Consider the following 246849-nt stretch of genomic DNA (forward strand, 5'->3'; position numbering starts at 1 on the left):
CCACAATTCAGCTATTTCTCAAGATATATGTATATATTTTTTCACCTTTATTTAACCAGGTAGGCTGGTTGAGAACAAGTTCTCATTTGCAACTGTGACCTGGCCAAGATAAAGTAAAGCAGTTCGACACATACCACAACACAGAGTTACACATGGAATAAACAAAAATAGAATCAATAATACAGTAGAAAATCTATAAACAGCATGTGCAAATGAGGTAGGATGAGAGAGGTAAGGCAATAAATAGTCCATGGTGGAAGTAATTACAATATACCAATTAAACACGGGAATGGTAGGGTGTGCAGAAGATGAATGTGCAAGTAGAGATACTGGGGTGCAAAGGAGCAAGATAAATAAATACAGTATGGGGATGAGGTAGATTAGATGGGCTATTTACAGATGAGCTATGTACAAGTGCCAGCTTCAGATTTTTTTGTTGTTCGTTCCAGTCATTGGCAGCAGAGAACTGGAAGGAGAGTCGGCCAAAGTAGGAATTGGCTTTGGGGGTGACCAGTGAGATAAACCTGCTGGAACGTGTGCTACGGGTGGTTGCTGCTATGGTGACCAGCGAGCAGAGATAAGGCGGGGCTTTACCTAGCAGGGTCTTGTAGATGACCTGGAGCCAGTGGGTTTGGCGATGCGTGGCAGTATCCTTTTTTCCCGTCAGTTCATAATACCTTCTCACGTATAGACTACTTTTTCCTAGACAATAGATTTCTGCCACTTATCACGTAGTGTGATTACCAAGCTATAGTCATTTCGGATCATTCTCCTCTTACTATGAAACTACTTATAATAAATACACAGCCTAATTATCACACTTGGTGGCTTAACTCACTACTATCAGAATAATCCTTTGGAGCTATTTGGAGCTATTTGTTGCTATTTGGAGCTATTTGTCAAGCTTAAACCCCTGGAATGTCTCCTACAACAGTATGGGAATCAATGAAGGCTTATCTAAGGGGCCAAATTATTTTGTACAGCGCAAGATTAAGGAAGTGCAATATTTAACACCTAGGGGAACTTACAAATAAAATATTGGTTTTGGATATGGCATATTTACACTCTTCATCCGCAGATTTACTAAAACAACGTTTGACACTTCAGACAGAGTCTGAAGAGTCTTTCAACTCGACAAGCTGAAAATCGAATTAGTAAATCTCGATACAAAAATGATGAACATGGAGAGAAATCAGGGAAAGTGCTAGCACACCAGCTGCATCAGAGAACCACAAATCAAACCATACCTGAGATAACTGACGAGCTGGGTATCAATTCATGCTTTCACAACTTTTACTCATAATTATACACTTTGGAATCCTCTGGTAATGGTACCTTACTCGACACCTTCTTTGAGAACTTAGATATTCCTACATTTAAACCTGAGATAGCTGCTGATTTAGAAGAAAAGTTCTCCGTACAAGAGATTGTGTTGGCAATTAAATCTTTGCAGTGTGGTAAATCCCCTGGACCCGATAGATTTCCCAGTACATTCTTTAAAAAATTCAACGCTCTCCTCTCTTGCGTTCCGTATTTGAGGAATCATTCTCCTCAAACTCTTTACCCTCAACAATGAGACAAGCATGGATTTCACTTATTCTGAAAAAAAAGAAGTGCGTGTGGTAAATTTAGGCCAATTTCTTTACTGAATTGCGATGTAAAGATACTTTCTAAAAATGATTGACTGCCATTTTGAGTCAGTCCTTCCCTCCATTATCTCTACAGATCAAACTGATTTCATTAAAAATCGTCATTCTTTTTTCAACATCAGACTTTATAACATACTTTATAATCCCTTTTCATCTGACACTCCAGAGATCTTGTTATCACTTGATGCTGAGAAGACGCGTTTGATCGGGTGGAGTGGGATTATCTATTTTATACTTTCAAACAATTTGGATTCGGTTCCAATTTTATGTCCTGGATCAAAGTTCTTTACTCCTCCCCTATGGCTGCAGTGCTCACAAATAATAACCTTTCATCCTATTTCCAACTTCAACGTGGGCAAGACAGGGTTGTCCTCTATCCCCTCAGCTGTTTGCCATGGCAATTGGGCCTTTAGCCACAGCAATACATAATAACACCACTATCAAAGGTATTTGAAGAGGGAGCTTAGAGCATAATGTTTCACTCTATATGGATGACATGCTATGAAAATGTGTCAGGAGAATTCTGTATTCCTGTTCATTTATCAATTCAATTAAGTTTCCCTCAGTCTGTTATATCAGGATTTGTAAGATACTGATAGAAAAGGAAACAGACAGAGGCCCAGTCTACCAAAGTCAAATGTTTATTCACGGGAACGTTCTGAAGTCAAGAATACAAATCAATTCATTTTATACTGACTTCTCACGCCCACACATACACACAATCATACGCACACACATACACACTGTCATGTTTTGTCATATATTGTCTTGTCATTATGCTTTCCCTTCTGTTCGTTTCCCCCTGCTGGTCTTATTAGGTTCGTTCCCTTTTTCTATCCCTCTCTCTCTCCCTCCCTCTCTCTCCTCTCTCTATCGTTCCGTTCCTGCTCCCAGCTGTTCCTCATTCTCCTACTCACTCATTTAGTCTTTCCACACCTGTTCCCTATCTTGTCCTCTGATTAGAGTCCCTATTTCTCCCCTTGTTTTCCGTTTCTGTCCTGTCGGATCCTTGTATATTGTTCGCCGTGCTGTGTCTTGTTTCCCTCAGATGCTGCGTGTGAGCAGGTGTCTGAGTCTGCTACGGTCGGTGCCTTCCCGAGGCAACCTACAGTTTATGGTCGAGTCTCCAGTCTGTCCTCGTCACTACGAGTGGAATTAGTTTTTTATGTTTTGTTTTCTGCTCCGATTTGTCTGGGAGTATTGCCTATTTCCTTTACTGGAATAAAGACTCTGTTTTCGCCAAGTCGCTTTTGGGTCCTCATTCACCTGCATAACAGAAGGATCCGACCAAGAATGGACCCAGCGACTATGGATTCTCTCTACTCTACTCTCGAGTTCCAGGGAGCGATGCTCGGCAGACACGAGCAGGAATTGTCTGCTGCTCGGCATGCCGTTGAGACCCTGGCCGCTCAGGTCTCCGACCTCTCAGGACAGTATCAGAGTCTTCGTCTCGTGCCACCAGCTACTTCCGGGTCTTCCGAGCCTCCGGAACCTAGGGTTAATAACCCACCATGTTATTCTGGGCAGCCCACTGAGTGCCGCTCCTTTCTCACCCAGTGTGATATAGTGTTCTCTCTCCAACCCAACACATACTCAAGAGAGAGCTCGGATTGCCTACGTCATATCACTCCTTACTGGTCGGGCTCGGCAGTGGGGCACAGCTATCTGGGAGGCAAGCGCTGAGTGTACTAACAATTATCTGAGCTTTAAAGAGGAGATGATAAGGGTTTTTGATCGTTCAGTTTTTGGGAAAGAAGCTTCCTGGTCCCTGTCTTCCCTATGTCAAGGTAATCGATCCATAACGGATTACTCAATAGAGTTTCGCACTCTTGCTGCCTCCAGTAACTGGAACGAGCCGGCGTTGCTCGCTCGTTTTCTGGAGGGACTCACGCTAAGGTTAAGGATGAGATTCTCTCTCGGGAGGTTCCATCCAGCGTGGATTCTTTGATTGAACTCGCTATTCGCATTGAACGACGGGTAGATCTTCGTCACCGAGCTCATAGAAGAGAGCTCGCGTTAACTGTGTCTCCCCTCTCTCCAACACTACCATCTTTCCCCACTGACTCTGGCGTTGAGCCCATGCAGCTGGGGGGTATTCGCATTTCGACTAAGGAGAGGGAACGGAGAATCACCAACCGCCTCTGTCTCTATTGCGGTTCCGCTGGTCATTTTGTCATTTCATGTCCAGTTAAAGGCCAGAGCTCATCAGTAGGCGGAGGGCGACTGATAAGCGCTACTAGACGGTCCTCTCCGTCAAGTACCTGTACTACCTTACCGGTCCATCTACGCTGGACCGGATCGGCAGCTTCCTGCAGTGCATTAATAGACTCTGGGGCGGAGGGCTGTTTTATGGACGAAGCCTGGGCTCGGGTACATGACATTCCTCTCAGACAGTTAGGGGAGCCCACGGTCATGTTCACCTTGGATGGTAGTCCTCTCCCCAGTATATTATGTGAAACACTACCTTTAACCCTCACTGTATCTGGTAACCATAGTGAGACCATTTCTTTTTTGATTTTTCGTTCACCTTTTACACCTGTTGTTTTGGGTCATCCCTGGCTAGTGTGTCATAATCCTTCTTTTGATTGGTCTAGTAATTCTATCCTTTCCTGGAACGTTTCTTGTCATGTGAAGTGTTTAATGTCTGCTATTCCTCCTGTTTGTTCTGCTCCCTTTTCACAGGAGGAACCTGGTGATTTGACAGGAGTGCCGGAGGAATATCATGGTCTGCGCACGGTCTTCAGTCGGTCCAGAACCAACTCCCTTCCTCCTCACCGGTCGTATGATTGTTGTTCTGATCTCCTCAAGAAGCGTTTTGCATCCGCTCCTATCCTTGTTGCACCTGACGTCACTAAACAGTTTATTGTCGAGGTTGACGCGTCGGGGGTGGGCGTGGGAGCCATTCTGTCCCAGCGCTCCGATACTGACGATGGGGTCCACCCTTGCGCGTATTTTTCTCATCGCCTGTCACCGTCGGAACGTAACTATGATGTGGCTAACCGTGAACTGCTCGCCATCCGTTTAGCCCTAGGCAAATGGCGACAGTGGTTGGAGGGCGACCGTTCCTTTTGTCGTTTGGACTGACCAAAGGAACCTTGAGTACATCCGTTCTGCCAAACGACTGAATGCGCGTCATGCTCGTTGGGCGTTGTTTTTCGCTCGTTTCGAGTTCGTTATTTCTTATTGCCCGGGTACTAAGAACACCAAGCCTCATGCTTTATCCCGTCTCTTTAGTTCTTCTGTGGCTTCTACTGTTCCCGAGGGGATCCTTCCTGTTGGGCGTGTTGTCGGGTTGACTGTCTGGGGAATTGAGAGACAGGTTAAGCAAGCACTCACTCACACTCCGTTGCCGCGCGCTTGTCCTAGTAACCTTCTTTTCGTTCCTGTCTCTACTCGTCTGGCTGTTCTTCAGTGGGCGCACTCTGCCAAGTTAGCTGGCCACCCCGGCGTTCGGGGTACGCTTGCTTCTATTCGCCAGCGGTTTTGGTGGCCTACTCAGGAGCGTGACACGCGCGGTTTCGTGGCTGCGTGTTCGGACTGCGCGCAGAATAAGTCTGGTAATTTTTTTTTCTGCTTCTGCTCCTGGTCTTGCTGGGTCTCAGTCTGTTCCCTGCCATCGCATCTCTCCTGTTCTTGTTCCTGCCCTTGCTGTGTCTGTCTGTCCCTAGTTGTTACTCTCCTGGCCTGTTTGGTCCTGTTTGCTCTAAAGCTTTCAGTTCTCTACCCGTGTCTCATTTTTTTTTTTAGAGTAGTACCCTAGTTTCCCTTTTTATCGTTTTCCGTTACGGTCCTGAGGAGAGGAGTTGGGTACTTTCTCGGGACGTGCTGGACCGTTTGTGATTTATGATTTCCTCCGTTGCCGCCAGTGTTCCTCCTCGAGTGCGCCAGGAGGCGCTCGGTGAGTGGGGGGGTACTGTCATGTTTTGTCATATATTGTCTTGTCATTATGCTTTCCCTTCTGTTCGTTTCCCCCTGCTGGTCTTATTAGGTTCGTTCCCTTTTTCTATCCCTTCTCTCTCTCCCTCCCTCTCTCTCCTCTCTCTATCGTTCCGTTCCTGCTCCCAGCTGTTCCTCATTCTCCTACTCACTCATTTAGTCTTTCCACACCTGTTCCCTATCTTGTCCTCTGATTAGAGTCCCTATTTCTCCCCTTGTTTTCCGTTTCTGTCCTGTCGGATCCTTGTATATTGTTCGCCGTGCTGTGTCTTGTTTCCCTCAGATGCTGCGTGTGAGCAGGTGTCTGAGTCTGCTACGGTCGGTGCCTTCCCGAGGCAACCTACAGTTTATGGTCGAGTCTCCAGTCTGTCCTCGTCACTACGAGTGGAATTAGTTTTTTATGTTTTGTTTTCTGCTCCGATTTGTCTGGGAGTATTGCCTATTTCCTTTACTGGAATAAAGACTCTGTTTTCGCCAAGTCGCTTTTGGGTCCTCATTCACCTGCATAACACACACAATCATACGCACAAACATACACACATACACACAAACATACGCACACACATGTCCTGCTACACACACACTGTCTGTCTCACTTCCCAGCCGACAGAGATAGTGACTTTGTCCTTGATACGTACTCCCCATTCTCACCCAAATCTCTAGTCAGGTCGGCACCAAGCTCAGACAATCTGTGTTTAGAATACCATAAAGGCATATTGTTTCACCCTAATTCTGACTAGGACTACACATTTATTGATTAGGATTTCATACATTATAATCAATTCCATACAATTATATGTTTCAGGGCGGAACATTCTAATAATTCAATTAACAGACAATTCTCACCTATCAATATGTCTGACCCTTTAACTGATCTTCCAGAGATGCACGTTCTACTAATGACATTTGGTAAAATATCCAGGTATAAGGTTAATCTACAAATAAGTTAATTGATGCCTACTAATCCTTCTGCCATGCAAACTTATTTTAGTCATGTGCCCTTCAGAGTAACTACAAAGAAATTTAAATATTTGGGAATTAGGATCACACACAATTTCAAAGATCTCTATAAAGCCAATTTCCCAGTGTCACGAACATCGTCTTGAAAATGACCGGACCAAGGTGCAGCGTGGTGAGCTTACATTCTTCTTTATTTTTAAATGTCGCCAACAAAACAATAAACAACAAAAACGAACGTGAAGCTCCGTAAGGCTATACATGCATGAAATGAAGACAACAGGTCTCACCGGACTGAGGAGACGTACTGGAAGCCTGGTGCGTGGAGCTGCCCCAGGGCTTACCAGGCTGGTGAGACATACTGGAGGCCTGGTACGTGGAATCGGAACAGGTCTCACCGGACTGGGGAGATGCACTGGAAGCCTGGTGCGTGGAGCAGGCACCGGATACACTGGGCCGTGGAGGCACACTGGAGGTCTCAAGTGTAGAGCTGGCACAACCTGTCCTGGCTGGATGGTTACTTTCGCCTGGCATCTGCGGGGCGCTAGCACAGGACGCACGCAGAGCCGGCGCAGTACCAGGCTCCCTACCGTGAGCACAGGGAGTTAGCTCTGTCAACCTCCCCCGTGTGCCCCCCTAAATTTTCTGGGAGGAGTGGCCTCCCGGTCTTCCTTGCCAGCCGTGATCCTGTGTAACGCTGGGTCCCTTTACTAACTGCCTCCGCCTTCCTCGCTGCTTCCACCTGCTTCCACTGCAGGCGATCCTTTCCAGCCAGGATCTCCTCCCACGTCCACTCTGTCTGCTCCTCCCGGCCACGCCGCTTGGTCAGTTTGTGGTGGGTTGTTGTTTTCTGTTTAGTTGATTTGCCTTACAGAACTGTTAGTTTTTTCTCTTTGTTATTTTGTTCGAGTGTTTTGAGTAATAAATCATCTTGAACACTTACCACGCAGTGCTTTGGTCTATGCCTTCTGACGATAGACGTAACAGAACTACCCACCACCAAAGGACCAAGCAGCATGGCCAGGAGGAGCAGGGATCCTGGGCCCGGGAGAAGAATGAGTGGAGGACCTCATGGACATGGGAGGAGGTTATGGCAGGGGACAAGACCCTGCCATGGAAACAGGCGGAAACAGCAAGGAGTCACGGCAACAAGGCAAGCACGAGAGGCAGCCCCATTTTTGGGGGGGAGGGGGCACACAGGGAGAGTGGCAGAGTCAGTGTTCAGACCTGAGCCAACTCCTCGTGCTTACCGTGGGGAGCGAGTGACCAGTCAAGCACCATGCTACCCGGTTCTGCACACCATGCCTTCAGTACGCATCAACAGCCCGGTGCGCTCTGTGCAAGCTCCCCGCAGTGGCCGTGCTAGAATGTGCATTCAGCCAGGACGGATTTTGCCTGCTCAGCGTTCCTGGCCTCCGGTGTGTCTCTTCGGCCCAGGTTATCCTGCGCTAGCTCTACGCACGGTGTCCCCGGTTCGCCAGCAAATCCCTGTGCAGCCTGTTCCAGCTCCCCGCACTTGCCGGGCTAAGGGGGATTTCCAGCCAGGATGAGTTATGCCAGCTCTGCGCTCCAGACCTCCGGTGCACCTCCACGGTCCAGTGCGTCCTGTGCCAGCTCTCCACACTCACCGAGTTAGAGTGGGTATCCAGCCAGAACGTGTTGTGGCAGCTCCACTCACTAGGCTGCCAGTACGTCTCCTCAGCCCGGTGAGACCTGTTCCAGCTCCACGTTCGAAGCCTCCAGTGATGATCCAAGGCCCGAAGCCTCTAGTGATGATCCATGGCATGAAGCCTCCAGTGATGATCCACGGCACGAAGCCTCCAGTCATGATCCATGGCACAAAGCCTCCAGTGATGATCCATGGCCCGGAGCCTGCAGTGAGGATCCATGGCATGAAGCCTCCAGCGTTGGTCCCCGGTCCGGAACCTCCGGCAAAGGTCCCCAATCCGGAGACTCCGGCGACGTTCCGGAGCCTCCGGCAAAGGTCCCCGGTCCGGAGCCCCCAGCGATGATTGGTGGTCTGGTTCCGCAGGCGAAGATCTGCAGCCCGGTTCCTCCAGTGAAGGTCCATGCACCAGGGCCGCCACCAAAGCAAAGGGATCTGTGGGCGGAGTGGGCGGAGGGGGGATCTGTGGGCGAAGAGATACCCACCCGGACCCTCCCCTTTAGAGTCAGGTTTTGCGGCCGGAATCCGCACCTTTGGGGGGTACTGTCACGCCCTGGCCATAGAGAGGCTTTTATTCTCTATTTTGGTTAGGCCAGTGTGTGACTAAGTTTGGTATTCTAGTTTCTTTATTTCTATGTTTTCTATTTATTTGTTTTTGGCTGAGTGTGGTTCCCAATCAGAGGCAGCTGTCTATCGTTGGCTAAGTAGCCTTTTCCACACCTGTGTTTTTGTGGGTAGTTGTTTTCTGTATAGTTGATTTGCCTTACAGAACTGTTCGTTTTTTCTCTTTGTTATTTTGTTCGAGTGTTTTGAGTAATAAATAATCATGAACCCTTACCACGCTGTGCTTTTGTCCATGCCTTCTGACGAGAGACGTAAAACCCCCCCAAATTGTATTTGTCACATGTGTCGAATACAACAGGTGTACAGTGTACAAACTTACAGTGAAATTCTTACTTACAAGCTCTTAACCAGCAATGCAGTTTTAACAAAATACCTAAAAAAGAGTAAGACATAAGAACAACAAATAATTAAAGCAGCAGTAAATAAATAAATAATAGCCATTTGATTAGCTGTGCAGGAGTCTTATGGCTTGGGAGTAGAAGCTGTTTAGAAGCCTCTTGGACTTGGACTTGGCACTCCGGTACCACTTGCCGTGTGGTAGCAGAGAGAACAGTCAATGACTAGAGTGGCTGGAGTCTTTGACAATTTTATGGCCTTCCTCTCACACTGCCTGGTATTGAGGTCCTGGATGGCAGGAAGCTTGGCCCCGGTGACTTACCCAGCTGTATGCACTACCCTCTGTAGTGCTTTGTGATGGGAGGCTGAGCAGTTGCCATACAAGGCTGTGATGCAACCCGTCAGGATGCCAAGGAACTTGAAGCTCTCAATCTGCTCCACGACAGCCGCGGTGATGAGAATGGGGACATGCTCAGTCCTCATTTTTCTGTAGTCCAGAATCATCTCCTTTGTCTTGACCACGTTTAGGAAGAGGTTGTTGTCCTGGCACCACATGGTCAGGTCTCTGACCTCCTCCCGATAGGCTGTCTCATCGTTGTTGGTGATCAGGACTACCACTGTTGTGTCATCTGCAAACTTAATGATGGTGTTGGAGTCATGCCTGGCCGTGCAGTCATGAGTGAACAGGGAGTACAGGAGGACTCTGAACAGCCTGATGGATGTGTTGTTACCAACCCTTATCACCTGGGGGTTGGCCATTCAGGAAGTCCAGAATCCAGTTGCAGACGGAGGTGTCATTTAGGCAGGTTACCTTGGGCACAGGCACTATGGTGGTCTGCTAGAAACACGTTGGTATCATAGACTCAGACAGGGAGAGGTTGAAAATGTCAGTGAAGACGCTTGCCAGTTGGTCAGCGCATGCTCGGTGTACACGTCCTGATAATCCGTCTGGCCCTGTGGCCTTATGAATGTTGACCTGTTTAAAGGTCTTACTCACATCGGCTGTGGAGAGCATGATCACACAGACGTCCAGAAAAGCTGATGCTCTCTATGACTCGGGGGAGTGAGACTGTACTTGCCTCGAAGCGAGCATAGAACTTATTTACTCGTCTGGTAGGTTCATGTCACTGGGCAGCTCTCGGCTGCGCTTCCCTTTGTAATCTGTAATAGTTTGCAAGCCCTGCCACATCCGCCGAGCATCGGAGCCAGTGTAGTACGATTCACCATGCAGAAACTGACTTGTTGGGAAGGTGGCATCCTGTGATGCTGCCATGTTCAAAGTCACTGAGCTCTTCAGAATAGCCATTCTACTGCCTATGTTTGTCTATGGAGATTGTATGGCTGCATGCTCGATTTTATACACCTGTCAGCAACGGGTGTGGCTGAAATAGCCGAATCCACTAATTTGAATACTTTTGTGTATATAGTGTGTATAACTTTTAATGGAGGAGGAATATGCATGTGTTTTATGTCCCCCCCCAGTTTAACTATGACACTGTAGAATACTACTGTAAAATACTACTGACACTGTAGTATTTTACTTAAATGGTGGTGCGTAACAGTCATCTACGTAATTATTTACTTTACTTTACTCTTTACTTATTCATCCGTGGAAGATTGAGTTTTGTATTCATGGATGTGTACATTTCAGTGTAATGTTGACTTTGAGGGCAGGGTAAGGAATTCACCTTGTAGATGTAATTACTAATTGACTGGGTCTGTTGAGTGGATGATAGCTCCCAGAGGCTCCCATAGAAATATGTGTAATACAACATCAAGTTATGGATCAGTTGTTTTCTGTCAGCCAAGTGTAGCTGAGGGATGCAGTGCCCTACTACCTAATAATCTCACACCATCATCACTTATCTGTAATGACTTTTATGGTGGGACTATAACACTGAGTGGCTGCTCACTGGGGTGGAAATGCACATTTATCATCAAACCCAAACAAAAAAAGGCAAGGAAAGGAATGAAAGTGTTTTAGCTCTACCAATATGCTGCCTAATGCCTGAAAACACTCATAAAGTATCCTTTCAGACAGGAACTCAAGCATACCTTTTCTACTCTGTCATTATGTTTGCTGTGCACCTCTCAAGTTATCTCCATACCCAGAAAGTATGAGTGATTTACCTTCCTAGTTCCCTTTCTCCTCCACACAAACACAGGTAAAGATAATTATATACTCAAACAACTACCCCTAGAGGTTATTCTTCTCAAAGGATAACTGCAATATGTGTGTGTGTTATTTTTCAGTTTACTGGGCATGTTGTGTCATGAATAGGTTTGCCAACTTGCGGCTCCTCATGTACAACATGCAGAAGACCAGAGCAAAGAAATTAGAGACATAAGAGGTGGCTAATATGAATATATGACAAGGCATCAGTCTGTGTTGTACTTCCTCATTCAATCAGATGATTCATATTCATTGGCCCCAAACAAATCTATTAATGTCCCCAATTGGGTGATGGCAGTATGTGGGAGTTACTCACAGAGCCACGAGTCTGGCTTTTTATCATCTCAACAGTGTCCCTCTTACAGATATAGGATATTCATTTGATCACTCTTTTGTTGCAGATCATTTTCCTGCACTGCAGGAAATACAAACTTGTCATGTATTTGAGTTTCAAAAAGTTTGTCATTTCCACTTAGACATTTCAGACTTGATTTGCGGTAACAAAATTGTATCAACCCCTACAAAAATATCCATTGATTATAGTCCACATTATAATTCACATTTCCTGTTGCTGGAGGATTATTTCCCTGCCCTAGCAAACTGGCTCAAATTAAGATTCTACATCTGCATGTGTCATAAAGATAATTGATCAAATTTTCTACTACAACAAAATATGCTTTCTGTTGTCATTGTCTTCAGGTTACAGTGCTAGATATGCATAGGTTGGTATCTGCAGAGTAGACATTTTTGGGGAAGTTAAATCAACAATATACAGTTGATGTACACTACAGAGAAGCAGGAAGACTCTGCCCCCGGACATGAAAGTAAGAAACATCAGATCAGCATCAGTTAACATAGCACACCATGTTCAATTCTGTTCTTGACCTTGCTACAAATGATCCTGGTCCTGTCCATAACTATATCTCCATAGAAACCACCATGTGTTTAGAAAAATGTTTCTAAGAATATTGGTTCTGAAACGCAGTCAAACGTAATAACTTGCCTCAGAACCTGTAGCTATGGTTACCTGGGACAGGTAGAAAGGTGAGGGGTCTGTTATAGTGAACACAGCAAGTCCACTATTCTAATGTCTTCCTCAAATCGGTCGACTAAGAGATTGAGAAACAACAGATTTGTGAGACTGCTACCATGTGACCATGAGATTGTGATTGGGAATGGCACATGGAGGTTGCACTCAAACACAGGGTTCTGGTTGATTGTGGTGATGGTATGAAGGGGATTAGAGTTACCCCCAGGGCTCTCACAGTGCCAGGCATGAGCGTAGTGTGCAGTAGGTGTGCTGCAAGGTGTGCACAGGATTTGGGTTGACCAGATCCCGACACAGGGAAACTGAAACCCCCAGCTTGTTTTCTGTCATGGTTTCTCAGTATATCTCTGCCCATTGACCATGCTTATAGAAATGGCTGCACTTTGTATCTGTGAATGAAACTCTCTGTTTAGGTTATCCTCAGATCAATTTGTTTTGAGGCGGTCGTATAAGCTTGATTACACCAGTCAACAGCAGACCCAGAGGTCATCTGTAAACCTGTGAACAATATGTAAGACTCAACATATTAATCCAACTTCTACACAGACTACTCCATTGCTTTCAATGATTCCCCTGGCCCCTCTAGATCAAGAGAAGTCATAGATACGCTTTAAAACGTCTTTCATCAGCGTGTGGAGCTCTAAGGTGAAGAGTGGGCCAATAGTGCAATAGATTTGGCCTTTATACGACTGCTACTGATACACAGCTGAAATAACTTATTTCTCAATTGTTGTCATCAGCCTATAGATATATTAGGCTGCCTCAGAAAAGCAGCAAAGTGTAAATGTCAGTGGTTTGTCACAGCTGCATTATTTATGTTGACATATTGAGAAGGCCTATCTGATGTATCTGGCATCCAGCATAAGGGGAAAACAGAAGTGCAGGAACGCATTGCCACTGGCTGTATCACAGTAATGTTTTCATTTATATAGTTTAACGTCTTCATTTATGACATACGGACTGTTTGAGCAGGACGGAGAAGACTGTCTGAGTGATGGACTACACTCATTGTCTGCATTCATCTCTGTGGCTGTGGTGGTGGTGCAGTGGTGTTGTGTTCAGGCAAGCTGCAGAGTGTCGAAGAATTGATTATCTGAGCCCAAATCATGAAACACAGTAGAACAGGTCATAAACAGTCTATGCCGCATGCTTTAAAAACATGACATGACTGTTGATATGAACAGTATACATGTCTACTACAGTGTATATATACAGTTGTAGTTGGAAGTTTACATACACCCTAGCCAAATGCATTCAAACTCAGTTTTTCACAGTTCCTGACATTTCATCCTAGTAAAGATTCCCTGTCTTAGGTCAGTGAGGATCACCACTTTATTTTAAGAATGTGAAACGTCAGAATAATAGTAGAGATAATTACTTATTTCAGATTTTATTTCTTTCATCACATTCCCCCGTGGGTCAGAAGTTTACATACACTCAATTAGTATTTGGTATCATTGCCTTTAAATTGTTTAACTTGGGCCAAATGTTTCAGGTAGCTTTCCACAAGCTTTCCACAATAAATTGGGTGAATTTTGGCCCATTCCTCCTGACAGTGCTGGTGTAACTGAGCAGGTTTGTAGGCCTCCTTGCTCGCACACGCTTTTTCAGTTCTGTCCACAAATTTTCTATAGGATTGAGATCAGGGCTTTGTGATGGCCACTTCAATACCTTGACTTTGTGGACCTTAAACTATTTTCCCACAACTTTGGAAGTATGCTTGGGGTCACTCCTAAATGCAGGGGTTTCAGCCTAGCTTAGTGCTTTCTGCCAGGGGAAAATATGGAGTGTGGGGGTTGGTAATGTTCTATGTCACCTCGAAATCTACGGGGACAGCTCAAAAATGTAAGCTTCTTGGGTGCTGCCATAGAGTTACATTAGAAGTGCCCATCCAAGAAATCACGCAATATCTCCCGTAGCTTTGACTGGACTGATCATGTCAACTTTCAAAAGCCTAGCTAGCTAGCTAGACAAGCAGTCATCATCATGAATCACGTCGACAATCTACTGGCAAATCCTTTTCAATCCTTGTCATATGAACAGAAATGATAGATGAAACATATCAGTGCTCATCGGCCATTGGACAAACATTGTGAATCGCAAATTCAACAATGTGGTTTGGAAGGAATCAGTGGCTAACTGCAAGTGTTGCAAAGCAATCTCTAGCCTGCTATTCAGTGGAGTGGGTGTGATCCAAGTCTGGGTTTAAGGGTCTCCTTTCCAAGCTTAAAGGGATAAACATTCAACACCATGAGCCAGAGAAGGTTGAATACATTGGCCGTTCTGTCAATCCAACATGACTTCTGTCACGTTCAAAACTATTGGAAACCCGGAACGGGGATATCTCAGACTTCAGTGAGTTCTCTAGATTTATGGTGCTTTCAAGACAACTGGGAACTAAGAAAGAAAAAAACAACAACTTGGAATTCCAAGTCGGGAACTCTGGCGTCTTTCTAGAGCGCCGACCTGAGGATCACTGACGTCATAAATCGACCTTGTTTTTTAAAAGTTCCCAGTTGTTCCCAAGTGACTATGCATAGATGATAACAACAGAGAGTAGCAGTGGTGTAAAGGAAGGGGGGGGGGCAGTGCAAATAGTCTGGGTAGCCATTTGATTAGGTGTTCAGAAGTCTTATGGCTTGGGGGTAGAAGCTGTTTAGAAGCCTCTTTGACCTAGACTTGGCTTTTGTACTGCTTGCCATGCGGTAGCACAGAGAACAGTCAATGACTAGGGTGGCTGGAGTCTTTGACAAATTTTTGGGCTTTCCTCTGATACCGCATGGAATAGAGGTCCTGGATGGCAGGAAGCTTTGCCCCGGTGATGTACTGGGCCGTTCGCACTACCCTCTGTAGTGTCTTGCTGAACAGTTGCCATACCAGGCAGTGATGCAACCAGTCAGGATGCTCTCGATGCTGCAACTGTAGAACCTTTTGATGATCCGAGGACCCATGCCAAATCTTTGCAGCCTCCTGAGGGGGAATAGGTTTTTTTGTGCCCTCTTCACGACTGTCTTGGTGTGCTTGGACCATGTTAGTTTGTTGGTGAAGTAGACATCAAGGAACTTGAAGCTCTCAAACTGCTCCACTGCAGCCCCATCAATGAGAATGGGGGAGTGCTCAGTCCTCTTTTTCCTGTAGTCCACAATCATCTCCTTTGTCTTGATCACATTGAGGAAGAGGTTGTTGTCCTGGCACCACACGGACAGGTCTCTGACCTCCTCCCTATAGGCTGTCTTGTCATTTTCGGTGATCAGGCCTACCACTGTTGTGTCATCTGCAAACGTATTGATGGTGTTGGAGTCGTGCCTGGCCATGCAGTCATTAGTGAACAGGGGAGTACAGGAGAGGACAGAGCACGCACCCCTGAGGGGCCCCTGTGTTGAGGATCAGTGTGGCGGAAGTGTTGTTACCTACCCTTACCACCTGGAGGCGGCCAGTCAGGAAGTCCAGGATCCAGTTGCAGACGGAGGTGTTTAGTCCCAGGGTCCTTGATGAGGCTTATTGATGAGCTTTGAAAGCACTATGGTGTTGAATGCTGAGCTGTAGTCAATGAATAGGCATTCTCACATAAGTGTTCCTTTTGTCCAGGTGGGAAAGGGCAATGTGGATTGCAATAGAGATTGCGTCATCTGTGGATCTGTTGGGGCAGTATGCAAATTGGAGTGGGTCTAGGGTTTCTGGGATAATGGTGTTGATGTGAGCCATTACCAGCCTTTCGAAGCCCTCCATGGCTACATACGTGAGTGCTACAGGTCGGTAGTCGTTTAGGTAGGTTACCTTAGTGTTCTTGGGCACAGACACTATGGCGGTCTGCTTAAAACATGTTAATATTACAGAATCGGACAGGGAGAGTTTGAAAATGTCAGTGAAGACACTTGATATTTAGTACAGTACATTTCGCAGTACACGTCCTGGTAATCCGTCTGGCCCTGCGGCCTTGTGAATGTTGACCTGTTTAAAGGTCTTACTCACATCGGCTGCGGAGAGCGTGATCACACAGTCTTCCAGCTGGTGTTCCCATGCATGTTTCAGTGTTATTTGCCTCAAAGTGAGCATAGAAGTAGTTTAGTTTGTCTGGTAGGCTTGTGTCACTGGGCAGCTCTCGACTGTACTTCCTTTTGTAGTCTGTAATGTTTTGCCAGCCCTGCCACATTCGACGAGCATCAGAGCCGGTGTAGTACGATTTGATCTTAGTCCTGTGTTGATGCTTTGCCTGTTTGGTTCGTCGGAGGGCATAGCAGGATTTCTTATAAGCTTCCGGGTTAGAGTCCCGCTCCTTGAAAGCGGCAGCACTAGCCTTTAGCTCAGTGCGGATGTTGCCTGTAATCCATAGCTTCTGGTTAGGGTATGTATGTACGGTCACTGTGGGGACGACGTCATCAAATGCACTTATTGATGAAGCCAATGACTGATGTGGTGTACTCCTCAATGTCAACGGAGGAATCCCAGAACATATTCCAGTTTGTGCTAGCAAAACAGTCCTGTAGTTTAGCATTGGCTTCATCTGACCTTTTTTTATTGATCTAGTCACCCGTGCTTCCTGCTTAAATTTTTGCTTGTACGCAGGAATCAGGAGAATAGAATTTGCCAAATGGAGGGCGAGTGAGAGCTTTGAATGCTTCTCTGTGTGTGGAGTAAAGGTGGTCCAGAGCTTTTTTCCTCTGTTCGCACATTTAACATGCTGATAGAAATTAGGTAAAACAGATTTAAGTTTCCCTGCATTGAAGTCTCTGGCTACTAGGAGCGCCACCTCGTTTTCTTGTTTGCTTATGGCGGAATACAGCTTATTCAATGCTGTCTTAGTGCCAGCCTCTGACTGTGGTGGTATGTAAACAGCTACGAAAAATATAGATAAAACTCTCTAGGTAGGTAGTGTGGTCCACAGTTTATCATGAGATACTCTACCTCAGGCGAGAAATAGCGCAAGACTTCCATAGATATCGTGCACCAGCTGTTATTTACAAAAATACATAGTCCACCGCCCCTTGTCTTACTACACACCGCTGTTCTATCCTGCCGCTGCAGCGTATAACCAGCCAGCTGTATGTGGATAATGTCGTCGTTCAGCCGCGAATCCGTGAAGCATAAGATATTACAGTTTTGAAACGGTAGCGGTAACGTGTAGAAAATAAGTAAAACAATAAGTTACAAACAACGCAAATAAATTAACAAAAAAACATAATCGATTGGGAGCACGTAAAATGCCGTCTTCTCCGGCGCCATATTACTGTGCCTGTATTTCGTTTTCATGCATGTGAGGGTCGGGACTCCACTCTCACATAGGTACGTGGTTGCAACGGTTCATGTGATTGGATGTTAATTGTTTGACTAGGCTATCTGTATTTGACATTGTCTTGTTATTTCGCTGAACACTAGATGGTTTAATTTAATTTTTTGCAGTGAAACGAGGCTACACAGGCGAGAGAAAAAAAGCTCACCCAAATGTATAGCCCCTTTGAAAAATATAAATGAACTGTTGAAAATGTGAAGAATTTATTATTATGTTTTTAATTTTTTGAAATGTGAATCACATTTTGAATTGGGCGTACCCCCGACGGCATTGCACATACCCAGTTTGGCAATACCTGCTTTAGATGATTATAGCAGCTGAATCTGAAATCAGTTCACATTTAGCCTTGAATACAGGAAGTGTTAGATTTCTTGAATATGCTTTGCATCATGACTGACCTTTCTCTATTCAGAAGTGATCAAATTGGAGAAACAAAAGGGGCCCAGAAAAATAACGTGTTTTGATCGGCACATTCATTAGCTACCACTGCATGGCATTTGCAAGGCCTTTAACAATAGTAGTGAGTGAAGACGTAACACACTCCAGGTCCTATAGCTTGTCAATGTCAGGCATAATGGCAATGTGAAGAGGGCTTAATTATAGGCCCATTTGTTGGAAGAGTCTGACTAATTTGTCATTTTTAGCTGTATTAATAAAGAGAGGTTAGGAAATTGAAAACGGATTTAGACTGGGCTGTAATTATTCGTTCCATGGATCAAATCTTACAGACTAATTTGTGCAGAGGTCGAACATTTGAATCCAATCTAAAGGAAATTAAGACAAACCTATATGACCTAATAGCAGGTCCATTTTCACTTAGTGTTTTTACTCTTCTATAGCAAAACCTAATCACCATACATCTCAGGCCTCTGCCCCACCAACACAGCGTCTAGAGACGCTCTCTAGAGAGAAACCTGTGAAGTATGTCCATGGCCCTCACATTCAATGTGACAACACGGTCATGTGCACTATACTGCGCCCACATCGCTGTCTGTGTTTCATTATTAAAGGGTACCAATTTATTGATATCTCACTGGCTGCAGGCAATATCTTGAAATAACCTGTCAGCCACTGTTTGATGGGGATATTTCAGTTGTAATTTCATCAGTTTCTTAATATCTATGTGTTGAGCAGCTGACTACTCTCAGACACATTTTGTCTTTAAGAATCTTCTCAGATGAGTTAATTCATTGCTTACTATAACCACTTAATCTGATTTCATTTCAGTAGCTTTATTAGTCACGGTCTTTAAAACAATACACTCACAAACATCACAACTGCTACAGACCCCTTTGCACAGAGAATAGACATTAATATGTTTTTAGTGTGATTGAAATACACCCTAGATATGAGCAGGCAGCGACAAGTTATTTTTTTCCCCATGTAATGACCTCACATCTTGCTGGGTGATATTAAACCATCCAACACAGTCAAAGGCCACATTAGACACACAACTTACTCCACAACTGACAATATTGTTTCAATTACAGATATGCAGCTTGCTTCACCTGTGGGTATACTAACTGTAATGATGTGTAATATGATAGCCTAGTGGTTAAGAGCATTGGGCTGATAATCACAAGGTTGCTGGTTCAAATCTCTAAGCCAATTAGGTGAAAACATGTCAATGTTCCCTTGAGCAAGGCACTTAACCCTAGTTGCGCTGGATAAGAGTGCCTTTTAAATAATGTAAATTGCATAATAGTTAGGTGAGGGCTTAGTGGATAAGTATTGGTGTGTTCTCCAGAAGCAGTACTAGCTCCTGATGCCATTTGCTAGAGGCTCTGTCAAATGAGATTTTATTGGTCACATTCACATATTTAGCAGATTTTATAGTGGGTGTGGCTCAATGCCTGTGTTTCTAGCTCCAACAGTGCAGTAATTCCTAGCCTACCTTGGCTTGCTTTCCTAGTCTCATGGTCTCAACATCTGGGCTCTCATGTAAGGTACAGTAGGCTACGTAGTGAACAAGACAACTGTAGCTTCGTCCTAATGCCCCATTTGAGAACTCTCTCCCTCTCTTTATCTCTCTCCTCCCTCTCCCCCTATCACTCTCTCTTTCTCTCTCTCTCCTTCTACATCTCTCGCTCTCTCTCTCCCTCCCCTACTCCCTCTCTCTCTCCCTCTCTGCATGTGGGTGATCTATCATTTAGACTCCCCAAATCACTAACAACCAAATCTAAATGCTCTAGTGTGGTGACTAATGTTGCTCTTGGGAACTGTTTGACAAATAGCTGACGCACATAAAGCATCAATCCCACCATGTCTTTATCAATCCACCGACATCTCTATAAATATATATATCCCTGCTCCCTCTTGTGGAGCTATGGGGAACTGCTTACAAGAGCACAGGTTGATTTGTTTTCCATTGGAGTTTATTTTTTCAATGAATCTTGTTGCACGCAGCACTAGCAGTCGAGGTGATTTTATATACCCCCAATCAACTGATAAAATGCTGTATTTGACACACACACACACACACACACACACACACACACACACACACACACACACACACACACACACACACACACACACACACACACACACACACACACACACACACACACACACACACACACACACACACACACACACACACACACACACACACACACACACAGTGAGTAGGTCTATAATCAAAGAGCAAACATGTTTATCCCTCCCCTGTCCTTACTAAACAGGATGAGAGGGAGAGCACTGCTGTAATAGATTCTGACAGCAGTCATAATACGCCATTGTCATGATGATTCACAACACAACAGGTTGGGCACATTCATCAGAAAGGAAAGGCAGCACTTATCCATTAGTGGTATTTGCCACTTCTCCTGGACTGATGACACATACAATCCCCGTACAATGTGGGAGAAACTTTCAGAGTTTATGCTGTTTTATCAACTCCAAAACTCTGATGACTTTGTGATTTGATGTCCTTAAGGTGGGGGTGCAGTCCACCTCTCTATTGAAGATAGTAGTTGCATGGACAGAACAAGCTTAATCTCACATCAGTCTTTCATTAACGCAGGGCTCATGCACATAATGCCTCTCTCCCCTGCTCAAGGATGTCAATCACGCTGGGAGATGAAAAGAGTTATGTTAGTTTATTTATGGGTGCTAGTAGATTTGTGAGGTGGGTGGAGTGGGGGAGAGGGAGAGACCCTTCAATCTGGCAAAGACACACAGTAGTCTCTCTCTCTCTTTCTCTCTCTCTCTGCCAGGCCAATCTTCCTGTCTTCAGTTACATTTACATTACATTTAAGTCATTTAGCAGATGCTCTTATCCAGAGCGACTTACAAATGGGTGCATTCACCTTATGACATCCAGTGGAACAGCCACTTTACAATAGTGCATCTAAATCTTTTAAGGGGGGGGGTGAGAAGGATTACTTTATCCTAACCTAGGTATTCCTTAAAGAGGTGGGGTTTCAGGTGTCTCCGGAAGGTGGTGATTGACTCCGCTGTCCTGGCGTCGTGAGGGAGTTTGTTCCACCATTGGGGGGCCAGAGCAGCGAACAGTTTTGACTGGGCTGAGAGGGAACTGTACTTCCTCAGTGGTAGGGAGGCGAGCAGGCCAGAGGTGGATCAACGCAGTGCCCTTGTTTGGGTGTAGGGCCTGATCAGAGCCTGGAGGTACTGAGGTGCCGTTCCCCTCACAGCTCCGTAGGCAAGCACCATGGTCTTGTAGCGGATGCGAGCTTCAACTGGAAGCCAGTGGAGAGAGCGGAGGAGCGGGGTGACGTGAGAGAACTTGGGAAGGTTGAACACCAGACGGGCTGCGGCGTTCTGGATGAGTTGTAGCGGTTTAATGGCACAGGCAGGGAGCCCAGCCAACAGCGAGTTGCAGTAATCCAGACGGGAGATGACAAGTGCCTGGATTAGGACCTGCGCCGCTTCCTGTGTGAGGCAGGGTCGTACTCTGCGGATGTTGTAGAGCATGAACCTACAGGAACGGGCCACCGCCTTGATGTTAGTTGAGAACGACAGGGTGTTGTCCAGGATCACGCCAAGGTTCTTAGCGCTCTGGGAGGAGGACACAATGGAGTTGTCAACCGTGATGGCGAGATCATGGAACGGGCAGTCCTTCCCCGGGAGGAAGAGCAGCTCCGTCTTGCCGAGGTTCAGCTTGAGGTGGTGATCCGTCATCCACACTGATATGTCTGCCAGACATGCAGATATGCGATTCGCCACCTGGTCATCAGAAGGGGGAAAGGAGAAGATTAATTGTGTGTCGTCTGCATAGCAATGATAGGAGAGACCATGTGAGGTTATGACAGAGCCAAGTGACTTGGTGTATAGCGAGAATAGGAGAGGGTCTAGAACAGAGCCCTGGGGGACACCACCATCTATCAAGCGATCTGCTGCCTAGCCCCCATCTCAACTGTGGAGCTGCCCTTCGCTGGTGGAGGGAGGGAGCCAGGCAGGTTCAATGTGGGGGCCACCAGTAGGTTGCCTCCTGCCCTCGGTCTGGTGCAGTGGCCTGGCAGGGAGGGCTCAGGGGAACCGTTTCTGATTAGCAGAGTACTGCGCCGGGAGGGAAATGTACAGTCCACTCTGGACAATATTGATCTGATGTGCTGCCAGCATGACAATTAATATAACATTCCTTTCATTCTTTTAACATTTAGTCAGATAGAGATATGATTGTTTCGTTAAAAAGGTTAACTGCAGTGAGAACTTACTCACTCTTCAGATTAAACATTGCATATTCTTGGCAGTTTTGAGTACTCCCCAAATCATACATCATTTCTCTCAGCAGTTTTTTAAAACTATTTCTTCACAGTCGTAAACTTACCCTCCTACTTTTGAGTGTAAAGAAGCCTCCTTCATGTTGCCACAACCATTTCCCACGGATTCATTCCTTCTCCAAATAGAGAGATTGCATAGCTTTGGATACTGCCTTTGTTTATAGGCCACAGCAATGTGTATAACTAGTGCAATGTGTCTATCCATATGGCAAAAAAATGCTGACTACTAATTACATTTCATCTCTGGTATGAATAATTGTTTGTGTTGACCATTTTAGAGACAGTACTTACAGTACTCCACCAGAGGGAGGTAAAAGCTCAGAGAACACCTTATCCCAAGAATTACAGCCACAAAGACAGCCACAACACAAATGCTAATATTGCCACATTTAACTGCCTATAATATCATGTAAGAAGGCTGATCTGATGCCGTGTGTCAATGATCCACATCTAGGCAACTCAGCCATTGAATTAATTCAGTAAATCAACTATTTCAGAAAAGGGTTAGAGATTTTAGTCAGCCTTGGTTATGGAAGATGGTTGAGAAGGAAAATCACTTGCTTATGTTCAGTTTGAATATTTCAAGCCTGAATTACAATATCCATTGTGTTTAGGGTGAGGTACTCGCCATGCACACTGATGATGTTGTGATTTTCATAATATTGATGCATGAGCTCAAGAAATTAAACATGTTTTGCATGACCTTTGCCTATATGTTGCATGGTGAGGTTGTCTTTAATGAACTCAAGGATCAGCTGTGGAGAAATATCCTAAGGTCTTATTCAAATGATAAAAGAGTTAAGATGCTTCTAGGCTGTTCTATAGATAAGTGCTTGATTTTGTGCTTCATTTGGTCAACAATGGTTTTTGAATGTGAGAATTTAGGCCATACTTTGTGTCTTACAGGCAGGAAGTATGCTATCAGATCAGATGGTTTGAGTTGAGAATGCCTGACAAGGTTGTTGTCCCAACCAACCTTGCAATACCTGTGAGACTGAGAGGGATGTTTATGAAATATTAAACCTGTTTGTTCAAAGAAAAGCAGTACAGTGATGATTTAAAATGTATGTTGAATTTTATAAATTAAAGCAATGCATGTCAAAAATGTTTTGTATTCAAATGTATTAGTTTTCTGCATTGTCAACAGTCAATTTATTTTCACCACTGCTGGAAATCCATTTTATCGATCGATGTGTCACAATGTGATTCAGATTTGAACAGAAAACACATTTGCGGTTTCATGGACAGCACAAATAATGTTGAAGAGGAATTAAGATTGATGTGTTTTTTGAATATATATATATATAAGATGCCTTGCTAGTAACGGGCTGAGAATGGGACAAGTTGCTAGGTAACAGTGTAAAGAAAACACCAAACCGCTCAAATCCAGGCTGGGATTGAAATCCTGCAGCAATTCCAAACATATTGCTCTATAACGTTCTGTTGAAAACACTCAAATCTGAATGAAGGTCAACTCTTTTGATGGTCCAATCATTAACATCTCAATGGTGCTAAAAATAATCTTGCAATCAATTACTTTGTTGCCAGATTTTACATTATGCCATTTACTGTCCTCCACTGTCCTTGTGGTGCTTACAGTACCACTATAATGACAGTACCACTATAATGACAGTACCACTATAATGAGAGTACCACTATAATGACAGTACCACTATAATGACAGTACCACTATAATGACAGTACCACTATAATGAGAGTACCACTATAATGACAGTACCACTATAATGACAGTACCACTATAATGACAGTATCACTATAATTTGCTTGAAAATGTAAGAGTAGTTTGACACACAACAGGTGTCATGTATGTGTCTTGAATGAAAATGTGTAGCCTACAGTTACACACTGATTGGCTGATTCAAGGTTTCATGAAGTGATTTTAATGCAAAAGGTGACATAATGTATGCAATTGAACAATTGGCATAGAACCCTCTGGAGTCCCTGGTTCTACCAATATGCTGTCAGTCAGGTGCCAAGGGCTGCGGACATATGATACATCATCATGTTTTTTAACCTAATATAAAGGATTAATGTGCCTGAAACTGTTATTTCCAAACTGAAATTATTAGTTTACCTTTATTTAACTAGGCAAGTCAGTTAAGAATAAATTCTTATTTACAATGATAACCAAGGAACAGTAACTGCCTTGTACAGGGGCAGAATAGATTTTGATAGATTTGATAGATTTTTACCTTGTCAACTCGGGGATTCGATCTAGCAACCTTCCAGTTATTGGCCCAACGCTCTAACCACTAGGCTACTTGCCGCCCCATGAATGGTAAACATAAGACTGAAAATGATCAATCCATCCTTTGTTTATTGTGCTACGTTTACAGAGTCTACTAGTCTAAATACATGTCATATACATGTCATACAAATATTTGATAATCACATCCTTTGGAGTATGAAAAATTGTGACTGTGCTGCAAACAATATGGCTCTGTGTGAGAAGCAGGCCTTTGTGGTGGAGGTTTGGGAGAGAGAAGAATCCCAGTGTTGGCAAGTAGGATGACAAATCAGACATTCATGGGTGTACTGTCGCTATGGAAACTACTGTTAAGATGACAAGGAGGCAGCATTATGCAGTAGCGGGAAATCTTTCAAGCTGATACTCCTTGGCTAGCTGCTTAATTAAAAAAGCTCGCGTAGGGAAGCAGAGACAGTTGCATTTAATCATAACTTTGATCCACCTGGAGATGATTAACATCAGGTATCCTGACACTGGCCTGACTCGTCTGTGGTAATACTCTCTCTTTCTGTCTAACAGAGCTGCTTGGCTCACAAAGTCAAATGTAACATTTCCTTATAAACTCCAAATGCAACAGTTTGTAAGTTGTTTTGAGAGTGTATAGATCAGTTGGAAAAGTGTGTTTGCTACTTTAATGCTACCATGTCATGACAATATTTTCAAGCCAGTGTCTGAGCATTTTTTTCTCTCGGTTTTGTGTTATTGACTGTGTCTCCCATGCTTTTCATCACATGCATTCAGTACATTATGAAAAACTGTTGACATGTTGTACACTAACACACATGCTCATAGACACGCTCACGCACACGCACACACACACACACACACACACACACACACACACACACACACACACACACACACACACACACACACACACACACACACACACACACACACACACACACACACACGCACGCACTTTTGTTTTACAGAGATGTACTTTACCGTTTTATTTAATAATTGGCCTTTCAGAAAAGGCTTTGACAGCGTAGGGAGGCTGGGGTCTTTGTGTTAGGAGAGCTCTGTGGTTATACTGAGAATACCTTATTTACAGAGCAGGTCTATTCTATCCACAGAGCCTGTCAGCGTCAGCATCTGCAAGGTTCTGTCCCCAACAGAGACTTATTTAGTTCAAGACTTATTTTCACAAACATCAGTCTCATAATCAGGTTTGAGAGAAGAACCAGTTTTGACCTCTATGGGATCGGTGTCTTAAGCTTAAATTCTAACTGCACTGTCCAATTTACAGTAGCTATTACAGTGAAATCAAATCAAATGTATTTATATAGCCCTTCTTAAATCAGCTGATGCCACAAAGTGCTGAACAGATACCCAGCCTAAAACCCCAAACAGCAAGCAATGCAGGTTTAGAAGGACACAAATTACCATGGCATTGTTTGAGGAGAGAGCACAGTTATGAACTTGAAAATGTATTAATAAACCAATTAGGCACATTTGGGCAGTCTTTATACAACATTTTGAACAGATATGCAATGGTTCATTGGATCAGTCTAAAATGTTGCACATACACTGCTGTCATTTAGTGGACAAAATCTAAATTGTGCCTGGGCTGGAATAACACATTATGGCCTTTCTCTTGCATTTCAAAGATGATGGTACAAACAAACAAATACTGTTTTTTTCTTTGTATTATCTTTTACCAGATAGAATGTGTTATATTCTCCTACATTAATTTCTCATTTCCACAAACTTCAAAGTGTTTCCTTTCAAATGATATCAAGAATATGCATATCCTTGCTTCAGGTCCTGAGCTACAGGCAGTTAGAATTAGGTATGTCATGTTAGGCAAAACATTTAAAAAGGGGTCTGATCCTTCAATGACAGGTGCTTTCATTCTCTGAATGGTCTCATGTATATGAATTTGTTCTGTAGCTGTAGGTTTGTGATCCTTTGATCTTAACTAATGGATATGGCAGGACCAATATTGAAAACTAATCACATAGGACAGATAACACAAATCCAATGTGTCTTTAATCTTTAACATTTAACACACCCTCTCTCTTTTAATTAAAAAAGGCTTTAAAATCCCTCTTAAACCTGTCTCCTAACCTTCATCTACATTGATGGAAGTGGATTTAACAAGTGACATCAATAAGGGAGCATAGCTTTCACCTGGATTCACCTGGTCAGTCTGTCATGGAAAGAGCAGGTGTTCCTAATGTTTAGTACACTCAATGTATTTGCACTACATATTTGATGGACAACAGATAGATTTTCCATTCTCCTTGTGGATTTTGGCTTTAAAAAAACATAAATGTAGCTTCACAATGACACTCTTTACCTTGGACAAAATCAAGCATGATTTCCCATGTGTTCTATTTCTGCCCTCCATGCTCTGCAGCTGTCTTTTTAATGACCTTGATATGAGACAATACTGGGTCTGTTACTGGATCACTGCCCTCGCCATAATAATTCATTAAACGGGAGCCTATTGGCCAAACTGTGCTAGTTTAACTCTGCAAAATATGCTTATTAGCCTCTTACCTTTCGCCCCACATCATCATCATTTTAATCTCGCCGTTGACGATATTATAAGGCCATGCATAATGATTTCCAAGTCCTTGCACGCGGGTTTCTGTGGGTTAGTCTAGAAAGTTTTAGCTTAATTTCCCTTCTCAGTGTGAAATATTTTAAGGTTTTTTTCTTAGCTCTCAATGAGTTTCAATGCTTGTTTGAAATAAGACTGCCTGTTTGCTCCACACATCAAAATATAAATGAAATAGTTGATGGATTATTTCGTTTTGGATCTGCCATGGTTTCTGTTAGATATGCTAGCAGCCTCCCCTCACGTGTGCACACTCCACACATCCGTTTCCCGTTCAGAAAATACAGCAGCAATACTCCCACTCACTAGGAGATCATGTCCTGAAACAGTGACTTTTACCCAGCAATTACCTTTCATCTTCGCGCAGACTGTCTCATAGTGGAGAACCTACTCGAAAAATATATCACGCCTCCCCTGTAATGAATTTCTAGCAGGTGTTTGCTCTACATTTTGGTGCGTTGACTTCCACATTATGAAAGTTTTACCTGAATAATATTTACATTAAATATATAGGCTATGCATGAATGTAACTTGCATTAAATACCCTTTCTAGGCTTTGAAGGCCTTATATAAGGGCAGCTAATATATAAAAAAATATTAATAAACTTTTGAATTAATATCATGGCTATTATAAATATTGTTTTATTCTCATGGTATTGAATTTGAGACACATAGCCTATTTGAAATGTATGGGCTGGAGATAAAAGGCAAAAATAAGTCAAAAGCATATAGTAGAGAGACGCATTTTCTGTGAGTAGTGTAGCCTAGCCCTAGAGCCTCGTGCTTTGCATAACCAGTTGACACCTCATTGCGGAGAAACCCTCTAAAAAAACTGCGCGGACATGGTGCCTGTACCTTGTACCTGTGTGACTTCCAGTTTAGCTTGTTGCGCATCATCGCACGCCATCTACTATTTGAGAAGTGGTGGGGTCCTTGTGGCAACGAAAAGCGAAGCAAGATTTTAGAAAATGCAAAAAGTTTGCTCGGTGCTTATTTTTTTGCAGTGGGAATATGTTTATGACAGATGGGCAAGAGAAAATGAGAGAGTGAGGACAGGGATGTCGGTGTATCCATGGACCCATACAAAATGCTCTTGTTCTTCTCTCTCATGAGGACAAACCTTCGGGAGACGTGACTTACGGCGGTTTTGTGCTGAGAACACTTCCAGTGGGATCTGGATTGATTTTATTAAACATTTGTTTTAGTGAACAGATTTAAGTTAGAATTTGACATTTTGAGTCTCGAATTATATATATTTTTTATTTTTGCTTATTGGGTTTGAATTTTATGCGGACAATTGTTGTGTTGCTTTATAACCTACCCACTCGATGTAGACGTGCGTCGACTTTTATTCACAAGAAGTGCTATAGCCCACGGTCAAAGAAGTCAAGGCTTGAATTCTAACTTCAAAACGGAGGAATATTTATTTGTGAACAACTCGACATGGGGATATTAATATTGATCATCACTTGTTGCCTTGGCTAAGAACATTATGATGGACTAAAACAAGTATTTCTTCTGTCAGATCTGTTGCTGTAACCTACCCCGCCCTGCTTCCCAGGGGCTAACCCTTTCCCCTCTATTCTGTTTTCCTTACTCCTCGCAGAATGGCCCGGTTCGGAGACGACGTCCCCGGCTTGTTGGGCTCTGGGGATGGGGGCTCTGAGCGCAACAGGACCCGGGAGGGACCGGCTCTGTCTACAGGTGGTGGAGTGTCCCCAGCCTTCAAACAGACCAAGGCGCAGAGAGCCCGCACCATGGCCCTGTACAACCCCATCCCTGTCAGACAGAACTGTTTCACCGTAAATAGATCACTCTTCATTTTCGGAGAGGACAACATTGTTCGGAAGTACGCAAAGAAGGTCATAGAGTGGCCATATCCTTTGTGTTTAAGTGTAAACACACACACACACACACACACACACACACACACACACACACACACACACACACACACACACACACACACACACACACACACACACACACACACACACACACACACACACACACACACACACACACACACACACACACATTCGAACAAAAGTTCTTAACTATATTGAACTGTCTATCTATTATGTTAACGTTACTTTTATAATAATGAATACCGTGGACAGTAGAATTCAGCACCATGGACAGCACCAGCAGTGGTTGTTAAACTTATTATAATTCCACTCAGAATTAGGTGAATACAAATATTTTACCTATAGTACAATCTTTTTACAAATGAAGTTCCAAAATGTAACACCTAACAGGTCCACTTCACTGACCACTCACAATCCACTCAAGGTTAAGGCAGACATATTTTAAACCATGATAACTTCCCACTGAGTAAAGTTGCTGTTCATGATGCTGAATGATTTCCACAGGAGTAGACTTCAGGGTTCTGCTGTGTGTCATTGATCAAAAGTCCTACAGGTATTGATATCCCCAACGGAATAAAAGGACACAACCAAATGGAAATGCATGTGATGAGTCAGAGTCAAGAGATGTGTCTGGGCAGAGCACAGACAACAGTATAACACTGTCAGTGGCCCCTTCTTTGTGGTGCTACTAACACAGCCCTTGTTAACCTGTTGGGATTCAAGCCTCAGTCTCCTGGTGGTGAATTAGCATGATGGAGCACGACAGGACAGGCTGTCGTAGAGGCAGGCAGGAGGATGCAGGATAGGTCTGGCACTGTAATTGACTGCCAGGAATGAGCATAAACCATGATGAAGTGTTTGAGACTGAAGTCTTGTTAGTTGACAGTGTTTTACTCAGTCGTAATTCTTATAGCAATACAGCTCTGGGTATAGATCTTTATTATCAGTGGATTTCAGATTCCTTGCAATTCTACCTTTACCTTTGCATTATAGCTGATGGGCTTCATTACCACCCCTCTACCTCTGGTCTGTCCATCATTTTATGGTTAATTCACTGTGTTGAGATAAATTGATTTACCTAAATTGGATCAATATCCGAAGGCACTCTTGAATATCATTTAATGTCACCATTTTCCACTATTCTAAGGTTATTTACAATGGTTGATTTGACTATGAAAATAATGTAATATAGTCTAAGCATTTTTCAAAATATCATAGAGGATTTGCATCAGATTTTAAGGGGTGTATGATGTTCAAAATGCATGAACAAAATAAGATGTGTTATCATTGGAAGACTGCTGTAGAGTATGTAAGGCTTAACATGCATGGTTGTCTTTGCCTTTGTCTCTCAGTGGGAGAGCGTGACTCACATGTCACTCAGTGGAAAGTGAATTACACACGTAGACCTCCATTCTGCTCCATGCAGCACTTTCTGTCAACAAGATGCAGGTGTTGTTGAACGTGATGATCACTGGCTGTATATTTGAGGAATATCACCACATTACCACATGTCACTGAGGAGAGGCGATGGAGGGATGGAGAGATGGAGAGATGGGAAGATGGAGGGATGGAAAAATTGAGAGATGGAGGGAACGAGAGATGGAGAGATGGGAAGATGGAGGGATGGAAAAATTGAGAGATGGAGGGAACGAGAGATGGAGAGATGGGAAGATGGAGGGATGGAGGGATGGAAAAATGGAGAGATGGAAGGAACGAGAGATGGAGAGATGGAAAGATGGAGGGATGGGAAGATGGAGGGAACGAGAGATGGAGGGATGGAAAGCAGAGACGGTCACTAATAGCCTGGAAATGACTTTGCAAAACACCGAACCAAACCAATTTCTTAGTGAAAAGGAGGCAAAACAATGCCCTTCTGTTGGTCAGATACTGTTAATCTACACTACAACAGGTGTCCCAGTTGTGTTGTTATTGTGCTGCCTTGCTGAATGGCTTTTTGATAGACTATTATAGCAAAATAGTCCTTACGCTATCATTTTCATGGGAGTTCATATTTGTGGTCTGATTTCCCATTATTAATTCAACATCGAACCCACTGTTTACCTATTGAACATATCAAATGAGATTGTAGTATGTGGTGAGGGTAGCCAACATGCGGAGGAGTTCCATCCATATATTATTGTGACTGCAAGCATATCGTTGTTTATGCAGTTCCTGACTGGTTCTCTGCAGTTTGTGGCTATCTTGCTGTTTTCTTGGGTGGAAATTGCAGAAACTAACCCAAGGTTAATGTGGCATTGTGTGGGGAGTGTCTCATATTATCTAATTGACTTTGCCAATTTAATTAACAACCATTACATCTAATGACATCTGATCAGTCTGCTGTATCATGTGGTATAAAGTGATTAGAACTGTAACTGAGGATCTCATTCAGAGTAGTTTCCTATCATGATGTGGCACAGCACAGGCTGATGTTGGTGAGCTTTAGATTCAGCATTTAGAGAGCCCTGGCAAATATCCAACATGAACCTTGTAAGACATCCTCACTTGTTCACACACACACACACACACACACACACACACACACACACACACACACACACACACACACACACACACACACACACACACACACACACACACACACACACACACACACACACACACACACACACACACACACACACACACACACACACACACACACACACACACACACACACACACACACTCTCTCTCTGCATGACTTATCAGAAGGTCATGGCTGTGTGCAGAACAACATGCTCCATGGCATAAGCAGTTCTTTATTTTTGAGTGCTCAATTAAAACCAGTGATTGATGAGGGGTTTATTTCCAGGCTTCCGTAACTGGCTTGATGCAGGAGCAGCAGGGTTGTGTCAGGGTCGATGTGGAGGCTGGCAGGGACTGGGTGGAGGAGCCAGGCAGGCCTAATGAAATGTGGCCCACTCTGGTGCAGGTGGCCTGGGGAGGACGAGCAGCTGCTCACCCTGCCTGATGCCCACTGGGAGGCTGCTACGGGAAGTGCCCCGGGGTGTAGATACTCCTTTAATAATTGATCCTGCCCATTGCAGAGGAGGTCTGAGGGGCGTGGAGCTGATACCACCCTCTGTAGACACACCCCACCTTTAGCGTCACATTCACTGACAGCAGCAAGACTGGCAAATCACAATTGATCTGGCATTGGCACGTCATTATATTTGCCTTTTCTCTTGGTTCCTGTGTTCTTGGTTGATCTATGCATCATTTTATTGCGATCATTCAAAATTATATTTACAAATTTCTTAAGACAGCCTTGCTATTCTAGATCTAATTCCCTCAACAAGTTGCCTTCCATCAATCCAGTAACCTTTACATTCATAAGATAATGGTAATATACTTTAAATCAGAAAGGTACTTAAAAGGCCACCTGTTGTGTTTCAATGTCTTTGTTTACTATTATAATCCATCTACAAGCACTATTTGGCATTTTCTCATGTTTGTTTAAAATCATGTTCCCCTCTTCAGTAACCCAGAGGTGATTGGTTATTTTCCTCCATATGTGTAATAAGGTTTGAATCCAGTCTAAAAACACAGATGCACCCTGTATCACATTCCATCTCCACTGCTATTTTTAACCTGTTTGAGAAGCGGGAGCCAGTGCAAACTTGTCAATATGACTCACACGTCCCCACGAGCCCTCATTACAAAGTCCCTTCGTGGATAAATGACACAGTTTCCTCAGAAGACAGTTCGTGAATGATAAAACTGAATTATACATATTGAGATGAAACCTTGAGGTTTCTCCGCAGCCCCATGCCTCCTCAATATAGGCTGATTATAAGATGATACTGTAGATACACCTGTCCCTGGAGAAATCACACTTCTCTCATTGGATGATATAAAAACACATGGCTTTGTGTATGTATTTAATATATTGTGTGTGACTCTGAGTGGAGAAGAGATTTTAAACGCAAATGAAATGAATAAGGCAGGGTTGGATTGTCAGGAGGGTGGTTGCAACATGTGGGCCGTCGCTCTGACTGACGCCCATTAAATGTGAGCGCTGACTTTTGGCCGAGAGGAGCCTGTTGCCGTGGATACCTCTCTCTCTATCTCTCTCTTCTCTCCTCCCCTCTCTCTGAGTGCAGTGTCAGTGCTCTTGTGTTTGAGGGGATGGAGGTAGGGTGTGGTTGTGGAGGAGTGCCCATAACAGAGAGAGCCATGGGAGTTTGGGTCCCATTTTGTGAGACAGTAATAGCTACAGTAGCACAGTTTTCTATAAGTCCTGGTTGAATATAGTTTGTTCAGTGCTCCCATTAGAGCAGGCCAGGAAGTATTTAAACCCAGCAGAATGGTAAAGGTGTGACGGTATGGGAGCTTCTGTTTATTTAGTTCTTCAATGCTCAGACGATGAGGGGCGTCCCTGTGTGACCCTCCAGGCAGCAGCTCCAGCTGCCAGCTCTGTTTGCATTGATCTCTTTCTCTTCCTCCCTCTCTTCCCCTCTCTCTCCACTGAGGAGATTTAGGCTCCCTCGTTCTCTACCTCTTTTCTCCAAACAGCCAAAATAAATCCAGTGCCCACGCACAACATTTGAGAAATACACATCCTTGGCGTCATCTATGTGCTCCATTTAAACCTCCAACCACTAGGGGTCCCTTGGTACAAGTTGTACGCTTGTAGTAAAGTGCCCTTATTTGTAGGATCAGACTCCTGATCTTCCCACACATCCCCAGTGTGCCTATACTCGCCTCTCCTCCAGCTCTCCTACAGCTTTCAGGGTTATGGCCTGTCCCCAGCTATTGTGCACAGCAGTCTCATGCCCCTCTCCATGGCTGGCTGGCTGGCTGGCTGGCTGGCTGGCTGGCTGGCTGGCTGGCTGGCTGGCTGGCTGGCTGGCTGGTTGGACAGCCTCCGGGCATTGTGAGGAGCTGACAGCCAGGGCCTCTGTGTGCCAGCCAGCTGTATGGAGGAGAGGAGGAGGCAGCAGCACTCTGCCAGGTGCTCAGCAGCAGGCTAGATTCACACTGGTGTGCCTGACAATGGAGAAGTCAGAAGAATAGATACATCCTGACATTCAATCAATGAGAGGGATTGTCATCAGATGTCTTAGGAGGGTGGTGTTTTAGATAGGGCTGATGATTCTGTCATCCTTGTCATTCTGTATGGGGATTATTAGGCCTCAGCACTCTATGATATATCTCTCTCATGGTGGGACTGAAATAATGCATTATGTTTTTGAATATCACAGGTTACTGTATTTGGAAAACTGTGATTTTGAAATTAGATAGAAGAACAGTATTTATGTGAGGTATATTGTGACAAAGGATTCTTCCTTAACTTGTTGCTTCACTCCGTTTGAGTACATGATCTTAGCCACCATCATCGCCAACTGTATCGTACTGGCTTTGGAGCAGCACCTGCCTGGAGAGGACAAGACTCCCATGTCCAAGAGACTGGTGAGTCAACCATCTACTAATGCACTGTGTCTTTATTCAGTTATTATCAGTGGGATTCTCTAACCTTAAGGAGTCTTGTTTAAAAAACACGAATTACTTCAAAATGTCTTCTTCATGAAGCTTGATATTTATTTAAAACCTGAAATGTTCTCCAAAGATTAAGTGGATAGTTGCAGCAAAACGAGAACACAAAATCTTGTTTTATTTCTTTATAGTACATTGTTAGCTTAGAAATTAGTATTTTGTGGAAGGCATGTCCCATATGATAAGAGCGTCTGCTAAATGACTTAAATGTAAATGTAATATTTCTGAGTTACTGTGCGGTGTTGCTGCATTGTTTATTCATGAATTCTGATTTCAGTATACCCATTAAACCACCAAACTACTGTCTGTGAATGCCCAACACAGAAGAGTACAAATAACTGTGTACTACTATAACATTTATTATAAACCGGGTAGTTTGGGTCCTGGATGGTGATTTGCTGAAATAGCTTTCAGGCGTGTGTATATTTGACAATATGTCATTGGTATGATGTAAAAATACTTGTTTACTGTTTTATTTATGTTGGTAACCAGTTGATAATAGCTATAAGGCACCTCTGGGGTTTGTGGTATATGGCCAATATAACACACACCCCTTGGGCCTTATTGCTTAAATATAGCCTGTTTTTATATGGGTGTTTTGGCAAGTCACAGTTATCACCTCTAGCTTGTTTGTAGCTCGTTAGTTTTACAGTTGTGTTTTACAGCTTCCTCCAGTAGAGTAAGAAACTAACTGGATTAATTGGTTCTCATTCTATAGCTATTAGAGCCACAGCCCTCTTCTATATTATCATGCTAAGTGCATCTGAGCGCATGAGAGTGCTTACCTACCCGCTGAGAGAAAGTGTCATTAATCCTTTCCTGAGCATGTGTACGGGTTAGAGAGAGGCTCTTGGCAAGGGCAAACAGCAATGATTAGAATATTATTGTTTGTTATGTAGTACCTATATTCAATAGGGTTATAGTATATGCATCTCCTTTTACACAGATTTCAGTGTTTTTTCTAAAGTGTGATAAATATGTTCACACACACAATGCTGTTATTGTATAAGCCTCTGTTCTGTGACCTTTCATCTTAACATTGTCATTTTGTGCTCTATTTGTCTGATGTGTCCGTTTTTAATTCACAGGAAAAGACAGAGCCTTACTTCATTGGGATGTTCTGCTTTGAAGCTGGGATTAAGGTTGTGGCGTTGGGATTTGTATTCCATAAAGGATCCTACTTGCGGAACGGCTGGAACGTCATGGACTTCATTGTGGTTCTGAGTGGGTGAGTACCTTGGCCACTGAGACACTATAGGACTACTACTGCTGTATTACATTCTGTATTACATTCTGCATTGCATTCTGTATTGCATTCTGTATTGCATTCTGTATTGCATTCTGTATTACATGTTGTATTACATTCTGTATTACATTCTGCATTGCATTCTGTATTGCATTCTGTATTGCATTCTGTATTACATGCTGTATTGCATTCTGTATTACATGCTGCATTACATTCTGTATTACATTCTGTATTACATGCTGTATTACATTCTGTATTACATTCTCCTGTTTTGACACCCTGTTTATGGCTGCTGCCTCAAAAAGACAGTTGTGTTGCACTTGCACTAGCCTAGTTCATAAAATAGATTTAAAAAAATATATATATTGAATGTTTGTCGATGTTACTGGCGTGTTTAATCGACTATTTTATATGTATTAGACTTTATCGGATGGATGGTTATCTGTTGTTAATTTCCTGGAGGGAGTTGAATACATTTCTGAGGCAAATATCGTGGCACATCTTCTCAGTTCTGATGCCAAGCACAAAAAACACTGTCCATGGAATAATCCGATTTTGCGGAGGCATAGCTTTAGGGCTCTTGGTGTCGTCCACTAAAATAACACACAAGATTGCAGTTTACCTTTTACAAACAAGGAAAGGAATGAACTGTCTCGACTCCTGGAGCAAATTATTGCAGTGGTCAATGGAAAGGTTACTGCAGGTTATTTGCAGAGTGGCCTTTGATTTACAATACAATACCTAAAAGGGGTAAGGGATTCTCTTGAAAGGCTGAGGTATGGAGGACAGAGACAGTTTATGTTCGTAACAGCACTGCCTGTTAAAAACAGGGGGGGGAAACGCTGGTTACCTTCTGCTCCAAATCAAATAGAAATACACACATACGATCACAGATGAAATATTCATCCATTCCAAAGTGCAAAAGTACAAAGTGTGGCAAGGCTCTTACAGAATTGTACATGTTTCTCTGCGTTTCCTTATTAATGGGTGCAGGCTCACAGTGCTGAATGAGGCCCAGCCGTCTGCTGAAAGGAGGAGAGGAAAAGAAGGAGAGGAGAGAGGGATGAGGTGGTGAGAGAGGGGTGTCAGACTGGGGCTGTGGAGCTCATTTTGGCATATTTAACAAAAGGCTTGTAACTCAGAATTAATTTGTAGCACACTATAGGTCCAATGAATAAGTCCTATGAGTTATTTTCAGAATAACCAGAGCATATAACCAGCACTCTATTATGGTCAGTAAAAATGTATATTGGCTCTAATGTATGTACAGTACTAGAATCAAAAGAATCAAAGTATGTATTGTAACAGTGTCACGTCTCCTAGGAGTAGTGGGTTTGGTCTCCTATGAGTAGTGGGTTTTGTCTTCTAGGAGTAGTAGGTTTGGAGTCAGGAGCAGAGAGCAGAGGGTTCGGACAACCGTATTTTGTTCTGGTACAAAAGGTCACGCCAAAACACTAGGCGCATAACACTGACCGGCCCAAACACAGGACCCAAACAGTCTGGAAAAAATAGAATACAAATGCACATCCACAAACGAACAGAGGAACAATCCCGCACAAACATAGGCGGGCCTAACAGGCTTAAATAGACATAAATCAAGAAACAAAATAAGAGACAGGTGCAACCAATAAGACCAAACGAGCAGAAAAGGAAAAAGGGATCGGTGGCGGCTAGTAGACCGACGACGACGACTGCCGAGCGCCGCCCGAACAGGCAGGGGAGCCCCCTTCGGTGGGAGTTGTGGCAAACAGTGAGCAGAGCCCATCTGCTACTGCCTAATATGACAGGCTTGTGCTATAACACACTCCACATATGGCTAAAACCACACTCTTAACATGAAATGTTCCTTGCCTCCTTCCCTCTGTGCCCCATTGGAAGATCCAGCAGACCAACGTTAGTAGAACACCAGAAATGTAGTCTGGAGCCTCCCGCGGCCATTTTTGAAAATAGGCCTCCTCGCCACTGGAAAGTCATCCCCTGAGCCAAACTGGTGCTCTGTGGTCATTTGAACCGGTCATGGCCTTTAAGGTATTAAACATAACAGTGTTGTGTTTGGCCTACAGCAGGATTCAGAGTAATCACTCAGCGGGAAACTCTGGATCTTTCTGATGAGGCTTGAAATATGCTCTCTGGCATCGAAGATCAGTGAAATACGCTTTTATGATTTTCTCATATCCACAGGGCAGAGAGTAACAGTGTTATAGTGATCAGATGTTAGGTGGCTCATTTCTGTGATGCCGTGTCCTCTGATAATGTCTCCTCATCCACACTGCCCTTGACCCCCTCCTCACCCCTCCACTCACCCCTCCTCTCTGGCTGTGTGTCGTGATGTGTGTGTAGATGGTTGTGAGTGGAGATGTTAGACTTGTCAGATAATCCCAGCCAGGTGAGTGGAGGGTGGTCTGGCTATAGCTATTCTCTCCTCTGCATTAATTACCGCACCACAGCCCAAATTAAAGATTGGATTAAAACACAGCAAGGAGCAGATAATTCAAATTGATTGGTTTACTCCGGTTCACTTTCTCTGTAGACTCCATCTCATCTGGTCTCATTCCCCCTTAAATGACCTGTCGTGTCTAACCTTTGAGATACATGATTAACACTCTACTCAGACATTTGTCTTCTCACACTGCGTATATTGATAGTCGTACATCTTCCTTTTCAGGCTTTACTGAACATTACATTATTTTCAGGGATACAGTTGAAGTCGGAAGTTTACATCCACCTTAGCCAACTACATTTAAACTCAGTTTTTCACAATTCCTGACATTTAATCCGAGTAAAAATTCCCTATCTTAGGTCAATGAGGAACACCACTTTATTTTAAGAATGTGAAATGTCAGAATAATAGCAGAGAGAATTATTTATTTCAGCTTTTATTTCTTTCATCACATGCCCAGTGGGTCAGAAGTTTACATACACTCAATTAGGATTTGGTAGCATTGCCTTTAAATTGTTGAATTTAGGTCAAACGTTTTGGGTAGCCTTCCACAAGCTTCCCACAATAAATTGGGTGAATTTTGGCCCATTCCTCCTGACAGAGCTGGTGTAACTCAGTCAGGTATGTAGGCCTCCTTGCTCACACATGTTTTTTCAGTTCTGCCCACAAATTTTCTATGGGATTGAGGTCAGGGCTTTGTGATGGCCACTCCAATACCTTGACTTTGTTGTCCTTAAGCCATTTTGCAACAACTTTGGAAGTATGCTTGGGGTCATTGTCAATTTAGATGACCCATTTGTGAACAAGCTTTTCCTTCCTCATGATTCCTTCCCATCTATTTTGTGAAGTGCACCAGTCCCTCCTGCAGCAAAGCACCCTCACAACATGATCCTGCTACCTCCGTGTTTCACAGTTGGGATGGTGTTCTTCGGCTTGCAAGCCTCCCCCTTTTTCCTCCAAACATAATGATGGTCATTATTGCCAAACAGTTCTATTTTTGTTTCATCAGACCAGAGGACATTTCTCCAAAAAGTACGATCTTTATCCCCTGACCCACTGGAATTGCGAATCAGTGAAATAATCTGTCTGTAAACAATTGTTGGAAAAATTACTTGTGTCATGCACAAAGTAGATGTCCTAACCGACTTGCCAAAACTATAGTTTGCTAACAAGAGGCTTGCGGAGTGGTTGAAAATGAGTTTTAATGACTCCAACCTAAGTGTATATAATCTTCCGATTTCAACTGTATGTGCCGGATGAGTAAATTCCAGACTCTTGATACTTGATAGACCAATATCTTGTACTTTTAATGTCAGACAATAGTGATGTAAATTGAATATAAAATTCATATAGTGTGGGGGGAGCAGTCTGCTTCTCAGATCATTTCGCCAAATTCCTCAAGTTGCTTGGCTTACCAGGCGTACAGTATTTGTTGTTAGATGACTGTATTTGGCAGTAGTTTCTTACCTCACCTGTCAGTGACTGGCTCTTGCCAACTGATCTCAGCTTCCAGATGTGACATTCTTGCGTTTCTTTAGATTTTATTACTCTTGGTGAACCCTTTCCACTTTCCAGCACTGGCCACTAGACAGGTTGACATCTGTGTCATATTTACTCCACTTTGAATGCACAGAGAGAGTTGAATGATTCATGGACCTGGATGGTAGAAGACATCTGCTTTCTGACTGATAGTAAATCTGGGCACATATCAGCTTCCAGTCAAACATGACATCAGTCAAGGAAGTCATCAGGTCTGGCATACAGCATGATCAGTATATTTCACATGAAATGGTCCACAGCATGAATACAGTATGCCCCGATCTCATCTTGAAAACATCCCCCTCTGTGGGGGATTTGATGTAGTCTGGAGGTCATTTGCTTGTAGGTTTCATTGGATTCATTTTGAGTATAATGAAGTGACGTTGAGATGTTTTGTTTCTTTATTATTGTTCTGTCCACGGCAACCGTAATGTAATGCAATGAATTTCCCTCCCGTTGTTGTTCCCTCTCACAGACAATCACACTCACAATTCCGGCAGGGGTTTGCAACCTTGTTAAGAAATGAGTGAAGATTATGAGATTTGGTGGTAATAGGGGATGAGTCATCAGTATCCATTCGTTATTAATTAACAGATGTGCAGACAGCGGTCAGAGGGAAAAGGAACGGTCTAAGGACTCAACATTATATTTCTCTGCAACCTAAAGGATTTTGCAGTATTGCTATTCTCTGCTGTAGCCGAAATGTATTTCACTCCAAGTGAAGTGAAAGAGAAAGGGATTTTGTGCGTTCACTTGTGTTTATGTGAGAGATTTCTCACTGTATTCAAATGTCTTCCCACTGGGCACACCACCTCATTTCAACGTGGAAATGTGGGGAATTTTTGGTTGAGATGTTGATAAATGGGATTTCAACCTTTATTCACCCACTCAACAAGACAGACAGAAGTTTATTGAATTCCCAAAGTGTTATCACTGCACTTTCAACCATTTAAAAGCACCCCAAAGTTAAAGTGAGAATACAATGTGAGATATTTTGTATTTATGTTATCACTGTCCTTCATCTAATTGCACAACTAAATGACCTGGATTGTAGTTGGGATTACATTAAAAGTACATAGTGCACGTGATCAAGGCTGTTTGAGATACTGCACAGATATCTATATTGTGAAGATCTCCACAGACCTGCAACCTTTGCATGCTATCTTGAACATGTATGCTTTAACCTCTATGTGGCCATGGATGAGATACACATTTTAAGGTTGACTTAAAACTGTTACATTAGTTTGTAAGATAGCCTTAACTTTAGGCTATTTACTGTATTACAAAAGTCATATTGAATAGTGTTCATGTTGACAATGCAACCAAACATCAACATTTAGAGATGTATCTAATGCTTGGATAGTATCGAGCCAATGGCTTAATCCTATTATTTAACTTTATTTTTGGTTTAGTTAAGACTAAAGTTAATAGGCTATTTAATGTATCGCAAAAGTGATATTGAATTGTGTTTGGTTGTCAATGCAACCAAATATCGACATGTGAAGGAGATATACACTACTGGTCAAAAGTTTTAGAACACCTACTCATTCAAGGGTTTCTCTTCATTTTTTATATTTTCTACATTATAGAATAATAGTGAAGACATTAAAACTATGAAATAACACATATGGAATCATGTAGTAACCAACAAGTGCTAAACAAATCTAAATATATGTTGTATATGAGATTCTTCAAATAGCCACCATTTGCCTTGATGACAGCTTTGCACACTCTTGGCATTCTCTCAAACAGTTTCACCTGGAATGCTTTCCCAAGGAGTTCCCACATACGCTGAGCACTTATTGCCTGCTTTTCCTTCACGCTGCGGTCCAACTCATCCAAAACCATATCAATTTGGTTGAGGTCGGGGGATTGTGGAGGCCAGGTCATCTGATGCAGCACTCCATCCCTCTCCTTCTTGGGAAAATAGCCCTTACACAGCCTGGAGGTGTGTTGGGTCATTGTCCTGTTGAAAAACAAATGAGCGGGCCAAACAAGATGGCATGGCATATCGCTGCAGAATGCTGTGGTAGCCTTGCTGGACTTGAATTCTTATTAACAAGTGACAGACAGTGGCACCAGCAATGCACCCCCACACCATCACACCTCCTCCTCCATGCTTCATGGTGGGAACCACACTGAGACCATCCGTTCACCTACTCTGCGTCTCACAAAGACACGGCGGTTGGAACCAAAACTCTAAAATTTGAACTCATCAGACCATAGGACAGACTTCCACCGGTCTAATGTCCGTTGCTCATGTTTCTTGGCACAAGCAAGTCTCTTCTTCTTATTGATGTCATGTAGTAGTGACTTCTTTGCCGCAATTCGACCATGAAGACCTGATTCACACAGTCTCCTCTGAACAGTTGATGTTGAGATGTTTCTGTTACTTGAACTCTGTCAAGCATTTATGTGGGCTGCAATTTCTGAGGCTGGTAACTCTAATGAACTTATCCTCTGCATCAGAGGTAACTCTGGGTTTTCCATTCCTGTGGTGGTCCACATGAGAGCCAGTTTCATCATAGCGCTTGGTGGTTTTTGCAACTGCACTTGAAGAAACTTTCAAAGTTCTTGACTTTAACCGTGTCGACTGACCTTCATGTCTTAAAGTAATGATGGACTGTTATATCTATTTGATTATTTGAGCTGTTCTTGCCATAATATGGACTTGGTCTTGTACCAAATGGGGCTATTGTTTTGTATACCACCCCTACCTTGTCACAACACAACTGATTGGCTCAAATGCATTAAGAAGGCACACCTGTTAATTTAAATGCATTCCAGGTGACTACTTCATGAAGCTGGTTGAGAGAATGCCAAGAGTGTGCAAAGCTGTCATCAAGGCAAAGGGTGGCTATTTGAAGAATCTCAAATATAAAATATTTGGATTTGATTAACACTTTTTTAGTTACTACAAAAAGTTAAAGAATTTAACGAAGTTAAAGAAAGGGACTAAAATCTAACTTTAAATGCACTTTAAATAAAGTTTGATTTGAATTAGTCTTATTCTTTAACTTGTGGATGTGAATCCAACATATTCAGTATTATCTTTGAGATTACATTTGACATCAACCAAAGATTGAAACTTTAGGCTTAAATGTATTGTCTATTTTTAGTTGAAATTAAACAACAGCTGTTGGTTGATAACTTCGCAAATGCTACATAGGCCTAAATAGTATTATGAGTGTTATATGACTTATAGAGAGAGTATGGTTACATTTAATTTGCAATGTTAAACCTATCCTTTGGAATGAATTCAAGAGCAACAGTGAATCTATTAAGAGATCTCTCAATAATAGTTCCGACAATAGCACATTGGTTATAGTCATTGACACATATCAAAGCTAAGCAACGCTGGTTTTGGTTTAAATCCTGCTGATAGTGGATATAATGTTGAAGATCTGACATTGTTTTAAAGGTACAAATTCAACATATTTTATACACGGTTTGTCTATGATGAATATTGGTTACCATGATGATACAATTATGTGGTTGAAATTTCCCCCTGAAAACAACAATTGAGGACTTTTTGCAAATTCAATGTGCACAACATTACCAAAAGTATGTGGACACATGTGGTCGTCGAACATCTCATTCCAAAATCATGGGCACTAATATGGAGTTGGTCCCCCTTTGCTGCTATAACAGTCTCCACTCCTCTGGGAAGGCTTTCCATTAGATGTTGGAAAATCGCTGCGTGGACTTCCATTCAGCCACACGAGCACTAGTGAGGTTGGCCGCTGATGTTGGGCAATTAGGCCTGGCTCGCAGTCGGCGTTCCAATTCATCCCAAAGGTGTTCGATGGGGTTGAGGTCAGGGCTCTGTGCAAGCTAGTCAAGTTCTTCCACACAACCATTTCTGTATGAACCTCGCTTTTCGCACAGGGGCATTGTCATGCTGAAACAAGAAAGGGCCTTTCCCCCGAACCATGAAAAACAGTCCCTCTCCATTCTTCCTCCTCCACCTAACTGTCAGATGGTGAAGCGTCATTCATCACTCCCGAGAACGGGTTTCCACTGCACCAGAATCCAATGACGGCGAGCTTTACACCACTCCAGCCGATGCTTGTCATTGCGCATGGTGAATCTTAGGCTTGTGTGCGGCTGCTCAGCCAGGGAAACCCATTTTAAGATGCTCCTGACGAATGGAGCGCTACGCGCTTCAGCACTCCCGTTCTGTAAGCGTGTGTGGCCTATCACTTTGCGGCTGAGTCGTTGTTGCTCCGAGACGTTTCCACTTCACAATAATAGAACTTCCATTTGACCGCGACAGCTCTAGCTGGGTAAAAATTTGATGAAATGACTTGTTGGAAAGGTAGCATCTTAAGGACAGTGCCACGTTAAAAGTCACTGACCTCTTCAGTAAGGCCATTTTACTGTCATTGTTTGTCTATGGAGATTGCATGGCTGTGTGCTCAATTTTATACACCTGTCAGCAATGGATGTGGCTGAAATAGCCAAATCCACTAATTTGGTAGGTTCACATACCTTTGCATATATAGTGTATTTTCCACATACTGTAGATTCCACGTCACAATATGTTGCAAATTACATTGAAACAACGTTTATTCAACCAGTTTGTACCCAGTGGGTTGTGTGTTTGTGTAAGCTTAATACAAGGTAAACACAGGAAGTGCAGATTTGCCTACCACACTATAGCAGTAGATTAAAAAAGACCTGATTAGTGCAGTGAATGTGAGTGGGAGGGTAAATGGATTGCCAATCAAGCCTAACGCCTGTTATCGGCCAGCTGTGGACTGTAGTGATTTAAATGCAAATACAATGTTGCTAATCTTAGGCCTGGTTACAAGTGGAAACGTCCCCAGCACCATGTAGAAGAGAAGACAAGAATCCCCCCATGTGTAATGGTATTAATTGGCACCTTGGTCCTGGTGGCACGCAGCCCCTCTATTAGACTGAGAACACAAGACACTGAGCTCCTCCCTCACAGGCCTCACTGTGACAATGGCACTGCTCTGAGTGTGTCACTGCTCTGTGTCACAGTGCCGTGCCACACTCACACTGGAAAGAGTGAGTTCATCCATATAATTCACAGTATTTAATTGTGTCTGATTACATCCATTTCTGTAACCTTGACTTTAGCTTCAGATTACTAGAATAATTGCTAGATTTAAGATCTACAGATGCCAGAATACACTGACAATATTTTGCGAAAGCAGCAGTTACTTTTCCTAGGGTCCACACAAAACATAAAACATGACACAATACATTAATAGACAAGAACAACTCAAGGACAGAACTACATCCATTTAAAAAGGCACAAGTAGCCTACATATCAGAACATACACACAAACTATCTAGGTTAAATAGGGGAGAGTCATTGTGCTTTGAGGTGTTGCTTTATCCTTTTTTAAAGCAGGTTTGCTGTTCATTTGAGCAATATGAGATGGAAGGGAGTTCCATGCAATAATGGCTCTACAGGATATAATACTGTACGCTTTCTTGATTTTTTTCTGCATTTGGGGACTGTGAAAAGACCCATGGTGGCATTTCTGGTGGGGTAAGTGTGTGTGTCAGAGCTGTGTGTAAGTCAGTGGCGGTCGGTGCCGTTTAAGATGAGGGAGGATGCTACATTTTTTTATGAACATGGCATTATTTCTATTACAGCATATTGGATGACTGTCATTCATATTCCATTCACCTAGCTCAATGCAACTTCGGTTAGGCTAATACATGATACTCAAATTTTCCCTGTACCCTTCATGAGGTTGCTACAACCTAGCCTACGAAGGAACATTTACAAAAGTAGGTGCACAGGTCGAGAGAATTTTGAGTAATCAATATGACAGACAGTGATACATTCAATACCACATTGCACACTCTTGCCTGAATCTAGCTGACCTAGGGTATAATCATTAGTCCAACAACATCAGCCCAAGAGTTTCTATTGGACAAATTTACGTATGTTTATCCCCGTTGTGTTTTTCAGCCGAATCGGTGCTATGAATACACACCTGATCACATGCAAACACAGTTCACTTTCATACGAGACACATACAAACAGCTTGTTGTATTTAGAATTCCTTCCTGCATCTATGTGGAAGGCAGGGTAGCCTAGTGGTTAGAGCATTGAACTAGTAACTGGAAAGTTGCAAGTTCAAATCCCCAAGGTACAAATCTGTCTCCCCCTGAACAGGCAGTTAACCCACTGTTCCTAGGCCATCATTGAAAAAAATAATTTGTTCTTAACTGACTTGCCTAGTTAAATAAAGGTAAAATTAAAAAATCTATGCACTCTCCTTCTCTGACCTTTTCCCTTCGCTTGTGGACTTCAGTGCAGAACACATTGCTCTCTATGCCTTAGCTAGCCATTTTCTTCTACCTCCCACACATGCAGTGACCTCACCTGGTTTAAATGTTGTCTCTAGAGACAAAACCTCTCTCATCGTCACTCAATCCCTAGGTTTACCTCCACTGTATTCACATTTTACCATACCCTTGTCGGACAATTATGCCTTGAATCTATTTTTCCACGCAAAGAAACCTGCTCCTTTTACTCTCTGTTCCGAACGCACTAGACGGCCAGTTCTTCTAGCCTTTAGCCGTACCCTTATCCAAATCCTCCTCTGTTCCTCTGGTGATGTGGAGGTTAATCCAGGCCCTGCAGCATCTATCTCCACTCCCATTCCCTAGGCGCTCTCATTTGTTGACTTCTGTAACCGTAAAAGCCTTGGTTTCATGCATGTTAACATTAGAAGCCTCCTCCCTAAGTTTGTTTTATTCACTGCTTTAGCACACTCTGCCAACCCGGATGTCCTAGCCATGTCTGAATCCTGGCTCAGGAAGGCCACCAAAAATGCTGAAATTTCCATCCGTAACTATAACATTTTCCGACAAGATAGAACTTCCGAAGGGGGCGAAGTTGCAATCTACTGCAGAGATAGCCTGCAGAGTTCTGTCATACTATCCAGGTCTGTGCACAAACAATTCAAGCTTCTACTTAAAAAAATCCACCTTTCCAGAAACAAGTCTCTCACCGTTGCCGCTTGTTAAAGACCACCTTCTGCCCCCAGCTGTGCCCTGGACACCATATGTGAATTGATTTCCCCCCCATCTATCTTCAGGCCTCATACTGTTAGGTGACCTAAACTGGGACATGCTTAACACCCCGGCCGTCCTTGTGGAGTTTGGAGTGTGACTGTTTGAAGGTTGTGGACAGGTGTCTTTTATACTGATAACAAGTTCAAACAGGTGCCATTCATACAGGTAACGAGTGGAGGACAGAGGAGCCTCTTAAAGAAGAAGTTACAGGTCTGTGAGAGCCAGAAATCTTGCTTGTTTGTAGGTGACCAAATACTTATTTTCCACCATAATTTGCAAATACATTCATTAAAAATCCTACAATGTGATTTTCTGGATTTTCTTGTCTCATTTTGTCTGTCATAGTTGAAGTGTAACTATGATGAAAATTATAGGCCTCTCTCATATTTTTAAGTGGGAGAACTTGCACAATTGGTAGCTGACTAAATACTTTTTTGCCCCACTGTATAAGTATAGTTTTATCTAAAACTTTTTAATGTTTCACTATTTTTATTTTTATGAAATTCACTGAGAAGCATGATCCTCCTCTTCCTCTACTCGACCACACGACTGGACAATAATCAAGATAATACAAAAGTGTCTTGCTTTTTGGAGCATGTCTTTGTTACGGACAACCCACTCCCCATCTTTACAACCATTGAATCTATACTGAACAAAATTATGAAAGCAACACGCAACAATTTCAAACATTTAGCTTAGTTACAGTTCGTATAAGGAAATCAGTCAATTTAAATAAATAAACCCACAGGATCCAATCAGAATGATTTTTTTCCCCACAAAAGGGCTTTAATTGGACTCACATGTCAGAGGACTGTCTCTTGCCTCTGGAGTTTGACGGGATGAGCCTGTCCGCTGGAGGTGCCCCTCACTCAGATATGAAAATGCGTAATGCATTCGCAAACAAGGGTGCCTATTTCGTCACATATACACTTTGGTTAATTACAAGTGAAAACTATATAGGTCATGCGTGCATATCATGAATCCTACCCTTGATATGCCCTTCTGTCACCTCGTTGTCAATGTGTTATTAATCATTAGCTAAAATAAATGTTATTAACGTGACCATACATAATGTGTCCATAAAGAACACATACTTTTGGCTACTCACCCTTGCTCAGCATTGGCGGAAAATATGGAAGACATTTTACCTATTGCAATGTCAACCATAACAACCCAATCAATATGTCCTAACAGCTCGCAGTAACTATTAAGTCTGTTAAATCCGATTAGTGTCTTCCACCTTCTTTTTGGAAATGCCTGAGTCTCTCTCGGATGTGAACGTCCTCTCAATGAGGTGATTTCCTTATTTTTCTGTGACTCTGCTCGCCGACAACGATCTATGGGATGGCCTGCTCGAGTCTTTCCGCCGGTGAAGGCACCTTTCTTCTTGTGGTATACTCCACTGGGATGCCCTTGACTTCAGGTCCTCAGCCGCCTCGTCTGCATGCTCGTATGTAACCTGGCCATTATCCAGAAATACCCGCATTTTTGCCGGGAATTGTTTTTGGAAGCGAATACCTTTCTCTTTAAGTATCTCACCCGCGTAGTCATGATCAAAGAACACCCATTGGCCTTGGAAGTTAACAGGCTTTTTCCAGGTTGCACGTAAGACTTTCTCTTTGATGGAGAATTTTAGGAACCGTAGTACTATGGATTTTGGTGGGACGTCGCTGGAAGGTTTGAGGCCAGAGCTCGGTGTGGTCTCTTGATTCCCAGGTCAATGTCGTCTTCAAGTATTTCTTTGAATAGACCCTTCACAAATTTGTGCATAGAGTCTTTTTCTGCACCTTCTGCTACAGAATAAAGTCTAAGGTTGTTTTGACATGAACATTTAAAATCATACAATGTGATTTTCTGGATTTTTGTTATTAGATTCCGTCTCTCACAGTTGAAGTGTACATATGATAAAAATGACAGACCTCTACATGCTTTGTAAGTAGGAAAACTTGCAAAATCAGAAGTGTATCAAATACTTGTTCTCCCCACTGTATATGGTTGAATGATCAGTGTACATGGACACACATACTTTGTTTAATGCCAGTAGCAGTTCATTGGTCAAAATAGAAAATGGTAGAGGGTCTAGAGAGCTGCCCTGCGGTACACCACACTTTACATGTGTGACATTAGAGAAGCTTACATTAAAGAAAAGTTATATTAGAAAGATAGCTCTGAATCCACGATATGGCAGAAGTTGAAAAACCATAACGTATAGTTGAAGTCGGAAGTTTGCATACACTTAGATTGGAGCCATTAAAACTAGTTTTTCAACCACTCCACAAATGTCTTGTTAACAAACTATAGTTTTGGCAAGTCGGTTAGGATATCTACTTTGTGCATGACACAAGTAATTTTTACAACAATTGTTTACAGACAGATTATTTCACTTATAATTCACTGTATCACAATTCCAGTGGGTCAGAAGTTTACATACACTAAGTTGACTGTGTCTCTAACAGTTTTAGAAACTTCAGAGTGTTTTCTATCCAATGCTACTAATTATATGCATATCCTAGCTTCTGGGCCTGAGTAACAGGCAGTTTACTTTAGGCACGTCAGTCATCCGAACTTTCGAATACTGCCCCCTAGCCTTAAGAAGGTCTTACAGTCCGTTTCTTAACAGGTGCATGTTTATAAATAATTGGAAGAAGCAATTTCATAAATTTATCAAGTGCAATGTCTGGATGCTCATTATTAATCACATCAATCACATTTTTGACATCATCCACATAAGAGTCACTGCCAAATCTTTTGTATGATCTCTTATACATGATTTTAGCTTTATGCACTCTTAGGCACAGGTTTTGGAACTTTGTCTTTCTTGGATATAGCCACTATACTTTGGCCACTGCATCCAATGGGTATGGATACAGCTTTAGATCAAAGTTCTATAGTATTAGTAAAAATGTGATCAATACATGTGGAGGATCTTGTTTTTGTAGTGTTTGTAGACACCCTGGTAGGTTCATTAATAACCTGAAACAGATTACAGGCTGTGGTTACAATGATAAGCTTCCTCTTAAGTGGACAGCTTGATGAAACCAGTCAATATTCAGATCCCCAAGAAAGTAGACCTCTCACATACACTATCTGTTTGTCTGTTGCCAGTTCGTATGGTTTGTCAAGTCAACCAACGTTTTGTTTCTCAGCTCCTGCTTTTCCCCAGTCTCTCTTTTCTCACCCTCCTAGTTTTGACCATTGCCTGTCCTGACTCTGAGCCTGCCTGCTGTCTGGTGCCTTTGTCCCTACTCTGGATTACCAACCCCTGCCTACATTGACCTGTCGTTTGCCTGCCCCTGTTGTTGTAATGAACATTGTTACTTCAACACGGTCTTACCTGAGTCTTACCTGAAACGTGATACTATCAAGCATTTCAAATCAAATCAAATCAAGTCCAAATCAAATACCTCTCTGGTATTTCACACATATTATTTAGATACTGACTGTTAGCACTTTGTGGCCTATACCAACACCCCAAAAGAGAAGGTTTTTGATGTTCCAAGTGAACCTGCAACCACAACACTTCAATAAAACTTGACATGAGATATTTTTGAAGTATTACAGGGATTTGGCTCTGAATATATACAGCAACACTTCCCCCATAAGCATTCCTTTCTCTTCGATAGGCGTTATTTCCCTGTACTGCTACTGATGTATCATCAAATGAATTATCTAAGTGAGTCTCAGAAATGGCTAATTATGAATGTTATCTGATGTTAGCAAGTTATTGATTTCATTAACCTAATTTCTAAGGCTACATATATTAAAATGGGCTATTTTCAGCCCTTTCCTGGGTAACTTATCATAATATGGAAAAGAGCAAACAAAGCAAGAGAAAAAAATATACATTCAGCAGTCCATTAATCAGTTGGTGTGTGTAAATAAGTATGTGTGTGTGCTGCAGGGTTGAAACTACAAATCCATTGGCTTGGCTCTCTCATCCTTTCCAGGCTTTTGGGAGGGAGGGTAGACAATGAGCCTGTCATAGCGGATGTAAGCAATGTCCCCACGCGCTCTGGCAGCTTTCATGGCTGGGATAAGTTCTTTCCTCTTCTGGCGCAGAGCTTCGTGAATGTCCTCATTGAGGAAGATATACTGTGCATTCAGAAAAGTATTCAGACCCCTTGTCTTTTCCATTTTTTTCCAATTACTGCCAAATTCTAAAATTCATGAAATATTTTTTTCCTCTCATCAATGTACACACAATACCCATTTTTTCGCGATTTATAAAAAATGTAAAACTGAAATATCACATTTACATAAGTATTCAGACCCTTTACTCAGTACTTTGTTGAAGCACCTTTGGCAACGATTACAGCCTTGAGTATCTTTGGGTATGACGCTACGTGTGAGCAGGTGTCTCTGTCGTACGGCCTTACCCGGGCGACCTTTTGCCCTTCTCCTGTTATTCCCCTCTCAGCTTTGAACACCTGTATTTGGAAGGTTTCTCCTATTATTTTCAGCAGATCCTTTCAAGCTCTGCCAGGTTAGATGGGGAGTGTTGCTGCACAGCTATTATTAGGTCTCTCCAGAGATGTTCGATCAGGTTCATGTCCGGCATCTGGCTGGGCCGCTCAAGGACATTCAGACTTGTCCTGAAGCCACTCCTGCGTTGTCTAGGCTGTGTGCTTAGGGTCGTTGTCCTATTGGAAGGTGAACCTTCGCACCAGTCTGAGGTCCTGAGCTCTCTGGAGCAGGTTTTCATCATGGATCTCACTGTACTTTGCTCTGTTCATCGTTACCTCGATCCTGTCTCCCAGTCTCTGCCTCTGAAAAACATCCACACAGCACAGCATGATGTTGCCACCACCATGCTTCACTGTAGGGATGGTGCCAGGTTTCCTCCAGACGTGACACTTGGCATTCATGCCAGAAAATCTTGTTTCTCATGGTCTGAGATTCTTTAGGTTCTTCTTGGCAAACTCCAAGCAGGCTGTCATGTACCTTTTACTGAGGAGTGACTTCCTTCTGGCCACTCTACCATAAAGGCCTGATTGGTGGTGCACTGCAGAGATGGTTGTCCTTCTGGAGAGTTCTCTCATCTCCACAGAGGAACTCCAGAGCTCTGTCAGAGTGACCATCAGGTTCTTGGTCATCCCCTTGACCAACGCCCTTCTCCCCCGATTGCTCAGTTTGGCCAGGCAGGCAGCTCTAGGAAGAGTCATGGTGGTTCCAAACTTCTTCCATTTAGGAATGATGGAGGCCACTGTGTTTTTGGGGGCCAATGCTGCACAAATGTCTTGGTACCCTTCCGGGGGATCTGTGCCCCGACACAATCCTCTCTCGGAGCTGTATGGACAATTCTTCCAACCTCATGGCTTGGTTTTTGCTCTGACATGCACTGTCAACTGTGGGCCCTTATATAGACAGGTGCGTGCCTTTACATCATGTCCAAGCAATTGAATTTACCACAGGTAATTTGTGGAAACATCTCAAGGATGATCAATGGAAACAGAATGTACCTGATCTCAATTTTGAGTCTCATAGCAAAGGGTCTGAATACTTATGTAAATAAGGTATTTCTGTTTTTTTATTTTTAATATATTTGCATACATTTAAAAAAATCTGTTTTCGCTTTCTCATTATTGGGTGTTGTGTGTAGATTGCAGAGGGAAATGTTTTATTTTATTTTATTTATTTAATCAACAAAATTTTGAAAAGTAAAGTGGTCTGAATACTTTCCAAAGGCACTGTACGCTCCTCTCAAGTTCTTGGCTCTTTCCAGAACAGCTACCTTGTCCTTGAACCTCAGGAACGTGAGGTAACTGCAAACTGTTCTTCAGGTCCTGGACCTCTCTGGTCAGGTCGTCCATTCTTTTATTAGTTGACTCCACCAGTATTTGGACAGAATACTTGAAGCTATATTGTTGTTGTAACAACTGCTTGTATAATTATTTTTGTTAGTTTAAATGATCCTTCACCTGTAATAGAGAAACACCACTGTCCTCAACGGTGCTCCTGCCGGCTTTGGTCTTTGTCATGGTAGCAAAGGAGGTTACGCTCTTACTCCCCGCAGTTCCAGACAGGGCAGGTTGCAGGGAAGATTGAAAACAACAACAAACAGCAGGGCTCTAGACAGGCACAAGCCCGGGACAATCCACGGTCCCAGCCACAATGGCTAACCGTATCATGGGCTGCTTTCTAGCCCTCAAGAAAACCCTGCTAACTTGTTTGTTTTAAACTCTAATCTGCGCTTTGTTTCTCTGTCTTCAGGGACATTGTGACATGAATGATTTGGACCTGCTTCACCTCCATCCAGATCTGGCTGTGTATCAGCGCTGACTTATGACCCGTACTGCAGACTGAGACATGTATATGGCAGAGCTTTGAAAAGTGGGGCAATTCAATCCCTGACTCTAGGCAGGATTTACAGCTGTGTCTGAGAGTAGAGGAGAGGAGAGACGGATGTGACGGGGCGGGACGGTGCAGGGGTGTCCACACAGACAGGACAGACAGACAGGACAGACAGCTATCACAGCTAGCAGGCCCATTGTTCTTCCTGGGCTTTATAGCCAGGCAGCTATTTTAAAAAGGCTCCTAATGGGAGAGTTTCTCAGTTTCCGTCCTGTCACAGCATAAGCAAAGAAACTAGCACTGGCAGAGCCGACAGAGCCATAATGAGGGGAAGAGGAGTAAGTATTGGGAGCCCATGGTTAGTGTCACATTTAGGAGTGAGCAGGAGGAGTGAGCAGATGAGGGCTGACTACTGTGAGTGTGCCGTGGGTCTGGTCACAGCTCCATGAAGGAGTGACTGTGTTAATCAGACATTCAGTCTGTTGGTTCTCTTCACCATGTGATTCGGGTGCTGTGCTGATCTGTTCACACACTATTATTATCTCAGGCTGACGTAAGAGAGGGTGTTCCGTGACAATGTGGCTCTGGAATGGGCTGGCCAGAGGCAATGCTTTACTGAACCTAAGGGAGGATCCCTGACAGTGTAGGCTTCTATCATTCAGTCGTCACGCACACACGCCCATGCCCACATATGCTCACACATACGCACATAAGCACATACGCACACACACACACACACCCACATACAACCTCAAACACACACACACACACACACACACACACACACACACACACACACACACACACACACACACACACACACACACACACACACACACACACACACACACACACACACACACACACACACACACACACACACACACACACACACACACACACACACACACACACACACACACACACACACACACACACACACAGTCTCAAGAGTCCATCTGCTGTGTGATCCATTGATGAGTATGGACAAGGCAGGGGAGTTTGTGTCTCCTGGAGCAGTGACCATGGTGACCCTCCACTATGTCCCTCTGTTCTGGTCTGACCACCAGGGACAGCATGTCAATAGACTCTGTTTGGAGGTTTCACATAATGCTTTGGGACATCCAACTGGTTCAAGAAGTAAATCATTATTTCTGGACAGAAAGAGTATTATTGACCCCTTTATGTTTTTGTGTGGACTGTTTTCACTTCATTCAACAACATTATGAATTGTGTTAGAGTCGGCATTGGAGTGAACGTGTTTTATCTCTTATTTAGGATTTGTCTAGTGAATGATAATCGGATTGGTCAAGTACCCACGGTGAGCACTTGTTGCTGTGCTTCAAAGAGAGGATGAGTGGGAGAGACACAGGGAGAGATTTTAGAGAGCTATCTGCTCCTCTCTACACAAGCCCACTGGAGAGCTTTTGAAATCAGACAAAACAGTTATGATTTTTACGGTAGTGTACATGATTACTTGTTAAAGGTTGGGTAAATTGCTGTTTGTTATATTTGTGAGAGAGATAGGCCTCCTCCACAAACTTGAGGCATTGTTCAAGTTTTGTAAGATGGAGAGAACATTTACTTCTCTAGGAAGAAAGGGGCTGGTTCTCTGTACTGCTTCTCTATATCACAGCATGATACAAACAAGCCCCCTTACAGATATTTGAAAATGATCAAAATGATGTTAAAGGTCCCCGTTTCTGTCCTCTGCTCTTTGTCACCGTGTATTGATAATGAACTAAATCAGTTTATACTGTATCCTCAGAGGTAAAGTGAAGGCAGATTAAACACATACAGAACTGAATTATACTCCTCTTGTCTTTGCTCAGTGTCTCTATGGTCCCCTCTAAAGGATGTAGTACCCTGAACTATAATAGATATGACCAGTATATTGAATTTGATCAACCTTTCTGTTTCCCATCTGGTCTCAGTGGTCAACATATAGTACAAAAAAATATCCAGCCATGTTGTAACTCTCAGAGGACTTATAGGCTATTATAAAACGGGTGGTTCGAGCCCTGAATGCTGATTGGCTGAAAGCCGTGGTATATCAGAACGTATACCACGGCTATGACACATTTGTTATTTTTACTGTTCTAATTATGTTGGTAACCAGTTTGTAGGAGCAATAAGGCACCTCAGGAGTTTGGGGTTTATGGCCAATATACCAGTGTCACGTCTACTCCCGCTCCTCCTCTCTGACGCTCGTAGTCGCTAGTTTTCTTATCATTACACACACCTGTCACCATCGTTACGCGCACCTGCGCCTCATGAGACTCACCTGGACTCCATCACCTTCCTGATTACCTCCCCTATAACTGTCACTCCCTTTGGTTCTTTCCTCAGATGTTATTGTTTCTGTTTATATGTTTCATGTCTGTACGCTACTCGTGTTTCTTGTTTTGTTCCATGTTCGTTTATTTATTAAATTCACTCCCTGTACTTGCTTGCTGATTATTAGTGTATACGTTACAACCAGGGCTAAGGGCTGTTCTTAGGCATAATGCAACTTGACCATATACCACAACCCCTTGGGCCTTATTGCTTAAATATAGCCTGTGCTTTCAAGTGACAACACTGGGATCATGCAGTGTTAACTTCTGCAATGTTAACACCCTTTGGGCTTTGGTTGGTATATGAATTTGAGGATGCAATTTCCAACCAAATCCTACAAGACATGGAATATATTTTTTCTATGTGGGTTATTACATTTGTATGCTGCTGTAAAGAAACCACATGGCTCTACTGTATCGTTCTTCTACTGTTTGTCTTTCAATTTACCTCTTGATCAGACAAACAAAGACACCTGGCATCTGCTAAGGATAATTAATATCTATAGCAGCACAAATGATCAACCTGTGGTTTTATTCCCCGTGGTGTGGGTTTGTGGGGCAAGCAATGTTAAGGTAACTCACCATTCTCTCTTTTCAAGTAGTTGTTTTGTAATTGTTTTGGAGTCACATTGTTTCACTGGGACACAATGTATTTACTGAAATTGTCCTCAGGGAGCTTCAAATGGCCCATTTAGGTGAAATTGCATTTTCACTTCTGTAGGATGCCTTTTCTAACTCCTCTCTATGAAGAGTACATGTTTTCATTATTGGTTGTATTGATATCCATGTTCTACAGGATACCTTAGATATAGTTAGGGTGTTTGACTGTGTTTGACCAAAGTGTTTGGTTTGGGGACACTGAAATCAAATGGGCCTTCTAGCACAGGGAGGTACAGGCTTCCTCCTGATACACACACATCATGGCCTTTGATAGCTGCCCACTACTGGACTGTCTGAAAGGGCTGGTATCCCTGGGTGTGGATCCAGTTCCCACACATATAAAAAGTGCCCACAGACTGGGTCAATGCAAAACAAATGACTGAACTCAGCTTCAACTTTTGTTTTTAGTGTAGTGGCTTTAGGGTCTGTAGTTGTAGTATACAGTTAGCTCAGGCCCTCTGGTCCAGTGGGAGATTCAGGGGTGAGGCTGGGCAAGGGCATTCCTGGGATGCATGGAGATACAGACAGAGATTATGAATGAAATAAAAGGCTCTTTGACATCTGCATGTGGTAGTTATGTAATGGAGGAAGAGACTAGGCATAAACTCACCCTGCTGGGTCAATATGGAGTGTAATATAGTAGAGACTTTCAGTTTAGTATTGTAGGCTACTAGGTGATACAGTAACCATTGATGCCAGATGCCTGAGAGTACAATTTTTGAGAAAACATGATTTCATCCTGGCATCCTGGTGTAACATAAGCTATTTTTCACAGCAGATGGCTGCCAGTGAGAGAATGCTCTTCCAAATACAGTATTTTGCTTAGAAACTGTCATGTGTCAAGGTTCTCTGGTACACTATAAACATATAGAGCAACAGAATTCATTTAGCATATTATGTTTCAGTTTCAATTTTTATTGTCATGTGCACAAGTAGGGTGAAATGCCTTTCTTGCAAGCTCTTTCCCAACAATGCAGTAATAAATAACCTATATCTACAAAAGTATGTGGACACCCCATTCAAATGAGTGGATTCGGCTATTTCAGCCACACCCATTTCTGACAGGTGTATACAATCCAGAACACAGCCATGCAATCACCATAGACAAACATTGACAGTTGAATGGCCTTACTGAGGAGCTCAGTGACTTTGAACGTGGCACCGTCATAGGATGCCTCCTTTCCAACAAGTCAGTTCGTCAACTGTCTGCCCGGTCAAAACGTCTAGGAGCAACAACGGCTCAGCCACGAAGTGATAGGCCACACAAGCTCACAGAACAGGACCGCCGAGTGCAGAACCGAGTTCCAAACTGCCTTTGGGAGCTACGTCAGCACAATAACTGATCGTCGGGAGCTTCATGAAATGGGTTTCCATGGCCGAGCAGCCCCACACAAGCCAAATATCACCATGCGCAATGTCAAGCGTCCGCTGGTGTAAAGCTCGCCGCCATTGGACTCTAGAGGAATAGAAACGCGTTCCCTGGAGTGATGAATCCCGCCTCACAATCTGGCAGTCCAACAGGACAATAAAAAAAAATTAAAAACATTTTTACCCCTTTTTCTCCTCAATTTCGTGGTATCCAATTGTTTTAGTTGCTACTATCTTGTCTCATCGCTACAACTCCCGTACGGGCTCGGGAGGGACGAAGGTTGAAGGTCATGCATCCTCCGATACACAACCCAACCAAGCCGCACTGATTCTTAAGACAGCGCGCATCCAACCCGAAAGCCAGCCGCACCAATGTGTCAGAGGAAACACTGTGCACCTGGCAACCTTGGTTAGCGTGGCAACCTTGGTTAGCATTGTCATGTTTCAGCATGACAATGCCCCGGTGCACAAAGAGTGGTCCATACAGAAGTTTGTCGAGATTGGTGTGGAAGACCCCTCAGGAAACTAAAAAGATTTGGTATGGGTACTCAGATCCTCAAAAGTTTCTACAGCTGCAACATCGAGAGTATCCTGCCTGACTGGTTGCATCACTGCCTTGTACGGCAACTGCTCGGCCTCCAACCGCAAGGCACTTCAGAGGGTAGTGCGTACGGCCGGGTACATCACTGGGGCTAAGCTGCCTGCCATCCAGGACCTCTACACCAGGCGGTGTCAGATGAAGGCCCTAAAAATTGTCAAAGACCCCAGCCACCCCCAGTCATAAACTGTTCTCTCTACTACCGCATGGCAAGCATTACCGGAGTGCCAAGTCTAGGACAACAGGCTTCTCAACCATTTTTACCCCCAAGCCATAAGACTCATGAACAGGTAATCAAATGGCTACCCGGACTCTTTGCATTGTGTGTCCACCCAAACCCCTCTTCTACACTGCTGCTGCTCTTTGTTTATCATAAATGCACTTTAACTATAAATTCATGTACATACTACATCAATTAGCCCGACTAACTGGTGCCCCCGCACATTGGCTACACTGACAATCTGCATTGTGTCCCACCACCCGCCAACACCTTTTTTACGCTACTGTTACTCTCTGTTTATCATATATGCATAGTCACTTTAACCATACCTATATGTACATACTACCTCAATTTGCCTAATTAACCGGTGGTGCCTGTATTTAGCCTCGCTACTGTATATAGCCTCGCTACTGTTATTTTTCACTGTCTTTTTACTGTAGTTTTTATTTCTTTGCTTATCTATTGTTCACCTAATATCTATTTTTTACTTAAAAATTGCACTGTTGGTTAGGACCTGTAAGTAAGTAGTTCACGGTAAGGCTGTTGTTGTATTCCTGTTGTATTCGGCACACGTGACAAATAAACTTTGATTTGATTTAATAGGAGCCAAATCTTTTCCGCAAAACTAAGTGATGAACATGTGAACAAGCAGATAATGCACTTTTGTCTTCATAAAGTACATGGTAATGAGGTCTTCTGAAATCCCCAGTGAATCAATGCTCAAAGCTTAGAGCAATGTTTGGAAATAATCTGTAAGCTCCAGTTATTCATATGAAATCGAGGTGTCGTCATTGACACTTCTCTGTCTCTCTCTGTTGTCTCTCTATCCTTGAGTGTCTATCACTGTATTCTCTATATTACACCTTGTGACAATTAGCTAAGTGTAGATCTGGTGGTGAGTGAATGATTCGTAAGACACAGAGGAACAGAGCAGGGTTGGTGTGAGACGAGCCCTCATCAAAACACAAGGCTCTCTCTCTGAGTACTGTAGAGTAGACAGGTTATGGAGCAGTTATATATAGGTGCAAATACACAGAGTGCTGGCTAACATTTGGCCATGTGTCTTACTGGTCCATATGTATTACTGGTGATGGCTTATGTCATTGAAGGTCCCCACCACCTTATTTAATCACCATGGTCACCATAGTCTTGCCACGTGAGTCATTGTATTTGTCATTGCATTTGAATATTGTAATATATACTGAGGAGTGATGCAGACCTGTTGTGACTGGTGTGGGTCATGTGTTACCATGACAACAGCCCAGGGTCAGGGTGACTGATTGAGACAGACGGTGTTTGTTGTCTGTCTCTCAGGCTATAAAAAGGCCCCATCACACTTACCACAGACACACCATCATGGGCAAACACATAAAAGGTGTCTTGTAGAAACGGTGAAGGCACAAAGGTAGGCCTTGGTTACAGCAATCTGTCAAAAGCAAAGACTTCAATGACGCAGCTGAACTCTCCATGTCCTCCCTATCAAAGTAGTCAGTTAGATAACTTCCTAACCTAGATTTGCCCTCAGGAAATGACAGCTGTCTGTCATTTGACATAATGTTAATGACAGGTGTCAATCATGTCACGATATTGATAGTATTATGACTTACAGTTTGTCACTGTCAAGTGACTTATTATTGTTATTTCTTGTGTGTGGATTGACAGTTGAAAATGACACCAGCGGATCCTTATCAGAAACGGAGATAAATAGGATCAGTAATGAGTGTGAATTCTGCAGCTGAGGGTCCAAGTGGTGTTAAAAGTGAACAGCTTTTGTTTCCTGGCATGATGCAGTAAAATCAGTGACAATACATTGTTCCCTTGCATGCAGTGGTACCAGTGACAGTGGATCGTCCTTACCCAGGCTTTGTGCTGCTGAGGTACTCCCACACTGCTCTGCTTTCTGGCACAAAGAGATAGCATCCATTCCTTCTGGAGTCTCCCACAGTGTCTTCACTCCTCACAGGGTTTTTACATGCTGGATTGTGCTCCTAGGTTGAAAACTTAAAAAGCAAACACTGTTGCCTCTGAATTTTGTTGCGTAAATTGTATTTGCTGAATGAAATATTAAAGTGTAGGAATGTGCACCAACCACATAGATAAGGTTTGTCCAGTATCCAGATATTCATACTGTCATACCGTTTCTGTATCATACCGGGTTATACGGTATTATAATATACATTATTATAGAGCCACTTGCACACATAATCTTTTTATCAATATTATTTTTGACACACAAAACAATTTAGGCAACAGGGATCTTAATCCAGGAGGGGATCGAATGTCTCTAGTCTGGGTACCAGTCTCTTTAGCTAACATTAACCTCATTGCCACTCCATGTCATTACCAAAGAGACCTTCGTTTCGCAGTGGTTTAAAATACTTAAGTAAAAATACTTTAAAGTACTACTTAAGTTGTTTTTTTTTGTTGGTATTTGTGTCATGTTTTGTCTTAGATTGTCTTGTCATTTTGCTTTTCCTCTGTTCATTTTCCCCCTGCTGGTCTTTTTAGGTTCGTTCCCCTTTTTCTCTCTCCCTTCCTCTCTCTCTTCTCTCTATCGTTCCGTTCCTGCTCCCAGCTGTTCCTATTCCCCTAATCAATCATTTAGTCTTCCCACACCTGTTCCTTATCTTTTCCCCTGATTAGAGTCCCTATTTCTTCCCTTGTTTTCCGTTCCTGTCCTGTCGGATCCTTGTCTATTGTTCACCGTGCTGTGTCTGTGTATCGCCCTGTCGTGTCGTGTTTCCCTCAGATGCTGCGTGGAGAGCAGGTGTCTGAGTCTGCTAGGTTCAAGTGCCTTCCCGAGGCAACCTGCAGTTCTTGATCGAGTCTCCAGTCTGTTCTCGTCTTTACGAGTGGAATTATGTCTTATGTTTGTAGAATTACTTTTCTGGATTAAAGACTCTGTTTTCGCCAAGTCGCTTTTGGGTCCTCATTCACCTGCATGACAGAAGGATCCGACCAAAGAATGGACCCAGCGACTACAGACGTTCGTAACACTGCCGTCGAGATCCAAGGAGCCATGCTCGGCAGACACGAGCAGGAATTGTCTGCTGCTCGCCATGCCGTGGAGAACCTGTCCGCTCAGGTTTCCGACCTCTCTGGACAGTTCCAGAGTCTTCGTCTCGTGCCACCTGTTACTTCCTGGCCTGCCGAGCCTCCGGAACCTAGGGTTAATAACCCACCTTGCTACTCCGGGCAGCCCACGGAGTGCCGCTCCTTTCTCACCCAGTGTGATATTGTGTTCTCTCTCCAACCCAACACATACTCATACTGGCCGGGCTCGAGAGTGGGGCACAGCTATCTGGGAGGCAAGGGCTGATTGTTCAAACAATTACCAGAACTTTAAGGAGGAGATGATTCGGGTTTTTGACCGTTCAGTTTTTGGTAGGGAGGCTTCTAGGGCCCTGGCTTCCCTATGCCAAGGTGATCGATCCATAACGGATTACTCTATAGAGTTTCGCACTCTTGCTGCCTCTAGTGACTGGAACGAGCCGGCGCTGCTCGCTCGTTTTCTGGAGGGACTCCACGCAGTGGTCAAAGATGAGATTCTCTCTCGGGAGGTTCCCGCCAGTGTGGACTCTTTGATTGCTCTCGCCATCCGCATAGAACGACGGGTAGATCTTCGTCACCAAGCTCGTGGAAGAGAGCTCGCGTCAACGGTGTTTCCCTGCTCCGCATCGCAACCATCTCCCTCCTCTGGCTCAGAGACTGAGCCCATGCAGCTGGGAGGTATTCGCATCTCGACTAAGGAGAGGGAACGGAGGATCACCAACCGCCTGTGCCTCTATTGCGGATTTGATGGACATTTTGTCAATTCATGTCCAGTAAGAGGCCAGAGCTCATCAGTAAGCGGAGGGCTACTGGTGAGCGCTTCTACTCAGGTCTCTTCATCTAGATCCTGTACTACTATGTCGGTCCATCTACGCTGGACCGGTTCGGGTGCTACATGCAGTGCCTTGATTGACTCGGGGGCTGAGGGTTGTTTCATGGACGAAGCATGGGCTCGGAAACATGACATTCCTTTCAGACAGTTAGACAAGCCTACGCCCATGTTTGCCTTAGATGGTAGTCATCTTCCCAGTATCAGATTTGAGACACTACCTTTAACTCTCACAGTATCTGGTAACCACAGTGAGACTATTTCTTTTTTGATTTTTCGTTCACCTTTTACACCTGTTGTTTTGGGTCATCCCTGGCTAGTATGTCATAATCCTTCTATTAATTGGTCTAGTAATTCTATCCTATCCTGGAACGTTTCTTGTCATGTGAAGTGTTTAATGTCTGCCATCCCTCCCATTTCTTCTGTCCCCACTTCTCAGGAGGAACCTGGCGATTTGACAGGAGTGCCGGAGGAATATCATGATCTGCGCACGGTCTTCAGTCGGTCCCGAGCCAACTCCCTTCCTCCTCACCGGTCGTATGATTGTAGTATTGATCTCCTTCCGGGGACCACTCCCCCTCGGGGTAGACTATACTCTCTGTCGGCTCCCGAACGTAAGGCTCTCGAGGATTATTTATCTGTGTCTCTTGACGCCGGTACCATAGTGCCTTCTTCCTCTCCGGCCGGGGCGGGGTTCTTTTTGTTAAGAAAAAGGACGGTACTCTGCGCCCCTGCGTGGATATCGAGGGCTGAATGACATAACGGTTAAGAATCGTTATCCGCTTCCCCTTATGTCATCAGCCTTCGAGATTCTGCAGGGAGCCAGGTGCTTTACTAAGTTGGACCTTCGTAACGCTTACCATCTCGTGCGCATCAGAGAGGGGGACGAGTGGAAAACGGCGTTTAACACTCCGTTAGGGCATTTTGAGTACCGGGTTCTGCCGTTTGGTCTCGCCAATGCGCCAGCTGTTTTTCAGGCATTAGTTAATGATGTTCTGAGAGACATGCTGAACATCTTTGTTTTTGTCTATCTTGACGATATCCTGATTTTTTCACCGTCACTCCAGATTCATGTTCAGCACGTTCGACGTGTTCTACAGCGCCTTTTAGAGAATTGTCTCTACGTGAAGGCTGAGAAGTGCTCTTTTCATGTCTCCTCCGTTACTTTTCTCGGTTCCGTTATTTCCGCTGAAGGCATTCAGATGGATTCCGCTAAGGTCCAAGCTGTCAGTGATTGGCCCGTTCCAAGGTCACGTGTCGAGTTGCAGCGCTTTTTAGGTTTCACTAATTTCTATCGGCGTTTCATTCGTAATTTCGGTCAAGTTGCTGCCCCTCTCACAGCTCTTACTTCTGTCAAGACGTGTTTTAAGTGGTCCGGTTCCGCCCAGGGAGCTTTTGATCTTCTAAAAGAACGTTTTACGTCCGCTCCTATCCTCGTTACTCCTGACGTCACTAGACAATTCATTGTCGAGGTTGACGCTTCAGAGGTAGGCGTGGGAGCCATTCTATCCCAGCGCTTCCAGTCTGACGATAAGGTTCATCCTTGCGCTTATTTTTCTCATCGCCTGTCGCCATCTGAACGCAACTATGATGTGGGTAACCGCGAACTGCTCGCCATCCGCTTAGCCCTAGGCGAATGGCGACAGTGGTTGGAGGGGGCGACCGTTCCTTTGTCGTTTGGACAGACCATAAGAACCTTGAGTACATCCGTTCTGCCAAACGACTTAATGCCCGTCAAGCTCGTTGGGCGTTGTTTTTCGCTCGTTTCGAGTTTGTGATTTCTTACCGTCCGGGTAGCAAAAACACCAAGCCTGATGCCTTATCCCGTCTGTTTAGTTCTTCTGTGGCTTCTACTGATCCCGAGGGGATTCTTCCTTATGGGCGTGTTGTCGGGTTGACAGTCTGGGGAATTGAAAGACAGGTTAAGCAAGCACTCACGCACACTGCGTCGCCGCGCGCTTGTCCTAGTAACCTCCTTTTCGTTCCTGTTTCCACTCGTCTGGCTGTTCTTCAGTGGGCTCACTCTGCCAAGTTAGCTGGTCATCCCGGTGTTCGAGGCACTCTTGCGTCTATTCGCCAGCGCTTTTGGTGGCCGACTCAGGAGCGTGACACGCGCCGTTTCGTGGCTGCTTGTTCGGACTGCGCGCAGACTAAGTCGGGTAACTCTCCTCCTGCCGGTCGTCTCAGTCCGCTCCCCATTCCTTCTCGACCATGGTCTCACATCGCCCTAGACTTCATTACCGGTCTGCCTTTGTCTGCGGGGAAGACTGTGATTCTTACGGTTGTCGATAGGTTCTCTAAGGCGGCACATTTCATTCCCCTCGCTAAACTTCCTTCCGCTAAGGAGACGGCACAAATCATCATCGAGAATGTGTTCAGAATTCATGGCCTCCCGTTAGACGCCGTTTCAGACAGAGGCCCGCAATTCACGTCACAGTTTTGGAGGGAGTTCTGTCGTTTGATTGGTGCGTCCGTCAGTCTCTCTTCCGGGTTTCATCCCCAGTCTAACGGTCAAGCAGAGAGGGCCAATCAGACGATTGGTCGCATACTACGCAGCCTTTCTTTCAGAAACCCTGCGTCTTGGGCAGAACAGCTCCCCTGGGCAGAATACGCTCACAACTCGCTTCCTTCGTCTGCTACCGGGTTATCTCCGTTTCAGAGTAGTCTGGGTTACCAGCCTCCTCTGTTCTCATCCCAGCTTGCCGAGTCCAGCGTTCCCTCCGCTCAAGCGTTTGTCCAACGTTGTGAGCGCACCTGGAGGAGGGTGAGGTCTGCACTTTGCCGTTACAGGGCACAGACTGTGAGAGCCGCCAATAAATGCAGGATTAAGAGTCCAAGGTATTGTTGCGGCCAGAGAGTGTGGCTTTCCACTCGCAACCATCCTCTTACGACAGCTTCTCGTAAGTTGACTCCGCGGTTCATTGGTCCGTTCCGTGTCTCCCAGGTCGTCAATCCTGTCGCTGTGCGACTGCTTCTTCCGCGACATCTTCGTCGCGTCCATCCTGTCTTCCATGTCTCCTGTGTCAAGCCCTTTCTTCGCACCCCGTTCGTCTTCCCTCCCCCTCCCGTCCTTGTCGAGAGCGCACCTATTTACAAGGTACGTAGGATCATGGACATGCGTTCTCGGGGACGGGGTCACCAATACTTAGTGGATTGGGAGGGTTACGGTCCTGAGGAGAGGAGTTGGGTTCCGTCTCGGGACGTGCTGGACCGTTCACTCATTGATGATTTCCTCCGTTGCCGCCAGGATTCCTCCTCGAGTGCGCCAGGAGGCGCTCGGTGAGTGGGGGTACTGTCATGTTTTGTCTTAGATTGTCTTGTCATTTTGCTTTTCCTCTGTTCATTTTCCCCCTGCTGGTCTTTTAGGTTCGTTCCCCTTTTTCTCTCTCCCTTCCTCTCTCTCTTCTCTCTATCGTTCCGTTCCTGCTCCCAGCTGTTCCTATTCCCCTAATCAATCATTTAGTCTTCCCACACCTGTTCCTTATCTTTTCCCCTGATTAGAGTCCCTATTTCTTCCCTTGTTTTCCATTCCTGTCCTGTCGGATCCTTGTCTATTGTTCACCGTGCTGTGTCTGTGTATCGCCCTGTCGTGTCGTGTTTCCCTCAGATGCTGCGTGGAGAGCAGGTGTCTGAGTCTGCTAGGTTCAAGTGCCTTCCCGAGGCAACCTGCAGTTCTTGATCGAGTCTCCAGTCTGTTCTCGTCTTTACGAGTGGAATTATGTCTTATGTTTGTAGAATTACTTTTCTGGATTAAAGACTCTGTTTTCGCCAAGTCGCTTTTGGGTCCTCATTCACCTGCATGACAATTTGTACTTTACTTTACTATTTATATTTTTGACTACTTTTACTTTTATTTCACTACATCCCTAAAGAAAATAATGTACTTATTACTCTATACATTTTCCCTGACACCCAAAGGTACTCAAGTTACATTTTCAATGCTTAGCAGGACAGGAAAGTAGTCCAATTCACTCACTTATCAAGAGAACATCCCTGGTCATCCCTACTGCCTCTGATCTGGAGGACTCACTAAACACAAATGCTTCGTTTGTAAATTATATCTGTGTGTTGTAGTGTGCCCCTAGCTATCTGTAAATAAAAAAACAATTTGGTTTTCTTATTATTAGCTATTTTAAATTATTTATACTTTTACTTTTGATACTTAAGTATATTTTTGTAATTATATTTACTTTTGATACTTAAGTATATTTAAAACCAAACTACTTTTAGACTTTTACTAAAGTAGTAGTTTTCTGGGTGACTTTTACTTTTACTTGAGTCATTTTCTACGAAGGTATCTTTACTTTTACTCAAGTATGACAATTGGGTACTTTTTCTGCCACGGGCATTTCAGCAATCTCCATATGCAGCTGGATTTATGGTGGAGTTGCTCATTGGTTGTTGGAAACATCATTCATATTTTCCATGACAAAATGTGTAGCCTCAAAAATAGCATTACAATTAGAATAAAGTGAAAAACAAACATTTAGCTGCTAGCTAGGCTGAAAATCAAAGCAGAGGTTTTGTAGTTGGAATTGCAGTAAGTATTTAGTTTTAGACGTGAGTTAGCAACTTTTGACAGAATGGTTTCGTCTGTACAAATAAAAAATGGTTGCTTAGCAAACGGTATTGAAATCATACCGTCAGTTTTTCAAAATACCCTGGTATACAGTGTAAACAGTATATTACCTAAGTCTAATGTAATGTTCTCTTTCTACTTTATTTATGCCTTCTGTTGAATGGGACTTAACGGCTACACATGTACTGTAACCATGTATCATCAAGCTCATGTACCTAGCCTACACGTGTGTCTGCCCAGTGGCCACTCTCTCTGTCCACTAATGTAGACCAGACCAGAGTACAGCTCACCTGGCTGGCTCCTCACAAATCACAAGGGTGTCTGCCTGAGCAGGAAGTCCATCAGCAGAATAAATGGGGATTACATTTTTAGCTCCTAGATCCCCCAGTCTCCATAACAACTAAAGAGCAGGCCAGACTTGGTAATGATTTGGAGAAGGGGAGGAGGCTCTGTCTGTTCTCGGCTCATCCTAGATGGAATAATATAATTTCTGTCTCTGTATGGACGTGCTATTTTAAGATCTCTCTCCAGTCTTAATTAAAATGGCTGACACCCCAGTGTCCTGACACCCCAGATGTGACTAATCTTCAGGCTATAATTGGATCTATGCCATATTCAATGTACTCTGTATTATTTATGTGTAACACTGTGTTAACAGAAAATGACAAAACAGGGATATAGCAATTTACCAATGTTGAAAAAAGTACCCCCTTCTTTGTTGTTTGAAGACATCATCTGCAGCCGCACGTCATTTAATCTCTGTTTCTCTGAATTCAGACCTCGGGTTTTTACTTTGAAATTTGTTCCTGGAACTAAGCCTTAGCATCTCTCTCCAGTAAGTCCTGCTTGCTGTGTTCAGAGGGGTCCCAGACTACACAACACTGGCGTCCTGTCGGATCTGGACAGAGAGAGGTGAAAGACAAAAATGAATGAGGACGAAAACAGTGAGAGGGGTGACCACGGGTTGTCTATCACTCCCATTATGGTGTAAAGTGAGCCGCGCTGGAAGTGTATTTAGAGAGAGAGGGATGAGGAGAAAACGGGGGAGGGTGATCTGAATCCCCCCGAGTGTGCACAGCAGCCTAGTGCCACTAACACGTGAAGGAGAGGAGGGAAGGAGTAATGGAGGAGATTGGGAGTACACAGTAAACACATAGGCCTCCCTTACATATCTCTCTTCTACCTGTTGCGCTGTATCTACAATGTGTACCCTCCTATTAAGAGGCACATCAGAGAAAGGACAACATTTGCATTTTATAATGAGCTGCTTCACATGTGCTGCAGGTAGCTGCTGTCTGTGGACTGCACCATTTTATCCAGGGTGCTGAAACTCTATGCCCAATGCTTAAAGTATTGAAACTCTGTGATCTTGTTTTCATTCAGTGTTTTAGTATGTAAGCCACAGCAAGAATACGATTCAATAATATATGTATCTATTTAACAGTTTACAGCATATTGGCCAGAATGTGCATTGCCTTGATAGAGCTGCAGCCTTCATTTCCTTAATATAATTTGTCAGTGCCTTCCTCCTACGCAGTGCAGCCAAAAAGAAGACTTGTTTTCTCCTGCATTCACTGCCTGTTGTAGACCCTCACACTCCCTATTATTTGTGTCTGCGTGCAGGCACACCTGTGTGCCTTTCACAAACAAGAACCAGTGAAACCAGATTGCTTGAACAACAGTACCCCCTTCCCCTCCCTGCTCCTCCTGAACCTTCTGAGTTGGCTGGTGTCATTTTACTCCAGTCTGATGGGAAAACATAACTAATGTGGTTAGCTGCACACATGTGACAGATGACTCCGATGATAAGACCCAGAGATGAAGTGCTAGGATAGCTGCTGAATGTTAGCTAAACAGAGTAGGAGCAGAATTACACTAATGGACCATTTCACTGCAATATTGATCTGTCAATCATATGTGTTGAGTCTTGACCAATGCTATTTTATTGTTTAAAATCAGGAATTTTCTAAGATTCTAGTATTATCCATGAGTAATAGCCACGAATAGTCTTAAGTGTAGACCAATTTGTAAAAGATAACAGCCTTGATAGACTGTGTCGTGTTGTTTTGAGCCAATTTTGTTCGAATAGCATGAAGGGGACACACAGTTCTAATTGCGTAGGTACATAGTTTAATTAGAGCTAATCAGACTGTGTCATGAAGAAGTGTCATGTTTTCCTGGGGAGCTGATGTGATGAATACACCGCCAACAAGTACTTTATTTGGGGGCACCAGTGCCAATACATTACCCTCTCCCCCAACTGTGGTACAGGTTCAGTCATGACCGGTCCTGGACCTGCACAAAGAAATGTATCACACAATGCCTGATTCAGATCATGTTTGACATTACATTCAGACCCCTCTTTGAAATATGAATGGAATATTAACGGTGTATAAATGATTTAATAATTCCCTGTGTTGTGTGTGGGTGTATGCAGGATTCTGGCCACAGCGGGAGCTCACATGAACATCCCAGTGGACCTGCGGACCCTGCGGGCCGTACGCGTGCTCAGACCCCTCAAACTGGTCTCTGGAATCCCCAGTGAGTAGCTTACACCACCAGATGTACTGGGTGTCCATGGATCTGCTCTGCCTATCTAAATCTATACTAGTGGAGGCTGGTGGGAGGAGCTATAGGAGGACAGGCTCATTATAATGGCTGGAATGGAATAAATGGATTGAGTCAAACATGTGGTTTCCATATTTGTTTGATGTGTTTGATACCGTTCCATTTATTCCATTCCAGCCATAGCAACGAACCCATCCTCCTATAGCTCTCCCCACCAACCTCCACTGATGTATACAGTACACATATAGGTATCTGCACTGGTTCTACTGGTGTTTTCTGGACCCCTGTCTAACCTCAATTTGGAGTCCGTAAAGTTAGTCCTAATGAGTCCTTCTGTTGGCAGAACACATCTGAGTCCGACTGACAACTAGCAGATGCAGTAGTGACCCACTCCCAAAAGGCAACGATGTCTTAGGGTGATTGTTGTGTTAGCCAAAGTGAGAGTGCTGACAGTATCTGCTTGAAGTGGTTCCCACACTTACCATTTACAAATGTTTTGTGCTGTTACTCATTGTTGGCACTTATAACACATGACAGTTGTCTCTTTCTCTATCTTTCTGTGTGTGACCAGGCCTGCAGATAGTCCTGAAATCCATCATGAAAGCCATGGTGCCGCTGCTCCAGATCGGCCTGCTGCTCTTCTTTGCCATTCTCATGTTTGCCATCATCGGCCTGGAGTTCTACAGCGGAAAGCTCCACAACACCTGTCTGCCCATGCCAAATATCCTGGGTAAGACAGAATATGCATCCCAAATAACCACTGTATTCCTTTTGTAGTGCACTACTTTTGACCAGGGAATATATAGGCTATATAGTACCATTTGGGACTCACCAGGACAGAGAAAGGGCACTTTGAGCTCCAAGCATTAGAGAGATGCCATCAAGTCTGCAGTCATCTAGGACGCACACTGCTCTGCATATCAATTCGGGTTGGTTCTGTAGCTGTTGGTGTCCCTTTATGAGGTTGAATCTGTTGTATGCAGTGTATTTATACCTGTACTTGCTTATAGCCTATGCTTGCATTGAACACCTAGCTACATAGAATTGTTTTAAACAATGCGTTAGTCTCATGCTGTGATCCTTCGCTCTGTTACATGTATACATTTAGGGTAAGTTATCGTAAACATCCTTCAAGCCGATCATTTATCAGCAAGGTTTTACTGCGCCTACACAACAAGTGGATCATTATTTTCTACGAGGCTTCCTCAGCTGTAATGATAAGCCATACAAATGTCCTGTGAGTGCTCTCTGCTGTTCCCTCCCACCCGCCCAGTGTAATGTATTGTCAGTGGTCAGGATGACACTAGCTGTGTTACCCAACAGACCTGAAACACACAGTACCAATCCTGACTGCACCTGTAAATGTAACCACAGCCAACATGACTGCCTATGTAATTAAACCCCACAATATAGCAGCTCAATACACTACCTCGACTAATTGTAAAGTCATAGATGCATGAATCATGTTATAATAAAGTGGGTTACACAGTTCTGTTCACACGCATGTTTATCTTCTGAACATAATTTGTTATTCAGGTAGTGTGGTCTTTTAATTAACAAGCTTACTGGGGATTTGTTCCTTCGGTTTTTTTTTACATTATAGGAACTTAGTTGTCACAGATAGAGAAGATGATGAAGTAATCTTTCCTTCTCAAAAACGTTGTCCTTACCTTCAGCTTATCTTTTGTCGAGGGTTCAATATCACACACAGCTTGACTTAGGGTGTTCACTCACTGCTGTACAATGTGGAATCAAATCTGGCAATTCAAGAGGGTGCTACGAAATGAATGTCAAAACATAGTTGTCTTTGCCCTGTGTCATTATAAATGACATAGAATACATCATTAGATCATTTTCTACAATATTATAACCTTAATAGACTAGTACTTGACAGTATTGATGAAATAAAGTGTTCATTTACTGTGACCATTGCTCGTTTAGACTGAGCCGCTTCTATATTTAATGTTGTGATGTTGTACCATTTGGAGGTGTTTTCGCTGGTTGGACCAATCAAAATCAACTTGATACCTTTGTCATTTTCATCTCCAGATCCTTGGCTTTTATTGCCTTTTTTATTGCCTATATTGGCGATATATATATATATATATATATATATATATATATATATATATATATATATATAGTCGCTATTTAGTTTTATATTGAGCGGATTTCATTTAGAAAAAGCCCATATTTTCACTCACAAACCTGCAGCCACAAGTTAGCTTGTTAGCTGATGTTCGAAGTTAGCGCTGTTCTTCCGCGGAGCAGCACCACAGGGTTTTATTGAGCAGTGACGACTTATTTGATCATGCCTGTGATGACCTTCCGTTCACATGCTACATAAACATGCTACATATTTCTATAAATATTTGTATAAACCTTGAAGGAATTAATAATTGTATGGGTGAACACTCTACACTCTGTCTCGGTGGTTTAATACAGTAAAGAGTTATATATCATATATTCTAGTATTCCTTTACTACATTTCAAATATATCCGATTTAATACAGTACCCAATTGTATCAAACAACATACTGTCATTTTTAAGATGACATCATCATAAAGGTTATGTGGGCACCACACTGTACGAGTTAACCTTATTTACTCCCTATTGGCTTCAGAGATATGATTTATCATAATCACACATTGCACAAATCAAATAGCATATTATTAGTGTCATCTTTCACAAAGGTTCAGGAAAGGACTTTCACACAGAGAGCTGCTGCTGGTCACTTCATTGATCGAGTCATGCATTACATTACAATCATCATATTGTGCTACTTATTCATGCATCTCCAGTAGATGCAAGTCATTTCTCAGAATTGAGACATTTCTCTGAAGTCATCATATCTCTCATGGGAAAAACACATTCAGTTAGATTGGTTTCAGTATTGCATCGTTTTTAAAATCTTTAGCCTAAACTACACATCCTATAGTGGACTCTGACACGGGACAATAAGAACAAGTTGAGGAACTTTATTCTCTCTTGTCCCTGTCAGAGAATGAGACGGTGGACAAGTCGGAGTCAGAGTTCCCGTGTGGGGTGAGGAAGTGCCCTGACAAGTACGCCTGCAGTGAAACCTGGATCGGCCCCAACGATGGCATCACCCAGTTTGACAACATCCTGTTTGCTGTGCTCACCGTCTTCCAGTGCATCACCATGGAGGGCTGGACCACCGTGCTCTACAATGTGAGTCACACCTGCTTCTGCCATAGATGAGGGAAAAATAAGCCTATTATTTGACCTGGTAATATATTTCTTTGATATACCTCTCCGAATCCTAGCTAGCTGTTTTTACCTGTCATTACTAAAGCTATTGGATAATTGTTGCAAGATGCACTCAAACATCCCTTACAGTAGCTTCATTGTTCTGTGATTGTGAACACAATTGATTACACACCATACCTGAGAAATGATTGAAGCTTTGCACAACGATAAACAAACACACCATTTAGGCTGCGTTTACACAGATAGCCCAATTCGGATCTTTTGCCCAATTATTGGCAAAGCAGCTGATCTGATTTGTTTTTTTGTTTCTGTTTTTTAGAGGGTAGTTCAGCTTTAATATTGAAGATAGAATGTGGTTTCTATCAATGTCGGAATCATTTCCAAACACCTGGAGCTGTGTTGGGTCATTGTCCTGTTGAAAAACAAATGATAGTCCCACTAAGTGCAAACCAGATGGGATGGTGTATCACTGTGGTAGCCATGCTGGTTAAGTGTGCCTTGAATTCTAAATAAATCACTGACAGTGTCACCAGTAAAGTACCCCCACACCATCACACCTGATCCTCCATGCTTCACGGTGGGAACCACACATGTTAACCTACTCTTACCTAAACGAAAATCTCAAATTTAGCCTCATCAGATCAAAGGACAGATTTACACTGGTCTAATGTCCATTGCTCATATTTCTTGGCCCAAGCAAGTCTCTTCTTATTATTAGTGTCCTTTAGTAGTGATTTATTTGCAGCAATTTGACCATGAATGACTGATTCATCATGCATTGATTCATCCTCTGAACATTTGATGTCGAGATGTGTCTGTTACTTCAACTCTGTGAAGCATTTATTTGGGCTGCAATTTCTGAGGATGATAACTCTACTGAACATATCCTCTGCAGCAGAGGTCTTTCTTTCCTGTGGCAGTCATCGTGAGAGTCAATTTCATCATAGCGCTTGATGGTTTTTGCGGCAGCACTTGAAGGAACTTTCAACGTTTGTTAAAATTTCCGGATTGGCTGACCTTCATGTCTTAAAGTAATGATGGATTGTTGTTTCATTTTGCTTAATTGAGCTGTTCTTGCCATGATATGGACTTGGTCTTTTCGGGCTATCTTCTGTTTACCACCCCTACCTTGTCACAACACAACTGATTGGCTGAAACGCATTAAGAAGGAAAGAAATTCCACAATATAACTTTAACCTGTTAACTGAAATGCATTCCAGGTGACTTCCTCATAAACTGGTTGAGGGAATGCCAAGAGTGTGCAAAGCTGTCATCAAGGCAAAGGGTGGCTACTTTGAAGAATCTCAAATATATTTGGATTTATTTAACACTCTTTTGGTTACTACATGATTCCATATGTGTTATTTCATAGTTTTGATGTCTACACTATTATTCTACAATGTATAAAATAGTAAAAATTAAGAAAAACCCTTGAATGAGTAGGTGTGTCCGAGCTTTTGACTGGTACTGTATATTTGTAAAAATATTTTCCTTCTCTAATATTTTCCCTTGACCCTTTCATCCCTTCCCTAATTGGAGTATAATAATGTTTCAAGTTCTAATGTCTCATGCACAAGTGCAGTGAATTGCCTTTCTTGCAAACTCAAAACCCAACAATGCAATATTCAATAACAAGTATTACTAGAAAAGAAGAAAAAGAAAAAAATACACAGGAAATATTTAAAAAGTCAGTTCCAATAACATGTGCAGAATACTGGTGTGATGGAGGTGCATATGTACAGTATAGGGGTAAGAGGACTAGGCAACAGGATATAAGATTAACAGAGTAGCAGCAGGTTGCATGTGAGTGGGTGTGCGGGATTATAGAGTCAATATAAATGTATCTGCATAATATAAATGTATCTGCATAATATGTGTGAGTGAGCAAATGATAGAGTGTGTGTGTGTGTTGGAGTGGCTGTGTGTGTGTGTGTGTGTGTGTGTGTGTGTGTGTGTGTGTGTGTGTGTGTGTGTGTGTGTGTGTGTGTGTGTGTGTGTGTGTGTGTGTGTGTGTGTGTGTGTGTGTGTGTGTGTGTGTGTGTGTGTGTGTGTCGGGCCCTTTGAGTGTGCAAAGAGACAAGGTAAACTTAGATAGTCCATGTAGCTATTTTGTTAGCTATTTATCAGTCGTATTGCTTGGGGATAGAAGCTGTTGAACATCCTGTTGGTGTCAGACTTGATGCACCGGTACCTCTTGCCGTGCGGCAGCAGAGTAGATAGTCTATGGCTTGGGTGGTTGGAGTCTGACGCTTTTACGGGCCTTTTTTTCACACCGCCTGATATAGAGGTCCTTGATGGCAGGAAGGTTGGTCCCAGTGATGTACTGGGCTGTCCGCACAACCATCTGTAGGTCCATGCGATTGAGGGTGGTGGTATTGCCATACCAAGCAGTGATGCAGCCAGTCAAGGGCCCATGCCAAACTTTTTCAACCTCCTGAGGGGGAAGAGGCACCATCATGCCTTCTTCACAACTGTGTGTGTGTGTGTTTGGACAATTTGAAGTCTGTAGTGATTTGTACACAGAGAAACTTGAAGCTGTTTACCTGCTCCACTGCCACCCACGTCAATGTGCTCTGAAAATGTGCCCTGGAATACCGTTGGGGCATGCGGCCTTGCAGGTGTTGACCTGATTAAAGACCCTTCTCACGTTGACCTCAGAGAGCGAGATCACCTAATCCTCTGGGTCGGTGACGGCCTCACACCTGGCTCGATGTTGTTATTGTCAAAGAATGCATAAAATGCATTGAGTTTGTCTGGTATTTGGCATTTAGTATTTGATTAGGATCCTGATTAGCTGTTGCAAAAGCAGCAACTACTCTTCCTGGGGTCTACACAAAACATGAAACATAATGCAGAATGACATAATACAGAACATCAATAGACAAGAACAGCTCAAGGACAGAACTACATACAAAAATGTAAAGGCACATGTAGCCTACATATCAATGCATACACACAAACTAGCTAGGTCAAATAGGGGAGAGGTGTTGTGCCGTGATGTGTTGCTTAATCCATTTTTAAACAGGTTTGCTCTTTATTTGAGCAATATGAGAAAGAACGAAGTTCCATGCAAAAGGGCTCTATATAATACTGTACTCTTTCTTGAATTTGTTCTGCATTTGGGGACTGTGAAAAGACCCCTGGTGGCATGTCTGGTGGGATAAGTGTGTGTGTCAGAGGTGTGTTGTTTTTGCAAATGATTTGGGATTTCCAACACATTAATGTTTCTAATAAAAATAAAACGTGATACAGTCAGTCTCTCCTCAACTCTGAGCCAAGAGAGACTGGCAGCACTGTATTTATATCAGTCCTCTGATTACAATGAAGAGCAAAACATGCTGCTCCGTTCTGGGCCAGCTGCAACTTAACCGGGTCTTTCCTTGCAGCACTGGACCACACGACTGGACGATAATCAAGATTAGACAAACTAGAGCCTGCAGAACTGTGGAGAACTGTGGAGAACTGTGGAGTGTGGTGTCAAAAAATCAGAGCATCTCTTTATTACGGACAGACCTCTCCCTGTCTTTACAACCATTGAATCTATATGTTTTGAACATGACAGTTTACAATCTAAGGTAACGCCAAGTAATTTATTCTACTCAACTTGTTCAACAGCCACACCATTCATTACCAGATTCAGCTGAGGTCAAGCACTTAAGGAATGATTTGTGTCAAATACAATGCTCTTAGATTTAGAGATGTCCAGGACCAGTTTATTACTGGCCACCCATTCCAAAACAGACTGCAACTCTTTGTTAAGGTTTTCAGTGACTTTATTAGCTGTGGTTGCTGATGAGTATATGGTTGAATCATCAGCGTACATGGATACACATGCTTTGTTTAATGCCAGTGGCAAGTCATTGGTAAAAATAGAAAGAGTAGAGGGCCTAGAGAGCTGCCCTGCGGTAAACCACACTTTACATGTCTGACATTAGAAAATAATACATTAAAGAAAAGTTGTATTATATAGATAACTCTGAATCCACGATATGGTAGAGGTTTAAAAGCCATAACACATAGTCAAACACCATTTTTTCCAACAGTTTGCTAAGAGCTGTCAGCAAGCTCATAAGTCTGCTGTTAGAACCAGTAAAGGCCTCTTTACCACTCTTGGGTAGCGGAATTACTTTGGCTTCACTCCAGGCCTGAGGACAAACACCTTCCTCTAGACTCAGATTAAATATATGACAGATAGGAGTGGCCATAGAGTCAGCTACCATCATCAGTAGCTTTCCATCTAAGTTGTCTATGCAAGAGGTTTGTCATTATTGATCGATAACAATCATTTTTCCACCTCTCCCACACTAACTTTACAAAATTCAAGCTTGCAATGCTTTTCTTTCATTATTTGTTTTTTTATGCACGAATACAATTGCTCACATTTTGTTGTTGGAATTTCCTGCCGAAGTTTGCCCACTTTGCCAATTAAATAATCATTAAAGTAATTGGCAACATCAAATGGTTTTGTGACGAATAAGCCATCTGTTTTATTTATTTTTTAATTTTTTTTACCTTTATTTAACCAGGTAGGCTAGTTGAGAACAAGTTCTCATTTGCAACTGCGACCTGGCCAAGATAAAGCATAGCAGTGTGAACAGACAACACAGAGTTACACATGAAGTAAACAATTAACAAGTCAATAACACAGCAGGAAAAAAGGGGGGAGTCTATATACAATGTGTGCAAAAGGCATGAGGAGGTAGGCGAATAATTACAATATTGCAGATTAACACTGGAGTGATAAATGATCAGATGGTCATGTACAGGTAGAGATATTGGTGTGCAAAAGAGCAGAAAAGTAAATAAATAAAAACAGTATGGGGATGAGGTAGGTAAAAATGGGTGGGATATTTACCGATAGACTATGTACAACTGCAGCGATCGGTTAGCTGCTCAGATAGCAGATGTTTGAAGTTGGTGAGGGAGATAAAAGTCAAAGATGGAGTTGAATTTGACTGTCTGCCAATAATTTAATTTAAAGTACTCCAAAGTTTTTTTCCATCTTTCTTTATATCATTGATCTTGGCTTCATAGTACAGTTTGTTCTTCTTTTGTTGAGTTTAGTTACATCATTTCTCAATTTGCAGTAAGTCAGCCAGTCAGATGTGCAGCCAGACTTATTTGCCACTCCTTTTGTCCCATCTTTTTCAACCATAATGTTTTTCAATTCCTCATCAATCAATGGAGCCTTAACAGTTCTAACAGTCAGTTTATTAACTGGTGCATGTTTATCAATAATTGGAAGAAGCAATTTCATAAATTCATAAAGTGCAGCGTGTGGATGCTCCTCATTAATCACATCAGACCAACAAATATGTTTAACATCATCCACATAAGAGCAAAATCTTTTGTATGGTCTCTTACACATTATTTTAGGCCCAGCTGTTGGAACTTTGGCTTTCCTGGATATAGTCACTATACTGTGATCACTGCATCCAATGGGTATGGATACAGCATTAGAACAAAGTTATACAGTGTTAGTAAAAATGTGATCAAAACATGTGGATGATCTTGTCCCTGTAGTGTTTGTAAACACCCTGGTGGGTTGATTTAACCTCTTACGACTCCCCATCCCGGATCCGGGATCGTGACTACAGCTCAAGCTCATTACCATAACGCACAATGCGCAAAAATATTCCTAAAAATATTTAACCTCCACACATTAACAAGTCCAATAGCTCAAATGAAAGATAAACATCTTGTTAATCTACCCAGCAAGTCAGATTTCTAAAATGTTTTATGGCGAAAACATAGCACATATTTATATTAGATAACCACCGAAACAAAAGGCAAGCGGCGGCCATTTTGTCCCAGAAAAAAATAAAATTTTAAAGTAGGATTAAAAAATAAATAATTCACTAACCTTTTGAAAATCTTCATCAGATGACAGTAATATTACATGTTACACAGTACATTTAATTTTTGTTCCAATATTATGCCATTTATATCCATAAATGTCGGTTTACAATGACGACATTTCAAAAAATGCTTCTCAAATGTCCGGAGAAATGATGATAGCTCCGACAGAAAACGTCAGATAACAAGCAATAAACATGACTAAATATACATGTTCTACACATATTTACAAAGATACACTTCTTCTTAATGCAACCGCTGTATTACATTTATTTTTAACGTTACAGTCATCGTTCACTGGGCTATACTATGAGTCAGCGCTCAGATATTAGCACTATGTCTCCTCTACGTTTGGAGTCCACAGAAACCCCAAATAACCACATAAATATTCCCTTACCTTTGATGTTCTTCCATCTGAAGACGTAGAAGGAGTCATACTTACCCAATGCATAGTTTGGTTTCACGTTGTGTGTCCCTGTATTAGCATATGCTAACAGCTTCAGTTGAAATGCGTCAAAAATGACTTCTGGTCCAGCACTCTTGCGCATCAAAACTTCCAATTTGCATATTATATGCCGATTAAACTGGTCAAACGATGTGCAAAATCGAGCTTTATGATGTTTTTAGAATGTAGAACAAAGAGCAACGCTAACAGACAATCCGGCTTGAAATGCTGCATCATGGAAAAAGACGTTCTCCAAATCGTCCGCGCGCAAAAGAGTGCATGATTTTCAGAGGGACACGAGCAATTTCGCCCGCCAAACGTGCAGGGCTCGTGGGATTCTCACAATGAACGCGCCACTTGAAAGCTGACATCGCGCTGAAGAAATGGAGACTGTTCCTGGATCTGTAGCTCCCTGGGAAGGGTGGGGGCCATGATGTCAAAATTGACCCAACTTTTCTCTTCAGAAGAGAGAGTTTGGGAGAAAGGCTGCCCTGGCAGTTCTGCTTTACATAGAGACATAATTTAAACGGTTTTAGAAACTTTAGAGTGTTTTCTATTTAATAATAATTTTTATATGCATATATTAGCAATTTTGGGAAAAAATATTTTCAGTTTACTATGGGTACGCACTTTCTCCAACAGGGGCAGTATAGAGGGGGAGTCATAAGTTAATAACCTGAACTAGAATACAGGCACTGGTTACAGTGAGAAGCTTTCTCTTGAGCGGACAGCTTAATGAAAACCAGTCAATATTCAGGTCCCCAAGAAAGTAGACCTCTGTTTACATTACATACACTATCAAGCATTTCACACATATTATTTAGATACTGACTGTTAGCACTTGGTGGCCTATAACAACACCTCCAAAAGAAAAGGCTTTAGATGTGCCACGTGAACCTGCAACCACAACACTTCAATAACACTTGACATAAGATCTTCTCTAAGCATTACAGGGATTTGGCTGTGAATATATACAGCAACACCTCCCCCATAAGCATTTCTGTCTCTTCTATAGATGTTATATGCTTGTATTGCTACTGATGTGTCATCAAATGAATTATCTAAGTGAGTCTCAGAAATGGCTAATTACAAATGTTGTCTGATGTTAGCAAGTTATTGATTTCATTAACCTTATTGCTAAGGCTACATATATTAATATGGGCTATTTTCAGCCCTTTCACCCTGGGTACAATGTCACCAATGTTTTTTCTAATGTAGCCGGTGACAGAGGTGATTAACTTGTCCATGTTTTCGGTGGAGTCTCGTTACATAATCCAATTAGCGCAGTCCTGTAGCATAACCTTGGATTCTGATGACCATTTATAAACGGAGCGAATCGTTGGTTCTTCCTGTTTCAGCTTCTGCTAGTAAAGAGGAAGCAAGAGTATGGAGTCATGATCTGATTTGCCGAATGGCAGTTGAGAGAGGGCCTTGTATGCTTGCTTGTGTTTAGAGTAGCAGTGGTCCAGGACTTTATCGTCCTTGGTGGTGTTGGAGATCTCTTCATGTTGGAGTCTCTTCGACAACCAGAAAGGCAGCCACTTGGTGTAGGTTATCCTGCTTGTTTATAGCCTTGTACAGTTCATTAAGTGCCAGCTTGTTATTTTTATTGTCCTGAGGTGGAATGTATACAGCAGTCACGATAACAGCTGAAAACTCCCTCAGGAGGCAGAAGGGTCGGAATTTGACCATCAGGTATTCCAAGATGGGTAAACAGTGGGTCGACAATTCCGCCACGCTGGAATTAGAACACCAGTTGTTGTTGATGAAGAAGCAAACCCCTCTCCCCCTGTCAATTTCCGTGGCCACACGGTGAATGAAGTATCCATCGAGTTGGATAGCTGTGGGGGGTATCTTGTCCGAGAGCCATGATCGTAAGTCATTCATCTTATTATTAAGTGTCTGTACATTACCCAATAGAAGGGAGGTTTTCACTTCACCTTAATCCTACAAGGACCCCCCTCTTACCTCTGTAACGCCGGTGTTCCCTATTGGGTAGCCCGACAATTGGATTGGAATTACTTAGAGAACCCAGGGCAGATGAGTCAAAGTAGAAGCTGGAATTGGGGTCAGTAACTGCCATTCTGATGTTCAATATTTCTTGTCGGTTGTAAGAAATAACAGCGGAAACATTTTGTGAAAATAGAGTAAAAATAAACAACAAAACAATTACAAAATAGCAAAGTTGTGTTGGAGCTTGCAAAACGGAGGCCATCCAATACGACGCCAACAATACTTAAGTTTCTACTTCCAGCTTATACATACTATATACAGTTGAAGTCTGAAGTTACACCTAGGTTGGAGTCATTAAAACTTGTTTTTCAACCACTCCACAAATTTCTTGTGAACAAACTATAGTTTTGGCAAGTCGGTTAGGACATCTACCTTGTGCATTATTTTTCCAACAATTGTTTAAAGACAGATTATTTCACTTATAATTCACTGTATCACAATTCCAGTGGGTCAGAAGTTTACATAAACTAAGTTGACTGTGCCTTTAAACAGATTGGGAAATTACAGAAAATGATGTCATTGCTTTAGAAGCTTCTGATAGACTAATTGACATAATTTGAGTCAATTGGAGGTGTACCTGTGTTTGTATTTCAAGGCCTACCTTCAAACTCAGTGCCTCTTTGCTTGACATCATGGGAAAATCAAAAGAAATCAGCCAAGACATCAGAAAGAATATTGTAGACCTCCACAAGTGTGGTTCATCCTTGGGAGCAATTTCCAAATACCTGAAGGTACCATGTTCATCTGTACAAACAATAGTACAGAAGTATAAACACCATGGGACCATGCAGCCATCACACCGCTCAGGAAGGAGATTCGTTCTGTCTCCTAGAGATGAACGTACTTTGGTTCAAACAAAAGTGCAAAATCAATCCCAAAACTGCAAAGGACCTTGTGAAGATGCTGGAGGAAACTGGTACAAAAGTATATATATCCACAGTAAAACGAGTCCTATATCGACATAACCTGAAAGGCCACGCAACAAGGAAGAAGCCTGCTCCAAAACCGCCATAAAAAAAGCCAGTCTATGGTTTGCAACTGCACATGGGGACAAAGATCGTACTTTTTGGAGAAATGTCCTCTGGTCTGATGAAACAAAAATAGAACTGTTTGGCCATAATGACCATCGTTATGTTTGGAGGAAAACGGGGGAGGCTTGCAAGCTGAAGAACACCATCCCAACCATGAAGCACAGGGGTAGCAGCATCATGGTGTGGGGGTGCTTTGCTGCAGGAGGGACTCGTGCTCTTCAAAAAATAGATTATGTGGATATATTGAAGCAACATCTGAAGACATCAGTGTTAAGGGAATTTTAATCAATGATGACTAATTATGTATACATTTCAATCAGGACTGACTAATCAGAATACTATGATGTTACTGTATATGTACTAATCAGAATACTATTATGTTACTATATATGTATGAATTTTATTTTTAATCCTAGTACTGAATATAATGTGTGTAAATATAATCAAGAATTAGAACAATGACTGTCTGTTCCCTGGTAGAAATGAATGAACTATATCACCAGAAGGCTTACCTTCAGAAGCATGTCCTTGGCTCGGGCGTATATTATCTTAATAGGGAGAGACATGTGAGAACCATGCAGCCCTTGTATTAGAACGGAGATAACACGGGTTGGTACTGGAACTAATGACGTCATTTTGAGTTGTAACCTGTGGTAAAATGTGTAAGGAGTAGTACTCTCGTGAATCAAATCTGCTGTTTGACCTTAAGACTGGGCTCTGTCCATTACTATAAAATAAGGGTCTTACAAATCCTTATGAATTGACAGAGTGTTTCATTTTAATTGGGTGTTAAAACAGAGCAATTTAATTCAGTCAGGAAGTTAAAGCTTGGTCACAAATGGGTCTTCCAAATGGACAATGACCCCAAGCATATTTCCAAAGTTGTGGCAAAATGGCTTAAGGACAACAAAGTCAAGGTGTTCGAGTGGCCATCACAAAGCCCTGATCTCAATCCTATAGAATATTTGTGGGCAGAACTGAAAAAGCGTGTGCGAGCAAGGAGGCCTACAAACCTGACTCAGTTACACCAGCTCTGTCAGGAGGAATGGGCCAAAATTCACCCAACTTATTGTGGGAAGGTTTTGGAAGGCTACCTGAAATGTTTGACCAAAGTGAAACAATTTAAAGGCATTGCTACCAAATACTAATTGAGTGTATGTAAACTTCTGACCCACTGGGAATGTGATGAAAGAAATAAAAGCTGAAATAAATTATTCTCTCTATTATTATTCTGACATTTCACATTCTTATAATGAAGTGGTGATCTTAACTGACCTAAAACAGGAATTGTGAAAAACGGAGTTTAAATGTATTTGGCTAAGGTGTATGTACACTTCTGTCTTCAACTGTACATTTTATGGACACAGTATATTTTACATTAGTTATCTTGCTTTTTTGTTATTTTTAGTCCCACCTTTCAGCTCCCCTCACACCTCCCATCTTTGTCTGAACACCATCTAGTTTAGATTTCTGTTAGACATATTTCTTTCAACTGTGCTGTGAAAAAGTCCTGAACCTTTCTATTCTCGTAATTTCTACAGATTGTAAATTAAAGATCAAATATTTTGCTAAGAGTATAATTATATTATTGATGAATTGACTATAACTTTTCATATCACCCAGCAGTGCTATTTGCAGAGTTAGCTCCAAATAAATGATGTAAATCTTTAGCCATTCCTGTACCTGCGACCAAAACAAGCTACATATGGGCAGTACCAAAACAAGTGTTCAAGAGCTGATCTGATTGTTTGAAAGACATACAGTACCAGTCAAAAGTTTTGACACACTCATTTTTCATTTTAATTTTATTTATTTATTTAACCTTTATTTAACCAAGTAGGCCAGTTGAGAACAAGTTATCATTTACAATTGCGACGTGGCCAAGATAAAGCGAAGCAGTGCGACACAAACAACAGAGTTACACATGGGATAAACAAACGTACAGTCAATAACACAATATAAAAATCTATATACAGTGTGGGCAACTGTAGTAAGATCAGGGAGGTAAAGGCAATAAATAGGCCATAGTGGCGAAATAATTACAATTTACCAATTAAACACTGGAGTGATAGATGTGCAGAAGATGAATGTGCAAGAAGAGATACTGGGGAGCAAAGGAGAAAAAATATTAATAACAATTTGGGAATGAGGTAGTTGGGTGGGCTATTTACAGATGGGCTATGCACAGGTTCAATGATCGGTAAGCTGCTCTGACAGCTGATGCTTAAAGATAGTGAGGGAGATATAAGACTCAAGCTTCAGTGATTTTTGCAATTCGTTCCAGTCATTGGCAGCAGAGAACTGGAAGGAAAGGCGGCCAAAGGAAGAGTTGGCTTTGGGGATGACCACTGAAATATATCTGCTGGAGCGCGTGCTATGCGTGGGGGCTGTTATGGTGACCAGTGAGCTGAGATAAGGCAGGGCTTTACCTAACAAAGACTTATAGATGACCTGGAGCCAGTGGGTTTGGCGACGAATGTGAAGCGAGGGCCAGCCATCGAGAGCATACAGGTCGCAGTAGTGGGTAGTATATGGGGCTTTGGTGACAAAACGGATGGCACTGTGATAGACTGCATCCAATTTGTTGAGTAGAGTGTTGGAGGCTATTTTGTAAATGACATCACCGAAGTCAAGGATCAGTAGGATAGTCAGTTTCACGAGGGGATGTTTGGCAGCATGTTTGAAGGATGCTTTTTTGCGAAATAGGATGCCGATTCTAGATTTAATTTTGGATCGGAGATGCTTAATGTGAGTCTGGAAGGAGAGTTTACAGTCTAACCAGACACCTAGGTATTTGTAGTTGTCCACTTGAATATGTGGACACTCCTCCAACACTCTGCTCAACAAATCAGAACCGTCCAGAGTCGTGATGCTAGACGGGCAGGCGCGAGCGGGCAGCGATCGGTTGAAGAGGGCTTTTCTTTATTTTTACTATTTTCTACATCAAAACTATGAAATAACACATATCGAATCATATAGTAACCAAAAAAGTGTGAAAAAAATCAAAATATATTTTAGATTTTAGATTCTTTATAGTAGCCACCCTTTACCTTGATGACAGCTTTGCATAGTTTTGTCTTCAATATTATTTTAAAATGTAGAAAATAGTGAAATTAAGAAAAACCCTTGAATGAGTAGGTGTGTCCAACCTTTTGACTGGTACTGTATTTGTTTAAAAAATATCATAATTGGGCTGCCTGGCTAAACGCAGCCATAGAGAAGTCTATCTGTGTCAAGTGAGTAGGGGAATTAAATTCAGTGAATGGGCTAGAGCATTAGGGTGGTCATTCATTCTCCTAATCTCCCAGCCAACCTCCCTCCACTGACTCACTACTAACATCTGCCTGCCCACGGACCCACCTCATCTAATCCCACTAAATTACATCCTAAGCACATGGGCATGATTGGGCCGGGCTGGAATGTTGCTAGTAGACATTTAATGCTGACACCATTTTTTGAATTATCAGTTACACTCATTATCTGTATGTTAGATGAGTTGCTTACAGATTGACCATTGTGTCATGATAATAATCGTGTTAGGACATTATAAGCATGTTAGGATATTACTGAGTTCAAACTGGTTCTCTTTCAATTATTAATTTCAATATCTCACATGTGGGATACACTTGAATCTCAGAAGCTTGATGCACCTGAGTCTCAGAAGCTTGATGAACCAATTAAACATGTCTGTCGGAGACAGACTGGACGCGTGGCAAATTAGATGAGCCCCTCCCCTCATGATAAGGAGCCACTCGCCCTCCGTATGGTCATTCTCACCTTTGTTCCTGACAAAGAGTACCTACAGTATATAAGCTCTCCTCAGCATGACTTGATCCCTGTTTTCCTGCTTAACTGTTCACCAGGGTGCTGCGGGGTTACACTTCCAAGTGCAGATTTTTCATCTTGTCTTTTGTGTTGGGTGACTTTACCAAAAGGAAAGTTTTCACTTCGAATAAGAATGAGCTTTTCAGCTTTTTCCTCCCTTTGTCTCAGTAACATCACACGGAGGCTACTGAGACTTGGCTATGCAAGGCTTAGCTAACCTGGCTAGCCCGCCGCAAAGCTAGCTACCCTAGCAACTAGCTTTTCTACCTGGACTGGTAGAATTACAAGCTTGCTCTCTCGTTTATCACAAGCCACTACTGTGCCATGTTGACTAGACCGTAGTGCTGAGCAATTAACAAAATGTAGGTTATTTTTCTTTTTTTTAAGAACTAATTGACTGCAGTCTGTTCAATTATTTGATTTCCATTTATTTGTTTATTATTTGCTCAATGCGCACATTGCTCAGTTTCTCTAGAGATCAGAGTCAGATCAAGCCTGAACTGTGCGATGCAGTAGGGAGTTGTAGTTTTCAACAGGCCAATATTCTGCATAGTTTAGTGCAGACAACATGGTAATTAACCACAATCCATTGTGCACCTACTTGTTCGGTCGGTCTGTGTGTTTCTTTTACACCTGCTACGTTTGGATACAGTGGAGCAGACATGAAGACAAAGAGAAGAGACAGAACAATGTGCGATCGAGAGGGATAGAGAGCAGTTGCTTCTACCTGAAAATACATGATCTAAGTGACTGACAGTTGGTATTCAGCAGTCATAAAAGTATGCCTTATTTACTACTAAAATAGTGATTTTGTCAAATAGCATAGGCTGCAGCTCGATAGAAATTAGATGATGACTTAGAATCAAATCAAATTGTATTGGTTAGCAGATGTTAATGTGAGTGTAGCAAAATGCTTTTGCTTCTAGTTCCGACAGTGCAGTAATATCTATCAAGTAATCTAACAATTCCACAACAACTACCTAATACACACAAATCTAAAGGGAGGAATAATAATATGTACATATAAATATATGGATGAGTGGCATAGATGGTATAAGGTACAGTATATATACATATGAGATGAGTAATGTAAGACATGTAAACATTATTAAAGTGACATTGTTTAAAGTGACGAGTGATCCATTTATTAAAGTGGCCAATGATATGAGTCTCTATATAGGCAGTAGCCTCTCTGAGTTAGTGATGGCTGTTTAGCAGTCTGATGGCCTTGAGATAGAAGCTGTTTTTCAGTCTTTCGGTCGCAGCTTTGATGCACATGTACTGACCTTGCCTTCTGGATGGTAGCGGGGTGAACAGGCAGTGGCTCGGATGGTAGTTGTCCTTGATGATTTTTTGAGCCTTCATGTGACATCAGGTGCTGTAAGTGTCTTTGAGGGCAGGTAGATTGCCACCGGTGATGCATTGTGCAGACTACGGCACCGTCTGGAGAACCTTGCAGTTGAGTGCGGTGCAGTTGCCATACCAGGCGGTGATACAGCCCAACAGGATGCTCTCGATTGTCCATCTGTAAAAGTTTGTCAGGGTTTTAGGTGACAAGCCAAATTTCTTCAGCCGTCTGGACCAGCAGCCTTGCGTGGGTTAACACATTTAAATGTCTTACTCACGTCAGCCACGGAGAAGGAAAGGGGAGGGGGCGCAGTCCTTGTTAGCGGGCCGCGACGGTGGCATTGTATTTTCCTCAAAGTGGGCAAAGAAGGTGTTTCATTTGTCTGGAAGCGAGAAGTTGGTGTCCGTAACGTGGTTGGTTTTCTTTTTGTAGTCCGTGATTTCCTGTAGACCCTGCCACATACGTCTCGTGTCTGAGCCGTTGAATTGCGACTCCACTTTGTCCCTATACCAACATTTCACTAGTTTGATTGTCTTGCGGAGGGAATAACTTCACTGTTTATATTCGGCCATATTCCCAGTCCTCTTTCCATGGTTAAATGAGGTGGTTTGCGCTTTTAGTTTTGTGTGAATGCCACCATCTATCCACAGTTTCTGGTTAGGGTAGGTTTTAATAGTCACAGTGGGTACAACATCTCCAATGCACTTCCTTATAAACTCACTCACCGAGTCAGCGTATAGATCAATGTTTTTACCTGAGGCTACCCGGAACATTTCCCAGTTCACGTGATCAAAACAATCTTGAAGCGTGGATTCTGATTGGTCAGACCAGCATTGAATGGTTCTAGTCACGGGTACATCCTGTTTGAGTTTCTGCCTATAAGACGGTTGGAGCAAGATGGAGTCGTGGTCGGATTTGTCAAAGGGAGGGCCGTGTATGCATCGCGGAAGTACCAGCGATCAAGTGTATTTCCTGCGCGAGTGCTGCAATTAATATGCTGATAGAATTTAGGTAGCCTTGTTTTCAAATTTGCTTTGTTAAAATCCCCAGCTACAATAAATGCAGCCACAGGACATATGGTTTCCAGTTTACATAGAGTCCAGTGAAGTTCCTTGAGGGTCGTCGGGGTGTCTGCTTGAGGGGGTATATACACAGCTGTGACTATAACGGACAAGAGTTCTCTTGGGAGATAATATGGCAGGCATTTGAATGTAAGGAATTCTAGGTCGGGTGAGCAGAAGGACTTCCTGTATGTTGTAATAATAATCAAGTCATCAATTTAAAAAAAAATGCAATATACACAACAAATGAAATATTGTGTTAAAGTAAAGTAATGTGAATGAATGATGGTTAATAAGTGATAAGCAGTAATGGGCAGTCTTTCATTCATTGTTTTATTCTGTGTTGTTACAGCATTCAACACACATAATAAAAAATGGATCTAAACCGAAATCGTCATTTTTTAAATAATTCAACTGAAACCAAACTGACCTCAAAAGCACAAATTTCTCCCCAATACTAGACTGACCGTCCTAGCCTCACTGCTTATCAGTCGAGAGACACGCTTTTGTTCGTTACACTGACTAGTAGGACAGGAGGAAACTCCCCTCACACCGTCCCAGGCAAGCAACTCCTCCCAGCCATCCCAGCTTGCGTGGCAGAAGCCAAACGTAACTGGGACAGACTTTTTGCCAACATGTCAATTACATGGAAGAGCTGGGCCTCGGCAGGCCACCAGTGGTAGAGTAGCCAACCAACTCAACCCTGCTAGCCTACCAATCTGTTTTGATGCTACCGGATAAATGTCTCTTCACATTGTATGAAAACGTGGACTGCCCGCTGTTCGCTGGCACACTCTTGGCTGAGGGTGCTGCTTTACTCTTTTCCTCCTCTAACCCTCATACACCCCAATCTATTCAAAGTGAGATTGCCAGGCAGATCGTTCTCTTGCTGTACGACAAGCCCTGGCAACTCCAGTTACGCAGGGATCTTTTGACCCAAGCAAACTGATATTTTCCACCCTCACCTGGACACCATAACCCTCTGGGCCTGGTCTGTGAGAGGTTAAATCTGGATATGACAGGGTTGCCTCTTGGAGTCTTTGAGACTATCCAGAGTGCCAGCCAATGTTACCTCAAAAAAATGGGGCACTGAGCAAATTTCAGGTTTTCTGAGCGCAAACTTGAACGTTGTGAAAATTCTATGCAACTTCCTGGGTGCGTTTACTGTGAGCACTGAGGCTGTACCCACTTTAAGGTACAGTTTTAACAGTGGCCAAGTACGCTACTGTGGCTATTTGATCATCACGGAGGCTTAACATTGTGGCCTACCATCAAAAACAATGGAGAAAATAAAATGTTAATATGGAAATAGATGTTCTGTCATTTAGCCTACAGTAGCAGCCAATGTGTGGTGTTCACAATAGGCCTACATTCCATGAGACTTTTGAAAAAGAAAATACACAGGGCTTGTCTCGGGGCTACTGCATGCCCAGAAACAAATGGGTCCTTCTGGTCCTTCTGTAGCTCAGTTGGTAGAGCATGGCGCTTGTAACGCCAGGGTAGTGGGTTTGATCCCCGGGACCACCCATACGTAGAATGTATGCACACATGACTGTAAGTCGCTTTGGATAAAAGCGTCTGCTAAATGGCATATATTATTATTATTATTATTATAAACAGATCATTCATTACCAATGCTCTGTATCTGAGGTTTTATCCTTTTGTAGGACCGCAAAGTGAGTGAGTGAGCTGCATGAAATGTCAGTTCACCATTCGTGCCTCAGGTTTGCCCCAGGTTTTTCCAAAGTTTCCTTGTTGCCCAACCCTGCTTTTATGCCTATGGTCAGCGACTATTACAATTGAGCTTGTGACTTCCCACCCACCGCCCTTCACTTCATAATATTAGAGAACCGGGGTAACGAAAGTAACCTTGAGTTTTACTCTGTCAGGATGGTGTATTGGAGACAGAGGTTAAGTGTAGGAGAGCAGATACAATGAACAGGGGAACTTTTATTATAGTTCCAAAAACGAGAGCACCACATGAAACAAACACGCTCAAAAAACAGACCATAAAAGTAGTGCGCGTAAACTAACACCACCTAACATGAAAACAATTACACACATTATGGGAAACAGAGGGTTAAATACAAGTAGATTGATTGGGGAAATGTAAACCAGGTGTGTATGGAAACAAGACAAGACAAATGGATATACGAAAAATGGAGCAGCGTTGGCTAGATAGCCGGTGATGTCGATCGCCGAACGTCGCCCGAACAAGGAGAGGGGCTGACTTCAGCAGAAGTCGTGACATACTCAATGATCTGGGTTTTCTGTTCAGTGCAGCTGATTGATTTCTGATTAGAGTCCTGGAAGCTAATATGAAATTCTGATTCCATGATTTTTCTCCTTCAGATTCAACTAGCAATATGAAATGACTGAGATGATGTTGTTGACACTGCAGAGAGTTGTGATGATTCTTACATGTCTGACTGCTGCTTCACAGCTTTTGATTTCCATTTCATTACTGATTATCTTGGGACTCTGAGGGATAAGAATACTCTCCTATATATAGCACACTGTTACTCTCCCCTTCTGTTGCTGCCAAATGACAGCCAACAGTTTTCCATATTACAGTATACGTAACATAACACTTCACAGCCGCTGGACTAGGAGGAGCAGTTGTATTAGTGTGTTTAGTTTAATGGTTAACTCCCCCTGTCCTCCATCCATAGATTTGTCAGCAGCATACCACCCTGCATCCCACTGTTGGCTTGCTTCTGAACCTAAGCAGGGTTGGTCCTGGTTGGTCCCTAGATGGCACACCAGATGCTGCGGAAAGTGTTGTCCGAGGGCCAATAGGAGGCACTCTTTCCTCTGGTGTATTTTTTGTATATCCCAATACCCCAGGGCAAGGATTGTGGACATTTCCCAGTGTAGGGGGCTATCTTTCGGATGCGACGTTAAACGAGTGTCCTGACTCTCTGTTGTCACTAAAGATCCCTTGACACTAATCGTAAGAGTGGGGGTGTTAACCCTGATGTCTTGGCCCTCATACCATCATGGCCACCTAATCATCATGGCCACCTAATCATCCCCAGCATCCAATTAGCTCATTCATCCCCCACTCTTCTTCCCTGTAACGAATCCACAGGTCGTTGCTGTAAGTAAGAATGTGTTCACAGACAATCTTACCGGGTAAAATAAGGGTTAAATAATAATAATAATAACATTCTGTCTGACGAAGATCATGTCACTGAGCGTTTTCTTAGAACGTCCCCCATGTCCAAACCACCAGTGCCTGACTGGCTGGCTGGTGTTATGTTGCGGCAGGCAACGTCTATTTATGGAGGAGTGCAGAAAGACAGTGTAGGAATTCCCTAATCTGATCATCTGCCTGCCCAGTTCAAGCAAACTCAATCATGTTCGCTCTTCTCCCTCGGCAAGCTGAATCAGTTCTCATCATTAAAGATGGGATCCGCAGTAGGGGGAAACAGCACCGCTGTCAGCCCCACAAGCGTTGTTATTGTCTTTGTTGCCGAGCTGAGGAGCATTGTGTGGAGTGGTGATTTTAGCCTGTAAATCTTGGTGGGGCAAACTCCCACCCAAAATGTTTGATGCATGCCAGCAAAGCCACTACACTACACAACACAACAATAAACAGTACATGAATTACACTATAATGGTGACGAACGGTGTCCACAAACTGTTAGGGCCTACATAAAGCTGTCCCAACAGCAGAGTCCCAACAGCAGTCCCAACACCTTCCTATTGCTACACCTGGCTATCAACAGAGCCTTGTCTGGCAGCGAAAAAGTTCATTTATTGCCTTTTAAAAAACATAGCTGATATGGCTGACCTGCTTAAACAAATGTGGTTTCTACTGTCAACTGAGATGGACAAACTATGACATAAGGGGACAACGAGTAGATAAGAGGCAATCCGTAATTTCGATAATGACATTAATGAGCTAACTAGGATGGACATACAGTTGTCAATATAACTATTTGTTCAGCAGAGCAACAGAATTCAGAACATGGGCGATCCTTACAGTATTCTCCATGTACACCAAGTCAGAACCGTAGGATAAATAAAGGGTGCATATAGGCAGACAACGAAAGCCCTTACAATATTTTATAATTACATTTCTCTAAAACAGGCTATAGGCTACATGTGCACCATCAAGTCAGAACAGTAGGCAACATTATGAGTGGAAAAGGGAACAAATTATTAGGGTGAGGCACATTGGCTCCTAACAGCTTACCACACAACATACACTTAGTATTACTTTCTTAGCTACAGTATACAGTGCCTTCAAAAAGTATTCAGACCCCTTGACTCTTTCCACATTTTGTTACATTGCAGCCTTATTCTAAAATGGATTTTAAAAATATTTTAGCAATCGACACACAATAACCCATAATGACAAAGTAAAAACAGGTTTTCAGAATTTCTTTCAAATGTATTACAAATTTAAAAAACAGCTATCAAATCAAAACCCTTATTTACTTAAGCATTTGCTATGAGACTCAAAATTGAGCTCAGTTGCATTCTGTTTCCATCCTTGAGATGTTTCTACAACTTGATTGGAGTCCACATGTGGGAAATTCAATTGATTGGACGTGATTTGGAACAGCACACACGTTGATATGGATCAGCACACACCTGACAGAGATTGAGAGGTTCTGCAGAGAAGAATGGGAGAAACTCCCCAAATATAGGTGTGCCAAGCTTGTAATGTCATACCCAAGAAGACTTGGTGCTGTAATCGCTGCCAAAGGAGCTTCAACAAAGTACTGAGTAAAGGGTCTGAATACTTATGTAATGTGATATTTCCGGGGGGGGGGGGGGGGGGTTAATTCGCAAAAATGTCTAAAAACCTGTTTTTGCTTTCTCATTATGAGGTATTGTGTGTAGATTGAAGAGGGAAAAACAATTAAATACATTTTAGAATAAGGCCGTAACATAACAAAATGTGGAAAAAGTCAAGGGGTCTGGATATTTCCGAAGGCACTGAACATATCTCCCTGGCATATTACATAATTTGTTCAGCAGCATACAATACATTTTTGGATTCAAGGCGGCAGGTAGCCTAGTGGTTGGAGCGTCGGGCCAGTAACCAAAAGGTTGCTGGATTGAATCCCCCGAGCTGACAAGGTAAAAATCTGTTGTCCTACCACTGAGCAAGGCAGGGTGCGCCGAAGAACCCCCTGTTTTCTGGGCGATGAAGATGTGGATGTCAATTAATGTAGCCCCCGCACCTCTCTGATTCAGAGGACACATTTCAGTTGAATACATTCAGTTGGACAATTGACTAGGTGTTCCCCTTTGCCTTGTGCTATGCTCACCTGAACTGGAAGGTGGTGCTGCAGTCCTTCGTAGGCTAATTTTGTCATCAAAGTCTGCCATTCTCTATAAACTCTGAAAAAAACAAGGTCGAATCATGATGACGTCAGTGATATTCAGGTCAGAGCTCTAGAAAGAGGCCTGAGTTCCCTACTTGCAATTCCGAGTTGGATGACTGTCAGAGCTCTTTTTTTCGGAGTTCCCAGTTGTCTTTAACTCAGAATTCAGATTTCGCAGTTCCGAGTTTCTAGTTGTTTTGAGCGCAGCAGAGGTCATGCTGGATTGACAGCATGGCCCATGTTGAATGTTTATCCTTTTAAGCTTGGACCCTTAAACCTAGACTTGGGACCACACACCCACTCCACTGAATAGCAGGCTAGTGATTGCTTTGCAATGCAATCTGATGTCTTCCAAACCATTCATTGTTGAATTTGCGATTTCAAACTTGTTGTGTAATGTTTATATCCAATGGCCGATGAGCACCTATATGTTTTATCTCTAATTTCTCTTCATTACTTCTCTTCATATGACAAGGATTGAAATGATTTTCCAGTAGATTGTCGACTTGATTCATTATAATGACTGCTAGCTTGATAGCTAAGATTTTGAAAGTCCAATCAAAGCTAATGTAGATATAACGTGATTTAACGTAATTTTATCTGTGGCCAGTGACCTTGAGCCGCCTTAGATGGGCACTTCTAAGATGCACTTCATAGATGTTGTGGTGACGTAGTGTCCCCATGAGCAACAGAACACTGAACCAATCACGGTGCAACAAGAGAACATCACAAACCTCTACGCTCCATATTCTCCGCTGGCTGCCCCACCACCACAGAAACCACTGAGCCAATCACGGTGGAACAAGAGAACATCACAAACCTCTACGCTCCATATTCTCCGCTGGCTGCCCCACCACCACAGAAAGCACTGAGCCAATCACGGTGCAACAAGAGAACATCACAAACCTCTACGCTCCATATTCTCCGATGGCTGCCCCACCACCACAGAAAGCACTGAGGCAATCACGGTGCAACAAGAGAACATCACAAACCTCTACGCATCATATTCTCCGATGGCTGCCCCACCACCACAGAAAGCACTGAGCCAATCACGGTGCAACAAGAGAACATCACAAACCTCTACGCTCCATATTCTCCGATGGCTGCCCCACCACCACAGAAAGCACTGAGCCAATCACGGTGCAACAAGAGAACATCACAAACCTCTACGCTCCATATTCTCCGATGGCTGCCCCACCACCACAGAAAGCACTGAGCCAATCACGGTGCAACAAGAGAACATCACAAACCTCTGAGCCAATCACGGTGCAACAAGAGCTCCATATTCTCCGATGGCTGCCCCACCACCACAGAAAGCACTGAGCCAATCACGGTGCAACAAGAGAACATCACAAACCTCTACGCTCCATATTCTCCGATGGCTGCCCCACCACCACAGAAAGCACTGAGCCAATCACGGTGCAACAAGAGAACATCACAAACCTCTACGCTCCATATTCTCCGATGGCTGCCCCACCACCACAGAAAGCACTGAGCCAATCACGGTGCAACAAGAGAACATCACAAACCTCTACGCTCCATATTCTCCGATGGCTGCCCCACCACCACAGAAAGCACTGAGCCAATCACGGTGCAACAAGAGAACATCACAAACCTCTACGCTCCATATTCTCCGATGGCTGCCCCACCACCACAGAAAGCACTGAGCCAATCACGGTGCAACAAGAGAACATCACAAACCTCTACGCTCCATATTCTCCGATGGCTGCCCCACCACCACAGAAAGCACTGAGCACAATCACGGTGCAACAAGAGAACATCACAAACCTCTACGCTCCATATTCTCCGATGGCTGCCCCACCACCACAGAAAGCACTGAGCCAATCACGGTGCAACAAGAGAACATCACAAACCTCTACGCTCCATATTCTCCGCTGGCTGCCCCACCACCACAGAAAGCACTGAGCTAGGCTGAACCACCTGCATTTTGGAGCTGTCTTATTCAAGAAAGCAAAAAAGAGACCATGTTTGCATTCAGCCTTATTAACTTAATGATTTTTATATATTTTTCATTGTTTGCAAACTGATATGTGACACATATTGATGCCAAAATAACATTCAAAACAGGCCAAAACAGGGGGGAAATTATATGATTATGTTTTTAGCCAAACAGGTGGGGCTCAAAACCCCCTTGAATGACTGGTCATCACTGGTGGTGCGACATGGTAAAAAAAAAAAAATTCAGTACATATTGTGCTCTTCTGTCACACGTTGCAGGGTTATCTCCGAAGGGAAAAAACTGTGTTCGTTGTTTGCAGTAACTTCATTGTTGATATAATATCACAAACGAACGGGGCTGTTTCACCATTAAGGATTCCAACTTTAATGCCTCTTCCTCTTTCCCCATTCATTTCGCTCTCATGCTAATATCACAGTGGAGTAGCAGCCTATTGAACCCTCTGTTGTTTGTTAATGATGGTGATGCAATACAATGCAATACAACTTCATTCATGGCATGCCTAGGGATATTAGTAACATCAGCATGTGCCAATGTATGCTGATGAATAGCTTTATTTAGAAATGACAAACTTCTACTGTGTTGGATAGCATCTACCACAAGTGTAACATGTTGAACGTGATAGCAATAGCATTTTGTCAGCTTGTATTTAATTCTTTTCTTTTCTAGACATGGTGATGGCACTGGTTTCAGAGCAAGAATCAATGAGTTGCCAATTGAAGAATGTTGAAGCCCTCTTGCCTTTTTGTGTTGACAAAATGAGTCAATATAGTGAAAAGGGCCTGGACACAAGAACATAATATTTGATCTCATTTCAGCAATTTATCAAAATGCTAATTTGAAAATGAAAATGCCTGTGGCTTTACTCTGGATAACATGCTTGCCATATGCTCCACAACCTCTGAAAACCACTGTCCTCACCAGGGTAATCATACAGTGTAGATCAAAGATACCCTGGGATTGAGATTCACGGAAAGATTATCCTAACACATCTTCCATAAGGTAGTGGAAAATACATTGAATTGATTTTGATAAAAGATGTCATTTCCACTGCTTGACTACCAGTGTAGCACAGTGTATAATAGGCCTACCCACAGAGCATAGATGCCAGGCCATACTTTCTGCTCACTGCTTTCACGGCTCCTTATTTAAATTGATGGAAGCAGATGATTTTCTGCTGTGATTCTATTATGTTGACTGACATTATGGTGAATGTAATTTATTAAGGAATGAAGAGAGACAGTGGAGGGTAGAGAATGAGAGTCTGCTCTGGTGGTTAAAAGGGCTAGCAGACAAGATAATCTCTAATACAGTTTGCTGTTTTATATTCCTTTCTACAGGAATGCAAACACTGCATGCACGTACACACACACACTCAGTCAAACACTGCATGCACGTACACACACACACTCAGTCAAACACTGCATGCCCGTACACACACACACTCAGTCAAACACTGCATGCACGTACACACACACACTCAGTCAAACACTGCATGCACGTACACACACACACACTCAGTCAAACACTGCATGCACGTACACACACACACTCAGTCAAACACTGCATGCACGTACACACACACACTCAGTCAAACACTGCATGCACGTACACACACACACTCAGTCAAACACTGCATGCACGTACACACACACACACTCAGTCAAACACACGTGCACATGTAGAGTGTATTTCCAAAAAGCTACATCCACCAATTTTTCAGATTTCGTTTTTTTCATCAGTAATGATTGCTTATGGTTTCCTTCATGTGTGTGTAAAATATTACTGCTTTCCTCGATTTGTAATTGGAGATTTATGTATGAAAATGTGTTTTTCTGCAAAACGCTATATATCCATTGTTTAACTGGAATGAAATGTTCTTATACAAAATATTTGACTCTGATATGTGGTTGTCTCACCTAGCTATCTTAAGATGAATGTACTTACATTAAGTCGCCCTGGATGAGCATCTGCTGAATGACAAAAATGTCAAATGTAAATGTTTTCAAGTACAGTGAAATGCCTTTCTTGCGAACTCAAAACCCAACAATGCAATAATCAATAACAATGTATTACTAGAAAAAACACATGCAAAGTAAGAATAGGAAATATGAAATACACATGTAATTACGTAAGTAAGCATACTATATACAGTACATAAAATATTTACAAAGTCAGTTCCAATAACATATTTACATGTGCAGGACTACTGGAGTAATGGAGGTGGATATGTACAGTATAGGTGTAAGAGGACTAGGCAACAGGATATAAGATTAACAGAGTAGCAGCAGGTTGTATGTGAGTGGGTGTGCGGGTGTGTAGAGTCAATATAAATGTATCTGCATATGTGTGAGTGAGCAAATGAATGTGTGTGTGTGTGTGTGTGTGTGTGTGTGTGTGTGTGTGTGTGTGTGTGTGTGTGTGTGTGTGTGTGTGTGTGTGTGTGTGTGTGTGTGTGTGTGTGTGTGTGTGTGTGTGTGTGTGTGTGTGTGTGTGTGTGTGTGTGTGTGTGTGTGTGTGTGTGTGTGTGTGTGTGTGTGTGTGTGTGTAGGGTCATGTTAGTGTGCAAAGAGACAGTGCAAATATTGAAATAAAAGGTCAATAAATATACTAGGTACACTCAGATAGTCCATGTAGCTATAGTGTTAGCTATTTCTCAGTCGTATTTCTCAGGGATGAAAGCTGTTCAAGAGCCTGTTGGTGTTGGACTTGATGCACCAGTACCTCTTGCTGTGCGGCAGTTGAGAAAATAGTCTATGTCTTGGGTGGTTGGGGTCTTTGACAATTTTCCTGGGCCTACTTTTCATAGTGCCTGATATAGAGGTCCTGGATGGCAGGGAGCTCGGCTCCAGTGATATACTGGGCTGTCCGCATAACCCTCTGCAGCGCCATGCAATCGAGGGCGGTGCTATTGTCATACCAAGCAGTGATGCAGCCAGTCAATATGCTCTCAGTGGTACAGCTGTAGAACCTTTTTAGGATTTGAGGGCCCATGCCAAATTTTTCTTTCTTTTTTTACATACGGTACAGAGCTCATATTACTGTATTGAATTATTTAAAATAATAATAATAATAATAATATTGTACATTTCTTTATAAAATGTTTAGCTATTTGTTACATTTGACTGTGTAAAACCTACTGTGTAAAAGCTAGCAGTACTACTTATTTGTCTAAGAGTGAAGTGCAAAAAAACGTGATTATTTGCCTCTCCGAAATGAAACCATCATGTGATAGATTTTAAATTAAACAAATGTGTGTCTGTCATTGAACAAAGCCATGCCTTGATAAGATAGTGAAAAAACACACCAATCTCTTTCATCATTTCTTTAAACAATAAAAACTAATTTACCAACATTTCTGAAAGTGGAAACAGTATACAGTGTTTTGGAGTGAAACTCTTCATATGTACACTTACACAGACTCTTAGTCAGTCAGTAAGTCACTCACAAACAAACCGATCCATCCACTTCATTGCAGTCTGCTAAAACAAGGTTGAGTACAGATGCTGCTCTTTATTGTTTTCATTGCATTCTCTGATACAGAATCCACTTACTGCCATACAGGATCCAACCTCCCCTCTCATGTTGCCCCAGAGCTAATCAATACTTTTGTTCTCTCTAGGATTGAGACACCAGCAGGCAGTTGCTGCCTCATCCTCCCTGCTGCACACTATATCCTTCTGTTTTAACGCAGATCAAATTGCTTTTCAGTTTCATATATATCCATTATGTTCCCCAAAGTCCACATTCAGTGAAAACCATTTATACAGTAAAAACCATTTATACAGTGAAAACCGTTTATACAGTGAAAACCATTTATACAGTGAAAACCGTTTATACAGTGAATACCGTTTATACAGTGCAAACCGTTTGTAAATCGTGGACAAAGGGAATTGTCACATGGAGGTAGAGAACAGAAAAGGCCCCCTCATAAAGTTAGTGAGAGTTCTGTATAACTGTGAAACTGAAGATTTGGGGCACAGCCTAATAGCTTGTTAAAGACTACCACTCTCTGACTCTGAATGCTGCTGTCTGATAAAGCACAGATACCCAAGGTGCAACAGCATGCAGACAGTGCACAGCAGGTCAATGGAACGCAAGCCAGTACGCTTTACACTGGCTTTAGTCAGGAGCTCGTCATAGCCATGTTTACTTGTTAACAATTGCTTGGGATCGTGGTAACACCACCTTTTAGATAATTAAGGGATAGCTCATCCAAATGACCAAATGACACATTGGTTTCCTTAACCTGTCAGCAGTCTATGGACAAGCTAATCCATGCCATGCTTTGGTCTTATTTCCCTGGGACTGTTTCCAAATGCTGTTTAAGCATTTGTGGCACCAATCCCAACCAGGTCCTAGCACCAATGTTAGCATTTTTCACACATCATGTCCAAATCATCCAAAAATATCTAAACTTGATTGTGAAGATCAACAAAGTCATAGATGATTTGAACATGGTTCACACAAAAATATAATATTGGTACCATGACTTTGTGGTATTTGTGCCGATATTATACATTTTTGTGTGTGTGGACGGTATCTGGAGCCCAGACTATTTACGGCTCCGTCTGCAGCTCTGCACTGCCTCAACGCTTCAGGAGCATTCCTTCTGGTTCCTCTCTCATGGCGTCCCACTCTCACTAATGGATGAATAAACTCTGACTGTAGGATGGAACAGAGCCAGAGACATGCATGTCCATATTGGGCTCAATCCTGTAACTTGACAGGACTGTAACTTGCACTTTGCACAAATCATGCATTGATGATGATCTCAAAACATGATTTATAATCATGGGTCTCAGGTGCAGAACAACAATGTGGGGCTCCATTTTTTGTGTTGGTATGTAGTATAACAACACAGTGCTTTCTCCTGGATTCAATAGCTCCTGGTTATTGTCTTTTATCTCTACAGACCAACGATGCCTTAGGCCCCACGTGGAACTGCATGTACTTCATCCCTCTGATAATCATTGGCTCCTTCTTCGTGCTGAACCTGGTTTTGGGAGTTCTCTCAGGGTGAGTCCAACTTAACATTTACAGCAGCACTGTGGCACCGCCACATTGTGCCGGGGTGGCTGACATGTATGTTTTCAAAAGGTGAATGCACAATATGCTCTAATTAACTGCATGGGAAGCAGACAAGGTTAGAGTCTCCCTCCACCACACTACTTCTCTCCCATGGTGTCTGAATGATGCAGAGAAGAATAAGCGCTGAACAGCAGGTCCCAGAACAGTCATTATCTGCTGTTGTGTTTGGCTTGCAGGGAGTTTGCCAAGGAGAGGGAGCGGGTGGAAAACCGCAGGGCATTCATGAAGCTCCGGAGGCAACAGCAAATTGAGCGGGAACTCAATGGCTACCGAGCCTGGATCGACAGAGCAGGTACTAAAACCACTGTCTGTATTACACTATAGACCCAATACATGTCATGCTTTTAAAAGGTTACCTCAGAAATGTCCTTGATATTTACTTTCATACTGTATGAATCAGACTTCATTGTTGTGGCTGCTTTGCAGAAGAGGTGATGCTTGCGGAGGAGAATAAGAATTTAGGACCTTCTGCTCTTGATGGTAAGAATGGAAAGACGGCCCCATTGGTTATATTGTCTTTAGACCCCTGCATTAGTTTACAGTTTATCTGTCTGTACTGGATTATTGGCATTCTGTTTTGTACACATGACTGTCTACTATGAGAATATTTCTCATCTGCCTGTCCTCTAAGACAACCACACATAACCACACATAACTAAAATTATTGGCCGAGACTGAAACATATAATTTGTAGAAAATTGTCATTGTTATTTGTAATTTAATAATATCATATTAACCTATGCGCTGTGCATGATACATACAGTGGGGCAAAAAAAGTATTTAGCCAGCCACCAATTGTGCATGTTCTCCCACTTAAAAAGATGAGAGAGGCCTGTAATTTTCAATGACAGACAAAACGAGAAAGAAAATCCAGAAAATCACATTGTAGGATTTTTTATGAATGTATTTGCAAATTATGGTGGAAAATAAGTATTTGGTCAATAAATAAAATGTATCTCAATACTTTGTTATATACCCTTTGTTGTCAATGACAGAGGTCAAATGTTTTCTGTAAGTCTTCACAAGGTTTTCACACACTGTTGCTGGTATTTTGGCCCATTCCTCCATGCAGATCTCCTCTAGAGCAGTGATGTTTTGGGGCTGTTGCTGGGCAACACGGACTTTCAACTCCCTCCAAAGATTTTCTATGGGGTTGAGATCTGGAGACTGGTTAGGCCACTCCAGGACCTTGAAATGCTTCTTACAAAGCCACTCCTTCGTTGCCCAGGCGGTGTGTTTGGGATCATTGTCATGCTGAAAGACCCAGCCACGTTTCATCTTCAATGCCCTTGCTGATGGAAGGAGGTTTTCACTCAAAATCTCACGATACATGGCCCCATTCATTTTTTCTTTTACACGGATCAGTCGTCCTGGTCCCTTTGCAGAAAAACAGCCCCAAGGCATGATGTTTCCACCCCCATGCTTCACAGTAGGTATGGTGTTCTTTGGATGCAACTCAGCATTCTTTGTCCTCCAAACACGACGAGTTGAGTTTTTACCAAAAAGTTCTATTTTGGTTTCATCTGACCATATGGCATTCTACCAATCTTCTTCTGGATCATCCAAATGCTCTCTAGCAAACTTCAGACGGGCCTGGACATGTACTGGCTTAAGCAGGGGACACGTCTGGCACTGCAGGATTTGAGTCACTGGCGGCGTAGTGTGTTACTTATGGTAGGCTTTGTTCTGGGATTTTTGCTCACCGTTCTTGTGATGATTTTGACCCCACGGGGTGAGATCTTGCATGGAGCCCCAGATCGAGGGAAATTATCAGTGGTCTTGTATGTCTTCCATTTCCTAATAATTGCTCCCACAGTTGATTTCTTCAAACCAAGCTGCTTACCTATTGCAGATTCAGTCTTCCCAGCCTGGTGCAGGTCTACAATTTTGTTTCTGGTGTCCTTTGACAGCGCTTTGGTCTTGGCCATAGTGGAGTTTGGAGTGTGACTGTTTGAGGTTGTGGACATGTGTCTTTTATACTGATAACACGTTCAAACATGTGCCATTAATACAGGTAACGAGTGGAGGACAGAGGAGCCTCTTAAAGAAGAAGTTACAGGTCTGTGAGAGCCAGAAATCTTGCTTGTTTGTAGATGTGATTTTCTGGATTTCTTTTCCTCATTTTGTCTGTCATAGTTGAAGTGTACCTATGATGAAAATTACAGGCCTCTCTCATCTTTTTAAGTGGGAAAACTTGCACAATTGGTGGCTGACTAAATACTTTTTTGCCCCACTGTGGATAACCACACATTATTTTACATAGGTAAGTGCTAGCGAGGAAAAGTAGGTGTTTTGATTCTCACTGTTAATTTCAGTCTCTCCTGAGGCCTGATATGTATACATTATGTCTCATTGAGTGTTGGAACTTACAGTACAATCTGTTTGGTTGACTCTGAAAGTCATTTACTAACACTTTCTCATGACAGTGTAACTACTTTGAGCAGTTTTGTCTCGCAATACTCTTAAACGTGTGTGCTATCCTGTTTTTGTAATATATCTGGGCTTGTGTGTACTCACAATATACAGTACCAGTCAAAAGTTTGGACTAACCAACTCATTCAACTCATTATTTTTACTATTTTCTACATTGTAGAATAATAGTGAAGACATCAAAACTATGAAATAACACATATGGAATCATGTAGTAACCAAAAAAGTATTGGTAGCCACCATTTGCCTTGCTGATTCCATATGTGCAATTCTCTCAACCAGCTTCATGAGATAGTCACCTGGAATGCATTTCAATTAACAGGTGTGCCTTCTTAAAAGTTTATCTGTGGAATTTATTTCCTTCTTAATGCGTTTGAGCCAATCAGTTGTGTTGTGACAAGGTAGGGGTGGTATACAGAAGATAGTCCTATTTGGTAAAAGACCAAGTCCATATTATGGTAAGAACAGCTTAATTAAGCAAAGAGAAACAACAGTCCATCATTACGTTAAGACATGAAGGTCAGTCAATCTGGAAAATGTCAAGAATTTTGAAAGTTTTTTCAAGTGCAGTCACAAAAACCATCAAGTGCTATGATGAAACTGGCTCTCATGAGGACCGCCACGGGAAAGGAAGACCCAGAGTTACATCTGCTGCAGAGGATACGTTCATTAGAGTTACCAGCCTCAGAAATTGCAGCCCAAATAAATGCTTCACAGAGTTCAAGGAACAGACACATCTCAACATCAACTGTTCAGAGGAGACTGCGTGAATCAGGCCTTCATCGTCAAATTGCTGCAAGGAAACCACTACTAAAGGAAACCGATAAGAGGAAGATAATTGCTTGGGCCAAGAAACATGAGCAATGGACATTAGACCGATGGAAATCTGTCCTTTAGTCTGATGAGTCAAATGTTGCGATTTTTGGTTCTTTGTGAAGCGCAGAGTTCAAATCAAATCAAATCAAATTTATTTATATAGCCCTTCGTACATCAGCTGATATCTCAAAGTGCTGTACAGAAACCCAGCCTAAAACCCCAAACAGCAAACAATGCAGGTGTAAAAGCACGGTGGCTAGGAAAAACTCCCTAGAAAGGCCAAAACCTAGGAAGAAACCTAGAGAGGAACCGGGCTATGTGGGGTGGCCAGTCCTCTTCTGGCTGTGCCGGGTAGAGATTATAACAGAACATGACCAAGATGTTCAAATGTTCATAAATGACCAGCATGGTCAAATAATAATAAGGCAGAACAGTTGAAACTGGAGCAGCAGCACAGTCAGATGGACTGGGGACAGCAAGGAGCCATCATGTCAGGTAGTCCTGGGGCACGGTCCTAGGGCTCAGGTCCTCCGAGAGAGAGAAAGAAAGAGAGAATTAGAGAGAGCATATGTGGGGTGGCCAGTCCTCTTCTGGCTGTGCCAGGTGGAGATTATAACAGAACGTGGCCAAGATGTTCAAATGTTCATAAATGACCAGCATGGTTGAATAATAGTAAGGCAGAACAGTTGAAACTGGAGCAGGAGCATGGCCAGGTGGACTGGGGACAGCAAGGAGTCCTCATGTCAGGTAGTCCTGGGACATGGTCCTAGGGCCCAGGCCAGTTGAAACTGGAGCAGCAGCATGGCCAGGTGGACTGGGGACAGCAAGGAGTCATCATGTCAGGTAGTCCTGGGGCATGGTTCTAGGGCTCAGGTCCTCCGAGAGAGAGAAAGAAAGAGAGAAGGAGAGAATTAGAGAACGCACACTTAGATTTACACAGGACACCGAATAGGACAGGAGAAGTACTCCAGATAAACAAACTGACCCTAGCCCCCGACACATAAACTACTGCAGCATAAATACTGGAGGCTGAGACAGGAGGGGTCAGGAGACACTGTGGCCCCATCCGAGGACACCCCGGACAGGGCCAAACAGGAAGGATATAACCCCACCCACTTTGCCAAAGCACAGCCCCCACACCACTAGAGGGAAATCTTCAACCACCAACTTACCATCCTGAGACAAGGCCGAGTATAGCCCACAAAGATCTCCGACACGGTACAACCCAAGGGGTGGGGGGGAACCCAGACAGGCCGACCACAACAGTGAATCAACCCACCCAGGTGACGCATCCCCCCCAGGGACGGCACGAGAGAGCCCCAGCAAGCCAGTGACTCAGCCCCCGTAACAGGGTTAGAGGCAGAGAATCCCAGTGGAAAAAGGGGAACCGGCCAGGCAGAGACAGCAAGGGCGGTTCGTTGCTCCAGAGCCTTTCCGTTCACCTTCCCACTCCTGGGCCAGACTACACTCAATCATATGACCCACTGAAGAGATGAGTCTTCAGTAAAGACTTAAAGGTTGAGACCGAGTTTGCGTCTCTGACATGGGTAGGCAGACCGTTCCATAAAAATGGAGCTCTATAGGAGAAAGCCCTGCCTCCAGCTGTTTGCTTAGAAATTCTAGGGACAATTAGGAGGCCTGCGTCTTGTGACCGTAGCGTACGTATAGGTATGTACGGCAGGACCAAATCAGAGAGGTAGGTAGGAGCAAGCCCATGTAATGCTTTGTAGGTTAGCAGTAAAACCTTGAAATCAGCCCTTGCTTTGACAGGAAGCCAGTGTAGAGAGGCTAGCACTGGAGTAATATGATCAAATTTTTTGGTTCTAGTCAGGATTCTAGCAGCCGTATTTAGCACTAACTGAAGTTTATTTAGTGCTTTATCCGGGTAGCCGGAAAATAGAGCATTGCAGTAGTCTAACCTAGAAGTGACAAAAGCATGGATTAATTTTTCTGCATCATTTTTGGACAGAAAGTTTCTGATTTTTGCAATGTTACGTAGATGGAAAAAGCTGTCCTCGAAATGGTCTTGATATGTTCTTCAAAAGAGAGATCAGGGTCCAGAGTAACGCCGAGGTCCTTCACAGTTTTATTTGAGACGACTGTACAACCATTAAGATTAATTGTCAGATTCAACAGAAGATCTCTTTGTTTCTTGGGACCTAGAACAAGCATCTCTGTTTTGTCCGAGTTTAATAGTAGAAAGTTTGCAGCCATCCACTTCCTTATGTCTGAAACACATGCTTCTAGCGAGGGCAATTTTGGTGCTTCACCATGTTTCATTGAAATGTACAGCTGTGTGTCATCCGCATAGCAGTGAAAGTTTACATTATGTTTTCGAATAACATCCCCAAGAGGTAAAATATATAGTGAAAACAATAGTGGTCCTAAAACAGAACCTTGAGGAACACCGAAATGTACATTTGATTTGTCAGAGGACAAACCATTCACAGAGACAAACTGATATCTTTCCGACAGATAAGACCTAAACCAGGCCAGAACATGTCCGTGTAGACCAATTTGGGTTTCCAATCTCTCCAAAAGAATGTGGTGATCGATGGTATCAAAAGCAGCACTAAGGTCTAGGAGCACGAGGACAGAGTTGATGAACGGATGATCTCCCCATGTGTGGTTCCCAACGTGAAGCATGGAGGAGGAGGTGTGATGGTGTGGGGGTGATTTGCTGGTGACACTGTCTGTGATTTGTCTATAATTCAAGGCACACTTAACCAGCATGGCTACCACAGCATTCTTCAGTGATATCACATCTGGTTTGCACTTAGTGGGACAATAATTTGTTTTTCAACAGGACAATGACCTAACACATCTTCAGGCTGTGTAAGGGCTATTTTACCGAGAAGGAGAGTGATGGAGTGCTGCATCAGATGACCTGGTTCCACAATCACCCAACCTCAACTCAGTTGAGATGGTTTGGGATTAGTTGGACCGCAGAGTGAAGGAAAAGCAACCAACAAGTGCTCAGCTTATGTGGGAACTCCTTCACGACTGTTGGAAAAGCACGACTTTTGGAAAAGCATTCCAGGTGAAGCTGGTTGAGAGAATGCCAAGAGTTTGCACAATTCTTGAAGATTATAAATACATTGTATAATAATATTGAAGACATCAAAACTATGCAAAGCTGCATCAAGACAAAGGGTAGCTACTTTGAAGAATCTCAAATATAAAATATCTTTTGATTTGTTTGACACTTTTTTGGTTACTACATGATTCCATATGCGTTATTTCATCGTTTTGATGTCTTCACTATTATTCTGCAATGTAGGAAATAGTAAAAATAAATAAAAACCATTGAATGAGTAGGTGTGTCCAAACTTTTGACTGGTACTGTATATCTATTCCAAAGACATATTTAGAAGCAAATCTTCACAAGAATAGCTATGCCTAAAATACCATTGTTGTTGCTTCTGATGTGGTGCACTTCAAAAACAACTTTGGTTAGGATTATTGAGGACCATGCATGCTGTACCCCCAAAACAATAATCTCTGCTACCTCAATATCAATATGGACATTTAAACCTACAAGACAAGCCCTTGCACAAAGCTATGCCTCTATCAAGTGAAGCATGATTCCCCCCCCCAACAAACAAACAAACAAATCGTTTTTATTAAATGTTGATTGACAGCTCCCAAGAGGCTGTCTGAATGGAATACAGGCGGTAACCATGGTGAGGAACAACTTCTATTCTACACTTACTTGCCACCTTTTGTTCCTTTTCAACAACTCAGTCTGACATGAACATTTAAATAAAGCCAGCTATTGTTCCACAAAACACACTTACAAATAAACCACGAGCCATTCTGAACTTCAAACATTTAATTTGGCACAAGCGAACCAAAAGTAGCCGTAAAAAGTTCCAGCTGTTCCAGTGGAAACAAATTCAGAAGATGTAATAGCTTTGAGAGAGTGCGCCAGTGTTGCCATAGCAACTCAAATTAAATGTCTGGGTGTCAGCCAGTGTGTGCCTCGTGCAAACACTATTGGTTCACTGGCTTATTAAAAGGGAGAAAGTCTAGGTAAATATGAATAAATACATGAGATTCTAACCAAAAGGCGGTGGGGGTGTACGAGGGTTGGCTGGAGGAAGAGTTCAACTTACCCTGATAATTCATGGTTATTTCCGCATTAGGCACATATACAATGATATGTGTGCATCAATACAGCTCTTTAGAATGCTTATGGTATGATATTGTCTCAAACTTAATGTGAGTGTGGGTTATAGCCCAGATAATAGAACCAACAAAAACAACGATTAGTTGAAGTTAAGTTGGGTTCATCATACAGTAATAACAATAGATGCATATTTTAATAACACCATGTTGCTGTAATCTGTTGCACATGTCTACTAAATGCATATGTTTGTACTCTTGTTTTACAATACCCAAAGCACTAAACACAGTGGCATGTAAATGCATTTATTATTTTCACCATTCTCTTCTTGTTAGTAATGCCCTCATGATCTTGTGTGTCTCATGACATGTTTGGAGTGTCAGAAACGTTGTGTTTTGTGTGGGCTTTCTGCGGGGTGACAATGTGAAACCTTTGGCTGCAGTGCTGAAGAGGACCACCATCAAGAGGAGAGGGGTGGATGCCGTCCATCGGGGCCCAGAGGAGGAGCAGTACGGTGACATCTCTTCTGTGGGTGAGTGTGTGTGTGAAGCCACTGAAAAAAGCAGTATGTTGTAGCTAACATCCCAAATGGTTGAATGATCTGCCATCAGGCAACAGGCACCCCCTCCGTATTAGACTGTAATTACAGAGGAGATTGTCATTGTCGTATTGGGAATAAGACTGGAAATGGCAGCTCATCAGTTCCAGCCATCATTACATGTTACAGTCAGTGGCGAGGCTAAATGGACGAGAAGGCCTTTGGCTCTTTGTTTTCCTGTTGGAGAAATTGTATCTATTGTGCAAGTGAAACATTTGACAGAGGAGAGATCTAAAATATACTGTCTATTTGTGATTGCACTACTAGGGGGAGTTTAGTAATGATCTTAAATGGGCTGTCCCCTCCAGGCATCCCGATGACCAGAGCCAGCATCAGGAGTGCTAAGAGAGGACCCACGGCTTATTTCAAGCGGAAGGAGCGTCTGCTGCGTATCTCTATCCGCCGCATGGTGAAGACACACACCTTCTACTGGACCGTACTGGGCCTGGTGGCCCTCAACACACTCTGTGTGGCCATCGTCCATCACAACCAGCCCCACTGGCTGTCTGTGTTCCTCTGTAAGTCACACACACACACACACACACACACACACACACACACACACACACACACACACACACACACACACACACACACACACACACACACACACACACACACACACACACACACACACACACACACACACACACACACACACACACACACACACACACACACACACACACACACACACACACACAGGTACATACCATCATCTCCATCCAAAATAAATCAAGTCGAGTGACAATCTTTGAGATTATTGTTTTCTGCTGTGTTTATGAGTGTTGTTGTTGCTGTTGTTGTCTGCATTTCAGACTATGCAGAGTTTCTCTTCCTGGGTCTGTTTCTCACTGAGATGTGTTTAAAGATGTACAGCCTGGGACCCAGACTCTACTTCCACTCCGCCTTCAACCGCTTCGACTGCGGCGTGAGTCCCTTTATTTTTCTGCCTCATCTCTAACCAACATGGAGACACCATGCCAGATGGAAAGACAGGGACATACTATAGATTATAACATTTACCCCAGTACGAGGGAGTGAGAGGAAATGCTTTACTTAAAACATTGGACAGTGACTTAAAGGGGCAATCCGCAGTTGTTGCTTCCATTTTAAGACTTATAAATTCATTATATATACTCATTGATTCTTGAAGAATATAAATGCAACATGAGCTTAGTTCGACCGTTGTACCCCATCAGAACCGAATATATAAACTTTTTTACTCCGTTTGTAAACATTGTACATATAAACAAACACTGTATATCCTCAAAATGTGCTTAAAACAAGAATTGTGACATCTTGGATGGTCAGTCCTTGCATCAGTTGCTCTGTCTTTGAATGGGTGGCTACATTTCTCCAGACCCATCCCTCAGAATTTTTGCCAAAACCGATGTGGGGTGTCTGCTTTGTTAATTTTTGTTAACAAAATTTTTGTTTACAACAAATTGCACCTGTAAAGACTTTTTAATGAAAGTGACACTGATGGGTGTAACTTAGTTAATGAAGTGCAGTAAATGTCCCTGTTCTGTTTCTGTCACCTCTGCACTCAGCTGTGAATGGACATCCTTCATCTTTGTCTCTCTGTATACTTACTGTATGTAAAAGGCTGCTGTTGGTGTGCTGGTACATCTGGTGACTATGTTGTTTATGGCTCTGTTGACAGGTGATAGTGGGCAGCATCTTTGAGGTGATGTGGGGGTTCTTCAGGCCTGACATGTCCTTCGGCATCAGTGTGCTGCGCGCTCTCCGTCTGCTGAGGATATTCAAGATCACCAAGTTAGTCCAAGGCCTCCTCATTGGTTTCTAACATTCTTCCTGCAGTATGCAATGAGGCAATGCATAGGCACCTAGCTATCAATGTCCTAGATTATGAAGATCCTGGGTGTCACGTCTGTGTGATATTTGTAGCCTCCTGCTAGGGATAGGATATACAGATAAGCATGTTCATATCCAGGCTGGCTACAAATAATTGAAAACACTCACAATAGCAACATTTAGACACTGTTAATTAAGCAATTTGTCTCTTATTTCGACGGAATTCAAATGCACCCAATCCCGCCCCCGGTTGGTTGTGATTGACAGGTACTGGGCGTCGCTGAGGAACCTGGTGGTATCTCTGATGAATTCTATGAAGTCCATCATCAGCCTCATCTTCCTCCTCTTCCTCTTCATCCTGGTCTTTGCTCTGCTGGGCATGCAGCTATTTGGTGGCAGGTACTGTACCATAGACACAAGGACGAACTACTACTGCCCGTCTGTCAGATCTCATCACAAACTATGATGGATATTGGCAGTCAATGTAATCAAAGTGGATGTAGTACAACTGATTGTTTGATTTGTGTCACCATGACCTTCTCCTTGTGACATTTGATATTACAGAGGACATTTTCATCCCCTGTGGCAATGTAAAAACACCCTGACAGGGCTCAGTCTTTCCCAAGAAGATTCTGTCACACAACAAGTCTTAGCTGTTGTGCCGCTATGTTCCCACGGATAAAGGACCATTTCTGTGAAACTGTCACTTCAATGAATGCAGTGCATGCTGGAGACGTATGTTGCCTGGTCACTGGAGTACAGAAAAGAAAACAGACTTTGGGGAAAAAGTACCCCCTCTATTACCGAGAAAAGGAAAATGTTTTCTCTCTCTGGGAAAAAAAATATTTTAAAATCCTGGCTCAACTCGATGTCCTCTCTGTCCTCATCCTTCTATGCAGGTTCATCTTTGAAGACTACACTCCTACAAACTTTGACACATTTCCTGCTGCCATCATGACTGTCTTTCAGGTCTGGCTCAATTCAATTGTTTTGATTGAGTAAAGTTTTGTGTTTTTGATTAAGGTAACAAAGCTTTGCATGTGGAAATCTTAGAGTTCATATAAATATTTGGATTGTCATGAATTTACAGATGATCTACTCTGTAGCTTGTGAGAGAATCCTGTGATACAGTATGTGGTATTTCCAGTCGCTAGTGAAATTCTACACACCCCTTGCACAATCTTAACATTTTGCTGTCCTAAAATGTAAAAAATGTACATGTATTGATTGTGTGTCTTCACATCCCAGAGTTAAAACTTGGCGGAAGCACCTTTGGCAGCCATTACAGCTATGAATCATTTTTAATAAGATTCTACCAACCTTGCACAACTCTACCAACCTTGCACAAGATGGCGCCGAAGAACATAGCTGACGTTTTACATTCTCCCAAACAATTGTGCAATTTTGTTCTTTTTTTTGCATTTTGTGTAACTTCTTTTTTCACTTATTGTGTACATAATGTTGCTGCTACCGTCTCTTATGGCCGAAAATAACTTCTGGACATCAGAAAAGCGATTGCTCACCGGACTGGAAGAACCTTTTCCTTTAACGAGTACTTCGAGAAGGATATCCTGCTTTCACTGGAATAGGCCCAGATCGACGCCTTTTGAAAAGACGCTGGAAAAGGGGACGCAGATCGGGGATCCTTCTGAGAAGCCGGAGACGAGCGAGTAAACTCCCAATGCTTTCCATTCTCCTTGCTAACGTGCAATCGTTAGAAAGTAAAATTGATGACCTACTATTAAGATTATCCTACCAACGGGACATTAAAAACTGTAACATCTTATGTTTCACCGAGACGTAGCTGAAAGAAGAAACAATATAGAGCTGGTGAGATTTTCCATGCACCGGCAGAACAGAGACCCTACCTCGAGGAAGACGAGGGGTGGGGGTGTGTGTCTTTTTGTCAGTAACGGCTGGTGCGTGATGTCTAATATTAAAGAAGTCTCGAGGTATTGCTCGCCTGAGGTAGAGTACCTTATGATAACCACCTTTACTCCACACACAGAGATGCATTTGGCAAATCTGACCACAATTCTATCCTCCTGATTCCTGCTTACAAGCAAAAACTAAAGCAGGATGTACCAGTGACTCGCTCAATACGGAAGTGGTCAGATGTTGCGGATGCTACACTACAGGACTGTTTTGCTAGCACCGACTAGCATATGTTCCGGGATTCATCCAATGGCATTGAGGAATACACCACCTCAGTCATCGGCTTCATCAATAAGTGCATCGATGACGTCGTCCCCACAGTGACTGTACGTACACTCCCAACCAGAAGCCATGGACTACAGGTAACATCCGCATCGAGCTAAAGGCTAGAGCTGCCGCTTTCAAGGAGCGGGAGATTAATCTGGACGCTAATATGAAATGCCGCTATTCCCTCAGACAAACCATCAAACAAGCAAAGCGTCAATATAGGATTAATATTGAATCGAACTACACCGGCTCTGATGCTCGTCGGATGTGGCAGGGCTTGAAAACTATTATGGACTACAAAGGGAAACCCAGACGCAAGCTGCCCAATGACGCGGGCCTACCAGACGAGCTAAATGCTTTTTATTAATCTCCCAATCCAACACTGAAGCGTGCACGAGAGCACCAGGTGTTCTGGATGACTGTGTGATAACGCTCTCGGTAGCCAATATAAACAAAACCTTTAAACAGGTCAACATTCACAAAGCCGCTGGGCCAGACGGATTACCACGACTTGTACTCATATCATGCGCAGATCAACTGTCAAGTGTCTTCACTGACATTTTCAACCTCTCCCTGACCGAGTCTGTCATACCTACATGTTTCAAGCAGACCACCATAGTCCCTGTGCCCAATGAAGCGAAGGTAACCTGCCTAAATGATTACTTCCCCGTGGCACTCACGTCGATAACCATGAAGTGCTTTGAAAGGCTGGCTCACATCAACAGCATCCTCCAGGACACCCTAGACCCACTCCAATATGCATACCGCCACAGATGACGCAATCTCAATTGCACTCCACACCGCCCTTTCTCACCTGGACAAAAGGAACACCTATGTAAGAATACTGTTCATCAACTACAGCTCAGCGTTCAACACCATAGTGACCATGAAGCGCATCACTAAGCTAAGGACTCTCGGACTTAACACCTCCCTCTGCACCTGGATCCTGTACTTCCTGATGGGCTGCCCCCAGGTGGTAAGAGTAGGCAACAACAAATCTGCCATGCTGATCCTTAACACTGGGGCCCCTCAGGGGTGTTTATTTAGTCCCCTCCTGTATTCCCTGTTCACCCACGACTGCGTGGCCAAACATGACTCCAAGTATGCTAACGACACAACAGTGGTAGGCCTGATCACCGACAATGATGAGACGACCTATAGGGAGGAGGTCAGAGAACTGGCAGTGTGGTGCCAGGACAATAACCTCTGCCTCAATGTGAGCAAGACAAAGGAGATGATTGTGGACTACAGGAAAAAGGCAGTCCGGGCAGGCCCCCATAAACATCAACGGGGCTGTAGTGGAGCGGGTCGAGAGTTTCAAGTTCCTTGGTGTCCAGATCACCAACGAACTATCATGGTCCGAACATACCAAGACAGTTGTGAAGAAGGCACGACAAACGGGGCAACAGGGGCAACAGAAGTTGAACAGCAGAGTGGCTAATGACTTTGCAGATGGGAAATGGGCCGATAAACCGTGTGGACAGCCATACCTTCTGCCCTAGCCGATACCGGGGAGCCAGGGTCCTGTGGCAATCTACTTGTCGTCGATACCTGGAGGTGGTCTTGAGGAGGACCAACCGGGCTCTCCTCCAGGTATGATGACAGCGGTGGACAAACATCTGGGCAGAATTTATGCCGACCTCTACTTCCTGCTCAGTGAAGAGCGGGGGCTGATACCCCAGGGAACATTCAAAAGGTGATAGGCCAGTGGCAGAGCAGGGAAGGATGTTGCGGGCGTATTCAACCCACACAAGCTGCTGGCTCCAGGTGATGGGGTTGGTGGAGACCAGGCAGCACAGAATAGTCTCTAGTTCCTGGTTGGCTCGCTCTGACTGGCTGTTGGACGGGAGTGGAACCCAGAGGCCAGGCTGGCCGATGACCCAATGAGGGTGCAGAATGCCTTCCAGAACTGGGACAAGAACTGAGGACCCCGGTCAGAGACCATGTCTACTGGTAGACAATAGGTCCGGAAGACATGCAGCACCATGAGCTGGGTAATCTCTTTGGCAGAGGGTAGTTGGTGGAGAGGAAGGAAGTGGGTGGATTTGGAAACCGATGCACCATGGTCAGGACGGTGGTATTGCCATCAGATGGGTGAAGACCATGACAAAGTCCAGGGAGATGTGAGACCAGGGACGGTGAGGAACAGGCAGAGGTTGGAGGAGACCAGCTGGAGCTTGCAGAGGAGTCGTGTTCTACGCAGACACATCAGGGACCATAGTAGGCCACCAAAAGCGTTGTCGCACAAAAGCCAGGGTCCAACGGGAGCCCAGGTGGCAGGCAAGCCTGGAGGAGTGGGCCCACTCCAGGACGGCGTCAGGAACGAACATCAGTTATCAGCGCATCCGGCTTGACATTCTTGGATCCCGGCCGGTAAGAGAGGGAGAAGTTGAACCATGTGAACAGCAGGGCCCATCTAGCCTGGCTGGAATTGAGGCGCTTGGCGGTGCGGAGATACTCCAGGTTCTTGTGCTCGGTCCACGCGATGAACGGCCGTCCCTCACCCTCCAACCGGTGCCTCCATTCCTCCAACGCCATCTTCACCGCGAGAAGCTCACGATTCCCCACAGCACAGTTCTTCTCCATGGCATTGAGGCAATGGGAAAAGAAGGTGCAGGGATGTAGCTTGAGGTCCAGGGCAGAACGCTGGGACATGATATCCCCCACACCGACATCCGAAGCATTAGCCTCTACCAAGAACTGACGGAATGGGTCAGGGTGAACCAAGATGGGAGCTGTGGTGAAGTGATGTTTGAGGTTCGGGAACACCCGGTCAGCAGCTGGAGACCACATGAACAGAACCTTGGGCGAGGTGAGTGCTGACAGGGGAGTAGTAGGCTGGGGCCAATCCTCCACCGCTCTCACCTTCCCGGGATCCATTTGTACATTCCCTGCAGCAATGATGTAACCCAGAAAAAGGAGGATGGAACTCACACTTCTCTGCTTTTACAAACAGCTGGTTCTCCAGGAGGCGTTGGAAAACCTGCCGGACATGGACCACAGGTTCTTGGGTGGAGCGGGAGAACATCGTTAACTAGAGTCTAGAACACAGCAGGGGCGTTGGTAAGGCCAAATGGCATGACCAGAAACTCGTAGTGACCGCTGGCCATGTTGAAGGCGGTCTTCCACTAGTCCCCTACCCGTATCTGCACCAGATCTGTCCCCCTGGAGCGGCTCGAAGGCCAAGGAGATGAGGGGTAGCGGGTATTCACCGTTATGTCGTTGTGACCCTGGTAGTCGATGCACGGGCACAGGGTCTTGTACTTCTTCTCCACAAAGAAGAACCCTTCGCCAGCGGGAGAGGAAGAAGGATGGATGAATCCTGCAGCGAGGGAGTCCCCAATGTAGGTCTCCATCGCCTTGGTCTCTGGTCCCGACAGAGAGTACAGTCATCCCCGGGGCAGAGTAGTGCTAGAGTCCTGCGGGAGTCCTGCCGAAGCTGGAGTAGCTTCCGGGCTGCCTCTCTCCCGGAGAATGGGGCATCAAACACCTTCTTGACCTCTCCCACAAATTCATCCAGACTGATGCATATGGCCAGCTGTTGCACCATACAGCTCTAGCCCAGGTGAGTGCCGTCCCGGACATCAGCATGATAAGGTACGCTATCTTAGAGCGGTCCGAGGGTAAAGAGGAGGGCTGAAGCTCGAAGATGAGGGCACACAGCTAGAAACGCCCGACAGGTGCCTGAATAGGCTCCCGGGAAGGGGGAGTGACCGGTGAGGCGACGCTGCTAACAGCTGAGTTACTGAGGGGCTGTGAGGTTACAGTCATAGTAGGCTGCCTCTCAGCCAACCCGCGGAATTGCTCCAGCAAGATGTCCAACGCCAAGTCATGACGTTCGGCCAAGGTGTGGACCCCCTCCATAAGGCCACGAAGCAATTCCTTGTGCCTATCAATGGTGGCTCCTTGGGAGAAGATGGCGTGGCGCAGCTGGTCCGAGTCTGCTGGTTCAGTCATGGCCAGTTCGTACTATCATGTTTCAGGTAAGACCTAGATGCAGACAACGTCGAAGTAACAACAGTTTATTAATCCAACAGGGGTAGGCAAAAGGCAGGGAAAAGGTACAAGACGGCAGGCAGGCTCAGGGTCAGGACAGGCATGCTCAGGGTCATGGCAGGCAGAATGGTCAACAGCGGGGAAACTACGAAACAGGAACAATAATTACACAAGGGATAATGGGGAAGATGGGCGACACCTGGAGTAGGGTGGAGACAATCACAAAGACAGGTGAATCAGATCAGGGTGTGACAGTATTGTGTGTAGATTGATGAGGAAAATATGAATTTAATCAATTTTAGAAGAAGTCTGTAACATAACAAAATGTGGAAAAAGTCAAGAGGTCTGACTACTTTCCGAATGCACTGTATGTTCCCCTAAGAGGTTAGTAGAATCTTAGGGGAATCTCAAAATGATTAACAACTGCAATGGCTGCCAAAGGTGCTTCTACCAAGTATTAACTCTGGGGTGCCAAGACATCCGCAATCAAGACATCTTAGCTTTTTTGTTTATTTATTAATTTGGCAAATGTTTGTAACCTTCTTTCACTTTGAAAATGTGGAGTAGGTTGTGTAGATCTGTATGAAAAAACCCAACTGTAATCTGTTTTTAAGGCAGAAAACTCTGAAGACTGTGCAAGGGGTGTGTAGACTTTCACTAGGCACTGTATATCTAGATCCTGACAGGAGAAGACTGGAATGAGGTGATGTACAATGGGATCCGCTCCCAGGGAGGAGTGAAGTCAGGAATGTGGTCCTCCATATACTTCATTGTGCTCACACTCTTTGGTAACTGTATCCTTTCTCAGCTAGCAAATCACTTTTCACACTGTCAGTATGATTAGATTACAGGTCTGATGTGTGGATTTTGTAGATCAGACATGTAGGTCCTTGACATGAGTGTGACCAGACACACTGCTGAATGTCTTCTTGGCCATTGCTGTGGACAATCTGGCTAATGCCCAGGAACTAACCAAGGTATAAAAAAATCTCCTTTCAACAATTCACTAGTCTTCCCATAATTGAAGATGATACCCGCTCTCAACAGCATCTGTGATTATTTATTCTGTTCTATGCAATCTTATATCTAGGACGAAGAGGATGAAGAGGCTGCTTTCAATCAGAAACATGCTCTCCAAAAAGCCAAGGAAGTTGGGGCCATGTCTTCCCTGATGTCATCACAGTAAGTGGTGTGTGTACCCCTGCTGCCTGTTCCCCTTCCCTCTGTCTCCCTCAGGACTCTAATAGACTGCTAACTAACCGTACTAACACTGTGTAATCCCACCAGAGGCTATTGCTGCAGCACAGACAACACTAAAGGAAGGGAGTGGTTGAGGCTGACAGAACGACAGATTTGTACATTGCCAGCTCAGGGATTTGAACTTTCAACCTTTTAGTTATTAGCCCAACACTCTAACCACTAGGCTACCCTGCCACCCCTAACCAGTGCACCTGGCACCTACTACCATACCCTGTTTAAAGGTCCTTAAATATTTAGTCTTGCCCATTCATCCTCTGAATGGCACACATACACAATCCGTCTCAATTGTCTCGAGGCTTAAAAATCCTTCTTTAACCTGTCTCCTCCCCTTCATCTACACGGATTGAAATGGATATAACAGGTGACATCAATAAGGGATCATAGCTTTTACCTGGATTCACCTGGTCAGTCTATGTAATGGATGAGCAGGTGCTCCTAGTGTAGTTTGTGTTACTGGTAAATTATAGTTAATTTAGTCAGTTTGATCGAGGCACAGGCTACTGTAATTGGAGCCTTATAATGGAGCCCCAGACAGTCGTAGTGCCCTTCATAATGATGTTTATATTGCTGAAAATATGTACTGGAAACAACTGAACTGAACAACTAAAGAGGTATTGATATGCCCTTCATGATAAGGTCTATAGGTCTGCTTTAGCTTGTACCTATATCATTTGCTCTAAATTCAACAGTGTGTCACCATGGCTACCGGCAGTCTTCCCAGGATCTGCAGGGATGAGCCTATACCGTTGTCATAGAGACAGCATTACTGGCATCCAAATTAATATATCATTCCCATTAGAGAAATATACTGCAGTACTTAGTCACCCTTACTTTCACAATACTGATTTTTTTGTAATCATTATGTTTTTGGAATAAGTAGAAGAATTACCAAGTGTCAGGAAGTGATCGAGACATGCCATGTTGGGTTATAACAGACAAGAGTCATAAAGTAATGTTATTTCATCAAAGCCCACAGTATTGATTTCCTATATGAATGGTCTGACACCCAGTCTGTCTGGTGGAAGTGCATGTACTTGGGCATGGTGCAACATAGAGAGATGGTACGCATGTTGAAAATGAACAGCATATTGCATGGTCATTCAAACCACATGCACGGAAAAATAATAAAAAAATGTTTCATAATGAAACATTTTGGTCTCATGCTGTGCAGCATTAGTTCTCCTTGGCAATACGTTAGTACAGCAGGAGTAAAGATTAGCAGAGCTGTGGTGATACAAATATAAACAGTTCTAGGAATTGCTTATGCGGAAAGATCAAACTGCAGGATTTTTGCCTCAGTATCTTGAAGTTGTTGGTTTTTCATCTAGGTTCACCCAGGTTGAGGCATAGATATACGTGCAGGGTTTTGCAGTGTACCTTATGACATATTCAGGGTCAGGCACTTGTCGAATCACATTGATGAGATTTGAATACCAGAGGGTTTTCCAGCATCTGTGTTTGGAGAAAACTTTGAACTTTGGTAGCATTGCATCATGTCAGTGATGTTTGGGTGAAATGCTGTAACTGTCTTCCTTCCGGGGGCTCTTGCACAACTGACCTTCAGAGCATGATGATGATGATGATGATGATGTTGACTAAGTGAAAAAGGTTGAAGCATGTCTGAGACTCCTGATAATGTAGAGAGCGGTGGGTGCATGTCTCTCTCTGACCAGCATGACCAATGAGAATGTTACCCTGGCACAACTTTGGAGAGGAGCGCTGCACACATAATGCAAACTGATATGGTTGCTTTGCCTAAACGATCTCCGTCTCTGTTCTGTTTGTGCCAATGAAGGCCATTTCTGTGTTTTATTCCTGTGCCATACTGTATCTCTGAATGTCTTAAACATTTCAAACTTCCTGAATATTTTATATGTTGCACCTGTTGATGTTAATATTGTTCTGATCTAATAGTGCTGCCATCCTGTTTGTCATGTGGCGCTTTGCCTGGCTAGAGGCACAATACAAAACATTTAGGCAATATTCATTTGGTTGAATCATTTAAGACGATTTTCCTACTTGGTAATACAGAAAATAATGATTTCGGCTTTACAGAAATACAATGCAGTAGACTATATATAGTCTAATAGTGATCCATTGAAATTGGTCATGTGTTTTGAACTGTGTCTCAGGGCCTGTTTTGTCTCTGCTCACAAAAGCACTAATGTCTTGTTTTCAACCAATCGCTTATTGATAACACGGACCACACAAGAGTACAAGTACGAGTAAGTATTAACACTGTCTGTTCATTTCAATTTCAAAACAAACTGCCTGATTTTCTTAACTGGGTAAATCTTCTGTTCTCATTTTATTACATTCCTCGTTTTACTTCCAGAATCTTACAGTACTTGGCTCTGCATTTAATATCAGTTCCACTGGTTTCTACATCTCCCACTTTCATTATAGTTCTTACATTTTGCTTAATTTATTACATAACATCTTCATTGATCCAGTGAATTGTTTTTCATCAATGCTTAATTACAATTCTGGATCTTGTTTTACCAAGCTTTGAAAATCAGACTAGATTGCCTTTTCTTGAATGTGTTCCAACTGCTCACTTGTTTTGTACAAATGTTGTATTTATAAATGTATATATCACAAACATTTGTACACAAGCAAGTAAAATACATTAAAAAACAATTCTAACACATTTTGGAATGGGTTTAACATTTTAAAAAGTAGAGCTTACAACATTCAGTGTATATCACTGTTTTAGACAAGTACTGTGTTGCTATCTCCCTTATTGCTCATCCTGACAGTGTTGTTGTCCTCTCTCCCAGCAGGAGGAGGAGACCTTACCTGTACAGGAAAAGAGCGATACACAGGAGCCGGCCTGCCTACTCTCTGGAGGAGGCTGAGAGCCTCGCCGAGGGGCCCCCCTGCCCGCCACTGAATTCCTCTAACTCTTTCATGTCCAGGGGAGAGAGGAGAAGACGGATGACCATGTCTGTGTGGGAGCAGAGAACCAGCCAACTGCGCAGGCACCGGCAGATGTCCAGCCGAGAGATCCTCTTCAGCAGCCCCAGTGAGGAGCAGGAAGCGCCCCCTGGATGCCCCCACAACCTCAAAGCCACAGGCACACCCACAGGCAGCCTGAAGCTGGCTGACCCCACGGCTGACCCTACGGCTGACCCTACGGCCTCCACAGCTCAACCCCCCAAGCCCATGGACCAAACTCTAGAGGAGCCACCCCTGTCCATGGGGGTCCTTGAGGCCCCCTTGTCCATCCCTTTAGCAGAGCCACCCATACCCATCGACAGTCCCCTGCCTGACCCCCCCACGTCCACAGTTGTGTCCATTCCGGAGCCCACTGAATCTGAGCCATGCCCAGAGGGCCAGCTTGATGACACCGACCACTGCCACCCAGGTCTCAGCAGGAGCCCCAGGTTAAATGGGGAGAGAAGGCAGAGAGCAGTGCGTAAGTTCCGCCCTCCTGCTGGTGACACCCTGACCCCTGACATGGCAGCGATGAGGCTCAGGAGGCCAAGGGGCACAGGGCACCAGGAAGCCCAGGTTGGGGATAGAGGCCTGGACTCACCCCAGGGGGAAGGGAGCAGTCGCTCTGTCAGCAAGGAGAGAAAGACCCCAGAGGAACGACAGGACAAGGAGAGGAGAGCCTGTAACACGGGAGAGACCAGCCAGCCTTCTGAGACCAGAGAAGCTGAACACAGGTGAGGAGGAACTGACACTGACGTACAGCTAGTTCTATTAGTTCAATAAATAGTAGACTGTTTGTATAGTATTCTGTAGACAGTTTTCTGCTATGTTCACTGTATCAGACTTCAGGGTGCCCAAAATGCAACAAATCCCCAGTGAATACAGACTCCAAGCCAAGATCATGTCCCTCTGCTCCTCCACAGACAGGGTGACCCTAACCAGGCTGGGGGTCCTGAGCTGCAGAAGAGGGAGGAGGGTCCACAGTCAGAACCACCCCCCATTCAGCCATTTCAGGCTGCAGTACCGGAGCTCCCAGAGGGCCAGACAAGAGACAGTGATACTGGTAACAACGCCACCACTCTGATCCAGGATAAGTCCCCCATGAGCTCCAGTATCTACATAGAGGTGACCAATGTTCAGTCTTCACTAGAGCTCACCCCCATCACAGGTAACACCTTCAAGTGTGTCCTTATTCTATCACATATGTGCATTCAGTGTGCTCTACTCACATTAACAATAGTTCAGCTGTGAGGTGTATGAAATGCCTTGGTGTATGAAAGCCTCCATCTCTTGGGGGTTGGAGATATCTCTGATATCACAGCATGGTACCACAATCAGAGCACAGCAGCACACCCACATTCTCTACCTCTTCCAGGTAACAGTAAAGACATGGAGGCGTCCAAGCCTGAGGAGCAGTTGACCAGCCCAGCCAATATTGTCACGCCTGACAGCATGTTCATCTTCAAACCTGGCAACCCGTAAGTCTCCCTCTGTTCCTCTCTGCTACTCCTATTACATTGTCCTAACACCATCAACCTAACACCATCATCCGAGTACCATCATCCTAACACCATCTACCTAACAACATCATCCTAACACCATCATCATAGTACCATCATCTCAACACCATCAACCTAACACCATCAACTTAAAACCATCAACCTAACACCATCAACCTAACACCATCATCCTAACACCATCAACCTAACATCAAATGTATTTTTAAGGCCTTCTTACATCCGCTGATATCTCAAAGTGCTGTACAGTAACCCAGCCTAAAACCCCAAACAGCAAGCAATGCAGGTGTAGACGAACGGTGGCTAGGAAAAACTCCCTAGAAAGGCCAGAACCTAGGAAGAAACCTAGAGAGGAACCAGGCTATGAGGGGTGGCCAGTTCTCTTCTGGCTGTGCCGGATGGAGATTATAACAGAGCATGGCTAAGATGTTCAAGTGTTCATAGACGACCACCAGGGTCCAATAATAATAAGCAAAGTGGTTGTCGAGGGTGCAACAGGTCAACACCTCAGGAGTAAATGTTAGTTGGCTTTTCATAGCCGATCACATTCAGAGTATCTCTACCGCTTCTGCTGTCTCTAGAGAGTTCTACTGCTGTCTCTAGAGGGGCCAGGTGGACTGGGGACAGCAAGGAGTTATCAGGCCAGGTAGTCCTGAGGCATGGTCCTAGGGCTCAGGTCCTCTGAGAGAGAAAGAAAGAAATAGAATTAGAGAGAGCATACTTAAATTCACCAGATAAGACAGGAGAAATACTCCATATATAACAGACTGACCCAAGCCCCCCGACACATAAACTACTGCAGCAGAAATACTGGAGGCTGAGACAGGAGGGGTCAGGAGACACTGTGGCCCCATCCAACGATACCCCGGACAGGGCCAAACAGGCAGGATATAACCCCACCCACTTTGCCAAAGCACAGCCCCATACCACTTGAGGGATATCTTCAACCACCAACTTACCATCCTGAGACAAGGCCGAGTATAGCGCACAAAGATCTCCGCCACGGCACAACCCAAGGGGGGGCGCCAACCCAGACAGGAAGATCACGTCAGTGACTCAACCCATGCAAGTGACGCACCCTTCCTAGGGACGGCATGGAAGAACACCAGTAAGCCAGTGACTCAGCCCCTGTAATAGGGTTAGAGGCAGAGAATCCCAGTGGAGACTGGGGAACCGGCCAGGCAGAGACAGCAAGGGCGGTTCGTTGCTCCAGTGCCTTTCCGTTCACCTTCACACTCCCTGGGGCATACTACACTCAATCATAGGACCTACTGAAGAGACAAGGCCGAGTATAGCGCACAAAGATCTCCGCCACGACACAACCCAAGGGGGGGCGCCAACCCAGACAGGAAGATCACGTCAGTGACTCAACCCACTCAAGTGACGCACCCTTCCTAGGGACGGCATGGAAGAACACCAGTAAGCCAGTGACTCAACCCCTGTAATAGGGTTAGAGGCAGAGAATTCCAGTGGAGAGAGGGGAACCGGCAAAGCAGAGACAGCAAAGGCGGTTCGTTGCTCCAGTGCCTTTCCGTTCACCTTCACACTCCTGGGCCAGACTACACTCAATCATAGGACCTACTGAAGAGATGAGTCTTCAGTAAAGACTTAAAGGTTGAGACCGAGTCTGCGTCTCTCACATGGGTAGGCAGACCATTCCATAAAAATGGAGCTCTATAGGAGAAAGCCCTGCCTCCAGCTGTTTGCTTAGAAATTCTAGGCCTGTGTCTTGTGACCGTAGCGTACCTGTAGGTATGTCCGGCAGGACCAAATCAGAAAGATGTAGAAGTAAAACCTTGAAATCAGCCCTTTCCTTAACAGGAGGCCAGTGTAGAGAGGCTAGCACTGGAGTAATATGGTCAAATTTTGGGGTTCTAGTCAAGAATCTAGCAGCCGTGTTTAGCACTAACTGAAGTTTATTTAGTGCTATATCCAGATAGCCGGAAAGTAGAGCATTGCAGTAGTCTAACCTAGAAGTGACAAAAGCATGGACTAGCTTTTCAGCATCATTGTTGGACAGAAAGTTTTTAATTTCTGCAATGTTACGTAGATGGAAAAAAAGCTGTCCTTGATATGTTCATCAAAAGAGAGATCAGGATCCAGAGTAACACCGAGGTCCTTCACAGTTTTATTTGAGACGACTGTACAACCATCAAGGTTAATTGTCAGTTTTATCAGAAGATCTATTTGTTTTGTCCGAGGGTAAGAGTAGAAAATTTGCAGCCATCCACTTCCTTATGTTTGAAACACAGGCTTCCAGCGAGGGCAATTTTGGTGCTTCACCATGTTTCATCGAAATGTACAGCTGTGTGTCATCTGCATAGCAGTGAAAGTTAACATTATGTTTCCGAATGACATCACCAAGAGGTAAAATATATAGTGAAAATGATAGTGGTCCCAAAAAGGAACCTTGAGGGACACCAAAATTTACAGTTGATTTGTCAGAGGACAAACCATCCACAGAGACAAACTGATATCTTTCCGAACAGATAAGAACTAGAAGCATAAGCATTTCGTTACACTCACATTAACATCTGCTAACCATGTGTATGTTACAAATACATTTTGATTGGATTTGGAAGTGAGGAATCTAACATTAAGTAGCCCTATTTTGAGATATGAAGTATCACAATCTCTTTCAATAATGGCAGGTATGGAGGAGGTATTTATTCCAGTGAGATTGCTAAGGCAAACACCGCCATGTTTAGTTTTGCCCAACCTAGGTCGAGGCACAGCCACAGTCTCAATGGGGATAGCTGAGCTGACTACACTGACTGTGCTAATGGCAGACTCCACTAAGCTGGCAGGCTGGCTAACAGCCTGCTGCCTGGCCTGCACCCTATCTCATTGTGGAGCTAGGGGAGTTAGAGCCATGTCTATGTTCGTAGATAAGATGAGAGCACCCCTCCACCTAGGATGGAGTCCGTCACTCCTCAACAGGCCAGGCTTGGTCCTGTTTGTGGGTGAGTCCCAGAAAGAGGGCCAATTATCTATAAATTCTATCTTTTGGGATGGGCAGAAAACAGTTTTCAACCAGCGATTGAGTTGTGAGACTCTACTGTAGAGCTCATCACTCCCCCTAACTGGGAGGGGGCCAGAGACAATTACTCGATGCCGACCAATCTTTCTAGCTGATTTACACGCTGAAGCTATGTTGCGCTTGGTGACCTCTGACTGTTTCATCCTAACATCGTTGGTGCCGACGTGGATAACAATATCCCTATACTCTCTACACTCGCCAGTTTTAGCCAGCACCATCTTCAGATTAGCCTTAACATCGGTAGCCCTGCCCCCTGGTAAACAGTGTATGAATGCTGGATGATTTGTTTTAAGTCTAATACTGTGGGTAATGGAGTCGCCAAATGACTAGGGTTTTCAAATTGTCAGAGCTAATGGTGGGAGGCTTCAACGTCTCAGACCCCGTAACAGGAGGAGTAGAGACCAGAAAGGTCTTGGCCTCTGACTCGCAGCTTAATGAGGAGAACTGGTTGAAAGTTTCTGTCGGCTGAATGAGCGACACCGGCTGAGCATTCCTACATCATTTCCCTCCAGACGCCGTGAGAAAGTTGTCCGGCTGCGGGGACCGTGCGAGGGGATTTATACTACCATCTGTACTTACTGGTGGCACAGACACTGTTTCATCCTTTCCTACACTGAAATTACCCTTGCCTAACGATTGCGTCTGAAGCTGGGCTTGCAGCACGGCTATCCTCAACATAAGGCAATCGTTCTCCTGTATATTATGAGTACAGCGACTGCAATTAGAAGGCCTCATGTTAATGTTACTACATAGCTTCGGCTGGTGGAGGTCCTGACGAACCACGTCCAGATAAAGCTTCCGGAGTGAAAAAGTTGAATGAAAAAAAAGTAGAGCGAAAAAGGGAAAAACTAATGTTAATTAAAAAGTAAAAACCGTAAAGTTGTCAGGTAGCAAAGTAAGGTTAGCAGCAAAACGCACAGCAGCACGTAAACAAGTATGTAAATTGTGACTGGAAATGACAAAAAAAGAGTGTCCATGACAGACAGCCATCATCCTCACACCATCAACCTAACAACATCATCCTAACACCATCATCCAAGTACCATAATCTCAACACCAACAACCTAACACCATCATCCTAGTACCATCATCCTAGTACCATCATCCTAATAACATCATCCTAACACCATCATCCTAGTACCATAATGCTAATACCATCACCCTAACACCATCTACCTAACAACATCATCCTAACACCATCATCCAAGTACCATCATCTCAACACCATCATTCTAGTACCATTATCCAAGTACCACCATCCTAAAATCATCCTTCTAGTACCATTATCCTAGTACCATCATCTAACACCATCATCCTAACACCATCATCATAGTACCATCATTCTAGTACCATCATCTAACACCATTAACATTACACCATCATCATAGTACCATCATCCTAACACCATCATCATAGTACCATCAACCTGTGTCCTCTGTTCCTTCTCTAGGATCCGCCGGGCCTGTCACTATGTGGTGAACCTGCGTTACTTTGAGACATGCATCCTGCTGGTGATCGCTGCCAGCAGTATCGCCCTGGCTGCAGAGGACCCCGTGTCAGCCACCTCTAACTGGAACAAAGTGAGAGCCAGTCTGGTCACTGGGCTATACATGGACTCAACAGATGGCTGTTTTCCTCGCTGACCTTGAGCCTCACTATTCTAACTGTCCTTCTCCACAATGGTGGCTAGGCTATTGTCTTTGGTGTGTGGTTGCTTTTGTTTTGCTTTTATTTTCCTCTGCTGTATTATCTTTCTCTCAGCATAACGATGGGTGCGAACGTGCGCCCACTGACAGGGATTGTGTCTGCGTCTGACACTCTATCTGATCTATATTAGAGTTGTCACTCTCTGCTCACACTGAGGAGCCAGATTGAGGAGAGGAGGGTGTTGTGGGGTGTAGAATCATCACATCACATTCCCTACAGCTGCCTCTGCTTTAGCCTCTTCATACGACAACAAACCAAACAGATAGCAGATCTTTTTTTTTGATGCCATTGTTTTGTATGTGGTTACAGAAGTTCCTTCAAGTAAAAACTAATCCTTGGGAATGTGTGCCTGGGGTCTCATATCTGGCCCTGTACTAGCTGAAAGACTAAATGAAAGCATTAATTAAACTGCTTTGTGAGGGTCTCCCACGGTGACTTAATGGGGGGACTTCTCTGGATGTTGGTGATTGAGGCAGATTGAGTTGGAAATGAAATGGGCCTGTGTGATATGCAAGGAAGATAATCAAAGCACATATTCATCAGAAGGGCGCCACTTAAAAGCATCGTCTTAGAAATAAAAGGCCTTCGGGGTAAACGTAATCAATGTGACCATTAAAGAGAGAAGTTGTTTTCCTAAAAGCAAAATGTGTCCCTAGTTCAGTGGTGAAGAACAGATGCAACACATTAAACATAGTGTCTCAGAGTCTCTCTCTGGTCATAAGTGCTTTTTGTTCTCCTGTAATGTATGAGCTAATGGCAAATCATTAAATGTTCTTCATCAACCCCTGGAGTCCAATATTGTGATTAATGTATTAATATATTTGTCTACTTTGTACCCCACAGGTTTTGCGTTACTTTGACTACGTGTTCACAGGTGTCTTTACATTTGAAATGATAATAAAGGTGAGTTATTCAATCAGCAGGAATCCTGTTTTAAAACAGTGGACATACCATACTGTAGTGGTGTCAGTTGGATTTGACAGATGTTACATGAACATGTTTGCCATAAGCTGTTACCCACTGGGCACACACCGGTTGAATCAATGTTGTTTCCATGTCATTTCAATGAATGATGTCTGTGCCCAGTGGGTAGTCCAGGAAAAATGTCATGTCAGATAGACAGAATGTACAGTATTTTGCTAATTAACAGTGAGGCCCCCCTATGCCAATATTTAGTGCTGTTTTCAAATGACTTAATAAGATGTGTATTTGACAGATGATAGACCAGGGCTTGATTCTCCATGACGGCTCCTATTTCCGGGACCTGTGGAACATTCTAGACTTTATCGTGGTGGTCGGAGCTCTGGTGGCCTTCGCCCTCACGTGAGTCATGTGACCTTGCATATGTTATAACTTCCTGCGTAGTGGTTTGTGTAGTGTACAGTGCTAGACTGTAAACTGCCAGTGGAGCTTGACTGGATTGGACATCGCATCGTTTTTCACTCTGTTTTGTGATACACATCTTTTTCCCACCCTGAGATGTACATGTTCAGTATCATGTCTTTCTCTCTGTCGCCCTCTGCTCCTGTGGATTGTGTTGCTGTGGGACTTCCAGGAATGTGTTGGGGTAAAAACACTTTCTTCACTCCCTTTCTTTCTGCTCATTTCTTAACAGTTGCCAACAGCATCCTGTCTTTCCTCTTTGTTGCCTTTTAGCCCTTTTCATATAGACTTGGTCGTTCGTTTTGGATCATTGTCTTGACCCAGCTGCGCTTCAGCATCAGCTCACAGATGGATGGCCTGACAGTCACCTGTAGAATTATCTGATCCAGAGCACAATTCTACTCTACCACCACCATACTTGACCGTTGGTATAAGGTTCTTACTGTGGAATGCGGTGTTTGGTTTTTGGCAGGCATAATGGGACCCGTGTCCTCCAATAAGTTATACTTTTGACCCATCTGTCGATAGCACCTTCTTCCAAGGGTCTTGCTGATCATCCAGGTGCTTTTTGGCAAACTTGAGTCAATGTTTTGGACGAGGTGGGTCCCATTATGTCTGGCGACGACTTGCCTTAATAGAAGGAATGATCAATTCTGCTCTGTATCAGTGAATTCTACAGGAGAATGTCAGGCCTTCTGCAGCTGGGTCACGCAGCAAGTCAATGATCCCAAACACACAATCAAGTCTACATGAAAATGGTTCAAATGCAACAAATATTGAGATTTTGTAATGGCCTAGTCATTCCAGACCTAATCCCAATTGAGATATTGTGGCAGGACTTGAAACTAGCAGTTCCTGATTGAAAACCCACAAATGTCACCGAGTTAAAGCAGTTCTGCATACAAGAGTGGGCCACAATTTCTCCACAGCGATGTGAGAGACTGATCAACAACTACAGGAAGCATTTGGCTTCATTCATTGCGGCTAAAGGAGGCACAACCAGTTATTGAGTGTAAGGGGGCAACTACTTTTTCACACAGTGGAATTTGGTGTTGCATAACTTTACTAATTAAATAAATAAAGTAAGTGTACTTTTTTTGTGTTATTTGTGAACTCAGGTTCCCTTTATCTAATATTAGGTTTTGTTTGAAGATCTGATAACATTCAGTATCAAAAATATGAAAAACTGAGACAATCAGAAAAGGGGAAAATACTTTGGCACTGTATCTCTTTCTAATCCGAGATGTAAAGTACAGCAATACATCTCCTGTAATATGGTTAGCTCAGTGTTGGAGTGAGTTTATCAGGTCTTCATTCTATGTGTTTTTACTTGTAGAAATAATAAAGGACGGGACATCAAAACCATCAAGTCTCTTCGGGTCCTGCGTGTCCTGAGGCCCCTGAAGACCATCAAGAGACTACCGAAACTTAAGGTAACATTTTTCTCAGCAATTGCTTCCCATGTTAACAGTGCCTGCCCCAGTCAACAGTTGGAGGGATAGACTACAGGGCTGCTCTATCAGGCTGTTCAGGGTTTATCAAGGCTGCAGTACTGTCTATGTGTGTGGTATAACGGTATCAGGTCAGTAGCCACTGCCACACATCCATTTAGTCACACCTATTTCCACGTGAGGGTTTCCAGGCAGCAGAGAATCATCTAGAGAAAAGATTGATAGATGAGGTGATAAACCTGAGCGTTCGAGCATGAAAACATTTTGTCAAGACTGAATTTCCCAAACCTCACACATTCCATTTCTGCTGGTGGGGGGGGGGGGGGGAGTGTGTATCTGTCAAGGGGAATGAGGAAATGAGTCCGACTGATATCTGTGTAAGTGGACCAGGGAGTCAGTCAGTCAGCTGATACCAGACACACTGCAATCAATAGACCTGATTGGCCTGGGAATGGAAAGTGAAATAAAGATCTACTGGGTAATACAGTCCTCTTCCAATCACTCATGTAGCAACAACAGTTTGGGATCATATTGGACAAGTGTATGCTATTTATACCACTTGAGTTAGAAGTCAGCGTTAAGGGCCTCCCGAGTGGTGAAAAGGTCTAATAAAATCAAATCACATTTAATTGGTCACATAGACATAGTTAGCAGATGTTAATGTGAGTGTAGTGAAATGCTTGTGCTTCTAGTTCCGACAGTGCAGTAATATCTAACAAGTAACATAACACCACAACTACCTAATACACACAAATCTAAAGGAATGGAACAAGAATACATATATGGATGAGCGATTGCGAGCGGCATAGACAGGTGCAATAGATGCTATCAGATACAGTATATACATACAGAATGAGATGAGTAATGTAAGATATGTAAACATTATTAAAGTGGCCTTAGTTAAAGTGACTAGTGATCCATTTATTAAACTGGCCAATGATTTGAGTCTGTATGTAGGCAGCAGCCTCTCTGTGTTAGTGATGGCTGTTTAACAGTCTGATGGCCTTGAGATAGAAGCTGCTTTTCAGTCTCTCAGTCCCAGCTTTGATGAACATCTAAGGCACTGCATCGCATGTGCAGCCTGGGATCGAACCAGGATCTGTAGTGACGCAGCTGGCAGCAACTGGGAGACCCATGAGGCGGCACACAATTGGCCCAGCATCATCTGGGTTAGGGGAGGGTTTGACCGGCTGGGTCGTCCTTGTCCCATTGCGCTCTAGCGACTCCTGTGGAGGGCTGGCTGCAATGCACACTGACACGGTCACCAGGTGTACAATGTTTCCTCTGACACATTGGTGCAGCTGGCTTCCGGGTTAAGTGGGTTTTGTGTCAAGAGGCAGTGCAGCTTGGCGGGGTCCTGTTTCGGAGGACACACGGCTCTCGACCTTCGCCTCTCCTGAGTCCGTATGGGAGTTGCAGCGATGGAACAAGAATGTAACTAACAATTGGGGAGAAAAATGAGAAGAAAAAAATATATAAAAATAAAAGTCAGCCTCAACAAATCACTGGCTAACTGGACGAAAGCTGAACCCTCACAGTCTTAGTGTATCACTTTCTTTGACTCTCTTTTTCAATTGCATTCCCTCATGCTTCGTCCTCTGCCTGTGTGTGTAGGCAGTGTTTGACTGTGTGGTGACCTCTCTGAAGAACGTCTTCAACATCCTCATCGTCTACAAGCTCTTCATGTTCATCTTCGCCGTCATCGCTGTGCAGCTGTTCAAAGGGAAGTTTTTCTACTGCACAGACGGATCCAAAGACACAGAGAAGGACTGCCAGTAGGTGTCTGCTGAGCTGCCTGTATACGCTCATACACTGGGCCTTACAGAACACTAACATACTGTAGTTGTGGTGGATGGAGACCTATTGGAGACCTACAGTATGGTCATGTTTTTTACTGCTTCTTTGTCCACTGAATGTCTATTGTACACTGTGTGTCTGTCTCTTCCTTTCAGAGGCTTCTACATTGACTATGAAAAGGATAAAAAGGAAGTGAAGAGAAGGGATTGGAGGAGACATGACTTCCACTATGACAACATAGTCTGGGCCCTACTCACTCTGTTTACTGTCTCCACTGGGGAAGGCTGGCCACAGTAAGTCTCACTCTCTCCATACACACTTTCCACTACGTTACAACAGCACCTTGTGGACTAGTGGTTAGAGTGTCCTGCCTGAGATAGAAAGGTTGGGAGTTCGATCCCTAGCCGAGTCATACTAAAGACTGCAATAGATTAGCGTTCTGTCCACGGGGTGTATTTGTGCCTCACACTGCAGAAACAGGAGATAGGCTCCTATGAGCAGTTCCGACTCGCACAAGACGACTTTCTTTTACTATGTCACTACTGTACATAAGTTAGACTGAAGTATCTTTCAGAAAGTCCATTGCTGAGTACACTGTGGCCTGTCTGTGTGTCTGTCCAGGGTCCTGCAGCACTCTGTGGACGTGACAGAAGAGGACAGAGGTCCCAGCAGGGGCAACAGGATGGAGATGTCCATATTCTATGTCATCTACTTTGTGGTCTTTCCCTTCTTCTTCGTCAACATCTTTGTGGCTCTCATCATCATCACCTTCCAGGAGCAGGGAGACAAGATGATGGAGGAATGCAGCTTGGAGAAGAATGAGGTGATGGAGTCACACACACACACAAACACAGTGAATCATAAAACAAGCAAAATGGAACCTAGACATTCCTTTTTAACTGTAGACTTTCCAGTGATAATCTAGAACACACCAGCTCAGTGTATGTGTTATTGATATGGTTTGCTGGTGGAATGTAGCACACACATCAAAATGACCCCGTCTGCGCTTTTAGATTTAACTCGCTCAGTCTTGACAGGTTATTACACAGAGGAGCACACTGGCTCATGGAAAATGCCTGGTAAATATACAGGAATAGTGAGATTTCCCCTCCAGACTCACATAGTCTCTCCCACCAGGAATCCCTCAGTCAATATTGACCAGAATGTTCCCAGCAGTCCATACAGCAGTGTCTCTACTTCAAGGAGAAAATATAAGGACTTTCCCAGAGCTAACCGCTTCATGCTTATTCCCAACAAAGTGTTCTTCAACTTTCCTTTGTGTGTGTTTTCCCTTACAGAGGGCTTGCATTGACTTTGCCATAAGTGCCAAACCCCTGACCCGCTACATGCCTCAGAACAGGCAGACGTTCCAGTACCGCCTCTGGCACTTTGTGGTCTCCCCCTCCTTCGAATACACTGTGCTGGCCATGATTGCACTCAACACCATTGTCCTGATGATGAAGGTGTGGATAATGATCACATTCAAACAATACACTGAACTAATCCCATTTGTAAAGCAGAAGACTAGTCCCTGTGGTGCAGAAGGTATTATGGCGCCTGTAGCTGTAGCTGATTGGGGTTGTAAGATGCATGTCCCTCTACTCTGTGCTGTTCTCTAGCTAACGGTCTGGGTTTCTTCCATCCCCGTCCTTGTGAGCATTTCATTTATTCCAAGAAAAGGCCTTCAGTCAGACGGAAGGAGAGGATGACTCAGCCTCTATTAAATATTGATCTATATCCACCGGCTAGTATTTAACATGGCCTCGTTAACTCTGTCTGTACAACTCAGAGGAATGACTCCTTTTATAGCCTCAGCTTAATGTTACGCTATTTATGTATCAGAGGAAATCTGCTATGAACCTGTGGCTATAGATCTACAGTTGTATGGTGATTGAGCAAGATGGTCTGTGTTTAGGTTCATTGTGTTATTTTGGGTTGTCTGTGCATCCCAGTAATTTGGGGTCATTCCAATGGTGTTTAATAGTGTCTCTCTTTATCTCCTATATGGTGGTAGTATTACTCTGCCCCACCAGCATATGAGGCTGTGCTGAAACACCTGAACACAGCTTTCACTGTGCTCTTCTCTGTGGAGTGTGTCCTCAAGATCATGGCCTTTGGCTTTCTGGTGAGGAGCAAGTTAATGCCTTACTGTCCATGACATCATGATCTGATCCTGTTTGCAATGCTACTAACATCTACTGACTGAAGAATGGATGTGTTCCCCTCTTCTTCAGAACTACTTTCGAGACACTTGGAATATATTCGACTTCATCACAGTTTTGGGAAGCATCACAGAAATAGTGGTAGACTTGCAGGTAACAAAGCATTACGGAATATCAATCACTGGCTGATTGTGTTACCATTTCTATACAGTGCACTACTAATGAGCTGTAAACATACTCTCTCATCTCCCTGAAGTCAATTGAGACCTTCAACATGGGTTTCCTGAAGCTGTTCCGTGCAGCCAGACTGATCAAGCTGTTGAGGCAGGGTTACACCATCCGCATCCTGCTCTGGACCTTTGTCCAGTCCTTTAAGGTCAGCTCCACGCACAGTACAGTACAGCACTGGATAGGGACACTTAACATTGAAGGCAGGTGTGTGTGTGTGTGTGTGTGTGTGTGTGTGTGTGTGTGTGTGTGTGTGTGTGTGTGTGTGTGTGTGTGTGTGTGTGTGTGTGTGTGTGTGTGTGTGTGTGTGTGTGTGTGTGTGTGTGTGTGTGTGTGTGTGTGTGTGTGTGTGTGTGTGTGTGTGTGTGTGTGTGTGTGTGTGTGTGTGTGTGTGTGTGTGTGTAACGTCTGTTACTGTGTCATGACACAGGGTTTCTCTTTCAGGCTCTCCCCTACGTTTGTCTGCTCATTGCCATGCTCTTTTTCATATATGCAATCATCGGAATGCAGGTGAGGTGTTGCTCACACTCTTTATCTATTCTGCCACTTTCTAAGTCATTGCATGGTGTGAATCTGTCGTTTCTGTATGCAAGACTGAGTCAGGACATATCTCATGATATATGCCTGAATATTCCTCAAGGTTTTTGGAAACATCAGACTGGATGAGGAGACTCACATCAACCAACACAACAACTTCAAGACCTTTTTTGGTGCTCTGATGTTGCTATTCAGGTACAGTTGGATATCCTTCATGTGTCACACAGTGGCAAACCGGGGCTCATTTTCAGTCACTGAACGACACACCGCTGTCTGCCTGCAGGAGTGCCACGGGGGAGTCGTGGCAGGAGATCATGCTGTCATGTTTAGGGGGGCAGAAGTGTGAGCCAGACCCCTTAGCTCTAACATCAGACCACGAGGAGCGCTGTGGAACTGAGTTTGCCTACTTCTACTTTGTCTCCTTCATCTTCTTCAGTTCATTTCTGGTAAGAGTCCTACTCTGACTCCTACTGTCCTACTCTGACTCCTACTGTCCTACTCTGACTCCTACTGTCCTGCTCTAAAAGTCCTACTGTCCTACTCTAAGAGTCCATAAGAGGTCAGTCCTATTCAGGTGAAAAAGTCCTACTATCCTAACAGAAATCCTCTAGTCTGTAGAGGGGAATAACTGGAGAAGCGGCCACAAGAGTCTACTGTCCTACTCTGAAGGCAAAAAACACGACAGGAAGAGGTCTACTGTTCTAGGGACTTAATAGGGAAAGTCATACTGTCCTACTCTGAGTCCTACTGTCCTACTCTAAGAGACCTACTCTAAGAGTAATGCTGTCCTATTCTAAGAGTCCTACTGTACTACTCTAAGAGCCCTACTCTAAGAGTCCTACTGTCCTACTCTGAGTCCTACTGTCCTACTCTGAGTCCTACTCTCCTATTCTGAGTCCTACTCTCCTACTCTAAGAGGTATACTGTCCTACTCTAAGAGTTCTACTCTTACCAGAAATTAGCGGAAGAAGTTGAAGGAGACACCTACATGCATATATATTTCACTTTCATACACACATACTGTAGTTCCTTGTCTATGACCTCCTCTAATCACTGTTCAGATGCTGAATCTGTTTGTGGCTGTAATCATGGACAACTTTGAGTACCTCACCCGGGATTCCTCGATATTGGGGCCTCACCACCTGGATGAGTTTGTTCGTATCTGGGGTGAATATGACCGAGCTGCTTGGTAAGTCAGAGGCCCAACAGCAACACAACACATACAAAGTAGCATCACATATGTGAATTATTTACTATTTTACAGTTATTCTAATGTTACTCCCATCTACTTACAAAGACCACCATATAGCCCTAATGTCCAAAACATCTCATGATATGAAAAGTATTGCATATTTGGCTAATTGCTGTCCATTGTGTCCTGATGCTTTGCTTTCCAGGTTATTTATCTTAGGGCAATGCTGGCACTTTGGCTCTGGTAAACTTCAGCAAAGCTGAATCTCTATGTTCATTGTTAACTACATACATGTATGTTCTTTCCAGTGGAAGGATTCACTATAAGGAGATGTACAAAGTAGTACGCACTATTTCACCTCCCCTGGGCTTTGGAAAGTACTGCCCCTACAGGGTGGCCTACAAGGTTTGGCTCCCCCACCACTATCCCTCGCTCCCTCAACCCCTTCTTACGTTGGGATCCTTGCTCTGCCCCCCGCCCCCTCCATTCCTCTCTACCAGTTACTAATACTGCTCTATGGCCTGCTTGCACTGCTTCAGGAGGCCAGCTCTGGCTCTGCACCAGGCCAAAGAATGACTGGGCTATGGCTTCAGGATACAAAGAGATGGGTGTTCCTCCTACATACAGAACAGTATGCACTTCATTCTGTAGATGCAGAGCAATGAGCTATTGGAAAATGTAGTGTAAAGTTAACAACTACACAAAATCAGTTTTCTGTGATACCCTGGCTCTCTGTGCCTGGTTGGATCTGGTACCTCTGGGTTAGCTGACTGGTCCTAGAAGGATGAAAAGTGTTATGGTGGTGACTTCATTTCCTACTGTAAGTCCCCCCCCCCCTGACAAGTGTCAGCAGTACAGGTTTAGGATGTGATGTAAGTATCTGCCAGATCCACAGAGGACCCTACTGTCATTCCTTTGGTCATGTTAGATTTCTTCTGCTCCCTCTTTTCTGTGCCAGGTCTGCATAGAAAGACCACAACCTGATCTTATCATTTTCCTCTTTCTGTGTAATGCCATTGAATAACCCTCTTTCTGATATCTCTTCCCTCTTACATATTCCTTTCTTCCTCCATTCCTTGGGAATGCCTCCCTTGCCCTTCCTCCTCGTCATCTGCCTTGCTCCCTGCCTCCTCCCCAGCGGGCGTATTCATTACACTGACATGTATGAAATGCTGACCCTCATGTCGCCACCTCTAGGCCTCGGCAAGAAATGTCCATCCAAAGTGGCTTATAAGGTAGACCAAATGCAGACAGGCAAAGTTTCTATGTTAGGTCAATGGAGACGGCAAACTAAAACCTTGCTCTCTGTCATACCGGATCATCCCAATTCCAAATGAAGTGTGGGAAATGGCTGTTGTCTGTCGTATCGTAATGTGTCGCTTGTTCAACTGTAAGATAATCTACAATGGTGTTTTTTGATTGGTGGATGACAATACGTACAGTAAAAAGGAATAAGCATTGTGCTTTGGTGTTTTCTTTTTTTCTATTGGTTTGCATCTTGGCAGAGAACTGACTGAGTAATTAATTGATGTTTTGTGTGTTAAGAGATGTCTGTGGAGTAAATGGCTTTTACAGTCAGTAAGAATGCAGCTGTTTTGAAACGGGTGCATAAACCTGACATATACTTCATAGAGCCACACTGTACAGTGTCAGAATGTCATACAATCTTCCTCAATCAGTGTTTCTTGATTACTTCCTATAAGTATATGCATGTGCCTTCTGCCCTTGCACTCTGTTGCTTTTTTTCACATATCATTTCCCTGTCATTTATTTTGTGATATGTGTGCATGTGCAATGACAGAGATGCTCTCCTCTTTGTACATGCTGTGTTGTGAGAGTCTCTTGACTGTTCTTACTATGTCATTCTTATTAGAGTATTGTCTTATCACATGTGTTTTTATCCTTATATTGTAAGTTTAGCTTAAACAGTGAAAACATATTATCAAGTAGAGACTTGAGTACTACATTAAGACTGCAAATGGCTAGCTCCTCCCATTTGCATCATGTTGTCTCCTGTTTGATGAGATATATTTCCTGCTTCCCCCTCTGTCCCTTCCATGGACACCCTCAGAGGCTGGTGCTAATGAACATGCCTGTGGATGAAGAGATGTCGGTTCACTTCACCTCCACCCTCATGGCCCTGATCCGAACCGCCCTCGAGGTGAAGATAGCCAGAGGTCAGGCGCTAGCTAACATGCTATATACTTAGTATAGCCTTGTTGTTTTTCTCTACATTCTCCACACACTGTTGATCAATTTCCTCCATAAGTTGCATGCTTGATCTGCTGTTGTTGTGGTGGTTCCAGGAGGGGAGGACCGAGGTCAGATGGATTCAGATCTACAGAAGGAGATAAGTGTCATTTGGTCACACCTTTCACAGAAGACCCTGGACCTGCTCGTCCCCATCCACAAAGGTGACAGTCAGAATGTATGATCCCACTGGCATTAGTCAATGTAATTGAACTATTTACTCTAGGAGTTATGAATTTGAAAGAATTTCAAATTAGTGACATTATGCCAATGGTCTTCCAGCCAGTCATATGACCATTGGGAAGATCTATGCAGCCATGATGATCATGGACTACTACAAGCAGAGCAAAGCCAAGAAGCTCAGGCAACAACTGGAGGAGCAGGTATATACCTCTATGTACAGTATAGTTAGGAAACCACCTCCTCTTAACAGTAGTTTGCATACTCTCATACTGTACCTGTTTCATCTTCACCCACTATAGAAACACGCTCCCATGTTCCAGCGTATGGACGCGTCCTCTCTGCCTCAAGAGATCCTCTGCAGTGCCAAAGCCCTCCCTTTCCTGCCCCACAGCCCTGGATCTGCCCTGTAAATATGTTATTTTACTCATGAATAGGGCTGTTGCGGTGACCGTATTACTCCCACACCGGCAGTCATTAGTCATGACCGCAGTAAAATTCCACGTGACCGCTACCCGTCCCTGTCGCGGGATCATTTTCGTCAGCAACCGCTGAATAGCATAGCGCAACAGTCAAATAATATTACTAAAGAATATGAATATTCATGAAATCACAAGTGCAATATTGCAAAACACAGTTTAGCCTTTTGGTAATCCACCTGTCGTCTCAGATTTTGAAATTATGCTTTACAGCGAAAGCAATCCAAGCGTTTTGTGTAAATGTATCGATAGCCTAGCATAGCATTATGTACACTTAGCATCAGGAAGCTTGGTCACGAAAATCAGAAAAGCAATCAAATTAACCGTTTACATTTGATGATCTTCGGATGTTTTCACTCAGGAGACTCCCAGTTACACAACAAATTTTCCTTTTGTTCCATAAAGATGATTTTATACCCAAAATACAGACATTTGTTTGTCGCTTTATGTTCAGAAATCCACAGGAAAGAGAGGTCACGTCAACTCAGACGGAAATTCCAAATAGTCTTCATAATGTCCACAGAAACATGTCAAACGTTTTTTATAATCATTCCTCAGGTAGTTTTTAAAATATATATTCGATAATATATCAACCGAGTGTGTAGGTCTTTCAATAACAGTGGGAGGAACAATGGAACATCTCTGTAGCGCAAAAACTCACTCTGAGAGCCCCCACCTATCCACTTACGCAATGTGATCTTTCACGCTCATTTTTCAAAATAAAAGCCTGAAACTATGTCTAAAGACTGTTGACACCTTAGGGACGCCAGAGAAAAAGGAATCTGGTTGATATCCCTTTAAATGGAGGATAGGTATGCAAAGGAACAGAAGGGTTTCAAAATAAGAGGCACTTCCTGATTGGATTTTCCTCAGGGTTTCGCCTGCAATATCAGTTCTGTTATACTCACAGACAATATTTTGACAGTTTTGGAAACTTAGAGTGTTTTATATTCTAATCTGTCAATTATATGCATATTCTAGCATCTGGTCCTGAGAAATAGGCCATTTACTTTGGGAACGTTATTTTTCCAAACATAAAAATAGTGCCCCCTAGCTTCAAAAGATTAAGTTATGGTAATCACCTCTTCTGCACTCTGGACATGCTTTGATAGTACCCAACTTGCTAACTACCATCAGGTCCTACTGGCCTGGTACTCAGGGCCCTCTAACATCATTGCAAATGCAATTTAAAATCACAACAAACACTTATCATCAAAACAGTATAGTGCTTTTAAAACTGACTTCACTGTGATGATCAGTTTGAAGACAGAAGTTCAACAGCAGTTTGCATTAATTGTAAAACATGGTAGTTGTGGATGTTATTTCAAAGCCTAATACAATGACATGGACAGTGCTTTCTTAGGTGATGATTCATTCAAAACACCTATACACATATTAGAGCATATACATGTGCATAGACTTATGTGCTCAAGCCTGGGGAAAAAACGGAATAAAATTATGATTGTGCGGTTATACAATACATAGCCTACCACATATTGCCCATGGCAGAAAAACATAAAACAAAACTGATTTAAAATGTCTGATGCATAATTGGTCTGGCCTATTCTTTAAAATTAAACAAATGAGAGTAATTGCCTTTGAGAGTGGTGGACTGTATTATTATGCACACTGGATGGACTGGTTACCTTATGCTCTGCTCCAAAATGTCTATCCATGATTCTGGTAGAGAGCCCTAGGCGATGCTGTTGTTTCATTGTGCAGGGCAGGTAGCTTACAGGTAGCCTACAATTAAAGTGAATTTGTATTTGATTTTGAATAGCCTAGTAATAGGGATTTAACAAAAATATTTGTATAATGAATTGGGTGGCACATTAACTTTTAGCTACAGAATCTCTCACCACCGTGCGTTTCCATCTCCTCCTCTCTCCTTTATTCCTTTCTCAAGCATGCAGAGGGGCTGTCAACAGTTCAGTGAAATATGTTTTGTTTGCGAAAACATGTTACTATTGATGTTCCCGAACAGATTTCATTCACTTGGTATCCCAAATCAAGCACTGGGTAGCTGCAGGAATAGGGTTGGATAGCCCATTGCATGCAGAGTTTGGGCGGAATATCACCTGTCACACAGCAAGCGCATGCTCCTCAAACAGTGATGCATGGAGTGAAATAAGTTTACTTATATGTATTTCTCAGCTGCTCATATTAAGCATAGCTCCGCTATAAAACCAAAGTAGCCTACCGGACCAGCGGGAAAGCACAGAGCCTCCATTCGCTATTCCAGTGCATATAGATGACATGTATTTTTATCATGTCCTTGTTCCTGCCCATTTGATAATGGGCCATTCTAAATCCGAACTCATTTTACATATTAGTAAAGACAAGATTATATTGCTTATAGCCGCATCATGCAGCCTATATATGTTTTCATTTCTAAGACATTTTAAGGTTTGTATCATTCACAACTAAAGTAGCCAAATAACTCTAAATCTTGTGTATTGGAGGACCTGTTTCAAATGATTTTTATGCTCCGGAATGTTAAAAATATCCTATTTTATTCAGCTAGTTCAATTATATTCTTCTTACTATAAAATCAGATAAAATAATGGAACAGGACTTATAAGCATATCTTGTAAGCTAAATGAACAAGCCTACAGCTTATGGCGCACAGCCAGATAACATACAGTCATGGCCGTTGCTGGAAGAAGACCAAGGCGCAGCGTGGTGAGTGTACATTTTCCTTTTTATTTCAAAATGTCGCCAACAAAACAACAAACGAAAAAACTACCGTGAAGCTTACAGGGCATTAGTGTCACAAACCAAGTTAACTACCCACAACGAAAGGAGGGAAAAAGGGCTACCTAAGTATGGTTCCCAATCAGAGACAACGATAGACAGCTGTCCCTGATTGAGAACCATACCCGGCCAAAACAAAGAAACACAAAATCATAGAAAACAAAACATAGAATGTCCACCCCAAATCACACCCTGACCAAACCAAATAGAGACATAAAAAGGCTCTCTAAGGTCAGGACGTGACAGAGTCGGCCTACTCCTATTCTGTTTTCTTCGTATCATAATGTTTCTTTAGACTTGACTAAAATATATAATGGAATTATTGTGAAGGTGTATATTAAATTGATTTATTATACTTTTTAAATGTAGATGTTCATCGGCAGCTTGTATGCCACTCATATGCGTGGAGGGCTGGAGATGCTAAACATGTTTACATTAATTAACGGTCAATTACAGTGAGACCGACAGTCTTTTTACATCGACATTTTAGTTATTTAGCAGACTTACAGTAGTGAGTGCATACCTTTTCATAATTTGATTCTCCTTTTTTCCCCCCGTACTGGTCCCTCATGGGAAATGAACCCACAACCTTGGCGTTTCAAGAGCCACGCTTTACCAACTGAGCCACAATAACCAGCTGCATGATAATAACCGTCTGACAAAATGTCATGACCGTCACAGCCCTACTCCTGAAGTCCCCAATCCTGTGTGTGCGTGCCTGTAGATGGAGTTAATAGATATGTGTTCATCCTAGATAGGCATGCCTCTCTGAGCGTCTGTCTGGCTTCCTATCTGTTCCATCAGGACCAGAGGAGGATTTGTGGCCTTGAGTCCCATATCTCCTCAGGAGATGTTCATGCAGCCAATGTCCCAGGACCTAGAGGACAGAGAGGAGGACTACCACAACTATCACCACCACCACCTGCTCCACCACCAGCTCCACACACTGGTAAGGACTTGGTCTCAAGTACTGTAACACCCCCATGAACACACTCACCCAACGCACTATAATCAAATCAAAATCAAATCAAAGATGATTCATCACGTGCACAGTTTACAGCAGGTATAAATGGTGCAGTGAAATGCTTACTTGCAAGCTCCCTCAACCAAGCAGTACAATACATGTCACATTGTATTTTATATGTATGTATTACTGTGTTACACACTTAATGGGGAAATAATTGTGTTATAATTACAAACATAATGCATGAGTAGACTTTTGATGGGTAAACCTCCAGTGAGATAGGATGGAGTGAGAAGGGTTGCATTATGGTCTGGTAGGCTGTGGTTGTGATCCAGAGAGATGGGGAGGAGAGGAGTGGGGGTTGAGGCTGTCTCTCCCAGGAGAGGCAGCGTCTGACTGGACTCACTCTGACTCATCCACTCCCCTATCCATCTCTTTGTCACTGTCCAGCCAATTAGCAGTCTCTGTCCACCAATTGTTACCCAAGAGGCCCGGCCCAATCAATATTCGGTATTTTGACGCTAGTTGATTAGTGGGGTGGAGTTGGTTGGGGGGTGGTTGTGGGAGGGTGTTGATTTGTGATTTGTGTTGAAATATTTGATGTATGGTGCCAGTATATTCTGATTCATCATCAAACTCTTGTCTGAAACAACATTGTAAAAAGCATTGCTGTTGATCAGACTGTCATCATAGCAATTAGACCCAGAACAGATTGGTCACTCATTTGTGAGTCATGCACACTCTTACCTTACACGCAAAGCCATTCAAACACACACCTACTTTAGTTAACTCTACACAGTCCAAGCCAGTTCTATCTAGCAGAGCTGGATTGCAGTCGATGATACAGCTGTCTGGCCCCTTCTGTGTCATTCTCAACTTCACCATGGCAATGTCTCACCATGCTCTTCACTCCACACAGTGTCCCTTGTTTAAGGCATTTATCACTACTCACCCATTTCTTTGAATGGTATCATAATTTCTCCGCCATAGGCTTTGATGAACCATGCGTATTATGCTTATTTTGCAAGATTGTTGTGATTCTGCTGAGTTTTGGCACTGTGGGGAGTGTGACTTTGACGACATGAAAGCGTGTGACTTTCTGTAAGTGTGTGAATGGAACAGGGACTGAGACGGCGGCTTGTCTCTGGTAGTTTGATGTCAGCCCTCTTCTCATGGTTTTGTGGTTTAATTATGCTGTGTTGGTATTTGGCACCTTTGTCATCAACAGAGCTATATGCCATATGGCACTCCCATCCATCTCTCTGTTCTTTGAGCAGCTGTACCAAGTTCTGTTGGAGGATACTGCTCATATTTCGTGGTTATGGTTTCTCAGCTCTTCTCAGCTCTTTAGTGAAGAGTGGGGCATTTTGGTTTCCTATGCCTGCATGCCTGTGACTGGTTCTTGCCTCCGCTTCATGGCTTTCAGTTATTCAAGCTCCATTTTAAGCTTTAAGCCGTTGTTGCGCATGTAGACACCGCCCCCTTCCTTCCTTCCTTCCTTCAGCCCCTCCTATCTGCCCTGCCCCGCCTGGTTGTCAGCCCCTCGTTGACAGTGGTACTCCTACCCACAGTACTTCTGAGCACTCCAGACAGTCACCACTCACACAGGTTCACAATGGATAATGAAAAATTAATACATTACACTGCCAACACACAGTGCTTTGGCTGCCGTTGTGCTCAGCCAGTGCTTTTAATCTGAGTAAATAGGGTGTACGGCTATTCGATAGCAATACTGTACAAAATCTCAGTCAGCATACTACATCTGCTTGTTACGTGTTGGTACAGTAGCCCTCTGCTGGTCCCCTGACGTCATTGCTGCCAACTCTGTTTTCACACATTAGAACTCTGCTGTGTTTCTCTCTCCTCCTTCTTTCTCTGACTATATAGGTTCCGGAGCGCAAAGAGTTTAACCGCAACCTTTGCCCCACTAACAGGCAGGATGCCCCACTCAGGGCGCCCGGGCGGGCAGTCTCTATCCGAGCCTCCTCTATGCCTCGGCTGGCTGTAGACACACAGGTACCTGTTACTGTATAGCCCCTCACCTCCCCTCCTCTACCCATGAGGCCTCAGAGAGAACAGGACCCAGGCAGACAGCCTCTGTGGGGGCTTCAGAGGGACTGAACACTGGAGCAGTGCAGCCACATATATACAGCAATCAGCCATGAAGTGGAGGAGGATTGGGTGTTAACTAGGTTGCTACAGTATATACATCTGATTTCAGCTGCTACCTTCAATGGTTGTTGACAGTGTGGATGGCGTACTTTGATGGTTTCTAGTTCATCCTTGCGTGGCAAACATGTCAGTGTGCCATGTGTCCCAAACGTTGTATTTTTAGTCCATGGTAATATGGATAGGAAGTGGCTTTGGGTCCTCGAAAAGCACAATATAAATACCACGTGTTAAACATGGAATGTGTGTTGTGGATGAGAGAAAGTCTTCTGCTCAGAACTCAGATTAGAACTCCACACACTTTCTACCCTCTCACATTCTCTCAACCAAATGTATATGTGTGTATATGTCTGTATATCTATATATGTGTGTGTGTCTACTGTATGTGTGTATGTGTTTATCTGTTTGTGTGTAGGTGGGGACAGACAGCAGCAAATCAATGAAGCGCTCCTTCTCCACTATTGGGGATCAATGTGTGAATGGCCTGTGGCAGGAGGAGTACTCTCTGAAGAGGGTCAGTCCTGACCGTCTGAACAGACCACGACAGAGGAGCATCAGAGGTATACTACACACAGTAACAGTCAGCCACTGAGTTTACATGGCATCTTTTCCTTCACTCTGGTTAAAGCTGGAATGTTTTCAATATGCCTCTGCTTAGGGTCCATTCACTGATCCTGACCCCTTTCATACTTTAAAACCATTGAAGAACAGTGGAAGCTATCAGTTTCAGATGCCCCCTGATGGCTGTGTATTTACTATACTGTGTTCCTCTTCATAGCTCCCCTCTCTCCCGCTGCCTCTCAGGAATCAGGTGCAACCTCAGGGAACCAGTGGATCATGAGCGGGGGCGCTCCAAAGAGAGGCGTCACCTGCTGTCTCCCGACGTGTCCCGCTGCAACTCTGAGGAGCGGAGCCAGGACCCGTCACAAGAACGCAAGCAGTCCCGTTCCCCCAGTGAGGGACGCACACATGCCCTCCACAGACAGGTGAGTGTTCTCTCAACGGCCCTGAGCCTATTATTATTCAATTCCTGGCTTTATCTATCAAACACTGTCCCTACTACCATTGAAGCTTGGTTTATGTGTGAGGTCTCTACTCTCTGCAGGGCAACACTTCAGGCAGCCCAGACCTGTCCAGCATACCCCGCGGCCGGCGCCAGCTCCCCCAGACGCCCTTGCGGCCACGCCCTCACATCTCCTACTCCCCCCTGGTGTGCCGAGCCCACCTCTCCCCCCCTGCTGCCAGTGAGGGCAGAGCCCGGCCCCAGGAGGCCCCCGGAGAGATGGAGGATCCCTCGTTGCGGGAGGAGGGGGAAAGGCTAGCCCCAGAGTCAGGAGCGGGGCTGGGAATAGGGGTGGGTGGCCCAGGGTTAGGGGTCAGTCACCCGCACCCCTCACCTCACCGGTACATCTCGGAGCCGTACCTGACCCTGCACGAAGAGTTACACAGCCCAGACTCCTCAGGCCTGGATGAGACTCTGACCTTCGAGGCGGCCATTGCAACCAGTCTGGGCCGGGCCAACACCATCAGCTCTGCCCCCCAGCTCAGACACAACTGGCAGGTCCCCAACGGACACTTCCATAAACGCCTGGGTCAGGCCAGCTCTGTGGTTGCCTGCGAGCTCTTGAGTGACACGGACGAGGATGACCGCTGTTAGGGCCGGGACTTGTAGAAGAAGAGCAGGAAGATGGACAGCAAAACTGGGTATCAGAAAGACAGGGGTCCTCAGTTTGAAGCACACTGTCAGGTCGTGTACTGAGTGTGCATCTGTACGTGTGTGTATCTGCACTCTTAGAAAAAAGGGTTCCAAATGAGTTCTTCAGCTGGCTCCCGAGTAACGCAGCAGCCTAAGGCATTGCATCTCAGTGCTAGAGGCGTCACTACAGACCTTTGTTTGATCCTGGTTTGATCCCGGGCTGTATCACAGCCGGCCGTGATCGGGAGTCCCATAGGGCGGCGCACAATTGGCCCAGCGCCGTCCCGGAGGATTTGGCCGGGGTAAGCTGTCATTGTAAATAAGAATTTGTTCTTAACTGACATGCCTAGTTAAATAAAGGTTCAATAGGATAACCCTTTTTAGTTCCAGGGGGGAACCCTTTTGGGTTCCAGGTAGAACCCTTTTGGGTTCCATGTAAAACCCTCTGTGGAAAGGGTTCTACATGGAACCCAAAAGCATTCTACCTGGAACCAAAAAGGGTTCTTTAAAGGTTCTAGAAAGCACCTTCTTTTCTAAGAGTGTGTGTTTGTAGGAGTGCAATATGTTTGTCAAATCAACAAGACAATGAAGATATGAGGACTGCTGGCGTACAGTGCAAACGTTCACCAGTTGCATTTTGATTAATAACAAAGTTGAATAACTCAAGATGTAAAGAATGTTTCCTCACTTCTTAGACCTATGAAACAGAGTACGTATGTGTTCAGTACAGTGTGTAGCAGAAAAATAGTATGTGGCACTGAAGTATCAGGAATGTATTGAAATTGTGCTCTTTTCCTCCTGTAAGATCAGAAGTTCTCAGTTATTCGATCTTTATTGATCATGACACAGTGGTAGGTGTGTAGGGATCTGAAGCAGACATTGGTTGTCACAGACACTGTTTTAAAACAACTCTCCTCTCTCATTTCACACTACATCAATGGGGTATTTCTCAGGCAGTGAAGTGAATGGTTCCGTGTCAGTCAGCCAATGGGGAAGAAGGTGTCACAACAGAAATGACCGTATGCACCAGTTAACTCACCGATCGTGAGCTCTCACCTGAGAACAAAAAAGGTTGTTGAACAAAGTGAGAGGAAAGGCCTTTCCATTTGTTGTAATGTTCTCTCCAGTAGATATGACGATCTAGACGAGACAAGGACCTGACCTTTCCCTGATAGATGCTGTACATTTCCAGAGCTCTGGTGCTTTGATCCCTCTAAAGTCAGGTGTTCCAGCGTCATTTCATGTCAATGCTCTAGTTGTCATTTTCAGCCTAAATATGTTGGGTACTTGTGTGCTCTTCAGTGTGTCTCTGGACAGAGGACCCTCTTCCCTGCTTTTGTCTGTCACTGTCACCTCACTGGATTACGCATGATGTCCACTGTGAGGCCCTGGATGAGGTCCAGCCCTGAACTATAGACCCTCACTGGACAGCAGCAAAACTGGCCTCTTGTACAGAACAATATAGAAACAACAGACATAGCATGTCCATGTGCTGGATACTACTGAAAAATATAGTCTACAAAGCCAATTGTCCTGTAAATAGAATCAAGTGTCTTGAGGATGTGTTGCCTTTTATGTCATTATGAATACTATCTGTCCTTTGATGCAAATTATTTCAATATGGATGTGTTTATGGATGATTCCTAACTATGATTTATTTGTAAGTTAACTCCCATGGTACTCTGAAAGCTGACTGAGTCAATTTTTGCCAACAGGTTTTACAGTGCTGTATAAAAAGAGAGTTTTCCCTGATACAGCTCTTTGTTGTAGCAACATGATCGTGATGGTGATGGCGATGATGACGGTTATGGGGATAGTGATGATGATGGTTATGGTGATAGTGATGATGATGGTGATGATGGTTATGGTGATAGTGATAAAATGTGCCTGCCTGTGAGTAGGGCGACTCAGAGCAGTTGATGGATCCATGTGCACTCAGTGGTGTTCTCTCTCTCATCAGACCCCAACAGAATGATGTTTACATTTTGAACAGTGATTGTCACCAAAAAGAGAGCTTATATTATATCATGTGCTGTGTTGTAATTTGTTTTGTTGACATGTTTCTGAAATGTGAACAGGACGTATTTGGTCCGATGTTCTGCTGGCCTATATGGGCCCACTGCTGTGTGAAACATGATGAGTTTTATGTTGCTTCTGAATTTCTGGTATAGAAAAGCGTTCTGGTATATATGTAGTATATATAAATAAATACATGTCTAATTTAATGGATTGTTTATACTATATTTCAATCTAGATGCCTGTATGACTTTGACAAAAACAATTTGCATATCAGTGTTGTGGCAGAACAGAGGGTTTGGTCAAGACGTTTACACAGATCAGACACGGACAGAGAAGGATTAGCTCAGTTTCAAGGGAGTTTATTTAAATAATAAGTCAAAAAGAAAAGGGTATGTCTCCCCGATGAGAATAACGTCTTCTGGGCTCCGGGTCTTGCGGGATCAAAACTGCACTCCCTCCTGTTACCTCTGTAACCGTCCCCAACTATACAGGAGTCCTTTCTTCCCCCACTCTCCCTGTGTGCTGCCCTTCTGGCAGCTTCATGGGCTTTGCACAGCTGGTGAGCAATCAGCCCATGAGATTACTCACCAACTCCCAATCAGCCCCAATTAGTACTGGCCGGAGAACCCGTCGAGACCTGGCACGTCCAGCAGATGGAGCCATCGCCTCGTGATGTATACACCGTCTGTCACCAGGCCTCTACGAGTCTCCCCCTGGTGGCTGACGTGCTGTATGTCACCACCCCAGCTCTATCAGGGAGGGGACTGTCATCGGTGCGACATATGTCTCCCTTCTCGATAGGGCATCCGCGTTTCCATGATTCGACCCTGACTTGTGCACAACAGAAAAAGAGAAGGGTTGAAGGGACAAGAACCACCTGGTGACCCCACCGTTTGTGTCCTTTCCCCTTGCCATCCAGATCAGGGGAGCATGGTCCGTGACCAGGGTGAAGTGGGTACCTAACAGGTCATTCTTGAGTGTCTAGCACCCCATCGTGTATCTGGGACAGAACAGCCCCTAGTCCCGTATCACATGCATCCGTCTGGACCACCATCGGCACCTGGAAATCAGGTGTTACGAGAATCGGATGGGAGCACAGCGCTTCCTTCAGATGGCTGACCACCGCTTCTGTCTCGTCCGTCCATGTCACTGTTTTTGGGAGGCGGGCTCTGGTTAGATCGGCGAGTGGGGAAGCTATAGCCGCAAAGTTGGGGATAAACCGGCTATAGTATCCTGCCAGTCCCAGGAAGGACTTGACCTGTGTCTTGGTGCGTAGAACGGGCCAGTCACGTACCGCGTGAACCTTCCTCTCCTGGGGCTTAACTTCCCCGTCTGATCAAATACCCCAGGTACTTCAAATCAAATAAAATGTATTTATATAGCCCTTCGTACATCAGCTGATATCTCAAAGTGCTGTACAGAAACCCAGCCTAAAACCCCAAACAGCAAGCAATGCAGGTGTAGAAGCACGGTGGCTAGGAAAAACTCCCTAGAAAGGCCAAAACCTAGGAAGAAACCTAGAGAGGAACCAGGCTATGTGGGGTGGCCAGTCCTCTTCTGGCTGTGCCGGGTGGAGATAACAGAACATGGCCAAGATGTTCAAATGTTCATAAATGACCAGCACGGTCAAATAATAACTAGGCAGAACAGTTGAAACTGGAGCAGCAGCACAGTCAGATGGACTGGGGACAGCAAGGAGTCATAATGTCAGGTAGTCCTGGGGCATGGTCCTAGGGCTCAGGTCCTCCGAGAGAGAGAAAGAAAGAAGGAGAGAATTAGAGAACGCACACTTAGATTCACACAGGACACCGAATAGGACAGGAGAAGTACTCCAGATATAACAAACTGACCCTAGCCCCCCGACACAAACTACTGCAGCATAAATACTGGAGGCTGAGACAGGAGGGGTCAGGAGACACTATGGTCCCATCCGAGGATACTTCACCTCCTCAAAACCTAGTTTGCACTTCTTGGGGTTTGCGGTCAACCCGGCTTGTCTGCGTTGTGCCTTCTCCATATGTTCCCTCACGACTGGCCATGTGGCTGTCATCCGCTCCCTCATCGTCTCCATGTGCTCTACCACGCTGCGTAATGGAGTCGGTTGGGCTTCCCACACCTCCTTGGTGAGGTCCAATAGGCAGCGTGGCCTCCTCCCGTTGAGGAGTTCAAAAGGGGAAAACCCTGTGGAGGACTGGTGTACTTCTCGGATTGAGAACATTAAGTGGGGTAGTAGCTGGTCCCAGTTCTTCCTGTCCTGCTCGATGACCTTCCGCAGCATTTGCTAAAGGGTTTTACTGAAGCACTCGACGAGCCCATCCATCTGCGGGTGAAAATCGGCAGTCTAGATCTGCTTGATCTGCCGTACATACCTACACGTACGCTACGGTCACAAGACGCAGACCTCCTAATTGTCCCTAGAATTTCTAAGCAAACAGCTGGAGGCAGGGCTTTCTCCTATAGAACTCAATTTTTATGGAACGGTCTGCCTACCCATGTCAGAGACGCAAACTCGGTCTCAACCTTTAAGTCTTTACTGAAGACTCATCTCTTCAGTGGGTCATATGATTGAGTGTAGTCTGGCCCAGGAGTGGGAAGGTGAACGGAAAGGCTCTGGAGCAACGAACCGCCCTTGCTGTCTCTGCCTGGCCGGTTCCCCTCTTTCCACTGGGATTCTCTGCCTCTAACCCTGTTACGGGGACTGAGTCACTGGCTTGCTGGGGCTCTCTCATGCCGTCCCTGGGGGGGGGGGGGGGGGGCGTCACCTGGGTGGGTTGATTCACTGTTGTGGTCAGCCTGTCTGGGTTGGCCCCCCCCCCTTGGGTTGTGCCGTGGCGGAGATCTTTGTGGGCTATACTCGGCCTTGCCTCAGGATGGTAAGTTGGTGGTTGAAGATATCCCTCTAGTGGTGTGGGGGCTGTGCTTTGGCAAAGTGGGTGGGGTTATATCCTTCCTGTTTGGCCCTGTCCGGGGGTGTCCTCGGATGGGGCCACAGTGTCTCCTGACCCCTCCTGTCTCAGCCTCCAGTATTTATGCTGCAGTAGTTTATGTGTCGGGGGGCTAGGGTCAGTTTGTTATATCTGGAGTACTTCTCCTGTCCTATTCGGTGTCCTGTGTGAATCTAAGTGTGCGTTCTCTAATTCTCTCCTTCTCTCTTTCTTTCTCTCTCTCGGAGGACCTGAGCCCTAGGACCATGCCCCAGGACTACCTGACATGATGACTCCTTGCTGTCCCCAGTCCACCTGGCCATGCTGCTGCTCCAGTTTCAACTGACTTGGGCCCTAGGACCATGTCCCAGGACTACCTGACATGATGACTCCTTGCTGTCCCCAGTCCACCTGGCCATGCTGCTGCTCCAGTTTCAACTGTTCTGCCTTACTATTATTCAACCATGCTGGTCATTTTTGAACATCTTGGCCACGTTCTGTTATAATCTCCACCCGGCACAGCCAGAAGAGGACTGGCCACCCCACATATGCTCTTTCTAATTCTCTCTTTCTTTCTCTCTCTCGGAGGACCTGAGCCCTAGGACCGTGCCCCAGGACTACCTGACATGATGGCTCCTTGCTATCCCCAGTCCACCTGACTGTGCTGCTGCTCCAGTTTCAACTGTTCTGCCTTATTATTATTCGACCATGCTGGTCATTTTTGAACATCTTGGCCACGTTCTGTTATAATCTCTACCCGGCACAGCCAGAAGAGGACTGGCCACCCCACATAGCCTGGTTCCTCTCTAGCTTTCGAGTTAGTATCCTCCCACTGGGTCGTCCCGAATTGTCCCAGTCTCAGTTGGCCCCCCGCGGGTGTCTTGACTGGCCCCTCGAAATCGAGGAGGGAGAGGCTAGGCTCTTCCTCCCATGGTTCCCCAGGGGGGTCGGGTTCCGGCACCCCCTCTGACTCCGGACCCGTAGAAACAGGTTGGTCAACCGTTTCCTTCCGGGCTGCACAGGCGATGGGTCGTCCTCGCTCTCGTCTTCGGCCAGCTTTATGGGCCTTGCACAGCTGATGACAATCAGCCCATGAGATTACTCACCAACTCCCAATCAGCCCCAATTAGTACTGGCCGGAGAACCCGTTGAGACCTGGCACATCCAGCAGATGGAGCCATCGCCTCGTGGTGTATACACCGTCTGTCACCAGGACTCGACGAGTCTCCCCCTGGTGGCTGACCTGCTGTACGCCCCAGTGTAAACAGTAGAACCATTAAAAATATGAATCCTCTATAAATAATGTCAACTAAGCTGTGGTAACAAATCGTCTTTTGAAAATCGATTTATGGCTTAATTTTTATGCACAGCGAAAACGCTGAAGGATTATCACAGAATTTTGACTCCAGCGAAATAAGGAGAAGACATATTTATTTTGGAGCAGATGTTTTAGTCTCATCTTTGATGATTAAATGTTTTATTAAACTTATATAATGTATAAATCACACAGCTCACTGCTTAAGATGTAGCAGATATATTTATGATGATGTGGAGAGCTGTCTCTCTTCTCGCTTGGCTGCTTGGCTTGTCTCGGTATGCTAAAGATAAACCACATGTGGTTTGATATGTAGTTTGATATGGGCGTGTGTGTACCCACAGAGCTCAGGTGAGAGTGGTTCAGTGGTGCGGTAGACAGGCAGTGGTGGAGATCTCTACAGTGTTTGTGAGAGGAGAAGACAGTCATGACAACGCTGATACAGTGAGTCATCATGATCGTGTCCTCAGATCCTCCTGACTAGTCCCCCTGGGATATGATGGGCACTGGAAGGGAACCTGGAGGGGTTGGCATGGCTGAGACCTTGCTGTTTCTCTGGGCAGGACTAGGTCTGTTTGGGGCTCCGGGAGAGGGAGCTTCTCAGGATGGTTCCTCACACGGGCTGTGCCCTGTCCAGCCGGGACCAGAGGAGTATGGGGGATGCAGGGGAGACCAAACACCAGCCCTGGCTAAAGGTGAGTAAGGCATCCCAGGATAAATGGGATCTGGTCATGGCAGCAATATATTGTATGTATGTTTGCATGTTTTGTGTACTTACTGCAATTGATACTGAAGGTTCTGAGATTATTTTTGATACAGAATTGTGATAATTAACTACAAAAGAACTGTAACAAACATACCTGTGTTTAGCAGGAAGGTGTTGTTTTGTGTAATGTGTTCCTTCTTCGTTACTATAAACATGCCAACTTCACCAGAGCCATATATCTATATATCCTTATTGTTCTGGCTTTCGCCACACCGTGCCGTCATAGAGCCCCTTAAAATAGGCAGAGAGTTGGTCCATATCAAACATGGGGTTTGCTCTCATGCTTGGGGAGATTCCACCCAGACATTCCATACTGGCAGCAGGTGAGGCTCCAGGCTTTGATCTCACAGAGGGCAGCCAAGTTCTCTCTTCTCTAGGTAGACACAGCAACCTGTTCCAATTATCAGCGGCTAGTATCTCACCTTGCCCTCACAGTGGCTGGCCAAACAGATGTGGGAGAACATGATCACATACAGCTTATTTTTAAACTAACTCATGAACTCTTATGTACATCAAAGTCCTGCCCTGATCAGTTTGTTTCAAATCCATTGATTGAGGTGATGATGAATACAGTACTGGCTGATGAATTCCTAACATTCATTTCAATCAAAGTTGGGTATTGCCACGGCTATCAATTCATACCCTGTCTCTGAGATGCGTGTTTTGTTCCCTTTTCTAGAAGTGGATCTGTTGGACCTCTTGGACATGGTTTCCCCAGACCACTACAATGTCTCTACAGCAGAGGATGACAGGGGCTGCTTGGCCTACGAAATCGGACAATACGCCACCTTGTTCCTCCCCACACACACAGCGTTTGGCTCTCAGTAAGTCATATAGATAAACAGCTTGTGGAAATGGTAACCAGCGAGCTGATGTAATGAGAAAAAAAAATCAAATAAAATAATGTTGAGTTTGAAAGCATTGATGAAATACCTTTCTTAGGGCTGCAATCCCGTTAAGGTGATTGATATGACAACAGCCGGTGAAAGTGCAGAGCGCCAAATTCAAACAACAGAAATCTCATAATTAAAATTCCTCAAACATACATGTATCGTATGCCATTTTAAAGGTAATCTTGTTGTTAATCCCACCAAAGTGTCCGATTTCAACTAGGCTTTACAGCGAAAGCACCACAAACGATTATGTTAGGTCACCACCAAGTCACAGATTTTTTTTTGCCATTTTTCCAGCCAAAGAGAGGAGTCACAAAAAGCACAACTAAAGATAAAATTAATCACTAACCTTTGATGATCTTCATCAGATGACACTCATAGGACTTCATGTTACACAATACATATATGTTTTGTTCGATAAAGTGCATATTTATATAAAAACATTCTCAGTATACATTGGCGCGTTACGTTCACTAGTTCCAAAAACATTTGGTGATATTGCAGAGAGCCACATCATTTTACAGAAATACTAATTATAAATGTTGATAAATACAATTGTTAAACATGGCAATATAGATATACCTCTCGTTAATGCAACCGCTGTGTCAGATTTTTTTTCAATTTTACGGAAAAAGCAAACCATGCAATAATCTGAGTACAGCTTTCAGATAACAAAGCAGCCAAAAAGATATCCGCCATATTGGGTAGTAAACAGAAGTCGGAAATAGCATTATAAACATTCCCTTACCTTTGATGATCTTCATCAGAATGCACTCACAGGAATCCCAGTTCCACATTAAATGTTTGATTTAGTTCGATAATGTCCATCATTTATGTCCAAAGAGCTACTTTTGTTAGCACGTTTGGTTAACAAATCCAAAGTCATGAAGTGCGTTCCCTAGTTGCAGACGAAATGTCAAAAGGTTCCGTTCCTGTCCGTAGAAACATGTCAAATGATCTATGCAATCAAGCTTTAGGATGTTTTTAACATAAAACGTCAATAATGTTCCAACCTTCAGAAGTGCGATGGAACAGAGCTCCCTCTCATGTGAACGCGCATGGTCAGAGCATGGTCAGCTCATGGCAGACCTTACTCATTCCCTTCTCATTCGGTCCCACTTCACAGTAGAATCCTCAAACAAGTTTCTAAAGACGGTTGACATCTAGTGGAAGACTTAGGAAGTGCAACATAACCAATATCCCACTGTGTATTCAATAGGGGCTGGGTTGAAAATTGACCAAACTCAGATTTCCCACTTCCTGTTTGGATTTCTTCTCAGGTTTTTGCCTGCCATATGAGTTCTGTTATACTCATAGACATAATTCAAACAGTTTTAGAAACTTCAGCGTGTTTTCTATCCAATACTAGTAATAGTATGCATATTTTGGCAACTGGGACTGAGGAGCAGGCAAAATACTCTGGGCACCTTTCATCAAAGCTACTCAATACTGCCTCTGCAGCCATAAGAAGTTCATTTATTGGGTAGATGAGGAAATTCCCTTTCGATGAATTGTCTTGCTCTCAAGGTTGAGATTATGCTTTGGTGCTGAACCTGAAGTTGAATGTTGACATGTCAGGCACTAAAGCTGAATTAATTTGCCAGCGTTGTGGTAAACTTTGCATTGGCTTGTGAAACTGGTCTGGATGGACCCATTCGTCACATTGCTTCTATGTGTTTAAAGGAAGAGTATACCCCTTACCCTGTCTGAAACATAACCTAAATTCAATTTCACTCCACTTGGAATGCAAAATAGCCTTATTTGGCTTGCTAATTTGCATCAGTAACAATTGTATAGACAAGACTGTCAAGTGTGTTTCTGCTTGATGATGCAGTGAGCCTGATGTGTGTATGTGTCAGGTTTTCAGATGAGTTGAGCATTGTGATGAGGCTGAGGCTAGGGGGGCTGTGGGTGGAGGAGAGGAGCCTGCTAGCGGTACTGTCAGAGGAAGGGGAGGAGTTGCTACAGCTGAGATTGGGACCTGGACTCCTCACCTTCATCAGTACCTGGAGTCGCCATTACGAGTGAGACAGCACCAACATATACATTACATGTGCCGTGCTCATGGACACACACAGTCACCAAGTTATTGTTACGCATTGTGTATTTATTCCTCGTGTTATTATTTTTTTATTTTCTCTCTGCATTGTTGGGAAAGGCCCGTAAGTTAGCGTTTCACTGTTAGTCTACACCTGTTGTTTATGAAACTTGTGACAAATACATTTTTATTTGATTTCAAATTTGATTGTATTATATGTTATCCTCACACCACGGGCTATGGCTGATGATGTTGTAATACATGGCATTAGAATGGTTGGTATACCAAATACTGTGTGTCCTATTACAATGTTATGAAAGTCCGTTGAGCGTATCATTTATTTTGCACTTAAGAAAAAGTTCAATGACTAATTCTACCTGACATAGACACTGTAACTCAGGGGTTGGCAACAGGCACCCAAGTAATTTTTTGGGGCCCCCAAAGTTTTTAGTAAAATTGCAGTGTACAAATGATTTGAATTATTTTCCGGAAACCCCAACCATTTTCTTCGACAAAAATCAGCCAGCGGGTGAATCTAGTTGCTTAATCCTGCTGTAGCTCATAGGAACAACGTCCTCTGCAGTGGAGTGGCTCTGTACCAATTGTCTATACTGATCCACCACACCTCTCTTTCTGGTCCCCCTCCTCTGGGCAGGTTCCCAGCAGGCCTCCTGTGGGATGGCGAGTGGCACTGGCTGGCCCTGTCTGTCTCGCTGTCCAGACTGGAGGTGTATGCTGACTGCAGCCTGCTGGAGAGTATACCCTGGAGGAACTACCCCGGCCTGGAGGTCTCCACCCAGGGTCTCATTCTGCTGGGAGGGGCCACCCAGCCCCACCACACACCCTTTACCGTAAGCCCACTGCCTTTCTGACCCCCGTGCTACATTCCTCACATTGGCCCCAGTCCTCCTCCCACCCCAGGGGAATAGAGAGGGTTGCACCAGGGAGGAAGGTTGGCTCAATATGAAGTTCAATGGCACAGAAAAAGGTTTGGCTTGATTGGACTAATCAGTACCCACTGAGCACACACTGGTTTGTGCCATTGAATCAATGTTGTTTCCACATTATTTCAATTAAATTAGTTGAACCAACATGGAATAGGCATTGAATTGACCCAGTGATTTATGCTGATTAATCATATCTTCTGGTGGAGTTAGTAATATTACGTTATTATTATGTTATTTTACTAATTAACTTGTCTTATTTGAACTGATATTGCTCTTGATGATGAAACTGTTTTACAAAGCATTTAATGCATAATTTGAATTTTGTCCATTTGAAGCAAATGAATAAAATTAACATTTGAAGATGTTCAGAGCTTCTTTTTTGAATTTCATATTGGCCCTTTGGGTAGTTCTACACAGTTAAAGCTCTGCCTGATAACATATTAAAATCAATGGAGAACCATCATCATATTATATTTGGTGGTCCTGTATGGCTTCTCTAAGTGTGGATACAGGCAGGTGTGTGGTGTCGGTGGTCTCTGAGTCCAGCCATCTCAGGAGACATCCTTCATCCTGGCCCACGTCAGTGACAAGGCCTCTATGGGTGACGCTGCTGCTGTCTCACTGATGCCCTGCCTGTATAAAACCTCACGTCTCCCCTCACTCTGTCCTTCCCTGCACAAAGCAGGACTAACACACACCACACACACCAACAACTAGCACTGCCGTCTGAAAATAATTGACCAATGCATATGGAATATACTGATGTTTACGCGTAAGAAGATCCCTGGTGGATACTGACATGACTGTCTGGAGCTACACACTGTACATAGGAAGTGGACCTGTCACCTTGTGAATTTGTTGCGTGGCGATTGTCTGCTGTGGTTGAGGGCTATTTTCCGGTCATTCCGTCACTGCTATGGTCTGTGTCTGTGGGAGCCAGCCTAGAACTGGCCCTTGTCCAGGGAGGGGTCTGTTCTAGCACTGCACTGGGTGCTGAGTTAAGTGTGTGTGTGAGTGAGAGGGGGAGACCTGTTCTTACTGCAGTCAGAGGGATCAACCGTCTGTCAGCTCTGCAGCGATGCAGGGCCCTGCCGTGATTCTGCTGCTACTCAGCTATGTAAGTCCACCTCTGCTATTAGCTCTATGGGGTACATTATGGGCTAAGGGAAGAGCAGGGGATTCTGTTGATTTGAAATGTAGTTGTTATGGATTCTGCTTGAATTCTGGTTCTTCTGTGCTCGACAGTAGTACCTCACATGTAAAGTAAGAGACAAGTGCTGTAAGAATTATAATGCAATACTTTTTAAAAATATAATACAAGATTGGACAAGATTGTTGTGTTTTGCTTTCTTTTGTTGTGTTAGGAGGATTGTTCCTGGTCACATGCAACATAGGATGAAGGCCCAGTACTAACAACTTACTAAACCCTTTGGATCGAGTTATTTCATTTTTAATCAGCCTTCTCCCAGTACAGCATTGCTTGGTTATTTTTTCTGGTTTTCTGTAAATGCAACTGTTAGTAATTACTTGCCCCTGCATCGTCATGTGGTGCGTACACAGTGTACAGCCTGTGGCTGGAATATGCCCTGGATCTGTGGATCAAGCCTGAGGCCTTTTTACATGTGCATGAGAGCAGATGACGGACAGAGAAGATTTTCACATTTGCAAGACAACTCTCATAAATCGTTGGGTAAAAATTGGCCTCTTTGCGGTGGCAAACCCAAGACCACAGTCATATCTCGGTACTTTATGTAATAGTTGCCTATGCAACAAGTAATATTATACAGAATGAGTGTAATATTATGATGTAATACAGTCTTATTCTGTCTTTGGCCTTGACATTCAAGTGAAAACAGGGATAAACTGAGAGGCCTGAATATGATTGAGTTCTTTGTTCAGTGAAAAGTGACATCTCAAAGGCAACCTAATGCATTCGAGAGTAGATACTTCAGTTGTTTTGGAGGTTTTTTGCATGTATTTCCACACTACTTATACACTCTATGATTTAAAGTTCCAATCACTGCTATAGCTGTTTGACATGTGAAGACTCAGATAGTGGTGTCCCTGACAAGGCCTCTCCTCCACATCAATGGGACTTGTTTTGTTTTCAGCCGTTCCCATTGGAGACTAAGTTGACCTAAATCACTGCCCTGGTCTAATTGTAGACCATTTATGGTTTGGGGGGATGATATCATTCCGTTAACTCACCTTTAAAAAAAATGTTTTCCCCTAGTTTGACTGCATTTAAATCAGAGACAGACATATATGAGAACGGACTGCACTCTCAGAAAAAAACAGTATGATTAGGCTACAGTATTAATCCCTGGGGCACAAAAATATCAATATATGGGTGTGCCTTCAGAGGTACAAGGTGATATGAGTATCTTCAGAGATATGCATATGATCTCACATGGTACTGTTATGTACCTTTTAGGGTACATGTGCGGATAGTCTAGTATAATGTTACATTTTTGGACTATATTTGGATTATAAAAGTACAACCATCACACATTCTAAAAAAAGTGAAGGTAGATTTCTGGTTCCCAGGGTGGAGGCGTGGTTAATGGGGGCGTGACTTTCAGGTAGTTATTTTTGGCCACCCGTGAATGGACGTATTGTAGCAGTTAAAGTGGTCTATGGTTATGTTAATTAAAGTTTGAGCATGTCTGCTGCCAGTTCTGAAGTCTTTATAAAGAGCATGTGACAATAAAGGGCTGTAATTCATATTGTAGTGACATTAACACAACACTGAGAGGCATTGTCTTGAGGTACAGACCTCTTTGTGTAATGGTTAAGGTGTTGAAAATCGCTGGACTCAGGTTTGAGTCCCGTTTGGGGCTACCCCCCAATTCGCTCCATTGGTGTCGGAAGTGGGATGGCGGAAATGTGTGTGTTTGTGAGGGACTTGATATAGAGAAGAGGAACATTTTTGCCACTTAAAGGAACAAAAAGCTTTGTTACTGTGGTGGTGCCCTAAAAAGGCACATTTGTACCTATTCTGAAGATACGGTTTTGTACCTGTGGACTATATGGTATACTATTGGCATATTTAAGGTACAATCTGCAAGGGTACAACTATATACCTATAAGTAAATGGTACAATGGACGTACCTTACAGGGTACCACTACAGTGACAAGCATTTGTACCCCTTTTAAGTACAATAAGTGTGGGATGGGATGGAGCTTGTCTGAGCCTTGTCTAGACAAACATGTGACTAGTGAAAGCTGCCACAGATTCATGGCGAGGCTCTACTTCCCAGCTGCATGGCAGTCGGCTTCTTACACAGGGTCACAGGGCCCAGGAATCAGGATCAATGCTACTTGACCCTAAGTGGACCCATGGAATAACACTGTCATTGTATGACATCATCAAACAAAGGCCGCCAGTCTGACCGCAGTGTCAACACTGTCTGAGACCTGTCCTGTCCTCCCTGGCTAGGTCATTGACCCAAAAGTTCTCACTCAACTTTGTTTGAATACATGCCACATTGTGGAGTACCACGTGATTGATGAGATTGTCTGGTATCTGCTCAGATTAAAAAGACAGTTAACAGCATTTCCCCCCCAAAAGAACACATCATTTAATGAAGTAAACTTAATTTATTGATCATATCAAATGTTTTAGGCTGTCATTAATTATGTTTAATGAGCCAAATATTATCTTTCCCAAGTTCTCTTGGTTCAGGAATTGAGCTGCTGGGATTGCTGTTTTTGCCTGTTATTTTAGTATTTCAGGTAATATTATTCATACCAATTGATTTCCCCTATTGAGAAGATGACATTTTTTAATTTACTTTTTATTGTGTAGCGATTGCCTCATGGGCCATAGATTTTGCCCAAAGCTCTCATGCACGCCGTCTGTTGTATATATGATATTCCATCTGATTTGTTTTATAGCTAAACATTTCCCATCCTCATCATTGTTTGTGTCACAAGGGAAACCAATAGATCTCTACACTGGGATCAATAGCCAATGTGAATACATACCGTATGAAAAATGAGCATTCAATTACAGTTTTGCAAAGACATGAATGACAGCTTCCAAATGATTTGAAAAAAATATTACACAGACAAATCTGAGATACAAGGTATTGGTCCAATGCTGATGATTTGAAAAAGGCATTGATAGCATGTTCTATTGTTTGGTTGATCCATGTCCAGGGCACCATACAACAGATGACCTTCATAATGGGTGATCCTACAGCAGCCAGACAGCACTGTCAAGACTACAACTCCACCTGCATCCCTCACACAGACAAACAGGTATGGTCCACAGGGTCTATAGCAGGTGTAGGGCTTAAACTGACCATCAATAATGCTATATGTAACTGATAAGAATAATGTTTTGTTCGTGTGACACTAATGCTTGGAATTTTAACTTCACCACAATTCCATGTCTGTCTGTTCGGTGGCTCCATAGGGTCATGAAAACAGTCTGCGTGACAGTGCAAGGTTTATGAAAGAATAATAACCTGTATTTGAGGGTGGTCTTCTTTTAAGCACACTCTTTTCTTTACAGGCATATAACAATCCTGCTTAGATTCTTATTTTTAAGATGGACATGAGAATTAACATCTTACATTCGTTTTTATTTCAACTTATTTTCCAGGAGAAAGTGATTTTAGCTGCTGAGAAGGTGCTTGGTCGAGTTGCGACCAGGGCAACATTCAGAGAAGAGTCTCATGGACCCAGGCTGAGAGATCAGACTGCAGTGCAGGACACAGCCAAGAACACTAACCTATCAGCACAGTCATTGCCATCTGTAAGAGCTCAGTCAGTGCCAGAGACACAGAGAAAGACAAGGATAACACCTGAAACAGACAAATTAAAGCTCACTCAGAAGATAGGATGGCTGAATGAAACTTCCACACTGCAGGATGATAAAGCAGCAAAGATCACTAGAAACAGAACAGTATATTCACAAACCGCTGGATCTCTTCATCAGCCAAACCAAACCAATACAGCCAGAGATGTCTCTGGCATGAAAGGTGTAGTAGTACCATCTCAGACAGTGGAGACAGCCATTCTCAGTCCCACTGCATGGTCAGAAAACCCCACTGAACCAGCCCTGCTGATCCAGGAGTCAGACAGTGATGGAGAATCAATAGGCTCAGGGAGAAATACATCAGTGAGGTTAGATGATTTACAGATCCCACCTGAACCCAAACAGGGCTTTGGGCCTACAAGACAAACATGGTCTTTAGAACACACCATAAAACCCAACCTTTTGGAATTCAAGAAAATAGATGCGGAGGAGCTACTGAGGCAGGCTGTGATTCCTCTGCCTCCAGTGCTACCTCCAAATAATAGCACTGTCACAGGGAGAAAGACAGCACTAGAGGCAGAGGAGCCTCTGGGACAATCTCCAACACATCAAAACACCACTGATATCACTTCCACATCAACAGGTGACAAAGCTTCAAAGAGACAAAGGGGCCAAAAGACTGTGACAAAGACTTTGACAGATTCTGGACAAGTCATGGAGAAGGGGGATAAAGTTTTATCCCAGGAGCCACCCACAGAGGATCTAGAGACAGACACAGAAACAAAGACAGAGTTCGAGTCAGCAGAAGAGATGGACACAGAAACAGAAATGGAAGAAGTTGATGAGGACAATGATAAGGAATTAGAGACAGAGGAAACAGATGTAGGCAACAGAAAGTTGGGACACGACATCACTCAAGTCAACACAAGGCAGTTTAAAAATAATGGGGGAGCCGTCAAAACTGATGTTCTAACTGAGCTCATGTCCCCGGAGCCGAGAGGATTAGAGCGGGAACTGCCGCCTACCCCTCTGCCTCCTGCCAGTGTGCCAGGTAAAGTACACAGCATATGTCCTTTGACACAGTACCCTCACAGCATGCACCCCTCAGACTCTCTGTGGCCCGAGTTTTACTTCTGTTTCCTCAGAGACACTGAGCAGAGAGGTCAAAGGGTCATCGCCATGACAGTAGGGGCAAGGACTCAACCTCTGACACAGGGTCTGTCTCTGAAAGCTCAGAGGATGCTGTACGAGTCCAGGATGAACACCCTGTCCGTTCCTGTCGTTTCAGCCAATCACCAACCAAGACACGCACTCAAAGAGCGAGGGACAGCCTATAGACCGGAGCTTCGAGTGCAACAGGTAAAAAGTTCCACTCATACTCACCGAGATGCACATCACACTAAAGCAGAGGCATGAACACTTTAGCTGGCTAAAGAAAATATTTGTGATGGTTTTTATAGCATGTTTTGGGGAGTATCGGCACGCATTTGAGGATTACTTTGGAGCACGTTTCAGCATATTTTCCTGTATTTCTCTTCTAAGTTTGTTTGAATGAGCAGAGAAACATTTAACATGCACACATGTATCCTTGAATGTACAAACACCATTATTTGCATATTGTTCAAGAACATCCTTCAAGCAATGAAACTATGGCGTTATGAAGGGGCATAGCTGTCTGAAGACCTTCATATGAAATTGAGTTTGCATTGAGCTTATTGAATTAAGCCTAGGGTGGTGGAGGAATGGGGTCATTTAAGTGTACTAGCAAAGCCCTACAGATGGGATTTGGTCCATTATGCTGCATATATATAGAAATTACCCATATTGAAAGCGGGTGGGGATGCTGTTGATCAATCAGTGTGGCCGGTGGGAGTCTTTTGCCCAAAAATGTAAGCAAGACACATGCCTCCTCCAGTGGTAGGTTTTGGAATTGCAGAATTTAAGCACTCATCAATACCAGTACATTAGCAGTGGGCATGCAGTCATTGCAAACAACTTCAATGGTAATGGAATTAAATGATAATTCATCGTAATTGATTTACAAAAGTTTTACTTCATGTATCAAGACATTATACATGAAAACAGACACTAATGTAAATGGTCTGTTTTCCCAGGGACTTCAGGGCCCACCTGGTTTGACAGGGCCACCTGGACCAAAAGGGGATAAAGTATGTGTTAACTTTTTCACACAATATCTACTGAATCTAAACTACTCATAGTGACACATATGATAATTCTGTTGCCCACTATTATTGGGTGCTCAGTATTATTTCTAAAGTGTGCTGTGTGGATTCCTATTGACATACAGGTCTGCATGCAGATGTTTCCATATTGTGGAATTTCTTAAAACACTTAAGTGTGTATTGTCTCCTGACAGGGCTACGCTGGCGGGATGGGCCGGACTGGACGCACAGGTTACCGAGGCCCCATTGGTCCACCAGGGATGCCCGCCATCGTAGTGTTCAAGAGCTCTGAGGAAGAGTGGGAGGCCTTCAAGGTGCTGTTATACTGTGTTTCATAGTACACGACAAAGGCTATGTCAATGCATTCTTGTTTGGTTGAGTGATTATAAAATGTGATTATATTTCAGCATAAAGCCATTTATTATTGAACCATTGCCCAGACCTTTGATTTCTTATTACTTCTTTAAAAGATGTGTGTACTGTTGTTCTCTTGCAGAAAAAGACATTCTACAAAAAGCTTGTTGCAACTTGGCCGGTAGGTGATCTCAGCTCTATATCAGTAGTTTCTAGGCAGAAACAACTAGAAGAATATGCCCTTTAGGTGGCAGTATAGTAGCCAAATCATAGGCGTTTAAATCACAGCTTATTGTCAATGCAGAATATCAAGTAATTTATTGCATCATATCAGAAGGAATATAATTTAGTATTTTGAAATGATTACCCAGTCTATGTACTGTATGTGCGGTTGTTTATCCTCAGAGATTGAAGGGCCCTCCAGGGCCCCTTGGCCCCCCTGGGGATGCTGGACCTCCTGTGAGTAAATGTATAACTGTATACTGTATGTCAGTATCCCAACATTGCTCATTATTAGACTCTACTGATTGACACATCACTCTCATAATGCTTGTTCACTGACAGAAGAGATTGTTTGTATTCCAGGGACCCCCGGGAATTACTGGAAAACAAGGACGAAAAGGAGATGGAGGAAAAATCGTAGGTATCTCCATTTTATCTGAATATGATCAGAGTCTACACCGAGGCATAACTTGTTTTGCCTGTGAGTTGAAACTCAGTCAATGATATGTGGACACGAGTGGAAATGTAATTATAGGCATGTGATCACCCAAATAAATTATAGATTCATTCCAATTGGCAGTTCCAACCATGAGAACACAGGATAAGTATCTGTTAAGCGTGTCTATACGGTATGCTGAATGTAGCTGTTAACTACAATTACTTCAACTCTGAGATCTTAAAACAGAGCAGTGAGGTGAAGCTAACCCATCTGCTGTTTCTATTCTCCCTCCTCTGCTATCACAGAATGTTAACAACACTGAAATAGGATCACAGGATGCTGTTAGATGAGTCAGATGACTGCTTCCACACTCCACAGTATCATAGCAACACCCACTTCAGGCAACAGGTCAACGCAGTGCTCTCATTAGCATTCATTGGAGATCTGAGCCCAAAAACCACATACTGCTTTTGCTTTCAGCACTTCTGTTTGTGAAGCAGCAGCACTTGAGCATTTCCAGTGAGTGCCCAGGGCGTCATTAGTATAAGTGTTAACAGCACCTTAGCGCTTGAGCTCTTTTTCAATGATCATGCGTCTGAAATGCATCACCGCTAAGTGTTGCTCTTTTTGCCTTGGCACACTGCTACTGCTGTGAAGCCCAGTAATGCAAAGCTGTCCCAGACAGACGGTGTCAATAGTGGCACTACACAATGGCAGCAGACTGGGCAAGCTGTCCACATCTGATTGCCAGTGAACCCAGCTGACACACTGAAGCAACCGCTTTCACCACAGTGTTACCTCAGCTGTGACACAGAAAGTGCAGAAAGCTGTTGTTCCGATTGTATACAACACCACTATCGGGGTTGATCATTATCTGCTAGTCTTGTGTAGCCAGACGAGACGCTGTACCCTCGCATTTGTTCTGCATCCTGGCTAGAAGAACTTGGAAGCCTGTCACACGAGGCTACTTGTCTGCTAACCAATGAGGGGAAGCCACCCAGTGAAATCTATACTGGCCATTGACGGAATGAACTACTATACAATTTAATTTTTAAATTGTGAGGGTCGCTTTCAGTCTTGAACTGGACTTATCATGGCCCTTGGGCTGCATGTTGTCTGCCATTATCATTGGCTATAGGATTGAGCACACTGAGTCCGAGACTGAATTCCTCATCTTATGCCCTCCGTGTCTGTATTCAAGGGTGGTCCTGGACCACCAGGGATGCCCGGGCCTCCAGGAAGAACTGGGAGTGATGGGTTTGATGGTATAAATTCTGATGATGGCCCTGCAGGACCACCTGGGGAACAGGTAGGACACATTTAACAAAGACTGAAGAGTTTTCATGTGTTATACATCAATAGAGACTGTTCCAGTGTCAGTGTTGTTGACAGAGCTCTCTACTTGTACTAACAGGGTCTCCAGGGTTACAGAGGAGAGAAGGGCAGCAAAGGGGAGCTGGGTGAGTGGGTAAGAATGGCTAGGACTTCTAACGTTATGTAGATTATATCTTAGTTTGACCAATAGAAACACATTAGATATCAGTGGACAGATGACAGACACTCAAAGTAAATGTTTTAAGCAGGGCAAACTTATTTACTGTACTCTGACCATGAAAGTTTCATTAGTGACTGGAAATTTCAGCACTGCCAGCTGCAGTATATGCCGTCAAGCTTTCCATCGATTGGTTGTGCAATAAATCCCTGCAGGGCCCAATTAAGAAATGTTTTGTAGGCTAGACATTCATACCAGTATGTCTTGCCACCAATTCTTTGTAACAGTAATTCTGTGTATTGTTAAGGGTTATGAAGGAGAACTAGGACCCCAGGGAAACAGAGGCCGGAAAGGAGACAAGGTTAGACTGAGTGTCTTGTTTTCATGGAACTAAATGTTCTCACACTTGAGTCTTTTTCCTCACTGGTTCCGGAGCTCTGCTGTGAACGCTAATTTTCATTCCAACTAATCCCAGATTGATATCGGTTCAGTTCAATGAGCAACCCAATCACACATTGAGGGATTCATTTGAAGTTCATAATGGGTTTCAACATGAATTCTAACTTGTGTCTTTGTTGTTGTCAGGGGAATAAAGGAAACCGAGGGCTCATAGGGATCACTGGATACATAGTGAGTAATACCTACCTTTGAATATTGCTATTTCATCAGATACGATACATCAGCTGTTTTATACTGAACCCTCATGTTAAGTATGAACATGTGGAAGTATGTTGAGTGTTTAAGTTGTTCTTTTCATGCTGTGTAGGGAATACCTGGAGCCAGAGGACAACTGGGCTACCCGGGAACATCTGGACCTCCTGTGAGTATATTAAAACAGTTACAACACAGTTATTTACCCATCTTCTGAATAATGTCTGCACTGTCTTGAGAGAGTATTTTCTGTTATTAAGGGAGACATCGGTGGCATTGGTTTTGTTGGATCACCAGGCCCTCCTGTAAGTTATTCTGCTTCACTCTCAATTGGATAATATGCTCTAAAATGAATGTCAACCAAGTCACCCAAGCTGCTTATATGAACCTATACATCTCCTTTTCAGGGCAAAATGGGGCCAAGAGGGCCAAAGGGGGTACCAGGAGTCAATGGACCACCAGTAAGGACACATTTGAGCATGATATTGTAGCTATTGAGCCACATGTGTCAACAGCCCTGTCTAATCTCTCTGTCTGTCATTAGGGCCAACCAGGTGAGCGAGGCCTAAGGGGACCACTCAGGCCTCAGGTGAGAATGAATCTTCCTGAATTGAAAGCTGAATTGACATCCAGGTAAATGTACTTGTCCACAATTCATATTATTGTCTCTCATTCCAGGGAGAGCCAGGTCCTGATGGGATTGTTGGATTCTCTGGCGTTCGTGGACCTCAGGTAGAATCAGATGTTTTTTTCCTCACTCTCATTGATTTGATCATGCTACATTTACTCACAAGAGAATATGCACAATACATACATCTGTGCCAGTGATCATAGACCATCATCAATTCACATTTATTATCTTATTATTATTATTATCTTTATGAAGTTTTGAATGTGTCCACAGGGTAAAACAGGTGCAGATGGGCCTACAGGTCCAAAAGGGGATCCCGTGAGTATCAATCAAGGCTGAATCATTTATTTTTTAAAGCATTTATGATGAATGTTTCCATAAATTTGACTTGTAATCTACAATCTTACGCAATCCTTCATGTTTTTAAACAGGGTGACGCAGGTGATGAGGGAAATATAGGAGAATCAGGACTCTCTGGGCTTCACGTAAGCACACATTAATGTACACGTAAGAATTGAAAACTCAAAGCAATGTATTTTATTAAACCAATTATACTGAAAAAGTAATTCACAAACTTGGCCTGTTTTTTCCTTCTTATCAGGGAGCCAATGGCAAACCAGGAAAAACTGGACCCTCAGGTGACCCAGTAAGATTACTTAAAGCAATTTCTTTATTTTGTATTGAGTTGATATCTAAGTCTTAAGTATTTAACAGTAATCATGTTAACACTATAAGGACATGTAGTTTTGTCCCACAAAGTAAAAATTTCATGATACAGTAGTCGTTTCTTCCTGTCCCTGAAACTTTACTTACTCTGAAAATGTTCTGTGCGGGTTTTCTTACTAATTCATATTCCCCTTCATATCCAACCGCCTAGTACTAACTGTGTAACTGTCTTTGTCTGTCTGTCTGTCCATGTTCACCTTCCTCCTGTAGGGGATCAAAGCATCTAAGAGAAGTGACAAGGGTGACCCAGGATTTAAAGGGGACCAGGTGAGTGGACATTATGCACATGGCTAACATTACTACATACAGTATAGAAGTTGCTTTATGTGACCCTACTCTTCTGTCAGACATGACAGTTGTGTATTTGCTTGCATCTGTTAGCAATTGACCTCCTTCCATCCCTTCACTGTGCATTCATTTACTTGTCCTCCCCGATGGGCAGGGTCGACCCGGGCCTCCAGGTAAAAGAGGCTTTAAAGGCAGAGGAGGAGCATCAGGGCTGCTAGGTAATGTTGGACCAGTGGGGCCCCCTGGATTTCCTGGAACCACAGTAAGTAGAACCTCTTTAATCTGGTCACTGCAAAGTACTGTAATATCATTACACCTGTTCAGATCACCATATCCTGATGTAATGGTACTTTACCTTTCTGTTTCTTCAGGGTTATGATGGAGTCATTGGGGAGAATGGTAAGCAGGGAAAAGATGGGCCAAAGGTAAGAGCAGTCTGGAGGTGGAGCTAACATACCTTGTACAGTACTTATCCAGATTGACTATTGTATTTTAAAAATCCGTCCTTCTGTCTTTGCAGGGTGGCAGAGGTCCTAGCGGTGGGCCAGGCGTTGTTGGACCTAGAGGTGATAAGGTACTAGAAGAGCTTGCCATTTCTGTTGCTATCTGCCACTTATTAATCTTGTAACATCGTTTTGATCTCAGTGATGCGTACCAATCCAGTAGGAGATGTACTGATGCTGTTGTTTGTTGGTTTCTCAGGGGCGAGAAGGTCGAGTAGGATTTGCCGGTTTGCCAGGGCCTTTTGTAAGTGGGAATAGCATAGTCTTCATTTACGAGACAATTCAGAATGATCAAGGTCAAGGAATTATTGACTTTCATCCATCATACAGTGGTGAAATACTATTTTTTACCTTGTTTCAAGTAAACGTGATCACAGATTTCTGATTTTAGATGTGACTACCAGTTTTACTATGGCTTGATGTGTCTGTCCTGTCCACAGGGAGAGATGGGGAAGTCAGGAGAGAGAGGAGCTGAAGGAGAACCCGGTATTAAGGTTCCTAAGTACCTACACTTCTTATTCTGTCTATATCGTTTCCTGCCATCATCAGTTGAGAAAAATGCACTCACACCAATGATCTATACACCAGACCATTGAAGAACAGATCTGATGTTATAACATGGTATATATTGAGACCGTTCAGTATGTTTGAGGTCTTGTTTTCATCTAACACTTGGATTTGAATCACACAGGGGAGGACTGGAATTCCAGGAGTCACTGGACTGAAAGGGCTGAAGGTAAAACTTTTATTTAAGGATGCAGTTATTTTCACTCCTTGCCACAACTGCACATGTACATATTACTAAGGAGGGCCAGAGTTCAGAAAAGTGCAATGGAAGAGAACATGAAAACAGAACAATTGTCTTTCTCCACTCAGGGACTTCAAGGCTATCTAGGAGGTAGGGGACTGGATGGAACACATGGACCCCCGGTAAGATCCCATCATACTGTATGTGTCCTGTGCCAGAGATGGTCCTGTGTTTATTTCAATCACAGGTGTGGTTTGACCATGATCCCTGTCCTCTAGGGACCCATCGGAGGAACTGCATCTGATGGGGATACTGGATCTACTGGCCTAAGGGTAGGTATTCTACAACTTCAATTATTATTTTCTATTTTGGGATTTTTGGTCATTTTTTGGGACTACTTGACCTTACAGTTTTGATACACTATATATACAAAAGTATGCGGACACCCCTTCAAATGAGTGGATTAGACTTTTTCAGCCCCACCCGTTGCTGACAGGTGTATACAATCAAACACACAGCCATGCAATCTCCATAGACAAACATTGTCAGTAGAATGGCCTTACTGAAGAGTTCAGTTCCAACAAGTCAGTTCGTCAAATTTCTGCCCTACTAGAGCTGCCCCGGTCAACTCTAAGTGCTGTTATTATGAAGTGGAAACATCTAAGAGCAACAACAGCTCAGCCGCAAAATGGTAAGCCACACAAGTGCACAGAACGGGACCACTGAGTGCTGAAGTTTGTAGCGTGTAAAAATTGTCTGTCCTCGGTTGCAACGCTCACTACCGAGTTCCAAACTGCCTCTGAAAGGAATGTCAGCACAATAACTGTTCGCTGGAGCTTCATGAAATGGGTTTCCATGGTCGAGTAGCCACACACAAGCCTAAGATCACCATGTGCAATGCCAAGCATCGGCTGGATTGGTGTAAAGCTCGCCGCCATTGAAGTCTGGAGCAGTAGAAACGCGTTCTCTGGAGTGACTCCACCTGCCCAAATCCATAGTACCAACTATAAAAGCTGGTGGAGGAGGAATAATGGTCTAGGGCTGTTTTTCATTGTTCAGGCTAGGCCCCTTAGTTCCAGTGAAGGGAAATCTTAATGCTACAGCATACAATGATATTCTAGACGATTCTGTGCTTTCAACTTTTTTGGGAAGGCACCTTTCCTGTTAAAGCATGACAATGCCCCCGTGCACAAAGCGAGGTCCATACAGAAATGTTCTGTTGAGATTGGTGAGGAAGAACTTGACTGGCCTGTACAGAGCCCTGACCTCAACCCCATCGAACACCTTTGGGATGAATTGGCACGCCGGCTGCGAGCCAGGCCTAATCGCCCATAATCAGTGTCCAACCTCACTAATGCGCTTGTGGCTGAATGGAAGCAAGTCCCCGCAACAATGTTCCAACATCTAGTGGAAAGCCTTCACAGAAAAGTGGAGGCTGAGATAGCAGCAAAGGGGGGACCAACTACATAATAATGACCATGATTTTGGAATGAGATATTTGACGAGCAGGGGCCACATACTTTTGGTCATGTAGTGTATATTTATATATGATTTCATAGGGAATGGTGGGGAAGACTGGGGCACCAGGGATTCAAGGTCCAGTTGGGAAGAGTGTGAGTATTGTACTGTTCTTGGCTATACACACTAATTTACAACAGGCGATGATAAAATGATCATACTGACCAAGCATGGGGATATTATTTGTCAACAGGGGGATTCTGGTGGTAGAGGGATCACTGGTAAGCCAGGAAAGCCAGGAGTCAGGGTAAGTCCACGTTACCCCATAAACATTCCCTAACTCTTTTACTTAGCCATGTCTGACAAAGCAGTTGTGTTTGTCAGTGTATCAGCACAATCTTTTTTGTCAGTTTGTTTTACCATCCTTTACATAGGGTGCCAAAGGTAAAGAGGGTCAGAACGGCCTTCTGGGAAATCCTGGCCTGAAGGTACTGAAATGGACCTCCTAAAATACAAAACATTGAAAATTGTTTCCCATAAAGCAATAAAGGAGTTATAAACTGTTTAGTAATACTATAGTGTGGACATAGCTTACTGACATGTTGATTTCGGAAGGGAAACAGAGGTCAAGAAGGTTCGAAGGGGAAACGTGGAAGTCCAGTAAGTGTCAAATTAGTTCTATTCTCAGAGCTTTATAAAGTGTGTCTGACTGAATCTACATGGAGACTCATGACATCTTCACACATTGTGTTTCAGGGCGTGCAGGGATTGACAGGGATACAGGGATACAGAGGAGCTCCTGTAAGACTAAGCCACATTTTAGTCATTGCAACAGGGGCCATTTTTCTTATATACATGGCAATTCAAAAGTTTTGGTCACTTAGAAATGTCCTTGTTTTTGAAAGAAAAGCCCATTTTTGGTCCATTAAAATGACATCAAATTGATCAGAAATACAGTGTCGACATTGTTAATGTTCTAAATGACTATTGTAACTGGAAACGACAAATTTCATTATGGAATATCTACTGTACATAGGTGTACAGAGGCCCATTATCAGCAACCATCACTCCTGTGTTCCAATGGCACAGTGTTAGCTAATCCACATTTTTCATTTTAAAAGGCTAATTGATCATTAGAAAACCGTTTTGCAATTATGTTAGCACAGCTGAAAACTGTTGTTCAGATTAAAGAAGAAATAAAATGGGCCTTCTTTAGACTAGTTGAGTATCTGGCACATCAGCATTTGTGGTTTCGATTACAGGCTCAAAATGGCCAGAAACAAATAACTTTCTTCTGAAACTTGTCAGTCTATTCTTGTTCTGTGAAGTTAAGGCTATTCCATGCGAGAAATTGCCAAGAAACTGAAGATCTTGTTCAACGCTGTGTACTACTCCCTTCACAGAACAGAGCAAACTGGCTCTAACCAGAATAGAAAGAGGAGTGGGAGGCCCCGGTGCACAACTGAGAAAGAGGACAAGTACATTAGAGTGTCTAATTTGAGAAACAGACGCCTCACAAGTCCTCAACTGGCAGCTTCATTAAATATTCCCTCAAAACACCAGTCTCAATGTCATCAGTGAAGAGGCGACTCCGGGATGCTGGCCTTCTAGACAGAGTTGCAAAGAAAAAGCCATATCTCAAACTGGCCAATAAAAAGAAAAGATTAAGATGGCAAAATAACACAGACACTGGACAGAGGAAGATTGGAAAAAAGTGTTATGGACAGACAATTCTAAGTTTGATGTGCTTCGATCACAAAGACGAACATTCGTAAGACACAGAAAAAATGAAAAGATGCTTGATGAGTGGTTGATGCCATCTGTCAAGCATGGTGGAGGCAATGTGATGGTCTGGGGGTGCTTTTGTGGTGGTAAAGTGGGAGATTTGTACGTGGTAGAAGGAATCTTGAAGATGGAAGGCTATCACTCCCTTTTGCAAAGCCATGCCATACCCTGTGGACGGCACTTAATTTCCTCCAACAACAGGACAATGACCCAAAACACAGCTCCAAACTATGCAAGAACTATTTAGGGAAGAAGCAGTCAGCTGGTGTTCTGTCTATAATGGAGTGGCCAGCACAGTCACCAGATCTCAACCCTATTGAGCTGTTGTGGGAGCAGCTTGACCATATGGTACGTAAACTGTGTCCGTCAAGCCAAATCCAACTTGTGGGAGGTGCTTCAGGAAGCATGGGGTGAAATCTCTTCAGATTACCTTAAAAAATTGACAACTAGAATGCCAAAGGTCTGCAAGGCTGTAATTGCTGCATATTGAGGATTCCTTGACGAAAGCTAAGTTTGAAGGACACAATTGTTATTTCAATTAAAAATCATTATTTATAACCTTGTCAACATCTTGAATATATTTCCTATTAATTTTGCAACTACTTTCATGTATGTTATTATAAAAAACAAAGACATTTCAAAGTGAAACCAAACTTTTGAAGGGTAGTGTATATACAGTTGAAGTTGGAAGTTTTACAGTGCCTTGCGAAAGTATTCGGCCCCCTTGAACTTTGCGACCTTTTGCCACATTTCAGGCTTCAAACATAAAGATATAAAACTGTATTTTTTGTGAAGAATCAACAACAAGTGGGACACAATCATGAAGTGGAACGACATTTATTGGATATTTCAAACTTTTTTAACAAATCAAAAACTGAAAAATTGGGCGTGCAAAATTATTCAGCCCTTTACTTTCAGTGCAGCAAACTCTCTCCAGAAGTTCAGTGAGGATCTCTGAATGATCCAATGTTGACCTAAATGACTAATGATGATAAATACAATCCATCTGTGTGTAATCAAGTCTCCGTATAAATGCACCTGTACTGTGATAGTCTCAGAGGTCCGTTAAAAGCGCAGAGAGCATCATGAAGAACAAGGAACACACCAGGCAGGTCCGAGATACTGTTGTGAAGAAATTTAAAGCCGGATTTTGATACAAAAAGAATTCCCAAGCTTTAAACATCCCAAGGAGCACTGTGCAAGCGATAATATTGAAATGGAAGGAGTATCCGACCACTGCAAATCTACCAAGACCTGGCCGTCCCTCTAAACTTTCAGCTCATACAAGGAGAAGACTGATCAGAGATGCAGCCAAGAGGCCCATGATCACTCTGGATGAACTGCAGAGATCTACAGCTGAGGTGGGACACTCTGTCCATAGGACAACAATCAGTTGTATATTGCACAAATCTGGCCATTATGGAAGAGTGGCAAGAAGAAAGCCATTTCTTAAAGATATCCATAAAAAGTGTTGTTTAAAGTTTGCCACAGACCACCTGGGAGACACACCAAACATGTGGAAGAAGGTGCTCTGGTCAGATGAAACCAAAATTGAACTTTGTGGCAACAATTCAAAACGTTATCTTTGGCATAAAAGCATCACCCTGAACACACCATCCCCACTGTCAAACATGGTGGTGGCAGCATCATGGTTTGGGCCTGCTTTTCTTCAGCAGGGACAGGGAAGATGGTTAAAATTGATAGGAAGATGGATGGAGCCAAATACAGGACCATTCTGGAAGAAAACCTGATGGAGTCTGCAAAAGACCTGAGACTGGGACAGAGATTTGTCTTCCAACAAGACAATGATCCAAAACATAAAGCAAAATCTACAATGGAATGGTTCAAAAATAAACATATCCAGGTGTTAGAATGGCCAAGTCAAAGTCCAGACCTGAATCCAATCGAGAATATGTGGAAAGAGCTGAAAACTGCTGTTCACAAATGCTCTCCATCCAACCTCACTGAGCTCGAGCTGTTTTGCAAGGAGGAATGGGAAAAAAATTCAGTCTCTCGATGTGCAAAACTGATAGAGACATACCCCAAGTGACTTACAGCTGTAATCGCAGCAAAAGATGGCGCTACAAAGTATTATCTTAAGGGGGCTGAATAATTTTGCACGCCCAATTTTTCAGTTTTTGATTTTTTAAAAATGTTTGAAATATCCAATAAATGTCGTTCCACTTCATGATTGTGTCCCGCTTGTTGTTGATTCTTCATTAAAAAATACAGTTTTATATCTTTATGATTGAAGCCTGAAATGTGGCAAAAGGTCGCAAAGTTCAAGGGGGCCGAATACTTTCGCAAGGCACTGTACATACAATTGCTGTATGTTGTATGTCATTAAAACACATTTTTGGTTAACAAACTATAATTTTGTCAAGTCGGTTAGGACATCTACTTTGTGCATGACAAGTCATTTTTACAACAATTGTTTACAGACAGATTATTTCACTTATAATTACTGTATCACAATTCCAGTGGGTCAGACGTTTACATACACTACGTTTACTGTGCCTTTAAACAGCTTGGAAAATTCCACTAAATTATGTCATGGCTTTAGAAGCTTCTGATAGGTTAATTGACATCATTTGAGTCAATTGGAGGTGTACCTGTGGATGTATTTGAAGGCCTACCTTCAAACTCAGTGCCTCTTTGCTTGATATCATGGGAAAATCAAAAGAAATACCTGAAGGTACCACTTTATCTGTACAAACAGTAGTACGCAAGTATAAACAACATGGGACCATGCAGCCATCATATCGCTCAGGAAGGAGACACGTTCTGTCTCTTAGAGATGAATGTACTTTGGTGCGAAAAGTGCAAATCAATCCCAAAACAACAGCAAAGGACCTTGTGAAGATGCTGGAGGAAACAGGTACAAAAGTATCTATATCCACAGTAAAACGAATCCAATATCGACATAACTTGAAAGGCCGCTCAGCAAGGAAGAAGCTACTGCTCCAAAACCGCCATAAAAAAGCCAGACTACGGTTTGCAACTGCACATGGGGACAAAGATCGTACTTTTTGGATTAATGTCCTCTGGTCTGATGAAACAAAAATAGAACTGTTTGGCCATAATGACCATTGTTATGTTTGGAGGAATAATGGGGAGGCCTGCAAGCCGAAGAACACCATCCCAGCCGTGAAGCATGGGGGTGGCAACATCATGTTGTGGGGGTGCTTTGCTGCAGGAGGGACTGGTGCACTTCTCAAAATAGATGGCATCATGAGGCAGGAAAATTACGTGGATATGTTGAAGCAACATCTCAAGACATCAGTCAGGAAGTTAAAGCTTGGTCACAAATGGGTGTTCCAAATGGACAATGATCCCAAGCATAGGTCCAAAGTTGTGGCAAAATGGCTTAAGTAAAACAAGGTCAAGGTATTAGAGGGGCAATCACAAAGCTCTGACCTCAATGCCATAGACAATTTGTGGGCATAACTGAAAAAGCGTGTGCGAGCAAAGAGGCCTTACCAACCTGACTCAGTTACACCAGATCTGTCAGGGGGAATGGACCAAAATTCACCCAAGTTATGGTGGGAAGCTCCTGGAAGGCTACCCGAAACATTTAACCCAAGTTCAACAATTTAAAAGCAATGCTACCAAATACTAATTGAGTGTATGTAAACTTCTGACCAACTGGGAATGTGATAAAAGAAATAAAAGCTGAAATAAATCATTCTCTCTACTATTATTCTGACATTTCACATTCTTAAAATAAAGTGGTGATCCTAACTGATCTAAGACAGGGAATTTTTACTAGGATTGAATGTCAGGAATTGTGAAAAACTGAGTTTAAATGTATTTGGCTAAGGTATATCTAAACTTATGACTTAAACTGTACCAATAATCCTGAATATTTACACTTCTGGTCAAAACATTTGGAACACCTACTCATTCAAGGGTTTTTCTTTATTTTTACTATTTTCTACATTGTATAATAGTAAAGACCTCAAAACTATGAAATAACATATATGGAATCATGTAGTAATCAAAATAGTGTTAAACTTCAAAATCAAAATATGTTATAGTTGATATTCTTCAAAGTAGCCACCCTTTACCTTAATAACAGCTTTGCACACTCTTGGCATTCTCTCAACCAGCTTCATGAGGTAGTCACCTGGAATGCATTTCAATGAACATGTGTGCCTACATAAAAGTTTATTTGTGGAATTTCTTTCCTTCTTAATGCGTTTAAGCCAATCAGTTGCGTTGTGACAAGGTAGGGGGGGTATATAGAAAATAGCCCTATTTGGTAAAAGACCAAGTACATATATAGCAAGAAATCTCAAATAAGCAAAGACAAACGACAGTCCATCATTACTTTCAGACATGAAGGTCAATCAATCCGGAGCATTTCAAGAACTTTGAATGTTTCTCCGCGCAGTCATAAAAACCATCAAGTGCTATGATGAAACTGGCTCTCATGAGGACCGCCACAGGAATGGAAGACCCAGAGTTGTCTCTGCTGCAGAGGATACATTTATTAGAGTTACCAGCCTCAGAAATTGCAGCCCAAATGAATGCTTCAGAGTTCAAGTAACAGACACATCTTGACATCAACTATTCAGAGGCTGTGTGAATCAGGCCTTCATGGTCGAATTGCCTCAAAGAAATCACTACTTAAGGACACCAATAAGAAGAAGAGCCTTTATTGGACCAAGAAACACAAGCAATCGAAATTAGGCCAGTGGAAATTTGTCCTTTGGTCTGGAGTCAAATTTGGGAATTTTTGGTTCCAACCGTCGTGTCTTTGTGTGACGCGGTGTGGGTGAACGGATGATCTCTGCATGTGTATTTCCCACCGTAAAGCATGGAGGAGGAGGTGTGATGGTGTGGGGAGCTTTGCTGAATACACTGACTGTGATTTATTTAGAATTCAAGGCGCATTTAACCCGCATGGCTACCACAGCATTGTACAGCAATACGCCATCCCACCTGTTTTGGGCTTAGTGGGACTATCATTTGTTTTTCAACAGGATAATGACCCAACACACCTCCAGGCTGTGTAGGGGCTATTTTACCTAGAAGGAGAGTAATGGAGTGCCGCATCAGATGACCTGGCCTCCACAATCGCCTAACATCAACCAAATTGAGATGGCATATGTGGGAACTCCTTCAAGACTGTTGGAAAAGCATTCCAGGTGAAGCTGGTTGAGAGAATGCCAAGAGTGTGCAATGTTGTCATCAAGGCAAAGGGTGGCTATTTGAAGAATCTCAAATATAAAATATATTTTGATTTGTTTTACCCTTTTTTGCTTACTATATGATTCCATGCGGTATTTCATAGTTTTGATGTCTTCACTATTATTTTACAATGTAGTAAATAGTAAAACATTAAGAAAAACCCTTGAATTAGTAGGTGTTCTAAACTTTTGACCGGTAGTTTACTACACTGTCCAAACACCCTAGTTTTAGCACTAGACTAGAGCATGTCGTGTTAAGTACTTGATTTCGGAGTTTATGTTCTTAATGGTGTGTATTGATCTTATTTATACAGGGCATAGCAGGCAATATAGGACCATGGGGTGAGGTGGGCCTCCAAGGGCCACCAGGGGACAAGGGGCCCCCAGGATTAGTTGGGCCCCGTGGAGTTGTAGGTTACCCAGTAAGTTACCTTGACGATTTGATTGATTGCTGTATTCTCAACGATTGTGGGGCGATTGACATTTTCTTTCATTTTGATATCTTCACATTGTGAATGTCCTTAAATTCTAGGGTAAAGATGGACCACAGGGAGGTATTGGGCCATTGGCAGACAATGGGGATAAGGTACAACTATACTCTATACTACTGTATATTCTGTCATTATCCATGTCATTGGGGCATCAGCTGTATCCAGTGTCTTTTTATAATCCTCTGAAATATCCTGTGTTTGTGCAGGGGTCCAGAGGAGCTATCGGACAGAAGGGAGTTGCTGGTGTCGATGGTGAGGAGGTAGATTGATTATACTGTATTGATTATTTAGTCATTCTATTTATTCTAAATCTAGATTTGGTCATCCAAAATACAGGCATAACATTTTTGACTAAAGAGTCTGATGTAAATCCATTGATCCTCAATGGGTAAAGACAATGATTGCATAAGAAGGGACAAGTGTTGCTGTGCTTTAGGGCCCGACTGGATTGTGGGGTCCAATGGGGCCACCAGGACTGAAGGGGCTACCGGTGAGTATCACAGGATTTATTAATCATGGTTGACAATAACTGTGATATTCAACCGACAAAATGATCAATATGACATTTGAATATATTAGGGTGAAAAGGGGAAGATGGGCGTTCAGGGGGAAAGAGGTGGAAAGGGGATCCAGGGAAACAGAGGCAACCACGGGCAACAAGGACCAAAGGGCCCACTGGGGAAAGAAGTAAGTGTTGTGTTTTTTCAAAAGATTTGATTGTGATGGCTCAGAATCAGTCTTCCTGTGAGTTTACAGTATATCTTTAAAAAGGAGCTAATGCTGGTGTCCTCTGATTCACAGGGATACTTAGGGCCATCAGGGGACAGAGGGAAAGAAGGAGCTTCAGGACTTAAGGTGAGTCACAAACCATCAAACAAGATCATTTTTTTCAACCCCACATAAATCCATAAATTTGATTGAAATTACTGCCTGATTTCTGTGTCTCCTGATGATGTGGATGTGTCTTGACAGGGCCAGCCGGGCATCAGAGGCCCTACAGGTCTCGCTGGGCGTTACGGACCAGGGGGCAACACCGGAAGAGGCCGTGCCAAGGGAGAGAAGGGGCTCCCCGGAACCACAGTAAGTGTTGTTATGGTACCACTATTTGTAAATATACAGTACAGTATGAAGCTGAAATGTTGTTGAGAAAGATGTTCTGGGTTGGGAATGAGTGTCTGACTGGTATGTTCTCTCTAATGTTATAGGGGCCTCCTGGAAGGTTTGGGCCTACAGGCTTAGTTGGACCAAAAGGACCAACAGTAAGGACAGATTTCAAGGCACATTATTTAGAGTTAATTTAACCTGAGAATACATAATAGGTCACTTAATGTCCTGTCATTGCAGGGTTTACCAGGAAAAAGTGGAGTCGATGGAAAAAGTGGACTTGGTGGACTTAAGGTGTAATGCACCATTCAATCTGTTACATTTACATGACCATGTTAGTCATTTAGCATATGCACTTATCCATAAACCTTAAGGATGTTGAGTAATTCATATTGTTTAACCAGTTTATATGGATTTGAGTTACCGTGATGCAATTTTAATACAATTTGTGTTTGATCCCAGGGAGATTATGGGGAGAGGGGAAAGACTGGGGCTGGTGGTATCAAAGGAGACGTGGTATGTATTGCTCTGCAACTTTTAAATAAATAACAATTCAACTTTTTTTCATCATTTTAGCCTCCACATCTACTCTCCTTCTCCTTCCTTTATGTTTTTCTCAGGGATTGCAAGGTCCAAGGGGGAAGAAAGGAGAGTCTGGAACAGGAGGCAAAATGGTGGGATATTTCATTTTGATTTAATACAGAGTTTACTAGCTGTTTTTGATTAAAGTTTTAATATGTTTTGTGGATGTTTGTACACAGGGGACATTGGGAAAGAGGGGGTTCACTGGGTCTCCAGGAGGTAAAGGCAGATCTGGGCCTGTTGGTGCCCCTGGAGAGAAAGGTGGTAAAGGAATAGAAGGGCCAAAGGTGAGAGGTTGTGTCATGCAGTACACAATCCCTCTTGAAATATCACACTCTTCATATGAAGTGGCTTTGTCTGACCTGATTTTCTCATTTATCTTTGATGAAGGGATCGCATGGCAGCCCAGGAAAGAGGGGAGGCAGGGGAGTTAGAGGCAAACCAGTGAGTTTAATCAGTTCTTTCTTTCAATGCTTGCTCTACACTCTACCAAACCCTCTCGCCACAATCAGGGTTGGGTAGGTTACTTTCTCAATGTAATCCATTAAAGTTACTAGCTACCTGTCAAATTGTAATCAGTAATGGAGTTTGGATGACCCAAACTCAGTAATGCACTCTGATTACTTTCAGTTCCTTTTTGGATTACTTTCCCCTTTAAGGAATTAGAAGAAGACAAAAGGGATCCATCAAACGCATTTGGTGTGTCGTCATAGCAGTCTCTGACTTATTTTCAGACTTGCTCAGGTGGAACAAACTTAAACTTGCCTCTTTTTCAGCGCTGAGTTGAATGTCCTTGAGGAAACAGAAAGGTGTCATAATGTATTTTTTTTACAAACATCCTTTGTGAATTTAACATGTAATCCAAGAAGTTCTCGTTTTTTTAAAGTATCTTTAATTTGATTACATTATTTTAGCTGGTAACGTACATGATTACAGCTACAGTTTTTTGTAATCAGATTACATGTAATCTGTTACTCCCCAACCGTGCCCACAATGATTTCCCCCACAATGTATTGAAGCGAAGAGTCAATAGTACAATTTTAACTTTTCTTCTGTGCCACATTTTCCTCCTCTTGCTTATAGGGAGAAGAAGGCCCATTGGGACCAGATGGACCAGTTGGAAGATCTGGAAAGCCAGCAAGTATCCCTATAGGGCATGATCCTATCACAGAAAATACAATATAATGTGTTATGATGATGTTGATCCTATTGAGCTGTTTGTTACATTGTCTTTTCTATCTCAGGGACTTGCTGGTTTGGATGGATTGCTGGGGGTTGAAGGAAATGAAGGAGATAATGTAAGCATTGTCTGGTTCCCAAGCATAATCTTAATGTATATATTTGTCAATCAGTAGCCCCAGGACATTGTCTAATAGATCTTCCTTTGATTCTATTTGTCTCCAGGGTGATATTGGTTACAGAGGAACCCCTGGGAGGCCTGGTCTACCAGGGAAGATGGTGAGTGAAATACAGACTTGACTTAAGCATAGTGTTTTTAAGGCTGTATAAGTACACTGTATGTTGGAACTTGATGCATCCCAACTCTAATGATTAATGTTACAGGGTCAAAGTGGACAACCTGGATTGAGTGGTGGTCACGGAGCACCAGGGTCAAAGGTACGACCTGTGTTTGACTAATTGAGATATCCAACAGTGCATGTACATAGAAATACAACAAGAGCTATTTGGACAAACATCTTTATTTTGCCATGGTTTACATTCAGAACCTTCCACCAATGTTTTGTCAAGGGTAATCTTGGATCAAAAGGAAAACGAGGACCTGCAGGGCCAATGGGGCCAAGGGTAAATACATGTGAAACCTTTATGTTAATGTTTATAAATCCCTATCTATATTCTCAAAATGTTTTCTTATGCTTGATAACTAAGCACTCTGATATTGCTATTTTGCATAGGGTATGCCAGGGTTTGGAGGAGCAAAGGGGAAGTTTGGCCAGCATGGATCAAAGGTGCTGTATATGTCTCAACACTCAATAACACCTACAGTATGTTATAGAGTAAAACAACAGCATTAGTTTTCTATGTGGTCACATCATCGCTCCTTTATATCTGTTATCTCTCAGGGTCAGGCAGGCGGCAGAGGCCTGCAGGGACATATTGGACCACGAGGAATCAAAGTAGGTCATTTGGAATGTATTTGGAAATCAATGAACCACACCTCATATTTAGAGAGCAGATGACTCTTCAGTCTTTTTTCTTTTAGGGGAATCCAGGACTGCCGGGGAATAACGGGCGGCTAGGCCCAAAAGGCATACAGGTTAGCTGGTGGCATCTCTTTTCCATATGAATTGTTTTAAAGGAATTATATCCTGATACATGTTGCACAACAGTATCAGCACAAATGTATTATCAGTTTATGTCAATGTATTGGTAATTTATAGGGAGACATTGGTCCTCGTGGTCCACCTGGGAAAAAGGGCTTCCCTGGTCTACCTGTATGTATTTTGTCCTTATTTCACAAACCTTCTTAGTCCCTTCCAGTATAAGTTTGCTAACATTATGACATTTTGAAGTCTTGTTTGGTAAATTGTGTTTGTTTTATTTTACAGGGTCTCTTTGGAAATAGGGTAAGTAACCATTTCACATTCTAATGTCTATTGTTGGGTATATTTCCATGGTTTCCATCTAAATCCACCATGCTCTTCACAGGGAATGAAGGGGATACAAGGAATGCCTGGAGTTAAGGGACTGAAAGGAGTGCGTGGACAACCAGTACGTAGAATTATATTATTCATTATAGTCTTATGATCCAAATTAGTAACAGTAACTTAATCATCCAGTATGCAGAGTACAGTACATAATGGATCCCATGTAAATGCAAGCCCCCATTTATGTCACAGGGAAAACCAGGTCCTCCTGGTCGTCCAGGAAACAGGCGACCTGGAGCCCTTGGTAAAAGAAGAGGATCCAAAAAAGTTGGTACCCCATTTATTGAAATCTATACCTCTTTATTATACTGTCAAATGGAGGAATCATACGCCATAGTCCACACTAAATGTTTCCTCAAAACAATTGCATAACCTGCACATAACTTGTTCTGGGATTCATCTGATGGCATTGAGTAGTTTATCACATCAGTCACCGACTTCATTAATAAGTGCATCGATGACGTCCTCCCCACAGTGACCGTATGTACATATCCCAACCATGGGATTACGTGCAACATCCGTTCTGAGCAAAAGGCTAGAACTGCCGCTTTCAAGGAGCAGGACACTAATCTGGACGCTTGTAAAAAATCCTGCTACGCCCTCCAACAAAATATCAAACAGACAAAGCGTCAATACAGGACTAACTTTGTTTCATCACATACGCTGCTGCTACTGTTTATTATCTGTCACTTTATTCCTAGTTATATGTACATATCTACCTCAATTACCTCGTACCCCTGCACATCGACTCTGTACTGGTACCCTGTTTATGTAGCCAAGTTATCTTTACTCATTGTGTATTTATTATTAAATAAATTAATATGTATTTTACTTTTCTATTATTTCTCTTTTTTTCTCTACATTGTTGGGAAGGGTCCATAAGTAATAATTCCACTGTTAGTATACACCTGTTGTTTACGAAGCATGTGACAAATAAAATGTGATTTGATGATGTATCAGTCTTTATTTATTAGTTAAACCTATTGTGAGTTGGTTTTTGGATGTTTTCCCAGCAAACACGGGCCATGACCAGGAGAACGCTTACCTCACTGCCTGACCAGAACCCAAGCAGCTCCATCAGCTGGCCTCAAGGCAGCAAAGACAGCCCTGCAACCACCTGCCACGAGCTGGGGCTGATTCGTCCACACCTGCAGGATGGTGAGTAGAGCTCAGCAGGTAGCAGTTAGAACACTGAGCTGATGTAGGTAACATATCTAGTGAAACCCAACCTCCTCCTTTTTACAGCTAGAGTCCTTTGTCCAGTAATATGTTTTGTAAAACTAACAGAGTCTGATCTTTCCAGGATACTTCTACATGGACCCTAACCAGGGCTGCCCATTTGATGCCGTGCAAGTCTTCTGTAACTTCACTGCAGGAGGGATGACCTGTATACCTCCTGTCCAGTCACAGGTAAGTAGCTGGTCCTGGCATCAGTCAGGACACTGGGGAAAGTGGTTGCACAGAATATCCGAGTATGAATGATGTATCTATAACTTTGCCTCTCCCTTGAGCAGAATATTAAGGAAGGCTTTCTAGTGAGCATCAATTATGGGTCACACCATTTCTCACTTACACGTATTGTTTTCATTTTGAAAAGGCATGTTGTGGTTTATCTTTCTATAGATAATAGGAAAATGGGAACCAGAAAAAAACATGTCAAAAAAGTATATCCAGTGGTTTAGCCAGCTTGATGGTGGCTATAAGGTAAGACATACTGCATGTTACATTTAGAATTCATCTATAACTACATTACTGTAACTGATCCAAATCATTTCCCCCTCCTACTGTAGTCGGAGTATGCTGGTCTTGATGTGGTCCAGCTCCGATTTCTACGGTTACACAGCCACTCTGCCTCTCAGCACCTGACCATCGCCTGCCCGTTTAACCACAATAGTAGAGAAATCAGGAAAAATGCAACAAGCAGGGTTCTTCACTTTCTGGGTGACTCTGGTGGGGAGATTGGTTCAAGCTATATGACAGTATCGAAGAATGGTTGTGAAGTAAGACCCAAAGAACAATGTAACCCTTTATACACACCAAGTACATTTGTTGTTTTATGTCAGCTACAGAACAACTCATTCTCCACAACCATTGTAATTCATGGCCTGGCCACTTGATGTCAGTCAAGACCAATACAAAGACGACAGGGCTACTGCAATGTGAGAACAATGTTGTGTACTGTAATGACAGCCAGGTATTTTCAGCTTGTTTTCCCATGTTTGTCACTCAGGTGGAGGTGGAGGTACGAGTGAGGGGAAGCACAGAGATCCACAGAGGGGACATGGAGCTGCTGCCCCTCAGGGATGTCCGTATGGAGGGAAGGGGAGACCACTGGGACACAGACCTCAGAGCTGTCCTGGGACCTTTGTGCTTTTTGTAGCCTCAGCTTATCCATAGAGAAGCAGCACGCTCTGACCAGTGTATGGGTCAAGAACATTTGGGTGCAATTCCTCTTCAGGACAAAAGAAAGAGATATCATCATGTTGTGTGATCGCTGTAGCATTTGTGTAATTGTGATAAAAACTAGTGCTATATAATAAAATGTAGTTTTAGAGTTATTTGTTAATCTTATCATGTGTCTTTTATAAAGAAAAATATAAAGCTGTTGTGTTTATCTCCCGCATTTCTATTTTTTTGAATGATTGATTTTTCTTAGTGATGTACTGTGTATATATATGCTTCAGATTAGATTCATGTGGATGTTGTATTTAATTGTTAAGCTTTTGTAAGTATGTCTTTGCTATTATTTGATGTCTTGTTTTTTATTCCTGTCGACTAATACCTGAAGTCTTGATGAACACCGATATCTGGATGGTCTAAACTTCAAATTGTTATAAATTGAAATGTTACTTCAGTTTACATTACAATAACTTGAGCACACATTTTATGGTTTATACCTCAAATGCAGTAAACAGTAGTACACCCTGTTGTCACAAATGGAATTAACCGAAATATGTGCAATGAATTATATAAATGGTTTTCGTAAGATGATGGAAAACTGTTGTAGTAGGCTGCTGTATTTATTACAGAACATAATTTGCAGGACAATAAACCCATGCTGGGTAAAACTGTTGTTCATACAGACAGTGTGCAGTAGGTTACACATTCATACATTGAGGACTTATGTGTAGGAATGTGTTCTCTCTTGTGGTGTCACTTCCCCATTACTCATCCTCTCCTACCATGCTTTTTGACCAGGGGTACTCAACTTCTATTTGAGAAGGTCCGGTCACACACATCGGTCACACACATTTCCTAGGCTGCAGTTTTTAAACTAATTTCCTGCAATTCTACACATTATGCCTCCTGTGTTCATATGATACCTGAGTGAGTCAACAAAATCAATGTGGTCCCCCTGGGGGTCAAGGACCCCATGGGCACAATCTGGCCATGATAACTACAAGGTTTAAATAGCTGATTAGCCTAATTTACCTAACATGGGCTAGTAGTTGATCAACTGGACATTTCTGACAGGTTATATACTGTAGTTTACAAAGACTGTTGTTTAACATTCTGTTATCAATGTTCTCTCTCACCATTCTCCATGGTCAACATAACTTCGGTGACATTTTGCCTAAAGCTATGGAGGACAGTATCAGTGTGTCTTCTGACTGAGGTTTCTTACATGGACAGCTTGGCACAGAAAATAAAATGTAATTTCCCAAATTGCTCGAAAGCCATGTAGACAGATTTAATTCACCATGCTATAGCACATGTTCACCATTATACCAGCGTGGTCTCATAGATTAAACGTAATATAGTAAACGTAAATCCAGGAAACTGACAACAGTATTATATGTTACATTTGGTATGGTTACATGAGACAGAAGCTTACATAAGGCAAAAATGATAGATACAAAGCAAACGTCTAAATCAAATCAAATGTATTTATATAGCCCTTCGTACATCAGCTGATATCTCAAAGTGTTGTACAGAAACCCAGCCTAAAACCCCAAACAGCAAACAATGCAGGTGTAAAAGCACCCCAAAGGTTGCATGTTCGAATCTCGTCATGGACAAATTTAGCATTTTAGTATGCTGGGGATGAGAGTGCCCTGCGCAGTGCTTTACCTAAAATGCCCACCATTTCAAACCTGGATGGTATGGGTGGAGAGGGCAGCAATGGAGAGAACCCTTGCAATGGAGAGATCCACAGTAATGGTGCGAGAATGGAGCTTGATTAACAGGTGTCAGAGCTAAATGCAACACAGGTGGTTGAACAGTTGGAAAGTGTTTATGCTTATGAGTAAGAATGATCTATGTGGGGTGACATTATCAGGATATAGATGGTGCAATTCTTAGGTCATGGGTTGAGCTCTCAAATGTCATTGTTTTATTGCCACATAGTCCATGGTCAAACCTGTTTAAATTCTGAATGCATTTTTCAATTAATGTATACCTAACTATCAATGGGCATAAAAACAGTGGAAGACAAGCTATTATCTCTTTGCTTACTTGCTTGATTGCTAACTGACCTCATTGGAACTGAAAGACCTGGTCTGTCAAAAAGTTAGTTGAGGGTCAGCAGACGGTTGTGATTTTCTGTGCATGCCTTGCTAGCTGGCAGCAGTCAGAGATTTGTCCAGAGCCAATAATATAATAATGTTTGAACCATCATGGTACAGTCATTCAGTACAGTCATGGGTGTGTTTGAATGGTTGTACAGTGGCACTTGCTTAAACCCCAGCAGGTGTTTCTCACTAGTCATATCTTTATAGTGGTTACATTTGTTTCTCAAGACCAGTCGTCAATGACTCTCAAATGACTAAGCACCTCATGGAACTTCCCTGACCTGTCCTGTTGCCCAGTTCATTACAAAGTTTTTACATTTCTTATAAAATTATTTTTCAACAGCATTCAAAGGTCGGTTGTTATCTGTAGAACTATATCTGGTCTAAAGGCTAAATGGTAGCGTAATGCAAACGTCTAGCATCCCAAATGTTGCATATTCGAATCTCGACATGGAAAACGTTAGCATTTTAGCTAATTAGCAATTACTTAGCATGTTAGCTAACCCTTCCCCTAACCTTAACCTAGCAACCTAGCTAACATTAGCCACAACAAATTGGAATTTTTAACATATACGTTTTTCAAATTCGTAGCATATTGTACTAATTGCAATTCATAACATATCATAAAAATGTGTAATTCATATATCATATGAAATGGATGACGGACATCCACAAATTAATACACACCATACGAAACATAACATATCATACTAAATGGAGTGGCTCGGATTTACTTACAGCATAATGTGAAATGCTCTGAGACTAGGTTGCAACCAGCATACTGGTCTGGGGGGGGAGCTAATAGGCCGAGTGACTATAGATGATTGATTTGGGACCGACCCTCTCGTCATTTAGAGGCGGGGTGGTGGCGTAGAAAAAGAAGAGACATCATCGCATCATGTTTTTTCAACATTGAAGTGGTGAGAATGTGATGAACATTGAAAGTAACAGATTAACACGGGGGTTTCATTTCAAGACACAGCTCAGTGAAGGGTGAGTAGCATCAATATAGCTTGCTAGCCAATTCCTTATCTCCCTAACCAAAAAGAACACCAAACGCCGAACTTGACAGACAAGCTCTGCTATTTAGCTCGCGCTTGACTGGCGTTTTCTCGAGCGATGGAACCACAGAATTTGAACTCTCATAAGAACAAATATTTTTGTGACTTAATTAGCTCGATTGTAGCAAGTTTGTGACGTATGTCCAGGGCACTAGCTACATAGCATAGCATAGCTTGTTGTTGAATACCTGGCACACTGTGATCACTGGCGCAAGCCAGTAATTTATCCATGATGGTTCGAACATTATTCTATTATTGGCTATGTACAAATCTCTGACTGCTGCCAGCTAGCAAGGCATGCTCAGAAAATCACAACCGTCCGCTGACCCTCAACTAACTTTTTGACAGACCAGGTCTTTCAGTTCCAATGAGGTCAGTTAGCAAGCAAGTAAGCAAATAGATCATCGCTTGTCTTCCACTGTTTTTAAGACCATTTATAGTTAGGTATACATTAATTGAAAAATGCATTCAATGGCCACTGATGTTTTCACATTTTGGCGTTATCATGTTTTTTAAGACTAGGAAGTTGAATTGTTTTAACTATTGTGGGGAACTCCATCTAGCTTGTCAGGTGAATATGATTTTGTGTGTGTGTATACATATCCAATATTTTGTTCTCTTACAGGATGGAGAGTGGGGATGACAGTGTCCTGCGTTGCCGCAGCGCTTTACCTAAAATGCCCACCATTTCAAACCTGGATGGTATAGGTGGAGAGGGCAGCAATGGAGAGAACCCTTGCAATGGAGAGATCCACAGCAATGGTGCGAGAATGGAGTTTAATTAACAGGTGTCAGAGCTAAATGCAACACAGGTGGTTGAACAGTTGGAAAGTGTTTATGCTTATGAGTAAGAATGATCTATGTGGGGTGACATTATCAGGATATAGATGGTGCAATTCTTAGGTCATGGGTTGAGCTCTCAAATGTCATTGTTTTATTTCCACATAGTCAATGGTCAGACCTGTTTAAATTCTGAGTGAAGATAACCTGGATTAACCCCAAGTACAGTCATTCAGTCAAGGGAGTGTTTGAATGGTTGTACAGTGGCACTTCCTTAAACCTCAACAGGTGTTTCTCACTAGTCATGTCTTTATAGTGGTTACATTTGTTTCTCAAGACCAGTCTTCAATGACTCTCAAATGACTAAGCGCCTCATGGAACTTCCCTGACCTGTCCTGTTGCCCAGTTCATTAAAGTTTTTACATTTCTTCTAAAATTATTTTTCAACAGCATTCAAAGGTCGGTTGTTATCTGTAGAACTATATCCGGTCTAAAGGCTACATGGTAGCGTACTACTCATTTGATCCTGTTTGAAGACAAAAATGGATTCAACCACACCCCAGCTAGCTCTGTTCCTTGTCCTTAAGGTTCCCTGAGACTGTGCTTATTATTTCCCATGGGGAATAATGACAAATTGTCCACCTGCTATATTGATTTAGGCATTTATGTAAATATTTAACATGGTATTGTTTACTCATAGTAGGCCTACATTAATCTTCCTCTTGGGTAACCTGGCAACTGTATTGGTCCTGAAGACATTTACGATTCATATTCTTCACTGACACTGCTAGACTTTGGAACTGAATGAATACGAAAGCCTGATCCACGCTTTATTGCTTTGCGTAAATGACATTTTCTCCATCTATTTCAGGAAAAATGGAAGTGGAGCGACTCATCAGCAAGAAACTACAACTGAAGAGGAAAGCAGAGGTGAGACTTAAAACAGAATGTGTTGTCAGCAGGTCAAATTTGTTCTGAGCCTGTGATTTAGATTCTGAGTTCTGATGTCAAATCCTCCAAACAATGTTGTCTGTTCTCACAAGTCACCTGTCCATTGTTTGAGTCCCAATGATTCAACAAACTCCTCTTAGTTCTGTCACTGTTTGTGGATGTGCCTAATCCTATATATTTTTTAAAGTGTTTTGTGCCTTGGAAAGATACAGCAAGATTCAGTTCTGCTTTTATGACGTCCAAACCCTTGTCTGATTTGAGTCCATGGGTATTGCATACCAGTGAGGAAATTACTGAAATGCATTGTAGGGGTCAACCTCGGTGACTGAGTGTCCAAACGAAAGTTTCACAATTAATTGGGAAGTGCAAACTGAAGAGGGCCACTTGAAACATGTATTGATGTATGGTGTAATTGGCTGAACTATGAAGTATTATTCACATCTTATCTCATTATAATAGATGGGTGAAATTAACACGTCCTGTCTTTACTGTACAGGACACCCAAACCCAGAGAGCGCCCTTATTTTCACACAATGTAAGAGGAAGAGGATTGTTTTCTTAAAGCGATCTTTTAAGGGCAGTTTGTTTAGTATAAAGGTCAACTAACCTCTACTGTGCAAACAGATCAAATAGACAGAACAGTCACCAGTCTTTCTGGACATGAGGTCATCATTAAAATGCATATATTTTTAAAGGGTCATCAGTATCTCCAGCAAAAAATGGTTACTTTCTGTTCTGACATAATGTTTGTCAATTTAATATTTGTCTTTATGATATGGATTTAAATCAAAATTCACAAGCATCCTTTTCATTTAACTGAACCCTATGACTTGCTGATTGTGGATGTGTATCTGGTTTACAGCACTTGAAGTTTGACCTGATGAGGCAGTTTGACTCCCAGGTGTTGGAGTTCATGGACAGTCTGATAGAGGAATCGGCCAGCCTGGAGCCTGCTCCTGTCCCTGCTGTCTTCTCCCCTCCTCTGTCCGATAAAGAGAGGAGTAAGCTCAGGTATTGAGCCCCTCACTGCTCCCTTTTGCCTTCCACCCTTCTCCTTTCTGACCTACTCTCTTACTATGTCAGAGGTCAACATCTATTGAACTAATATTTTGTCAATGATTTTTATTCTATTAGGCATCTCCAAGGGTCATCCCAAGGCAAACAGTTTGTGTTCCGGAGGTCCTTGTTAGAGTAAGTGACGAGTTAATAATAGACTGTATGACTGCTTTTGACAAAAAGCTCCCTCATCGAACGCTATATACATTGTGCTTCAACTGAAATGTTGCTGGTTCCGTATTGTTTATGTTTATCATGGTCTATGTCTCTTGTTTCACAGTGAGCTGTTTGAAGTGAACCACATCCGGACCATCTACCACATGTTCATTGCCCTGCTGATCCTCTTCATCCTCAGCACCCTGGTGGTTGACTTCATCGATGAAGGCAGGTGAGGTGTAACACTAACTCTTTACTGATCTCTCTCTCTCTTTAAATATAAACTACCACTTGTGTATTGACTCTTCATTCCCCCCTCTTCCCCAGATTGGTGCTGGACTTTGACCTGCTGGTCTATGTATTTGGACAGTTCCCCCTGGTGGTGATTACCTGGATCTGCATGTTCCTTTCAGTGCTGGTGGTGCCCTACAGCCTGTTCCACACCTGGGCCTCTCACTACCATGAGTCCCACCATGGGACCCTGTGGTCTCTTCTACTGGGTGCTCTCTTCCTGCTCTACCAGGGCCTGGGCCTAGGCTTCCTGCCTACCTTTGTGGTGGTGAAGAACAGCTTTCCCCCTGCTTCCTGCTTCATCATCATCCTGGAACAGGTACTCCAAATGCAGGCCCGCCCGGGGCATGACATGTTCTTTGTTTTATTGATGTTCAGTCTACTGATGGACATGCTTTGTGTTTGATTGACATGTGCTGTCTCCCTGCAGGTGCGCTTGATGATGAAGGCACACTCTTATATCAGGGAGAATGTCCCCAAAGTTCTGGCTTTGGAAAAAGACAAATCCAGTAAGCAACTTTTTTTATGAATCATTTACAGTGCCTTACAAAAGTATTCGGCCCCCTTGAACTTTGCGACCTTTTGCCACATTTCAGGCTTCAAACAAACTGTATTTTCTTGTGAAGAATCAACAACAAGTGGGACACAATCATGAAGTGGAACGACATTTATTGGATATTTCAAACTTTTTTAACAAATCAAAAACTGAAAAATTGGGCGTGCAAAATTATTCAGCCCCCTTAAGTTAATACTTTGTAGCGCCACCTTTTGCTGCGATTACAGCTGTAAGTCGCTTGGGGTATGTCTCTATCAATTTTGCACATCGAGAGACTGACATTTTTTCCCATTCCTCCTTGCAAAACAGCTCCAGCTCAGTGAGGTTGGATGGAGAGCATTTGTGAACAGCAGTTTTCAGTTTTTTCCACAGATTCTCGATTGGATTCATTTACATTACATTTACATTTAAGTCATTTAGCAGACGCTCTTATCCAGAGCGACTTACAAATTGGTGCATTCACCTTATGACATCCAGTGGAACAACCACTTTACAATAGTGCATCTAAATATTTTAAGGGGGAGGGGGGTGAGAAGGATTACTTTATCCTATCCTAGGTATTCCTTAAAGAGGTGGGGTTTCAGGTGTCTCCGGAAGGTGGTGATTGACTAAGCTGTCCTGGCGTCGTGAGGGAGTTTGTTCCACCATTGGGGAGCCAGAGCAGCGAACAGTTTTGACTGAGCTGAGCGGGAACTGTACTTCCTCAGTGGTAGGGAGGCGAGCAGGCCAGAGGTGGATGAAAGTGCCCTTATTTGGGTGTAGGGCCTGATCAGAGCCTGGAATGAGGTGCCGTTCCCCTCACAGCTCCGTAGGCAAGCACCATGGTCTTTAGCGGATGCGAGCTTCAACTGGAAGCCAGTGGAGAGAGCGGAGGAGCGGGGTGACGTGAGAGAATTTGGGAAGGTTGAACACTAAACGGGCTGCGGCGTTCTGGATGAGTTGTAGGGGTTTAATGGCACAGGCAGGGAGCCCAGCCAACAGCGAGTTGCAGTAATCCAGACGGGAGATGACAAGTGCCTGGATTAGGACAGCTTCCTGTGTGAGGCAGGGTCGTACTCTGCGGATGTTGTAGAGCATCTTGATGTTAGTTGAGAACGACAGTTTGTTGTCCAGGATCACGCCAAGGTTCTTAGCGCTCTGGGAGGAGGACACAATGGAGTTGTCAACCGTGATGGCGAGATCATGGAACGGGCAGTCCTTCCCCGGGAGGAAGAGCAGCTCCGTCTTTCGAAGTTCAGCTTGAGGTGGTGATCCGTCATCCACACTGATATGTCTGCCAGACATGCAGAGATGCGATTCGCCACCTGGTCATCAGAAGGGGGAAAGGAGAAGATTAATTGTGTGTCGTCTGCATAGCAATGATAGGAGAGACCATGTGAGGTTATGACAGAGCCAAGTGACTTGGTGTATAGTGAGAATAGGAAGGGCCAGAACAGAGCCCTGGGGGACACCAGTGGTGAGAGCGCGTGGTGAGGAGACAGATTCTCGCCACGCCACCTTTTAGGACGCAATCCAGCGTGGGCCGCAGATTCGGAGAGGGTGGAGAGGAGAATCTGATGGTTCACAGGATTCAGGTCTGGACTTTGACTTGGCCATTCTAACACCTGGATATGTTTATTTTTGAACCATTCCATTGTAGATTTTGCTTTATGTTTTGGATCATTGTCTTGTTGGAAGACAAATCTCCGTCCCAGTCTCAGGTCTTTTGCAGACTCCATCAGGTTTTCTTCCAGAATGGTCCTGTATTTGGCTCCATCCATCTTCCCATCAATTTTAACCATCTTCCCTGTCCCTGCTGAAGAAAAGCAGGCCCAAACCATGATGCTGCCACCACCATGTTTGACAGTGGGGATGGTGTGTTCAGGGTGATGCTTTTACGCCAAACATAACGTTTTGCATTGTTGCCAAAAAGTTCAATTTTGGTTTCATCTGACCAGAGCACCTTCTTCCACATGTTTGTGTCTCCCAGGTGGCTTGTGGCAAACTTTAAACACTTTTTATGGATATCTTTAAGAAATGGCTTTCTTGCCACTCTTCCATAAAGGCCAGATTTGTGCAATATACAACTGATTGTTGTCCTATGGACAGAGTGTCCCACCTCAGCTGTAGATCTCTGCAGTTCATCCAGAGTGATCATGGGCCTCTTGGCTGCATCTCTGATCAGTCTTCTCCTTGTATGAGCTGAAAGTTTAGAGGGATGGCCAGGTCTTGGTAGATTTGCAGTGGCCGGATACTCCTTCCATTTCAATATTATCGCTTGCACAGTACTCCTTGAGATGTTTAAAGCTTGGGAAATATTTTTGTATCCAAATCCAGCTTTAAACTTCTTCACAACAGTATCTCGGCCCTGCCTGGTGTGTTCCTTGTTCTTCATGATGCTCTCTGCGCTTTTAACAGACCTATGGGGCTATCACAGTGCAGGTGCATTTATACGGAGACTTGATTACACACAGATGGATTGTATTTATCATCATTAGTCATTTAGGTCAACAATGGATCATTCTGAGATCCTCACTGAACTTCTGGAGAGAGTTTGCTGCACTGAAAGTAAAAGGGGCTGAATCATTTTGCACGCCCAATTTTTCAGTTTTTGATTTGTTAAAAAAGTTTGAAATATCCAATAAATGCCGTTCCACTTCATGATTGTGTCCCACTTGTTGTTGATTCTTCACAAAAAAATACAGTTTTACATCTTTGTTTGAAGCCTGAAATGTGGCAAAAGGTTGCAAAGTTCAAGGGGGCCGAATACTTTCGCAAGGCACTGTATATACACTAGCTTACATTCTGTTTTTGTCTGTAGATGTATTCAGTTCCCTTTTTTATTTATTTTTTATTCTCCAGGCTCCTCCCCAGTCTCTCCACTCATCCCACAGCTGAGCCACTATATCTACTTCCTCTTTGCTCCCACCCTTATTTACAGAGATAAATATCCCAGGTAAGCAGAGTGGAATGACCTAAGACCTAGTTTAAATTAACATACCTCTTGCATGTTATACTCAGCTGCAAGAGTGCTATTTGCCTTTCTGTAAACATTCAAACTCTTGTTTCCCTCTGCAGGAATCCCATCATCAGGTGGAGTTATGTGGCCTCTAAGTTATTACAGGTATGATTTGAGAATCTAAATGAATACCTGTTCAAGACCTTGTCCAGGAGATCAGTTAATTTATGTAGTTTCTCTCTCTCATCTTTCAGGTTCTAGGATGTCTCTTCTATGCCTACTATGTGTTTGTGCGCCTTTGCATCCCACAGTTCCGCAGCATCAGCCAGCAACTGTTTGACCTGCGGGCCATGGTCCTGTGTGTGTTCAACTCTATCCTGCCAGGTAACTCCAGTCAACACATCCTCACTTGCAGCTTGTGTCATCGGCACCACAGTATTCCTCCTGCACATTCACTATATTGTCTTCTGGATCACTCTTGTGTAGAAGATTCTGTTAACTAACTACAAAAATATTTGAATGAATGGAGGGAAATCACATGTCATCTGTGTGTCTCTCTCTAGGAGTTCTGGTTCTTTTCTTGGCCTTTTTTGCCTTCCTGCACTGCTGGCTCAATGCCTTTGCTGAGATGCTGCGGTTTGCTGACAGGATGTTTTACAAGGTACACAGGCAGATGCCTTTCCTCGGCCATATTACTCATTTAGTCAATTGACTAGATCTACAGCGCAGTAGTGCCACAGTGTTAACTACACTGCCTCAATCAGCTCTTTGCTGTGTTCTTTAAAAAAATTATATATTGATTTGCTTCACAGGATTGGTGGAACTCCACATCCTTTGCCAATTACTACCGCACCTGGAATGTGGTGGTACACGACTGGCTGTATTACTATGTGTATTGTGACTTCCTATGGGTGAGTGTTTATTGTTGCACTTGGCATTAATGTTAATCTCTGTTTTTACAATACTTATGAAGTATCCCTCCCATTGCTGTGTAACTCTAATCTTAAACAAGCAAGCCAGTTGAGCAGCTTTGATTTAATTTAGTCTATGCCCGTCTTAACCCTCTGGTCTGTTGTCTGTTTTTTTTTTCCCCTACTCCACTGCCTGACAGATGTCGAAGAAGAGATTTCGGGCGGCAGGCATGTTATTGGTCTTCACTATGTCTGCAGTAGTGCATGAGTACATCTTGGCGATCTGCTTCGGCTTCTTCTACCCAGTCCTCTTCTGCCTCTTCATGTGTTTCGGAAGTATGACCTTACCTTCATTACAATACAACAGACACAATATAAAAACAGAAGGTTTTTTTCTGACTCCCAATCCTAACTGCTCATCTTATTTACTGTGCTGTTCATCTGACAGTGATGTTTAACTTCATTCTTCATGACCGGAGAAAAGGCCCAATTTGGAACGTGATCATGTGGACTGCTCTGTTCCTCGGTCAGGGGGTCATCATCTGCCTCTACTCCCAGGAGTGGTATGCACAGCGCTACTGCCCCCTTCAGGAGGTATACACCACTGCATATCTAGGAAAAACATTAATGTTCGGATCATGGAGAGTAAATATTTTAAACAATTGAGATGCAACCTTAGATTCAACCAAGTCTTTACATGCCATGTTTTTTTGTTGTCTTGTTTTTAGCCCTCTTTCCTAGAGCTGCTGAAGCCGCGTTCCTGGAGCTGTCACCTCCAGACCAACCCAGCAGTTGACTCTTGAGGGGCTGTAACTGACATCACTTTGAACTACTGAACCGACAACACTCACCAATCTATTGAATGTGTTTAGGAAGAGCACAACCTCCTGTTTCTTTCCAGCCTTTTTACTTCATTTATTTTGTGTTACACTGTCATTCTGACTGATATTGAGAGACTGCGTTATTCATTTGAAAGGGCATGGAGTGAGTGAGACATATATAATGGACTCTGTTATTCACAAAGATGCCTTATTTATCCTTTTAGTTTCATGACAAACCCATTGGAAATCAGGGTAACAGAGCACAGAAATGTGAACCGAATAAATATATATATAATATTATTTTTTATTTATAATTTTATTTCCAGCCTGGATACAATTTACTTTCATTTGAAATGCACTTTCAATGCCAATATGGTAAATTGTAAAATTGCTGCTTTTCCCAAAAGTTAACCTCTTAGCAAACATGCAGTTATATATTTGGCAAATAATTTACTTAACATTTTTATTTTTTTTTTTATGAAACCAGATATTTCAAATGTTCAGCCACTGTATTTTGTGTCGTCTATTCTCCAAGGTGTTGTAAGTCATGTTGATGGAGATCAGCGTTGGGCTCATTTCAGAAGTTTGAAATTAACTCCCATTCAACTCATGAGTTGAAATTAGAGTTGAATTTGCTGCACTCCACGGGATGTAGAGTTTTTGTGACAAAGTAACTCAAGAAAATGTCACACGTCATACAACATGAGTTTAATGGAATCTCACAGTTCCAGACACCAAATAATAACTTTTCTCTGGAAATAATGCTTATAACTTTGGTGCTTAGAATCGCCAATTATATTTCTGCCAACCCTTTAATTTGTTTGGCTTCTTTTTGAAGTCCTCAGGGTCAACTGCAGGGTTACACTAATGCATTCTGGGAAATGTATTTTCCTCATTGAACAAAATGTTACCAATTTAATGAAATACAATAACTTTGAATATTCACATGCAGATTTTGTTTCCCTTGATCATTCAGTTTGTCCTGAAAATCAATTGTTTTAACAATTCTATATGCGTATATATAATGACATGTTTCATGTCCAATATGTATATTTGTATAGACCACCTAATATAGAATAGAGGCATTTGAATTTCTCTGAACTCAATTACATTTCCTTTCAGTCAAGTTTGAATTGCAATTGTGTTTGCTGTTTACTATTTAAATTCAACATTTAAATTGGAATTTGAGGCATTCTCCATTTCAATTCTGAAGTGAGCCTGACCTTTATGGAGATGTTAGCTTATTAAACAAAATGGAGATAAGTTTGCTCTGTGTTTACTGCTATGAATGTTTTGTCAGATGTGAAGCCTTACACAAAGATTAATGTTAATTGAGAATATGTATTTATTCAAAAGCAATATTGAAAGTGTTCCTCTACCAATCAGAAATTCCACACCTGACCTTGAGTTGGTGGAAACTGCACTGCTGTTGCAGCTGGCTGCTCCGATGTTGCCATTATCAGTATGACTGATGCATGTATTGTTTATTTACTTGATTAGTGCCAATGCCTAAATATACACACGTGCATTATTTGCTTTTGGCAGAAATAACATCATTACACTAACTGTTGCCATTAATGCTGTAAATTAGGGATTCAATTTCAGCTTCCATCCATGAGTCTGACTTGTCATTTTGTGATTGTCTCTCTATGGAACAGTTTTTGTTTTTGACTCAAACCATGTATGGTGATAATTTAAACCACCAGATGGCGGTGTAATGTAACATTTTTGAATTCCCACTTGTTTCTCATGACAATCTATTTTACTCATAAGTAATTATTTAAGAACGGCGGTTAACAAAACATTGTTATATAGAGAAACGTGTGTGTGTTTATATATATCCTATCGAGATTGTGTTGCCAGACTACTTCAGCCTGTATTGTAATTGGGAGAATGTTTACTATTTGTGGTCGTATTTCAGTGGTTATTTCGAGCCCACTTTTGAGATTATTATGATGCTCTTTTGATCATTTAGAAAATGAGTGATACTTTTGTTCAGATATTTCTATTTTTGAACAGAGATTGACATTCCTCTATTTTCCTTGATACATTTATGGAGTTCTAGTGTTTGAAACATTTATTTGGTATTATACGAGATATGTTGTATACTATCTACCATTACAGTGCATTATGTATATGTCAGATTGAAAATAAAGCTATAAATCTATATTTTTGGTCTTTAAACCAAACCCTGGGTTAGAATCGAGACTGCAGCATTTTTTTACTTTAAAAAGAACAGTTCGGGTTTTTGATGTACTTTCCATATAGAATATTATACATTTCACAATGTCAATACAAATTTGAATGGATTTTGCAAAAATGTTTTTTTTGTCAAAGTTTATTGTTCATATTTATTAATCAAATGGCCACCCTTTTGTTTTAACACTGCTGCTACTCGCTGTTAATTATCTATGCATAGTCACTTTACCCCTACCTACACATACAAATGACATCAACCAACCTGTACCGGTACCCCCTGTATATAGCCTCGTTATTGTTATTTTATTGTGTTACTTTTATTTTTAAAATTGTATTTAGTCAATATTTTAAAAAATGTATATATATACCAGTTGTATTCGGCGCATGTGACAAATACCATTTGATTTTATTTAATATAAAATGTAGTCAGTTCAAATCACAGATGTGGGATCCTATCCATGAAATCACACCAGTGTGTATGTACACTAGGAATAGGAGGACATACAGAGGCATGAAACATAAGCTGTCAGGTCATTGGTATGGAGCCGAACTGTCACTGCCAAAAGAAAACAGCCATAGGTTGTCTTTTTTTAAGTGTTCTTTGGTAGAAATGGCTTTCACACAAATAACATTTGGTCAATGTTATGGCAGTATTTCAAGAGTGGATATTCTAACGTTGAACATTTCGTTTTTCCAGAGGTCTTACTTCATACATAAAAGTTGTGAACAATGCAATCATGATAGTAGTTGGTCTAGCGAATCTCGACAGGGGGTCTATGGTTGGTCCTCGAGCTGTCCGCCTAGTGGCTCGGAGGTCCTAGTAATATTGGGGACAGGGATGGGAATGGAGTTTGGTGAAGGGTGAACCCCCCCTTCTTTGCGAAATAGCAAGCTCTATTCTGCGGTAAAGATGGCGGCGGCAGAGGGGGCGCGCAGTGGCCGGAGCACGGCGAAACGACCCTGAAAGGCTCCATATTTCATAGAAACTCGGACGTGGGGGACCGAATATTACTGTCTCGAGATCCCACGGGCCGTTGGCAGAGAGTTGTTTTCAGTGATTTATCAGACTTTTGCTTTATTGTTTGAGGCAAGGTGGGTGGGTTTCACAACGATATAGCTAACAGCTAACGTCAAGCTAGCTAGCTAGGAGACGGGTTGAGGAAGACTTCTGAACAGGCCGCTCCATAATTGGGGGATGTGAACTGGGAGTGTGCAGGGTTGGATAGCTTCGTCCCGAACATCTTTACACTGAACTGCGGGGATGGGACAACAGGTAGGCCGCGTTGGTGAGGGGACTTCGACAGGGCTGCCACCGCCACAACAACAGCAGCAACACCCGGGGAAGGGGAACAGGGGAAATGCCGGGAGGAGACCCCGGGAAGTCAGTAACGTTAGCACTGGAACACCGCCAGGCAGGGTTGCTGCCGTTAACTTGCCGGACCCAGCAATTAATATATTCACCCAGCATTCAGGTAGGAATAGCCACATGGTATTATACCAATAGTTTATTTAATCGATTGGTTTGTGCAATAGTAGTCAAACTGTGATTTTTAATTGGCTAGATAACCAGCCAATTTACTTCTACTAATCAACACTGTGCTCGTCAACGACGCGTTAGCGGAAATACAACCAATTGCCACCAGTGCCAGCTCTAGTTGTACGGTTAGCCAGCATATGTTTGCTAGTTTTCTTGGTTTCTAATGTGTTCTCGTACATTATCAGACAATGAAGTTGAAGAGCACAAGCGTGAAGTGACAATGACAGCTTGACATGTCCCACAAGTAGCCTAATGGTTGTGTGTTTTTTTCTTCATGCAGCTGTCTGGCATGGGCAGGTAACAGTGCAGTCAGTGCTACTAACGAGGATTGGGGTTGTTATTCTGATCCCAAACAGAGTGATGAAGAAAGAGCCGTTTCAGGACAACACAGCTGCAAGCAGCAAAGGGACTGTTCACTTCTCCTGCCACTGAGAGATTCTTGTTAAACAATGATCTCTGCCACAAGGGGATGCAGTGGCAATTCCACTCCATTAACTCACTATGGCAGCCACAACAGTCCCACATTTCAGCCTGAAGAGGTTTACACATGCTCGGTTACAACATACTCAGCAGACAATTGCAGCTCAAAGTAATTTTTTGAATTATGTTTGTGTAACTGACTGTAATCCAACATATTCTTTGAGGATACTCTCATTTTCATAGACATTGTAAGGTACTGAAAGACTCACTGTGGTCAAATGACCTAGTGCCCCAGTGACACACTCAGTGGTCTCTGAGGGTCAAACTGGATAGATGCACTCTCATTGTGCTGCTGTCTAGGCCTGTTATGTGTCATTGGCACTCACGATTTGGTCAAAGAAGGCAATCATTAAGGATCTCCCTGCAGGGAAACCATTATTGCATTTGGTCAGCTCTGAGCTAGAATGAATTGCTGTTGTGTATGTATGCTATTAGGTTCTGTATGACCATTAGGGAAGTGTTATGTTGAGGGGGGTGTTATTATTCTTTGCATGACAAAGCTATAATATCCATCCATGATTGTAAAACTATCCAGTCTACTGCTTCCATTGAGCTTCTGCTTGCCTAAGGGAAGGTCAGTCAAAGTCTCGTATGAAATCAGATGTGATGTCCAATAGTTGTTTTTTCAGAGCTCTGCACTGTGGCAAAGAGATACCTGTCACATCTCCACAATTAAACTCTTCAGCTGGAAACGCAAACCTGAAAAGTGCACACTATCTATTTTTTTAAATGTCAAGTGTCCTTTTTAAGCTGGATGCATAGCCAAGTTTTTGGAAGGCTGTTAACCTTGTAAACCTTCCATTATATTTTGAAGTATGAAAGCATTTGTTTGTGCAACTCTCCTTGACCTAGCAGAATCAATTCTAATGTTAGTCTAGGCTATATGATGCAGTTATTACCTGGCAGTGCCACTGTTCGGTAATATCAATGTGTTGTGAAGTCATTGGACCATGTGAGTAAATTAGCAGTGTGTCAACGTCGAACATGGTTTTGTCTGTTCATAGAATTTGAGCCCTGCAAATCTGGCTGAGTTATGTGACCACACACCAAGGCTGCTTTAACAAAGTTATTTTTGCAACAAAGCACATTTCCTCCTTTCTTTGCTGAGCAAGATGATTTGAAATCCTTCCTCCAATTTGCCATTTGTGATTGCCACTGTTGAATAGTTTATCTTTTGTGTGGTTTGTCAATGGTGAAAGGCCTAGGTGTACAGTGCAGTTTTTACCAAATGAAAATGCAATGACTTCGTAATCATGTTTTGATACTGTGGCTATTTTAGATGTATGTCTCAGTCTGTGACCTTTTTCAGGTGTGTGTGTGTGTGTGTGGGTGGTAAGTGTGTGTGTGGGTGGTAAGTGTGTACTGGTGTCCATGTTTGTATGGGTTATGCTTGTGTACGTGTCATTTTTCCTGAAGGGATTCACGGTGGGGACAGACAAGTTTTCAAAATCAGTGGCATCTGCATGTCACTGTCCCCCTTGGTGACTCGGCACATCCCTGTTGGGTCACGATGCCATTTTGGTATTTCTTTATTTATTCATTGTCTCCGGATCTTAGAATACGTTTCTTTGCAGCGTTACGAAAACTAAACCGTACGTAACTCAGTGGCATTTTAAAGCCGAAGGGAATGGTATCTTTGATATGTAATATGTAGCCTCAGTGAAAGAAGGTTCACATTCCCCCTAACCACATCATGAGTTTAGAGTGCTCATCCAGTGTAATGCTCTTCTGATCAAGTGAACTTAGAATTCTTCAATCGTTTAATGGCTTGTGTGGAACTATGGTCTTTCATTTTGCTCTGCCTTGGGCTCTCTCTTGTTTGCAGAATTCACAGAAGTGCTGATTTGGCTATCAAGCCCATAAGCAATTCAGCAGGTTGAACGGTCAAGAGCAGATTTAATATACTTGATTAGGAAATGGACCACTTGTATTTGACATCTCTGCTCTACATGTTCTCCCTCTGCCTAAAATGGAATGAATTCCAGGGCAGGCAGGACAGTGGATAGATGATCTGCCCATTATCCCTGATACATAAACTGATTTGCATTAGGAATGAAATTGGATTAGACAAATCCTCTTTTCTATATGTGCAAAGGCCCCTACAACCAAAATAAGCCTTACAGTACTGCCAATTGACTTTGAGGCAACTGTAAGATTTGAACAAATGTAAACTTGATGTGTTGAAGTAATCATGTCCTTTGGTGGCTTATCTGGGTGACTGGATCCTCTCCCACACCCAGCAGGTCACCCCAAATTGCATCGTTCAGCCACTAGAAGGAGCTCTGTCTCGTAATTTTCAGCCCTATAAATGCTGGGTAGTTGTGTTTTTTTGCATGTTTACCAGGGTATGTACTATGCTTATGCATGCCATGAAGTGCATTGATTATTGTGGTGGACAATGTTCTGGTAATATAGTACACTCTGTACTATTGCTTCATTAATTATTCATTCTTCCTCTTGCTCCTCTCTGTGCCTGACTGGTGAAAGCATGAGGCTAGAGACTAAAGACAGCACTTAATCCTGGCTCATTTTCTCCTTCCCAGTGGAACTCATTCTACTCTCATTAAAATAACCAAAGGAAATGGTCTGTGTTGATGTTGCTGCTGGTGCAAATGATAACTGTCCCACCTGAGCTTACATACTCCCCACATATATATCATATTGGGACTTTGTTTACCCTACATAAGGTCAAGTTGTTTACTGTCGATCTTGTAAAACCAAGATCAGTAGTTTTCAACTGGTTTTGCTTGGGGAACAAAATCGAACCAGGTTGTCTCGGTCGCGAGGCAATATTCACATTGTGGAAAAAGAATCACCAAATTACAATCTGCAAGCTATTTTTATGCTATATTGATAGTAAATGTATCAGTTATAACAAGTTAACAACATTCCCACCTCTTTCATTGACAATAATACAATGGTGCCCATATTCTTGATGAAGAATGTTAATAAATTCACTGACTTTGGACACAAAATCAACCAAAATAGCGCTGCTCTATAATGAAAATACTGTGATTGAAGACTTTTTTTTTCAGATATTAAATTATTAACAAATGTAAGTCTTATGTTCAGACTGGAGTGTGTGTGAGTGTGTGTGTATATACGTTTGTATAGAAGAAAAAACTTCTTTTTTTTTAAAACTGACATCCAGGACCCACTTAAACTACCTTGAACCAAATTTGGGTCTTGACTCACCAGTTGAGAATTGCTAACCTAAATCATATCCCGATACAGTATGTCATGCTGCTGTTGGTTTTCCAAGTGGGAGATTGGGCTGCTTAGTGAAGATGCCTGATTTGAAACGCAAAACCAGGTCAGTGTTGACTGGGTGCCAGCACTTGGCCTGGGTTGTGTCTGACTGCTCTATCAGTGCTTATCCAGAGATCCAAGCTCCTGGCTTGGACCCTATTCCCTCAGCGGGACTGAGTCTCTATCCACTATCACTCTCATCCCAGACTACTTGGTTCTCTCTGTGCCCAAAGCTCAGCTCAGATCCTTAATCTTCATTCCCTGTCTTCTCATCTGCCTCTCTGTGTCATCTTAGTGGAGTTGAAATTGAGCACTGCTTATACCCGGGATAATCCTCTCCGTCCTCCCTCTTCTTCCTCTCCTGTTTAATCACACACCAGAGTCGGCCTTAATCTGGCCTTTAATGTGGTGCTGCCTAGGCCGCCTCCATCCTCTCTTGTATTGAGCAGTGGGGGTGAGACCAAGAAGCTCAGCCACAGAGAGGGCCAATTTCTCTTTCAATAGACTGGGATAATTTGCCCCATTTCAAAGAGAATGAAGCGAGTGGCTAACCTGGGTGCTATCGGAAGCCTTTGATACGGTGCCTTGTGCAGGGCTATTTGGGTGGCCAAACCCTCCATATGGAAGCAATGGGAAAGTAATCTCATCAAGCTCAGTGTATTATCACAGGAACATGAATAGACCCACTGAAGTCAGTGTAATCCTCTTCAGCCAGGGCTGAATGTTCATAGTAATTTCAGCAGTTCGAATACCCGAGTCAACAAGGTAAAAAAAAAGAGGGGAAAAAATCTGTGCCCTTGAGCAAGGCATTTAACCCTATTTTGCGTCCAGGGATGCTGTACTACTATGGCTGACCCTGTAAAACAACAAATTTCACTGCACCTATCCAGTGTGTGACAATAAAACATATATACACTGCCGTTCAAAAGTTTGGGGTCACTTAGAAATATCCTTGTTTTTGAACGAAAAGCAAAAAATGGTCAATTTAAAATAACATCAAATTGATCAGAAATACCGTGTAGATATTGTTAATGTTGTAAATTACTAATGTAGCTGGAAACGGCAGATTTGTATTTTATGGAATATCTACATAAGCGTGCAGAGGCCCATTATCAGCAACCATCACTCCTGTGTTCCAATGGTACGTTGTGTTAGCTAATCCAAGTTTCTCATTTTAAAAGACTTAACTGATCATTAGAAAACCTTTTGCATTGCAATTATGTTAGCACAGCTGTAAACTGTTGTTCTGATTAAAGAAGCAATAAAACTGGCCTTCTTTAGACTAGTTGAGTATCTGAAGCATCAGAATGTGTGGGTTCAATTACAGGCTCAAATGGCCAGAAACAAATAACTTTCTTCTGAAACTTCTGAAATTGCCAAGAAACTGAAGATCTCGTACAACGCTTTGTACTACTCCCTTCACAGAACAGTGCAAACTGGTTCTAATCAGAATAGAAAGAGTAGGAGGCACCGGTGCACAACTGAGCAGGAGGACAAGTTTTTATTTTATTTTACCTTTATTTAACTAGGCAAGTCAGTTAAGAACAAATTCTTATTTACAATGACTGCCTAGGAACAGTGGGTTAACTGCCTTGTTCAGGGGCAGAACAACAGATTTTTACTTTGTATGCTCGGGGATTCGATATGGCAACCTGGCCTTCTAGGCAGAGTTCCTCTGTCCAGTGTCTGTGTTCTGCTCATCTTAATCTTTTCTTTTTATTGGCCAGTCTGAGATATGGCTTTTTCCTTGCTACTCTGCCTAAAAGGCCAGCATCCTGGAGTCGCCTCTTCACTGTTGACGTTGAGACTGTTGTTTTGCGGGTGCTATTTAATGAAGCTGCCAGTTGAGGACTTGAGGCGTCTGTTTCTCAAACTAGACACTCAAATGTACTTGTCATCTTGCTCAGTTGTGCACCGGGGCCTCTCACTCCTCTTTCTATTCTGGTTAGAGCCAGTTTGAGCTGTTCTGTGAAGGGAGTAGTACAAGGCGTTGTACGTGATCTTCCATTTCTTAGCAATTTCACACATGGAATTGCCTTCATTTCTCAGAACAAGAATAGACTGACGAGTTTCAGAAGAAATATCTTTGTTTCTGGCCATTTTGAGCCTGTAATCGAAACCACAAATGGTGATGCGCCACATACTCAACTAGTCTAAAGAAGTCCAGTTTTATCGCTACTTTAAAGAGCTCAACAGTTTACAGCTATGCTAACATAATTGCAAAAGGTTTTTCTAATGCTCAATTAGTCTTTAAAAATAATAAACTTGGATTAGCTAACATTGGAACACAGGAGTGACTGTTGCTAATAATGGGCCTCTGTACGCTTATGTAGATATTCCATTAAAAAAATCAGCCATTTCCAGCTACAGTAGTCATTTACGACATTGACAATGTCTACACTGTATTTTTGATCAATTTGATGTTATTTTAATGGATAAAAAAATACCTTTTCTTTAAAAAATAAGTACCTTTCTAAGTGACCCCAAAGTTTTGAATGGTAGTGTGTGTATACATGTTTTTTAAAATCTAGCGTAGCCGAACTATGGACAAATGTAACAAATGGCTAATGAAAGGCCAGCTGCTGCTGTATACTGCCTTACAATTTCCATAATATCATGGGGTCAATTGAAATGAGATGTTATATTTTCTGCTTTAGGACTTTTGCTCCGAGTCCCACTTGATCCTGTCAGGCTGATCCTATCATCTCACCTTGGCTGGACTGTGATGCAACGTATGTATACCATTTTGCTTCGTAACTGATGTAATCATCTCTAGGCTTATGTCTCTACACCACACAGAAGGCACTCGTGTCTCTCCACACAGTGGTCCAGTTGGTTTCACATTGCCAATTGTCAAACGAACTAAAACTCCTCAACAAAACCAGTTGTCCATACAAGTAATTTGTTTATTGGACAAAAATGCTCATGCTAAATCATCTACCATTATCATGAAACGCTACTTGTGTGTCCTAATCGTCATATTTCTTTTTCAACAACATGTGCGAGGAAACCGTGCAATAGCCACTCTAACTGTGAAGTGAATAGCCAATATTCAGTGGCCTATAGCCCCCGTACCCCTAGTCTGCATCGGATGCTCTCATAAATGCGCTGCTATACGGTTAAATCCATATGAATTCAATCACTTTTTGACAGCATCCCTTTTGATTTGAACAAAACCTTCCATAAATATTTGCCCATTGTTGAAGTGAACAGAATGCCAAGACATCGAAGAGAGAAAGTTGACCTATTTTGCGTACCCCACCATACCATGAAACATCTTCATTACTGGAAAATATGAATGGTTGAGATTTGATATAATTTAAAAGCTTACGAACAAGGGTGTCACTATTTTATAATGTTTATAACAATTAGAATATTTGAACCTTATGTCAATTCTCTAAAAACACATGAACCTCAAATGTTTTTCATATTTGCATATGTTGTTGCTTAGACCTTTCTTTACATCCTGGGGTTTTTGTGTTGTGCCCGCCATCGGTTGAGAAACAACATGCTCTTCAATACAGGGTGGGTGTCATGTTTTGGCTGATAAATGTACTAAAGTTGAAATTTCAACTTTCAAATGGTACCACAAAAAGAGGTCCACAAATCAGAGAATGTTGAGTTGAATGGGAATACCTGTTCTGAAATAACCATCAACCCTCAAAAGGAAACTTATTGAAATCATATAAATATTTGTATTGCTTGTAACTGTTTCGGGTAATGCAAGTTCTTGTGCTGTTCGGAGAATATCCTGTGTGTAAATGTAATCTGTTGCTTTATTCTTTTGTGTTATCTGTGATCGTTTTTTTTTGTCTTGTAGTGTAGTTTCTTAATCATTGTACCTAAACTCTGTGTAAACATGTATATGCAGGGCCCAGCTGTAAAAGAGACCTTGATCTCAGTCTGTGTTCCTTGAAATGAAGGTATAATAATAGAATAGACATGACCATTAAGATGATATTCGATGGTGGGTGGACCGGCGTCCATCTTTATGGTACTAATTATAATGAACAAAAATATAAATGCAACATGGAACTATTTCAGCAATTTTTACTGAGTTATAGTTCCTATAAGGAAATCAGTCAATTGATATCAATTCGTTAGGCCCAAATCTACAGATTTCACATGACTGGCAGGGGAGCCATGCCCAGCCAATCCGAATGCGTCTTTCCCCAGGAAAGGTTTTTATTACAGACATAAATACTCCTCAGTTTCATCAGCTGTCCGGGTGGCTGGTCTCAGACAATCCCACAGGTGAAGAAGCTGGATGTGGAGGTAGTGGCGCTGGCATGTTTACACATCGTTTGCTGTTGTGAGGCCGGTTGAACATAGAGAATTTGGCACTGAAATGACGTTTATGGCATTTTCTGGCAACCGCTCTAGTGGACATTCCTGTAATCAGCATGCCAATTGCATGCTCCCTCAACTTGAGACATGTGGTGTTGTGTGGCACAACTGCATATTTTCGAGTGGCCTTTTATTGTCCCCAGCACAAGGTGCACCTGTGTAATGACCATGCTGTTTAATCAGCTTCTTGATATGCCACACCTGGCAGGTGGATGGATTATCTTGGTGAAGGAGGAATATTCACTAACAGGGATGTAAGCAAATTTTTGCGCACAATTTTAGAGACTCTTTTTGTGCATATGGAAAAATTCAGTCATCTTTTATTTCAGCTCATGAAACGGAACCAACACTACATGTTGCGTTTTTATAATTTTGTTCAGTATAGAATTAAAAATGTACTTTCAATGTACATTTTCATGGCGTACCAGCTAAGTTACTCTGGTCTGAAGTAATAGAAATAGAATTCATAGAATGGACCTATGATTGATATGAAGCCCACTCTGTATTCAAGAGCATGTGTCTCAACCAATGGTCTGCTACAACAATGTAAAACAAATCAGAGTTTACACGTCTTTTTATAATTGATGTTAAGGTTTTGTCGTCATTTTTATAGAATCTTTTTTAAAGATACTTTTGGTCATGTGTATGTGGACCACGTGCTTGTCGAACATCTCTTTCTAAAATCATGGGCATTCATATGGAGTTGGTCCCGCCTTTTGTTTCTATAACAGCCACTACTCTTCTGGGAAGGATTTCCACTAGATGTTGGAACATTGCTGCGGGTACCTGCTTCCATTCAGCCGCTAGCATTGGTGAGGTCGGGCACTGATGTTGAGCGATTAGGCCTGGATCGCAGTCGGCGTGCCAATTCATCTTAAGGGTGTTAGATGGGGTTGAGGTTAGGGCTCTGTGCAATCCAGTCAAGTTCTTCCACACCGATCTCGACAAACCATTTCTGTATGGACCTCGCCTTGTGTACGGGGGCATTGTCATGCTGAAACGGGAAAGGGCCTTCCCTAAACAGTTGTCAAAAAGTTGGAACCACAGAATAGTCTAGAATGTCATTGTATGCTGTAGTGTTAAGATTTCCCTTCACTGTAACTAAGTGGCCTAGGCCAAACCATGAACAACAACCCCAGACCATCAGTTTTTCCTCCTCCACCAGACTTTACTGTTGGCACTATGCATTGGGGCAAGTAGCATTCTCCTGGCAGCCACCAAACCCAGATTCATCTCTCGAACTGCCAGATGGAGAAGCGTGATTAATCACTCCAGAGAATGCGTTTCCACTGTTCCAGAGTCCAATGGCGTCGATCTTTACACTACTCCAGCCGATGCTTGGCATTGCGCATGGTGATCTTAGACTTGTGTGTGGCTGTTCGGCCAGGGAAACTCATTTTATGAAGTTCCCGACGAACAGTTATTGTGCTGACATTGCTTCCAGTGGCAGTTTGGAACTCAGTAGTGAGTGTTGCAACCAAGGATAGACGACTTTTACAAGCTTCAGCACTCAGTGGTCCCGTTCTGTGAGCTTGTGTGGCCTACCACTTCGGGGCTGAGCCTTTGTTGCTCCTAGACGTTTCCACTTCACAATAACAGCACGGCGCAGAAATTTGACGAACTGACTTGTTGGAAAGGTGGCATCCTATGACGGTGCCATGTTGAAAGTCACTGAGCTCTTCAATAAAGCCATTTTTCATTTTTGTCTATGGAAGTTGTATGGATGTTTGCTTGATTTTATACACCTGTCAGAAACGGCTGTGACAGAAATACCCGAATCCATTCATTTGAAGGTGTGTCCACATACTGTGTCTATGTAAACTCAGCAAAAAAAGAAACAGCCCTTTTTCAGGATCCTGTCTTTCAAAGGTAATTTGTAAAAATCCAAATATAACTTCACAGATCTTCTTTAAGGGTTTAAACACTGTTTTCGATGTTTGTTCAATGAACCATAACCATTAATGAACACGCACCTGTGGAACAGTCATTAACCTCTCTGGGATATGTGGGGCCAAAAGCCAGAGAAAATGCAGAGCGCCAAATTCAAATAAATTACTATAAAAATCAAACTTTCATGAAATTACACACGTAAGATGCCAAATTAAAGCTACACGTGTTCTGAATCCAGCCAACATGTCAGATTTCAGAAAGGCTTTTCGGCGAAAGCAAACTATGCGATTTATCTGAGCATAGCACCATAGTAAACAAAGCGAGAAAACATACAGTGGGGCAAAAATGTATTTAGTCAGCCACCAATTGTGCAAGTTCTCCTACTTAAAAAAAGATGAGAGACCTGTAATTTCCATCATAGGTACACTTCAACTATGAGAGACAAAATGGAGAAAAAAAATCCTGAAAATCACATTGTAGGATTTTTAATTAATTTATTTGCAAATTATGGTGGAAAATAAGTATTTGGTCACCTACAAACAAGCAAGATTTCTGGCTCTCACAGACCTGTAACTTCTTCTTTAAGAGGCTCCTCTGTCCTCCACTCGTTACCTGTATGAATGGCACCTGTTTGAACTTGTTATCAGTATAAAAGACACCTGTCCACAACCTTCAAACAGTCACACTCCAAACCCCACTATGGCCAACACCAAAGAGCTGTCAAAGGACACCAGAAACAAAATTGTAGACCTGCACCAGGCTGGGAAGACTGAATCTGCAATAGGAAAGCAGCTTGGTTTGAAGAAATCAACTGTGGGAGCAATTATTAGGAAATGGAAGACATACAAGACCACTGATAATCTCCCTAGATCTGGGGCTCCACGCAAGATCTCACCCCGTGGGGTCAAAATGATCACAAGAACGGTGAGCAAAAATCCCAGAACCACACGGGGGGACCTAGTGAATGACCTGCAGAGAGCTGGGACCAAAGTAATAAAGCCTACCATATCAGTAACACGCTACGCTGCCAGGGACTCAAATCCTGCTGTGCCAGATGTGTCCCCCTGCTTAAGCCAGTACATGTCCAGGCCAGTCTGAAGTTTGCTAGATAGCATTTGGATGATCCAGAAGAAGATTGGGAGAATGTCATATGGTCAGATGAAACCATAATAGAACTTTTTGGTAAAAACTCAACTCGTCGTGTTTGGAGGACAAAGAATGCTGAGTTGCATCCAAAAAAACACCATACCTACTGTGAAGCATGGGGTGGAAACATCATGCTTTGGGGCTGTTTTTCTGCAAAGGGACCAGGACGACTGATCCGTGTAAAGGAAAGAATGAATGGGGCCATGTATCGTGAGATTTTGAGTGAAAACCTCCCATCAGCAAAGGCATTGAAGATGAAACGTGGCTGGGCCTTTCAGCATGACAATGATCCCAAACACACCGCCCGGACAACGAAGGAGTGGCTTCGTAAGAAGCATTTCAAGGTCCTGGAGTGGCCTAGCCAGTCTCCAGATCTCAACCCCATAGAAAATCTTTGGAGGGAGTTGAAAGTCTGTGTTGCCCAGCAACAGCCCCAAAACATCACTGCTCTAGAGGAGATCTGCATGGAGGAATGGGCCAAAATACCAGCAACAGTGTGTGAAAACCTTGTGAAGACTTACAGAAAACGTTTGACCTCTGTCATTGCCAACCAAGGGTATATAACAAAGTATTGAGAAACTTTTATTGACCAAATACTTATTTTCCACCATAATTTGCAAATACATTCATTAAAAATCCTACAATGTGATTTTCTGGATTTTTTTTCTCATTTTGTCTGTCATAGTTGAAGTGTACCTATGATGAAAATGACAGGCCTCTCATCTTTTTAAGTGGGAGAACTTGCACAATTGGTGGCTGACTAAATTTTATTTTTTGCCCCACTGTACACTCAATTGGAATTTGGTAGCATTGCCTTTAAATTGTTGAACTTGGGTCAAATGTTTCAGGTAGCCTTCCACAAGCTTCCCACAATAAGTTGGGTGAATTTTGGCCCATTCCTCCTGACAGAGCTGGTGTAACTGAGTCAGGTTTGTAGGCCTCCTTGCTCACACATGCTTTTTCAGTTATGCCCACAAATTTTCTATAGGATTTAGGTCAGGGCTTTGTGATGGCCCCTCCAATACCTTGACTTTGTTGTCCTGAAGCCATTTTGCCACAACTTTGGAAGTTTTCTTGAGGTCGTTGTCCCAGAAGACCCATTTGCATCCAAGCTTTAACATCCTGACTGATTTCTTGAGATGTTGCTTCAATATATCCACATAATTTTCCTCCCTCATGAAGCCATCTATTTTGTGAAGTGCACAAGTCCCTCCCCCACAACATGATGCTGCCACCCGTACTTCACAATTGGGACGATGTTCCCCCCCCCCCCCTTTTCCTCCAAACATAACGATGGTCATTATGGCCAAACAATTTTGTCTTTGTTTCATCAGTCCAGAGGACATTTCTCCAAAAAGTGCAATCTTTATCCCCATCTGCATTTGCAAACTGTAGTCAGGCTTTTTTTTATGGAGGTTTTGGAGCAGTGGCTTCTTACTTGCTGAGCGGCCTTTCAGGTTATGTCAATATAGGACTAATTTTACTGTGGATATAGATACTTTTGTACCTGTTTCCTCCAGCATCTTCACAAGGTCCTTTGCTATTGTTCAGGGATTGATTTGTACTTTTCGCACCAAAGTACGTTCATCTCTATGAGACAGAATGCATCTCCTTCCTGATCGGTATGACTGCTGCGTGTTCCCATGGTGTTTATACTTGCATACTATTGTTTGTACAGATGAACATGGTACTTTCAGGAATTTGGAAATTGGTCTCAAGGATGAACCAGACTTGTGGAATTCTACAATTTTCTTTCTGAGGTCTTGGCTGATTTCTTTTGTTTTTCCCATGATGTCAAGCAAAGAGGCACTGAGTTTGAAGGTAGGCCTTGAAATCCATCCACAGGTACACCTCCAATTGACTCAAATTATGTCAATTAGCCTACCAGGAGCTTCTAAAGCCATGACATCATTTTCTGTAATTTTCCAAGCTGCTTAAAGGCACAGTAAACGTAGTGTATGTAAACCACTGGAATTGTGATACAGTGAATAATAAGTTAAATTATCTGTCTGGTAACAATTGTTGTAAAAATTACTTGTGTCATGCACAATGTAGATGTCTTAACCGACTTGCCAAAACTATAGTTAACAAGAAATTTGTGGAGTGGTTGAAAAACAAGTTTTAATGAATCAAATCAAAGTTTTTGTCAAGTGTGACGAATACAACAGGTGTAGTAGACGTTACAGTGAAATGCTTACTTACAGGCTCTAACCAACAGTGCAAAAAAGGTGTTAGGTGAACAATAGGTAAGGAAAGAAATAAAACAACAGTAAAAAGACAGGCTATATACAGTAGCGAGGGTATAAAAGTAGCGAGGCTACATACAGACACCGGTTAGTCAGGCTTATTGAGGTAGTATGTACATGTAGATATGGTTAAAGTGACTATGCATATATGATGAACAGAGAGTAGCAGTAGCGTAAAATAGGGGTTGGTGGTGGGTGGCGGGACTCAATCCAGATAGCCCGGTTAGCCAATGTGCGTGAGCACTGGTTGGTCGGGCACAATTGAGGTAGTATGTACATGAATGTATAGTTAAAGTGACGATGCAGGAATGATAAACAGAGAGTAGCAGCAGCGCAAAAATAGGGGGGGTGCCCACAATGACAATAGTCCGGGTAGCCATTTAATTACCTGTTCAGGAGTCTTATGGCTTGGGGGTAAAAACTGTTGAGACACCTTTTTGTCCTAGACTTGGCACTCCGGTACCGCTTGGCATGCGGTGGTAGTAGAGAACAGTCTATGACTGGGGTGGCTGTGGTCTTTGGCAGTTTTTAGGGCCTTCCTCTGACACCGCCTGGTGTCAAGGTCCTGGATGGCAGGCAGCTTAGCCCCAGTGACGTACTGGGCCGTTCGCACTACAGTAGAGGTTGACCGATTTAATTAGTGCCGATTTCAAGTTTTCATACCAATCGGAAATCGGTATTTTTGGGCGCAGTTTTTATTTATTTATTATTATTATTATTTATTTTTTACACCTTTTTATTTAATCTTTATTTAACTAGTTAAGAACACATTCTTATTTTCAATGACGGCCTAGAAACAGTGGGTTAACTGCCTCGTTCAGGGGCAGAATGACAGATTTTCACCTTGTCAGCTCGGGGGAACCAATCTTGCAACCTTACAGTTAACTAGTCCAACGCAATAACGACCTGTCTCTCTCTCGTTGCACTCCACAAGGAGACTGCCTGTTACGCAAATGCAGTAAGCCAAGGTAAGTTGCTAGCTAGCATTAAACTAATCTTATAAAAAACAATCAATCATAATCACTATTTAACTACACATGGTTGATGATATTACTAGATATTATCTAGCGTGTCCTGCGCTGCATATAATCTGACTGAGCATACAAGTATCTTAAGTATCTGACTGAGCGGTGGTAGGCAGAAGCAGGCGAGTAAACATTCATTCAAACAGCACTCTCGTGCGTTTTGCCAGCAGCTCTTCGTTGTGCGTCAAGCATTGCGCTGTTTATGACTTCAAGCCTATCAACTCCCGAGATGAGACTGATAAGTCAAACAGAAAATGCAACCAAACACATTTCTGAATGTGTTATTATGAATTAACTTTCTCCCTGACACTGAAAACTTCATGTAAAATATGACTCTGATCATTGTACAAGAAGCCCATTTTCTGGCTATTTATACCAGAAAGAGCATGGTGGGACTCCCATAATAGAGGAATAAAACATCAAAGTGGAATATGGCTGGCTAGTTAGCGCGTGCTACTCGCTCTGAGCCTTGGGGTGGTTGTTTCCCTTGCTCTGCATGGGTAATGCTGCTTCGATGTGGTGGCTGTTGTCGTTGTGTTGCTGGTTCAAGCCCAGGGAGGAGCTAGGAGAGGGATGGAAGCTATACTGTTACACTGGCAATACTAAAGTGCCTATAAGAACATCCAATAGTCAAAGGTTAATGAAATACAAATGGTATAGAGAGAAATAGTCCTATAATTCCTATAATAACTACAACCTAAAACTTCTTACCTGGGAATATTGAAGACTCATGTTAAAAGGAACCACCAGCTTTCATATGTTCTCATGTTCTGAGCAAGGAACGTTAACGTTAGCTTTCTTACATAGCACATATTGCACTTTTACTTTCTTCTCCAACACTTTGTTTTTGCATTATTTAAACCAAATTGAACATGTTTCATTATTTATTTGAGGCTAAATGGATTTTATTGATGTATTATATTAAGGTAAAATAAGTGTTCATTCAGTATTGTTGTATATTAAGGTAAAATAAGTGTTCATTCAGTATTGTTGTAATTGTCATTATTATTTTAATTTATTTTAATCGGTATCTGCGTTGAAAATCATAATCCGCCGACTTCTACTCGGTCAGAGGCAGAGCAATTGCTGTACCAGGCAGTGATGCAACCGGTCAGGATGCTCTCGATGTTGCAGCTGTAGAACCTTTTGAGGATCTCAGGACCCATGCCAAATCTTTTTAGTTTCCTTAAGGGGAATAGGCATTGTCGTGCCCTCTTCACAACTGTCTTGGTATGTTTGGACCATTCTAGTTTGTTGTTGATGTGGACACCAAGGAACTTGAAGCTCTCAACCTGCTCCACTACAGCCCCGTCGATGAGAATGGGGTCATGCTCGGTCCTCCTTTTCCTGTAGTCCACAATCATCTCCTTTGTCTTGGTTACGTTGAGGGATATGTTGTTATTCTGGCACCACCTGGCCAGGTCTCTGACCTCCTCCCTATAGGCTGTCTCATGGTTGTCGGTGATCAGGCCTACCACTGTTGTGTCGTCTACAAACTTAATGATGGTGTTGGAGTCGTGCCTGGCCATGCAGTTGTGGGTTAACAGAGGACTGAGCACACACCCCAGGGGAGCTCCAGTGTTGAGGATCAGCATGTGAGATGTGTTGCTACCTACCCTCTAGGATCCAGTTGCAGAGGGAGGTGTTTAGTCCCAGGATCCTTAGCTTAGCTTTGGGGGTACTATGGTGTTGAACGCTGAGCTGTAGTCAATGAATAGCATTCTCACATAAATGTTCCTTTTGTCCAGTTGGGATAGGGCAATGTGGATTGCAATAAAGATTGCATCATCTGTGGATCTGTTTGGGCGATATGCAAATTGGAGTGGGTCTAGGGTTTCTGGGATAATGGTGTTGATGTGAGCCATTACCAAACTTTCAAGGCACTTCATGGCTACGGAAGTGAGTGCTATGGGTCTGTAGTCATTTAGGCAGTTTGCCTTTGTTCTTGGGCACAGGGACTATGGTGGTCTGCTTGAAACATGTTGGTATTACAGACTGACAGGGACATGTTGAAAATGTAAGTGAAGACACCTGCCAGTTGGTCAGCACATGCCCGGAGCACACGTCCTGGTAAACCGTCTGGCCCTGCAGCCTTGTGTATGTTGACCTGTTTAAAGGTCTTACTCACATCGGCTACGAAGAGCGTGATCACACAGTCGTCCGGAACAGCTGATGCTCTCATGCATGCCTCAGTGTTGCTTGCCTCGAAGTGAGCATAGCAGTGATTTAGCTCGTCTGGTAGGCTCGTGTCACTGGACAGCTCGCGGCTGTGCTTCCCTTTAGTCTGTAATAGTTTGCAAGCCCTGCCACATAAGATGAGCGTCGGAGCCGGTGTAGTACAATTAAATCTTAGCCCTGTATTGACGCTTTGCCTTAGTGATGGTTCGTTGCAGGGCATAGCATTATTTTTTTGTAAGCTTCGGTGTTATATTTCCGCACCTTGAAAGCGGCAGCTCTACACTTTAGCTCAGTGCGAATGTTGCCTGTCATCCGTGGCTTCTGGTTGGGGTACGTACGTACAGTCCCTGTGGGGTGGACGTTCTCGATGCACTTATTGATAAAGCCAGTGACTGGTGTGGTGTATTCCTCAATGCCATCGGAAGAATCCCGGAACATGTTCCAGTCTGTGATAGCAAAACAGTCCTGTAGTTTAGCATCTGCTTCATCTGACCACTTTTTTTATAGACAGAGTCACTGGTGCTTCCTGCTTTAATTTTTGCTTGTACGCAGGAATCGGGAGAATAGACTTGTGGTCGGATTTACGAATTGAATCTGACAGAGACCACCCTTTCTGGGTGAACCACGGTGCGTTTAGTTCACTCCTGAGTGCGAATAATGTTCACACCAGTCCAAACTAACTTAACTAAGTGGGTAAACGCACCAAAGTTCAGAAAAACCTCTCAAAACCAATTCGGTGTGAAAGCCCCCTAAAACCAGAAAGCTCAGACTCATCTTATGAAATACTTCCCACCAATTGAACCTGTGTCATCACCTGGATCCTGGCTAGGTTGGGTTAGCCAGGGTTAGTCATCTTCTCTACAGGAATCTGGTAGGTTCATATTAATCAATGCTCTTAGGTTTCTCCTGCTTTCATACCCCACCACACAACCTCTTAGAGTACTTTACACGTTTACTCTTGAAAGAGCCTGTGGCTAAGCATGTTATTGTGTTAAAGGCAGGTGGGGACTCGGTACTATAAGGGAGAAGGTAGGAGGATCTCTGGCTTCAAACCTGTCATTTGTTCTCTGAGATGAAGAGGAGGATGTAAAGTGAGCATCACTCATGGTGTTCTGTTCTGGCATTCCACCCAGGTCTTTGTTGTGTCAATGGGAGAGTGACTGGGAGGGTCTGCCTTTGGCCCTGGTGGGGGAAACACTGACTGGGACAGGTTCTCAGAAACAGTGAACCAGTAAACACTGTGTCTAGAATAGATTCTCAGGAACAGGGACTCTTCTCCTGAGTGATGCTGATGAGTGGTGATTAGTTAGTTACAATATCACCCCATCCGATTGGGAAAGACCCTCCTATCGGTCTGCCTGTCTGAGCCTCTCTTGGGATCTGCTGGATCGTATCCTTATGGTGGATGATGCCAATCATACCTCCACCATTCTGCTGTGTCACAGAGCCCAGCCCAGCACAACATAACGGTAGACTACTGCCAGACCAGGAAGAACAAGTACTTCAGGTAGTACAAACTTAGTGAACCAATGAGCTGCACACATGTTACAAAATAGAGGTTCTCTTGAAATGTTTGTAGTAAACAGAAGGAGCAGGCACATCTATGGAGGCATGCCAAATGCCATGACTTTCAAGTGACTTAATTTTCCACTCATCACTTTTCATTGTTCCAAACTAACAATACTGTAACTTAGCATTTTGCAGGAGTTAATTGAGACAATAATAGTGTGGTGTTGTATTTTGGTTTTGCTCACACAAACATCAACATGAACATGGATGGAATATTTTTCAGCCTCACTATGTGCATCCTGAAGAGGAAGATTAAAGGCAGAATGTGAGGCATTGTGGATGGCCTTCCTCTAGTCCACTGCAGAGAGTTATATAGACCAATACTTACTGTGTTGTGAGTGAGCGTGGAGGGACGCACTTACTCTACATTAACCAATTAAAGGGCCATGGTGGGCAGGCGATGGGCTAGAGCCCCATTATTAGGGTGACTGATTTACACTGTCCAGTCTGTAATTGCTGTATGCCTAGTGGAGCACAGGCTATAGATAAATGGTACATTATTTTCTCACTGACATTTATGGGAATAGGATGTAGATGAGTAGGGGGGGTCCTGCCCGTAAGGCGTATTACTAGCACAGCTAAGGCGCTGGCCAGAACTAAAGGGCTCTGGTGCTGTCCTCTTCCATTATGGTTTGTACAACCATCACCACTTCTAAAGCCCCTCAAATGTGTCTGGATCAAACTTCAGCTATTCATTTTAATCCCCCTGATTAGGAAAAGTTGGGAATCAATTATGGTAATTGTGAGTGTGTTTCCTAAATGTGTTGGCCTAATTCAATAGTTGGGTGATCTGTGTTTTTAAGGAAGGTTTCGTGATTTAGAATTGTCTCTGTTTTTTTGGGGTTGTGTTTATTGTTCTAAATGCTTTCCCCAGCAGTGCTGTTGAACAATGTAACTCAACTCTGGAAGAATATTATTAGCCCCTGCTGTGCTGAAATCCGGTTGCATGGAAGACTTGTCAAGTTGATACTAATGCTCACTTTGCCTGGAGGTAATCAATTAAGGATGACAATCCACTTTTCCTAATCAAACCAACACCCAGAGATAGACTCCCCACTGTTGTGATTTGATGTGAATGGGTCATTTATGTGTCCTCGTTAACAACAACAGATGGCTACTGCCAACTCTGCCTCTCCTCAGCCACTTAGCCTCTCCACTAGACTGCTGCATGGGGATCTCTGTCTGTACAACTGCCCTCTTCAGAGTGGAGTTGAAGTGGCACTGTCCTCTGCAGTCCATGTCTGTTCAGCTAAAAGCATGTCTGTCTGTTCTGACCCACTGGTCCTCCAGCTAAAGGTCTGTCTGTCTGTTCTGATCCACTGTTCCTCTGACTAAAGGCCTGTCTGTCTGTGTTCATCCCACATTAATTCTCTGGCTGTTTTGGCCCGGCAGCGACAGGATTTGTCTTGTGTTGTGTGCCTCTCATCCGTGACATTGTCTCAGCTTATTGTTAACATTTCCTCCAGCTCTCTATCTGAAAGCTGTGATCATTCAGGAGGTATTTATAGCCATGATGTTGCTTTGTTTTGCTCTGTGGCTAAAGATATTCCCAGGCCAGCGGGCAGTAGTGCATAATACTGCTTGTGGTTTAGATGGTTTCAAGTGGTGTCTCCTTGTAATACTCATAACTAGCTAACTGTTTTACACTGACTGAGGCCTGGTCATGTGTTGGGATAAGCTATCTATTCTGACAGGGCACAGTGAAAGGATTCACATGTGGTCCTGCACAGGGATTGGGAGGGTGCAGAGGTGGCTGGTTCAGCTGCCACTTGCCTGGACAGACTCTACCAACAGCTGCAGGAGTGGTAGAGGGTGGGGTAGGGTGACCAGGGGGGTCGCTCTCTCAATATGCCCATTGAGCTGAAGCAGAACTGGAGGGGCACCACTGTCTCAGCTGTCTGGGGCTGGAACTGTGCCTGCTGCTCATACCCAAACACTGGTCAAGTCCCTGCTCACAGTCCTCAGCCCTCTGCAACCGCACAAAGGCACACACACATGTGCACACGCACCCATACAGGCACACTGACAGGCACACGACGTACCTCATGCATGACATACCAACTGGTGTGGGTCAATCTCAAGTTGTAAACAGCTTCACTGAGGAATAGTCAACCATGTATTTGTGCCACAAATACATGTATCTCTCTATTATGCGCGGAATACTTGGAACAGAGTTGGTATTTTTACTGTCTTATGTCCAAAATATATAGAGTACCATTCAAAAGTTTGGATACACCTTCTCATTCCAGGGCTTTTCTTTATTTTTACTGTTTGTGGAATTTCTTCCTTCTTAATGTTTGAGCCAATCAGTTGTGTTGTGACAAGGTAGGGGTGGTATACAAAACAATAGCCCTATTTGGTAAAAGACCAAATCCATATTATGGCAAGAACAGCTCAAATAAGCAAAGAGAAACGACAGTCCATCATTACTTTAAGACATGAAGGTCAGTCGATGTGTAAAATTAAGAACTTTGAACGTTTATTCAAGTGTAGTCACAAACACCATCAAGCGCTATGATGAAACTGGCTCTTATGAGGACGCCACAGGAAAGGAAAACCACGTGTTAACTCTGCTGCAGAGGATAAGTTCATTATTTACCAGCCTCAGAAATTGCAGCCCAAATAAATGATTCACAGAGTTCAAGTAACAGACACATCTGAACACGAACTGTTCAAAGGAGACTGCATGAATCAGGGCATCATGGTTGGATTTCTACAAAGAAACCCGTACTAAAAGACACCAATCAGAAGTCTTTCTAGTCCAAGAAACATGAACATTAGACTGGTGGAAATCTGTCCTTTTGGTCTTTGTGAGATGCAGAGTTGGTGAGCGGATCTCTGCATGTGCGGTTCCTACCGTGAAGCATAGAGGAGGTGGTGTGATGGTGCTTTGCTGGTGACACTGTCAGTGATTTATTTAGAATTCAAGGCACACTTAACCAGCATGGCTACCACAGCATTCTGCAGCGATACACCATCACATCTGGTTTGCGCTTAGTGGGACTATAATTTTTATGACATTTTTTCAACAGAACAATGACCCTTTGAATGACTAGTTGTGTGCCAACTTTTGACTGGTACTGTATAATTATTACTTTTACTGCTCACAACTTGGGGGGGCAAATTTTGGCCCGCGGGCCGCCAGCTATGGAACCTTTTACATGGTTTTGCCAAACGGTGGTTGTTGTTTAGTTGTTAATATTTCAGGGATCAGCTATATTTCATTCAACATTGATTGACCAAACTCTTATTCAAAGATCAATCTTAATTTATTAAAAAAATTGGACTGATTGAATTAATACATTTAGCTGTTTTCTGAGTCTTTCTCAGTTAAAAATAGGCTTGAGGCTGACTGAATAAAAATATTTGTAATAGTGTGATATGCTTGAGCAGTGTTGTTCTGACATTTAGGAAATTCAGGGCCTGTAGCAGTTGTAGTGCCTGTTGCCCCCCCATCAGTCTGTTTAGCCTCCCCCTGGAGGCTATGAGTGTGTCTCAGCAAGTGGCATCTCAGCAACAGCCATCTGCTGTTGACCTCAAGACTGCCCCTACCCCTCGCTCTGCTCTGTTCCTCAAGAGACCTACACCACAGCGAGCCCCTCCCCCTCCCACCCAGTCCCTCTATGGAGACGTTTTAAGAGAGGGAACTCGTCAGAAGTCTGTACTGGGATTGCGACTGGCTGGGATTGTCCTTGCTGACTGGGCCAGGCATCTGTACTGGGATTGCCCTGGCTGACTGGGAATAAGTGGAAGATGTACTGGGAGCTGTGGCTGAGCCAGTTGACAGCGACAGACCTGCATCATATGCTGGTGGGGAACAAAGGTGGGAGAGCATCAGCTCTAGACAGGGCAGAGTCACACCTGACCACTACATTTACATTTACATTTAAGTCATTTAGCAGACGCTCTTATCCAGAGCGACTTACAAATTGGTGCATTCACCTTATGACATCCAGTGGAACAGTCACTTTACAATAGTGCATCTAAATCTTAAAGGGGGGGGGAATACTTATCCTATCCTAGGCCAGTTTAATGTCCTTAAGAGATGTCCTGACAGATTAACTATACTGCTGCCATGTAGTGTACTGTGTAGTTTGCTTGCTGAATGGAGCAATGTGTACTTTAGTAGTTCTGTGTGTTTAGAATGGAGCAATGTGTACTTTAGTAGTTCTGTGTGTTTAGAATGGAGCATTGTGTACTTTAGTAGTTCTGTGTGTTTAGAATGGAGCAATGTGTACTTTAGTAGTTCTGTGTGTTTAGAATGGAGCATTGTGTACTTTAGTAGTTCTGTGTGTTTAGAATGGAGCATTGTGTACTTTAGTAGTTCTGTGTGTTTAGAATGGAGCAATGTGTACTTTAGTAGTTCTGTGTGTTTAGAATGGAGCATTGTGTACTTTAGTAGTTCTGTGTGTTTAGAATGGAGCAATGTGTACTTTAGTAGTTCTGTGTGTTTAGAATGGAGCAATGTGTACTTTAGTAGTTCTGTGTGTTTAGAATGGAGCAATGTGTACTTTAGTTGTTTTGTGTGTTTAGAATGGAGCAATGTGTACTTTAGTTGTTTTTAGAATGGAGCAATGTGTACTTTAGTAGTTCTGTGTGTTTAGAATGGAGCAATGTGTACTTTAGTTGTTCTGTGTGTTTAGAATGGAGCAATGTGTACTTTAGTTGTTCTGTGTGTTTAGAATGGAGCAATGTGTACTTTTAATAGTTCAGTGTGTTTCCTGTTTTACTCCCTATTCCACGTGTGACACTCATTAGGCTGGATTTGGAGATCTGGGTCATTTGATCAACTTTTTATTCGCCTACCTCCTCATGCCTTTTGCACACAATGTATATAGACTCTTTTTTTCTACTGTGTTATTGACTTGTTAATTGTTTACTCCATGTGTAACTCTGTGTTGTCTGTTCACACTGCTATGCTTTATCTTGGCCAGGTCGCAGTTGTAAATGAGAACTTGTTCTCAACTAGCCTACCTGGTTAAATAAAGGTGAAATAAAAAAATAAAAGATGCAGGACTTCATAGTTGAGGTTAAGCTTTAATTCAACTTAGTCTTACACAGTGTATATCTTAAAGGGTAAGTTCACCAAAATGCCATATTGGTTTCCTTACCCTGTATGCAGTCTATCAACAAAGGATGACCGCGATCCATTTTCTGGTTTAGTTTAACATTTTAGCATTTGGAACAAATCCCATTCAAGCCATGGGACCAATAATATCATTTTTTTGCGCATCATGTTCAAATCATCTATCAGTGACTTTGTTGAGCTTCACAATACAGTTTAGATACTTTTGGACATGATGTGTGAAAAATTATAATATTTGTCCAATGACTTAAATGGGATTTGTGCCACAAATGCTAAAACTTTAACATGTGGAAACCGTGCCAGAGAAACAATACCAAAGCATGGATTGCTGTCGTACCTTGTCCATAAACTGCTGTGAACTATCCCTTTAACTTCTCAGACGCTATTGTTTTTGGGCAATTCCACTGTAACAGAGTGACACTGAGACTTTAAAATGTATGTCAAACAAAAACCAAGGATGGCAATGAACAACAGTGCAGCAGATGCGAAGTTTGGTAACAGAATGACGGTTTGCCGGTTTTGCCGTCATTCTGTTACCAAACTTTGCATCTGCACTGTTCTTCAAGTAAATGTTTATGTAACGTTTACAATGGAAATCGTTAAGTAGTCCTTGTGCACAGAGTTGTATGGTTTGTTTAACTTTGCAAAAATTGTTTTTTGTTTAAAATGTCAAAGTAAATCTTCTTATCACGTCTTATCGTCCCAAAAAAATGGCCAAAAGCCACCCACGGAAGAAATAGCTAGGAAGATGTTTGGTATTATATTTATTGAATATTATCTGAATATTAGATATTAATATGGCCAATTTGGGTGCCATCAATTAGCTTAATTTCTCATATCAAATTATATTTTAACAAAATGTTTCATGAATGTTAATTGTATCTGTTACTGACTACAGAAACTATTCCAAAACAATCTGGGTGTCAAAATCCTCTTCCTTGTGCTTTTTGAGTTGGAACGACCCAGGAAGTGTAATTAGGAAGGGATGACGCCTTTCAGAAATGATATTTACTGTAACATTAGCTACTGACCACCACAGACTGACACTGATGGTGCCAGTCACTTACTGTACTCTAGATGTATCACTTCAACTTTGGTGTAGCCAGTCATTCCTTAGTTGTATTGGGGTAATTCCACGGTAACGGAGTGAAAGTAATCTTTGTGCATACAGTTGTATAGTTTAACTTTGCAATCATTGTTTTGTTTTTTACATACCTTTTATGCCAACTCTCGACTTTCTTTTCAATGCCTCTTTCATCCTCTACCTCTACCTGTCTTTAATTCACTCGTCTCCCTCTCTCCCTAACAGTGGGTAAGTCCCACTCAGCAGCTGCCCAGACATGCTTTAGAGTTTGTTGGCAGCTGTTAAGGAGTTATTGAGGCTCAGGCATGTTGGTGTCTGTGGGTCACCACGCCCACACGACCGAGCCCCTCCCCACAGCTACTACACTCTTTACATACAGGCAGGGAAGAAGAAAGTAGTGACTTCCTGTAGGACCTACTCCTCAGATCTCAGATTAGTGTGTTTGGAAAGTGAAGCGAGTCAATGTTGAGCGTGGACATGCAGAGTATGTATTTGAGGACCCTTCAACCCAGCAGCAGTTTTGAGGAAGAGTGGGTTAGGCTGACATGCCGGCCCTACACGGAGGTAACGAATGTGGACGGGCCCAACTTAGCTCTTTCTGTTTATGTTGGTAGACTCCAGCTGGCTATTAATTGGACAGCTATTGATATTAAGCTAGCACTGGTAAATGGTAGCCTATTTCACAGTTGATTAGTGCAGATTGTTAAAGGAACAGAAACTGATTTTTGGGTGAAATAAAGAATTTAAGCAAAACATAGGTGGGCATTGGAAAGGGATGCATGTTTGGGGTCCCTAAAAGGTAGGTACATGTTTTGTTAGGCATATCTGGGGCACTCATGTGGTTTATGTATTTTGAAGGTGAGATTTCAACAGATATTTTTAGGCCGCTTGACTTTCACTGACCCATTCACCAACCACTTTCTTTCTCTATCGCTCCCTTTCCCTCCCTCCAGAGGCCCTCCACCGACCCTTCGGCCTGGACTCGGCAGCATTGACGGAAGCGGTGCGCTGGAGCTCCAAGGAGAACTTGCTGGGTGCTGCCGAAAGCGACCCTAACCTCTTTGTTGCACTTTATGACTTTGTTGCCAGTGGCGACAACACGCTGAGCATTACGAAAGGTATGTATTCTGACAAAGATTTTTATCAATAGCTGCCGTCCCAATAGATAACCTGGTTTCATTTCCTCACCCTGCATCATCGCAAACCACTCCTTATCTAAAGATGGTTTGCTTCGAGGTATGGGGCCCCTACCTTCTGCAGGGGAGGTCAGTTCTTCAGGAGATTTCCTCTAAAATACAGTACCTTGGTACCCTCCAGTGAACTATGTTTGTTTATTCCAATCCTTGTTCTACTTTCCCTTTTTATTTAATCTGTGTCCCTGTGTTCCCCAACAGCAGTTTGCTGATCAAAGAGCTGTCTCCTGGGTAATGCGCTTAAAATCATAATATTTTGGAGAGTCATGACTTTTTAATTAACAGATATAATATCATTAGCTAAAGATGGAGAAATATCTTAAGCCGATGCCTGCCTTCACCAGTCGCCCCATTGCTGCTGCCTGAGATGGAGCTAATGTTTAGACTGTGAGTCACTGCATGGCCAAGGGAGAAGCAGGCAGGCTTGCCCTCCCCACACCCTTGTTAGGCTCTAATGCACTTTTAATGTGGAATCCTTTCAACTGTAATAATAACAGGTGCATAAACCCAGTAGGGTTTATCCAGCTGCTGGGTGATCAGAGAGTGACTTGGCGGCCCTGCCGGTCCTTAATCGCTGTCTCAGATCAATGCCATGTCTCAGATCAATGCCATGACTCAGATCAATGCCATGTCTCAGATCAATGCCATGTCTCAGATCAATGCCATGTCTCAGATCAATGCCATGTCTCAGATCAATGCCATGCCTCAGATCAATGCCATGCCTCAGATCAATGCCATGCCTCAGATCAATGCCATGCCTCAGATCAATGCCATGCCTCAGATCAATGCCATGCCTCAGATCAATGCCATGCCTCAGATCAATGCCATGCCTCAGATCAATGCCATGCCTCAGATCAATGCCATGCCTCAGATCAATGTCATGCCTCAGATCAATGCCATGCCTCAGATCAATGCCATGCCTCAGATCAATGCCATGCCTCAGACCAATGCCATGTCTCAGACCAATGCCATGCCTCAGACCAATGCCATGCCTCAGACCAATGCCATGCCTCAGACCAATGCCATGCCTCAGACCAATGCCATGCCTCAGACCAATGCCATGCCTCAGATCAATGCCATGTCTCAGATCAATGCCATGCCTCAGATCAATGCCATGTCTCAGACCAGTAATGTCCACCGCAGGCTGCCTGACATTGTGTTTCCACCCAGAGGTCTCTGGCTCCCCACGGTGTGTCGCAGAGGAAACTGTCTAGTGTGACTGGTTAGGCCAGCCCAATGTTTTTCTGCCTCCCCGGCTGTCCAGTGTCAATAAAGCTTGTAGCTATATCCTCTGTGGCACCAGAGGGTATTGAGTCTGCAGCATGTTCAGCTCAGCCCATGATGTACAGGGAGAGCGAGTAGGAGGGTGAGAGAGAGAAGAGAGGTTAAGTTGCAGAAAGCTTGGCGGCGCTCCCTGTCCCCTCTCCAGGCCGTGTCTTGTCGCTGCCATAACAGCTCACTGTCATTATCCTCTCACTGGGAGCAGCTTTGAAGGGCTGCAGGGAGCTGCCGGACAGCCAGGGCGTGTTTCAGCTACACAGACACACAGCTCCTCTATAGTACTGCATTCTCTGTCTCTATTTAAGAGGCACTCCCTCCCGTCTCCACCGTTGACCTCATAGGACACAAACAAAGCAGCAGTCCAAGTCACTACATGCGTAGCCCAGACCTACTTTTTGGGACTGTATTAAATGAAGCATCAATGGGGGCCATTTAAACCCTATGAAGGAACCAACAACTTCAAGGGGTGCTAATGTCCTAAAGTGTCTCTAAATGTTTGAAGATGATGTCCTTTTACGTGACTGTATGCCTGTCCCTCTCTGCCCAGGTGAGAAGCTGAGGGTGCTCGGCTACAACCAGAATGGGGAGTGGAGCGAGGTGCGTTCCAAGAATGGCCAGGGCTGGGTGCCAAGCAACTACATCACGCCCGTCAACAGCCTGGAGAAGCACAGCTGGTACCACGGGCCCGTTTCGCGCAGCGCTGCAGAATACCTGCTAAGCAGCCTCATCAACGGCAGCTTCCTGGTCCGGGAGAGCGAGAGCAGCCCAGGACAGCTGTCCATCTCCCTGCGCTACGAGGGGCGTGTCTACCACTACCGCATCAACACCGCCTCAGATGGCAAGGTAGCTAGTGTCTGGGACCTACAGATGGGCTGTCTCTCATCCTTTTCTTCACTTTTGTTGTGAAACTACTCTGCCCCTGCTAATTTTCCTGCTCTGTCTCTGTTGGCCATCTCTTTGTTTCTCCCCACGGTGCTGACCCCTGTCTGTCTTTCTGTCCTAAGGTTTACGTCACAGCAGAGAGCCGCTTCAGCACCCTGGCTGAACTGGTCCACCACCACTCCACCGTGGCCGATGGCCTGGTCACCACGCTCCACTACCCGGCACCCAAGTGCAACAAGCCCACCGTCTACGGTGTGTCACCCATCCACGACAAGTGGGAGATGGAGCGCACCGACATCACCATGAAGCACAAGCTGGGAGGGGGGCAGTACGGAGAGGTGTACGTGGGAGTCTGGAAGAAATACAACCTCACCGTCGCGGTCAAAACACTCAAGGTTGGTCTCTCTATAAAGATTGGTGGACGCATGTAAAATCTCCATCTTTTTGTTTGTCTATTTTGTGAAATCCTCTATGGGATCATGTAATATAAATGGGATGTGGTATTTAGTGGTTGATGGTCACCATCTGCTGGTGAAATGTGCTATTACATCAACATGAAACTCAATGGGGGCAACGACTACTGTTGGAGATATGTTTATTCACAGTTTAACTTGTTCTGCTCACCTTGGTATCCTGATACTAAGATATTGAATGAATCCAGTGAATATTGACCTTTCTGCTTGTTTGTCTTCCAGGAGGACACTATGGAGGTGGAGGAGTTCCTGAAAGAGGCAGCAGTCATGAAGGAGGTGAAACATCCCAACCTGGTGCAGCTGCTAGGTCAGTGCTGCTCACAGTACAGCTCCACTTACTAACAGCACATGGGATATCTACCGGCTGTAGTTACCTCTGACCTCTGGCTTGCCTCTGTCCAGGTGTGTGTACGTTGGAGCCTCCCTTCTACATCGTGACAGAGTACATGCCCCACGGCAACCTGTTAGACTACCTGAGGGAGTGTGACCGGGAGGAGGTGAACGCAGTGGTGCTGCTCTACATGGCCACGCAGATCTCCTCTGCCATGGAGTACCTGGAGAAGAAGAACTTCATCCACCGGGACCTGGCAGCCAGGAACTGTCTGGTGGGGGAGAACAGTGTGGTGAAGGTGGCTGACTTTGGGCTGAGCAGGCTGATGACTGGGGACACGTACACAGCCCACGCCGGAGCCAAGTTCCCCATCAAGTGGACCGCCCCCGAGAGCCTGGCCTTCAACACCTTTTCTATCAAGTCTGATGTGTGGGGTGAGTCAGAGACAGATTTTCAGTCATCACGTGTACTAAATCAGTTAACATTCGTGTTAGCGTGTTTCTCATCCTATGATGGTCTCTCGTCCTTCAGCTTTCGGTGTGCTGCTGTGGGAGATAGCGACGTACGGTATGTCTCCGTACCCAGGGATCGACCTGTCTCAGGTATACGACCTGCTGGAGAAGGGCTACCGCATGGAGCAGCCAGAGGGCTGTCCGCCCAAGGTCCACGAGCTGATGAGAGCCTGTGAGTATGGGCACCACACTTAGTACACACACACACAGTACACACACACAGTCCCTCGCACGATCATCCATTCACGTATGTCCTGCATAGAAACTCTATAACCTAAATTGTCAATGGAGTAAGAAATAACATTAACTTTGTTTTGGTGTGATATCAGGCTGGCAATGGAGCCCGTTGGACCGACCCTCGTTTGCCGAGACCCACCAGGCTTTTGAGACCATGTTCCACGATTCCAGCATCTCTGAAGGTACTTGTACGACAGTTACATTACTACCCTCATGTCTGAAACAGGGTCAGATACGACACAGTCACATTACTACCCTCATGTCTGAAACACGGTCAGATACGACACAGTCACATTACTACCCTCATGTCTGAAACACGGTCAGATATGACACAGTCACATTACTACCCTCATGTCTGAAACACGGTCAGATAGGACACAGTCACATTACTACCCTCATGGCTGAAACACGGTCAGATAGGACACAGTCACATTACTACCCTCATGGCTGAAACACGGTCAGATACGACACATGTCTGAAACACGGTCAGATAGGACACAGTCACATTACTACCCTCATGGTCACATTCACATTACTACCCTCATGTCTGAAACACGGTCAGATACGACACAATCACATTACTACCCTCATGTCTGAAACACGTCAGATATGACACAGTCACATTACTACCCTCATACGGACTGAAACACAGTCACATTACTACCCTCATGGCTGAAACACGGTCAGATACGACACAGTCACATTACTACCCTCATGGCTGAAACACGGTCAGATACACTTCTCTTGGAAGCATTTCCTTCTGCTACCTGACTATTCAAGCCTGTCAGTTTTGGCACTAAAGCGGATGCATTTGTGGACATAAGAGAGATAATGGCCATTAATGATGCGTAAACATCTCCTGTAGGGCTTTTTCAGAGTGGTACAGCATGCCTGGTGCCTCAGGAGAGACGGAGGATGATATTTGAGTGAGGATGAGGAAAGGGCAGGCTGAACTGAGGTGAGGGGAGTACAGGGAGAACGAAGGGCTTTCAGAGAACCATTATAAACTCAGCATTGATTTATTCAGTTATTCCAGTTAATGCAGTACTACTATTTCTAGCAAAGGATTCAATGTGTATAACGGTCTAATGTAAATGTCCACTTCATTAAGCATTCCTTTCCTGTGGCTCCCTCTCTCTCTGTAGAGGTAGCAGAGGAGCTGTGTAAGATGGCCTCCTCTGGCCACGGCCCGTCACCACACTCCTTCAGCCACGACATGCCCCTGTTGCCCTCCAAGTCGCGCACGCTCAAGAAGCATACGGAGAACAAGGAGAACATCGAGGGGGGTCTGGATTGCAGGCAGGAGACACACACAGCCAGCACCCACAGCCCCTCAGGTACCTGCCTTGCCCGCCACCATGCCTGTAGACTGAGGACAAGGGCTGCTGTCACAGGAACACCTCACCCAGTAGTCACCACAGGTGGTGCCATTACACAATCACACCAGAGAAAGAGTTTGGATTAAAGGCATTCTCAATCCTCTCTCTATCTTCCTCCCTTACCTGAAGGGCTGCAGGGAGCTGTTTGTATGCGTCTGCGCTCATGTCTGCGCTCATGTCTGCGCTCATGTCTGCGCTCATGTCTGCGCTCATGTCTGCGCTCATGTCTGCGCTCATGTCTGCGCTCATGTCTGCGCTCATGTCTGCGCTCATGTCTGCGCTCATGTCTGCGCTCATGTCTGCGCTCATGTCTGCGCTCATGTCTGCGCTCATGTCTGCGCTCATGTCTGCGCTCATGTCTGCGCTCATGTCTGCGCTCATGTCTGCGCTCATGTCTGCGCTCATGTCTGCGCTCATGTCTGCGCTCATGTCTGCGCTCATGTCTGCGCTCATGTCTGCGCTCATGTCTGCGCTCATGTCTGCGCTCATGTCTGCGCTCATGTCTGCGCTCATGTCTGCGCTCATGTTTGCCATCTTTTTTATTAACATGACGATTGAGGGTTTGAATTGTAATCCTCTGGTCTCTGTCTGTTGCATCCTCCCCACACAACACACACAACTCTAAAGATCACTAAGAATCACTGCATACGTATGTACCAATACCTCAATTAAAAGCAGATCATATTTTATATGGTTTTTGCCATGTTTTATTGCATGTTTTCTTGTGTAAAAACCAAAGGCAATTTATGTTCCTGTCAACCCTTATACTCTCACTCATTTCTCTGACTCAGGCTGGTGCCTTTCTCACTCTGGCGCTCATATATTACACATACAGAGCCGCTTCGCATCTCCAGTACAAGCTGTCACCACAAAGTTATTGAAACAGGAATGGCTCTGGAGAGGGAGGATATGGCTGTAATCAAAGCAAATTGGCAGCCAGCCTGTGAGATTCAGATTTGATGTTGAATAAATGGTGTAATGAGTGTTGATAAGAGACCGCAGCCCTGGTACCTGTTTAACTCTCTGTTCTCTGTAGGTCTGGTACCTGTTTAACTCCCTGTTCTCTGTAGGTCTGGTACCTGTTTAACTCCCTGTTCTCTGTTCTCTGGTACCTGTTTCTCCCTGTCCTCTGTTCTCTGTAGGTCTGGTACCTGTTTAACTCCCTGTTCTCTGTAGGTCTGGTACCTGTTTAACTCTCTGTTCTCTGTAGGTCTGGTACCTGTTTCTCCCTGTTCTCTGTTCTCTGTAGGTCTGGTACCTGTTTAACTCCCTGTTCTCTGTAGGTCTGGTACCTGTTTAACTCCCTGTTCTCTGTAGGTCTGGTACCTGTTTAACTCCCTGTTCTCTGTAGGTCTGGTACCTGTTTAACTCCCTGTTCTCTGTAGGTCTGGTACCTGTTTAACTCCCTTTCCTCTGTTCTCTGCAGGTCTGGTACCTGTTTAACTCCCTTTCCTCTGTTCTCTGCAGGTCTGGTACCTGTAACTCCCTGTTTTCTGTTCTCTGTAGGTCTGGTACCTGTTTAACTCCCTTTCCTCTGTTCTCTGTAGGTCTGGTACCTGTAACTCCCTTTCCTCTGTTCTCTGTAGGTCTGGTACCTGTTTAACTCCCTTTCCTCTGTTCTCTGTAGGTCTGGTACCTGTTTAACTCCCTTTCCTCTGTTCTCTGTAGGTCTGGTACCTGTTTAACTCCCTGTTCTCTGTAGGTCTGGTACCTGTTTAACTCCCTTTCCTCTGTTCTCTGCAGGTCTGGTACCTGTTTAACTCCCTTTCCTCTGTTCTCTGCAGGTCTGGTACCTGTTTAACTCCCTTTCCTCTGTTCTCTGTAGGTCTGGTACCTGTAACTCCCTGTTTTCTGTCCTCTGTAGGTCTGGTACCTGTTTAATTCCCTTTCCTCTGTTCTCTGCAGGTCTGGTACCTGTTTGACTCTCTGTCCTCTGTAGGTCTGGTACCTGTTTAATTCCCTTTCCTCTGTTCTCTGCAGGTCTGGTACCTGTTTTACTCCCTTTCCTCTGTTCTCTGTAGGTCTGGTACCTGTAACTCCCTGTTTTCTGTTCTCTGTAGGTCTGGTACCTGTTTAACTCCCTTTCCTCTGTTCTCTGCAGGTCTGGTACCTGTTTAACTCCCTTTCCTCTGTTCTCTGTAGGTCTGGTACCTGTAACTCCCTGTTTTCTGTTCTCTGTAGGTCTGGTACCTGTTTAACTCCCTTTCCTCTGTTCTCTGCAGGTCTGGTACCTGTAACTCCCTGTTTTCTGTTCTCTGTAGGTCTGGTACCTGTTTAACTCTCTGTCCTCTGTAGGTCTGGTACCTGTTTAATTCCCTTTCCTCTGTTCTCTGCAGGTCTGGTACCTGTTTGACTCCCTGTCCTCTGTAGGTCTGGTACCTGTTTGACTCCCTGTCCTCTGTTCTCTGTAGGTCTGGTACCTGTTTGACTCCTTGTCCTCTGTTCTCTGCAGGGCTGGCAGCCACTCTGCTGGCAGGGGATGGCCGGTCAGGCAGCTCTCCTGCTCTGCCTCGGAAACAGAGGGACAAATCCCCCAGCAGTCTCTTGGAGGACTCCAAGGAGACCACGTTCACACGGGACCGCAAGGCTGGCTTCTTCAGTTCCTTCATGAAGAAGAAGTCTTCCTCCAACTCTCCCTCCTCCCAGCTGCAGCAGAGCCTGCCTACGCCGCCCAAGAGGAGCAGCTCGTTCAGGGAGATGGAGACCCAGCCTCACAAGAAGTATGAGCCCACGACTGGCTTTAGCGCCCCTCCTCCCCCCCTTCCCCAGGCAGATGGCCTGGGCTTTTCACCGTCCCACGGAGAGGGGAACCACGTCCAGTCACGCTGCTGTGGAGCCACTTTTGGACAAAAGGCCTCTGCCAACCACACCTCTGGGGCGCCGCCCTCACAGGTGGGCAGTAGTAGCAGCAGCTGGGCAGGTCTGGCAGGCTTCTTCACCCCCCGCCTCATCAAAAAGACCTTAGGGCTACGGACTGGCAAGTCCACTGGGACCGAGGAAGGGGGTGGGGGAACCAAGCCCTTCCCCAGGTCCAATTCCACCTCCTCCATGTCTGCAGGGCTGCCTGACTTTGAGAGGATGGCTCTGACTTTACCCAGGAACCGCAGTAAGCCTCCTCTAGAGCGCACTGCCTCCACCACCTCGCAGCCTGAGAACGGGGCAGCACACACCTCTGAGTCCCTTCTCCGTAACATGGATGAGGGCACAGCTCAGATCAGGGACCGGCCTAAAGCCAAGCTGCTTCCCCGAGTGGTGGGGGGAAGCTCTGGGGTGGTGAGAGCTCCTGGCGTTGGGAGTGAAGCAGATTCATATTGTCCCTCAGGGACCCTACGGGGTAGGGAGGTTCAGGAGGCAGGAGGACAGGACCGTCAGGGATGGTCGTCCCCCTCCAAAACAGTGGGATCAGGCCTGTCAGCGGCTCCACACAACCACAAGGTTCCAGTGCTGATCTCGCCCACACTCAAGCATGGCTCGGCCGATGTGCACCTGGTGGGGATGGACTCTCAGGGGAACCGCTTCAAACTACTATCAGAGCATCAAGCGGACCGGGACCGACCACGGCTGGTCAAGCCTAAATGTGCCCCACCTCCTCCTCCCACTCTGCGCCTCCTTGGACACTCCTACAGCGGGGATGGAGAGGAGCAGGCCGGGGTGGCTGTGGAGGTCAATGGTGATGGGGTGAAACGGCCGGGACGAGTAAGGGAAGTTGGAACAGGGAGACCGTCAGTGCCGCCACCACAAGTGCCTCCACCTCCTTCAGCCTCTTCTTCCTCTGCCAACAACACTACCCCTACGAAGATGGCTAACGGTGCCACCAGCACTGGCTCATCCACAGTCCCCTCTGGTGGCTCTAAGCTTCTGCGTCGGACTCGGCAGCAGGCAGAGAGGGTTCAACCGGAGACGATCAGTAAGGGGGCTCTGCTGGAGTGTGCTGAGTGCCTGAGAGGTGCCCTCCACAGCAGCCCTGAGCCCTCCTCCAGCAGCCAGGTCCTAGACGCTGCCCACCAGCTGCTAGACTACTGCTCAGGCTACGTGGACTGCATCCCACAGATGCGGAACAAGTTCGCCTTCCGGGAGGCCGTGGGCAAATTAGAGCTCAGTTTGCAGGAGCTGCGGGCATCGTCAACCTCTGGAAGCGGAGGAGCATTCTGTGGTCCGGGGACTAGCCCTGCTCTGGACAACTTGCACACCTGCATCAAGGAAATGAGTGATGTGGTTCAGAGGTAGCCTCCGGACCCTTTCAAACATTTCCTTCTGTATTCCCTTTGTTGGTTCTATTAACATTTTGGGGACAGAGAACAATCTCAGAAGTACCTCAGAAAATCACTACACATTGTTTCTCTTATTGTTTACAGTTGACTCTTTCTCAAAAATGCCAGTGGAAAACAATGTTCTATTCTTTCAACATAAACATTGTTGATACCAAACTAGAAAAATAATTGTTTTGCCCCAAATTGTAACTTTTCCACCAGGTTTTAAGGCCTTTCTTTTAACTGGATGTGGAGTATATCAGCAACGTTTTCAGTCCCAGAGTTGATAAAGAACAAAGTCAGTTTGAGTATCTGTCATTTAGTAACTCAACCAAGAAACAAAGTGGAGAATAATGCATTCATTCTCCTGGCAACAATGAAAAGAGTCCCTGTGACAGGATGTCACCGTTCAAAAGTATTGTCACCTGGGACATCGATGAGTGTTCCACATAATCAGGTCTACTTTCTCTGCCATTTGGTTTGATTATTTCAATGTCACAACATTTGAATAGAAAATGTAAGCATTTCAATATTGATGTCCAAATTCCCTTGCACATGACCTAGCTATATGTTTGGAGCCTATGAGAAGAGCGAAGAGAGTGCAGGGTAGTACATGAGCAGGTGGTTTGGGACAGTTTCTAAGTGTCCTTGGACAGTGCTGAGTTCCCTGTGGCCCTTTCCCTCAGTGCCTATAGTTTCTTAAATGATTGAGAATCTGCAAATACAACTAATCCTTGACAAAATACTGATCTCATCACAAACTACAGTATGTCTCTAGCACATCAGTGATTTATTTGTACATTATTTGGTTTTAACTTTGGAATGGCTTTATGTATAAACTTGAATTTTAAATTATTGTTTTTTTTAATTAAAAGCACAGACCTATTTTAAAAATGTTATGTAAATATTTGCTTAATTTCATATCCAGGAAAAAGTGAGGTCACATTTGCTTGGATAAGTGTTTGAGTGTAAAAAGAAACCGCAGTAGGAAGTTTAACACAGGACTGAGACCCACCGCTCCCTCCACAACCCCATCTGAACATCTGCAAAATGAATGTATTATGTATTGTTATCTTCCTTTTCTGAGAAGATGCCATGTTTAATTGTTGTCTGGTCATCATTTCAATACCAACATCAGTCAATGCTTCTGGTCAATTTACAAAATGGATTCTTAAAGCACGTTTTCTGTTTTGATATCCCTTAGTAGGTCTCATCTCTACACAAACATTTCCATATCAAGTTGCTGGATGTAATTTCATCCTGTTTGTTCTATTGTACACAAATAACAAGTTTCACCTGTGTCTGCAATAATTTCTCAATAATAATTTGGCTAATGAATCAAGCAATCAAAAACAAAAAAAAGCTTGCTTATAACAGAGTGCTCCTCAACTGTTTGAAAATTCCCCTAATCCCCACTTGAGATGTTGGCACCCTTAGTGTATCAAAAGGGGATCATGGCGCTCTCCCAGAAGTTCACTGGTATGTAAAACCCACACATTCAGGCAAACAAAAGATGGAATGGGACTGCACTCAAAAGATGTCCCATAAAGCCTACTTAATTTATCCATCCCTTCGCTCTTCCCTGCGTCAGGCACAGACGTCTCGGCCCTGTTTGTCGGAACCCTGAGTGTACACTGGATAAAGCCTATGATAATAGTAGACATTGCTTGGTATATTGCATTTCATCTTAGTATAAACTCTAGTAGTGCCCAATATATTTTCACATTTCATTCCATTGTGGTACACTACCTATCTAATCCAGCAGATGAGCTTCAGTGTGCCTCTGGTCATTCAAAGGTCCTCTTGACTAATAGCATGAAATAGTTTATTTTCACTGGGAGGTTCACTTATTATTATTATATATTTTTCTTTTGACACTGGATACAGCAATGTTTTTCCTATGGTTCTTGGTGCCTTTTGTGAAAGATATTTTATGTATAGTGCACTACTCAGTCAAGAAACGGATATACAGCAATGTGTAATTGTAAATATCTTGTGCTTTTGTTTTCAGATGACAGATTTTGCAATGATGTTGTGGCCAAGTATAAATATCACTACAACGTGCATTTCTATTACTGGGAGTAAACATTTTGTTGTTTTAATTTAAAACTCACATTTAATAGTATATTACTGTGAATTTCTCCCCATCAGTGTTAAACTTGATATAAATAAAATGTTGGAACAATTCTAAGGTCCTTTTTATATTTTTGATTTGTCAAAATGTTCGAGATTTATCCAGAGAGCGAATATTCTTTTGATTAATAGCATACATGTCATTGACCTGTTGGATCAGAGACTGATAATGACCAATGCATTTACTACTCTTCAGGTCAGTATTGAAATGACTTTACTGTAAATATAATACAATTGGTGGGAGGAATATAATGATAGCCCAGGGGCAGTTAGGGGTTGGATCATTTTCTGGCATGTGATTCAAATCCTCAATTTAGGGCACATCCTGAGCACAGGATCGCATCTGCGCCTGGAACTACGATCTAAAATGTCCTTTTGAAGAATAAATTGTTCTGAAACAAATCTGTGCAACCCTCCGCTGAATTTGACATTGGGATGTGGCCCTCGGCCTCGGGATAATAAAATGCCTACCCCTGCTCTATGATATAGACCTATAAGAAGCTACCTGGGTGGGGGTCACCAGGGATGTGGCCCTTGGCTTCGGGATAATAAAATGCCTACCCCTGCTCTATGATATAGACCTATAAGAAGCTACCTGGGTGGGGGTCACCAGGGATGTGGCCCTTGGCCTCGGGATAATAAAATGCCTACCCCTGCTCTATGATATAGGCCTATAAGAAGCTACCTGGGTGGTGGTCACCAGGGATGTGGCCCTCGGCCTCGGGATAATAAAATGTCTACCCCTGCTCTATGATATAGGCCTATAAGAAGCTACCTGGGTGGGGGTCACCAGGGATGTGGCCCTTGGCCTCGGGATAATAAAATGCCTACCCCTGCTCTATGATATAGGCCTATAAGAAGCTACCTGGGTGGGTGTCACCAGGGATGTGGCCCTTGGCCTCGGGATAATAAAATGCCTACCCCTGCTCTATGATATAGGCCTATAAGAAGCTACCTGGGTGGGGGTCACCAGGGATGTGGCCCTCGGGATAATAAAATGCCTACCCCTGCTCTATGATATAGGCCTATAAGAAGCTATCTGGGTGGTGGTCACCAGGGATGTGGCCCTCGGCCTCGGGATAATAAAATGCCTACCCCTGCTCTATGATATAGGCCTATAAGAAGCTACCTGGGTGGTGGTCACCAGGGATGTGGCCACCAGGGATGTGGCCCTCGGCCTCCGGATAATAAAATGCCTACCCCTGCTCTATGATATAGGCCTATAAGAAGCTGCCTGGGTGGGGGTCACCAGGGATGTGGCCCTCAGCCTCTGGATAATAAAATGCCTACCCCTGCTCTATGATATAGGCCTATAAGAAGCTACCTGGGTGGGGGTCACCAGGGATGTGGCCCTCGGCCTCGGGATAATAAAATGCCTACCCCTGCTCTATGATATAGGCCTATAAGAAGCTACCTGGGTGGGGGTCACCAGAGATGTGGCCCTCGGCCTCGGGATAATAAAATGCCTACCCCTGCTCTATGATATAGGCCTATAAGAAGCTACCTAGGTGGGGGTCACCAGGGATGTGGCCCTCGGTCTCGGGATAATAAATGCCTACCCCTGCTCTATGATATAGGCCTATAAGAAGCTACCTGGGTGGGTGTCACCAGGGATGTGGTCCTGCTGTAGTGAGGGGGGAGCGGTGCTCCCTCCCTTATTTCAATTTGAGTATACACAGAGTTGGTTTTAATATTTCTGGATTCTAAATCAATTATTTAATTACTGAATTTTCATGACAATGATAGAATGACAATTAAAATACAGCTACAAGCAGCAATTCCAGGGTTTAGCTGTGGCACCACTTTGCCACCACCAGGAAAAATTGCCCTAGGATGAGCTACTAATGTACCGTTACCAGGGTTGCCAAATATCAGAACTCAAAATCAAAAACGAATCATGCAATATGCTTTATGTATTTTGGACAATTTTTTTATGATGTTGACTACTTTAAAATCAAATGACCGAATCGCCCTCAAATGGTCTCATGGATGGAATGTTTTTCATATTTTTCAGAATTTCATCATTTTAATAAAGCCGCTATGACCTTGCATTAATGATTTTCCTGTCCAACAGCGCCACCATGCGGTACAACTGAAACATACTTTATAGGTTAGCTTGACTCATCACTGAGCATGTGACAAATTTCATCAGTCTGAGAGTTTTTGTATGGAGGTCAATGAGTGTTTAATTTAGTTAACAAAAAATGAAATTGCTTATTTGATAGAACAGAAATGTTGTAATTAAGTTGTTACAACTGTACTGATTATAAGTAGGACACGTGACATCCTGGAAACTTTAAGAAAAAACACTTCATATCAGAGATGTGCCTGGTCATCACTAGTTACCACATCCACAAAGTCATAAACCCTGCCTATCTCTATTTTTAACCTAACCTTAAACACACTGCTAACCCTAAACTTAAATTGAGACACAAAAGCACATTTTTGTTTTAATTTTTACAAATAGCCAACTTGGACTTTGTAGCTGCATTAATAAGTGGAAACCATTGTGCTGGTTGTTCATGTGTCAATCTGCCCTCTGTGGATAGAATGGTCCCACCTGATCTTGCCTCCCAACTGCCTTCCATTTAAATTTGAATTTATTCGTTGGAGTGGCCACGGGAGTATCTGGTCAATATACTGGAAAATCTGTGGTTTGGAATGCATACCAATTTTTTTACAATATGAATACAAGTGACTGATTTATATGAATTTGTGACAAACCACGCCCATGTGAATGCTTATTGTGAATTCTTATGCTCATGTTGGTTTAGGTACTGGAAAATATTGCTTTAGGAGAACTTAGTACAAAGATGCAACACATCAAGTTTCGTGGAGATGGGTCATTCTGTGCCAGAGGAGTAGTGGTTTAAGTGTTTTTCACAAAATTTGAAATGAGGGACCTTATGGGCCCTTGAGGCAAACGTGTTCCTTGTGAAGACAGTGACCTATGTTCCGAATTGTATGACTAGGTCAAATGGGGTGAGGGGCGTGACCTTTCAATTTGCATTTTCAATCGCTTGTTATAGCACCACCATCTTGCCAATTGGCATTGCATGATAGGGTGTGGCCTTTGCCCCTTTACGCAAAGTTGCACCCTCCGAAGCCTTACCATCTCACGGGAATTTAAATGGTAATGTACCATTGTGGAAGAAGAGGAAGAGTAACCAAGGGCAACAAATCCAATAGGGTTTCACCAGCGAGGTAGGCAAGTGGTGGTTTCTTCCCTGTCCTCTCTCTCTGTGGCTGTGGCGCGAATGATGAATAACTGTAAGCGTGTGCAGAGGCCCGTTGGTCGGAGGCTTGACCACTTTGAGCGGACCAAATCCGACATGACATAAGAACTGCCACTGACAGAACTCCAGGGGTTGCTAAAATAGCGGTCCTCAAAATAGTCTGTTATGGACATGGGCCTACTGTGCAAGTGCTTATCTTACAGAAACGTAGGCCACCTCTATTGCGTATGCAGTCAATCTGATCCACCACATGAAACTTATCACACCAACGAGGTCTAGGTTCCAAATTTACCGCATCTGCCTTGATGTTGCTAACTTCACGGACCCCTCTTGTGCAGTGGAGCCCAGAAGGATATGTGACCACCTTGTTAAGGTGCTGTCCTATCAGCACCACAATTCGAAAGGTGCTCAAACCGCTTAAAATAACCCTCAGTCAACATTAAGATATGTTGCCTACGCCTACTGTCCTACTTATCACTTATTATTTCTCACAATTGTTCTCGATTAGTACATTTAGATCAAAGCTGAATCAATATCTTGCAAGATAATGATGAACTTCAACTTAATGATGAATTTGTATCTTATATAACAGAACTGAATATGATAGCATATACTGTAGCACACAGCCTGGTCTTATAGACTGGACATAAATAGTAAATGTAATTCTGGGACACTCAAATTGGTATGATATGTTAAGTTTGGTATGGTTACATAAAACAGAAGGTTACTTAAAGCAAAAACTAACCGTGGTTGGTCATGGTGGATGGGTGGGCGTTTTATGCAAACGAATAGCATCCCAAATGTTGCGTGTTTGAATCTCATCACTATAGCATTGTAGATAATTAGCTACTTTGCAACTATTCACTACGTTTTAGCTACTTTGCAAAAATAGAAACCTCTCACTGTCAATTGCATTTATTTTCAGCAAACATAACATGTAAATATTTGTATGAACATAAGATTCAACAACTGAGACATAAACTGAACAAGTTCCTAATGTGTGACTAACAGAAATGGAATAATCTGTCCCTGAACAAAGGGGGGTCAAAATCAAAAGTAACAGTCAGTATCTGGTGTGGCCACCAGCTGCCTTAAGTACTGCAGTGCATCTCCTCCTCGTGGACTGCACCAGATTTGCCCATTTTTGCTGTGAGATGTTACCCCACTCTTCCACCAAGACACCTGCAAGTTCCCAGACATTTCTGGGGGGAATGGCACGAGCCCTCCGATCCAACAGGTCCCAGACGTGCTCAATGGGATTGAGATACGGGCTCATTGCTGGCCATGGCAGAACACTGACATTCGTGTCTTGCAGGAAATCACGTACAGAACGAGCAGTATGGCTGGTGGCATTGTCATATTGGAGGATCATGTTAGGATGAGCCTGCAGGAAGGGTACCACCTGAGGGAGGAGGATATCTTCCCTGTAACGCACAGCCTTGAGATTGCCTGCAATGACAACAAGCTCAGTCCGATGATGCTATGACACACCGCCCCAGACCATGACAGACCCTCCAGCTCCAAATCTATCCCGCTCCAGTGTACAGGCCTCATTGTAATGCTCATTCCTTCGACGATGAACGTGAATCTGACCATCGCCCCGGGTGAGACAAAACCGGGACTCGTCAGTGAAGAGCACTTTTTGCCAGTCCTGTCTGGTCCAGCTATGGTGGGTTTGTGCCCATAGGCAAAATTGTTGCCGGTGATGTCTGGTGAGGACCTGCCTTACAACACGCCTACAAGCCCTCAGTCAAGCCTCTCTCAGCCTATTGCGGTAAGTCTGAGCACTGATGGAGGGATTGTGCGTTCCTGGTGTAACTCGGGCAGTTGTTGTTGCCGCCATCCTGTACCTGTCCCACAGGTGTGATTTTTGGATGTACCGATCCTGTGCAGGTGTTGTTACACGTGGTCTGCCACTGCGAGGACAATAGCGCTGTCTTAGGCGTCTCACAGTACGGACATGGCCATTTGTTGCACTGGCCACAACTGCAGTCCTCATGCCTCCTTGCAGCATGCCTAAGGCACATTCATGCAGATGAGCAGGGACCCTGGGCATCTTTCTTTAGGTGTTTTTCAGAGTCAGTAGAAAGACCCCTCTAGTGTCCTAAGTTTTCATAACTGTGACCTTAATTGCGTACCGTCTGTAAGCTGTTAGTGTCTTAACGACCGTTCCACAGGTGCATGTTAATTGTTTATTAATTATTTATTGTTCATTGAACAAGCATGTGAAACCATTTCTGTACAGCACTTTGAGATATCAGCTGATGTACGAAGGGCTATATAAATAAATTTGATTTGATTTGAAACAGTGTTTAAACCCTTACAATGAAGATCTGTGAAGTTATTTGAATTTTTGCTAATTATCTTTGAAAGACAGGGTCCTGAAAAAGGGATGTTTATTTTTTTGCTGAGTTTACTTAGCCTGTTAGCTAACCCTAACCCTTCCCCTAACCTTAACCTAAGTCCTAACCCCTAGCTAACGTTAGCCAGCTAGCTAATATTAGTTCTAGCTAACGTTAGCCACAACAAATTGAAATTTGTAACATATCATACATTTTAGCAAATTCGTAACATATAGTACGTTTGGCAAATTCGTAACATATAGTACGTTTGGCAAATTTGTAACATATTATACGAAATGGATGATGGACATCCACATATTAGGAGACAAGTAGCCTTGTGGTTAGAGCGTTGGACCAATAACCAAAAGGTTGCTGGATCAAATCCCCGAGCTGACGAGGTAAGAAGAATCTGTCGTTCTGCCCCTGAACAGTTCAGTTCAGGAATGAATTCGGAAATAAATGGGACACTTCTTGCATTTCCTTCTATCCAACATATTAGCCCAACACATGATACATTTATGAAATCCTCAAGATATTTCCTTATCACATTTTTTTTTAAAAGTGATATCATATTCACAAGAGCCTTGACTCATCCTTTTATGTACACTGAGTCAAAACCATATGTTCAGTTCCATTTGGTAGACTGGGACAGTAGGTTAAATAAACTGGTACACCATTATTATAGTCCTAATTGTACCCTAATGGCAATTCAATTACATTGTGTGTGATTAGAAAACATCTGAGGAATTCAGAAATGTAGGCTATCATGTGTTGGGATAATATGTTGGATATATGTCTGAAGAGGTTACAGTAGGGTCGTAGGCCTGGGTGGACCCACTGAATATTTATTTGTATTTTCATGCTGTACTTGTCAGTGTTCCAAATGGGACATTATTTGTCTTTACTTGACTTGAACAGTACTTGACTTGGCCAGGCACTCACGGAACTGAGTACCATCACCTCATAATGTATTCTGCTGAAGTTCCTGCACCTACTATAGAATATTAGCAAAAAAGTATTTAGGAGTTGGTGCACCTAAATATAAATAATAGTTTTGAAACTACGGAACTTTTTGTACATAGTCCCCACCATTTTAGGGGACCAAAAGTATTGGGACAAATGTACTTATATGTGTATTAAAAAAGTCAAAAGTTTAATATTTGGTCCCATTTTCCTAGCACGCAATGATTACATCAAGTTTGTGGCTCTACAAACTTGTTCATGCATTTGTTGTTTGTTTTGGTTGTGTTTCAGATTATTTTGTGCCCAATAGAAATTGAAATATATAATAGAAATGATTGGTCAGAAATGTACAGAGGCACAAATATCAAACCCTCAAGACATGCTAACCTCTCACCATTACAATAACAGTGGAGGTTAGCTTTTTGGGGGGGATATTATATTATTTTCTCATTATTCACGACTCATTCAAGATTATCCTTAATAGTGACTTTATCCTAATAAAAGTGACTTTATGAAAGTCTTAAGTTACATTAAAATATGAAAGAAAATGTATTGCAAAGAACACAATAGCGGTTTCATTAGTTTATGTCACTGTATATGCACCAAAGAAAAACAGTAAAACACCACAATGTGGTAATCCATTAAAGTGTTATAGCCATCCAAAAGATCATTCAGTATTCATTTGTTAAGGGCAGGTCTTAAGGAATGAATAAATACATTTAAGAAAATGCATTTCAAAAGAAAATAATGCATATTTGAGTTTAAATATCTTGCTGTGCTTTGGGTGTTGTGAGTACACGTGGGAGTGCATGTGATAGCAGTTATTCTGCCCAAAAGAAGGTTATGTTCTGAAATAGAGCTCAAGGGGTATTTTTTAAAGAGTTGTTTAGCAATGACAGGTGATTAGGAAACTGCAGAATCTGCTCTTTTTGATATTATCTAAACTTCAAAATGTCTTGTAACTAGGAAAATTTGCTAAAGTCATTTTTTTGGCACTCGGCTTCGTTTCCCTGCTTCTGTGTCAATTCCAAATTGCGCTGTTCATCAGATTCTTCCTATACAATTTAACAATTGATAATATTCTCACCCATCTGACTATTCTTGATTTAATCTTGTCTTTTGGCAAACTTTATTATTATTATATGTGTGAAATTAGTTTTGATATTGTTTAGGTGTAGTTTTGAAGGGCCATCATCAGCTAAAAAGGCCTGACAGGTAAGCGGGAAATATTTTCAAATTCTGTTTGTGATATTAAGATTCTAACAACTATAGTGTGTTGGATAGACTTATTTAGGAAACGGGGGGCATAAATGAATATTACATTTTAATGAAAGCTATTCCAAATGATATTCTTACTTTACTGAAGGATCAATTACACCAGGAGTGTCAAATTCATTCCATGGAGGACCTAGTGTCTCCGGGTTTTAGTTTTACCCTTTCAATGAAGACCTAGACAACCTGGTGAGGGGAGTTCTTTACTAATTAGGGACCTTAATTCATTAATCAAGAATAATGGAGGAGCGAAAACCCACAGAAACTCGTCCCCCTATGGAATGATTTTGACAAGAATATTACATGCACTATATTACAGGGGTAGGCAACCCTGGTCCTGGAGTTGCGCAGGCACTTCTTGTTTTTGATTTAACCAACCTGGAAGACCAACTGAACTGATCAATTAGCTCAGTTGGTCAGGCGTGGTGTCGAGTTGGAACCAAATCCTGCAGTATCTGCGGCACTCCAGGAAGAGGGCTGCGTACCCCTGGTGTAGAAATGAATGGCATCAGTATATTAGATAAGAAATGTAACAACAATTTAGTCAGAGAAATTATTAACAGGAAGTTTACCTCTGCTGCAATTTTTCAATGAGCATCTTCATTTGATGTGAAATGACAGCATGACTAATCCACATAAATATTTGATAACTAATAAAGTGAGAGAAGTCTCTTACAAGATCCTTCACAGATGTTATCTTTGTAATGGTCATATTTCTAAATATGTAATTAATGTAAAATGAATGCAGCTTTGTGAATTGGAAAATTAAACTATAGAACATTTAT

At 43.3% G+C, this 246849-nt stretch overlaps 6 protein-coding genes across 16 annotated transcripts; all 6 read left to right on the forward strand.

The window, feature by feature from the left end:
- The first annotated feature begins 28106 nt into the window (after window positions 1-28106).
- Window positions 28107-146600, forward strand: LOC123996936 (voltage-dependent R-type calcium channel subunit alpha-1E). 7 transcript variants are annotated; one of them, XM_046300799.1, is made up of 48 exons: window positions 28107-29138; window positions 34440-34545; window positions 35718-35857; window positions 69289-69392; window positions 69991-70149; window positions 72422-72612; window positions 100466-100569; window positions 100818-100933; window positions 101068-101121; window positions 107529-107570; window positions 108456-108545; window positions 108920-109129; window positions 109430-109542; window positions 110278-110390; window positions 110697-110828; window positions 111329-111398; window positions 117304-117421; window positions 117537-117604; window positions 117718-117809; window positions 120668-121558; window positions 121748-121992; window positions 122200-122302; window positions 126832-126961; window positions 127932-127991; window positions 128305-128411; window positions 128644-128655; window positions 129808-129904; window positions 131537-131697; window positions 131875-132012; window positions 132341-132542; window positions 133018-133182; window positions 133734-133844; window positions 133954-134034; window positions 134138-134257; window positions 134554-134619; window positions 134750-134841; window positions 134930-135092; window positions 135708-135835; window positions 136147-136243; window positions 137910-138015; window positions 138145-138252; window positions 138371-138471; window positions 138571-138677; window positions 142306-142450; window positions 144353-144481; window positions 145050-145194; window positions 145439-145620; window positions 145740-146600. In XM_046300799.1, the coding sequence occupies exons 1-48, from the start codon at window positions 28870-28872 to the stop codon at window positions 146289-146291; spliced, it is 7035 nt and encodes a 2344-aa protein (XP_046156755.1). In that variant the 5' UTR covers window positions 28107-28869; the 3' UTR covers window positions 146292-146600. The 7 variants fall into 7 exon arrangements, with proteins under 7 accessions (XP_046156755.1, XP_046156754.1, XP_046156756.1 ...); XM_046300798.1 differs by lacking the exon at window positions 136147-136243 and adding an exon at window positions 136977-137073; XM_046300800.1 differs by lacking the exon at window positions 136147-136243 and adding an exon at window positions 136977-137073 and having other exon boundaries at window positions 120671-121558.
- Window positions 146601-153087: 6487 nt separating this feature from the next.
- On the forward strand, window positions 153088-179635 carry si:dkey-21p1.3 (collagen alpha-1(XI) chain). The gene is made up of 40 exons (XM_046301393.1): window positions 153088-153283; window positions 154034-154178; window positions 156107-156271; window positions 156941-157136; window positions 161394-161495; window positions 161842-163356; window positions 164112-164165; window positions 164375-164494; window positions 164677-164715; window positions 164940-164993; window positions 165120-165173; window positions 166397-166504; window positions 166610-166663; window positions 166995-167048; window positions 167273-167317; window positions 167454-167507; window positions 167599-167643; window positions 167746-167799; window positions 167883-167927; window positions 168017-168070; window positions 168243-168287; window positions 168401-168454; window positions 168571-168615; window positions 168906-168962; window positions 169138-169245; window positions 169355-169408; window positions 169504-169557; window positions 169686-169730; window positions 169927-169980; window positions 170178-170222; window positions 170363-170416; window positions 170513-170566; window positions 171794-171847; window positions 171946-171999; window positions 172127-172180; window positions 172308-172352; window positions 172449-172493; window positions 178984-179091; window positions 179202-179255; window positions 179367-179635. The coding sequence occupies exons 1-40, from the start codon at window positions 153088-153090 to the stop codon at window positions 179427-179429; spliced, it is 4299 nt and encodes a 1432-aa protein (XP_046157349.1). The 3' UTR covers window positions 179430-179635.
- Window positions 179636-179753: 118 nt separating this feature from the next.
- Window positions 179754-180582, forward strand: LOC123996457 (collagen alpha-1(X) chain-like). The gene is made up of 5 exons (XM_046299827.1): window positions 179754-179847; window positions 179962-180015; window positions 180133-180240; window positions 180366-180419; window positions 180505-180582. Exons 1-5 carry the CDS (start codon window positions 179755-179757, stop codon window positions 180562-180564), a joined length of 369 nt encoding a protein of 122 aa, XP_046155783.1. The 5' UTR covers window position 179754; the 3' UTR covers window positions 180565-180582.
- A 312-nt stretch (window positions 180583-180894) lies between these two features.
- On the forward strand, window positions 180895-187480 carry LOC123996940 (collagen alpha-1(I) chain-like). The gene is made up of 20 exons (XM_046300811.1): window positions 180895-180938; window positions 181026-181133; window positions 181237-181290; window positions 181930-181983; window positions 182091-182144; window positions 182251-182304; window positions 182410-182463; window positions 182596-182649; window positions 182760-182813; window positions 182928-182981; window positions 183068-183121; window positions 183246-183299; window positions 183414-183431; window positions 183514-183576; window positions 183705-183779; window positions 184526-184670; window positions 184816-184922; window positions 185136-185216; window positions 185303-185512; window positions 185743-187480. Exons 1-20 carry the CDS (start codon window positions 180936-180938, stop codon window positions 185890-185892), a joined length of 1500 nt encoding a protein of 499 aa, XP_046156767.1. The 5' UTR covers window positions 180895-180935; the 3' UTR covers window positions 185893-187480.
- Window positions 187481-187578: 98 nt separating this feature from the next.
- On the forward strand, window positions 187579-199711 carry soat1 (sterol O-acyltransferase 1). Of its 2 annotated transcripts, XM_046300809.1 has the most exons (16): window positions 188859-189016; window positions 189710-189846; window positions 190736-190794; window positions 191678-191826; window positions 191950-192006; window positions 192152-192259; window positions 192355-192637; window positions 192749-192827; window positions 195716-195809; window positions 195932-195977; window positions 196067-196196; window positions 196376-196473; window positions 196625-196723; window positions 196924-197059; window positions 197172-197317; window positions 197452-199711. In XM_046300809.1, exons 1-16 carry the CDS (start codon window positions 188955-188957, stop codon window positions 197524-197526), a joined length of 1758 nt encoding a protein of 585 aa, XP_046156765.1. In that variant the 5' UTR covers window positions 188859-188954; the 3' UTR covers window positions 197527-199711. The 2 variants fall into 2 exon arrangements, with proteins under 2 accessions (XP_046156766.1, XP_046156765.1); XM_046300810.1 differs by lacking the exons at window positions 188859-189016; window positions 189710-189846 and adding an exon at window positions 187579-187673.
- A 799-nt stretch (window positions 199712-200510) lies between these two features.
- LOC123996941 (tyrosine-protein kinase ABL2-like) lies at window positions 200511-238309 on the forward strand. 4 transcript variants are annotated; one of them, XM_046300813.1, is made up of 11 exons: window positions 200511-201215; window positions 207667-207741; window positions 226534-226698; window positions 228602-228897; window positions 229059-229331; window positions 229632-229716; window positions 229812-230174; window positions 230272-230424; window positions 230582-230671; window positions 231635-231826; window positions 234321-238309. In XM_046300813.1, exons 1-11 carry the CDS (start codon window positions 201005-201007, stop codon window positions 236093-236095), a joined length of 3678 nt encoding a protein of 1225 aa, XP_046156769.1. In that variant the 5' UTR covers window positions 200511-201004; the 3' UTR covers window positions 236096-238309. The 4 variants fall into 4 exon arrangements, with proteins under 4 accessions (XP_046156769.1, XP_046156770.1, XP_046156772.1 ...); XM_046300816.1 differs by lacking the exon at window positions 234321-238309 and adding an exon at window positions 231355-231447 and having other exon boundaries at window positions 200515-201215; window positions 231635-231772; XM_046300814.1 differs by lacking the exon at window positions 207667-207741 and having other exon boundaries at window positions 200512-201215.
- The last annotated feature ends 8540 nt before the right edge of the window (window positions 238310-246849 follow it).

This window comes from Oncorhynchus gorbuscha, linkage group LG15, assembly GCF_021184085.1.
Source record: "Oncorhynchus gorbuscha isolate QuinsamMale2020 ecotype Even-year linkage group LG15, OgorEven_v1.0, whole genome shotgun sequence".
Lineage (NCBI taxonomy): Eukaryota > Metazoa > Chordata > Actinopteri > Salmoniformes > Salmonidae > Oncorhynchus > Oncorhynchus gorbuscha.

Bases quoted from the DNA above. Each gene is read 5' to 3' on its own strand.
- LOC123996936 (XM_046300799.1), top strand. From the start codon at position 28,870: ATGGCCCGGTTCGGAGACGACGTCCCCGGCTTGTTGGGCTCTGGGGAT. The intron at 122,303-126,831 runs GTAAGTCTCCCT...TTCCTTCTCTAG, and splicing joins ATCTTCAAACCTGGCAACCC to GATCCGCCGGGCCTGTCACT. The intron at 134,035-134,137 runs GTAACAAAGCAT...ATCTCCCTGAAG, and splicing joins AAATAGTGGTAGACTTGCAG to TCAATTGAGACCTTCAACAT.
- si:dkey-21p1.3 (XM_046301393.1), top strand. From the start codon at position 153,088: ATGGGCACTGGAAGGGAACCTGGAGGGGTTGGCATGGCTGAGACCTTG. The intron at 167,318-167,453 runs GTGAGTAATACC...CATGCTGTGTAG, and splicing joins TAGGGATCACTGGATACATA to GGAATACCTGGAGCCAGAGG. The intron at 170,417-170,512 runs GTAAGATCCCAT...CCTGTCCTCTAG, and splicing joins ATGGAACACATGGACCCCCG to GGACCCATCGGAGGAACTGC.
- LOC123996941 (XM_046300813.1), top strand. From the start codon at position 201,005: ATGGGACAACAGGTAGGCCGCGTTGGTGAGGGGACTTCGACAGGGCTG. The intron at 228,898-229,058 runs GTAGCTAGTGTC...TTCTGTCCTAAG, and splicing joins ACACCGCCTCAGATGGCAAG to GTTTACGTCACAGCAGAGAG. The intron at 229,717-229,811 runs GTCAGTGCTGCT...GCCTCTGTCCAG, and splicing joins CAACCTGGTGCAGCTGCTAG to GTGTGTGTACGTTGGAGCCT.
- LOC123996940 (XM_046300811.1), top strand. The intron at 182,650-182,759 runs GTAAATACATGT...TATTTTGCATAG, and splicing joins CAGGGCCAATGGGGCCAAGG to GGTATGCCAGGGTTTGGAGG. The intron at 185,513-185,742 runs GTAAGACCCAAA...TTTGTCACTCAG, and splicing joins TATCGAAGAATGGTTGTGAA to GTGGAGGTGGAGGTACGAGT.
- LOC123996457 (XM_046299827.1), top strand. From the start codon at position 179,755: ATGGGCGTTCAGGGGGAAAGAGGTGGAAAGGGGATCCAGGGAAACAGA. The intron at 180,016-180,132 runs GTGAGTCACAAA...GTGTCTTGACAG, and splicing joins AAGGAGCTTCAGGACTTAAG to GGCCAGCCGGGCATCAGAGG. The intron at 180,420-180,504 runs GTAAGGACAGAT...CTGTCATTGCAG, and splicing joins TTGGACCAAAAGGACCAACA to GGTTTACCAGGAAAAAGTGG.
- soat1 (XM_046300809.1), top strand. From the start codon at position 188,955: ATGAACATTGAAAGTAACAGATTAACACGGGGGTTTCATTTCAAGACA. The intron at 196,474-196,624 runs GTACACAGGCAG...TTTGCTTCACAG, and splicing joins CTGACAGGATGTTTTACAAG to GATTGGTGGAACTCCACATC. The intron at 196,724-196,923 runs GTGAGTGTTTAT...ACTGCCTGACAG, and splicing joins TGTATTGTGACTTCCTATGG to ATGTCGAAGAAGAGATTTCG.